The following is a 256,406-nucleotide window of genomic DNA, read 5'->3' on the forward strand; positions in this document are numbered from 1 at the left end:
AACTATTTGGCATTCAGTCTGAGTCTATTTGGCCATTCCAAAAAATATGTATTGCCTTTGCTGATTTGGTTCAGTGGATAGAGTGTTGGCTCGTGGACTGAAGGGTCCCGGGTTCTATTCCAGTCAAGGGCACGTATCTAGGTTGCAGGCTCGATCCTGGGTGAGCAGGAGGCAACCATCGATGTGTCTTTCTCACATTGATGTTTTTCTCTCTCTGTCTCTCCCCCTCCCTTCTACTCTCTCTGAAAAGCAATGGGAAAAATATCCTTAGGTGAGGATTAACAAGAAAACAAGACAAAAAAATCTTTATTGACCACTAGGCACTATATTAGGCATTGGAGGACATAGTCTTGTGAATAAGAACTGCAAAACCCTACCCTCATAGTTTACAATATGGGATTAGAGAGTACAGATGTAAATGGTGCCATAAATAAATTTATAATGTCTTCTGGTGGTAGTGTGGTCAAGAGAAGATAAATCAGGGCAAGAAAATAGGAAGTATAATGAATAGCTTTGCTAGAAGGCATCTCACATGATTTTTGAGCAAAGACCAGAAGCAAGACTGAGCCATGTAAGTAGCTTTGGGGAGAATTCCATGTTATAGTAACAGCAAGGGCAGTGCCCTGAGGTGGGAACAATTTTGGCATATTGGGGAAATAGTAAGATAACCAGTGTATTGTATTTTTATGTGAAGTGGTTCAGCCTAACTATGGTGGTTCTTGGGGTGGGAGAGGGTGGGAAAGCTGTCATCTTAGAATCTTGAAGATATGCTTCTTTTGACAAACATTTTGATAAGATTACTTGACAGCTAAAAGCAGAATGGGTAGCTTGCACATAAGGATACCTCATCAAAACAGTCCCAAGTTGGCTCTTTCATTGAAAAGTAGCCCAGATGAACTGATTAGAGATCATAGACTAGTCTTGTAAGCTGACAGCATTCCCCCTTCTAGTTTGACCTGTCTTGGCCATATCCTAAAGGAGCAGCACAGGAGAACCAGATGCCAGGTTGACTAAATGAAAGAGTGTAAGAAAGAAAAACTGGTCAGTGGGATTGCAAAAGTGCTCTCCTCTTGCAGATACGACAGCATCAGGGAGAGAAACCCTTCAGTTCATCATGCTCCGGCTCATTTCAGCTGTCCTTTGTAGGTATCACATTCTGACGGGGAGAGAAAAATTACCAGTTACCTGTGTGACCTATGATTTACAGATCATGTGAAAGAAAGGATACCATCTTGCTTAGTGATAGGAGGAGGTACATGCCCATTAAAGAAGGCCCCCTTTTTTTAGGTAATTGTTCCTATGTTGGAAAAGTAAATGGTGTGTGGGGAAAAAAGGATCAATTGGGTGAACTTGGGATACAGGGAAAGGAAAAGATGCTTGACCAGTTTTAGTTATCTGGGGCTTAAGGTGGGTAAATGTGTCAGAGGTGGGTCGTTCAAGGCATGAGCATGGTGGAAATGTTCCTCAATATTCTGTTTACTCTGGTTCCATATTGTATTCCCTAAGCGTCCTTCCCTCCGCTCCCTATCAATCACCACCACCTCACCACCCATTTCTGTTTACTGAGTATCTATGCCAGACACTGGGTGCCAGAGAGAGTGATGTTAAGAGTTTAACTAATAGAAGGCAAACAAATCAATAATTGTAACACAAAGGTGTTCAGTAAAGGAAATATATGCAAGATACAGAAGAGAGGCAGAAAAGAGGGTGAGCAACCTCTTTGGAAGGCTTTTTGGCAGCAGTAACATGGTGCATTTTGGGGGAGGACTAGATGATTGCCACATGGGTGAGGAAGGTGGGGTTCATGCAGTGAGAACAGGATATACAAAAAGTCGAGGCATGAGTTTGCACTTAGTTTTTAAATAACGAGTTCAATAATGCTGGAGAGGTAGGCAAGGAATAGAGAAGGACTTGAATTCCACATTAAGGGGTTTGTAGATTGCAGGTTCTCAAAGGGGTGATCCTTGGATACGGCGTCAGACTTTCGAAGGCAACATCTTGAGGTGAAGCCCAATGATAGACACCTTTCACACGTAATTTTTTTAAAATTTTGTTAAAATTTCTTCCATTAAAAAAACGCCATGAACTTTCTATGTAGAACAAAATTCTGGTTTTACCAATAATTAAAGAAAAAAGAGCAAGGGAGAGAAAGAAACTGTTACAGTGTAATTCAGATCATTTTAAAAAGTAAAATCAAGTGCAATTTTGTTTACAAATGGTATATACTACAGATTTTTCATTTCAGGTGTACTTTAGAGAAAAATATTAGCTTAACTCTTGACATCTGCTGTCGTGACACATCCCATTGCTGGCAATGTGGTGCACACACAGGTAATTTTTAAGCAGATGGGTCTGGGAACTTTTCATAGGCGGAAGACAGCTAATGAAAGATTTTAAGCTGAGAAATTATAACCCAGCGGATTCTCAGGTCAGGGGTTCTGAAAGAGTTACCGACCAGCAGCATTGGCATCATCTAACCGGGAACTTGTTAGAAACGGAAAATTTTGAGCCCTACCCCAAACCTACTGAGTCAGAAAACTCTCAGTGGAGCCCGTTAAGTCTGGTTTAAGATAGTCTGAAGGTGATTTTGAAGAGAACCACTTATCCTCTGTTAGACAACTTTGGCAGCAATATGTAGGATAGGTTTGGAAAATGGAGGGATGTCAAATGGAGACTCACAGCAGAGACCAGTTAACCAACCATTTAAAAAAATTCATGCAAGAGAAAGTGGAAGGTGGGGTGCTACCACTGTGGGTGATGGGAAAAGCCACGGGCATGTAGAAGCTGATGTAGGGAAAATACGTGGATGAAAAGAGAAGGAAGGGCAGAATTCTGGTGAATAACAAGAAGAGGAAACTTTCAAATGAACAAGAGTAAGAAAATGAAAGTCCAAGAGGTGAACTAGAATTTCAAGAAAAGGAATGATCAGTATCAAATATACTAGAAAACTGACTTGGATTTGGTTATTAGATCATTGGTTACTTTAGTAAGAGGAATTTTAATGGAGCAAAGGGAGTGGAGGTCAGGCAGCATTTGGTCCAAAGCAGAGAATGGGAATGAAGTGATGACTTGGAAAGAAGGTTCTTTAGAGCCCTTGGGAAGAGGAATAGCACCTCCTCTGAGCTAGAAGGGAACTTAGGTATACACGTATGGGTAAGGGAAATGGCTGCGGAGGGGAAAGAAACATCTGATAGTTTAAACCTATGGTGAAGTAAGAAGCAATTATCAATTTGGGCATGAGGGGACCATGTGGGAGAGGATTGGAATAGTGGAATAGCCTTTGTGAGTTTTGGGAATGAGGCCACTGGTGAGGTGGCGAATCATAAATTTCCAAAGGCTCTCCTTCCATAGTTTTATGAACTCTGGTCTAAAAGACACAGTAAAGGAGTAGAGAAGATAGATGGTAAGGGTCCCTCTCTAGTTTGGAGGTTTGCCAAGTAGGCATGGCTAAAGGATTAGTCCAGGGAGTTAATGGTGCTGCTGAGCATAGTTGAGATGATGCACCTTGGGGTCTCAAAAGGCTAGGGAAGGCAGTTTGGTGGGGTTATTGTCTGTCAGAAAGAGTAGGGGTGAGCCAGGCATTACTAATCTTGAGCAAGTAGGAGGGAAAAAAGGAGCAAGGATAAGAAAGGTCCTGAGAATGGAATATGAGGATAGGACCATAGCGTTCTGGGTTGTAAAATGACCTGATGTGTAACTGTGGAAGAAATGGCCAAAAATGAGTAGAAGTAAAAGCTGTTAGCAATTGTGGCAAAGGTGACGGGTGGGTTTTCCTCAGCAACATTGAAGTCATCCGGAATGGTGTGGGATGAGGCAGAGAGGAAACAGGAAGCCTGGTGCCTAACCCTTGGAAACCTGGGACATTGACTACATCATGGCCACAAAGAATGGTAAACGTTAACAATAGCTGGAGGCCATACATTTTGGTGGACAGATTTTTGTATGAGATGGAAAGACGCAATGGTACAGAAGTGAGAAATGAGAACATCTCAGCTCTTTGTAGTCTATGTAACCTGGGAAAAATGTGCAACCTTTTTCTTCAGGTAAAGAAGGGTCCTCCACTTTTCCCTGCCGGTAACACTCACAAACACGGTGAACGTTCCTAAAACCCGCCAAACTTTCTGTAAGGAGTGTGGCAAGCATCAACCCCACAAATAACACAGTACAAGAAGGGCAAGGCTTCTCTGTATGTGCAGGGGAAGCAGCGTTATGACAGGAGGCAGAGTGGCTATGGTGGGCAGACTAAGCCGATTTTCCGAAAAAAGGCTAAAACTACAAAGAAGATTGTGCTGAGGCTTGAATGCGTTGAGCCTACCTGCAGATCTAAGAGAACTCTGGCTATGAAGAGATGCAAGCATTTTGAACTGGGAGAAGAAGAGAAAAGGTCAAGTGACCCAGTTCTAAGCTTCATATTTTGTTTTATTATATGACAACTAGAGGCCCAGTGCACAGAAATTTGTGCACTTGGGGGTAGGGGGTCCCTCAGCCCGGCCTGTGCCCTCTCACAGTCTGGGACCCCCTCGGGGAATGACCACTTGCTGGCTTAGGCCTGCTCCCCGGGGGATTGGACCTAAGCTGGCAATAAGACATCCCTCTGGCAGCCCGGCAGCCCTCAGGTGATGTCCACTTGCCAGCGGGGAGCAGACCTAAGCTGCAGTTGGACATCCTTAGCGCTGCTGAGGAGGCAGGAGACGCTCCCACCACCACTGCTATACTGGCAGCTGGCAGCCTGGCTTGTGGCTGAGCAGAGCTCCCCCCTGTGAGAGCGCACTGACCACCAGAGGGCAGCTCCTGCATTGAGCGTCTGCCCCCTGGTGGTCAGTGTGTGTCATAGTGACCAGTCATTCCCAGTCTTTCTGCTGTTAGGGTCAGTTTGCATATTACCCTTTTACTATATAGAATAGAGGCCTGATGCACGGGTGGGGGCTGGCTGGTTTGCCCTGAAGGGTGTCCCAGATCAGGGTGGGAGTCCCGCTTGGGTGTCTGGCCAGCCTGGATGACGGGCTGATAGCTGTTTGCAGATGGTCACACCCCCTTCAGGGTGGGGGTCCCCACTGGGGTGCCTGGCCAGTCTGGGTGAGGGGCTGAGGGCTGTTTTCAGGCTGGCGGGCGACTGAAGCTCCCAGCCTCTTCTTTTTTTTATTTTATTTTTTATTCTGGGATTTATTTACCTTCTATAGCTGTCACTGAAGCTGAGAGCCGGCTCCAGCTCTGAGGCCCGGCTTCAGCTCTGAGGCCATGGCTGGCTGAAAGCAGGTATCTGGGGTTTGTTTAGCTTCTATAATTGAAACATTGTTGCTTCCGGAGCTCAGAGCTGAGCCGCGGCAGGTGGGGAACCTTGGCTTCCTCCATCACTGGAGCAAGCAAGCCTCATGTTCGCTTCAGCTGCGTGGCTTCCAGCCGCCATCTTTGTTGGCAGTTAATTTGCATGTCCTGCTGATTAGCCAATGGGAAGTGTAGCGGAGGTATGGTCAATTACCATGTTTGTCTATTATTAGCTAGGATAAAGTCTTGATATGTTCACTTAAAAAAAAAAAGGGTCCTCAGGGGAGTGTCAAGTTTTACTGAAGTCCAGGAAGTGGAGGCAACCTTCAGAGAAGAGGCCGTAAGGAGAGAAGAGCTCCAGAACAACTGGGAAAGATGAGGAGTGAGGGCAACTGGGAGGCCAGTTGGGGTGGGAGGGAGGGGTTGCAGGAGAGGGAAGCAGGAGGGGGACCAGGGAGTGTCTAGAAGAAAAAGGCATTTAGGGCAGTAGCGAGGGCTGACAGGAGCAGGCCTAGGAAGTGTGATGATCTAAATGGAATATTGTTACCAAAATGCTATTATTTTTATCCCCTTGACTGTGACATCTTTCACTGCAAATATCACCGGCTTGTGAGCCTGGGTTGCATAACTTTTCCTAAAGGTCTCATTTTGACATATTGAGTACCCTCCTCTCCTTTTTTTGTGATAATCTATGCCAAGATAACAAACTTTTGCTTTTTTAACCCTTAGAGCATCATTAAAATAATCATTCAAATGAAAGACTAGTCCCCCTTGACTGATTCAGGTGATAGAAAAATTGAGTTCACTTTGGTGTAGGTGGATCCAAACTTCTTAAGCTGTGGAGTTTTGATAAGCAATAGCTTTTCTTTTCTTCTCACTTTTCAATTACAATAGCCATTGACTTATGCTGGGTATCTTGGGTGACATGTGTGATTGCAACTATAAGAGAGTGAAGTTGCAAATGTTGACAATTATTAAGAGGTAAACAAGAAAATTTACTAAAGAAAGTCATCAGGCTTACCCGGCGTGGCTCAGTGGTTGAGCGTCGACCAGGAGGTCATGGTTCGCCTCCTGGTCAGGGCACATGCCCGGGTTGTGGGCTTGAGCCCCAGTGTGGGGTGTGCAGGAGGCAGCCAATCAATGATTCTCATCACTGACGTTTCTATCTCTCTCTCTTTCCTCTTTGAAATAAAAAATATATATACAGATATATATATATAATCATCAGGACTTTGCTGTGAAACCATACTTTGAAGTAATAAAAAATGACATCAAACAGAACTAGAACAATGAGCCTGATGCACATAATGCCCCTTTCCTAGCATCGATTCTGATGACCCCGTGTCCTCCTCCAGTTCATAGTGCCATCATAGATATTGCATTTTATATCATTTATTAGAGTACATTTGTAAAGCATAACAATCTGTTTTAATTACACATAAATGTCTCTATGGATAGGTTTAATATATTTTTTAATAGAAAAACATTTTGATTATGTCTTTGGAATCATATTCGTCAAGCTCAACAAACAGGCTGAAATCATGTTGCTTTCTAATAAACTTCTTTGAAAAAGTGCTTTACCTTGCAGAATTAGACGCCAGGACGTACTATGGCATTAAGTTATTGCAAAGCATTGTGATTCGTCCAGTAAAATGCATGGCTATTTATGTCATGAATTTCTTTTATTTAGTTACATCCTCCTCCAGCCTCATAGAGAAGTGATCCCTGCATTTATTTGCTCATGAACCTCCAGGCTACTAAATGATGTACTGTGTGCCCATCAATCTTTGGTTGTTCCCCAATTTTATCCTTTCTGGACTGACACTGATCCCAGGCAATTACCCTTCTACAATCTCCTTTCCTCATGCTAGCTCCCTCTTCTGGCCTGACTTCGCTAGAAAAGGTGTTGAAAAAGTACATGTTCTTTGTTAGTCCACATTTTGGGCTATCTTCGTGCTGGAAGTACCTAAAATCATACTCCTGGAAGCACTTAACCCCAAGATTCATACTGTCATCAGATAGGACAGGCAGAATCTAGCTCTAATCAATCCTGGTGGGAATTGGACCGACCCTGAACCTCTCTTATTCCAATCCCAGATAAATGAATCATGTTCCCCAGTACCTCTTCAGGCAGGAACCCACAGCCTGTATAGACAAATGACTGTCCCACCCAATTTTAGTCAAATGTGATCATCATGGGCTAAACATTAGACACGAAAGGATCAGTTTATCTTGGACCTCTCAATTCATCATCGACAGGAGTTAACCCTTTCTGTGACGATGGAAGTTCCTAAACCACTCTCAAGGAGAATGGAACACTGGTATTACCTTCCACCAACAGGACTTCACAACCCAAACCAGCTAAGACCACACAAAAATCTCAGAACTATTTATTCATAGTTACTACTCTCTATTTTTCTTAAATGATCAAAGCAAAAATCTCAGTGCCTAAGTGTCTTTCCTAGTGCTTTCAATTGGGTTTGCAATTGCGTTTAATTTGATGACAGTCAGTAGGTGACTTGAACACTATTAACAATCTTATTAAAAGATGCTAGTTGCTACATTTCCCCCCTTACTCTTTCGTTTGGTAACTTAATGGCTTTAAATTTTGCTCTTGGTTGTTAATAGATTGTTTCATTTGCTACCATCACTCCTCTTTTTCATTAGGCTCTTCAAGGATTTAAGAGTTCTAAAGCTCTTGATAAATGTTGGGAATGATGTTTACATTTTTTTATTTCCCCAGAATCCAGAATTTTTACATAATCAATATCTTGAATTTTAGGCTAACAGTATCTTAATGGGGTTCTTGGTCAGGTGAAGCAGAGAATAAAAACCAATTCCCTTTTGGAAAAAAAAAAAAAGTTGGCCTGGGAAGGCCATTTTGCAAATAAATATAGGCTATTACCTTCTTAAAGCAACCATTAACACTGAAAGAAAACACTTCAAATTTGACATTTAAAATCAGCCATGCCCATTTAGGGGACTGATCATTGAAACAGCCCTTTGAGAACTGGTTCTGCAGCCCTTTCTGGCGCACTCTGTAGGTCCCCTTAAACACAGCAGCCCCTCCCTTGCCCCTCCCCTGGATGGGATCTGATTCCCAGCCAGCCATTCTCAGGGGGTTTAGCTTTCAGTCCCGAGTGGGTGACCAGATAGGTAATTCAGGGCATTTTGAGGAACAATTCCAGGAGTAAAATATGTTTTCGTTGCATTGGAATGGCATTTCCTCAGCGCCAGGCTCGCCCAGGCCACAGGAAGGCTATGACAGTTGACAGGCTGGGTGTTAGTCAAAAGAGATGCCCATACTGCAGTGGCGGGACCCTGAGAAGTGAGTCGGCTCCTGAGGCCTTCTGGAGTGACTGGGGAGGGAAGCCCATAGTAGGAAATATCTCCAGACAGTTGTCACTGTGTCTCAGGATGACATCCAGATGCCCACCACGGCTCCTGAAGACGATGCTACCAACGGAAGATGTCAGTCTTGAGAACATGGCAGCCGTTCAATAAAGCAACGTGGGTGCTGCAAATTGAACTCACTTGCTAATATGTAAATAGTGGCTTCTCAGCCTGTGTCCAAGTAAAAACAGAGCTCCTACATGTTACAAACACAAATTAAAATACAAAATAGTTTCAGTATTTCATCACTCGGCTCAGAGTTCTGCTGGAGAAGCAAAGTGCAGTTCCTCCCCTCTCTCGAATTCTAACTGGAATTCTAACAGTCTTCATCGAGGCGTGGAAACCACAGCGCACTGAGATTGCTATGAAGCCCGCCCGCCCACATTTTCTGATAAGGCAGGAATGTACTTTTCAAATCTCCTGAGCATGGCCTTTCTCATCTGTCACCACTATATTTCTTCACCTTGCTTCCCTAGGGGGCAAAATGCTGTACCCTAGGACTTCTCTCAGGGGTTGACATCTCATTGCCTGTTGGTCCGACGTCTTGCTCATCTAGTGAGAATGCAAAGACCCTGACCAAAGACCTACTGACTGCTCCCCCTGCTACCTCATCTCAGTGCCTCGGAAAGCAGAAGCCAACAGCTGGCCTGCCCCTGCTATAGACACCGGCTTAGAAGGTATAGGACAAGGTTTCCAAACTGTAAGGCTTACCAGGGAAGAAAGGAGAGAGGAATATGTATCTGTTGTCGGGCACCAGCTTCCAATTCCACACTGGAGGAGGTAACTTGAGTTCATCTCCTACCCAGCCCAGCACCAGCCTTGGTTGTGAGGTCTGCCCAGAGGTATTGCTGGCCCTTAGAGAAATTTCTGCAATGGCTGTGCTTCTGGACAGAGCTCAGCCAGACATGAACCTGAGCGGAGCTACATAGGGCTAAAAGTAGGTCTATTTTTCTTGTTTCTCAAACAAGATAGTTGTCTTAGCAGGTTTGAAAGTGTTGATACCCTGATGGGTTTTGCCTTGAGAAGGGCTCCTATGAAGCCCTTTTCGGGGGAGCACCAAAAATCTGCCAGCAGGTTATATTAGTTTTTCCTCTCTCCAGCTGAAAAGGAAAGAACTATTTGAAGTTCTAAATAACTGACAAAATCAGGTTGGCTTATTGCTTCTGCTTTTATATAGACAGGAGAAGGGCAAGTTTGCGTGTCTAGGGTGGGTGGTGGATGAGGGGGATTGTGGGAGGGCGCCTCAAATCTGCTCTTGAGCAATGAAGGGAGAGGGAGGAAGGAAGGCACCCACTGGCTAAAATGAAATACATTTCAGAAGGGCAGCTGCCATCGAGGGGTAGGGCTACCCTGCTAGGGCTCCTCCTTACCTTGTCCTGCACTCCTGTCCCAGCCTAGTGTGGAAGGAGAGGTAGCTGAGCTAGGGGTGTTTTCTGCGAATGCCCCACATACTGTTTGGAATGTAGTTCTGTCTATGTTGGGAGGCTTTTCTCCAAGGTGACATCCTGTTTTTAGACCGTGGTATTGGAATGGAAGCAATCCTGCCCAGCTATTGGGTTTATAAATCAGAGGTCAGGGTAGTGGCAGTTGGAGTCCCAAATTAATAAAAAGTCATGGCCTGAAAGTCTTCTTAGATTGTGGCTCTTGAGTACGGGTGCTGATTTTCTAGGCTGGCACATGGAGCCATCTTGGGCAGGGCAGCAGGAATTCTGGGGAAAGAGCATGAGCAAGTTCACCCACTGGGAGATCTAAGTGTATGTTAGTTTGCTTTTCCAAATCTGCTCTATTCTGGAGAGTACACTCTCACACCGCATTAAAAAGCACAAAGTAAAGAGGAGGCCTTCAAACCTCAGTAGCAACGTTTTTCAACACAAAGGATCTCTCTTTCTTTCACAAGTCACTGTCACATCCAGCTCGCCACAGGAATGGATAATGGCAATGGGGGAGTAACGCAACTCACAGACCAGCCCCGGATCTCACTGGGGGCAAGCATTGCATCCTCTCCCTTATCTGACCTTTCCCACCTTCTCCTGCAGACTTATCTAACTTTCATCTCTTGGTCCTTCCCTTGACCTTTCCTTTGACAAATGGACTAATTAATAAATGGCCAGACGGCTGAAGGAAGAGAAGAGGAGGCCCAAACAAGCCTAGCCTTGGGTAACCTGTGTCTGGACCAAAGATAAGTTGGCCTGTAATAAGTTCCCAATGAATCATGCGTTTTTTTCAGACACCAGCAGATGAAGCGAAGTCATTCTATCTGCCTCCCACTTCTTCCATCCAGAATCACAGATCTCCGCTGGGGCTGGTAAAAACAGCTGGTTGAGGTCTCTAGTCTCTGGCCATTCTTAGGAATAGTCATTTTATTCCTAAGCGTGACCCCTTCTGGTGTGACCCATGTGTTTTCTGCCAATTCCCCACAAAGAAGGCCGGGGGAAACTGTCTGGGTGGGACTCCGGATAGGGGACAGCAGGACCTTGGAATCTGACACTGTGGAAGAAGGAGGATGGTCCATGATGGGGAAAGGAGGGCTGAATAAGATTAGGCTCTGGGGTCTTCCTGGCCTTGACCTATGGAAAGGCTTAGAACCCCCTGATGGTCGCTCTATTTTTGAAGAAAGAAGGTTGTCCCCAGATGGCTCTGTCTCTGATGTGCGCTTCCTGCATTGCACTACTGCATCCTGGGTGGACAGCAGGTTAGCCGAACCTGGTTCTGGAGAAAGGCTGGCGCCTTCACATGTGCGGGATGCAGTGGCATCCGTGGGCAAGGCCCCCTTGGCTCCTGTGTCTTGCTTTGGCTTCTCTTCCTTGGGGCTTTCCGAGGAGGAGGGAGAATCACCTTTGGCAGGTTTCCCGGAGGTCACATCAGTGGATCTAGGTTCTTCTGGGCTCTTCTCCGGAGGCTGAGCCCCACCTTCCGCTGGGCTCTGAGAGGGCAGGGGCTGTGGGATCTCTGTGTACTGAAGCTTGGGAGGGATGACGGGGACCGCCCTGGCCTGGCACATTTTGACCATGAAGGAGGTTCTCACAGCCGACACACTGACGGGAGCCGAGTTACGGCGGCCTGTCAGGGCATGAGCAACCATGTCCAGGTCCTGAGAGTCCTGGGAGTCAACCCTCCAGGGGTCCACTTTACAGTGAGATGAGGTCATCCATGTGACCTTTGGGTCTTCTGGCTCAGAGAGCTGCATTCCAGGTGAACCAAATGAGGCCACATTTTCAAACCGGAAGAGGTCAGTGATGGGAATGGCAGAGTCCAAGTTCAGGGAAGAAGGCCTATTTTTCCCTTTTGGGGGCCCACACTCAGTGCTCTTCAGCGGTAACTTTGGGGGATGCTCTTCGTGCGGGGTGCTGTCCTGCACGCGAGGTGAGCTCTCCTTGCTGCTCTCTGGTGTGGGCACGCTACCTTGCTCAGTCTGAGGGCTGCTGTGCCCCAGGTGTGTCGCCTGTTCCTTTCCCTCTGCTAGGCTGACAGGGCTGGTTTCTGCTGGTTTGGGCTGCAAACCACCTGGTCTCTTCTGACTGGGAAGAGCCTCTATCCCTTTCAGGCCAGAGAACTCTCTGAAGGACCTCAGGGCTTTCTCATCCCATCCAGTAACCTCTCTCCTGGGTGCTGGGGGCTGCAGCGGGTCGGGGTTCCTCTCGGCTTCAAGATTAGCACAGCTGATGGAGGAGGGGCCCTTGAGAGTCCACTGGCTCTCAGCCGTGGGTTTGCTGTCCAGGGAATGGCTCTGACGAAGGCTAGGTCTGTGGGAAAGCCTCTTCTCCAGCCGGTGGCACTGAAGGCCCTGCACCTGGGCCTCTTGCCCATTTTTCAGGGTGGGGGAGTGAAGGGGACTCGTCACCCACTGGGGCTCCTCCCAGGGCTCCACCATCTCTAGGCCGTGCTGGGCCACGTCTGTCCCCGTGTCATCGTCATCGCCGTCCGAGGGCTCCTGTGTTGAATGGGCTGCATCCCCCTCTCCGGGTGGGGAGAGCTCAACCTCCCTTGCTGGGCTTGGAAAACCAGCGCCTTTTCCATCGGGAGCAGCATTCTTTGACTTCAGCTTCTCACTTTGTCCGGGAGAGGCCCTGTCTCCCTGACAAAGACTGGGGATCGCAGGACTGCCTTTGGACTTCGGCTGGTCTATGTGTGGACTTGTCCTCGAATTCTTTGGTGAGTCTTCCCTCTCAGGGCCGTCCTTCTGTAGCTGGACTCGAGGTGCCTCCTCCAGAGGCGTTGGAGGGGGTGGAGCAGGTGGGATCAGAGGAGACAGGTTCCCCGGGCCTCCCACCTCCACCCTTGCTTGTGGAGAAGGCGTCTCCAATGGAATGATTTCCAGAGGAGCCAGGCTGGTGGGGTCTGGGCGCGGAGCCTTCTCAGTCTCAGATCTGTGGAGGCTGCTGATTGCCTCTGGCTTCTCTCTATTGGCTGCTGTGGGAGCCTCCTCTGTGCTCTGTTTGGCTGGATCCCTAGCCCACTCCTCCAGAGGGGCAGAGACTGGAGCTGGGGTACAGACACAAGGCAAGCTCCCAGGAGCCTCTGGGGGAGCAAAAGGCCTTGGATTTGACTCAAGGATGGGCTGAGTTGGGCTGACCTTCGGAGCAGGTGGTGGCAATGAGGGCAGCTCCTCCTCAGATTCAATGATTTTTAGCTCCTGTTGAATCTCAGGCCAGATCAGGGTACTGGTCAGATCATCTTCATCCTGAAAAACATCAAGAAACTGCTTATTTAGAACCAAGAACTCTCAGGCAGTCATCCTCACTGTATGCCAGGGACTGGACCAGAGCCAGGATGGGCACCTCAGCGAATAAAGGACACAGCACTAATAATCACTGGATGTTTATTCAGTGCTTACCATGTGCCATAGCATACAGTTGGCCCTCCATATCTAGGGTTCTGCACCTATGCATCTACAGGTTCAAAAAACCTCAGATCAAATCTCTCTCTCTCTCTCTCTATCTCTCTCTCTCTATCTGTATATCTGTATATATAGACATATATATATATACACACACATATATATCTACCTATAATAATAAAAGGATAATATGCTAATTAGACCAGACATCCTTCCTGATGAAGCCAGGGCGGGGGGAAGCCAGCCTGGGTCCCGGGTGCCTGCCGGCAGCCGGAGGAGGGAAGTCCAGGTCCCTGGTGCCGGAGGGAAGCCGGTGCCAGCAGCTGGGGGAAGGAGGGCCTGCTCTTGCATGAATTTTCATGCATCAGACCTCTAGTATATATATATTTATATGTATGCTAGTATATCTCACCCGAGGATATTTTTTCCCATTGGTTTTTAGAGAGAGTGGAAAGGAGAGGGAGATACAGAGAGAAACACTCATGTGAGAGGGACACATTGATTGGTTGCCTCCCACATGGACCCTGAGCTGGGGAACAAACCTGCAACCCAAGTACGTGCCCTTGGCTGGGAATTGAGCCCTCAACCCTTCGGTGTGCAGGCTGGCGCTCTAACCACTTAGGAACACCGGCCAGGGCTGCCTATCCCCTTTGACGCACTCCTCCAGGTCACAGAGCCTCCCAAATGCAGGACTGCTCCATGGAAAACCTCCTCATACCTTCATCTTACGCAAGGACAATCCAAGAAACCTTGGGAAATTACACCTCTAAAAAGTGGAAGATGCCCTGACTGGTTTAGCTCAGTGGATAGAGCGTCGGCCTGCGGACTGAAGGGTCCCAGGTTCGATTCCAGCCAAGGGCATGTACCTCGGTTGTGGGCACATCCCCAATAGGGGCTGTGCAGGAGGCAGCTGATCGATATCTCTCTCTCATTGATGTTTCGAACTCTCTATCCCTCTCCCTTCCTCTTTGTAAAAAATCAATAAAATATTTTTTAAAAGTGGAAGAGGTTTAGTAAGCATTGGCATCATGCTTTAACCTCTCTAGAAGCAACAGGAGGAAGGAATGGATTCTGGAAATATTAGAGAAGATTTTATAAATATAGACACTATCTACCCAGGATGTCAGGAAGGAGAGAACTGGCTCCATGAATGGTCATCATCTTTGGGACCAGGATATGACAAGCAGATTTTGTGCTGCTTCTGGGATTGAGTGTCATTACAATCTCAGGGCCTATTACTGGTTTATGGTGACTTCAGGTCAGAAATATTTAGCACTGAGTCTTTCCTAGGGAACCTGAGCTGGATGGTTATTCCCATTATTATAGGATCCCTGCAAAAATAAATCCCAAGATCTGATTAAAAGGTTGTCTCCTAAAATCCCTTTGGCCAACACTGGTTCTTCAAAACAAACAAACAAACAAAACAAACAAACAAAACTAAGCTTTTCTAAGAGCCCTTGGGAAAAAGGGACTATTGGTTGGGCGACAGAGGTTCCACCTTACCATCTCATGGAGAAACACCACTTCTGCTCTGGCCATGGGGCCCTCCTGGCCAGCCTCTGGCGCCTCCCCCACCACCTTCTCTGGATCCAGCCTCTTCTCCAAGTCACTGGAATGTTGACAGCTCAGGGGGATTTCTGAGGTTTTCTTCTCCTCCAATTGGGCTCCTGGCTCCAGAGAAAGGCCTTTGCTGCATTCCACTGTCCTCGCTGCTCCTGGCTCTGGCTTGGCATCCTCCAGAGCCACCTTCTTAGGTACCGAAGCTGCAATGAGGATGCGAGTTATCGGTTGAAAGAGACTGACAGCTCATTTTAAGAGAGGCTGTTCCCAGCACAATCACTGACCTGGACAAATCCTGCTTCCCAAGGGTGGAGGGCATCCTCCTAGCTCACTGCTCTCACCCACTCTCCACCCTTCCCTCTTAGCCGTGTCCTGTGTTCAGATCCCAGAGTTGCAGACTGTCAGAGATGGGAGGTCCTCTGTCCAGTGGTTCTCAACTGGAGACCACTGTGCCTCTCCCCTTCCCAGGGGACATTGGGCAATGTCTGGAGACATTTTTGGTTGTCATAACCGGGTGATGGGAGTGGTTCATGGCATCTAGTGGGTAGAAGTCATGGATGCTGCTAAGTAATCCTGCAAAGTAGCAAGCAGTCCCCCACAAGAAAAGAATTACCCAGGCCCAAATGCCACTAGTGCTGAGGCTGAGACACCCTGGGTAACCCCATCTTTCACTTCACACACAAGTCAGTTCAGACCCTGAGACGTCAAGTCTGTAGCCTAAGGTCACAGAAATCTGTTATCTACAAAGATGGCTTGTGATTGTGATTGAAAGCTCCCTGACAGATGGTCTGGCTCGGCGCCCACAGTCTGAGCCACTTTGCTGCACTGTCTTGCAAACTCTGTGTAAGCAAATGTGAGGCTGGTTTTCAATCTCCTGCAGTGGCAAGAGAGCCCTCCCCTGCCCGCGTTACCTGCAGAAGTCTCGGCTCCTGGGGGCTTCTCTTCAGGGCAGCCTCCACTCTCTGACCCCTGGAGAGAAAACTCTTCCAGGCTGGAGAGAGACTGCAGCTCCTTTGGGGGTGTCCGGCACGGGGTGCTGTTGGTGCTGATGACAGCCGACACGTGGAGCGGCACGGACACGGCAAAGGGTTCTGAGATGTTCAGCGCCTTGCGCTGGTGTCGGGGTGAAGGCTCCATCTGGAAGAGGCTGCTGGTGAAGACGGACTTGCTGGGGCTGTCGTTCGAGGTGTAGAACATGCCCAGCATCTTCGGGGCTGCCTGCTCGCTCTCGGGATCCTCGATGGGCCGGAACACCTTCAGCTGCTCCGGTGGGGGCCGGGCCTGAGCGCCCTGGAGTTGGCTTCGGTCACTGCTCATGTCAAAGCCCCCCTCGGCCCCCGCCGGCATCCCCTCCTGGCCCCAGTCACCCTCCTGCTTGGTGAGGTCACAGGAGCTGCCAATGCTGGTCGCGTGCATTTTCGCGGCTGGAATAAAAAATCCACCGGTGGCGACCGATCGATTGAAATTGCCTTTGGTCTCTTTCCCTAGTGAAAAAGCAGGCAAACACACGGTCAGCAGCCGGTAAGAGAAGGCATCCTAATGAGGGCACAGCATCCTGATGAGGAGGACAGGCCCAGAACCTCTGGCTGACGAGATAGGAAGCATCTTCTCACGCGCCTGCTCTGTTAGGAGGCCCTGACCGGGCCACTTGCTGTGTTACATGTGTCTGTTTTCAACTTGGCAGGGAGAGCCGTTTCCAAAAAGAAGGCCACTGCCAAGATTGCTAAACAGAGCAGTCACCCTCCAAGCATCACATGTAGATCATGAGAATAAAAGGACGGGCGGGAGCGGACAGAATGATGTTTGCTCAAAAGGAAGCAGACTGAGAGGGCAAAATAACAGAACCTTATTTTGCTTTGAAACTTCTGGCAGGTGGGCCCAGACAGGGGTTTGATTCCCAGGCAAGGAAACAAATGCGGTTCTCAGCTAGACCTCTCTCCCTTTCCCGGGCTTTCTCCCGCTGACTGGGAGGATGAGACACTAGGGATGCAAATGCACTCAACCTCACCGAGCCCAGTCCTGAGGAGTGAGCTCCTGACAGGCTGAGGAAGGAAGACAGAAAGAAAGAACCTGTACGGGAAGTAAAGAAGCTGGGAGATGACAGGTGAGTTGCCTGGGATCTGGCCAGTAATTCCCAGCCAGGTCCCGAGCGCTCTGCTGGATGTGTAACCTTAGGTTTAAAATTCTCACGACCACTCCATGGGGAAGTACAATTCTCTCTCACACCTGAGGAAACGGAGACTCCAGGGGTTCGATAACCTGCCCAACACCCATGAAAGCGCTGACCTGGATTTTGAAATGTTAAATTCTGTAAAACTGGGCATGAATTGCCTCAAGAGGTTTCAAAGACCAAAGCAAATGGATGACTATACAGGCGAGAAATGATGAAAGTATTGAGTCAGTTTAAAAAGAGTTCGTTGAGTATTTTACAAGTTGAGGGTTATTTTTAAAAGTTGTTCTTAAGTTTTCTATATTATTTCAGATTGCTTCCCTTATCAAAGAGCAAAACGATTTCTATTAAAGGGGTTGGAAAGTCATGGGGTAAATGTGGGGAGTTTCGCCTCTGCTAGGGAAGCCCTTGTGGCAGGGCTGCGGGCTGCTTAGCAGAGAGAGGTACAGGCAAGTCAGCCCCGACGGCTACAGCTGTAAGAACCAAGGAGGTGAGGTGTCGCTTTGATAGTAGGTGTCACCTTGCAAGCAACTGTGTACACATCTACTCCAAAAAGGGATGACCAGCGCCATGCCAGGCTGGTGCCTATCAATGTTTATTGACAAATGAATGAAACCACCGACTCAAAATCATGACTTGACAATGAGAACGCTAATGTCTATGGAAACACACCAATTCAAGACACATACTCCATAAGCACCGAGGCACAAAATTCTGAGGTAGAAACCAGTGCCTGGCTCTTTTCTATGCCCGAGGGAGAAGCCTTGGATTTCAGATGTTGACCTTTAACCAGGCTCAGGTGTGAATGTAAAATAGCTGTCGTCTCCATCTGTGGTTAGAGGAAGGCTGGAGAAAGAGGATGGCCCTTGAGGGGGAGTTAATGCAAGGGCTATGTGAACCCCTTGAGTTCAGAAAAAGCCAGGGAGGGATGGGACTGGGGGATTGTGCATGACCGCGTGACTGGAGAGAGCAGGCCCAGCAGCTTATGAAGGCAAGTCGGGTGTGGCAACTCCAGTCTCCCAGCTGTAATCGCCAGTTCCAAACACCACTGTAAAACCTCACCTTCCACGGGCACTGAGCACAGCGAGTCCATGCTTTTGGCTGGCCGGATAGTAGCTTTTTCCACTAGAGATAAAAGAAAAAAAATATCCTTGTTGAAGGCATAGTAAGAAGGAAGCGCTCAGAACAATAGGTCGCACTGTCAGCACACAAGAAAAGTTTCTTTAGCAAAGTTTTCCAAGTATTTATAATATTCCCCTTTGGAAAACATCCCCCACTCCACCTAGATGTTCCTACTTTCGGATTGGAATGGACCTTATAAAGACAAGGCATCTGTAGATCAAAGTCTTATTAACATTATACAGATAAAGGTAAATTATAACTTTGCCCAATACTAGCTATCAGCAAATGAGGAGTCCTAAGCCCAATGTTGCTGTACATCAAGGATTCAAAGATTCAGTTATGGGGTAGAATCCACGAGGCTCCAGGCAGCCCCTCCTATGTGGCAGGCCAGAGAGCAGGAGTCTTGGCCAAAGCCTCATCTCTCAGCACCGAAGAAGAATTTGGTACAACAGGTGAGAGGGCCCGGGGGACCTGGTCGGTCACCTTTCTCCCAGGTGCAGCTTTGCTCTTTGAGAAGTCACCCACCGACCTCACGCTGGAGCAGATGACACCCAATCAAACATTTAATATGAGCACCTACTATGTGCCTGGTGGACTCTGTGCATCGTTGTAAGCCACCTAAGCAGGTTTTTGGAAGAGTGTGGCTTAAATAAGTAAAAATGTATTCCAGGCTCAGGATTAGGCACTTTCACAGATACCATCTCTTTTCAGGGAGGTGAATTATCTGGAAGGTCATTCCTTCTACTAGTAGGTCACGTTTGCTCCAGGGCAAAGAGGGCGGTTTGGAAGCTGAATGGAAGCCCCAGAACTCGTGTAAAGAAACTTGAATTCAGACAGATCTGGCTTTGAGTCCCAACTCTGCCACTTTGGGCTGTGACTTCAGATAAGCAGCTTACCTTTCCTAACCTTCAGTTTTCTCACATGTAAAATGAGGAAAAATAGAGCTGCTGAGAGGAGTAAATGAGTAATGCCTATGAAATAAGTAGGTTCTACTAACCTAGAATAGGGTATCAGGGGTGGGCAAACTTTTTGACTCGAGGGCCACAATGGGTTCTTAAACTGGACCGGAGGGCCGGAACAAAAGCATGGATGGAGTGTTTGTGTGAACTAATATAAATTCAAAGTAAACATCAATACATAAAAGGGTATGGTCTTTTTTTTTTTTTTTTTTTAGTTTTATTCATTTCAAACGGGCGGATCCGGCCGCGGGCCATAGTTTACCCATGGCTGGGTAGATGCTCAATACAAAGTAGCTACTGTTATTGTTGTTGTTATTCAGAAGAGACCAGGGTTCAGCCATAAAAGGCAAACTAGGGGATGGTTCCAGAAGCACTCAGAGTTGGCCTTAACCCAAACTGGACGTTGCCCCTCTTTTAAAGATTCCCCCTTTTCCTCCTTGCTCCAAAGCCAGCTCCTTCGGAAGGTTCCGCATTAGCCCTCGGCCTCCCGGGCTTGTGGCCTCTCTCTGCCTGAGGCCCATGTGCTGGGGGAGGACACGGCCATCCTCACTCAAACCCTTGGTGATGGCAAGGCCTTCAACCTCCTCACATCTCACACTAAGCCAGAATTCTTATCCTTCGAAGACCTGTTATTTTCACAAGTTACAAACTGACGGTTGTCCTCACACTGCCTGGCCAGTGGGCCTTGCTCCTGTGTCCTGAGACAACCTTTTCCCTTTGTTTCGGGAGCTGCACTTCTGGACTCCGCTGTTTCCCAGGTCGGCCTGAGGGCCAGTGACCTCATGATCCCGAGTGTCCTGGAGGCTGAGAACACTGCTGTCCCAGGGCCATCAGTGTCCACCTTTCCCTCTGGACCCTCTTTCTGATGGTGCAGCTCCTTGGGGCTTGGTGGCCACAGCAGCTGCTGTTGGGAACAGTCACCAAGGATTCCCTGGCCCCTTTTCTGGATGGAAACTAAGCACTCAGGGCTCCTGGGCCCATGGCTATATTTCTATATATTTTTTATTGATTTCAGAGAGGAAGGGAGAGGGAGAGGGAGATAGAAACATCAACGATGAGAGAGAATCATTGATCGGCTGCCTCCTGCACGCCCCACACGGAGGAACAAGCCCACAACCCAGGCATGTGCCCCTGACAGAAATCAAACCTGGGATCTTTCAGTCCGTAGGCCAACGCTCTATCCACTGAGCCAAACCAGCTAGGGCTCATGGCTATATTTAGATTATGTTTTTCTGTCAGGGACCTGGCAGTCTTTAGGTCCTTGAGTTCCCGCTTAGATTATCCTCAGGACTTAGGGATTTTCCCCACTCAAAGGAGTTCATTTTGGAGGGCTCCCTGGAGTCCTTCTGTGTGATGATATACAAATCCCAGTATACTCCTCTATGCATCTTCAGTCTGTCAATACCCCAATTTATCTTATTCTTATTTTATTCCCATTCTCTAAATATGGGTATACACCCCTTTACCTGCTGTCACCCCATCAAAACAAATTTCCAATGCTATTCATGAGGAAGCGATTTTTAAATTTTCTTTAGTTATAGAAAAGATTAAAACCGCATTTAAATGTATTACTCCACTGATTCACTTTTTTCATGTTCATATTTCAACAAATAGCAAGTCCACGTGCCACGTATGGAGACCACACTGATGGATTATGATCATCAACTCCCCCACTCGCACCCCAGTCTTCCGTGTTTAGGGTTCCAGCAACATTTCTCTGATGAAAAGTGGCCACACAGGCAATAGTCAAGGTAACAGAGAGCCACTTGCGTTAACACGGATGGTTCTTTCATTTCATCCCCGCATCCTATCAAAATGCAGCCAGTTTGATGATCTATCTCTGATTAGTTTGTTTATGAGATTTTAATCCAGCAGTTTTCAGGCCTGGCTGCGTATCACCTGGGAGCTTGTTAGAAATAACCAGGGCTCTGATGTCACCACAGACCCCCTGAGGCAAAGGTGCTGTGGGCGAGAACTACCCCGTGGGCGACTCGGAGGGGCAGCCAGCTGAGAAGCCCTGGCCAGCGACATGCTGTGCGTCTGTGAGCTTACCACCACTGACCTCCCCTTGGACTTCTTCCTTTTGGAAACCACACGGGGGTGGACATCTTCCTAAGTCAACATCCAGGCAAAGCACTTATTTTTTTGCTTGTTGTTTTGTTCTGTTGTTTTTAACTTCTCATTATTTGGTGAACCTCTTTTATTGTATCACCGATTCTGTAACCGAAATTCTTTCTTTGATGTGCGTAAGCAAATCTCTTATAATAGACTAGAGGCCCGTTGCACAAAAAATTGTGCACTCGGGGGGGAGGGGGCGGTCCCTCAGCCCAGCCTGTGCCCTCTCGCAGTCTGGGACCCCTCGGGAGATAACGACCTGCTGGCTTAGGCCTGCTCCCGGGTGGCAGAGGGCAGGCCCAATCCCTAGGTGCAGCCCCTGGTCGGGCTCAGAGCAGGGCCGATTGGGGGGTTGGGGGCACTGCCCCCTGTCACACTCAAGGCAGGGTCGATGGGGAGGTTGCAGCGCCACCCTGTCATGCACAGAGCAGGGCCAATCAGGGGGTTGGGAAGCTGCCCCCTGTCACTCACAGAGCAGGGCCCATCAGGGGGGTTGGGGCTCCGTACCCTGTCACATACAGAGCAGGGTCGATCAGGGGGTTAAGAGCTCCCCCGTCATCCACAGAGCAGGGCCCATCAGAGGGTTGGGGAGCTCCCCCCTATCAGGCACAGAGCAGGGCTGATCAGGGGGTTGGGGCACCTTCTCCTGTCACGAACAGAGCAGGGTGGATAGGGAGGTTGTGGCCCCGCCCCCTTCACACACAGAGCCGCAGGGCAATCAGGGGGTTGGGGCGCTGCACCCTGTCACACTCAGGGCAGGGCCGATAGGGAGGTTATGGCTCTACCCCGTCACACACAGAGCAGGGCCTGTGGGGGGCGGTTGGGGCACCGCCCTCTATCACCCACAGAGCAGGGCCGATCAGAGGTTGGGGCGCCGCACGCTGTCACACACAGAGCCGCAGGGCGATCAAGGAGTTGGGGAGCTCCCCCCTATCAGGCACAGAGCAGGGTGGATAGGGAGGTTGTGGCCCCGCCCCCTTCACACACAGAGCCGCAGGGCAATCAGGGGGTTTGGGCGCTGCCCCATCACGCTGATCCCGGTGCCAGGAGGCCTCTCGGCTCTGCTGATCCGGTGCTGGGAGGCATATTACCCTTTTATTATATAGGATAAGGAATTTCTTGCCTGATACTCTTCCCCTTAAATTCTTTGAGAATCCTAATTTTTGCTTTGTATCTGATCTACCATACCTGTGGCCACCTGCCCTATCTCTCCAGGGTAGTTTATGAAAGACACGTTTCCCCATATCCTGCATATTTTAGATGCCTACCCAGAATCCATTTCCCTTCCCCCTTCTCACAGAGCCCTGTCCTTCTTAGGTGCATCTGAATGTAAGCCCATTCCTCATGCCAGTCACTGGTTCAGGAACCCAGGCCCAAGCCAATCAGCACAGAGCACTCCCTTGGCCATAGGGATTGATCCATGTGACCCAGTGACTGTGATTGAGATAGGGGGAGCACGATGGAGGTTCCTGGAAAAACAGGGTCCCTGTTTAGAATAAGCAACCAGAAATTATGTTCTTTCTCCTTCTGGACAGTGATAGTCAAAGGTAAAGCCCAGAACTACTACAGCCACTTTGTCGCAGCAAAGGAAGCCAGTATGGGAATGAAGCTGATGGAGAGGGTACGGCTGAGGAAAACATGGAGATGGAGACAGAGCTGCCCCTAAAACCTTCCTTGCATCTGGGTGTCCCTATAGATTCCTTCATTGCATAAACCAGTGGTTCTCAACCTTGGCTGCACATTAGAATCTAATGTTGTGGCCCCACCCCATAACAAAGAAACAGAATTTCTGGAGGATGAGGCCCAGAAATCAGGATTTTAAAAAGATTCCCAGGTGATTCTAATGTGCAGCCAAGGTTGAGAACTACTGGCATAAACCAATTGAGTTAGACCTACTATTATTTTACAACCTTAACCACTGTAGCTGCTATACGCTGTGACATCCTCATTACTCCAATAGACAAAAGAGAAGATTTCAAACACCTGTGCTTTATCATCCTTGGCATTCGGTTATCACTGGGATCAAAGAAAGTCCTTAAAAACATTCTCTCTTATTTTCCCTAGAGGCATTAATTTTCCCCAAAATCTTTACTATTAAAAATTTCAAACATTCACAAAAGTTGAGCTCTAAATCTACCACTTGGTTGATACCAATGGCTGACATTTTATCATGCATTTGCTTTATTGATTTCTAAATCTATACCTACCTTACATACCTACATTTTACTGAATCATTCAAAAGTGAATTTCAATATTGTGACACTTCATTCTTCTTATATACTTTAACTTCAGCACATGTCTTCTAAGAACCATTAGCATACTATGAAAATTTACAATTCTAATATTCAGTGTATTCATCCCCCAAATTATCTTTTGTAGTCTTTTTTTTTTTTAAATTAGGATCCAATAAAGGTTTGCTCACTGCATTTGTACATTTACCTTTTACAACTTGTTTTTTTATAACTATTGTCCCCATCTTAAAAAAATCATACTTTTAATCTATAGCATCATTATGGCAAATTTCTTTGGTCTTCCCTTTTTGACATGATATTTACCTGGGTTGGTTATATCCCCCTTTGCATAGTGGGTCCCTCGATTCATTCCTGTATCAATTCCTATTCACTACTCAGATATAATTTCCATCTCTATTTAAAAATCATGACCTTGACTCTGGGGGAGAAGGGACAGATCTTCTTTATGTTAGAGTTTACTAATAAATGTAGGAGGAATAATGAAAATAGAAAATGACCATTTGGCAAACATCACAGTAACAACTGTTGTAGGCAAGATCCATTGATGGATGCTAAAATTCATGGATGGAAGTATGATAAGAAACAGGATATTTGCAAAATCTCAAAATATCTCCCACAAGATACTTCTTAATTGCAAAGGAATAAAACCGTAACTTGATAGGGACAAAATCTTGTAGACAGCACTTAATGAAGTTCACATCACCAGTCACAATGTATTGACATTGTCTGCCTCCTGATCTGACACACAGATATGCACAACCTTCATAACCTCTATCCACGAGAAAATATAAGGCAAACCCGAACTTAGGTCTATTCTACAAAATACAGGGCCAGTCAGGAGATTAAGGAGCAGGACAGCTCAATGCAATGTGGGTTCCTGGACGGGGTCCTGGACTAGAAAAGGACATGAGTGGAACAACTGGCCAAATATGAATAAAGTTTGTAAGTTACCTCATAGTATTATGTAGATATTAATTATCTGACTTTGATAATTATGGTGATGTAGCATGTTAACATTTGGAAAAGCTGCCTGGCTGGTGTGGCTCAGTGGTTGAGCATCCGACCTATGAACCAGGAGGTCACAGTTCAGTTCCTGGTCAGGGCACATGCCCAGGTTGTGGCCTTGATCCACTGGGCCATGCAGGAGGCAGCTGGTCAATGATTCTCTCTCATCATTGATGTTTCTATTTCTCTTTCCCTTTCCCTTTCTCTCTAAAATCAATAAAAATACATATTTTTTAAAAATTGGAGAAAGCTACGTAACGAGCGTATGGGTCCTCTGAGTACTACTTTTGCAACTTTTTTTGTAAATCTAAAATTATCTAAAAAAAACCCAAAAAACCAGAAGGACTCTCTAGTTAATGTATAAGTTTCTCTTTCAGGGCTAGTAAGTTTAATGTGATCAAACCAAAGATTTACAGAGCAGAATTAGGGGGGAACTATCTCATCAGCACAACTGCCACTGATTCTTACCTGAGAGCCGCTGTCCTCTCACAAACACGCTCCCATTTCTACTCAGCTTGGACTTGGAGTCTGATCCAGAACGTCCCAGATTAAATATTGATTTCCACTTCTTTGATTTACTGGAGAGCTTTCTTCTACAAGAGCCAAGCCATATGGGGTTAGTTTCATAACTAGTCATTTCAAGGCAGCTTTTAACTTGAGAAGAAATAACCCAAACACATTCTAGTTATGAATGGCCTGGACATTTCAGGAAATTCCCCTCTAAAACCCAAGTTGAGCCTGACTCTCACCCTGTCCGGGGATGCCCTAGATGACCAAGCGAGGCTTTCATGAGTCAGCACAAAGGACCACATTCCCCAGAGAAATGGGCAGAGGCATGCCATTAAAGGCCGCGGTGGGGCACACAGAGGCAAGGATTGACGGGAGACTCAGAGGCCACAAGCAACCACACAGTTCTGGGAATTCTGGGAGGAATTCTGGTAAGCACTTTAGTCCTGGGTTTTCAGAGGTCCCTATGTTTTACAGGAGTCAACACTAAAGACCATGGAGCTCAGTCCTGGTATGCTCCCTGCACTGTGGACCACATCGCTGTCACCTCCACAGGTGAGAAAAGAGCTCGTGAAGACTTCCATGGACCACAGAGGGGGTGTATGAGAAAGCAATGTGCAAAAGAGTCTGGCCTGGGAGAGTGGCAGGCTGCTGGGTGGGGTCAGTGGTCACTGCAGAGCAATGCCCAGGGTAGTTAGTGTGTCTCTCATTTCCCTGATGCCTGGCACCAGGCCGCTTCTGTAGGAGGCGGAAAATGACAGTGCTGGACTCCATCCCAGGAGCCTGGTGCCACCAGGGGTCACCACCAGGGGTCACCACAGACACCTTGCCCAGTTCTGACTCAGCCCAGCACTCAGACTTCATCCAGCTCCAGGATGGAACCCTGCAACTCACGGCTCCACAGGGTTCTCACAGGGCACCCGGATCTCCAGCCCAGCATGTCTTACCATCAATCACAGAGAGACCTGCAGTGTGGGTGGTTTCTTTGGATCTGGTCGGGGTTTTTCCAAGCACTTGGCCTTGGGGTGGATTTGACAGGGTGGGTTAAACTGGGGTATGGTGCCGCTCAGGTGTGGTTGAAGTGCACAGAGAACATGCACTTGATAGTGCAGACCAGGGTTGCAACAGAGGAAGTGAGAGGGAGAAACAAGGAAAGAAAATATCCTATGATTTTAAATGATGTTTGGAGGAGAAGAAGGACTCTGGAAAGTATGAGAGGAGGAGTGGAAGCCAGAGATGGCATCTCCCAGTGCCGCATGCCCAGACCTCCCAGTCTAGAGTGGTACTATTTGTCAACTTGTCCTCCACTCATCTCTATGCCTTTTGCAATGTTCTGTGGAGGTGAAGGGTGGGGGCAGGGAGTCGAGTTTGTTTGTTAGTTAGTAAAGTTCCTTTTGAAAGTGTCAAGCCTGCTTTGTCTAAGGAGTGAGGGATTTATCCATGACTCTGATGCCTATGGGCCCCACCTCCATCCTGGTGCTGAGAATCTCTGGTGGGAGAGCAGGGTCATGATGACTCTGGGGCAGTGACCCCAGAGAGTGTTGTGGAGACAGCTCCTTTCTCTTCTGGAACGTTTCCTTATACCCCAACCCAGACTGCACCCCCAGCCCATGCGGCCATCATGGCCCCAAGACCATGTTCCTTCCTCCTCTGAAACCCTCCTCCCAACCGTCTCCCAGAATTGCAAAGAATGCCACTTACTTGTTGTCTGGTAGCTCCAGGACAGTGTGGAAGAGGGTGCCCATGGGAGGCACGATCTCGGGCAGGCTATTCTCCCTCCTTTCCTTCCGGGCAGGATGGTTAGTAGCCAGGCTCCGGGCCTGAGCTTCCTCCAGGCTCACCAGCTTCATGGGCAGGGAGAGGGCTGGCAAGGTCAGGCTCTTCACGATGGGCCAGCTTTCTGTACAGAGAAGAGAAGAGCGCATGGACTCCTGGGAGGAGGCCTGTGCACCGGTCCACCCAGGTTCCACCCAGAGCTCCTCCCTTCCTGACCTCCCGGCAGGTGACTCCTCTTAGGCCAGGTGGGGTCTGGGGCAGAGTCTGCATACAGAAACACACAGACCACCTGGCCAGACTAGTCAGAGGGCACACAGGGCCTTCAGGAGGTGAACTGCACTAACTGTATTCTTCAAAGAGGATTCATTCATTCATTCATTCATTCATTCATTCATATGACAAACATGTACTGAGCACTTACTGTGGACCAGAGTACAGCATTGAGTCTTTAACCCTGGAAACGGCCCAGTACTCTGGCCAGGTGGGAGGTAGCTCACTCAGCTAAGGGAAGGCAGGAGATTGCCCCTTCTCTCCACAGCTGGAAAACAGGTGCTCCCAGGCAATTTAAGGTTGGAGCCTACGTTTTCCCTACATCACCTAGGTTTATATCTCTGTAGTGAAAAGACATTTAACAGCCTATACTATTCTCTAAAAGATAAGAGGCTGTTTACTCACTACCCAGTCATCTGGTATTTGCAAGCTAATCCCTTCCTTCTGTAGTTTTTATTTTTAGAAATAGAAGTGATGACAGATCAGTGCAGTCCAGGGTTATCTCTTTTCTCCCAGTCAGTTGTTCTCAACTTGGAGCAATTTTGCAGCCCTCCCTCCAGCCAGGGATATTTGGCAACGTCTGGAGATATTTTGGGTTGTCACAAGCACGTGTGGGATTGTTACTGGCACTAGTGGGTGGAGACGGAGGTGCTGCTAAACATCCTACGAGGCACAGGACCGTGTCCCATAACAAGAACCAACCAGCACTAAGTGTCAATAGTGCCGAGGCTGAGAAACCCTGATCTAAGTGAAAAAGAAGACATCTAAGTTTGCCTCTATTTACTCTTTTGGCAACCAAAGTTTTCTGTGACCTTGGGAGCTGTGAAGAGATTCAAAGATAACTTGGCCACCCTGGCCTAGTGGCTCAGGTGGTTGAAGCGTCGTCCTGTATACCAAAAGGCTGAGGGTCTGATTCCTGGCTAGGGTGTGTATGGGAGGTAACCAATCCATGTTTCTCTCTCATATCAATGTTTCTCTCTTCTCTCTCTTTCTAACATATTTTCAGGTGAGGATTAAGAAAAAAAAAAAAGAAAGATAACTTGGACAAATCAAGACTAAGAAATCTTTTCTTTTTTTTTGTATAGGACTCGATTTATGTTTAGAAAGCTCCTTGATAGTACTCTCTCTCTTTGTAGAGTATGACCCTCTCTGAGTGAAAGGAAATAAAACCACTGAAGGGGCCTGTAGAAAACGGAGACAATGTGACTGTGGGAGGTTCCGGGAAGGAGAGCATGGCCATCATTCAGTCAATTAAGTAAGTCTGTGATCCGTAAGAGTTGTCATTAACGGTTTTGAATTTAACTTAGTTTTCCTACTTAATCCAAAGTAGGTTAAACTATTTACATTTAATTTACTCACAATATTTGTTTGTAGATTCTAGATTATTAGTTTGTTACTTAATTATTTATTTATTTACTTAAAAGATTGAATCACTCTGGGAGCAACTGGACCCGTGGGAGAACATACAGAGCAGGGCCAGGAGACCTGGGTTCAGCACCTACCTCTCCCCCTACATCTAGGCTCCAGGATCCTAAGGTCAACTCATCAGCGCTGCCTGGAGGCTTAACAGACATCTCCAACTCTACATTTCAGAACAGAGCTTGTGCTCTCGGCTCTTCACCTCTAGACCAGTACCCCCTCCCATCTTCTTCAAATTGGTAAATGGCACCGTGGATCTCCCAGTTGCATAAACCAAAACCTGTAGTAGTTATTTTTTCATTCCTTTCTTTGATGCAAGCCCTTCTCCCACCTCCAGCCTATAATCAAGTCCTATAACTCACCCTCCGAAACATATCCTGAATCCAGCCACTGTCCTCCATTCCCACTAACATGCTTGTCCCGCTCACCATGTTCTCCCACCCAATTTCTGCCATAGCTCCTTAACTGCCTCCCTGCTTCCAGCCTTGCTGCCTTTCCGTCTCTCCTTCACACAGCAGCTAGAACGCTCAGATCCTGCAATCCCTGCTCAAAACCCTCCAGGCCTTCCCATGGCACTGAGAACAAACCAAACTCTTAGCATGACCTACAAGGACCTCCATCTGTTCCTCTCTTCTCCTTGCCCACCGAGTGGTCGACACAGATACACAGTACATTTTTTGAATGTATACTCCCATTATATATAGTGCATGTATTTGTAAATTATACGTATTTACCACTGTATTAGTATTATATGTAATAGAAAGCATATAAAATCATAGAAATTACAAAGTATACAATAAAAATAAGTGAAAAAAGAAATTGCAACAGTTTCTTCTAACACCCGTACTTTGGTCTCTGGTGTCCCATAGGGTGGAGCACTCCACTTTGGAGACCACATTGTCACTGGCCGGTGTTCTGCAACACAATGCGCCCATTGCCACCTGGGAGCTTTTACCCTCCCCATTCTCTGTGTTTGGAACATGTGTCCCCAGATCCTCACATGACTGCTTCCTTTAGTCATTCAGGTTTCAGTTCAAAGATCATTTACTTAGAGACCATGACCACTTTGTACCCAAATAGCATCCCTGAGTCACTGACCATTCCATCACCCTGCTGTCTGATCTTCATGGTATTTATGGTCTTTGAAGTGACAATGTATTTATTTGTAAACTTACTTATTACCCGTCTTCCTAACCAGACCTTCGCTCTGTGCAGGGCAGCGACTTTGCTGTTTGTGTAATGACACTGTCCTCACCATCTAGAGGTGCCCGATACAAACACATGTTTTGATGCATCTTGGATATAGCACAATCCTTCTGGCCTCACTGCTGTCATTTATCAATTAAAGGTACTGGATTCTATGACTTCTATCTTCCCAGTTTGAAATAGAACCCTATTTCCAAATCTAAAATTCCAGAGGATATGACCTTTTCCATTTTACGTAAACATTAGTATGTTACCTTACCAAACTCAATGCAAACTCATCATAAAAACATTTAAATTAAATTCATTGAATAATAAGTATTGAAGGCAATCAAGAATTTAAGAGTCAAGAGTAAATTGGACCCGGCTGGTGTGGCTCAGTGGATGAGCACCAACCTACGGCACCAGGGGTCATGGTTAGATTCCCGGTCAGGGCACATGCCCGGGTTGTGGGCTCGATCCCCAATGGGGGCGTGCAAAGGTAGCTGATCAATGATTCTCTCTCATCATTGATGCTTCTATCTCCTCCCTCTCCCTTCCTCTCTGAAATCAATAAAAGTATACATTTTTTTAAAAGAGTAAATTGGATTTCAGAATGCAGGACAAAAGATTAAGACAATGTTCACAAAAAGAACAGGCGTTTCCAGGTTAGAATTAGGAACAGCCTTAACCCTAACAGTCATGGATTTGCTGTTTGGAAGAACATTGCCCTTAGGCATTAATAATAAATAAAATACAGAGGTTTATTCATCTATTTTCCTAATTTTTCCTCACAGAGGCAGCACAGAGTTAAGAAAAGAGCATGGCTGGCAGATCGTAGGTTCAATGTTCTGTCCCACCAGTTACTACCCGGGTGGCTTTGGAGAATTACTAAGCTTTCCTGCTTCTCTGTTCCTTCACATATAAAATAAAGCTGATAACAACTTTATGATGGTTGTTGTGATAAGTCAATGAGATGATGTACATGGAGTGCTGGCAATAGTTCTTGGCATCGAATAAGTCCACAGTAAATTATTGGTTGACTCAAAAGGATGAATGAATGAATGCATATTACTTCTCATTGACTTTCACAAAGGATTTATATAGCTTACAATAAATAATACATCTATAATGGGGGAGTTAAAATAAAGATAAAAGAAATGTCAGCTGCTCCTCCATATATAACCAAGAGAATTGAAAACATACATTCACACAAAATTTTGTGCATGAATGTTCATAGCAGCATTGCTCATAAAAACAAAAAAAAGTTGAAACAATGCAAATGTCCATAAACTAATGAATGGCTAAACAAAATCTGGTATATTCATACAATAGAATATTACTCCACCATAAAAAGCAATGAAATACTGATATAAAGCTTGAGAACATGTAAGTGAAAGAAGTCAGCCACAAAAGACATGTTTTATATAATTCCATTTATATGAAATGTCCAGAAGAGGTAAACCATAGAAAGTAAATTAGGATCTGGGAGGAGGAGAAAGTATGGAATGACTACTTAATGAGTACGGGATTTTTTTAGAGTGATGAAAATGTTCTGGAATCAGATAGTGGTGATGGTTACATAATTCTCTAAGTACATACAGTAAAAAACCACTGAATTTTACACTAAAATGAAAAATGGTGAATTTTACGGTATATGAATTTTATCTCAATAAAAACAAATTTTAAAAGAGAGATTGTAAACCACATAGAAGACAGGGTGAGGTGGGAACAATTATATCAGGAGTCAAAATTTGATGATAATTGCAATAAATTATTCTCATGATTATACTTGTTTTTTCCAAAGATACTAGCTAAACTGGAAAGGACCGCTTCGATCAGCTAACAAATGATTTATCATATGGTTCTCATACACCATTGGCTCTCCAAGCACGGACCCTGACCACTAGCAGCAGCATCACCTAGAAACCTGGTAGAAATGCAAATTCTGAATAGCACTCCAGACATGCTGAATCAGAAAATGGGGGGTGAGGCCCAGTAAATTGTGCTTCAACAAGCCTCTGGATGGTATTGATGGACACTATTGTAGGAAAACCACTCTCACAAAATTGGTAGTTATCAGGTTTCTTAAAAAAAAGAGAGAGAGAGATTTCCCCCCTAATTTTATTTTGTATTGGTTTTAGGTGTACATCCCAGTAGCTACAAACATATATGTACTTTACATAGTATTTCCCTAGATATTTCCAGTATCCCAACAGGCACCATACATACTTATCACAATACTGTTGACTATATTCCCTATGTTTTATTTACATCTCTGAGACTATTTTGTAACTACCAATTTGTACTTCTTAATCCCTTCACCTTTTTCACCCAGTTCCTCAAATCCTACCCCTCTGGTAACCACCCGTTTGCTGTCTATGGGTCTGTTTCAATTTTGTTTGTTCGCTTATTTTATTCTTTAGGTTCCACATATCAGTGAAATCATATGGTATTTGTCTTTCTCTGACTGATTTATTTCACTGAGCATAATACCTTGTGGGTCTATCTATGCTGTTGCAAATGGTAAAATTTCATTCTTTATGACTAAGTAACATTCCATTGTAAATATGTACCACCATTTTTTAAATTGTTGTTGTTAATCCTCTCCTGAGGATATTTTTTCATTGATTTTTAGAGAGAGTGGAAGGGAGGCAGTAAGGGAGAGAGAGAGAAAAGAGGGGGAGAGAAGAGAGAGAGAGAGAGAGAGAGAGAGAGAGAGAGAGAGAGAGAGAGAGAGAAACACTGATGTGTAAAAGACACATCGATTGTTTGCCTTCTTGCACCCTGACAGGGGTGGAGTTGAACCTGCAACAGATGTGGTCTAGAGTGTCATTTAAGGCTGGTGTTTCCTTGTTGATTTTTTTGTCTGGAAGATCTATCCACTGATGTCAATGGGCTGTTAAAATCCCTTACTATGACTGTATTTGCTTTATATGTTTAGGTGCTCCTATGTTGGGTGTATAAATATTTACAAGGGTTATATTACTATTGTTGGATTGGTCCTTTTTTCATTATGTAGTGTCCTTTGTCTCTTACTATAGCCTTTGTTTTAAAGTCTATTTTGTCATATATAAGTATTGCTACCCCAGCTTTTTTTTTTCATTTTCATTTGCATGAAGTATCTTTTTCCATCCCTTTACTTTTAGTCTGTGTGTATCTTTAATTCTGAGGTGGGTCTCTCATAAACAACATATGTATGTGCCTTGTTTTCTTATCCATTCAGCTACCCTATGTCTTTTGATTGGAACATTTAAGCCATTTATATTTAAAGTGATTATTGCTAGGTATACATTTATTGCCATTTTATTCTTTATAACTATGTTTCCCCTATTTTTCTTTCTTCTTCTTAAGAAAACTCTTTTACATTTCTTGTAATACTGGTTTGGTGGTAATGAACTCCTTTAGCTTTTCTTTGGCTGGGAAACTCTTTATTTTGCCTTTTATTTTATTTTATTTATATATATTTTTTATTGGAGGAGGGAGAGGGAGAGAGAGATAGAAACATCAATGATGAGAGAAAATCATTGATCGGCTGCCTCCTGCACGCCCCACACTGGGGATCAAGCCCACAACCTGAGCATGTGCCTTTGACTGGAATGGAACCCGGAACCCTTCAGTCCACAAGCCGACACTATCCACTGAGCCAAACCAGCTAGGGCATTGCCTTCTATTTTAAATGATAGCATTGCTGGGTAGAGTAGTCTTGGTTGTAGGTCCTTGCTTTTCATCACATTAAATATTTCATGCCAATCCCTCTGGCCTGAAATATTTCAGTTGAGAAATCAGCAGTTTAGAGGAGAGTGCTCAACTCAGGAAAGATGGTGTCTGTGGGTGGTACAGGAGAGGGACTCAGCAAGGGACACTGGTGGCTGTCCCTTTAGCTTTCTGCCCAGAACCATACAACCCAGTCTGTCCTCAAAAGACTCTAGTTTAGTGGTCGGCAAAGTCATCAGTCAACAGAGCCAAATATCAACAGTACAATGATTGAAATTTCTTTTGAAAGCCAATTTTTTTAAACTATGTAGGTAGGTACATTGTTATTAACTTAATTAGGGTACTCCTAAGGCTTAGGAGGAGCCACACTCAAGGGGCCAAAGAGCCACATGTGGCTGGTGAGCTGCATTTGCCGACCACGGCTCTAGTCTACTCTGAGCTGTCCTCCCTCTGCTGGAGCCCTGAGTGAATAGCTGCAAATAAGATTTTGTGAGCTGGGTACCTAGGTCTCTAGCAGACTTCCACCTCTCCCAGGTGGACCGAATCCCCACTGACTTTTACAGTCAGATGTTATGTAGGCACCTCTTCCCGGCTCTGTTGCTCTGGGCTGGGAGCCCAGTGCGGGGTTAAGGTCCCCCTTGTTCCTCAGGAGGAATGTTTGCAGGTGAGGTATCCCTCCGGATTCTCAGCCACTGCACATATGTGTGGGGAAAGCCCTTTTTGTGTCACTGCCCTTCCTACCAATCTCAATGTGACTTCTTCTGTAAATCCTTGGTTATAAGACTTCTGTTCAGCTAGTTACTCAGGTTGACTGTTCTATAGTTTAGTTGCAATTCCAGTTTGGGCCTGGGAGGCGGTGAGTATAACTTTCACCTACTCCACCGCCATCTTCTCCCAGGCTTCTTGGTCAACTGGATTTCTGTTTTTTAAAAAACTGGGCTCACATGAGTTCATACAACGTTATCCAATTCATTCCCAGGGTTCACTGTGCCATTAAAAGAGTGATAGGACTGAAATGTAGTATTTTGCATCCCATAACACCCAACCTGAAATAGCTATATCTTTCTCACTAATATGGCTACAGTGTATGCTAACTAGTCTCTGCATACACATGCCTACAACACACACTAATTTTTGTATGCATAGTACCTGGCAGAAGGCAGAACAAACTACGCACTCAAGAAATGCTTGAGAAGTAAATGCATTCTGAATATGCATGTGAGTCTGAACACGCTGCCTCTTAACTCATTCACTCAAGATTTCAAGATGAAGGCATAAGGGTCTTCTGAAATATATCATACTGAAAGTAAAGATGAATCTAATAGTTAAAGAGGGGAAAGCTGCCAGTGCCTCTAGATAATAAACAGTTTGAGATCTTATTAAAACCAATAGAACATTATTATGGTTCACCATGCCACACTCATGGGATAGTCCAAATATGCAGCTGATCAGAAACCTGCTACAGCCACCTGCAAACACACCACATCTTTGCTGCACACATACAGCTGTATACATGCACGATCCCAAGACACTGACACACACACACACACACACACACACACACACACACATGAGCACATACACAGTGCCAACACTCAGAGCTAAGACCGAGGCCACCCTAACTTATTCTTGGGCTCTGTGACTCAGGCAAGGAAGGAGGATGGGCTGGAGGGGTGTATGCCAGGAGGAGCCGTTACCTTCGTTCTCCAGAGACCCAGGTGCACCATTGTTAAAGATTTGATCCACATGATTCAATATGAACTCAATCACCACCTGCTGGACCCGGACAGCGAGGAAGGCTGCATCTCCATTGCAACCAGTGGCTTCGATTTCTTTGGACCTAAATCGAGGAAGAAACACATTCAGCTCAGTGAGTCAGCCCTAGAGTAGTAAGGGGGGAGCCAGTGGGCCTTTTGTACAAGCCCCATCTCTTCAATGTATACACTTTGTTAATCTGTATAATATTTTAACTATTAAGACCAATTAAAGGGACTGTCCAAAGGCTGTGAAGCCCAACACATTGAACACATTTAAAACAATTACCAGGAATTATAGACAATGCAAGACTATAACACTATTTTAGCAAATATACAAGAATTGCTTTAAAAAAAAAATCAGATCTCCTTCCACCCCCACCCAATTGTTCTGTGGGGCAGCTCAACATTTATGAAGTCATATCAAGCAGTTGGTTCAGGTGGTAGCCAGCTGTGACCCCACCACAACCAACAAAAGCCAATGAGCCACAGAGACAAGACAGGTCCTTTTAAGAAATTATAACATACAGACCCATAACTTTAGTCACATTCTGGTAGCAGCCAAAAAAATGCCTCTGGAACCCAGAGTTTCCAGGTTAGCAGGCAAAGAACCTGGGCTTTTAAAATCACATTTAATCCACCGGTGCTACAAAATACCACTTAGCTACTGGTGTGTCTTCAAGGGGCTTCAATTTCGAAGAATCCAGTCTTTATTTTCACCAGTGGGCTGCTTTGAGCCCACTGGGGTGGGAAGAAGGAGGGTGCGGTGGTTACCTGAGGAGGTTTGGCGCCCACACCAGGGCCAGGTTCCTGGCGTGCATGTTGGTCTTGCTGCTGAAGGAGGCGATGTGGGCCAGGTGTCGAATCAGGTATTCCAAGGTCCTGTAATGGTTCATTTTATTTATTTTTACAAAGTAAGAAACTCTAGGGCCTGGGTGAAGCCTGGAGGTAATTCCAAGTTTGGATTTGAGAGACTAAATAAATATTTCTCTCTCGTGACTTTTGAAGGAATAGCAGGAAAATATCAAGATTAGTGGAAGTAATTTTCTCGGCCCTCGGCATGTTGGCCCAGGGTGGGGAAGGGGAGTGGTCTTGGAAGAAAAACACCTATTATTGCCAGAAAGTTCTTCCTTATGCCCCATCAAAATCTGGTCTCGTGTAACAGGTGGGCAGGCTTAGGGAACACTGGGGAAGACGGTTAGATTAGGGGCTAACTGGTGAGAATGAAATGAAAGGATGGGGTGATGTCAGGGATGGTGCTGATGCTCAGATAGAGATTGGGCAGCCAAATGCCAGAGCCTGTTTTAAAACCACCTCGGTTTCCCTGGATTTGGTTCCTCTATGAATCTGGGTAAGAAACTAGGATATCACTGGGAGGCTATCCTCCTGTGATCCGAACCGGGGTGGGACTCGGAGGGGTATTCTGTAAGTAACTGGGACATGGCCGCCCCTTCCCATCAGTGTTCCCAGCCAGACACCAACTCACTCTGAGAAAAGTGGCCTGTTCCCCGACTTGAAAAGCCCCAGGCAAGCCACTGTCCACCGAATCTGTCCCCTTTTTATGCGCCTGCGGTATTACACCACACTGACGGGCTGTGGCTTTCCTTCATCAGGGATTCTTACCTATAATGGGACGGGGGAAGCTGCTGGACAACATTTTGGATTCGGGCCAACTGGCCTTCTTCTGGGCGACGGGACACTGCCTCCTGCAGAGAAGAACACGAAGCACCAGTGAGTGCCCAGAGGGTGGCCACGCCCCACGCCCGCCGGTTTTATTTAGGCTTCCGGTGCTGCAGCTTCCGGCCATGCCTAGAGCTCATCCTTCCAAGGGAACGCTTTTCTAGTAAAAACAAACAACTGAAATCTCCTAGGGTTCATGATGTGAAGTGTCTAACATTGCACCCACGGAGACCTGTGGATCCTTCGGGTCCCCGTGCCCCCTCAGACGGGTGTTTAGGAATCTGCTAAAGAAGGGGTAGGGCCTTGACTGTGTCTTGTGTGGCAGGAAGAGTCGCAGAGTCTCTGGGAGAGATAAAGAGACAAAGAATCTCTGGGAGACGGAGGGACACAGGGTGAGACGGAGATGACGGGTGGCTCCATGTTTACTCAGCCAGCTGTCCCCTTGGGTGCAAACAGCCACTTCCCATCCAGCCTGAGACTGTCCCATGACCTTGCTACTACTCAGCAGCTGCCTGTTGTCGATGCTGGGAAGCAGGGAAGATGTGCCTTCTCAGCCAGATAAGAGCTTTGCCCCTGAGACCCAGTGGCCTTGCCAGGACTTGCTTTGTTGTTTCCTGTGTGGGTATGCGGTACCCCTCCCCCCACCACCTCCAGCCCAGGGCCCTTAAGGCAGGGATGTCAGTGAAGGCAGTGTGATCGCAGGCTCGTCCCGGGCTCCTCACGACGCAGGTGTCCCTGGGCAGATCCCCCTGCATCCCTGCAGCCTGCAGCCTGGCACATAAGCCTTCCCCCCAGACTTGTTGAATGACTGACTACACGCCATTGCCCTGCCTGTGCCCAGGCTGAAGGGCCCTCTCTCAGTACAAGGCTGAGTTCTGAGGAACTGCCAGCACGGGGGCAGTACCTAAGTTCAAGGACAACAGCAACCACATCTTTCTTTTAATTCTGAGGTATAATGCACCTCTATAAAAATGTACAAGTCTGAAGCTACAGCTCCATGAGTTCTCTCATATGCATACATGCATGTAACCCCACCCAGACCAAGGTACACTTTAAAGGGAGCTCCTGCCCTAGCTGGTTTGGCTCAGTGGACAGAGCGTCAGCCTGAGGATTGAAGAGTCCCAGGTTCAATTCCAGTCAAGGGCACATGCCCGGGTTGCGGGCTCGGTCCCCATTATTGATGTTTCTATCTCTCTCCCCTCTCCCTTCCTCTCTGAAATCAATAAAAATATATTTAAAAGGAGTTCCTGAGCTTACGTCAATCCTTTTCAGCCTAAGTCCATCGTGAGGCATATGGGACTTACAGCCTTGTATTGCCTCCCAGTGCTGGAAACTTGCTTTATATTTATAAACAGGGTAGACAAAAGTAGGTTTACAGTTGTTTGTATGGAAAAGTATGTAACACAAGAATAAATAATAACACAAGATTAAACTCTGTGTTTTGTATACTCACAACTGTAAACCTACTGTTGCCCACCCCTGTATAATGAAAAGAATATGATATATATTCTTTTTTTTAACTTTGCTGAATTCACTTATTAAATCGAGTAGTTTTTTTTTTTTTTTTTTTTTTTGTTTAATCCTCACTTGAGGATATTTTTCTTTGTTTTTCCTTTTTTTTTGAGGATATTTTTCCATTGATTTTCAGAGAGAGAGTGGGAGAGAGAGGGAAAGACAGAGAGAACTATGAATGTGAGAGAAACACATTGACTGGTTGCCTCCTGCACGGGCCCTAACCAGGGCCCGGGCTGGGGAGAAGCCTGCAACAGAGGCATGTGCCCTTGACTGGAATCGAACCTGGGACCCTTCGGTCTGCAGGCCAACGCTCTATCCACTGAGCCAAACCAGCCAGGGCCATAATATATATTCTTTAGGCTGGTAAGTGCTTCCCCCTGCAATACCACCAAAATAAGATCCTAACTGTGGTGTAGTTTTCTTATATTGTTCACCTCTATTCAGCCTGTGGCTGTCATTTGCTTGCTGTGTATAAAGGGTGAAGTTCAAACTTGCAGGTATGAGAATTTTCAGGCACAGAAAAGTGGAAGGAAATTAACTACATGGAGCACCTTCTGTTTGCCAGGCCCCAGCGAGGCCACATTTGCTGGGTCTGTTCTGTTCTAACCAAGGAGAACTCCAGGACACCGCCCCAGCCGGCCCTCCCAACGGCCCTCACTTGTCTCCATTTTCCCCCACAGCACTCACACCTTTACATGTTCTATACAAGGGGCTCATTTGTTAGGTTTACTGTGTATCGTCTGTCTCCCTTGCTAGACGTAAGCTCTGTAAGTGCCGGGAAGTGATGAGTCCCATGCCTGGCACATGGGCCTTCCCTTCAGACTTGTTGAATGACTGACTACAAGCCATTGCCCTCCATGCCAGGGCTTTACCTAGTAAGGTTATTGTTTGTTTGTTTTGTTTTTTGCCTTTTTTATTTAATTGACGTAAAATACATATACAGCAGCTTACTGTTTTTAAAGGCAATCAAAGGTCTCTACATGGGAAAACTTGATCTTTTTTTTCCTAACTGGAAGTGGGGAGAAAGGTGGGGTTGGGAGGGTCCCAGTCACAGGTGTCCCAAGCTTCTGGGAGTTTGCAAGCCTGAGAATAGAGCCCCCAAAACATGATCTCTGCCTCGGTCCTCACTTTTTGAGACATGCAGGATGTAGGGGGTGAGGACCAGAGCGGGGCGAGGAAGAAGCACCCAGACGCCTCTGCTCCCCTCCCGGGAGTGGTCATTTAGAAGACAAACTTGTGGGCAGGACTCTGGCTGCCAAGGGAAAGCCTCATTAAGGGAGCAAAGAGGGAGAAGCTCCAGGGAGCTGTGTGGACCCTCCCACCTTCTATCCTGCAAAGGGGGAGGCGTGGGAGGCCTCTCTTCCTGTCCCTGCAAAGCTGGGATGAGCTTGGCAAAGCTTGCACACACACACACACACACACACACACACACACACACACACCCTTTCTAAAAATGTATCTGGAGAATAAAGGTGTAGATGAATTTAACAGACCACATGGAAAGTTCCTTTAATATTTTAGGAAGCGGTTAGTCATCTTTGTTCTCTAAGAGGCAGGGCGGGCTCACTCTCTGAAGCCTGTAGGCCCCATTTGGGATCAGTGTTTATTCATTAGTCATGGCCTCTCCCCATCACACCCCAATCCTATTCAGAAACTCTCTAGATCCCGGTTTCTCTCCCGGAACAGTCCAGTTGCTGCAAACTTATTTGCCCCCCAGGCGCCCTGTCAGCAGCGTGGACACACTGTGGCCCTTCCTTCTCTGCACCCCAGCTGCAACTCAGCCTTGGCCTTTTATTTTATGTTACTTCTTCAAAAATTAGAATTTTTATTTTAAATTATTTTAGGCAATTAGGTAAAAAAGGAACTCACACACATATTTTGAAAATGCAAAGCTTTCAAAGGAATACACAGAAGAAAGTTAGTCTTCCAGCTGCAGACTTCCATCTCCAGAGGCAACTGTGTGTCCTTCCAGATGGTTCTGCCTATCCATCTCTGTCACACCGTGGAAGCGAGCATGCCTACATGAGCTGACCCATCTGCAAATTCCCTGTCTCCCGTCATTTCCCTCCCACCTACTCCACAATAGCCACGCTGGCTTCAACATATCCCCTCAAACAAGCTCAACTGACATTTTGAATATTGGTCTTTTGCAACATTGGGTACATGGATCTTGAACCGGCAACACTTACAGAAATATGCTTGTTTATCATCTATCTCCTTCATTAAAATGTAAGTTTCACAAGGGTAAGGATCTTATCTGTCTTGCTGAAATCCCAGCACCCAGAACTGTGCCTGTCATTCATAGTGCACACAGTACATTTGGTGAATGAAGTAAGTAAGTGAACGAGTCCATGTTTTGCTTTGCTTTGAAAATGCCAACCAGGACCTGGCCAGGTAGCTCACTTGGTTAGAATGTCATCCCAATACGCCAAGGTTGCGGGTTTGATCCCTGGTCAGGACAGATACAAGAATCAACCAATGGCCTGGATGGTGTGGCTCAGCAGTTGAGTGTCGACCCAGGAACCAAGAGGTCGCCGGCTCAATTCCCAGTCAGAGAACATGCCTGGGTTGCAGGCTTGATACCCTGTGGGGGCCAGGCAGAAGGCAGTCAATTGATGACTTTCTCTCTCGTCAATGTTTCTCTCTATCCTTTCCTTTCCTCTCTCTCTTAAAAAAAAAAAAAGAATCAACCAATGAATACATAAATAGGTGGAACAACGATGTTTCTCTCTCTCTCTCTCTCTCTCTCTCTCAAATCAATAAATAATATTTTTTTTTTTTAAAAAAAAAGAGGAAAAAAGAAAGAAAATGCCGAGCAGCCACCTTTGGGCCACACTTCCAGGACAGTACTACCTGAGGACCATCCCTCCATGTGGGGAACACTAGCATTGCTGAATTTAACTAAACGTAGTCACAGGTATCTTTAAAAGAGAAAGGAAGAGGAAGATTTGACACAGACAGAAGAGGAAAAGGCAATGTGATCATGGAGGCAGAGATGGAAGTGATGCGGCCACAAGCCAAGGGATACCAGCAGCCACCAGAAGCTGGAAAAGACAGGAAATGGGTTTTCCCCTAGAGCCTCTGGAAGAAGCACAGCCCTGCTGACATCTGGATCTCAGCCTAATGAAACAGATCTCAGACTCTGGACCCTCAAAATGTGTGAGACGAAATTTCTGTTATTGAAGCCATATTTCTGTTTGCGGTAATGTGTTACAGTAGCGACATGAAACTAACACCTGTACTCAAAATTAAAATATGAACTATGAAGGGGAAAAAAATCACCTTCTATCCTGCCACCCAGATATAAAAACTATTAACTCGTTTATGTGGGAAGCATAAAAGAAGCAATCTGCCCACGCTTCCCAGCACCAAATATGAACACTGGCATCATTGCCTATTTAGTTGCATATACTACTTTTTTCCATTTAACTTTGTATTGTGGACATCAAATCTGCTTCATAAATGTGACTTTTCACAGATATACAGAATTGAAAACAATAGATTTATTGTCATTTATTTAATCCATCTCATTGTTAGACACATAGATACTCCCAATATTTTGATATTTTACATAATATTGCAATAAAATACCCGTAAGTCATTATTTTGCACATCTGATTATTATCTTAGAATGCAGTCCTACACTTGATCTTAGCCAAAAGGCCGAGAAGTGATAGAATGCAGTCCTAGAAATAGAGATATTTTATTAAAAATATGAGCATTTTAGGACTTCTTGACAGTAATTTAAAATTATTTTCTGGATGCCCAGACAGTTTATACTTCCAATAGGAAACTATAAAAAAACCAGCTCACCATAGTTGTCTAATTTTTCTAACACTATTGTATTGTTCCTTGATTAGTTTAGCATGCTTTATCTTATACTAGAGGCCTGGTGCAAGAAATTCGTGCACTGTGGGGGTGGTGGTGGTGGTGGTGGTGGTGGTGGTGATGGTGGTGTTCCTCAGCCCAGCCTGTGCTCTCTCGCAGTCCGGGACCCCTTGGGGGATGTCTGCCTGTCTGGTATCATTATAAGCCAACACTCGGACATCCCTCTCACAATCTGGGATCCCTCGCTCCTTACCACTCAGCTTGCTGCTTCTTAGTGGCAGGCTCCTTACCGCTTGGCTTGCTGCTCCTTAGCACTGCCACGGAGGTGGGAGAGGCTCCTGCCACCACTGCTGTGCTCGCCAGCCTTGAGCCCAGCTTCTGGCTGAGTGGCCACTCCCCCTGTGGGAGCTCACTGACCATCAGGGAGCAGCTCCTGCGCTGGGCATCTGCCCCTGGTGGTCAGTGCACATCGTAGTGACTGGTCATTCTGGTCATTCCGCCGTAATGGCTGCCTAGGCTTTTATTATATAGATTAAGTTACTTAATACCTGAGCATATTTAAGAGCTTTTAATTCTATTTTGAAATAATGTGGTAGTTCTGAGACAGAATGTTAAATCTTTCTATTTACTAACTATGCAACCCCAGGCAAGAGGTTCTCGTAAACTAATCATAAAAGAGACAATAAAATCTACTTCATGGAGTTATTTGTGAGGATTAAATGAAATAATATTTGTAACAAGTTTATCATACAGTAAGCACTCAATAAATGAAAGCTATTATCATTCTTATTTTTCCATTAATATTTTTTCTAATTCTGTTATCCCATTGAGATATCATTCTACTTTAGCTGTGCAAGTGGGTTTAAATATCCTATATAATAAAAGGCTAATATGCAAATCGACTGAACAGTGGAATGACCAGTTGCTATGATGTGCACTGACCACCAGGGGGCAGACGCTCAACGCAGGAGCTGCCCCCTGGTGGTCAGTGTGCTCCCTCAGGGGTACCGCTGCTCATCCAGAAGCAGGGCTCATGGCTGGCGAGCACTGCGGCGGTGGCAGGAGCCTCTCTTGCCTCTGCAGCAGTACTAAGGATGTCCGACTGATGCAGGCCTAAGCCATCAGTCAGACATTCCCTGAGGGCTCCGAGACTGTGAGAGGGTGCAGGCCAGGCTGAGGGACACCCCTCCTCCCCCAAGTGCACAAATTTCCTGCACCGGGCCTCTAGTATCATTATTAGAATGTGTGACAATGTCATAGAGCTATTTCCATATCTCTGAAGAAGGTTTGCTTATATTGTAATTCATTACTGTGATCAAAGCACTCTATTACATGATAAATTCTTCAGCATAACTAACTTCAGTAGGTTCTACCTATGTAGAAGTCAGTTGTCACAGCAAAAGATTCTTCTTCTCATTATTATTTTTAGACATATTTTTATTAATTTCAGAGAGGAAGGGAGAGGAAGGGAGAGATAGAAATGTCAGTGATGAGAGTCATTGATCGGCTGCCTCCTGCACGCCCTCTACTGGGGATTGAACCTGCAACTTGGGCATGTGCCCTTGGCTGGAATTGAACCCAGGATTTTTCAGTCCACAGGCTGACACTCTAGTTTAGCCACTAAGCCAGCGGTTCTCAACCTGTGGGTCGCGACCCCTTTGGCGATCGAACGACCCTTTCACAGGGGTCGCCTAAGACCATCCTGCATATCAGATATTTACATTACGATTCATAACAGTACCAACATTACAGTTATGAAGTAGCAACGAAAATAATTTTATGGTTGGGTCACAACACGAAGAACTGTATTTAAAGGGCCAGAAGGTTGAGAACCACTGCAAACCAGCTAGGGCAAAAGATTCTTATATTATTTTTTAGAGTCAATAAACTGTTTAAATATAACATTAGATTTCCTTAAAATTTGTTGACAGTAATATTACTTTGGTATCTTACTGTTGCTGTGGGAGAACAGAATGATCAGCAATGTCAGGGAACAGACGCAGGGAGAGATAATTATGGGTTTTGTTCTGAGCTGACAAACAAGAGCTAAGAAGAAACTTTATTTCTGAAATTTCTAGACCAGAATTCTTATCTACCCTCAACTATCATAGAATGAAATTTAGTTAAAATAAGTTAGATTCATTTAGTTCTTTAACATGATAATATTCTATCATATTCAAGGATGATACTATTATGCTGATAAGAGGATTAAAACTATGTAGAAAACAATAAAGTCTTACATACTAATTACAACGACAATAAGATATATTTTTCGTTGATTCAAACTGGCAAATAATTTAGCAAAATGAAAATTTTTGGTGTCAACAGTGCTGTGCTTCTTCCAGAGGCTCTCCTCTCCTCCCCCCACTTTTTTACTTTCTCTAAAACTTAATGGAAAAAATATCCTTGGGTGAGGATTAACAAAATATATATATATTTATATAATCTATTTTTAGTGGATATGATTTTTAAAGAAGTAGGAAAAACTATAACCCCATGATTGAAATAAATGGTTGTTAATCTTTTGAACATCTTTCTTTTTAACCATCTTAATATACAATTGTATATCGAGTTTTTCCAATTACCATTATTAGTGTTTCCCTCTATCATTATAGATTCTTATATATAAATGTCCCAAACCCAATTTTTAAAAAGTATTTACTTATTTTTATATCATTTCAAATGGAAGAACCTTTTATGTGCTCAAAATAAATTCATCTAGAGCCACAAGAGAGATTCCTTTCAATAATCACAACTCTTACATAACCTTTATTTCAAACATCCCCTATGAACACCCGACTCCAACAGTCTTTTGACCTCACTGGGATGGATAATTCGTTGATCTACTTTTTCACTGTTATACACCTGCTTTATGCTCTCATTTCCGTTCTTATTCAGACAAAATTCTATGGTCAATTATTTCAATCACTCCCTTGCATACACTCTCATCTCCCTCACCCCTCTTTTGCTGGCTCCACCTTGGTTAAACCCAACTCTCCACCTCCACCCCTGCAGCAAATATTCAAGCCCCTTTTTAATGCTATCTCTATAGGCATCCTTTAAGCATTCATTCTTCTTTCTACTTTTACTACGGGTGCCCTATTTGGTGACCACATAGCTGCTAGTTAGGTGTTCTGCTCTTACCCATCCATCCTTCACCAACTCAACACACCTGTCTGTCCAGCACTCCTCTTGGCTGCTCTTCTCAGATTCTTTTCTCTTCCCAGCTTTCTGACCTCTCTCTTGACCTCTGTTTGTTCTCTCTCCCTTTTCTATTCGCCTACCTCTTTCCTCAGCCCTCCAAAGAAACACAGGAGGAATAGCCTGATAAAAATGAACCAGCAGTGCGTATAGCATCTAGTTTTAGGGTCGTGTCCTGCTGTGTGACCTTGGGCCAATCATTTCACTTCTCTGGTTCTTAGCTTCCGCCCTAAGCAATGAGACACACTTGGTTAAATAAACCTGGAGATCATTTAACCCAGCTCTTAAAACAAACAAACATGATTCTGAAATTTTTTTAAAAAAATAATCCTCACCAGAGGACATACTTATTGATTTTTAAAAATAATTCTTTAGTGCTGAAAGTATTACATATGTTCCCTTTCCCCCCATTAACCCCCTCTAGCCTGCCCCCCCCCATGATTCTGAAAATGTAAGAAAGAAAAAAATGTAGCAAACAGTCTCACTACCCTACTTCCCTCACTGTACCATGCTATGTCCATCACCACGCTAAGATGTCATCCATCTGGTGAGTATTAGTATTGTTATTTTAGTGTTGAAATCCTCCTTGGCCCGTTCATGCATCCCACCCAGTAACCATAATGGAAATCCAAACACTTACCGTGAATTTCTCATAGAGCTCATACGTCAGGAGGGGGTTGGGCAGCTCCCTAAAGTAGAGCTTACAGAGTGAGCCCACACAGTGGATGTCCTGGAGGTACACTTCCCTGGTCAGATCTGGACACTGATCTGAGCCAAACTCTTGCCTGAAACAACACAGACAGAGACATAACAATCCCGGGAACATGTGTTCCATGTCAGCAGCTGCTTAGGGGTAAAAAGACCCTAAAATGCTGATCTGACTATATTTTTGACCCTGATACAAAAAGACATTCTATTTCAGGCACAAGAGAGCTACGAGAAGACTTCCACTTCAGATCTGGATCTTTCCTCCAAAGCAACTGTAATTAGAAAGACAAAATGCCCACTTACAAATGGATTTCTCATGGCATTATGCTCACAGTCTCAGTTTCGGGGAAATATGAAAACAATTTGCCAAAAAAAGCCTGTTGAGATTTCAGCTTTTCCAAAATATTGTTCTAAATGAAGTCCTCTTTCTTGGAGGAGAGTCCAAAACTAGGGTGAGTGAGATTGTTATCACTCACATATTCATGTCAACAAACTTCTTTTATCGGGAGACTCAAACCCAAGGTTTGAGAACTTTAATCAGTGATCTCTTTGATGCTGGATGGAACCTTCTAGGCTGCCTGGTAGTGGTCCCCACAGGATAGAAGAGCTTATAAATATCTTCTTAAACAACCTCCCCAGATTCTAGGCCTCATATCTAATTAAAAAACATTTCCTAATGAGGTTACATTAGTTAGGGCAGAATATAGGAAATATTCTGCCCTAACTAATGTATACGTACAATTAAAAATCGGTTTTAAACAGTGACAAGTTTGAACTTTACTACAGAAGAGAAGTTAGGCTTCCTGAGAGCATTCCCTTGGTCAACCAAGCAGTGAACGGTCAACGGGTCTCCCAAGGGTAAAAATTTCAGACAAAATCCCATGGTCAATTATTTCAATCACTCCCAGGGCCAGCATTTCAAAACAGCTTGCCCATCCTCCTGTATTCTGCTTCTCCAGTCAACAGGGATAGGGAAATTCCTGATGAACCCAAAAGAAACTGAGTAAGACCTTGAAAGGAAAACCAATGGCCTCATAAATTCATAGGCATGTGTTTTTCTAAGAGGGCAGACAAGAACAATCTAAAGCTTATTCATTTAGTCAGCCAAAAATTTCCCTTGTGGAGGCTAAGGTCAGTCCTTAAGTGAAAAAGAATTGGCCATCACCCAAGTATCCTCCATGATATCAACTACTGTGTAGTATATTTTAGAGCAAAGAGTAAACCATTCAAAAGTATTTGTTGTTGTTGAAACTAAAAAATGTCACACTAGTTAACTAGTGAAATTATGTACCAACATAGATCCGTTAAACTCTATGGTTGCAATAAACCAGTTGTTTGTTTTTTTAACAGCCATCACTTCTCTAGGAGTAAAAAGGATGTTTTATTCCTTTAGTATAATTTTATTATAATTGAGATTTGAGAAGGAGGGGCAGAAAACCAAATAGTAAGAAGAAGACAAAAAAATGAATTACCTGTACAATCTATTAAATTTTATATATTAATCTTGGAACAAGAATGTTTATATTGTTTTAAAAGTCTACATTTGTAACTAAAAACATATAATAAATACCTATATCCTATATAATAAAAGGCTAATATGCAAATAGACCGAAAGGCAGAACCATCGAATGGCAGAACAGCAGAACAACCAGTTGCTATGATGTGCACAGACCACCAGGGGGCGCACATGGAACATGGTGGGCGTCAGCAGCAAGTAGAAGAGCATGGAACATGGTCGTGGTGGGCGTCGGCCGCAGCGGGATGGTGAAGCAGGTGAGCAGGAGCACCTAACCAAGGTGGGGCGCTGGTCACTGTCATTGGGGCGAGCCTCTGGTGGTTACTGAATATTCTTTGCTCCCATGTGCTGCGGTCCCACCCAACACCTGCACCCGCAGCCGGCACCGGAGCTGCCACTTGCATTTGCTGCCAACGCCTGGCGCCGGTCCCCATCACTCTGAAGGCTTCTCTACCTCCCCCTGCTCCTGAGGGGCAATCAGGGAAGCAGCCACTGCTCGCAGCCACTGACGGTGCTGGCCCCACTTGCACCTGCTGCTGGCGCTGGCCCCAATCACTCCACGCCATCAGTGGGTGCCAGCACTGGCTGCTGCCCCGATTGCCCCTCAGGAGCAGGGGGAGGTGGAGAAGCCGGATTTGTGCACTGGTGGGGTCCCTCCCCAGGCAGCTGGCCCCGATTGGCTCCAATAGGGACTGGGCGAGATGAGCTGGACACACCCTGGAGCCCTCCTGCAGCCCCTCCCTGCCCTGATAGTGCACCAGTGGGGTCCCTTGGCCTGGCCTGCGGGGATCAGGCCAAAATTGGCCCGGTGCATGGATTCATCCAGAGCATGTCCAGCCCGTCTCACTCAGCCCCAATCTGTTGGACCCCAGCAGCAAGCTAACCTACCAGTCTGAGCATCTGCCCCCTGGTGGTCAGTGCGCATCATAGCTACCGGTCGAACGATCAGTTGCTTAGGCTTTTATATATATAGATTATTGCATTATTTTCCATATGAATAACTTTCACCCCGCCCTGGATTCTCTCTATATAGTGTGTATATTCCCTTTATTTAATACACAACACATATAAAATATATGCACACATATCTGTGTCTAGTGTGAAGGTTACTGTACTCTGACTTCAATGTGATAGAAATTGCTTCCCAAAAATTCAAGAATAAATTTTAGAATTGTTTGGGATACATATATAGAATTAAAAATCATTTATACATCAGTAATTTTTAAAATACCAGCCTCAGTTAGAGAAATGCACCTTCATGCAGACTTCTGAATTCCCAAGCAGATGAAATATCAAAGGTTGGGTGTGTGCCAACAGAAAAACTCACATCCATCTCCAAGTTCTGAACACTATATAATGGGATCTAACTGAGCTTTGGGTAAGCAAGTGAATTATTATAAATCATATTTCCCTAACTCGTAATTAAAATCACTTGCGTTCAGTCGAATCCACCCAAGGAGGGCAAATCTAGTATAAAACAAAGAAACAGATTTAAAGCCCTCAGGAGCTTTTGTTGGAAAGAATGACATCAGACTAGAGCACTTCCTGATTAGATTAGGAACAGGCATCTGAAAACAGCAGCACTTGATCTTCTGCCCCTCCACCCTTCCCTAAGTCCCTTCAGGTTTTTAATATCCCAACACCTTCGGACAGAGATATGGACAGAGAAAGAATTATGAGAGAATTCTGTTGGGAGCTATTCTTCCAGCTTACCGTAGCCGTTGTATGTTTGAGGTGACTCCTGAAAGCCGATAAATTCCATCCACAATGCCATGAGTCTCTATAAATTCTGCACAGCTCTTCAATACATATGGAACTATGTAAAGGCAAAGAAAAAGAATAAAATATTAGATATAAGTCTGACTGTTCTTCAAAGATATCCTTTGAAAAATCCAGGTAACTTCTAAGAGAAATAGGTATGGAACGCATGTGAGCTACAAGTGGAAACAATTACTTGTAAATGGTAGATGATGTTCCTTTACATTTTTTAAAAAATGGGTTGTTTTTTTTTTTTGAAAGTTCAGGAAAGTCATGTATTTTAAGAGTTGGATTTTTTTTTAAATTGAAAACTAGGCAAACACTTAAATTTTGAAACCTTGGAATTCCCACAGCTCAGTCTCCTCATTTCATGGATTCTCCAAGGTGGTTTCCTGACCAGCAGCATCAGCATCTCCTGGGAACTTCCCGGGAATACAAATGACCAGGCCCCACCCCAGACCCACCGAATCAGAAATTCTGGAGGGGGGGCCCAGAAAACTGTGTTTTTTGTTGTTGTTGTTTGTTTGTTTTGTTAATTCTCACCTGAGGATATTTTTCCATTAATTCTTAGAGAGAGTGGAAGGGAGGGGGGAAGAGAGAGAGAGAGAGAGAGAACATTGATGTGAGAGAGACATTGATTGGTCGCCTCCCACACATGCCCCGACCAGGGCTGGAGATCGAGCCTGCAACCGAAGTACATGCCCTTGACCAGAATCGAACCCAGGACCTTTCAGTTCAAGGGCTGAGGCTCTATTCACTGAGCCAAACTGGCTAGGGCGCAATCTGTGTTTTAAAAAGCCTTCCTGGTGACTGTTGGGCGGTAAAAAAACATCGCTTATTCTACACATAAAGAAACCAAGGTGCAGGTAGCTTTACTTACTTCACTCAAGATTACTTGCTGCTTATGGAAAGTAATTAGGACATGAAAAAAATGCTTATGATACAGGTAGGTAAAGGAAAAACAAGACACAAAATCAAGTCCACACTGTGAATTCAACTATGTAAAAAAAATAAAAAATGCAAAGGAAATAAAGACTGGAAGAATGTCTGCCAGAATGTTAAAGGTGATTTAAGGTTCAAGTGTTTTTTTTTTAAGGTGAGAACCACACCCCGTCCCTCCCCCCCCGCCCCGACCCCCACCACCACCACCACCACAACCACCAAATGTGGTCCATTCTGCATTCAATCTAGTCACTGATTGCAGGAGACCAACATGTCCTGAATTCCTGCCACTCCAGACATCCAGTGCTTGTGTAGAAGAGTTATGCTGTTCTCTCCCTGGGGCTGCCCCCGTTTGGCCCAGCCAGCTCCGTGACCCAGAATGGCTGCCATTAGCCTTCTGGATGGCATGGAGAGAATGGCAAGTCCCTGGCCACTCTGGTCCTTGGGCAGAGCCACCTGCGGTCCCTCCCTGGGAGTGCTGTGGATGGTGGCTGGGCATGGAACTACCCAAGCCTCAGGCACTAACGTTTTCAGGCACAGAGGCAGTGTGGGAACCCCATGAACTATTGCTTGGGATAGCCCTGTGCTCACTCCCCTAAAACATACCCAACCCATTCATGCCTCAGCTTAGACAAACGCCAACCATTATGCTTAATGCACAAGCTGGACTGGACCTGTACACGGGTAGACACCAGATGTTCCAACTCAACCTTCTTCCTGGACTCACTATCATGATACTTTTTTTTTTTTTTTACAGAGAGGAAGGGAAAGGGACAGAGAGCTAGAAACATCGATGAGAGGAAACATCGATCAGCTGCCTCCTGCACACTCCCCACTGGGGATGCGCCCGCAAACAAGGCACATGCCCCCAACCAGAATTGAACCTGGGACCCCTGAGTCCACAGGCCGACGCTCCATCCACTGAGCCAAACTGGCCAGGGCTATCACGATACTTCTTAAACAACTCCCCCATTTCCTTCAGCGACTAACTATAATTGGAGGTGCTCAGTAAAATTCGTCATACTTCAAGTATTCAGCTCATCTCTCAAAGCCCAGGCACTGCAGAACCGTTCCCTTCTAGAACTCATGACACATTTTGCCCTGCCCTCCAGGACAGGAACTGGGGAGAAGTTTCTTCCCTTCTTGCCAGGGGAAGAAGGCAAGGAGCGGACTTGGAATTGCAAATATTGAGGCCAGAGACCACGGAGGTGGAGTCACTCCCTGGGGGTGAACACACGGTGGGAGCGGGTGCGGTGGGGGAGGGGCTGTGGGAGTAGGCAGGGGTGCACAGCCTCTGCCTGGCTTCACCCGGAATATCTGTTCTATAAAGCAGGGTCCCTAGTTAGATTTTTGTCTCCTGCCCTCATGCCAATAAAGAAATAAGCAAGCAAGCAAACATACAAAGTTCCGATGCTTAAAAAAGTTTTTGGCTTTTTTTGTTTTCTTTTGAATCCTCACTGGAAGATACTTTTTCCATTTTTTTTTTTTTTTTAGAGAGAGAGTGGGAGGGAGAGTGAGAGGAAGGAAGAGAAACATCAATATGAGAGAGACACATCGAGTTGGTTGCCTCCCCCACTGGCCTGATCCAGGGCCAGGGATCAACCTGTAACCCAGGTACATGCCCTTCACTAGGAATCGAACCTGCGACCCTTTGGTGCAAAGGCCAGCACTCTAACCACTGAGCACACCGGCCAGGACTGTTTTGTTTTGTTTTAAATCCCTGTTGTGCACAATAATGGTTGAATCTTTCCCCACCGCACCAAGCTGCTGTTCTGGAACCTCCCACATGTGGCCTACGGTCAGGAGCACAGTTTGTATCCTTGGACAAAACATGTAAGGATTCCGTTCCCCAGTTTCCACATCGGTAAAGTGAGGGTAACTGATGTTAACCGCATAGCCAGGATGAAAGTAATACCTGTACACATTTAGCATGGACCCTGGCACATAACAAGCCCTCTATGGCAGTTACTGTTTCTCCTTGAAGCTTATCTGTGGTGTAAATTTATAGTTTGTGAGACACAATCTGGGCCTCACAAACTCTAAACAGTTTGTCTCCTCCCATCCAGTGGGAAACCGGGTTAGAGCTGACCAAACTCTTGCCGGTCAACACCCATCTCTACTATTCAGAATGGCTTCTGTGTCCTCCTTCGGTAAAATGTCTCTAAGTGAAGGTAATTTTGCTCGCCTGAGGTTTCCTGCCTATGCATGTAGGTGAATCTTCATCACAGAGAGGCAGCAGAAGGCACAGGGTGCGGGTTGTGAGCAAGCGAGCAGTCCTGGGGCTGGCTTGGCCTCGGTGTGCTCCTTAGTGTGTGTCCGCCCTGGGTGCCTGGCTGCTGTGCCCTGCAGGGCACCAGTGGACTCGAGAGCTCTGAGCATTCCCAAGGAGGACTCGAACAGAAAGCCACAGACTCCAAGGGCCTTTATAAAGAGCACTCCGTGAAAGGGCTGGTGCGGGGTCCCCAACCTGCCCAGTCCTGCTCTCAGCTGGGGACCTCCCATCCCCACAGCTCTGGGCTGCAGCGCCCCAGGCTCTGTTTGCTTTAAAGGTGGGCAGAACACATTCCCGGAAAGAGCCTCTGCCATACATTTACTCTGGCGTTGGTACAGAGGCCCTAGAACCTCTCGTCCCCAGCTCTGTTTAAACAGGAGGCAGTATTAAAACAACCCAAAGGGGAGAGGCCATGGCGGCAGGCCCCGAGTGCCAGCTTTCCTGGATTCTCGTCTCAGGCTGAGTTGGAAGGTGTAGCAATCCTCCCTCACGCAGTAAATGAGAAAGGATCTGCTGCATCTCTGTTAATCCTCTAGCTCAGTGGTTCTCAACCTTGGTTGCACATTAGAATCACCTGGGAATCTTTTTATAATCTTGATTTCTGGGCGTCATCCGGGATTCCCAGGTGATTCTAACCTGCAGCCAAGGTTGAGAACCACTGCCTGAAGCCCAGAGGGTGGTTCTCAGTGTGGCCCCAGACCAGGCCCAGCAGCCGGTGATTCTGATGCTCACCAAAGGTGAGGGACCATCCCCCTAGCCCAGCCGTAGGCAAACTTTTTGACTCGAGGGCCACAATGGGTTCTTAAACTGGACCGGGGGGCCGGAACAAGAGCATGGATGGAGTGTTTGTGTGAACTAATATAAATTCAAAGTAAACATCATTACATAAAAGGGTACGGTCTTTTTTTTTTTTTTAGTTTTATTCATTTCAAACGGGCCGGATCCGGCCTGTGGGCCGTAGTTTGCCCACGGCTGACCTAGCCCGTGGTTGGCAAACCTCGGCTCTTGAGCCACATGCGGCTCTTTGGCCCCTTGAGTGTGGCTCTTCCACAAAATACCATGTGCGGGTGCGCACGTACAGTGCAATTGAAACTTCGTGGCCCATGCGCAGAAGTCAATATTTTGTGGAAGAGCCAGTATTTTGTGGAAGAGCCACACTCAATGGACCAAAGAGCCACATGTGGCTCGTGAGCTGTGGTTTGCTGAGCCGCAGTTTGCCGACCACTGCCCTAGACCAGAGCTTCTCAGCCTTTTGTGTGCACACAGCATCCTAGGATCTTGTGAACATGCAAATGCCAATGGAGTGGGAAAGGTCAAACATTTGCATTTCTAACAAACTCCCAGGTGATTAGGGACACTGCCACCTGCAACCCCCACTTAGGGTAGGTTGGGGGTGCGGGGGGAGGGGGGATCTAAAGGTACTACTGGTGGGTGGTGTTGCAGGAGCTACTAAGAGTTGAGTAAAAGTCTCAGGATTCTTTTGACGATTGTCCCTGGGGTCCAACCAAATTGGGGACAGCCAGGATTCTGAGCAGGGTAGAAGCTTGATACAAAATAGCTGAGTAGTTATAGCTGGAAAGAAAGCTTCCATTGTTAATTAGGCATGAGAGTGAGGCTGAGGTTGGAGTCACAGAGCTAGTTCTGTGGGATTTATCATGGACCCAAAGAACTTGAAGTCTCCTACAGAGGTACACACAGTTGCTGATTATGATATAACATTATAATTGTTTCACTGATGGTTCTCTAAGTCCCTTTTTTGTTTTGTTTTTCCTGCATCAGCAATATTAAACGTTAAATTTTCCTCTCAGCACAAAATAAATGTTGAGGTGATTTCTGATGGAAAAGACACTGCCTTTGATTTATGCTTCACCATTTACAAAACATTTTTTTAAAATATGTTTTTATGGATTTCAGAGAGGAAAGGAGAGGGAGAGGGAGAGGGAGAAAGAAACATCAGTGATGAGAGAGAATCATTGATTGGCTGCCTCCTGCACGCCCACCTTGGGATTGAGCCCAAAACCAGGGTATGTACCCTAACTGGGTATTGAACTGTGACCTCGTGGTTCACAGGTTGACACTCAACCACTGAGCCACACTGACTGAGCCACTACAAAACATTTTTAGGTCTCTGCCTCATTTGCTTCATCCTGTACAACTAAAAGTCATTTCATATTTACCAGTATAAATACTATGGGACATTTTCCTCAATTCCTAATCTCTTCAAGGGTTTAGTGCAGACAAGGACAGCATTAAAATAATTTCTCTGAGTCCCCCCCCCCCCCCCCAAGAGGGAATTCTGCCATTTGGGACAACATGATGGATCTTAACAGCATTATGCTAAGAGAAATAAGTCAGAGAGAGAAAGACAAATACCATATGATCTCACTTATATATGGGATTTAAAACAAACAAACAGAAAACCCAAACTCATAGAAAAGAAGGAGGTAGAAGATGGGGAGATGGAGAAAGGTGAGCAAAAAGTACAACTTCCAGTTACAAGATAAATAAGTACGAGGGATACAATGCAAAGTATGATGACTATAGTTCAAACTGCTGTATGATGTATATGAAAGTAGAGTCTGTGTTCTCATCTTAAGGAAAACAGATTTATTATTATTATTTTGCTTTCTCTTTTTATCGTATCTATGTGAGATGATGGATGCTAACCAAACTTATTGTGGTTATCATTTCACAATATATGTTAAGTCAAACCATTATTCTGTACACCTTAAACTTACACAGATGTATGTCAATTATATCACAATAAAACTAGAAAAGCCCGGCTGGTGTGGCTCATTGGTTGAGCATTGACCTTTGAACCAGGGGGTCATGTTAAAATCCCTGGGCAGGGCACATGCCTGGGTTGCAGGCTCAATCCCCAGTAGGGGACGTGCAGGAGGTGGCCAATCAATGATTCTCTCTCATCATTGATGTTTCTGTCTCTCTCCCTCTCCCTTTCTCTCTGAAATCAATAAAAAATATTTTAAAAAACTAGAAAAAATTTTAAGATTAAAAAATGAAAATGATACACAAATATAGAGTACAGAGTAACTGTCTCTGTCTTACTCCACCCTTTCCTATATCTTAAATGATAAAAAAAAATGACACCCAGGGAAATATCAATAGTAGTAACCTAGGTGGTAGGAAATAAATTATTTTTGCTATATTTTTAATTTTGCTTTTCTGATTTTTTAAAAAATGAGGATGTGGTACAAATAATTTTTCAAAAGAAATAAATTGGTTTTTTTTTTTTTTTTGAGAAACAGAAGTTGGAGGGCTTTCTGAAGTCAGTGAGGCAATTTCTAAATGTTTGTTGAGGTCCTTTCCAATGACCCTGTTGAGGTAATTAGTCCTTGTTAAATAGAAGCGTTTGCCTAACCTGCTGGCCTGGTGTGGCCCAGGACGAACTCTGCTCTGTTGCTGGGCGAGGCTCCTGGTGGCAGACTGCGTCCTGGAGCCCCCTCCCTTCATCACTTTCAGGGTCTCAGATGCCAAGTCCACCAGTTCTTTCTTGTAGAAGTGGCCAGGCCCCCCACCCGCTCTGGTCCACACCCTGACTCATCCCAGCTGGGCCCTTAGGCCTCTGCTGTCAATGCCCCCACTCCTTCCCAAGACAAAGGCTCTCCTTCTACCAAAGCAGATGCACTGAGGGCTTATCTAGCCCAAGGGACAAAAAGGTGAATAAGATCTTTGTCCTCAAAAAGCCAAGAAGGGAATGGACAGTTACTATGCACCTACTATGTGCTGATCCCTGAGCGCTACACTTTCATCCACTGTTCGTACCTAATGTGATCCTCACATTACCTTATAAAGGAAGTATTTACCCCTTTTTTATAAAGCAGGAAAGTGAAACTCGGTGGTATTAAGTAACTGGGCCAGTATGAAAATATCAAGAAAAATATGTGAAGGGCCCTAGAGAGGCACTGAGAATGTGATAGAAGCTGGGCTAAAAAGATTGCACATGATGGGGGAGGTCAGGCCGGGCTTCTCAGTGTCGAACAGAACAGGAAGCTGCATTTGTAGAGCCCAATGTACCAGGGGGACCCAGGAGACAGCGCTGAGACAGGACCCTCATCTCGAGGGGCTCACAAGGTTGTGAGATAAGTGGGAAAACAGGACAAATCAAGGTGACGCCATCAGAACTCTGATAGGGGCTCATGGGGGTGACTTGAGATGCTATGATGTGAAACGGAATGATCCAGTGAGATGTAACGCATACGACTATACGCCCAGAACTCTAAGCACCTGGCATATAATAAAGCACTTAGTAAGTGTCACCCACACTCTGGTGGGGATGAAGCAGGGAATGGTATAAACAGGAGAGGCAGCGAGAAATCGTGTGGTGAATTCTAGGCATGCTGACTGAACCAGTCTGGGGGAAGGGAAGCATTTGTTCAGCTACACTTGGGGAGTGTTTAATGATGGCCTAGGAAGGCTGCGTTCTGACTTGATCTTCACTGCCAGACAAATCTTTCTAAAACACTGCCTTGATGATAAAGCTCTCCTACTCCAAGACATTCAGGGGCCCTCCATTGCCGGGAGAAGAATGTCTAACCCAGGCAGCTCTAGGACTAGACCTGCCGCTGCTTTATCAGGGCTCACCCCCGACTTCTTCCCTTTAATGGAATAGTCCTCTGAGACAGGTGGGCGGGAGAGGGGGTCACATGAGCAAAAAGACTTGCCACAAACACAGCATTGCAAACGGAGAAAACAAGGTGCCCCTTCGGGCTCGGGGGAGGGGACCTCTTAGGCTTTGCCGAGGATGAAAGGGAGGTGAGAGGCTCCCTCTTTTCTGGCTGTTGCCTGGAATTTACTTAAGGTAGGTAGTGCCTCTCTGACTCCCAGAGAAGAGGCTGGTTGAGGGTGCTGAAATAGCTGGAACCGCACTTCACCTGCCAATGAATGAGCTGGTGGAGACAGACTAGCGGGGACGGTCGCGGCGCTTCTGGGAGGGTGGCGATTGTGGCCACGAAGAAGGGTGGTGCTGGGTGGAGAAGAAGGGTGGGGTGTGAAGAAACTCCAGACTTCCAAAACAAACCTCCCGGAGCCCCCACGTGGCCTCTGTTCACCGCGTGCGTGTGCGGAGGAACCAGCAGAAGGATTTGTCCTGTTGTGGAACACGTAGGCTGCCAGGCTTTGCATCTCGTACAAAGGCTTCTCTAGGCTCGTCCTTCCTACTGTCTGGCTTTGCTCTCGGGGATTTGTGGGGCAGACACCACTCACTCCACCGGGCTGCTCAGGGATGACGGAAAGATCTCCCAGTCACCCCGCTGCATATTCCCAGGCCCCGTTTGCGAGCAGCGCTTTCCTTTTCATCCCCAACGAATCATTTAAGCCCTCAGTTTAACTACAGAAAGACCACAGCCAGCTCAAACCGCCAGATCCTGACTTTATTCCTGGACTAGCAGCCCCTCTCTTTCTCGCCGCCGCCTGCTCCTTGGATGGCATGATCTCACTGATGGATAAAGAGGAGGCCCGCAGGAGCCTCAGAGAGAGTGCCCTGGGGAAGGGGCGGGAGCTGAGTGGGTTAATGAGAGACCAACAGGGAAAATAAACCTGCTTCTTGAGTTACATGCTTCACTAACACCAGTCATCTTAAGAATGAGGACAATGTCAGTTTTTCCCCATTTGAGGTATCCAGGCCATCTTTTTTTCCCATGCCTAGTGGGTGGTTGTGGGATGTACTAACCACATGCTAGGTGGTGTCCCACGTTAGCAATTATTATTTCATTTACTTCTCACAGCTCTGATGTGTGGGGATTACTCTTCCTAGTTTGCACCGGGAACCAGCTGCATGTCCTTTAGCAAAAACTAGCCCATGCGTCCTAGGAGCAGGTGCTGGGTCTAGATCAGCGGTTCTCAACCTGTGGGTCGCGACCCCTTTGGCGGTCAAACGACCTTTTCACAGGGGTCGCCTAAGACCATCCTGCATATCAGATATTTACATTATGATCCATAACAGTAGCAACATTACAGTTATGAAGTAGCGACGAAAATAATTTTATGGTTGGGTCACAACAAGAGGAACTGTACTTAAAGGGCTAGAAAGTTGAGAACCACTGAGTGGCTAATGTGTCTTCAGATCTAACACCCAGTGACCTGTGAACCTCCTGGATGAAACTGGGGAAGAGGAGCTGGGCTAGAAATGAGGAGAGCATTCCCGACTTCTCCCTGCAACGTCCAGGTCTTCACGCCTCCTGGTTCCGGTTTAGATGGTTTAGATATAGGTTCTCTAGAGCAAAGCGGTAGCATGATTTCGTTAGTTTTGTTTTTCTCACTTGTGCTGTTAATGACTCCCCAACTATCCCCACACATCTGAATGGAAATTTGTGTTGAATAAATACAGACTTCCATCTCAGAAAGTTTATACATATCTCCTTGGGTATGGCTGGACTCCTGCTAACCCCATGCTATTTTTGTTGTTACGGAGGCTGGAGTCCTCCAGGGACTTGCTTTAAGCGGTGCCGAGTTCATCTGAAGGTCCCCCTGACTGATGTGACTGTGCCCTGAGAGCGAGAACCACCTCCTCTTGCTTATTGTACCTTCTGGTTTCCTAGGAGGCTCTGCTTCCTAATGGTTTCCAGACCTATGGCACCATGGGTTCTTTTTCATTTCTGTGTGTTTTATAAATCGATTTTGCTGATGAAAGATGAGTATGTAGAAAAAACAACCATGGGCGGCCCACGAAGTCTATGTGAAGAAGGGCCAGGTAGCGCTTATCAGCTCCTCCCTGCACACCCCCTCCCAGCACCCTTTCATTTCCTGCCCAATATTCCCGAGCCGCAGGCAGCCATTGTTTCCAGACGGCTTTGCTTGGAAGTCTGGGGCCCCGGCCTCCCAGCGCTTCCTGTTGTTACAAGGCCTCTCTTTCCTGCCCCAAACAACGGCACTTCCCTGCTGGATGTAACCCTTTTGGGGCAACTCATTTCTCCCATGTGCTTGCTCAGAGCTGGAAATACTGGGTGCTCATGAACTGTATTTAAATGATTTCTTATTATACAAGTACCACAAGTAGAACAATTTTAAGATACAGACAAGCAAAAGAAAAAAAAAATCACCAAATCTCCTCTCCTCTGTTACACTTGAGACGTTATTGGGGTTCATGCATTCAACTATGCGTCTACATGCACAGAATTTAGCAAGGGGACCCAACCATTGCAATGGAGGCAGGAAGGTCTGTCTGGAAACCAGCCTCCTGCAGGTTCTCTCCGCCCCATAAATTCTTGGGGCTACCCTCAGAGAAACTCTGAAAGCAATTCTCTTTAAAAAGTTTGTTGAAAGAATTTGGGAGGAGCTGAGCATGGAGGAATTGAACATGAGGAGCTGGGGAGGTGGCAGGGCAATGGCATTGTTGGGACATTTAGGACTGGGAGTCTCCTCCGCCAATCTCCCTGACGGCTGCCAAATGAGCTTCCCAAAACACAGACCTAACCCTGTGTGTCTCTAGTGACGACCACGGTCCATAGCGGAGCAGGCTGGGTTCTTTGTGACTCTCCTCGAACACTGCCTCTCTAGTCCCATCACATTCCCCAGAGTTCCCGGAAGACCACCCCTCCAGCCTTTGCACGCTTCTTCCGACTGAAATGTTCACTCTCCCCCTCAACTAGGCTACATCGCCAAAACCAGGACACAAAGCTCTGCTGTGCTGCTGAGAATTCTGGACACTATTTCATGATGCAAATCAAGATATCCTAATTTTTATTCGTTTCCGTGTTGGGGCCTCAGGGAGCATAGTTATGGGATATGATGTATCATATTTTGGAGACTAACACTCCCTCCTACTCCCACCCCCACCCCGACACACCCCAACAAAAAGATAGGCTCCTGCAGAGACTTCACCTTGACCTTTACAGGTAATTGATGATTATCTTTCCATAAAATCAGGCAAAATTTAGTGGCAATCTGTGGTTTGTTAAAACAGCAGGGATGATAAGGTTCAAGCTTTTAACCTGAGGTTTTGCAGCTCAAAGTTACTTCGTAGTCTCTGAAATGTCTCCTACAAAGAATCAGCATTCGCTCAGAGGCCGCTACTGCAATCACCAGAACAGCTCACTCCTCACCTCACACACAACTTTACGCCCTTGCTCTCGGTGCCATCTTCAGAAGCGATTCTCAGCGGGCACATTCCGGGCTCAGGCTCAGTGCTAGAGATGGCACCAAGCATGGCTGTCACATTTCTGGGCACCTCCTTAGAGGACGAGGAAGTCATAAACACTCTATAAAGGATGTTCACAACCAGTAAAGAAAATGCTTGTTTACCACGCACACACATTGAGCTCCAGACTGAGAGGAGCTAGGTACCAAACAGAGCTCTTTGACTTCTAACTTTTATTCTGCTCAGCCTTTCCTAAACAGCTTCAGAACTGGATTTTTTTTTCCCGTTTGCTGTTTGCAACAGAACATGTCAGCAGTCACATGGTGACAGGTGGATACTGGAAATATTGGAGGGACGCTGTAAAGTAGATGACTGTCTAACCACTATGCTGTACACCTGAAACTAATACAAAATAATATTTAATGTAAACTGTAATTGAAAAATAAAATTAAAGAAAATATCAGCAGTCAGATCTGCTCCAAGGGTAGGGCAGGAACGGGCACATGGAAGGGGTAGGGATGCCTCTGGGGCGCTCTGGACGCCAGAGGCCAGCAGTCCGTCCTGTGAGAACCATCTAGATGAGGCCCCGAATGAAGACTGAGTCCCTACTCAAGCTTGCACACAAGGAGGCCACTGCAAAGTTTCCAGGAAGGAAATGATGTCAAGAAATCAGTGTTTTCCAAGGTCTGTCCGGATCGATTACAGTTAGGAGAAACTAAAGGCAGAGAGACCTCCTGAAACAAAATCCAGGCACTGTGTGACTCACCTCCCGTCACTTCCTCTGGGCAGCCACCCCTGATCCCCAGAAGGAGGGAGAACAGTCTCAGAGCAACCAGTACACAATTCATACTTAACTGAGTGGTTTTTGTCTCTGTGATTTTAAATACCTGCTTTTTTTCTATTCCGTAAACTCCATGTGGAGCTATGTCTCTCGTACTCAACTTAGAGGACACCGCCCATGGCCTTACCTTGTGGTCCAGTAACGGTCCTGTGCCTGCAAGAGCACCTGGAACAAGGCAGGGTGCGCACGTGGGCGAATGTGCGAAGCCAGATGCATGGGCGTCCACCGGCCCCAAGTAGGACGCTCCAAGATGACACTGTCTCAGCAAGGACCAGAGCACACCTTCGTCTCCAGTGCTTTCCCCCTTCCCAACTGCATATTTATTTTCTCCTTCCCGGCCACCTCATTCTCACCCCCTAGCACAGTGATGGCGAACCTTTTGAGCTCGCCGTGTCAGCATTTGAAAAACCCTAACTTAACTCTGGTGCTGTGTCACATATAGAAATTTTTTGATATTTGCAACCATAGTAAAACAAAGACTTATATTTTTGATATTTATTTTATATATTTAAATGCCACTTAACAAAGAAAAATCAACCAAAAAAATGAGTTCACGCGTCACCTCTGACACGCGTGTCATAGGTTCGCCATCACTGCCCTAGCAGCTACTCCATAGTCTAGTCCCCCTCTCCACCGGCTGGTCAACCAGAATCCTGGAATCCTGGAATGTCAGAGTTGGAAGAGACCTTAGGATCACCCATCGAAACTGCTTGATTCAGTGCCAGGAGACTGAGGCTGCAGGAAGTTTGGGGACTTATCCAAGGTCACCAGCTCCGCAGGGGTAAAGCCCTGGAGTTGGAGGGAGGCTGAGGAGAGAGGATAGGGGTGTTGAAACTGATTAGGATTCCTTTCCTTCCCAATTTTGAGGATCCCGGTTTAAGTGCCTGCTAGGCCTCTCTCTGCCCCAGACTAACTAACCCTTGGATGTCAGAAGTAATGTAGGGTATTTAAATTTAGGTGCACCTTTAGCAGTCAAAGTGAATCAAGTATGTTTATTGGGTCTCCACATGTAAAACCCTGTGCCAGATTTTTGGGCTTCAAAGAAGTATCTTATTCTTAGAAGACACTGCCCGTGACCTCAGCGTACAGTCTAGTTAGTTCAATTACATGCAGTTAAACTGTGGGTAGAACAAAAATGCCAGGAAGAGCCCTTTCTTGTTCCCTCTCCAGCTGTCAGGCAGGAGACAGTTGGGTTTAATGATCCCTCTGGAGAGAGAAGAGAGGGCGTCAGCTGCCAGAGGCTGTGTCTCCACCTCTACAAATTTGCTTTCTCTTCTTAAAAAAGTGAGTATCTGATCCTCTGCAAGGGGGAGGGGTTTGTTTATTGTTTTAAAGACCTCACGATTCCTGTTTAAAGAGGGTGTAGGCTTGCAATGGATTGTTCCAGGCTTAAATTCCCTAAGCGAGAGAGAAGTAGAGGCTCTGAGGGTGGAGTGGGGTACCCTCGGGCCAGGGACTCTGGCGGGAACACAGAGGAAAGTGCACTTGAGCTGGTTGAGGAAGTCTGGGGACTTGGCGGGACAACCAGCTCTGCACAGAGGACCGGGCAGCCCTGGTGCCATAGAACCCAGTGGTTGACTCGTCAGGACCCAGGTGATGTGACCCTTCTCAACCCAGAGGATCTGAGACAGACTGAGCACTGGCAGTGGGCACTGGGTGCTCACAAAAGAGAGGTGGGCAAGGGCTGGCAGAGCCCTGCCTGACTTCACCTCAAGTGCAGACTTCACCTAGTTCATGTCCCAACACTCTGGTTTGGAACCACTTGTTCAGCTCCCCTGTGACCCTCTCTCATTGACCTTCCCTTAGCCCCTGGGAAGAGACAGATCTAGGAACTGAAGGGCGCCTGCCGCAGTCCTCTCCATTTCTCATACTGCTCGGCGGCTTCCCAGATTCATTTGTCCATCAAGAATATTTTTTGGCACCTACTGTATGCACAGGTGCTGGGTGCTAGGTGCTATGTGCCAAGGACACAAAGGAAAGAAATATCAGAGGCCCCATGTCGAGGGAGCTGAGTCTCCTGGAAAGGAATTCATCTAAATTACTCTGATCCTGGTGAAGGGGGCAGTGCCTGAATTCAAATCCTCCCACTGTCACTTCCTACTGTGAGACCTAGACATGTCTCCCATATGTCAATGGCATAGTCCTGGTGTCTCGGGTCAGCTCTGGTTTACGCCCATTATTCTATATAATTACAGATAGTGATCCCTTTCATTTAAAAATGTTTCCCAATTTTCATAAAAAATTATATGGTTACCTTACTCATAATGTTCACTTTCCTTAATTATAAACTGGAGTTAATAATAAAATCCACTTTATAGGGTAGTTGTGAGATGTAAATAAAATAATCTGCCCTAGCCAGTTTGGCTCAGTGGATAGAGCATTGGCCTGCCAATGGAAGCGTCCCAGGTTCGATTCAAATCAAAGGCACATGCCCAGGTGGTGGGCTTGATCCCCAATAGGGGGCGTGCAGGAGGCAGCCGATTAATGATTCTCTCTCATCATTGATGTTTCTATTTCTCTGTTTCTCTCGCTTCCTCTCTGAAATCAATAAAAATATATTTAAAAAAATAAAATAATCTGCAAAGTACTTGGAATAACGTCTCAATAAACTCCCAATAATACAGGCCATCGCTATTGTTATTTTTATTGTGAGTACTGTCCCATTGGACTTTGGCCTGTAGAGTGCGTGGGTCCTTCTCCTTATTCCTGGCACCCAGCACCATGTCCTGCCAGGGGAGATTCTGACTTGAGGTCTACTTAAGGGCATCCGAACCAGGCTTTAGCCACAGTAGGTGAATGTGCAGAATGGCAGACGGTGGCCTGTCCAGAGATGCTGCTCCCTATCTGGTCTCAGACAGAAGACTGGGAAATGGAGGATGCGCTCCTAATTCCTTTTCTGAATAGAGTTGCCAGGGAAAACACAGAGCTCCCAGTTAAATTTGAATTTCAGATCAACAGCAAATATTTCTTAGCATAAGCATGTCCTTAGTATTGCATGGAACATACATTGAAACATGATTTGTTGTTTACCTGAAATTCGAATTTAGTTGAGTGTCCTGTATCTGTATTTGCTAAATGTGGCAACTTTATTTCTGAGTCCATTTTCCATGCTGTGCTGCCCCACGCTCCAGAGCAGTGTTCCCTTTAAGCCTCATACTAAGCCACGAGTCTTCCCTGCCTCCTATTTGCCCTGTTGGCCAATCCTAGGCCCAGCCATGGGACACCTCTCCCGACGTAGCTCCCTCCAGCACGAGGAGCTAAGAAAGGGGTGGGGCAGCAGAAGGTGTGAATGTCCCGGGAGCCAGAATCCTCACTGGGTCAGACGCACGCACGTAGATGTACAGAAGTGCCCATGAACTGCCTCCCCATTTTAGGGATATCATTAGAGCCCTTCCTTCATATGATAAAATGAGAAAATACAAGTCTCCTTAAGAGATGGCTCCTATCTAATTACAGATAGTGATCCCTTTCATTTAAAAATATTTTTTGGCATGAAATTCGACATTTTTAAGCGTAAAAATATCTATGATGTTAACGCCTTCAGCAAATTTGACATATGACGTTTTGAAGCGTGCTGTCAATACAACAAAATAGCATACATATCAAATCGCATTTATGTCAACATATGTGTAACTCCATCTATTGGGAAAAAATCCACATTATTAACTGGCACACCTAGTAAATGAATGTGTCTAGACCTGAGGAGCCACATGTGCCTCTGTAGACTTGCTGGACAATGCTTATCGACAGAATTATTGATCACGAGGTGTCTATAGATTTTTTATTTTGAAGTCTCATCGAAGTATAATTTGTGACCAAATATTTTATGGCTACTAATTTCATTACAATATTTTCTGTATTTGTTTTTAAATGACAATGTTTTTGTTGAAGACCCTGATCTATGGGTCTTGATGTTCCTTGTTACATTTTGCATTTAATACAGTGTTTTGGGGGAGCATATTTTCTGTGTAATTCAGGATTCAGCTGCCTTTTTGGGAAATTGTCCTTGTGGGATTCTCAAATCATAGCCTCTGGCTGGGCCCTGCCTTTTTAAGAACTTTACTGAATCATGCTCTGACCTTCAGTTTTATGTGAACCATCAGCAACCAACGGTCTCTGCATAGCTCTGAGTATTCCATTGAGAAATTTATTTTTCTTTTGATCCTGATGTACATTTGGTACTAATTTTTTTGGTGTGTTTCCATTTACACATGAATGACCTCAGTCTGTTTTTAGCAGAGCGCTGCTAGAGCTGGGTAAAGATGAGGGCTTATTAACAGAAAAATCCTTGAAGCTGCTGGCCTCGAATAGAACTGCTTTTTCAAAGCACATACAGTGATAGTACACACTGTTACACACACACACACACACACACTGAGTCACAGGACATCAGGCTGGGGAACACAGAGGGACTTTACTTTGAGGAATGTGATAACGAATATGAAAAAGTAAAACAATCACCATCTTAAGGAAAAAGTGGTGAGGACCCGGTTGGGTACAAACTGTGCTATGCAGGGCCTGGTATGGTTTAGATCAACATTCCAGAAGTGCCCAGAACTCCTAAGTCTCGTGTCAGAAAGTGAGAGGACTTCTGGGAGACCCCTGGGAGGTAGCTGGAACGTCTTGCGTTCAGATTTCTGACTGTGAGAGTGATGGGCTTTTTAATCGAGCTATGTGCTTGGACAAGCATTAGCATATTTAAGAAAAGAGCAAGGCAGAATAATACGCGTGGGATTGTCTCAGATATCCTTGGCTATATGGCTAACAAAATTAAAGTGCTCCAGGAGCAGGGTCACTTAAATTCCTCCTGGAGAATGCAGCCTTGGCTTGTGTGCAGAAGCAATATCCACACCCATGCTGAGAATGGGGCTGGTAGCTCACATCCGTGGGTTTGGATCTGATCCTCACAATACGCTGTAAGGTAAGCATTCTCATTCTCATTTCAGAGCGGGAAACTGAGTCTCAAAGAAAGAGGCTCCTTGGCACATCACACAGCTGATAAGTGGCCCAGCCTGTGTCCACCCCAGACGTCAGCTGCTGCCAATGGGGTCGAATGGTGCCAATTTTCATGACACTAGAGCTATTCCTCTATCTAATTACTATTTCAAGTCACTAATTGCTACTGGAATTATTTATAGATGGCATTTATGAGCGATGCCTTTGGAGACCTTTGTGGATCTCCAATTTTAGGGATATCATTAGAGCACTTAATTTATATGATAAAATGAGCAAAGAACAAGTCTCCTTAAGAGATGGCCCCTGGGATGGACTAAGTTCTTTTCTGGCTAAATTATTAATTTCTACAGACCAGACATTCAATGTGTGCCATAAATGTGTGGCTCAGCAAAATCAGAAATGACTGCATGACATGCATCTCAATGCATTTTTTTAAAAAAAATATATATATTTTGTTGATTTCAGAGAGAGGAAGGGAGAGAGGGAGAGATAGATACATCAATGATGAAAGACAATGAATGATCGGCTGCTTCCTGCATGCCCCTTACTGGGGATGGAGCCCATAACATGGGCAGGTGCCCTGACTGGGAATGGAACAGTGACCCTCTGGGTCACAGGTCGATGCTCAACCGCTGAGAGCCACACCAGCCTGGCTCATTGTGGTTTTAACTTGCATTTCCCTAGTGGCTAATGATGGTGACCATCTTTTCTTGTGCTTATCCAACTCTATGTCCTCTTCAGTGAAATGTCTGCCCATGTCTTCTGCCCATTTCCTAATTGAGTTTGAATTTTTTTTTTTTTTACTGCTAAGGTTTAAAAGTTCTTTATATATTCTATATGCTAGTCCTTTGTCAGATATGTGATTAGCAGACATTTTCTCCCAATCTGTATGTTGTCGTTTGACCTCTTAACTAGGATCTTTGCAGAGTAAAGGTTTTAATTTTGATGAGGCCCAGTTTATCATTTTTTTGCTTATATGAATCATACTTTGGTGTCAAGTCTTAGAACTTGTTGCCTAGTACCAGATCCCAAAGATTTTCTGTACATTTTTTTCCAAAAAGTTTTATAGTTTTGCATTTTACATTTAAGTCCATGATCAATTTTGAGTTCACTTTTGAGAAGGTTTAGGCTGAGGTTCACATTTTGGCCTGTGGATATACAATGGTCCCAGCACCATTTTTTGAAAACCTATCCTTCCTACACGGCATTGCTTTTGCACCTTTGTAAAAAGTCAGTTGGGTGTATTTGTGTGGGGCAGTTACTGTGTTCTCTATTCTGTTCCACTGAACTATGTGTCTATCCCTTTGCCCACATTACACTGCCTTGGTACTGTAGCAGGCCTTACTATTGGTAGCGTGACTCTTCCCATTTTTTTTCTCCTTTGTCAAGACAGCTCTAGCTATTTAAAGGCCTGAGCCTTTCCATCTAAATTTTAGAATAAGGTTGTCTATGTTTACAGAAAAACCTGGCTGGGATTTTGGATAGGAATTGCATTAAACCTATAGGTCAATTTAGGGGAAAATTGACATCTTTCCTATGCTGAGCGAATAATATCTTTTTCATTTGTTCCTTCTCTGTTCCTGTAACTACCACCCAAAGAAGAATGTCATTCACTTGTGTCTGAATTACTTGATCAACCTTATAACACACCTTTGGATAATGGTCTTCTCTTGTCTCCATTCATCCTGCATAATGCTGCTGAGATAATGGGCCTCAAACCCTCCCATGCAAAGTTCTTGTTTGGGAGTCTCAGTGGCTTTCTACTCCAGACTCAGACCCAGGTTTACCCTCTTCTTCAAACTTCCCAAACTTCCCCTTCTCATTCCCTCTTTTAAAACCTTTTTTTGTTTAAAGAATATATTTCTTTATTGATTTCAGAGAGGAAGGGAGGAGAGATAGAATGATGAGAGAGAATCATTGATTGGCTGCCTCCTGCATGCCCCCTAATGGGGATCAAGCCTGCAACCCAGGTATGTGCCCTGGGCAGGAATCGAACCTGGGACCCTTCAGTCCGAGGCTGCCGCTCTAGCCACTGAGCCAAGCCGACTAGGGCCTCATTCATTCTTGATGTGCCCAGGTATTCATGACACTGGGCCTTTCCCTAGTCTCTGTGCGCTCTCCTCCCTCCACACTTCCTCCTCTGGGATCCTTCTTCCCTCCACTTCCAGTGCCACCAGCTCTACCTGAGGAGGACACATTTCCCCAGAGGTTCCCAGGTCTGCCCTGGTCTGGTTACCCACCTTCCCACCACCCCACCTGGCCCAGAAGAGTTTTTGTCTCCACTTTGAGGGTCAGGGTTGGGGTTCTTGGAAACCTGAGTTGTCTTTTGATAATATCATCAATAGTGGTCAGTATCTATAGTGTGACAAGTGTTATTTTTAAAGGACTTTTATGTACATTATATCCTACGATTACTGTAATGTTTAGAAGCTAGACATTTTCTCGATTTTGATGACAAAACTAGCACAGAGAAGTTAAGTGATTTGCCCTAAGTAACACAGCCAATAGTGAAAGAACTATGATCAAACCTAAGGTTTCTGTTTCCTACCCCAGTTCAGTATTACATAGAGAAGTAGGCCACAATGAAATTATAGTCTCATAGACTTTTGTTGGTTGGTCTTGGAGCTTAACCACCATTTTAGACTTTTTTTTTTGCCGTGGGAAAACGCATTTCAAATTCCTAGCTGGAGGATAACTCATTTTTAACTTGGGGGCTGTCTCTATCACCTCTCAAACAAAAATTTCATTTTTATTAATTTCATTATTATACTGGTCAGGACCCAAATTGAGGATTAAAAATAATGGCTTTGGAGTCAGGCTTGGGTCCATCACTTATGAAATGTAACCTTAAGCAAATTATTAAACTTTTATTTGAGCTTCAGTTTCTTCCTCTGCAAGACAAGGGCGGCATGATATATAAAGGACTGTTGTGAGCATTGAAGGAACAAGGCAGGCATGTGAAGTGTCTGGGGCGGTGCTTGGTGCAGAGTCAGTCTGTAGTGATGTGCAATGTTGTTTGAAGTGGACAGTCAGGCTGACTACAGCTTGGAATGTATCCCCACTGGCCAGGGATGGCCTTCATTTATCCTATTGTACGGGTGAAATTATTAATAGCATTCCCTTCCACTTTTAACGTGCTCCAATATGGATGATAAACTATATGATCACCTACCTGCAGATGGTTGGCTGGCGGGGCCCAGGAATTTGATTTTAGGGGATCATGTAACCCCAAGGCCAAAGTTCCCTAATTATAGGAAAGTCTGCCTTTGTCAAGAACATATCACCAGGGAGCTGGGAGCTACTGTTTGGATGTTTCCAGAAACAGAGTCTGGGTTCCGTTGAGGGTCTGAAGCCAGGAAGAGAGCTGGCCGGGACTAGGAGCCCAGCCAAAGGAGCCAACAGTCACGCAAGTGTCTGGTCCAAAGAGGAGCCCAGCCAAAGAGGCAGGCCACAGGCTGGGGAGGGGCCCGAATGGCACGCCAAACAGGAGGTGAGCCTCCTGTCAGGGACAGCAGTAAGGGAGGTCAGCAAGGTGCCGGAAGGGCAATGGGACCCTGTGCATAGGAGGTGCAGCAGTCACCCCACAGTATCTGGCTCCATCCTTCCTTGTCTTTAAAGGGGTTGGGCACTGTCTAGGGCACATCCGGGTTGTACCCTCCATGATGCGGCACGTGTGCCAGGGTTGATCAGTGACCCTGAGGAGACTGCTGGTGATAACAAGGACCAAGCATATAATGTGGGCAGGGCCACTGAAACCTCCCAAGCCAATGTTTCCTCCATCTACTGGTGTCAATTTGTCATGTTCAATACTAGAATTGTGCCCCTGGCGTGGCTCAGTGGTTGAGCATCAACCTATGATCCAGGAGGCCACGGTTCGAATCCCGGTCAGGGCACATGCCTGGGTTGCGGGCTCAATCCCCAGTGAGGGGCATGCAGGAAGCAGCCGATCAAGGATTCTCTCTCATCATTGATATTTCTATCTCTCTCTCCCTCTCCCTTCTTCTCTGAAATCAATAAAAATATATTTTAAAAAATACTAGAATTGGCAGCTTATTTCAATTTTTCCTGTACATAACTTCTCACAAAGTGACTGTCACAAAGCCCTTCTCAACAATGAGGGGTAATGATTGAAAGTCCTATTCATCAGGGGGCACTCTGGGGAAAGACAGGAATAATGGGATGGGAGGCGGAACCAGGCTTTCTCCTAGTTCTGCTTCTTTGTAACTCTGAATCTTGAGATAAGTCCCTTCACTTCCCTGAGCTCATCTTCCTCCACTGTCAATGATGATAGTAACTGTTGTGAAGGTGAACCAAGGGCAGGCATGCAAGCATTACGGGCTGTGGAGGCTGCACAAACACAAGCTAGACCATAGCTCCAAGAAAATAATAAAGTGGCAGGATTTATCATTTGTATTAAGAAAGAAGCTCAGAAAAATAACATTATACTTAAAAACCAATACTGCTGGGGCCAAAGTAACGAACACATTCTAGTATATTAAAATCAGGACAACTTTAAACACAAAAGAAACATTCCTTGACAAGCTCCTTGAACATGTTCGTGGGAGTTGCTAACCTCACCTCCTTCCGGAACCATCCGGCAGCTAAGAAACATCAGTATCTTCCCAAAAGGTTGGGTGATAGGCCCAGATTAGACTATTAATATTAACGGAAATTCAGAGTTCCCCTTTGAAGAAGGAAAAACAATCACTTTTTCCAACAATTTTCGAACCTCCTGATTCGAACCAGAATGTTGAGGTGGGCTGTGTTTCCACCAGCACCTTTGATCTAGGCAGTGTAGCGTTCGTCAGAGAAATAGCGTGGGCGCTGGGATCTGACGAGCTCCGGCTCCTTTCCAAGCCGGCCCTCACGGTTTCTCCATGACTTTCGGCTGGTGAGTCAGCCTCACCCAGCCTCAGAGCTCTCACCGAGAAGGGGAAGATCGCATTGCTATCATGATCCAATGAAATAGCATCTGCCACACTGCAAGCATAGTGCTTGGCACAGAGGAGGGGCCTGGTACATGGGGCTTCTCATTGTCATCAGGACAGCACCTTGACTTCTGCCGTGCACTGCCAGGAAGTCGGGAACAAAAACCATGTCAATTGTTGCAACTAGTGAATGTGAGTGAGCCTTGCGACAAGGCTGCCAAGAAGCTAACCCAGCCCAGGCCTGGTTATTAGAAGCAGAGGGTTTGGACCGTGTGTGTGTGTGTGTGTGTGTGTGTGTGTGTGTGTATTCCCTGTGCATTCTGCTCTCGTTGGCCCACATTTGGAACTCTGGGTGCAGCTTGCGGGAACTCATCTTAAAATACAGGGAATCCAGAGGAGGCTGAAGAGGTGGCTAGAGGGCCTGAACATGCCTCACTTGGGGAGTGCTTGACGGAGCAGGGGGTGAGTGCGTGGTGGGGGTGGGGGTGGGGGTATGTTAACCTGGAAAAGAGGAGTCTTAGGGCCAACTCAGAACTGTTTCCAAATGATTGAAGGGCTTCATGTAGAAATAGGTGAAGACATCTGACATATTCTTTGTGGCTCTAGAAAGCAAACCGGGACCCACAGATAGAATGAACGACAGCGTTGTTTGACTGGGAGCGCATGGGATTCACACAGAATGAATGACAGCGCATGGCAGGGAGGACTGTGAATCAGGTGCTCTTCACAGAGAGGAATGTCACCACAGGCAACCTGGGTCCAGGTTCCTGCCTGGGCTGGGCTGAGATGGGCTGCCCCGTGAGGTCCCTTCTGAGTCAACTGACCCTCAACATAGCCCTGTTTTTAAATCCTGGTTATAGGTTTTTTGCTCCTTTTTAAATCACATTTTATAAAATCTCGATTTCTTCAAAATGGTTGGTCAGGGTGATTATGCCTGAAGGTATATTAAAAACCAGAGAAAAGCCCTAGCCGGTTTGGCTCAGTGGATAGAGCATCAGCCAGCTGACTGACGGGTCCCGGGTTTGATTCCTGTCAAGGGCACGTACCTTGGTTGCAGGTTCCTGGGCCCTGGTCGGGGAGCATGCAGGAGGCAACCAATCAATGTGTTTCTCCCACATCGATGTTCTGTCTCTCCCTCTCTCTTCCATTCTCTTGAAAAATCAATGGAAACATATCCTTGGGAGAGGATTAACAAAAAGCCAGAGGAAATAGTGAATATGTTAGAGCTGTTTCCCTTTTTCATCAGATTCAGAATGCTTTTGGAAGTTTTCATTCCTGTCTAGAATTAATGAATAATTACTGAAGTTCCCAGGCATTATATACATACCTCCCCGACTCCTCCTCTCACTTTCAAAATCCAACCTGGAATCAAAGAGTCCTATTTGTTAGTACTTTGTCTGGAAGTTTTGCTATCACTTTCCTTAAACCCTTCCATTTGTATTCTTTTCTATCAAATTGTTCTGAAGTTCAGAACATATCTGTGCAGAAATACCATTCACACACACAGAAGGAAACTGGTTAAAAGGCCGATTTTATCCTCTTTTCCTTCCAAATACAACCGTGCAAATGACATTATTTCTCTCTCCTCAAGCATGCTGTGCTACAGAAATGTGATTCAGTGCTCAAACAATGTTCAATTTTTCAGCATGGGGGCCCGGGGGCTAAAGGAGATTTGGGGACCCTACGTTCCTAGCCAAGCACCCCGTGGACTCATTTGACCGGGGGCAGACCGTCAGAAGAGGACATTGGAAACACGTCAGCAGTTCCAGAGGAGCACCCAATGACATTTTAATCTGAAAATTATAAACAACCGCACTCCCACCACCAGCCCCGCCACCTCCGGAGGAATGTGCAGTGTGTGGCGGATCTGAGGGAGCCATTGATAAGCGCAGCTGCCTTAGAGTGCCGGGCGCGGCACGAGCCTGACAGGGGGATTATGTTCAAGGCTTGCAAAGGCGTGCACTTTATCAATGTGCTGCCCATAGAGAGCGTAGGTCTGCTTCCTCACACGGCACGTATACACCATGGCCACCTATTTGAAAGCACTTCAAAGCTCCTTTAATAATGGCTTCTGCTGAGTGCTTTGGGGTGAGAGATAAAGAGATAAAGAGGCAAAGCCTCTCCCCGCAGAACCCACGACGGCCTTTTTGACAGGCACTTCTGGACCGTCTCCATCTCCCTCATTGGGCAGATGAGGAAACTGGGACTCCAAGAGGGGCGGTGACTCGCGTTAGGCACATCAGGAAGTTAGGTCTAGAGCGCGGGTCTCTTGATTCTGAGACTGGAGTTTGCTATGCGATGGTGGAGAGGACAGAGCCATACTGTGAACCGCCAAACAGCTCTAAAGACTGGCGAAGCCCCTGGGGCGGGGCCTGGTTTTCATCCCAGCAAAGGAAGGCACCCCCGCCCCATGTTTTCGGCCGCCACAACACAGACCTGGGGCTGCTCACACTGGGTCACAGAACAGTCCAGCTGCTGGCAAGGAATGCAAGATGACTGCTCATTCCTAGGAACCAGCAAGCTGAGCGCTGGCATGGCCCCGCTGGCCATGGGTTGAAATAGCCACACCATGCCATGCCTGCCCCCCCATGCAGCCCTGGGTCCCTGTAACTGCTGTTTTAAGCCACTAAGGACATGAAGAGGCAAGTGGGAAAAGACACAAACCCCGTCTCCTCCAGTTCCCCAGTGTGTAGCTCTGCCCTTTTCCTGAAGGCTCTGACCACATACTAACGGGGGCGATTAGATCAGCGCAAACAATCCGTCAATTGAATGGAAATATCTACCACATCAGTTGGTTTCATGAAGCAACTGGCTGAGTTGCTGATAACAGTGGAAAAGCCGCTTCGCTTAGACACGGCCTCATTCTCTTCTCCGCTGCGGCTTCATCAGCGTCTCTGTTTATCCGGACAGGGTCTTCATTTACCGGTTTCTCAGGACCAGTGAGGACCCACACAATGAAGCTCGCTTGGCTCACGCTGAGGTGCGGACGCCACAGACGCGGCCTCTCAATACCCTCATGGTTCGGTCGCAGAACAGTCTGTCCTTTCACTGGCCACTGTGGAATGAGCGCGGGCTCTGTGAGCGGGCACGCAGGGCATCCTCTGTCTGAGGGCCAAGTCCTCTTTCCAAGCTCCCCACCGTAACCTTGGCTACGGCTGGAGGGAGTGGGAAGGTCTGTGAGGGGCCTTTGTTTGTCACTGGAGACTCTCTAGAAGGGGGATGTGGATAGCTGGGTTCTGGGCCTGCCAACGAAACGGGGAAAAGAACTGGAAAGAGGGAACAGAGCTGCTGCAGGCCCCTGAGGAAAGGAGCCAGTCCAGGCCAGATCCACCGCAGTAAGCTCTCCGGGATTTCTAGCTCCCCTTCCACGCCGCTGGAATGTTTCCTGTGAGCTGCTCCCACTCACACAGGCTGTGAGGAGTTCACACAGGAGGACAGGGGCCTGTACTTGGCACGTGCACGTGTTTCTGGTCCTGGAATGGCACCCGCAGGTCACCCTGGGTGACTTGCTGCAGACTGTGTTGACATGTGGTTCCAGAGCATAAGCAATGGGGAGAGATGAGCTTGGTGACCAGCTACACCGAGATGTAAAAGGCAGTGAGATGGAGGGACCCCCAAGGTCTCTGCTTAGGGCAGCCTCTGGGGACTGCACACGCTGGACTCACTTATAGTCTCAGACAGACTTCCTTCCCGTAGGATTTTTAGATTCCTTCCAAGGTACGTGAGGTGGCTACATGGTCATGTCATGAAGTCCCATCACGGGTGATTTAATTGCCCAGTAGGTATTTCTTAGAATAATAATGATTATTGTTTTTCCAGAAGCTATCATTTAAAGCGTCTGTTATATGCCAGACGCCTATGTACGTGATTTCATTTCCTCTCCCCAACAATTCTGAAAAAGGTATTATAAACCCCTGTAATAAACGAGAACACAGAGATTCAGAGGTTCAGGCTACACAACTAGGAAGGGGCAGAGGTAGCTTTCAAGCCTAGGTCTGTCTGACCCCAAAGGTTGTACCTTTAGAATAATAAATACAGAGGGGAGAGTAGTAAGAAAACACTGCACTCAACTTATAAATATTTTATGATTTTTTATTGCAATATGCATTTAATTTGGAGGATCATTTTTCACCTCTGAGGGCACAGCTCATTGTGCCGCTGGTTATCCTGGGCAGGAATCACACTGTGTTCCAAGTGAGATCTGGTTGACAAGGATACTGGAATATCTCAGGCTGCATTACCAGAAGTACAGCGTCCAGAAAGAGGGAGCACACCACTGCACTCCTCAGCCGACACCTGTTCCCAAGAGCCGGATAGGAATGTTGTGTCCTGCTCTTGGGAACACAGTTTAAGAGGGGCACAGGCAAAATGCACCATGTTCAGAAGAGTCTGACTGTGAAGGTACGTGGACCCTAAACCATGTCTTATACCGAAAAACTGAGGAACTGAGGCCATTTTGGCTTGGAGAAGAGCTGGAGTTTCTGGAGATACATGTAGGAAATTGGGGTGGATGGGGAGGAGAAGGGATATAATAGATACCTTCCAAGTTTGAAATGCTGTCCAGATGAAGAGTGAAATTCCCCAATGTGGCAGTAATGAGTAGTTCTATATACTTAAAAAGATACTGCTAACTGCTTAGCAGAAGAAAGGGCTTTCCAATATGTGGAACTGTTCACAGATGGAACAGTCTTCTTTGTGAGGTAGGGAGTTTCCCATCATGGGAGATATACAAATAGAGATAGAACTTGGGTTCATGTGATAGAAGAGAGTCAAGCATCAAGATTCCATGACCTTTAAAGTCCCTTCCAGCCTCCAAATCCCAAGATCCACCAGTAAGTTTACTACCCTGAATGTCCTCTCGGACTCTGTATTTCTTCCTCCTAGTATCTCATTTGCATTTAATCTGCTATACCTGGTGGACTTTACATATTCTGTTCACTGGAATCAATTCTATTTTAACATACTCCAAAGTTAAGCTAATCATTGATGGTTTTATCTAGTTTCCTTGAATAAATTTTTTTAGATACTCGATCTTTTTGAACAGCCAAACATCTGTCCTAGATTTCTAATACAGGATATTTAAAGCAAATCTCTCATCCATCGGGGAGGGCAATTTATGATTATGAACATGTTATTCCAAATTTTCCTACCTAGTGACCAAATGTCATCATTTCCTCTTCTAAAATGGAGCAGGAGCAAGATGGATTCCTGTGGTTGCTCCTGCCCCTGAAAGTTGAATTTACTTGTGTAGGCAACAGCACTGTATATACATTCAACTCTGTTCATTCATGCATTTGATAAATATTTGTGGGGTGTTCAATATTATTCCAGGAACTGGAAAGCAGCAGTGAATAACACAAAATTCTCTGCTCCTGTGCAGGGGCCCTTTAATGGAGAAGACAGACTGTCAGCAAGATAAAAAAGTAAAAACAGGGAGGGGCAAAAGCAGGTTTACAGTTATGAGCATGCAAAACACAGAGTTTATTCTTGTATTCTTGTTTATTATTTATTGTATTGTTTTCTATATGAATAACTGTAAACCTACTTTTGCCGCACCCTGTATATACAAGATAAACTAAATATACATTAGATGGTGACTGGTACTGAAGAGAAGAATAAAGCAGGAAGAAGTGTGAGGGAGGGGTAGGGGAAAGAAAGAGGATGTTTCTATTTGAATAGGGTGGTCAAGTCCCCTTACATTTTATTTAAATAGTGGGAGCCCACTAAGAAGGTGAAAAGTTGAGGTTAAAGTCTTAAAGGAAGGAAGCCAGTGAGCAGGGTCAGTATCTGTCAGAAGCACATCCCAGGCCCAGGGAGCAGCAGGTGCAAAGGCACCCCTCCAGTCATGTCCTGAATGCCTGCTGAGCGCTAGCATCCTGTGTGACAAAAGGAAGGAAATGCACACAGGATCTTGAAGAGGATAGAACACATCTGCACCCAAAACAGTAGGCAGTCAACCATCAAGTGCTAAATTGTGTAGGTCAGATCAATCCAAACTTCTTTAGTTACATTGGACCAGCTACGGTCCCCCAAAATACACCTTGCATGTTCCCACCTCCAGGCCTCTGACTGTCCACCACACAGGCCAGAGTGCTCTGCCCATACTTCTTCAGCATTAGATCTTATGCAACCTTCCGCGCCCTGCCCAAACTTGTCTTCCTTCATGGAGCGCTTCCTGACCAGCCAGTGGCTCCTCTGTCGGAATCTAAACAGGAGCAGGCCTCACCCTCGACCTCTTGAATCAGAACCCACATCTGCACGAGCGCCACAAGGTGAGTCATGTACACAATGACGTTTGAGGAGCTCCCAGCCACTGGCCATCCAGTGTGGCTGTCCACTGTAAAACCCTCGGAAGCCTTTAACAATACAATGCCTGGCTCTACCTTCAGAGATTCTGATTTAATCAACAGGAGGTGAGAGCTGGGTATTGAGCTTTTTAAAAACTTCCCATGTGATTCTAATATACAGCAAAGTTTGAGAATTACTGGTAACTCCTTTTGCTTCCCTCATATGCCCCTCCTCCCCCACTGTTTCACCCTTGCTGGCAAACTGACTGCCCTCAGGCCCCGTCATGTTTTTCCCCCTGAGATCATTTTTTCTTAGGCACGCGGCAGCAAGAGAAGAGTTTCCCCTCCATCCTTGTTCTCTGACTCAGGAACCTGCATTTGGCCTCATGGAGGATGTGATGGAGTGAAGATTGACAGTAGGGAGCAAGCAGACTCAGAGCCAGCTCCCCATCCAAAAGTGTGGCCTGTGGTAGGCAACCTTGGGCAAGCCACTTAAATTCCTTCTCTTTAGCCCAGCTGGGTGTGGCTCCGTGGTTGAGCGTCAACCCATGAACCATGAGGTCACTGGTTCGATTACAGTCAGGGCTTATGCCCCAGGTTAAATTCCTTCTCCTTAGCGGTTGAGCGTAGATACCCCAGTTTACTCTGGTTTGCCGTCAGGGCATATGCCCTGACCGGGGAATTGAACCAGTAACCTCTTGGTTACTGGGGATTGAAACCACTACCCAGGTTGTGCGCTTGATCCCCAGTAGAGGTAGCCAATCGATGATTCTCATCATTGATGTTTCTATCTCTCCCTCCCTCTCCCTTCCTTTCTGAAATCAATAAGAATATTTTTTTAAAAAAAATTCCTTTTCTTTAAAGGGGAAACAACAAATATCTGTCCAGTCTGCCCTCTCAGACTCACAGGTCTTGGGGAAGATCAACAGAGGTCAGACGTGACAGTGTTTTTAAAATAGTTGGGTATTAATGTGCATGAAAGCTGGTCTGGCTTCCTGACCAGTAGTCCTAGGATATTTGTTTCAAACTGAAGAATATCCATTTCCCCTACTTTCCCAAATTTAAGCAAGAATTTAAAGCAGTGATGGTGAACCTATGACACACGTGTCAGAGGTGACACGCGAACTCATTTTTTTGGTTGATTTTTCTTTGTTAAATGGCATTTAAATATTTACACTAATAAAAGAGGAAAATGGTAATTGGCGTACGAGCTACCCTTTTCATTGGCTATTCAGGGCTAAATGCAAATTAACTGCCAACTAAGATTGGCAGTTAACTGCCAACTAAGATGGGCAGTTAACTGCCAACAAGATGGCGGTTAATTTGCATATGTAGGCACAATGCAGGGAGGCGAAAGGGAAAGCAGGAAGAAGCCCCCTGCCACTGACAGTGATCGGAAACCCAGGGGGGAGCTAAGAGCTGGGGGGCAGGGCAATGGCGGTTGAAGCTGGCAGTCCCAGGAGCTAGGGGCCTAAAGCGAAGCCCACGATCGTGGGGCCGCTGCAGCTGTGGGTCCCCGCTGCCCGGGCCGGACGCCTCAGCCAGAGGCATCCTGCAGGGGCAGGGGCGGAGCCCACGTGATCGAAGCACCCCCTGCTGCCACTGCAGGTCCCCGCTGCCCGGGCCGGACGCCTAGGCCAGAGGCGTCAGGCCTGGGCAAGGGGCCGATCCTGCGATTGGAGGGTGATGGGGGTCAACGCCTGAGGGCTCCCAGTATGTGAGAGGGGGCAGGCTGGGCTGAGGGACACTCCCCCCACACACACACACACCCAGTGCACGAATTTCGTGCACCGGGCCCCTACTATAAAATAAATATCAAAACTATAAATCTTTGTTTTACTATGGTTGCAAATATCAAAAAATTTCTCTATGTGACACGGCACCAGAGTTAAGTTAGGGTTTTTCAAAATGCTGACACGCCGAGCTCAAAAGGTTCGCCATCACTGATTTAAAGCAAAATTTAACATCTGAAAGGGATGAATACGGCTGTGTGGTGTCTGTATGAGTGCAGGTCGGTGCCATTCAACCTCGCTGTGCCACGGTTCCCAGAAGGCAGTGATTCTGTGAGTTGAGGATATTTTGATGAGCACCAATCATCATGGGAATACCCGATAAATATTAACCAATTAACTGCTGCGCTTTTACCTCGCTTGCAGCTATAGACGCTTATGGCGTACAAGGGTTAACCAACGAGGCCTAATTTAAGATGGTACCAAGTAAGACCACACTATGCCACTAACAAAATGAGGAGACCTACTTATTGCTTGCCCACATGACCTAATTTTTATCCTTTAAGAAAAAGGATTGCATCTTCAGTTAGCAATTCTGCTGATCTGCAAACCGAAATTCCCCTCCCCACTGTTTTATAGGTCTCCGTCTTACTAAAAGGCGTAGTCCATTAAAAGTCAAGGTAAATGCTAAATGCCAGAGGAAGTTCAGAATAGATACAACTGTGCTGTTCTTGCCTAGACCAATGCTAGATGTTGAGAGAGTACAGAAAGGCTCCTCTGCCCAAATATATTTCCCCCACATCTCTCCTGAGGAATTTTTGAAGGTTCTCCTTCTGGCAGTTTCTTTGAATAAATACAAATGCCCCTGAAGGGGCAACAAGAAGGCCCTAGCACCTTGATGTGAACCAGGTATTGAAAAGAGCAATGATAGCCAGGAATTTAGGAATTCATAAATCAATTTTAAAAGACTTGAGGAGACTCACATAGAATTACTAATTTTTTTTTTCTGAGAGAAGACATCAACTAACTACAATAAGAACTATTATCATTTCATAATAGAATGGGCAGTTCAAAATAAGTAAAGTTATAAAGAATATGATCACATAATGAAGGATGGTTCTTTTCTTTTTTTAAAAATATTTTTTATTGATTTTTTACAGAGAGGAAGGGAGAGGGATAGAGAGTTAGAAACATCGATGAGAGAGAAACATCGATCAGCCGCCTCCTGCACAACCCCCACTGGGGATGTGCCCGCAACCAAGGTACATGCCCCTGACTGGAATCGAACCTGGGACCTCTCAGTCCGCAGGCCAACGCCCTATCCACTGAGCCAAACCGGTTAGGGCAGGATGGTTCTTTTCAAGAAAGGACAGCTGGAGTCTTAAAATTGTGATAATATACACAGATGAATATGTTGCATGATCCCTGCTTTCCCTATGGCTCTGCCTTAGTGACCACTATTCTAGACAGGTAGGAGGATTTGAAGTGAATTGAGAATGTTTCGTGTCCTGGAGATGAGTGGGTGCCAAAGATATATTCTAAAAAGGGGGGAAGAAAGAAGAGAGGCAAGCTCTACAGCAATACTTTTGCCTAGGACTACAGATGAGAGTTCTCCTGGGTTAGACCTGAAAGGGAACTTCATCCCCTGGTTATACAGCAGGAATGACAGGAGCCCCACATACATTTGAAGAAAGATCGCTCACAATGGCAAGGGGTCCACCCTGATGCTAACTTCTCTTTTTCACTCCAGAGCGCACCCTCTCTGTCTCCTTAGGGACTGCCTCCCCATTCCCTGGAGGGAAGGGCAAAGAAGAAAGAAGGTGGAAACAATACCAACAGCCTGAATAAACTAGACTGAAACTGAGAAACAAGGAAGGGAGAACAAAAGAACTGGCCCAGTGTAGTTGGAGACCATCAGGATGACACAAAGCCTTCCCTTTGAAAGTGTGAGCCACAAAAGTCCTATCAACATTTTCTGTTAAAGACCATCTCATTGTGCTTGAGAAGATGCAGCTCAGAAGATCTTCCCACGACCATCCAGCTGGCGAGATCCAGGGCCTTGCCCAACCCCAGCTGGCAAGGCCAGGCTCGGTGCCGCCCCCACTGGTGTTTCCATAAACTTCCCTTTTCAACTGATAGTGTGTCACGTGAGGCAATTAAAACAATTTCCATAAGTTCTGATGTATCCTTTCTTCCTTTCCTGTTATCAGACAAATTTTCCTCCTTCCTGGAGGTGGTTAAAAAACAAACAAATCCCTCGTTTGATGTCCAGGGGCACCCCCTCCTCTCCATTCCTGCTCCACCCGGGGGACCAGGCGGGTCCTCACCTTCACCCTGGGGCGCGAGGCCCCCACCTCTCCCAGGTCCCTGACCAACCCGAGCAGCGGCCGAGAGTCAAAACCTCTGGTCTCCCTGGGGGTTCCCCACTCCCGGGAAAGTTGCGTGAGCGTCGCGGTGCGGTGACGGCGGGTGACTCAGACCCACCGAACGGTTCCGGGAAGCTGCGGGGCGCGGGGGCGCGGGGGCGCGGGGGCGCGGGGCTTTCCCGACGCCGAAAGGGGGGGACCAGAAACCCTAGGGCGGAGAGCAATCCCAGGCGCGCCCCGGAGCCGGTGCTGGAGTTTCCTTCGGGAGGGATCAGAGGGGGGGCCGCCTGGACGTTACAGAAGCAGAGGATGCCGTTGGGAGGGGAGGGAGAGGGCTGTGCGCTCCGGGGCCCAGGGCCGGCGGGGAGCACTCTGCAGGGCGGGAGGCCTCGGGAGGGGCGGCGGCCAGCCGGGAGAGGGCACGGCAGAGTGAAGGGGTTTGGCCTGAGCCCCTGTCTCCTGTCCACCCCAGACTGGGAGACTGAGGAGCGTCCGCTTGTATCCAGGTCCCCAAGCAAAAGACAGAGGAGCAGGCCGAGGACCATCCGGGTAGCCTGTCCTGCCCGGACTAGCGGTTTCCCCATCACAGATCCCTTTGTTTTCAACGTCGGCCTTTCCGCACGAGGGTGGGAGGCTGGGGAGGGAGGTTGGGCAGGGCGGGGGAGTGGAAACAGAGATGAGGGTGTGGGTGGAGGAGCTGGCAGGGGCTGCGTGGACAGCACAGGGAGACATCCCAGGCAGACCCGTCGGAACACAAGCTGGCCACAGCGAGAAACGGCCGGGAGGAGTAATGGGGTGCAAAGCTCAACTACCAGACAAAGCAAGTTCATACCCAAAAGTTTGGCTGCAAAAAACATTTTACACTGTAACCAAATGTCTGTGAAGCGTTTTCCCATGCCTCATCTCATTTGATCCTCACAGAAGTCCTGGAGTAGGTAGAATCCTATTTTTTTTTTTTCATTAGCCAGAAAACAGAGATTTAGAAAGCTCAGAAACTTGACATGTGAAACTTGGGGGCATGTGAAATGGTGCAGGGTTGTCACTGTGGGTGAGGCACTTTAACTGCATTATCTCTGTTTGCATTTTTCGCTGTAAGATAAATGCTCTTACCCAACTCCAGAGACAAGGACAAATCACAAAGTTAAATTCCAGTCTCAGGTCTCAGCTCCCTAAAGCGAGCCCCCATTCCTGGCCTTTGCCAAGGTTTGCTTACATGAACCAATAACCACCACCTCTTTTTCTATTACTCCCTTCACTCTCAACCAAAAAAAAAAAAAAAAAAAGTTCCCTCTAATCACCTTTTAATACTTTAATTTTACTTCTAGAAATCTATTCCAGAGAAATATTATGACATAAAAGAGTCATATGCCTAAAAATATCCGTGGTGGCCTTCTTTATACTATTAAAAATTATAATCTAAATGTCCAATATTGGTAAGGAGTAAACTAGTATATTTATATACAATATTACAGGGCCTTAAAATAACATTAACTGTAGGGATTGATAATTGGAGTAAAATCTTAGTTTATAACATTAAATGAGAGAGCACGACACAACATTATATATACATATACATATACATATACATATACATATATAATGCAATTATGTGGAAAGTATAAAGATAAAAAAACCTGAAAGTAATTTACCTCTTTTTGTGGTAGAATTAACAAAAGCACTTTTTTTCTTTCTAAAACATTTATATATTTTTATATATTTATATTATTATTATTTTTTAAAATATATTTTATTGATTTTCTACAGAGAGGAAGGGAGAGAGATAGAGAGTCAGAAACATCGATGAGAGAGAAACATCAATCAGCCGCCTCCTGCACATCCCCCACTGGGGATGCGCCAGCAACCCAGGTACATGCCCTTGACCGGAATCGAACCTGGGACCTTTCAGTCCGCAGGCCGATGCTCTATCCACTGAGCCAAACCGGTTTCGGCATATTTATATTATTTATATATTTTAAATTTCTCTACAAGGAAGATAAACATGTATTATTAATTACAATTTTAAATGCCCTAGCCAGTTTTGCTCAGTGGATAGAGCATGGGTCTGACGACTGAAGGGTCCCAGGTTCGATTCTGGTCAAGGGCATATGCTTGGGTTGTGGGCTCAATCCCTAGTAGGGGGCATACAGGAGGCAGCCGATCAGTGATTCTCTCTCACTGATATATATATGTAACTATTATTATTATTGAGCAGGAAGTCACTAGGCCTGGGTGAAAGAAGATAAGATGTACTTGAGCAATTTTTCCATTTAATTGAAATATTTCCCATAATTTAAAAGGGCATGTGGAAGTTAAAGGGAATGGGGGCAATTTTTATGTCTAAAATATTAATGAAAAGGAGGGACAAATATCTGAGTTTTAGAATACACAAAAAGGAAATGAGATCGTAGCTCATTCCTGATTGGCAAGAATATGCTGATTCATGGGTGGAAGGGAAGAATATTGAAATGGAACTTTTAATGGCAAAGGAAAGAATCTCTATTTATAAAAGACTAATATGCTAAGTGTCTGTCCGGGTAATGACATAACATAGCAACTCCTGGCTTCCTCTCCCTAGTGACTAGCCTCCTTGTAGTTTCTTCAGCCCAGGAACATGACTTGCTTCATAGTCAGGTGGAAACATTTTACACTGTAACCAAATGTCTGTGAAGCGTTTTCCCATGCCTCATCTCATTTGATCCTCACAGAAGTCCTGGAGTAGGTAGAATCCTATTTTTTTTTTTTTCATTAGCCAGAAAACAGAGATTTAGAAAGCTCAGAAACTTGACCGGCTGAAAAGAAGAAATGGTGGACCATGGAAATTACTTCAGGTTTTCTCACTGTGCAGAATATAGTCAAACACTGCTGCAGTTAAATATTTTACCCTTTGTTCTTCCTGCGTGATCTACAATAATAATCTTCTTCGTGTTGATATTTACTGCTGTGTTGCTGACAATTACCTAAAAGAGAAGTTGGGGTGCTTCACTGGGCTGGAAAAAGTTTAGCTAAATCAGAAAGCAGGTCTAATTAAGCAAGTTTATCTATATCTATAAAAGGCTAAGTTGACTCACGCATGTGCAATACATATAAAGCTCTCACTGGCGCCAATCACTTGCATGTGTTCCCATCTGTCATTGTGGATCGTGAATTTGGTTGACACTTCTATTATAGAGAAAAGGTGAATAGTGATATTAAAATATTTCTTCTAATTAATTTCCTTTCAATGTGCACGAATTCGTGCACCGGGCCACAACATACTTACCATGTTTATGTTTGGCCCAAGGTTATTGATATCAGTATTTTGCATCTCAACCCAAGCAGATGACAGTTATGCTCATTCTGGGTTGGAAAATGCCTAAGCATGAAGTGACCCCTTATTTGGGGCCCATTCCTTTTCTATAGGGAGGGAAGGGGAGAAAAATCAAGAAAGCCTCAAGCCTACATGCTGTGTGGTCCTAGTTTTACACAAACAAAAAGCAGGTTTTCTTTGGTTTGAGAACTGTCCAGTCCTGTGTGAGGATCTGGTAGAATGAAGAACACAACACTGTTCTTCAAGTCAATCTAACACTAGGTCTTGTATGAAAATAACTGATGGAGCCTGTGCTATGGCAGAAGGGAAAGCTCTTGTTCTGGGATCAAAATCTAGATTCTCTGGGCAATGGATGCGGAATTTACCAAACCACACACAGAAAGCCCTCTGTCTGGGCTTATGGATATCCTGGTGGTTCCACTTCCCCTCCCTGATTCTTCCCCCGACCTGGGAGATTCCCATGGTGATCTCGCCTCTCTTGCTGGTCTAACCATGTGTAGACTTTTCTCACTCCCCCCCCCCCCCCCCCCCCGCCACATATGAAAACTGTAGACTTTTCACTGGGAATGAGGTGGAGGATCCACTAGGTTGAGGGCCAGATCCTGGACCTTCATGGATTCACTGCCCTCCCATAACCATACTCTAGTCTCCCCAACATCATCACCTCCAAGTCTCCTCAACCTCATCCCTCTGTTTTGCAAACATTGGAACAGATTATAGGGAAGGGGGAGGGGGAACCACTCATGGTTCTTTTCAGACTTTTAACATTAGAGACCACGGGAGCCAGGAGATAGGATGTTTCAGCACTAAGACAATGTTAGGATTTCTGTAAATACTTGTTGGTTAAATAAAGAACCAGGGAGCATGCTGTTTGTATTGGTGCCTAGATGGAAGGTGGGAACTGCCTTGCTTGACATCCTGCCACTCATGGAATGCAGCGAAATGTTATCTCCTTAAAGTGGCTTATGTGGCAATGCGCAGTGATTTCTTACTACCTCCCATGGAAATCCAAGAAGGCGGCAGAGCAATCATCTTATTTAAAAATTACAATAGAACAGAAAGCATTTCCATTTACACTGACTAAAATCCAAACACAAAAACATAAGCATTTGTGTGACACTTGGACTCACAAAAGGGAAGAACTTTCTGACCCTACCCTTAAAAGGAAAAACAGCCCCACAACCCTAGAGACTCTTTTATAAAAATATGTGATGAAATCCAGAAGGTGCTTTTATCTCATAACACCCATACCAGGAGATTAATCTCTGTGGTCGGGGTCTTGTTCTGGTTGGGGATACGTTTGAGCCCGGCTTTGGAATCTTCTGCAGTTAGAACATCTGTTCCACAGTTGTTAATGTTTGTTTGGTATTGCTCAAAAGAAGGCTGGAGAAGGGGAGAATTTTTAACAATGAGTCCCAAGACAGACTAAATCAGCAGCATTGCTTATTTTGAAAAGGCATTTTTTTTTTGGTGCAATGTGACCTGTATATTTTTTAAAAAGGGGGGTAGGTTGTTGGACCAAGAGATGGATGTCCATCTAATCCCGGAATGTAGTTTAGCTTGTTTTCACCACTTCTCAACTTTTCTCCCCCAGAAATACTTGTTTATTGAATTGTTACTACATTCCACACCAGCTGAACTTAGTTTTTGAATTTTTAGACAAAGACTTGAATGTTTAAGTAAAAATAATCATAAGTGAGAGTGATTCTACAATATTCAATTAGGAGTATGCAAGAATAAAAGGTTCTAGCTGTCTTAGGAAGTCTAAGCAAAATATGTGAATAGCCTCCATCATTTGGAAATTTGCTATGCTAGCCAAGAAAAGAGGGAACTATCATTTCTTTAGGCTTTGTAACATTGGACTAAATTCATTGATCAGTAAGTGAAGTATTTCCTCATTTTTTCTAAATAATGTGAGGCTCAAGAAAAATCAAGCTGACCTGCATTCGCCGAGTGGAAGAGTTACATTTAAGGAAAAATTCAAATTATTAGAAGATATTTTTAAAAAGTGATTAGAGTACAAGCCCCCTGTCATTAGTACTGTTTTAAAATTATTCTTATTACAAGAGTTATTATTCCAGGGTTCCTTCCAAAGGACATGATTTATATACATTTTCAACCTTATCCAGTGAAACACCACTGAGACCTAGCATTTGAAAGCTCTGTAGAAACAGCTGGGTTTAGTTTCAAAGCTCCAAAATTAAATTGAAAGAGGGAAAGATCCTAATCCCTCAAACCATCTGTTCACACAATAGAGAAAAAAATGATGACAGTCGTTGGCTGGAGGAACAACAGTGGCCTTAAATCTGTACGTCCCTTCCTGTTCACCATTTGAGCAGATCCTCACAAAATTCCTGTGAAGTCTGTAAAGCAAATGTTTGTACCCTCACATTACAGACAGGGGAACTGAGGCTCCTTACTGCCTGTCACACAAACCTTCCTTCGCAAAAGCAGTTAGATCTTCCACCTCGGCTGTTAGCTTCAAAAATTCTGAAGCTACATTTCTGTACCAGCTTCTGATTGCATTCTTCCTTCCTGTCTTTCTCTCTCTTTCCTTCTTTCTTCCCTTTCCTCCCACATCAATTGGGATGCACTGGTAGTGCCAGACATTATTCTATGTTGCTAGTGTTCACATCAGCAGCAATTATATCCACAATGGCAAAAAGGCCAAGCACTAGTCACAGCCCTTCATCTCTGCCTTATTTCTTTCCTGTTTCTACTGGAAAGGGAAACTTCACATCCTATATAATAAAGAGGTAATATGCAAATTGACCCTCACTCTGTCACGCCCACAGTGGAGGCAGGGTTCCCGTAACACAAGATGGCTGCACCCACAGTGGAGGCGGTGTCCCCGTAATGAGCCATAACGAGCGATCAGCAGGAACCTGAGGCTGCATGGCGCCGGGCTGGGGCGGGGGATCTGAGGCTGTGCCCCTGCCCAGAGGGGCTTGATGGGGGACCTGAGGCCACTTCCCCCCTGCCCCCCCGGTGGGGCTTGACAGGGGTGGGACTGGCCAGGTCTGGATCTTGCCCAATGGGGGTGGGGTCACCTGGGTCTGGGTCTCATGTGATTTTGAGATGCACGCAGGTGGGTGGGGACTTGACTCTGGGTCCCGCGGCATGCCCCAGACTCTGACAGGAGGAAGATTTTCACATACATTTTACTAATTTTCTTTCATCTCTGACACTTCTGTTATAGAGAAAGGGAAAATAGCAATATTAAAATATTTCCTCTAATTAATCCCCTTTTAATGTGCATGAATTTCCTGCACCGGGCCACTAGTATCATATAAAACATCACATGGGTGCTGACTTTTCCCCCCCAAGGAACTGACTTTGCTGTACATTCTGCAGGGTCTTTGTGAAATGTCTTATCCCCAAACACAACACAACACCTGAAGTGTCCTGAGGGAAGGTTCCAGGGCAAACCTAAGGGAAACAGGTATCAAAAAGGAGGTATTAGGAGGTCAGGAAGGGGCATGGGAGATAAATGGTTGACTGGGTGCATGACCCTCAGAGAAAAAAGATGTTTTGTTGATTTGCAGATTTAAGCAGCAGTGGTTTTCAAACTTATTGTTCAAAGCAGTAAGTGCTGTGTTCAGATAAATTTCACCCCAGAACATAAAGCAAATAGCACTGAAGAAAACAGACTGCTCTGGTTTAACAGGGTGGGGCCCCCAGCGTGCCCCCACCACCCCCTCCAGGCCTCTCTAGTGGCCCCTGCCATGGGAAAAGCATACTGCAGATTTAAGGTTATTTGAACTTAAATACCCTTCAAAATAAGCAGGCAAGCCCAATTTCTTAGGATTAAAGTATGTGCCCCCAAGCACATACTTTCAGGAAGAGCCCCAACTCCAGCCACTGTAACCCAGGGTTTCAATGAAAAGAGGCAGCTGTGAGGATGCCTCTCCTTCCAGGAAACCTGGCGACTTATCTTCAAAGTTGATAATCTATCTGAAGCAGGACAGGGGGTGTGAAAATAGAAGGTCTGGGTTCCTAGGGAACTGGATGGGGTTGCTGGATTGTTGTGGGCTGTATTAAGCTTTTGCAGTCCTAAAAAACAGCTCTGTTCAGAGAAAGTTATTCTCAAACACATATCCCTCAGCACCGCACTAGGAAATAATCACACTTTATATTCCTTTAGCAAGTCACTGTTTTCAAAGCACACCATTATCTAGTCAGATTTCCACCACGTGAAGCAAGCTGGACAGGTATTATATTATCCCCATTTTACAGATGAGGAAGTTAAGTCTCAAAAAGGCGAAGGATTAAAAAAAAAAAGAAGAAGAAAGGGGAAGGGAATCCCACGCAGTCACATGACAAGTACATAGGTCTTCTCATTCTCTAATCCAGAGCTGTAAACCTACCGGCTGAGTACATACACCATGTATCCTAGTGAGTAGTAGTAAGCAAAGACCACAGGTTTGGGGTTCCCAGCCCTGTGTCCTTGGGGAACATCAGTGTCCTCATACAGCAGGTGAAAGAATTCACTGCTTCATCTAATTCACAGGACTAGGAAGGACAATTGAGATGATTTGGTGAAAGCACTTTGTAAGGTGTCACCTAAGGGTTAATTACTCCCCCCCCACCCATCCCCCAATCTTAGCAGGTTCCCTGTCCTTGTATTAACTTGCACCTCACTTTCACAAACCAAAATAAAATTTGTCTCACACTCTCTGTTGGTATTGGGTAAGTATCTTATAAATGTCAGCTGGGGAAGTCAGCAGCCAGCCAGACAAGTGTTTGTACAACCTCAAACCCAAGTGCTCTCACTCTCTCTGCCCATTTTAGAGATTCAAGGGTGCACTGCCAAAGACTTCCAAGACTGCTGTACCCTGAACCCCAAGCAGTGGCCATAAAGGCTGTGGGTCCAGCTGATGTGTTAGGGCGGGTCTCAGGGTGTGTGCATGGGGCAAGCTGGGCCTCTGTGCAGTCATCACAGGCCGGGGTCTTTGTCATCTTCCTGGCGGAATCAGAACCTGAATTTGGCATGTTCCTCTGAGAGTGATTTGTTCTCTGCAACTAAGTTCCGAAGGGATGCCTTTGTAAAGTCAAATGGCAATTTCATCATTTTTTAAAACAGGAATTCCTGTACCGATAAGGGCCTCACTCAGGACACCAAGTTGTAGTTGACGAAGTTGTTTGAGGAAAACAAAACCAGAGCAGAGAAAGTTGGAATAACTTAAGGATATGTACGCTTTTACAAAATGAAAACACCTTCTTGTCTTTTCAAAGTATAAACATTATACATGTTCATCATTTTAAAAATATTCAGCCTACAGAGCAATACAGCAAAGTATGCAGAAGAAAAGCATCCATTTAGAGAAGGTCATTGTTTTTGTGTGTGTGTTCTTTTTGTTGTAGTTGTTAATCCTCACCCAAGTATATTTTTTCCATTGATTTTTAGAGAGTGGGAGAGAAGGTGGGAGGGAGAGGAGAGAGAACACCGGTGTGAGAGAGACACCATCCATTGGTTGCCTCCTGCACACCCTGACAGGCACCGGGGATTGAACCTACAACCCAGGTGCGTGCCCTTGACCAGGAATCAAACCCAAGATACTTTGGTGTGCAGGCCAAGGCTCTCTAACCACTTAGCACATCAGCCAGGGCCAGATAGGGTCATTGTTAATGACGTGGGTATATTCCTCCAAACTTTTTCTTACATATTTAGTTACCAAACTGGATTTATATTGTATGTGCTGTTTGGTAAACTTTTTAACTTTACATTGTTGGACATCTTTCTATGCCAGTAAAACTATGCCATCCTTTTAACCAGCTGTACAATAAAGGATATTTTTCTCAAGCTGTGAGATAACCTTATGAATCCTCCTTCTGTCCTAAAGGCACCATCATCTGAGCCTCTTCTCCCCTCTCAGGGATCCCTGTGCGGGATGGTTCTGAGAAACACACTGACGTGGTATTTCTGGCCAACACCATCAAGCAGCCAGAAACCTCACCTGGCCAGCTGCATCCTCTCAGGCAAACTTCTACTCTCCAGGGCCCCAGGCTCTCTGTGTTAAATGAGAGATTTGGGTAGCGATTTTCTAAGATTCTTTCAGCTCCAACATGACACATTAGCTTCTAGTTCCTGTATCTCTATGTTTGCCTTGGCACGTGGTGTCCCTGGCACTGAGTGGAAGGGGCGGCCTCGGGAGCCCCAGCTGTGCCCCTGATGACATTCTCAAAGGCCCCGAAGAACCTCTGCTGGTAGTGGATGCCCGAAGCTGGCAGGGCTGGGAAGCACCGGGTTGGGGGGAGGGTTACCTTAGGGAAACAGCTCTCCTGATTTCCTCCCAATATGGTTGGTGATGTCTATAAAGAGGCGTCAAATTCACAGCCAATCAGTAACACAGCCTTTGGGGCCATTCTGCCCTTCTTGAGCATAAGTGTCTACACTGCAGGGTAATTACAGTAACTGTTTTCCATTTAAAAAGTCCCTTTGCATATGTTATCTAATTCTCATTCATGTCTTTTCGATGAGGCAATTGAGATTCAGAGAGTGGGGTGATCTGTCTAAGATCGGATGACGATTATTTGCTGAATGAAGACTGAACCCTAAGCTCCACCAGTGGGTTCCTCCTTCGTCTCCACAGGCTCCACACTGGATATACACAGACGCCTGACAGATGCACACATATGTGCAAAATATTCGTGCAGAACACACCCCTCTGTCCCCACTCCACCACCAATTGCCCTTTTCTGGATCCACCCACTCATTCAACACATACGTAAGAGCATTATGCTAGGCACCAGTGATAAGATGCCGGGGCAGGAGACATAGCTCCCGATCTCACAGAGTCATCTGGAGTCTAGAGTGAGGCAGCGATACGGTGGGGCGAGACTGGTGCATTCAGTGTGGTAAGAGCAGTAGTGGGGAGGTACAGGGTAGAATGGGAGCATAGAGAAGGGGCACCTGGCCCGTCCTCACAGGGCTCAGAGGAGGCATCCTGGAGAATGGGACATCCAAGCCAAGACCCGAAAGATGGGTTGCGGTTGGCAAGACCTGAAGTGGAGCCAAAAAGAGAGACAGAGAGTGCTCTACATGGAGGAAGGGACATGGGCAAACCTTTGGTGGCAAGAGGAACACAGCGCTTTTGAGGAACTACGAAAAGTACAGTGTGGCTGAAGAAATGATGGGGGCGGGGAGGTGGTGTCCATTGAGGCTGCAGAGGACGCAGGTGTCTGAGGGTGATGGGCTGGTAAACTTTGTTGGTGTTTATGGAGTTGATTTTGTCTCAAGGGCATTGGGAAGTCATTAAAGGGGTTAGTGAGTGACATTGGTGACAAGCTCTTTTTAAGATAGTCTCCTCTGACCACTGTAAGAATCTATGGTCATAATTGATTTCTGATCCTACTTTAAGATATACTCAGGCTACAGTTTCTACAAAAACATAGATGTTCAACTTCAGGATACTTCTATTTCAACTGCCACCTCTGTTTCATCGGCTTTTGCTACTCAGCCTGGGTCTTTGTGGTCTGCGCTGGGTGGGCTCAGATGACCAGAGGATTGTGATCAAGATGCCATGAATATGCCAGCCTGTGGACCAAAGAGCCTTTAACTGTTCCCTGCTCCCAGCTTCAGCCTTAACCTGGGCCTTAGATTCTAGCTGACAGAATATGGACTGACCAGCCAACATCTCTCAAAAACACTGGAAAACAGTTGAAAGTATAATTACATAGAAGTATGTGGGCTAGCAAATTCCACCTTCATCAGAAGCAAAGGGAAGCAGTATTAATATGCAATACAGATAACAGAAATTGTCAATGAAAATGACGCATGGCTCATACAACATATTCAATAAATACTACATCAATTGAGCAATATTTAGATGAGAAGTCTTATAGGAACTTATAAAAAGGATAAGATTTCTATATAAAGAAATATTTACATAAATTATAGTATTTTATTTAAAAAGTATACATATATATTTGTTTGTATATGAACAGACTATCTACTGAAAGCTTAAAAAATTAACACTAGTTGCTTCTGGGTGAGGACAGGATGCTAAGGATAGAAGGGAGATTTTCTCTTATATCTTTCAGAGTCTTTTCCATTTCGAACCATGGATATATGATATCTGATTTAAAAATAAAATTCAACTATGTATTCAGCAGGATCCCAATTCAGTGATTAAAAAGAGTGAGGTCAAGCGGTAATTACAAAAATGAATAGTTCTCCAAGATCTCCTGTTATTTAAAACAGCACATTTCAGAAAATATGTATGTTGTAACTTTATCTTTGTGGGAACAAAACAAAGAAAATAATTCGATGTGTGCATTTTTAGTACCTATACAGAGCAAGGTCTCAGTGCTGTTCCACACAGTAGCCATTAGCCACATTTGGATATGTAAATCTAAGCTAATTAAAACTCAAAGTTTCTGTCTTTCTCTTCCTCTCCCTTCCTTTCTGACATCAATAAAAATACTTAAAAAAACCCTAAAACTCAAACTTCAGTTCCTCAGTAGCACTAGCCTCAGTCAAGTGCTAAGAGCCGCAGGTGGCTCATGGCGCCACACTGGACAGTGCAGACAGAGCACATTCCCCTCATTGCAGAAAGTTCTGCCCACAGAACCGGTCTGGATGAATCCAGTTCAAACTGTTCCCTGATGAATGGGACTGCAAGGATGTGAGAAGGGTCTTTGTACTTTGTAAATCTCTGCATTGTTTGATATTATTTTACAATTATAAATACATTTTTATTGATTTCAGAGGGGAGGAGAGAGGGAGAGAGAGAGATAGAAACATCAAATGATGAGAGAGAATCATTGATTGGCTGTCTCCTGCATGCCCCACACTGGGGATCGAGCCCACAACCCGGACTTGTGCTCTGACCGGGAATTGAACCTTGACCTCCTGGTTCATAGGTTGATGCTCAACCACTTACAGTTTTACAAGAGGAGAGTTTGTGGGCAGGTGTGTATTCCAAATTAAAATCTTATCCTGCGTTTTGTCATGACGCCTGTCATTCACTCAGGAGTCAGGGGTGGCAGAGCGCTGCCAAAGGGGCTATTTGGGTGAGGGGTAATGGAGAAGCCCACTGTCCAGAGGGAACACATGTCTGGGAGGAGCCCTGCAGGCCGCGGCTGACCATCGTGCTAGTCTTGCTCCCGTGTGGGCCCCTGCTTTTCAGTCCCTAAGGACAGAAGCAGCGTGAGTGCCTGCCAGCAGGAGAAGCAGAGGCTGAAGCATTTTTGGCTTTTGGAGTTCTGGAATCTGGCAGGGGCGAGGCAGGCACTGGACAGGGAGGTCCACCTCCAAGGGACCCCGAGGTCTCCTCAAAGACGGGGACTGAGGCGGTTTGGGGAGGACACTGATCTGAGGGACGGCCATCCCGTAGTGGGATGGGAGCACGGAGCCAGGCTCAACATAGCACCTGCGAATGGAATGAAGATGAATGAGGGATCTGATATCAGCTTCATGGCTTCTTAAACTGGAGGAATGATGAGGGTGAAGAGAACACCAGGAGAAAGAGACAGGACAGAGTAGAAGTGCGACCAGTAGGCAGGTGGGAAGAAACGTTGCAAAATTTTTCACCTCAAATAAAACTTCGATGAAATGTTAAACATCGCTCTGGTTATCATCCATGAGACAGAGAGAAATGACATTTCCTAAGGTTGTAAAAAGGTGGAATCAACTCAGAAGCTCTGGGCCAGAGCTGCTTGGGGCACCTCACTTTCCCTCCACCTGGAAGAAGTTGGTTGCTGGACTGGGGTCCACATTTTTCTCAACAGCTTTACATGTGGCTCAAGATTCTTCTTCCTTTATCAATCTGTTTAACTAGCACATTTGTCTTCATCACTCTTTTTCCACCTGGAAGGTTTAAAATGGTCATTTAATAAGCCATGTGCTGCTAGTCCGGGCAAGCAGGTGGCTCATGCTTCACCCTTGTTCTCTTTGTTCTTCTTTTGAGAATCCTGATCCTGCCGTACTGTTTTATACATCAACACCTTTGCTTATATATTATTCCCTCTGTCTGGAATATCTTCTCTTCAGGCAGAGACGACTCAGATTCCATTCATCTTAGAAGATCCAGCTCCTCTGAGTCAGATGAATGTCCTCCGCTTCCTCTCATTATTTGTGTGAGAATCCTTTGAGGATGTGTTCCTCTCCTGCATGGGGTAGCGAGCCCCCACAGGGACAGCCGGTGCCTGTTCACCCCTGTGTCTCAGCTGACCCCGTGTCTCAGTGCCTGGGACATGGTAAGTGCTGATGTCCATCTCTTTCTCTCCTTCCATAGTCACCATCCTGTTCCCTTCATTCACACTGTTATTAGCCACTAAGCCAACCATGCACTGTAGGGAAAACAGATTGTGTATGCTGAGTAATGGTGCCCATGCCCTTCTTTCTGGAATCCATGGATATTGCTTTAAAAGCTAAAGAGATTTTTGCAGATGTGATCAAGCTAAGGATCTTAAGGTGAGCAGATTACCTTGAATTATCTGATGTAATCACTTTATGGGAGAGAGAGGCAGGTGATCAGAAAGAAGGCCAGGTGAGAATGGAGCAGAAGGGAGCAAAGGTGGTGTGATGGGGGGATGTGAACCAAGGAATGAGGACAGCCTTTAGAAGCTGGGAAAGGCAAGGAGGTGGATTCTCCCTGAGACCCTCCAGAGCGGAACCAGCCCTACAGACACCTAACACACAGATGAACAGAGAATGGTCCCAGTCTCCAAAGAGCTCATTTTCTGTCTATCGAAAAGAGGGGACAATTTAGGAAACTGTGACAGTGGTTAGAGGTGAGAGGTCATGAAGTCCTAAACTTTACCATCCTGACCTCCTTCCTAAATATCCATCTTCAAATGGAGCCCTGAGGAATGAACAGATTCAACCTGTGAGAAGGGCAGTGTGAGTCCCTCCATCCATGTGCTCTTATACAGCCTAAGATTGAGCCGGATCTACCTCATTCAATCAACTGTCAAAATGCAGCAGTGGAGCAAAGAAACAGGCATATGTGAAATGTCATATGGGCCAGCGAAAACCCATCAGTAATGGAAACAGGCTCATTTCCAGGTTAACTCTCCTGAAATACAGATGGAAACGAGAAGTTTGGATAGCTGTCACTATGATTCTAGCCTTTTGCCATACCCTGATTTTTTTTTTTCAGTTTTGTCTTTAGGTTATTTTCTTTTTCTGATTATAAAAAGAAAAATATGTAAAATTTAGAAAGTTTGCCATAGTCCCACCCATGAAATATTTATCAATATACAAGAATCTTAAAACTAGCATTTTAGCAAAATAAGTAAATAATTGTGTGTATATAAGAGAATTTTTAAAAAGAGAAAAAGCCCCTAGGGATATATGGGAACCTCGGAATATTTGTTCTCAGATCTCTCCACTTCCACATCTGTAGCATTACTCAGAGCCACATTCTGAGTAATGAGGCTGAAAAAGGATAAGATTTCCAATCACTATGGAAAGAATAACCATAATTAACACTTAAGGAAGGTTTACTAAATTCCAGGCAGTGCACTAGTTCATTTAATCCTCACAATGACCCTGTTCAATAGGTATTATTAGCATCACAATCCCCACTTTATAAATGAGGAAACCGAGGCACAGAGAGGTTTGGTAGGTCATCCATGGTCACAAAGGTAGCATGTGGTAGAGATGGGACTTGAACCAATGAAGACTGTCAGCAGAAAAGCCACATGCACCCGGTTGGTGTGGCTCAGTGGTTGAGCGTTGGCTTATGAACCAGGAAGTCATGGTTTGATTCCCAGTCAGGGCACAGGCTTGGGTTGTAGACTTGATCCCCAGTGTGCAAGAGGCAGTCGATCAATGATTCTCTCGCATCATTAATGTTTCCATCTCTCTCTCCCTCTCCCTTCCTCTCTGAAATCAATAAAAATGTATATTAAAAAAAAAAAGAAAAGCCACATGCTAACCACCTTATTATACTGTTTCTCAGAGGAGAGAATATTTGCTTTCACGAAACTGCACCTATCAAGGCAGAAAAGCAAATGTACAGATCTTATGAAGATTTTAAAACATAAGGGTTGGGTCCTAGCTGGTTTGGCTCAATGGATAGAGTGCCAGCCTGTGGACTGAAGGGCCCCAGGTTCGATTCCAGTCAAGGGCACATGCCCACGTTGCGGGCTCAATCCCCAGTGTGGGGTGTGCAGGAGGCAGCCAATCAGTAATTATTTCTCATCATTGATGTTTCTATCTCTCTCTCCCTCTCCCTTCCTCTCTGAAATCAATAAAAATATATATTTTAAAAAAATAAGGGTTGGAGCAAAGGGCTTTATGAAAATTCAACAAATTAAGATACCCCATTACCATCAATAATTTTAACATTTTTTTTTTCAATTTAAGTAGTGAAAAAACATGGTCACTGTTGAAAATTTGGGTAATATATGTACAAAGTAGAGTGAAGAAAATGAAAATCATGTGGTCTCACTTGTTTCTTTCTATGGACTAACTCAACGTTGTTCAAAGTAGGCCAAAGATATCAGAATTACCTGAGGCTCATCTTTAAAAAATCTAGATTCCTGGGCTCCACCTCAGACCTACAAAACCAGAATCTGGGAGGAACTGACCTTAGAATGTCGTCATGCAGTCACACTTTGCAGCTTGCAGTCCTCTCCACTATGGAACTCAGTCAGTGGAATCTTACGCACGTTCTCCACAGATGCAGGTACTACAGGGCCTATGCAAATGCCCATCTGAAGCTTCTATTTTGTTTTAAGGAGTATAGAATGGAATTGAAGGCGTATGCCTCATACTCCTTCTAGTGTACTAATACTGTAATAAATGTAACTACTATTTTTTTAATTTTGAAATTAAGTTAAAATGTAAAAGTGAAAACTACATTTTTAGTTATTCTTATGCCCAGTTAAGTATGAGTATCCCTACCTGAGGCTGAGAAAGGGAGATCCACAATTCTTGGGCCCGGAATTTAAAATTCATACTCTCTTGGACACAAGCTCCTCCCGATCCTTTCCTTTGGAAACCAAATTGTCCTTAGGGACAGTAAAGAAAGAGGAACTGAGGAAATCATGTCCCATTTGAAAGTCAGGCTTCGGGTGAGGGGAACCAGATTTCTCGATGAGTATATTCACCTGACCTTCAGCCACAGGCTCTGCGCCCAGGGTCCAAACAGCTTTCATGCAGTCCCCGAGGGTGCCCAACAGGTTGAGTCCTCAGCTCTGAGCCTGGTTCAGAGCCCTGAATCTGGCTTTGCTTTTTGCAAAAGCAAAATGGCTCCTCTCTATTAACACCAGGCCGACAAAGGATTTTCCAAATATGGACCCAAAAGAACATGTGCACTTTGAAGGCCACAGTGAAGCTTAGCTAAAACTCATTAGGAAGAAAGCCAACAATTGACGCCAAAAGTATGAATCCTTAAAGAACAGATCAGCAAGACAAAAGCCAGAAAGAGGAACAAAAATATGCATTGTAAGGGAGGGGTGAGCAGGGAGGTGTAGATTTATATGGAAGAGTTGACATCATTGTTTCCCAATAATACTCAGCATGCAGGAAACAGATGGGAAAGAAGTGGTGGAAGGGGCTACTTATGGCAACAGGGCATGCTCTCTGCTTAGAATCCCGCCATTTGGAAACTAAATGCTTTGCTTTGAAAAACTGAGGACGGATGGGAACTCCACTGCCAGAAGTCTGATCAAAGTCTAACTAAATCCTACTGAACTTATCACCTTGGCAATGCGGTAAAGTAGAGCTGGGCGCATCAGTCCCTGATTTACTACCAGCATAGCGCGGCTATTTGGGGCCAGAGGAGACAAAGGCATGGAAGGGGAATTTAATGTCAGGCAGACATGGTTTGAGTCCTGCTTCTCCCATTTCCTGGCTGGGTGACATCAGGCAAGTTTCTTAACTCTCTGAGTTGGTCTACATGTATAAAATGGGGGACAAAACAGAACTTCCCTCAGACAGTGGGGAGAGGGCAAGGTTTCGCCTTTATGCCATACAACTGGATTTAATCAAGAAACGTCATTAGGATCATCTGTTAACATCATTTTTAAAGGTTTTATCTTTTAATAGAATCCCTCATTCTCCTGACCCTGGGCAGGGCGTAGACATAGCTAAACCAATTGCCATTCTTATTATCAGCTGTTCCGCTTTCTCCTGAGGGTAGGTTCGCACGCCTGCCACTGAAGACAGCTTCTGTCACTCCAGCCGGGGTCCCCCTAACCAAGCCTGGCCACTATAAATAAGTCAAATCTCCACCCCTCCCCTCACCCCTGTGCAAGAGGGTGTGACCAATTACAGTGTCAGGCAAAACCATGTGGTTTCCTGTCTGCAGAAGCCAGCCACCCCGTATCTGTCATTCCTCACAGCCAGATGATGCTTGTTTATCATTTTGTTGACTTTCCCTCCTTACAAATGACCCACTCTGTCTGTTTGTTCTCTTTCACCCGCTGCCTCACATGGGAACATCCCTCCTTCAGCGCCCTCATTGCATTCTTCCTAGTCCTTCTTTTAGTACTTTTTCCATCCTACAACCCTGAGCCCACTAGACCGAGAGCAGCTTGAGAGCAGCTTTGTAACCCAACCGTGTCTAGCACATTAGAGTCCCATGAAATATTTGTCATATTGAATTGAAAGCCTATACGAGATGATTTCTGAATAAAATATAAAAAAGGGGTAGGGCAAGAAATATGCAGAATTACACAAATTAGCTCCACTGGCTTTCACAAAGGCTATAGATTTATTTAGTTTGCCAGAATCCTACTTTATATGTCAAACTGTTTATAACAGTAAGAGCTGGTATGTGTTGCTTTTGGGCAGTGACCTTCACCTCTTTCTTGAGGGGGTGCTGCAGAGGGGGTCTCCGAAGGCATTCTGGGCCAGCATCACACCACGGGTGTGGTACCAGGGTCTGGTATGCATCAGCCAAGCTTGCACTAGAACAAAGAGTGCCTGAGACTCAATCCCAGAAACTCAGTTGGTTCTGGGGACCCGCCAAGAATGTGGCTCATACCAAGGCGTGATTGGTGAGGCACTAGAAAAAGGTCGTGTTTCTGGGGCACCCTGGGCAAAGTCGAGTTCAGTTTCTATCAGGGAGTAGCTATGAGTCTTTGAGGGGAACCTTAAATAATCTTAGATTCCTGATATTTCAGCACATCAGCAATGTCTCCGGGCTGGAGCTTTCTAGAAGGAAACAGGGTCAATCAATCAGCTGCTGTGTGCCGGCCACAGGCTCACCCTGAGAGGTGCCGTGAGCTAGCAGATCTGGGTGGGCTTCGGAGTGCCACCTGCCTTCAGCAGAGCTCACCATTGGCTTGCGCACACAAAGCCAGTTAGAAAGCAAAATAACAGGTAGAATGAAGACCAACCTGGGTGTCTCCGACTCGAAAGCAGCAGGTGTTCTAAGAGGGAAAGAGGATTGTGGCTGCCATGTGCGGGGAGGAGCCTGGGAGGAACAGGTGGGGGAGGGTAGGTTGAGAATGGGTGTGTGTGTATGAAAAGCACCTTGCATTTGCTATCCAAATGTGAGTTGTCACTATTACTCTTAATGACGTAGGCTGGTGGAAGAACAAAGCAAAGGGAGAAAAAGCTATTTTTGCAGGTGTTTTTTCTCTCTCTACAAAACTGTAGAGTAAATGCCAAATTATGAAATATGCTATTCTGGGAGATTGTGCTCATGCCTAAGACCATGGCCTTGGGAGTCAGACAGATGTGGACTTAAATTCTGCCTTCCCTATCTCTGTAATCTTGGCCAGGGATTTAACCTCTTCCAGCTGAGTTTTCTCCCCTGTAAAATGGTGATAAATAGCCCGATTTTACAGTGTTCAAAATACTACGTTTGTGTATAAAGTGGCACATAGTAAGCAATTACTGCAGACAGACAGTAACTCTCACAAAAATAGCAAGCAGGTCTGATTTGGGACTCAGCCTTCAGCTTTGGGTCTCCTTACTTCTCCTCCCTTGAGCCATCCAGCAGCCTAATGTTCTTATCTTTCTCTGTTAAAGTTGCTGTTAGGAAAAACACGGGGGACCAGTATCTATTCTCCTCTGACCTGCAGTCAGAGCGCTTCCCCCGGGGGCTTTTATTTTAAGCCTCAGCTAAAATTGCATCCTGGGGGAAGATGAGAGGGACGCGGGTGCTGTGTGGACTCCTGGCGTCCTATCAGGCTGTGGTCCCACCTCACTAAGGTCTGAGACCAGCCCTTTGAGGGAGGAAAACCAAGACCAATAAAACTCAAGTGTGGCATTTGTGTTGGGGCTGGGAGAGAAATAGCTCAGAAAATTGAGTGGGCGGGCCATGCGCCCATTAGCAAAAAGAAAATTAATTTGAAGGGTGGGAATAAGTAGGACATTGCCACATTGGCTTAAATACACGGGAAGCAATGAGTGAAAAATAAAACAAAGAAAAAACAAAACAAAACCCAAAACACAAAAAGCAAGTAGCTCTATGTTTCGGGGCCTCAGGGCCCATGTGAAGAAACCATCAGAGGGAAGTGGAGTCCTGTACCCAGAGGCCAGGCTGATAGGCAGCTCAGCTTGATCGGTCTGTACCGGAGGGAGTGAGCACCAGGCAGCCCCAACCAGAGGGTTTATCACTACCTTGTTCCAAAAATAGTTAGCTACAATCTCTAATAGAAGAGGAATAGGGGGCTCTTGTTATCCCCAGAGTAAGTCCTGGATCTTTCAGCCCCGCCCCCCCTTTCCACCCACTGCTACAAAATCCCGGGAGACTGGCTGCAGTGAGGTGAGTCCCTGGGACAAACAGTTCTCAGCCAGTACTTCAGAACTGCCTTGGTCAGTCAGCTCCCAAACTCAGAATGTGCTTTCCCCTGCTCCCTACTCCCACAGAACCGGTTTCCAGACTAGCCCACAGGTGTCCAATGGAATAGGGGGCAATAAAAAGAATGCATGGAAACTATAGCTCTAGTGGTACTGGGGACCTTATCCACCACTTACAGCACCATCTTTGGGAAAATGTGCCCCTGGTTTCAATGTTGCTCTCTGCCCCAGCGTCAGGCCAGGCCTCCAGCTCCCTCCGGCCCCAGCAGAGTGTCTACTTGGCTCCAGGGCAGGTCTGGGGCCACAGGAGAGTGGGTTTCCTCAGCAGCCCCAACATCTTGAGGCTGGAAGGCATTTGGGTAGCTGCCAGCCGTGGTGGGTGGGGGTGGGGGAAGCAGGAGGCTATGCCTGTGGTCAAGGGGCTCTTGGCAGAGGTCTGGAGAGTGGACAAGAGGGAGGGATGGGGGTAGGCGGAAGAAGCTGTTTCTATTCTGTGTGGGTTGTTTGTCATATCCAGACTATACAGAGTACGTTACAGTTCGGCTTTAGTTTGCTCTGGGTTTAAAGTCTTAATCCTCCTCTTCTGGTTCTTCCTGTTTCACTCTGGGGGCCCAGATTTGGGGATGCCCCTCTACACTCAAGCCCACGAGGTTGCTGTTCTGTCTTCACAAACTCCACCTCCAGGCCTTATCTTCTTTTTTTCAGTTCCCTGTGGGTCCAGGAGTGGCTGGGTATCTTTCTCAGATCTTTAGTTTCAGGTTGACATATTTCTCTTCCACTATTACACACTGGTGGTCTTCTACTCACAGTAGTCCTGGGAAAGCCCTGCATGAACTGGCCTCTCTATTCAGAGGGGCAGTCAATCAGCTTCTTCTTGGTGACTGACCAACCCATACGACCACATCGTTTACTCATTTCTTTGGAGCCCTCATTCATTCAGTCATGGATGGTAAGTGGTTATGCTAGGGCAAGCCCAGGGTGTTAGGATAAAAACAGCTACATTTGTAGCTTATTACATGCATGCCCTCTGCTAAGTGCTTTGCCCATATGAACTCATTTATCTTCACATCAGACCTCCTATCCCCATTTCAGAAATGGGGAAACTGAGGCCCAGAGAGTATAACTAACTTGCTCCCAGGTCACTCAGCAGGGACAGGCAATGTGGGGATTCTATCACAGGCGGTGAGGTTCTGGAACTCCTAATGGGAGCATCCAGTGGGGACACCTGTCTTGGGAGGATCAGAGAAGGTTTCCCAAAGCAGCTGAGACTCAAGGATGAAGAGTTAGCCAGGGAAGGTGTGATAATGATGTGCCAGGCAAGATTCTAGGAGGGAAACAACGAAGCCAGAGAGGCTACCCAGCCCTGGTTCTGCATTTGTTAAATCTTATCTTGAACAGAAAAAATATTTACCTTCCTTGCTAAGACTTTGCTCCTGTTTATGTTTGGGTATCTCGTCTATTTAATGTGGGTAAAAGCTTTCGCATTCTTCTCCTTCGTCATGACAGCCAATTTCAAAGCTTAATTGGTTTCTGCAAGTTTGTTCCCATCCCTTAGACTGTAGATTGGAGTCTGGAGTACACGATTCTTCCTCTCCCACAGGACCTAGCACAGTGCCTTAATGCCTTAATATGTATTTGTTAAGTAAATGAATAAAAAAAGTGAACTAGTTAGCCTTGGAAAATAGAAAGAACAGCTACACCTAAAAGTACTCATTGCCTTATCCTTGATCTCTGAAATAATGGGGCTATTTTACTTTCATCGAATGTAAAATTATACTTAAAATGGGCTTTTATGAATTTATTATGAACCTTTTTTCATCCCTCAAATCAAGTATGTATATATGTTTTTTCTTTTCTCTCTTTTTCAATTTGATAACAACTAGAAAAATATCTTCAGGAATAAAAGGGCTCACAGTTCTTACCAAACATTCAGAGGGTGCACTTTGAACGGCCTAAGCTACTTACCTAGGGGGAAATGGCCGTAAACCCCTGCACTTGCTGTGGTCCTTAACTCTGCCCACATTTCAGAATACCTAGCATTTAAAAAATGTACCCATGGCCGGGCACCAAGAGACTTCAATTTAATTGGTCGGAGAGGGGGCCTGGGTGTTAACTTTTTTTTTTAGGCTCTCCACATGATTCTACTCTGCCACCATCATGGTGAACCCTGGATCAGAGCAGTATCACTTTGTACCAGGATCTGAGTAAAATGACACAGATTGTTTGCAAGGGTGGGCCAGCATGGAGGCAGAGCACTTTCCTGACAATGCTCTCTCAGGGGTCCCTTGACATCTCCCAGCATTGCGGGAGGACCCAGGGAACTGGGGTCAGAGGGGAGAGGTAGGAAATGCTTGCGGACAGGCGGACGGACGCACTCTGGCCCTCACAGGACTTCACCCACAGCCTCCCAACCACAGGCGACAAAATGATGTGGTTTTCATTACATAGCTGCAAGCAAGGGCCTTCGTATTCAGTGGTCAAAAAAGAAGAAAGAGAAAAGGACTATTTTCAGCATGAGCGGTGAGGAAGGGATGATCTTCTCCCTCTATTCCAGACAGGAAGAGAAAGTTATCTGGTTCCCAGGGGAGAGCTGGGGGTTGGGGCAGCAGCCACTGTGCTGGAGGGGAAGCGAGAGAGGCTCCTGCCAAGCTGGCCAGGAGCAACCTCATGCCATTCTTGGGTGTTCTCACCAGGCTGGAGAAACGTGGTTCAAGATGCAAAAGGGGGACATTGTCCTTCACACCAGGCCTGTGTGCAGCGAGGGACGACCCACAGCATCTGAACTTGGCATCTGTGTGAATGCCCACACAAACCGTAGACACAATTTGAGCCTGTGTGTTTTTCTAAGGAAAAGGGTTCCTGTTTTTCATCAGCTTCCTAACGATTAAGGATGACAACCGGCCCTGAGCAACTTCCGCTGTAAGCTGAACACCTATTTGTCACCCACACACCCTGCCCTGTCAGATTTGTGCAACTGAAGGTAGCAGGGCTGAGCCACAGCAAGTTACGGAAGTAGATGACATTCATCCTCTGTGCTCAGACTCAGGAGTATCGCTTCCCCACGTTCAGATGGCCTGAGCACAGCTAACTGTCACCAGATTTGTCCTCCACCCCAATTCGGGGCTTCCCCTCCCTGTGCAAGCACAGGGGCTCCCTTGGTTTCCCTACGTCTCTGTTCTTTCCTTCTGCCTTAGACTCCTAGACCCAAATCCATTGTTCTCTGTCACTACCCAGGTCCATCCTCGTACTCTTGCCCTCAAAGGTGAAGAAACCATGATGTCAGTTTTCGGAGGTCTTCCCCAGCCTTCAGGCTCCTAGTCAGCACAGTGACTTGTCACCCTCAGGATTCTGGGCTGAACGTCTAAGCCTCTAAGGTGACGGACAGTGTCAATTCAGAGCTGAACTCTACTTAGGTATGTCAGTCAGCTTTTCCTCCCTGCAGGCAGAGTCCAGGCCGTGGACTCCATTGTCTGTTAGGCAATACATGTTTCAGAAAACCCACAAGGAGGATACACTGTTTTAGAGAAAACATTGGCACTGACTTTGATTCTACACTATAACAAAAATAAGAGACAACTACCTAACTAGTTTTAGATGTGGGAAAACAGAAATCTGAATTACTTTCATTTATATACCATTTTTTAAAAAACATGTATATAAGCAATGTATTACATGTGCCCAATTCCCAGGTGGCACAATAATGGTGCGTGGATCATTAAGTAGGTCAGTTTCCTTTCATTTCAAAGCTGAACTCTACTCAGGCATGTCAGTCAGTCTTGAAAGTTTGCTGATCCTGTGGCTGGGCTGTCTGTTTGCAATTTAGGGGTTTGGGGGGCCATTAGAGGAGACTGTTGGCCTAGACACGGAAGCCAGGGAGAGGAGATGCGCCTGCTCGGCCAGGACCCTCTGCATCCTTCATGACTAACTGTGTGACCTTAGGTAAGCCAGTTTACCCCCCCTGGGCTTCCTCCCCTCCTTCCTAGAGCAGGGGACACTGGGGATTGGTTTTCACATTTTTTTTCTTTAAACAGCAACCCTGTCCCTTCCCCCCAAATGAAACATACATGGAACTCCAAAATGTAAAGCAACTGACAGAAAAACTGCCTAAGGGGGCTTCTGAGGTATCTTCACAGAACCCTGGGGCTCCTGGAAGCAGGACTGCCAACCACCCCCATGCAATTCTCACAGCTTTGCAGGGAGGGCCCCAAATAACACCATGTCATGGAAGATGGCATTCCAGGAGCATTGATAGTGTACCTGGATAGTAACCAGAAGGCCCCTGCGAAATCGGGTGGAGGGAGCATTCATTCTGAATTCCTGAGGGCAGTGGTTAAGATGTATACTTGAGCGCTCACACCTTCAAAAAGCCCTCAATCCCAGCCATGGGATTTCAAATGTACCTCTCCAGATTGTTGGGACGGACGACACGAATGGACTCAGTTACGCCTCACTGTCAAAAGAGGCAGTTTTGAAACCTATGGTGCCCCAGCTCTAAAATACTGAGCCATTTGTCCTAATGACATAGCAGGCTCTGAACTCGAGAATACCGCTGGAATATCACACCACTGCAAATTACTAGTTGCTGCTCCGTCTCTAAAACACCGGAATTGAAACAAAAGCCTTGCACTGTTTTTGATCTGCACATTTGATATGAGCTAATCACATCATTCTTTGAGATTATTTTCCTGGAGGCAGAATTCTGCACAGTTAAGCGGCCCTTCAGTTGCCCCTTTTGTTGTATCTATGTGTAAGCACACGGCCCATAGAGTGGACGGTTTCCTCTCTCCCTGAAGTTTCTGAAGAAAAGGCCTTTTTATCACGGGTAAACGCTGGGCCAGTCAACCTTACAAAAGGAGTCATTTAATGCTCAATTTCCCCAACTTTCCTATGATTAAAAATTCTAATTTCAAATGCTGGTGTTGTATTTTAGATTATTTTCTTTCCCCCTCCCCTGCCAAATGTTTAAATTGTCTCTACTCTGCAGGACTCCCTCTACTTCTTTCCATGCAATCCGACCTTGAAAAACAGAGACCCTCTCCTTTTCTTTGACATGCCCTAAGCTATTTTAAAATCGAGGCCCTCTGACCTTTTTACAACACTCTTCTTGTCTGACACACCAAATGCTGATCTGAAAGCCAAGAGGGGGTAAAGGGGCTGGGGGGCTGGGAAGGAGAGGGAGGGAGGTACTATGTATTTGGCATCAGTTCAGAAATTCAGAAAATGTTTGTGCAACCACTCCCCCAGCCAGGATCCACCGCACCCCCTTGCCTTCCAGCACATTAATAAAAAAAGATGTGAGCGATGAAATTGGAGAGCCCGGGAGGGACACCCAAGGTGGTCATAACTGTGGTCGTAACTGATCCCCACCCCACACGCCCAGCCCGCATCCCTCCTCTCCCGTATCCAAAGTTTGAGATCAAGGTCTCTGGAGTTCCCAGCCCTACCCCCCAGAAGTACCCGGTAAAACGGGGGCAGCACCGCCCAGTAACGGCTTCTGTGAGGCTGACACTACCTCTGCGCGTTGGGGTGGCAGCGCTGTGCACCTTAAGAATCGTATTGTTCTTTAAAAAAAAAAAAAGTAAAATGAGCACGGAGGCCTGGAATACATTAACTTGTGAATTGAATCGAACACACCCCAGGAGAGTCCATCTCTCCCTCAAACAAAAAGAAGGCGGAAAAAAAGGCGAAGGCACATTACCATCTTGTCCTGAGCTTTCCAGATACTCCGTCAGGTCGCAGCCAAAGGCGCCGGTGGCTCCCTTTCGTTTCAGCTTCTGCTTGGCACCCTTGTTCTTCATGAGTTAGTCCCCAAGAGGTTGCCCCTCCGTGCTCCCCTCCCCGCTGCTTGGCACCGCGCCGGAGATGGTCTCCGGGGCTAGATCACCGGCTGCCGCGCGGCTTGGGGGGCCGCATGGGCGTCCAGAAGCACTTGGGCCCGGGGCAGAGCGCATGGACCCCGCGGGGCGGCGCGGCGCGGAGCCTGAGACCCACGGCGCGCTCCTCCCGGGCCGCGGTGCCGCAGGCCGTGCGGAGCTGGCAGCTGGGGGCCGGCTGGCTAGGGAGTGTCACTTCCTCACTTGGAGTCCCAGGGACTTTCACAGGCTCTTGCGGTGTCTTGGGGTGTTTTCCTCCGCCCGCCGGGGAGGAAGGGCGAGCGCGGCTCTCCGCCTTTCGGGACGCCCGGAGCGGGCGCGGGCGCGGGGAGCGCGGGGCCGCGGGGGGCGAGGAGGCGGCGCGAGGCGGCGAGGGTCCTGTTCGCGGAGCCCGCGGTCCTGCCTTCAGACGGCTTCGGGAGAAGGCACAGCCAGCATCCTGTCTCCCTCGCCCGCCCTCGCGCCTTCCCTTTTTTCCTGTCTTACAAATCCTAGGATCATCTAGCTCAGGAAACGCTGGAAGGAAGTTCGCGAGGGAGGGGGGCGGGGGTGGAAATTTTTGGCAGCTCCGTGCCTGTGTGAGTGAGGAGCGGAGGAAGTAGGTGGGTGGGTTGAGGAGTGCGGGGTGGGGGAGAGATCGCGCGGCTCGCCGAGCGGCTGGGGCGCTGGAGATCACTGGGCAGCGCGGAGGAAACGCGGCTCTCCCTCCAGCGCCGCCCGCCGCCGAGCCGCCGCTTCCTGCGCCACCGACGGCGCTGAGCCGGGGCGGGAGGGGGCGCACGGGCATTCGGGACGGAGGGGGCTCAGTGGGACCGAAAGAAGCCCGGCCTTGTTTATCCTCTTTGTCACCAGCGCTTTGACACTTTCTATTTCGGTGCCTGCCTGCTCCTACACAGACCTTGAAAGAGTAATGACAGGAACAAAACACAGGACTCGAGCGGAGACACTTGACAGGGCGCGGTTTCCGCCCGCCGCTCTCACCCTCCACTCGGCGCCCAGGTACCCCCCAACCCAGCTAGCGCCCCTCCCAAGTGAGAGGAGGGCAGAGGCTGTGGCTTGGTAACCACTGCCCAGGGAATTAGAAATCTGGTCACAGATTCAAGTACACACACACACACACACACACACACACACATTATTGCTAGGCTTTCCTCCTTTCTGGACTCCCAGAAGCGGGTGTGATGGGGTTTGGGGAAAGAATCAGAATGTAAAGCCGTTGATATTCTAGCACAATGTGGAGAAAGCATCTCCCACAGAGAAATTATTGTTTCATAAGTTGTCTCAAGTTTTCAGGGGGGCATGTGTTTTCTTCCCCAGTTAGATTTGAAATTCCTTGACTTCTGTGTACTCAGCACACAGTACTAGTAAGCACGCAAATTCTTGTGATTTAACCATTGGCGGTTTAGATCCAACTTCCTGTATAAATTCAACCCATATATAGACTTGAAGGGTAGGGACATTCATACAGCTCAGATTCCTGGTACAAGCCTCGCTTATAGTATTTTAGTTACCAAATACCTTTCGGTCACTTATCTCATCAAGATAGTTTATGAACTTCAACCCTTAACCTCATCTCTTTGTCAGAAGTCACAATGAATGCCTGCCTGTAGAATCTGGCCCACAGATGTGTTTGGTTTGGCATACACCATGCTTCAAAAAAAAATTAAATTAATTGCCAATACTAAAGAGTTAAGAGGTTTCCCATAACAGAGCTGGATTTCTGGATTTTATTGTAAAAAAAAAAAAAAGGAAGATCTGGTAACACGGACACCACAGGGCAAGGACTGCTGATGCCAAGTTGTGTCAGTCCCCTTGGAGGCACCCTGGTTAGTTGCTTAGCCCCCATGCCTGTCTTCCCCCTTTGCACCTGCCTGGCCACTGCAGCCACTTGAGTCCTCAGCCCAGTCTCTGTTTATGTTGTCGCCTTCCTTCCATTTTCCATCTGTCTCTCAATGACATCACCACATTGCCTCAATCTTGGTGAGACATCTTCAAGTAGCCACTGACTCATTTCTGTCTTTCTGCCCACACCTCCAGGCTGGTCCTTCCCAGACCCGTGAGTCCTTCAAAATGCCTGTGGTCTAGATTTCTTCCTTCCCATCTGTGAGATTGCTCCCTCCTCAGTTGTTAGAATAACTCCCCAGTGGCTGAGTCTGGTCTCTTCCCACTTTACCCGTCCTATATACTAGAGGCCTGATGAAGCTTCTTGTAGTATGGCTGTTATTAGATGCCTATTTTGCTCAAAACTGTCAATGACTCCATGTTGCCTCCTGCCAGAATAGCAATTTCTAAGCATTTTCGAATATTGCTGGCGTATTTAGGATAATGGCTTGTTCCTCCTGTTATTTATACAAATGCATCTCCACATGAGACTGTAGTCATTACCATTGCCATTTGTTTAGGAGTTTACTGTAGCAAAAACAGTCATATTTGCTATTTCATCTGACCAACAGTGGATTTCATTACTTTGGCAGCAAAGCAGAGAGGCTGAAGGGGTACTTTTTTTCTGGGTCTAGGCCCCCTAGGCACAAATTATGGACGAATTGTCAGGCCCTATGATTTATTTTTTAAATCTTTAAAACCATTCTTTTAACTTTTTATTTTGAAGTAATTTCAGCTCTAAAAATATGCAAAAAATACTCAAAGAATTCCCATATACCCTTCACCCAGCATTCCCAAATATTCATATCTTTTTTTTAGAAAGGGGTTCTGTATTTTCACTGCTTTTAAATATATTTTATTGATTTTTTTTTTTTTACAGAGAGCAAGGGAGAAGGATAGAGAGTTAGAAACATCAATGGGAGAGAAACATTGATCAGCTGCCTCCTGCACACTCCCTACTGGGGATGTGCCCTCAACCAAGGTACATGCCCTTGACCGGAACCGAACTCGGGACCCTTGAGTCCGCAGGCCGATGCTCTATCCACTGAGCCAAACCAGCGAGGGCTATTCATATCTTATATAACTAGAATACAGTGATCAAAATTAGGAAATTCATATTGTCCCAATATTAACTAATCAACAGACTTCATTCAAGTATGAATTAATTTTTAATTACATATCATTTTTACTAAATAATGGTCTTTCACACAGTAAAGTTCAAAAGTTAAGTATGAAAACAGTCATTTACAAGTAATTTGCAAAAACATTTCCCAGTATAACATTAGCTATGTACCAGACCCCCTTACTCACCATCAAAACCCAGCTGGTGGAGGTTGTCACAAAACAGGCCTGTCTAGGTGAACCAGTAAAGCTAGTAACCTTGACCTGGCCCTAAGATTCTTCTATGCTTTACTGAGGATTCCCCAAAGGGACAATCATAGCATTTTCAATCTGGACCAGCCTGAGACCTTTTGGTTCCTGCTTCCCGATCAGTTGGATTCAACTTGTTTAGGGTTCAGGGTTGAGGTGATACTGAGCACTGGGCAAGGCATCCGTCATGCCTGGGCCCATTGGCGAAACCTTTCTAGATATGTGTCCATGGTAGCTATTTGTCTCTACTTGATAATGCTCACTTACCTCACCTCATGGTGGGAAGAACTCACAACTTATGAAGCCAGAATGACACCACATGGTGACAGCCTTGTTCAGAGCCTGGAAAGCTGCCTCTTCCCCAGTTGCTCTGTTCCCTCTCATTGCTGGGCATACCCTGCGGTAGGTGCTGGACTTATTCTGGATACTCTTTTTGATTTCAGAGAGGAAGGGAGAAGGAGAGAGAGATAGAAGCAACAATGATCAGAGAGAATCACTGACTGGCTGCCTCCTGCACGCTCCCTCCTGGGAATTGAGCCTGCAACCTGGGCATGTGCCCCTGACCAGAATCGAACCTGGGGCCTTTCAGTCTGCAGGCCGATACTCTATCCACTGAGCCAAACCAGCTAGGGCTTATTCTGGACACTCTTGATTTTCTATTGTTCTTTCTCTTTCTTTCCCATGTTTCTCTTTCTCCTTGCTTTCTCTTGGATGTGTACCTTTTTCTGGGTCTGTGGAAAAAAGTCAGATTTGGATTCCCACAGGTTTTTTCAATGGGCTGTGGATTTCCTAGGAAGCAGGTTCTATGAAGATAATGTATGATTGTTAACAGGAGGACTGGTTAAGCTATTGGCCAATGATATAAATGATGCCTTTAGCAGATTGTCCTGGTGCAAAAAGCTCTGCACTCCCGTGGAGCTCGTGCAGCAGAGTTCTGTCGTTGCCTGTGCTTTATCTTACCTGCAACTGTTTAAGACTAATGCCCATGGAGGTGGCCCTCTGCATCCTTCACTCACCAAGACGGTAACAATCTTCTCTGCCCTAAATAAAGAAGACAGAGTGAGTATTGGGAGATGTTAATGTCCCCTGTGATCTAGCCTTTGATGTTACCCAGTTTGTCTATAGGGTTAGTGATCAGCAATCTTAGTCTCCTTTTCTAGTGCCTAACTAATTAAATATACATGTAATTCTTTGTCCATGGACTGTGCTTAATTAATATGTTCTGAATTTAGCTCATCTTCCTACTGGGCACATTTTCTCTCCCCCTTTCCTCTCCCCTCCTCCCAGTTGAAAGACGCTAGTTTGTCACTGTGGAATGCGTTGTGCCTCCCCTTTCATATGTCGAAGCCCTAACCCCCAGTACCTCAGTATCTGACTGTATTTGGAGGTAAGGCCTTTAAAAAGGTGATTGTGTTAAAATGAGGCTATTAGAGAGGGCCCTAATCCAATATGATTGGTGTCCTTGTGAGAAGAGGAGATTAGGACACAGAGGGTCTCCAGGGATGTGTACCACAGAGAAAAGACCCCATGAAGACACAGCAAGAAGGTGGCCACCATCCAGGCAAGGAAAGAAGCCTCAGGAGAAACCAAACCTACAGATCTTGGGCTTCCAGCCTCCCAAATTGTGAGAAAATGAATTTCTATTGATTAAGCCACCCCATCTATGGTGTTTTGTTATGGCAGCTCTAGCAGACTATTATATTGGGCGAAACTCTTCTATGAGAGAGCCTTGTGCCCCTGCCCCTCAGCCCAGTGCCAGTGCCCTGAGGATCGGAAGCCACTAGGGAACGAGAATGGCTAGAGCAAGTGGGCTTCTAGAAAGTCATGTCTCATGGGATAAGGACACATTTGTAATACCTTAATCAATAAAGGGGAAAAAAAGAAGAAGAAAAAGAAGAAAGAAAGTCATGTCTCCCACACTCCATTGTTGCATTTCTCTGTGCTGTGGGTCCCAGATTTAGGTTTTTGCTGCAAGTCGTTGTTCTAAGCGTCCAGATGATGTTGAATCAGCATTCTTAGTGGGTTGGGGAGGTTCACATTACCAGTCTCTAAGCAAACAGCACAGAGTGGAGAAGAGGTGAAGAAGGAACAAGAACCAGAGTCAGCCTCCCAGCCCTAGAAGCCAGGAAAACGGTCAGCCTGCTGGTGGTGCACCCAGAGACGCGTCAGCAGACCCTCTATCGCTCCACCTCTGCGACCACGAAAGCCAGCTGTGCTTCCGAGTGTGCTTCTGAGGACAAGCAGGCGCAGTGATGGGCATGAGAAGGAGGCCTCCAAAGGGTCTCACTCCACGCTTAAACACTGAAGAAGAGACATCGCCATTGTTATAATTTATATTCTCTCTCTGTCTCCCTCCTCGCCCCCACCCTCACTGTCTCTCATTGTGTGTTTTAGTTCCCTTTCAGTTCCTTGGGTTGCAAAACATTACTGGGTGGCGACGGGGGAGGAGGGTAGCATTGGGAAACAACTGTATAGCCTCATATTCCCAGCTGAGAATGTGATTCAGTTGCTTCACCATCAACCAGACATTTGGAAGTAGAAAGGGCAGGAGGTGATGGAATAGGAAGAAAGAAAAAGACTCGGTTACAAAAAATGAAGTCTTACTAACTTTTTAAAAGAAATGCCACTGATCAGTGCCCCTACCTGCTAACTCAGAACCTCAGACTTTTATGTAAATACTAATATAGAGAAAGTGGAGTCCAAGATGACTCGGAGTTTATAAGATGGGGGCTGGGAAGGGAAAACACTATTTAAAAACAAACAAACAAAACAAAAACACACGTCTCTGTATGTCCAGGGCTGTATCAGAGCTCGCAAGAGGGAATGCCCTTTGACAGTGTACAGTGCAGGACTGGGGAGAATTTTTGAGAGGTTGGGGTTAGAGATTATCTGGGACACCTGCACACAGTGTTTGAGATGATTTGAGAAACACCTTTCCCCCACTTATATTTGACTCTAATTTCTTTGCACCGAATGCTGTTTAAAAACAAGAGGTTCAGCGATCTTTTGTGTTCTGCAGAGCTTTTAAAAACCCACAATGACCTTTGACCCATACTGCACAGGGTAGCATTCAATGAGTCTTCAGTGTTTCAGAATCGGTGCAGGAACCAGGCAGCACAAGACCCCCTTGTCCCACTCCACCTCCGGCCTGGCCACTGCCAAGCAGCAGCGGGGAACTTCCTTCCTAGAGTCACATGCAGAGAAGACACTTCACAGGGCCAGAGGGAGAGCCAAGCGCCCTGGGTTGAATCACTATTATACCGACATCTGACTCTGCCTAAGTCCGAATTTGGGTCCAATTGTCTGGAGGCCTCTATTCAGTGGCTCTGGGGAAGGACGCCAGGGCTGTTCCTGTAGGAGGCAGCCCCCCAAGCCTGGCTGGTCGGCCCTGAGGACCTGGAAGTAGGTCCTGGGTCCTAGTCAGCTGCTAGGTTTGGCTTCTCTCCTCTCACTCCCTGTTCTGTCTTTGTTGTTGCCAAACTGAACAGAGATGTGGTGAAGAAAAAGTGGAATTCCTCATAGAATTGGGGAGTCCACAGGAGAGGGGATGACTGGGATGTTGATGGATTTCCATTATCTCAGTGTTTGGTTTGGTTTGTTTCATTGCCTCTTGCTCCTCCTCTGCTTCTGATTTTCCGCTGTTCATCACCCCTTTGGGCATGTGGCCTTTTTAAAAAGAAGCAGAGAGGCAGTTCTGAGCTCCAGCTGTCTCCCCCAGGGTCTCTGAATGCTGCAGTAAGTGACTTTCTTAGGTGGGTGGGGATCTGTCCCCACCCCTTTCATTGTGTTCCAGAGTTTCCTGTGCATTGCCTGTAACCCTTTACCAATCTGCCAGGCGCCTTTTAACACAAAAGGGAGGAGATGAGGGAAGTACTGAGGAAAAACATCCCTATAAATAGCCCTCTTGAACAAAATTGTTTTCCCAATACACAGTTGTTGTTAGGCCTTGAAGCCCAGAAATCTACCTCCGCACTCTCCTCTCCGCCCACTCCAGCATCCTCACCATGCCTGGTGTTCCTACTTAGTCTGCTCTGAGATGGAAACGCTTTGGATCCCCACAGGCCCCTCACCAGCTTTGGACACCTTGGCTTTGGACGACCTGGGTTCCATGCCTGCTTCTGCCACATGCTTGCCCCATGGACTTAGTTGGACAAATTACTTAGCCTCTCTGAGCCTCACTTACCCTATCTGTTAAGTGAAAGTGACAATATCTGCTTTGTAGGGTTGTTGTGAGGATTAAATAAGATAAGGGGAAATGCCCAGCACTTTTGTTACCAATTCAAGGTTCGTGTGCCCAACGCTTCCAAAAAGGCCAATATTCAAAATGCCAGAGTTTGGAGTGAGTAAGAAAAGTTATATTGATCAAGAAGGCATCAAGTTTGAGAAAATGGGGGTGGGGAATGCTTACAGCTTCCTCAAATCCATCTTAAGAGAATCCAGAATTAAGGCTTCTTTTATGTCCAGGGAAGGAACAATGGGCAGGGCAAGAAGTGTGTGATGACCAACCGATGACATCTAGTCACCAACAGAAGAGCAGTGGGAACAGCAGGAAATCTCGAAATTTCTTTGTGTCTCACACCTGAGCGTTCCTCTGCTCCCCCCAAATTGAGTCTAGTCTTGAGGCTCCTGTAAATCTTGGCCAAAATCTCAACCTTCAAGCAGAATTCCTCTAGTAATTAACATTTCTATAGCAGGAGCTACTGCCTGAAGGGCACTGGAGAAATGCAGGCTACAATTAAGATAGAGTTAGAAAGAGAGAGCATTTCACTGTGTTACACTTTGCCTGTACCCAGGTCTGTGCTCAATACATAAAAAAGAGTGATTTTTATTTTCTCGCTGAGCAATGCTTCTGTTTCTTCCATCATTACTCAATTTCTTGGGGGTCTTTCCCCCATTCTGATCCCTTGTCCCATATAAAACACATTTATAAGACTTTCAGGTTATTTCATTTATTTATTTACTAGAGGCCTAATGCATGAAATTCTTGCAAGGGGCTTGGCCCTCGCAGCCGCAGCCTCTGTGGCTTGCCTTGGCCCGAGGCAATCATGGTGGCTGCCTGGCCCTTGCAGTCCCCTGCTTCGTCCAAAAGGTCATCTGGAAGGACGTCTGGTCTAATTAGCATATTGTGCTTTTATTATTATAGGTATAATTCCTAGTTCTGACATGGTTTGAAATTATTTGCTTTATATTTAAGTGCTTAGAACCTGGAAAACTTTTCAGAAATGGTAAGATTGCTTCTTGTAAAGCAGTTTTTGATCAGGGAAGATATATTGTCATTGGTGGATAATATATTCCTGTTGCTTTTCATTATATCTTGTGTTACTGGACTGCTCTCTGAGTCAGAGGATGGGGCTGTCCCCTCCTTGGCTCTTATCAATCTCACAAGAAAGATTTCAGATGAGTGACAGATAGCAGCATTGAAGCAAAGCTAGCACATTTATTAAAAATACACTTGACATTAAGCACAAGCAGGCAACTCAGTTAGTCTGAGCACATCACCCAGTAGGGATTCAAAGGGTTTTATATCCTTCTCCCTATAAGTTTCAAAGTGTCCCTGCTGGATATCTTAGGTAGCAGACTAGGTTTCAAAGTGCCCTGCTACATTGTTGGGGCTCATCTCAGAATGTTTGTGCATACTTTAGTCATCTTGTTGGGCAAGTTCTAAGACAGCTGATTTCTTTGTTTAGTGGGTGAGATAAAACTTATTCTTCTGCTTGGCTGGCATGGCTCAGTGGCTGAGCATCAACTTATGAACCATGAGGCCACCAGTTCAATTCCCGTCAGGGCACATGCCTGGGTTGGTGGACTTAATCCACAGTGTGGGACGTGTAGCTGATCAATGATTCTCTCTCATTATTGATGTTTCTATCTCTCTCTTCCTCTCCCTTCTTCTCTGAAATCGATAATAAAACTATATTTAAAAAACACACAAAAAAACCCAATCCATCTTTCTTCCCCCCTCCTCCCCTTTTCTGCTCTAACATTCCTCAAGTGATATTTGTCCTTGGGTTTGGCTGGCATAAATGGCATTGAATGCTCTCTATTTTCCCAGGCTAGGGTGATTTAAGCTATGCATTCTCTGGTTAGAGAGGAGAGGTACTAACCTTTTTCTCTTAAGCTTCCTTGGTTGGGAAAAATAGGATCTTGTGATTCACTAGCTGACTGCAAGCTGCCCAAACTGTTTGGCCTTATTTAATTATTTGGGTCTCAGTTTCCCCATTTCACTTGCCCTGGAATTTTCTTAGCTTATTATTCTGCCACACTTTTGGATATGTTTCCAAGTTTGTGGGGGCTAGTGGTGATAAGGAAACAGTACCAGATGTAATAAAAATTACACTTGCAAAATCTTATGTCTATTTCAGGAAACATTCTGCTTTTTAAAATCCTCAATATACACATTTTTAATTCTCCACACTGATCCTTAAAGAAGCTAGTCAAATGCATACAAATGTCATTTACTTGCTCCAACTTTCAAAAGAAGGTGCGTGCGTGTGTGTGTGTGTGTGTGTGTGTGTGTATCTATCCATCTCACAGTGATTTGATTTGATGGGAAGTCCTCTCTGATTTCCTAGGACTGATTATTTAGAGCATCCACAGGTTTCTGCTCTGATTTCTGGTATTTAGAAGAACCTATTAAGTTAGATATCTGCCTAGGGATGTTTTAAAACTCTCAGATAACATGTGTATGCCTGGATTTACTCTTAAAAGTGATCCTTCCTAAACCCCCACACTTTCCAGACAATTCTGACCCATTGTTAAACCATATGCCAAAGTGCGTGTCCTGATTTTTGCTTTAGAAAAGATGGCCAATGTTATGAGTTGAATGTGTTTCCCCTAAAATCACTGTTGAAGGTTTAACCCCTTAGTACTTCAGAATGTGACCTTTCTTGGGAAATAGGGTAGTTGTGATGTGATTAAGGTAAGACGTGGTCAAACTGGAGTAGGCTGGGTTCCTGATCCAATAAGACTGGTGTCCTTATAGAAGGTAGAAAATTGGTCACAGACTTGTACCCAGGGAGAATGTCATGTGAAGATCAGGCAGAGGATGGAGTTATCCTATATAATAAAAGGCTAATATGCAAATTGTCCCTTCAGGAGTTCAACTGCCTGCTCTAATGTACACTGACCACCAGGGGGTGGTGCAGAATGAAGGAAGGCCCCAGCCGGCAGTTGGAAGGCCCTGATCAGCCCTGATCGCCAGCCAGACCTGGGGACCCTACCTGTACACGAATTTCATGCACCGGGCCTCTAGTCTATAATAATAAAAGCATAATATGCTAATTAGACCTGACAGCCGAACGACCTTCTGGACGACTTTCCAGATGAAGCCATGGCAGCGGGGATGAGGCAGAGGCAGTTAGGGGCAATCAGGCAGGCAGGCGAGTGGTTAGGGGCAATAACGCAGGCAGAGTGGTTAGGGGTTATCAGGCAGGCAAGAAGTTAGGAGCCAGCAGTCCCAGATTGCTAGAGGGATGTCCGACTGCCGGTTTATCAGGCCTATACTGGCAGTCGGGCATCTCCTGAGGGGTCCTGGATTGTGAGAGGGTGCAGGCCAGGCTGAGGGACCCCCCGCCCCCGTGCATGAATTTTGTGCACTGGGCCTCTAGTGTTTCTATAAGCTAAGGCATGCTGGGGGTTTCCAGGAAACCACTGGAAGCTAGGAGAGAGGCATGGAAGAGATTCCTCCTCACAACCCTTAGAAGGATTCTCACAACCCTGCCAACTCCTTGATGTTGACTTCTGGCAACCAAGAACGCAAGAGAATTTTATTTCTGTTGTTCAGGCCACCCAGTTTGTGGCAGCCCTAGGAAACTAATGTAGCCAACATATTGAAAGAGCAGAGCTAGCCCTCAGTCCTGCCTTGGAACTATTACTCTAATGATCAAATCAGGAACAGTCTAAGCCAATGGTTCTCAACCTTCCTATTGATGCGACCCTTTAATATAGTTCCTCATGTTGTGGTGACCCCCAATTTCATTGTTACAAATTGAACATAATTAAAGCATAGTGATTAATCACAAAAACAACATGTAATTATATATGTGTTTTCCGATGGTCTTAGGCAACCCCTGTGAAAGGGTCGTCCGACCCCCAAAGGGGTCGTGACTCACAGGTTGAGAACCTCTGGTCTAAGTAATCTCAGAAGAAGTCTCTGGGTAGAGCCCCTCGAAAATATCTGTATCTCTGGCTGCCACTGGCATGAAGCAATTTTATACAATGAATGCTCGTTTCAACAAGGAGTTCCACTGGAGGTCAAGAAATACAGTTACAAAAACAGCTAGGGAGTCACCTGATTGTAGAGGAGGGGGGATAAACAGTGCTGCGGAGACTCCCTCTCCCATACTTTAATGTTCTGAAGGACTGTTCTTGGAACACCAGAGAAAGGAAGCTCAGTGGGGTCACTGTTGCAGCCCTGAGTGGCCTTCCCTGGCTCCGGTCCCTTGCTGCTCCATCCCTTCCCACACCTCTGCAAGGGCTTCAGTGCCGAAGTTATATCCCAGGACCTGAAGGCTAGGATTTTTAAGGGTCTGCAACGTCTGGTTATTTATGCTCAGCATTTGCGCATTGATTCTGTCAATCAGATTTACTGGGTGTCCTCTACATGTCAGACACTGGGTCTGGTGCTGAGGACACTAAGTTGGAAAGACATCCTCCATGCCCCCATGCAGTGCTCACTCTAAGTGGCAAGAGAGCCAGGCACACTGGCAATTGCTATATCATGAGATAAATGGCATGGTGGGAGCGTTGAAGTTGGAGTGCGCTATTGCCTGGCAAAGTCACAGATGGCCTCTTAGAGGAGGTGACCATGGTGGAGACTTGACAAGTAGCTAGTTGTTCCTGCAGATAATAGGAGAGAAGACCTTTAGGATATCAAGGATAGCAGCATTTCTAGAGATGCAGAGCTGTGTAAGCCCAGGACTTATTCAGGGAATGGAAAGCAAGAGAAAGTGTTGGGTGTGGAAGAAATTGATGGCCTATCTAGCTTGTGCTAGCCTGGAGTTGACTTTGTTGTGGGGGGTGGGGCACCGGAGAATTGTTAGCAGGGCAGTGTTAGCTAAGCCTGGCAGTGATGTGGGGTCATCAGGCGGCTGCAAACTAGGGAAAGGACGCTAGCATTTCTTCTCCCTTTTCACTCTCGGCGAGAGGTGGAAATACATCCTGTTTCCTGCCTAACTTCTGGAGTTAAACTTCTTGGGGTCAAATCCTGGCCTTGGCATTTCTGTAGTCCCCCCAATGATTTTGATTTGAAGCCTGAATATAAAATCAGATGGACTGGTAAGAGAATTTAATTTGTCCGCATGGATACTCTATCCTGCATGGAAAATAAATCATAGTAGATTTTAGAAACCGTGGAGCTCTAACTTTAGCCTGTATCCCTAGAAATTATTTGTAAGATGATCATCACAAAATTAACTTGCATACTCCTTAAACTGTATATAATATTTTGGCCTATAGGAACCTGGCTTGAATTATTTAAATGCCCAGAAGGGACAACCCAGTCATCGTCAACATTTGAGATGTGGGTTTGCCATCTAGTGGGCATCTTTGAATCTGTATGCATTAGAGACACCCACACAGTTTCCATCAATGGCTCTTAATCTTTCTCCCTCATCCTGAACAGCTAAAGGTCAAACGATATTTTGGACACATCACTGTTTGTGAAAGTGTCCTAATTTATATGTATCAGGAGTATTAGAATGCTTTACTAGTATGATGGGTGTGCTTGTGGAATAATAGCACCACATGAAGAGTTCTTTCAAACTACATGGACTCCTGCACACCTGCTTTCTTGCTCCCGTTTGAGAATTACCAATCTGGAGAAGAAGGTAGAAAGAAATATCACCACTATAAAGGCATAGTGCCTACTCCCTGGTAGATACCCAGTAAACATTTTCTTCTTCTTCTCCCCACTCTCTCCCATAAAAGCTGAATTCCAACTTACAGTTCAACAGTTCCATGTGGAGGAGAAACCAAGATGGCGGCGTAGGTTAACGCAGGAGATCGCTGCCTCGAACAACCACTTCAGAGATATAACTAAAGGACAGAACGGACATCATCCAAAACCACAGGAAGGCTGGCTGACTGGAAATTCTACAACTAGGAGGAAAGAGAATATCATACCCAGACTCAGAGGAGGCGCAGTGCTGAAGTGAAATACTCAGGTGCGGAGTGCGCACGCGGAGCGGGCTGGTGGCGGAGGGCGCGGTTGTTGTTTTCAATCGGGAGGGAGTTTCAGACTCTGAGCTCCAGATCCGGGCGAGTCTCTGGGGACCAAGACTCAAACGCGAGAAGCGGGACTGTCTGGCTTCGGTCGGAACTCGAAGGCAGCTTTCTCTCGGAGGTTTGCAGCCATTGCTGGGACTCTGAGAGGCAGAGCCCCTGGGGAAGGAACTGAGAGCAGCCATAACTGCTCGCTCCGGCCAGCCCTGTAGATCCCCTGGGACCCGCCCCGCCCAAGCCCTGCGCAGAACCATTTGCCGGATAGCCTCAGGCAAAGGCTAGATTAGCACCGCCTTAGAGATCCAGCACAGAAGCCCTCCCACTGCAGACCCAGCGGACTCTCATAGCCAGTTAGCCTGGAGGTCAAATCACCCCCGGTATTGCTGACATCAATCAAGGCTTAAAGGCAACAAGACTGCACACAAAGACCACTAGGGGGTGTACCAAGAAAGCATAAAAAATGCGGAGACAAAGAAACAGGACAAAACTGTCAATGGAGGATATTGAGTTCAGAACCACACTTTTAAGGTCTCTTAAGAACTGTCTAGAAGCTGCCGATAAACTTAGTAAGGCCCTCGAAAAGACTGGTGAGACCGCCGATAAATGTTGTGAGATCCTCAAGAAATCTAATGAGACCCTCGATGCTATATTGGGGAACCAACTAGAAATTAAGCATACACGGACTGAAATAACGAATATTATACAGACTCCCGACAGCAGACCAGAGGAGCGCAAGAATCAAGTCAATGATTTGAAATGTGAGGAAGCAAAAAACATCCAATGGGAAAAGCAAAATGAAAAAAGAATCCAAAAATGCGAGAATAGTGTAAGGAGCCTCTGGGACAGCTTCAAGCGTACCAACATCAGAATTATAGGGGTGCCAGAAGATGAGAGAGACCAAGATATTGAAAACCTATTTGAAGAAATAATGACAGAAAACTTTCCCCACCTGGTGAAAGAAATGGACTTACAGGTCCAAGAAGCGCGGAGAACCCCAAACAAAAGGAATCCAAAGAGGACCACACCAAGACACATCATCATTAAAATGCCAAGAGCAAAAGACAAAGAGAGAATCTTAAAAGCAGCAAGAGAAAGAAACCCAGTTACCTACAAGGGGATACCCATACGACTGTCAGCTGATTTCTCAACAGAAACTTTGCAGGCCAGAAGGGAATGGCAAGAAATATTCAAAGTGATGAATACCAAGAACCTACAACCAAGATTACTTTATCCAGCAAAGCTATCATTCAGAATTGAAGGTCAGATAAAGAGCTTCACAGATAAGGAAAAGCTAAAGGAGTTCATCACCACCAAACCAGGATTATATGAAATGCTGAAAGGTATCCTTTAAGAAGAGGAAGAGGAAGAAAAAAGTAAAGATACAAATTATGAACAACAAATATGCATCTATCAACAAGTGAATCTAAGAATCAAGTGAATAAATAATCTGATGAACAGAATGAACTGGTGATTATAATAGAATCAGGAACATAGAAAGGGAATGGACTGACTATTCTTGGGGGGGAAAGGGGTGTGGTAGATTCGGGAAGAGACTGGACAAAAATCGTGCACCTATGGATGAGGACAGTGGGTGGGGAGTGAGGGCGGAGGGTGGGGCGGGAACTGAGAGGAGGGGAATTATGGGGGGGGGCAAAAGAGGAACAAATGTAATAATCTGAACAATAAAGATTATAAAAAAAAATCAATAAAATATATTTTTTTAAAAAATTAAAAAAAAAATTAAATTTCACTGCTTGCTTACCTTAAAAAAAAAAAAAAAACAAAACAGTTCCATGTGCATTTGGTGTGTGAAGCATTACTCTATGTGTGAAGTCCTTGGCTCAGCGAATACAAAGATGAGTACAACTTGGCTTCTGTGTTAAGATGCTTACAGTAGAGAAACTGCCAGCTTTGTAACTAAATTCCATCAGGTTATGTCGCAAGTGTTTTTTTGGGGGTAGAGTTTTTGGAAATTAGCATTTGGGTTTTTTTTTTTGCTTTTTTAGAAATAACATGACAGTAATGCTAGTTCCCCAGACTAAGAAGAAAGACCCTTGGACATCGGGAAAGGCTTGATTTACATTTATATTTGAATGGCAGGGACTGAGAAGTGAATAGGCACAGTAAGGGAAGTAGGAGTACAGTCGAGCGTGATTTATGGAAGTTTGGGGAGAGGACAGAGATTTGGGAGCTGCTATTATGTGGTGTGAGATATTGAGAGAGGGTAATAGACAGAAGATCTGAAGAGGTTTTGTTATATATTATGAGTGAAATCCCCCTTTGATGTTTTCATGACACCGCAGTAAAGATTTAAATTGCCTCTCTGTTATTTTTGGATGTGGGTTAGTGTTTCCTTGGAAAATATGACTGTGCAGAGGCCAGCTCTGGAAGGGGCTTAGCTTTTTCTGGAAAACATAAATGTGTAGGCCATAAAACTTTAAAAATAGATACATTATATTTTTCTCATATGCCTTAAACCTAAAATTTAACAAAACTAAAAAGATAGTTGTATAACGAATACCTATTACAAAAGTAATACGTGCACTTGGTTAAAAAATTCAAAAGGTATAGAATGGTCCCTGGCTGGTGTTGCTAAGTGGTTAGAATGTTAGCCCGCACACTGAGTGGTCGCAGGTTTAGTTTCTGGCCTAGGGCATGTACCTGGGTTGCAGGTTCCATCCCTGGCCCCAGTCAGGGTGCATTCAAAGGCAACCAATCGATGTGTCTCTCTAACATCTCTCTCTCTCTCTCTCTCTCTCTCTCTCTCTCTCTCTCTGTCTCTATCCCCTTCTCTCCCTCCCTTCCACTCTCTCTCAAAAAAATCAATGAAAAAAATATCCTAGATTGAGGATTAACAAAAACAAAACAAGCAAGCACACAAAAAAGGTATAGAATGGTATCAAATGGAAAAAGGAAGAAGATTCCTGCTTTATTTTTTAAACTTCTCCCTCATCCTCATGTCTTACTACCCAAAGGTAATTACCTTCATGAGTTTGTTTTTAATTCTTTTTGTAGTTAGTACTATAATTATAAACTCTACTAGAGGCCCGGTGCACGAAATTTGTGCATGGGATGTGGTGGCGGGGAGGGTCCCTCAGCCCGGCCTGCACCCTCTCGCAATCTGGAACCGCTGGCTCCTAACCACTGGCCTGCCTGATTGCCCCTAACCACTCTGCCTGTCTGCCTGATTGCCCCAAACTGCTCACCTGCCTGCCTAATCACCCCTAAATGCCTCTGCCTCTGTCCCTGCCACTGTGGCTTCATCCAAAATGACATCCAGAAAGTTGTTCGGCTCTCTGGTCTAATTAGCATATTACACTTTTATTATTATAGACTAGAGGCCCGTTGCACGAAGAGATTCGTGCAATAGGCCTTTCCACCCCCTGGCTGCTGGCACCAGTTTTCCTCCGGCACCTGGAACCCAGACCTTCGCTCCAGCCGGAGCCTTCAGTCTTTGCTCCACTGCTTCACCCCTATGTATGCAAATTAACCGCCATCTTTGTTGGATTAATTTGCATACTCTCCTGATTGGCTGTTGAGTGTAGTGGAGGGATGGTTAATTTACATGTTTGTCTATTATTAGGTAAGATGATTATGCCACTAGTTTTTGATTTATCTAAATTCATGCATCAATTAACAACAGGACATGTTCTGAGAAAGTTAGCTAATTTCATCTTTATGCAAACATCGTAGAGTGCACTTACACTGACCTACATAGTACTGCACACCTGGGTCCTATGGTATAGCCCTGTGGTCAGCAAACTGTGGCTCGCAAGCCACATGCGGCTCTTTGGCCCCTTAAGTGTGGCTCTTCTTAAGCCTTAGGAGTACCCTAATTAAGTTAATAACAATGTACCTACCTATATAGTTTAAGTTTAAAAAATTTGGCTCTCAAAAGAAATTTCAATCATTGTACTGTTGATATTTGGCTCTGTTGACTAATGACTTTGCTAACCACGGGTATAGCCTATTGCTCCTCAGCTACAAGCCTGTACAGCATGTTGCTGTACTGAATACTGTAGGAAATTGTAACACAGTGGTAAGTATTTATGTATCTAAACATATCTAAACACAGAAAAGATACAGAAAAATATGGTATAAAAGATAAAATATGGTACACCTGTGCAGGTACCTGTATAGGTACCATGGTTAATGGTGCTTGCAGGATTGGAAGTTACTCTGGGTGAGTCAGGAGTAAGTGAAGAGTGAATGTGAAGGCCTAGACTATTACTGTATACTACTGTAGACTTTATAAACATAGTACACTTAGGCTACATTAAATTTCTAAAACAACACAAGATTAATCAAGCTCAAGAGAAAATGTTGCAATCGAGATATGGTAAACAAGAGATGTATGAGGCTCCTGTTGGAGTAACACGGCATACTATTTTACAGCAAACATTTTTATAAGTAGAAAGAGCACACTCAAATTATCTACACTAATAAAAGACAAATATGCTAATTGACCATACCTTTGCTACACTAATCAGCCAATCAGAAGAGTATGCAAATTAACCCAACAAAGATGGCTGTTAAATTTGCATACTTCAGGCAGATCCCGCTGCACCGCCCCACTGCGGCAGGCCAACCCCAGCGCGGGATCCGGGCCTGCCGTGTGTGGCCCGGGGCGGGAGGGTGGGGGGCAGCGCGATCCCGAGCCACTGCCCGCCCCAGCGTGGGATCCGGGCCTGCCATCTGCGACCAGGGGAGATGGGGCAGGCACCGTGGGATTGGGCATGCCATCTGCCACCAGGGGAGTGGGCCTAAGCCAGCAGGTGGTTATCTCCCGAGGGGTCCCAGAATGTGAGAGGGCACAGGTTTGGCTGAGGACGCCCCCCCCAACCCCCCGCCACCAGTGCACAAATTTTTGTGCACTGGGCTTCTAGTCCTATAAAATAAAAGTCCAGTGACCGAAATGGTGGAACAACCAAAACGACCAGGAACCAGAACCACCACCACCCTTCACCCAGGCCGGGGGACGTGGGTGGCACCAAGTTAAGGCCCTCGCCCTGTCAGTCGCCCCCCACACAGAGGGCAACTCACAGTGGGTGCAGGGCCAGCGAGTGGGTGGGAACAGCCGACCTCTCGGTCCCTTCCTCTGGCCATCAGGCACTGATCCCCTGATGGCGAACGGGGAACTGGGGGTGGGTGGTGGCGGGGGGTGGGCAGGGCCTGCTGTGGACAGACGGGGGAGATGACCCTGATCGCAGACCAGCCCTAGGGACCATACTTGAGCATGAATTTTGTGCATCGGGCCTCTAGTCAATAAATAATATAGTAGAGTAAATACATAAAGAAGTAGGATAGTTGTTTATTATCATTATCAAGTATTATGCATTGTACGTAATTTTATGTGCTGTATTTTTTTTTAAAATCTTCACCAGAGGATATGCTCATTGATTTCAGAGGGAGGGAAAGGGAAGAGAAAGGGAGGGAGGGGTTGGGAGGTAGAGAGAGAGGAGAGAAACATAGATGGTTCACTTCTCATAAGTGCCCTGATCAGGTATCGAACCTGCAACCTACATATGTATCCTGACTGGGAATTGAACCCATAAACTTTTGGTGGATGGGACAATGCTCCAACCAACGGAGCCATGCCGTCCAGGGCTGGGCTATATGACTGGCAATGCAGTAGGTTTGTTTACATCAGCATCACCACAGGCATGAGTAATGTGTTGTGCTCTGACATCCCTACACTGCTGGAACTGTTCAGCTCCATATAACCTCATACATCCACCATTGCATATGCAGTGCCATTGAACTAAATATTATGTGGTGCCTGACTGTTTTTTTTTCAGTGTCTGTTAACTCCAGGCTCTGAATGATGTGAGATATGGTTCACTAAGCCTCTCTTCATTTCTTTTCCTCTTCATGTGCTTGGTTACTTATATTATTTCCCATTTTTCTTTTGTTATCATTTTAAATTTAAATACTATGCTTAAACTTTGAAATCTTTATTAAGCTTTCTTACTCACTTATAGAAGATTTTTTGCACATAAGCCTAACCAATGGACACAGACAACAGGGGGACAAAGACATGAGTAGGAGAGTCACGGAGGGGGTAATGGGGGGATAAGGACACACATGTAATACCTTAATCAATAAAGAAATTTAAAAACAAAAAAGAAGATTTTTACACAAGGGATTTAATCCTTTTTCTGTAATATGAGTCATAGTTTCTCCAGATTTATTTGCCTTTTGACTTTTTAAATGCTTTTGCCATGCAATTTTTAAACGTTTTCAATTTATCCAGATTATAATAACATTTATCCATGTTTTTCCACAGTGCTATGCAAAGTTTTTAAACTTTGGCATATGTATACACATGTGAAATCATTACCACAATCAAAATCATTACCACATATCCATCACCCCCCAAATTTTCCCCATTCCACCCTGGCCAGTGTGCTCAGTGGTTAGAGCATTAGTCCATGTACCAAAGGGTCGTGGGTTCAATTCCTGGTCAAGTGCACGTATCTGGGTTGCAGGTTAAATCCCCAGCCCCAGATAGGGCAAGAGTGTGAGGTAACCAATTGGTGTGTCTTTGATCTCTCTCTCTCTCTCTCTCTCTCTCTCTCTCTCCCTACCCTCTCTCCTTCCCTTCCACTCTCTCTAAAAATCAATGAAAAAAAAATCCTTGGGTGCGAATTAATAAAACAACAACAAATATTCCCCAATCCTCTTTGTTATTACTCCTTCCTGTATTGCCCAGGCCTCAAACCCCAGGCAAACGTTATGTTTTCTGTTTGATCTGTTTTCTCTCACTATAGATTAGTTTGCATTTTCAAGAGCTTTATGTAAGTGGAATCATACAGTATGTTCTTTTTTTCCCCACTCAGCATAATTTTGAGATTCATCCATGTGGTTGCAATAATCAATAGTTCATTTCTTTTTATTGCTAATTAGAATTCCATAATATGGCTATACCACAATTGGTTTATCAATTAACCTGTTGATGGTTATTTGGGCTGTTTCCAGTTTTTGGTAATTACAAATAAAGGTATTAAAAACATTCATGTACAAGTCTTTTCTCTTGGGTGAATATCAAGGAGTAAAATGGCTTGATCATATAGTAGGTGTATGTTTAACTTTTTAAGAAGTTGTCAAAATACGTAGATCCAGTGACTTGGGAGCATGGCTGAATCTCAGAGGGAAGAGGGGTAGGGTTGGGGTGGGAAGAGATGAGTCAAAGAACTTACATGCATAACCCATGGACACAGACAATAGTGTGGTAAAGGCCTGGAGTTGGGGTTGGGTTTGGGATGGAGGGGATCAATGGGGGAAAAAAGGGAACATCTGTCATACTTTCAACAATAAAGAGAAATTTAAAGAAGAAAAAAAAGAAATTTTCAGACTTTCCAAAAGTGTTGTACCATTTTACATTCTCACAGAAATGTATGAGAGTTCCATTTGCTTCATATCCTTGCCAATACTTGGTATGGTCAGCCTTTTAAATTTCAGCCATGCTAACTGGGTATGTTTATCTCCCTGTGGCTTTAAAAAAATTTTTTTTTTGATTTCAGAGATGAAGGGAGTGGGAGAGAGAGATAGAAACAGCAATGATGAGAGAGAATCACTGATCTGCTGCCTCCTGCATGCCCTACACTGGGGATCCACACACCGGGGATTGAGGCTGAAACCATGCCCACTCGCACCGCTACTGGCACTGGCCCCAATCACTCCAAGCTGTCAGTGGGTGTGAGCGGGGCTGGCGCCATCAGTGGGTGGGACTGGTGGCGGGCGGGAGTGGGGCTACCAACAGACAGGGGACCGGGGGCCATGGCAGGAGGGGCCAGGCAGGGGCACAGAGGATGGTCTGAGACACGTCCCTGTGCCTACTGCAGCCTCATGGCCCACAGTTCCTTTCAAGGTGCATGAATTCATATATTATATATCATATAATATATGATCAGCTTTGATTCTCTATTGCTATATAGCAAATGACCCCAAACTTAGAGACTTAGAAAACAATGTCTCATGATTCTTTGGGTCAATAATTCAGGTATGGCACAGTGGGAAGAACTCCCTAGTGTGTGTGTATATATATATATATATATATACACACACACATCTATCTATCATCTATCTATCTATCTATCTATCTATCTATCTATCTATCTATCTATCTATCTATCTATCTAAAATCCTCAGCGATCTTTACAATGGAACGACGGGAATGACCGGTTGGCCAGTCGTTATGATGTGCACTGACCACCAGGGGGCAGACGCTCAAGGCAGGAGCTGCCCCCTGGTGGTCAGTGCGCTCCCACAGGGGGAGCACCGCTCAGGCAGAAGCCAGGCTCAGGCTGGCGAGCGCAGCTGCTGCAGCAGGAGCCTTTCCCGACTCCACGGCAGCATCACCGAATGGCGGCAGCAGGCACAGTGGGCCGGGTTGAGCATGAGCGGTGTGGCGCCCCGCCCGGTTCTGGCTCCTCCCTGGCCACGTGCTGCTTGGTGCACTGCTACATCCCTGAGGGATCCTGGATTGCGAGAGGGCGCAGGCCGGGCTGAGGGACACTCACTGCCCCCCCTCTGCCCCCCTCCCCCCAGTACAGGAATTTCGTGCACCGGGCTAGTTATCATATAATATATGATCAGCTTTGATTCTCTATTGCTATATAGCAAATGACCTCAAACTTAGAGACTTAGAAAACAATGCCTCATGATTCTGTGAGTCAATAATTCATGTATGGCACAGTGGGAAGAACTCATGATATCTCTTCTATGATATCCAAAGCCTCAATTGGGGGTGATTCTGAGTGGGTGGGGACTGGGACAGTTGGGAGCTGGCTGGGCACCTCTTGGCTTTCCTACATGGCTAGTGTGGGCTTCCTCACAGCATGGCAGCCTCAGTGTGCCTGGGCTTCTTACATGATGGCTCAGGGTTCCAAGAACAAGTGATTTTTGAGATCACCAATAATACAAATTGACATCGCACATGAGATAACACCATGAGGACTTATGGTGATATCTTTTTCATATTTCTGTCCACAGTGCATAATTGGAATTTAATCATAAGGAACCAATCAAACAAGCCCAAAGTAAGGAATATTCTATAAAGCAACTGGCCTGTACACTTCAACAATGTCATCATCATGAAAGATAACTTATTTCAGATTAAAAAGACACTAAAACTGATATAACAAAATATCACAGACTGGGTGGCTTAAACAACAGAGATTTTTTCCCCCTTCATGATTCTGGAGGCTAGAAGTCCAAGGCAAAGTTGTCAGCAGATTTGATTTCTTATGGGGCTGCTCTCTCTGGCTTGCAAGTGGCCACCTTCTCCTTATGTCCTCACATAGTCATCCTCTATCCGTGTTGTCTGTGTCCTAATCTCTTCTTTATTAAGACACTAGTCATATTAGATTAGGGCTCACTCTTTTAATTTAATTGCCTCTTTAAAGGCCCAATTTTCAAATAAAGTGTTCTTGTGAAGTACTGGGAATTAGGATCTCAACATATGAATCAGGGGAAAGGTGGGAGATACAATTCAGCTCATAACGGAGATTAAAGAGACCCCTTTATTCCTCTATGTGTGGTCTTACTGGTACATTGGAAAAAGTTGCTATAAAGTATATGATTGAGACAACTGGAAATGAGTATGTGCAGTGTGGTAGATTGAAAATAGCCTTAAATTCTTTGGCATTTCTTTCACTGAGAAATGGGTATATATTTCCCCTATAAATCCAGGATGCCCTGTGGCTGCTTTGACAAAATATAGTGAAAGAGGAAGCAGAAGCAGCTTTTTAGAGTTTCAGTTTAGTACTGGCATAGCTTCACTTCCATTCTGCTTCACCCATCAAAGCTGTCACAGGCCAGCTCAGATTTAAACAGAAGGGAAATAAAAAAATAAACAGAAGGGAAATATATCCCCATTTCTCAATGAGAGGAATGCCAAAGAACCGGAGGCTATTTTAATCTACCACACTGTACATTTCATTGCCAGTTGTCTCAATACTTTGTAGCAATTTTTTCCAGTGCAGGAATTTAGATGTCAAAACTCCTTAGTGTCCTTTAATCCAAAACAGTTCCTCACCGTTCCTTGTCTTTCATGATATTGACATTTGATTTGGGCTTGTCTGTTACCTATGATTAAATTAAAACTATGTACTTTTGGCAGAAATATAATAAAGGTGATGTCATGTCCTCAGAGCATCACATCATGTGTGATGGTCAAACTGTACTACTGGTTACATTAATGCGGAGTACGTATCTGTCAGGTTTCTCCAATGCAACGGTACTCTATCGCCATTGTAACTTTTGAATTTTTCAAAAAACAAAACTAAACTCTCATGTGTTCTTTGTTAGACAATTCTAAATCTGTTCGGTATTAGTTCTGCTGACTGACACTTATGTGGGGCCTTTGTGCTTGCTGATTTTTTTTTTAATGTGAACTTGTATTTGCTTGGATCCTCTGGGACTAAGCTTCCTCCAGAGCGAGTTTCTATGGTTGGCGCCTAGTGCAGGGGCATTTGACACTCTTCAGTGCTCTTCACGGTCTGGCTCCACGCGGGGGGCTCGGCCTGGCTCGGTTTGGCTCTTCTTCCCAAGATGCTTGGTGAGTTTTTTTTTTAAGTTATTTTTTCCTTTTTAATTTAACATCGATGAGAGAGAAACATCAATCAGCAGCCTCCTGCACACCCCCTACTGGGGATGTGCCCAGCAACCAAGGTACATGCCCCTTGACCAGAATCGAACCTGGGACCCTTCAGTCCGCAGACTGATGCTCTATCCGCTAAGCCAAGCCGGCTAGGACGCTTTGTGAGCTTTGATGGGGGAGGGAATGGAGGAAGCGCCAGCACCTCGCAGTATGGGCTCCAGGCTCCAAGTTCTCTTAAAGGACGTGCCATCCTCCGCTCCTTCCACTCTGGGAGCTCCTTCCAGCGCCCGGGTGGGCTCGGTCTGACCCGGGGCGGGGCTCCAGGCTGGCGCCGGAGAAACCAGCTGCCCTCGGGGGCGGAGCCGGCGCTCCGGAGCCTCCCCACGCCTCTCGCTGCCTCTCCTTCCTCCCAGCGGTGCCTTCAGCCGCCGCGTCCGGGTGAGTACCCCCGGCCTGCGCTCCACGGGCGCCCGGGAGGCGCGATTCCGTGCGGAGGGCAGTGGGGGCGCCGCCTGGGCATCTCCGGCGGCAGGCGGGGTTCGGGCCGGGGCTGGGCGCGCGTGGGCTGGCGCGGCCCGGGCTCGGCGGGGTGGTCCTGCTGCAGCCCGAGCGGCCGGGCGGGGCGGGAGCTGCGGAGGCCGAACTGGCCGGGAAGCACCGGCTCCGGGGCGGGCGCCACCGCGGCGATTGCCCTGCCGCCGGCGGGGAGCCAGGCGAGATGCTGCCAGGTTGGAAGAGATTCCAGGGTTCCTCCCACATCCTCCCAGGCCCGGGTTCAGGGTTCTGGGGGTCGTGCCCCTCCACCCCCCTCCAGGCTCCTCTCTCCCTGCGGGCACATCAACGTGAAAAAAGCCCCTTGTTCACTGGAGCCCTCCTCCCTCGGGTTTTTACCTAGAAGTGGACTGTTGATCGCAGCCTGGGGCCTGCGGGGCGCGCAGTGGTGAGAGCTAGCTGATTTTAAAGTACTTCATACAAATCGGAGTTACAAAATAGTCCCAGGATGTAATGCACAAATGCAGTCGATAATGCAATAACTATGTATGGTGCCAGGTGGGTATAAATGTCTAAACACTACGATGTGCCCCTGAAACTAATATAATATTGAATGTTAAGTGTAATTGGGGAAATGACATTTAAAAAATGAGTACTTCTGAGACACCTGCCCTTAGTCAAGGCTCTGTGTCCGTCCAGTGTCTGTTGATGATCTTTTCCATTAGGGCTAAACCTAGGTTTGAAAAAAAAAAAAAAGAGTTCAGGAGGATTTGGACTGAGAAAAGGCCTTTGGGGTGGTAGCCTTAGGACAGCAGGTATCCACCTGTGGGCGTGTGTCCGGTTGAAGGGTTCAAGAGTGGGTGAGGGATGAGGCTGCGGAGGCAGCCAGGGCACCCCGAGACCTCTCCAGCCCTTTGATGATGAAAAGGAGGAGGAAAAAGATTGTAATTTGAGGGTTGAGGAGAGTTTTTTCTTGTTGAATTAAAAAAAAAATATTTTTATTGATTTCAGAGAGGAAGGAAGTGGTAGAGAGAGAGAGAGAAACATCAGTGATGAGAGAGAATCAATGATTGGCTGCCTCCTGCACGCCCCACACTGGGCATTGAGCCAGGGCCCGGGCATGTGCCCTGACTGGGAATCCAACCGTGACCTCCTGGCTCATAGGTCCACACTCAACCACTGAGCCATGGTGGCCGGGCTGTTGTTGAATTGCAAAATTTCTACATTTTTAAAGAAAATAATATATTAAAATGCAAGAAAGTTAAGGAATCTTGATCAGGGATGAATAGGATTCAGGGTCCAGATTAAGAGACTGGGTTTAATAAGAGGGACAGAAGGCTGTTTTAGGCACCTGGCCTGGGCAGGAGTGCTGGAATGTGTCTCTTAGGGGAGGAGATAATGCTGTATTGGATCATTATTTATCTTTTTGAAAATTTTCAACTCTAGAGCAGAGTTGGTCTTTAAGCCTCACGAAATTGCAAACACTTTCATGATTCATGCTTTGATCGGATCAGAAACATCTGTTAAAGAGAAGTACACTGTCGGACCACAATCTTGGGGGCGGGAATAAAACCAGCTCTGTTATTTATTTATTTATTTTTAAAAATATATTTTATTGATTTTTTTACAGAGAGGAAGGGAAAGGGATAGAGAGTCAGAAACATCGATGAGAGAGAAGCATCGATCAGCTGCCTCCTGCACATCCCCCACTGGGAATGTGCCTGCAACCAAGGTACATGCCCTTGACCGGAATCGAACCCGGGACTCTTCAGTCCCCAGGCTGACGCTCTATCCAGTGAGCCAAACCGGCCAGGGCAGCTCTGTTATTTTATATGCCACTTGATAGAATAAGTATTTAGTATCTACTTTAAGTTGAGTGTTATTTAATGTATGCTTTTTCCAGAGATGCATGTAAATGATTTAGGAACTAACCATCTCTTTGAAGATTTTTGTACTCAAAAGTGGGAACATCCAAAGCAAATCAGTGGTGGTTTTCTTCTCTCTCTCTCTCTCTCTCTCTCTCTCTTTAAGCCATCAATGCACAATGGTTTCTCAAATCAACCTGGGTTCCTGTTGAAAGTATGGATTCCCTGGCCTCACTTCAAGCCTTTGAAATGAAACTTTCTGGGGGTGGAGTTTAGGAATAGTAATTTCAAACACCGACCACAGGATTCTCTGGCATTGAAGATTATTGATAGCTTGTGAGGTTTTTATTTGAGATTTGGGTTGTTGGGGTCTCTTTAGAACAGATTTCCTTGAAGGTTATTTGAATGAATTGCTGGCAAACTTAAGTGACTGAAAGTTATAATCCCTTTCTATTGTGTCATCTCAAAATTTTAATGTATTTTAAAGGGAAATTATGTAGTCATTTTGTCTGCAAAAAACACTGCTTATGATCATAAAACCCTATTTTAGAAAAAATTAGAAGATACAGAAGAAATAAAATTTCTTTAATTCTGTAATGAAGAAACAACCATCAGTGATTCTTCCTGGCATTTTATATATAAAAGACATGCATACCACACACACCACCATTGGGATTATATTTATGTACATTTCTTGTATTATTTTTTTAACTTAGCCATTATGAGCACTTTCCCACGTAGTTAAGTTTTTTTTTTAAACACCATTTTAATGAAAGTATATGGTTGATGGAGTAAAAAACTATTCAAATGCATTTTTAAAATCTAATTTTCACATATCCGTACTGCTTTTCCTCACCAGGAAAAGTTGACATTTCTGAAGGATCTATTGCATTTCAGGCCCATTCTCTTATTTCAGTGTTTCTCAAACTTTAATGGGTATACTAGTAAGAGTCACCTGAGGAGCTTGTTAAAAATTTATTTTCCTGAGTGCCAGGCCCAGCTTCTCTGAAAGTAGGGCCCAGGAATCTGCAATGTAAACAGATTCCCTTCTGTATTAGATATAAGCACTCTTGGGAAACACATTTTGAAAAATGCTTTTTAAATAAGTGGCAAAACGGACTCAGACACGTCGCTCACTTGCCCAGAGCCTTTTATTATATCTGTTAACAAGATTTGAGCTCAGTTCTTCATGACTTCAGAGCCGTTTCTTTCCATTACCTCAGGTCTTCTCAGAACTCCTCATCCACGTGTCCCTACTGACGGTAGAAAGGGAACTCTGACCCCTCTGTAGGGCTCTGTGGGGTAGCTGAGAATGACTCATAAGCACACATTGGACCTCCATTAAATCTCCCATCAGAAAGTTTATGAATTCTGTTATGTTGCATAACATATACTATATAAACTAATTGCAGTGCTTTGCTTGTTAAATTTACTTCATGTTTCCTGACTGTTTTATGACAACTCTTGCTGTAAAATGGGTGAAACAGGGTCATCCGGCATCTCTTGCCCAGATGCGGGAACCCTGCTCCATTGTGCTCTGGGATTCAGGGAGGAAGGGGCAGTTGAAGTAGTAACTCCTCTTAGAGTCGGGGAAGAGGAGGACTGCTTTGGAGTACTTAGTGACTGAGGAGCAGAAGGTGGTGGGCATGACCAAAAGACAGTGCCATTTATTAGAGATAGGGCCCTCTACCCTTAGGAGAGGACTGCTGTTCGTAAACTGAAGGGAGTGGCATTGGGGTGAACTTTTTCATTTTCTAAAATCTTCCCAAAATGTAATGTTACACCCAGCTAATGTTTTCCTTTCCTTAAACAATATTTTTTCTTTTTGTTTTGTGTGTGTTCCATCTGTTTTAGTAGTGTACTTATGTATTTTAATTATCATATCCTACAAAGTAATTTATTATTTACCAAATTCAGCACCAGCGATGTGTCAGGTCATAGGAATACGTAAATCAGTGATTCTCTTTGAGAATTAAATTAATTTTACTGCCATATTTTTGTTTATACTCAGTCTCCAACTTTTTATATTAACTTTTAATTAATGTTAGATGTAGAGAGAAGTTGCAAAAATGGGACAGAGAATTCATTCAACATCCCCTAATATAGCCCCTTACATAACCAGTTCAGTTAGCAATTCAATTAACTACAGACTTTATTTGAATTTCATCAGTTTTCCTGCTGATGATATATTTTTTTCAGAGTATTGCGACACTTTATTAAGAGTATTAGTTTTGAATTAGTAGCTAAAGTAACAATTGCATGAAGTCAGATTAGAGGTACTGCATAATACTCATACTTCATTTATTGACATCACTGAGCAATTTTTTGGATGGAGGTTAACTTTTTGTTTTTTATTAAGCACATTTTATAGTCCAAAGCTGTCATGATGTGCCTGTACAATTTAACAGTTTTAATAGCTGTTCAGATACAAACTTATTTCAAATTGTCAAGCATAATTAATTACAAGTTAGAATTAAACTATCCCAGTACTTTAAAACACAAATCTAGCAGTGATTTACGGTTGCAAATTACTATAATCCCAGAAATTCAGAATTCCTTGGGTGCCAAAGTCCTCTGCTATAATTAGGCACTATCCAAAGTTTGTGTGCATATTCAAATGCCTTGATTTTCCAAGGAAAAGAACTTTATATTAAACAACAACAGAAAGTCCATTTGTTCAGAAGAATTACTTTCTTCTCTCCCTTTTCCTCCCTCCCCTGGACTCACCTAACCAGTTTGCTAGTAACACTGTGAGAATGGTGAAAGAGAAATCACTTTCACAACCACTATCAAGCTTACAACATCTACCTTATGAGTGGAGGCTTATTTTTTACACTTTTAGACTCAACTTCTTAAAAATAGGAATTAATGTAGTAACACGTGGGAGGGAATGTATTTAAGAAAAAAAAGGAAGAGGAGAAACCAAGATGGTGGCATAGGTAAACACCGAACTTGCTGCCTCCTACCACAACTTCACAAATACAACAAAAAGACAAAACGGACATCATCCAGAACTACAGGAAGGCTGGCTGAGTGGAAATTCTACAACTAGAAGGAAAGAGAACAGCACACTCAGAGTCAGGAGCTGCGGAAGTAAAGTGCAAAGGTACGGAGGCTCGAGCGCGCACGGAAAGGGGCTGGCACCTGAGGACGAGGCTGTCTTTTTGAATCGGGAGGGAGTCACAGGTTCCCGACTGCTCTGAACTCCGGTTCCGGGAAGTCTCTGGGGACCCAGGACTCATACAGGGAGAAACTGGACTGTCTGGCAGCGGGCAGAACTCAGAAATTGAGGGCAGCTTTCCCTCAGAGGTGCTTGCAGCAATTACTGGGACACTGAGATGCGCGGCCCCTTAGGGCAGGGCTGAGAATCTGCCATAGCTGCTTGCTCCGCCCTGTTGATTCCTTGAGACCCCGCCCCACCCAGGCTGCGGCAGAGGCTTTTGCATATGAATGCCCTGGCCCTTTGCAACCTGAAAATTACCTAACAAATTACAGCTGGGCCAGACAGACCCAGAACTTCCAAGAGAAGGCCCAAGGCCCCACAGCAGCTTGCGTTGCTTCACTGCTGGGCCCCATGTGGGCACCTCCAAACTCAAAAAAAGGAAGGGGAATCTGCAGATCTTTTCGTAGCTCCTGCCGGGTAACCTTAGGCAGAGACTAAATTAGCACCTCCTTAGATCCAAGAGCCAGTGTACCCAGTGGTCAGAGTGGGACCATCCAGATTACAACTCCTCAGATCCATAAGGGACACACTCAGGGGGCAGACTCAGTGAGCACCAAAGCCCCACTGAAGCAAGTCTTGCCCCAGAAGGGTGTCTCCAGCACAGAAGTTCCCCCATCATAGACACACCTGATTCTCACAGCCAATTGGCCTGGAGGTCAATTCCTCCCACTGATACCAACAACAGTCAAGGCTTAACTACAACAAGAGTGTGCACAAAGCCCACAAGGGGGTGCACCAAGAGTGTCCACCTCAGGTAACTGGGGAGGCTGAGCCACTGGCCCTATAGGACACCTAGCACACAAAACCACTCTACCAACACGGAAGCATAAAAAATGCGGAGACAAAGAAACAGGTCACAAATGACAGAAATGGAGGAAAGCAAACAACTGGATATAGAGTTCAAAACCACGTTTATAAAGTTTTTCAAGAATTTTATGGAAACCGCCGATCAATTTAGTGAGACCCTGGAGGATATGAAAAAAGACCAACTAGAAATTAAGCATACACTGACTGAAATAAAGAATAATATACAGCCGAAACCGGTTTGGCTCAGTGGATAGAGCGTCAGCCTGCGGACTGAAGGGTCCCAGGTTCGATTCCGGTCAAGGGCATGTACCTGGGTTGCGGGCACATCTCCAGTGGGAGGTGTGCAGGAGGCAGCTGATCAATGTTTCTCTCTCATCGATGTTTCTAGTTCTCTATCTCTCTCCCTTTCTCTCTGTGAAAAATCAATAAAATATATTTAAAAAAAAGAATAATATACAGAGATCCAACAGCAGACAAGAGGATCCCAAGAATCAAGTCAAAGATTTGAAATACGAAGAAACAAAAAATATCCAACCGAAGAAGCAAAAAGAAAAAAGAATCCAAAAATATGAAGATAGTGTAAGGAGCCTCTGGGACAACTTCAAGCATACCAACATCAGAATTATAGGGGTGCCAGAAGAAGAGAGAGGGCAAGATATTGAAAACCTATTTGAAGAAATAATGACAGAAAACTTCCCCTACCTGGTCAAAGAAATAGACTTACAAGTCCAGGAAGCACAGAGAACCCCAAGCAAAAGGAATCCAAAGAGGACCACACCAAGACACATCATAATTGCCAAGAGCAAAAGACAAAGAGAGAATCTTAAAAGCAGCAAGTGAAAAAAAGTCAGTTACCTACAAGGGAGTACACATATGACTGTCAGCTGATTTCTCAACAGAAACCATGCAGGCCAGAAGAGAGTGGCAAGAAATATTCAAAGTGATGAATAGCAAGAACCTACAACCAAGATTACTTTATCCAGCAAAGCTATCATTCAGAATCGAAGGTCAGATAAAGAGCTTCACAGATAAGAAAAAGCTAAAGGAGTTCATCACCACCAAACCAGCATTATATGAAATGCTGAAAGGTATTCTTTAAGAAGAGGAAGAAGAAAAAGGAACTCTTACCATTTGCCACAGCATGGATGGAACTGGAGAGCATTATGCTAAGTGAAATAAGCCAGTCAGAGAAGGATAAATACCACATGATCTCACTCATTTGTGGAATATAATGAACAACATAAACTGATGAACAAGGACTGATCCAGAGACGGAGAGGCATTGATTGGACTGTTGGGCCTTGGAGGGAAGGTAGGGGAGGGTGGAGGTAAGGGGGAAAGATCAACCAAAGGACTTATATGCAAGCATATAGGCCTAACCAATGGACACGGACAACGGGGGGGGGGGGGGGGAGGGTGAGGGCATGACGGGGGGGGGGTAGGGGGTAACGTGGGAATAAGGACACATATGTAATATCTTAATCAATAAAAAATATATTAAAAAAAAAGAAATAGAAAAAGGAAAAAGCAAAGCCAACCCAATAAACAAATCACATACACACTCATTGATTCTCAACACCGTTCTCAGCTCAAAGGACAAAACAGAGACCAGGGTCCTTCCCTTTAGTAGTCCTTGGGAAGAGGTTTAATTAATAGGAAGTTCTTATTGGTCCTTTAAAATGTTATTACATTCCTTGATCTTTGGAAACAATGGCAGGGGGCATATCAAAACCTAATATTGAAGAGGGGAAAAGGAGTGCCAACACAATGCCACAGTCCTTTCCATGCGTGGTCAGCATGATGATGCCATTCAGACATTCGGGCTGCTGAGCACTTGAGAGCTTTGGAACCTGCCAGGGCCACATCAGCAGGTGACACCAGAAATGACAGGGTTGGGATTCATGAGCTTGAGTCTCTGCACCACGTAGGCGTACCCTTCACTCGAGATGGGCCTCTGGACCAGCCCGACCTACTATATGGGCTCCAGCATACAAGCAGGCCAGTTAACATCCTGACAAAGTCGGAAAGCATGAATTCTAGAGCCAGGAAACCCCGTTAGTAGAGCCTCCTCGTTCTTCCCTCCCCAGGGTAACAAACTCACAGAACAGTGGTTTTTGGCAGTGAAGCCAGATGCTTACTATGGGAAGTGACTGCTAGTACTCAGGAGTACTTATGAGGAAAAGAACAACAACAAAATGTTAAGGTAACTCTATTGTATGTACTGCACAACAAATAAAACATTGTGTTAAACTTTAGAAATTACATTTTAAAACAATATTCCCATTAAAAACACCACACACATGATGACAATGACAAAATTAAAACACCATATGAACACTGCAGGAAGTGTTCTAGGTAATCCACATGAACCTTGGTGTAGGTTCTTAAGCCCAGCCCATGGCTAAGTGGGAACACACTCTGTACTAGTGTCTCAGGCCTGGGGGACCATGAGATGCTGGACTCCAGTAACCTGAGGTTAAATTGGTATGTACGCTATATCTATATGCAGATATTTTAATTTAGGAGGCAAGCACATGCATAAAGATGTTATTTTACCAAATATCAGGAGATGGTTGAGGTATAGAGACAGTTAATAAAAGAGCTATATTACCTGTTAGGAGATAATATAACCGGGCTTATAGTTCTTTAAATGAAAAGTAATGGTACAGAAAGGAAGTGTAATAAAATAAAATATTACTAAAACAATCCAGAGAAGTGGTTCTCAACCTGTGGGTCATGACCCCTTTGGGGGTCAAACAACCCTTTCACAGGGGTTGTCTAAGACCATCGGAAAACACATATATAATTACATATTGTTTTTGTGATTACTATGCTTTAATTATGTTCAGTTTGTAACAATGAAAATACATCCTGCATATCAGATATTTACATTATGATTCATAACAGTAGCAAAATTACAGTTATGAAGTAGTAACGAAAATAATTTTATGGTTGGGGGTCACCACAACATGAGGAACTGTATTAAAGGGTCGTGGCATTAGGAAGGTTGAGAACCACTGATCCAGAGAAATTTTTCCCATTGTCCAACATGTTCCTAATATAAGACAGAATTCAGAATGACATGGACATTCAAAAGGGGAATGCTAACTTTTGAAAAGGACAGCCCTGGACATTCTGGGTAGGTGCTGGCACCCAAAATTTCACCAAAGAAGAATGCTGTTTCTTAATATCAGACCAAAGTGCAGAGCACTATAAATGAGAAGCCAAGTCTTCTCTTGACTGTCCATTTACTTCTGGGGAACAAACTGTGTTCCTATTATATGAACAATTTACATTTGAAGCATTTATTTGTTTTTCCCTGATAGAGGGAGGAAAAGGGCTTCTGTCCTGCTTGAAGTCAGTGAAGCTAAGGAACCTTAAAGTGGAGGCCAGAATGGGCAGTGAGAAATACCAGTACTTAGAGTTAGGCTGCTTTGCATCTACCCAGCATCTAGAACCATCTACAACTTCATAACTCAGCTGTGAAGAACACCCTTAGGTATCGGTAGACATTTAGCCAGTACTTCAAGACTGGGAAGCCTGAAAGGGGTAAAGTGCAGGCTGTTACCTGGAGATGAAGTGTATGTTATGGAGGGAGAACAGGTCTCATCCTGGTACTGGAAGGCACATTTAAGAAATCTCAAATCAAAGTAGTGTCATCATGAGAGTTGCTAGTGATTTGCAATTCATCAAGCTGTGCAAACACACACCCAGAATGTTCTACCTATGTGTGCAAACACAATGTGCTTGCTGGGGCTCAAGGGTCGAGAGCAACTTGCAAGCCCCAAGCTTTAATTTTTCCATCTTAGGCCCCACTGACAATCCTTTTGTTGTCAAATGGATGCATTGGGCCAATTCTTCGTGTTGCTTTAAACAGGTGCCACATTTAGTATCCCATAGCTTGATGGTATGACCTATCTGATGATTCCCTAACAACCAACCAGTCCCTGTACTGGAGCCAGGCAATGCCTTGCTTGAGCCCATTCAGAGTACGAACAAATTCACAGGTACTCCTGCTCCAGACTTTGATGGTCTGTCACCAGAGGCAGATACAGTGTATTATCATCAAAGTCTGCTACATTGACAGCAGCACAGTGGGCAACCAGGAGCAGAGTGAAATCGGTTTGGCAGAGCCATGTCCTACACAGCGTTGGAGCTGTCCTTGGAACAGGTCACCATCAGTCCATTGCTGAAGCGTCAGTGCAGTCCAGCCTTATGGTGCATCAACATGTTCAGAACTTCACTCATGTTACGATCCCAGACCCTCACTGTAGAGTCTGAAGAGCTAGTCACAATGATACGTGTCATCCTGGAGACAAAGGACAGAGCCCGTGTGCACCATTAACACTTTCAAACATTCCAAGCTGGTTTTATCCCAGATCTTAATAGAATTATTTCATAGGCCATTGATAATTTTTTCATCATCATAGTGTGAACAGTAGACACCTTCACTATTTTCAGGGGGACACTGAATCCTCTGCAAGCTGTGAGGTTCTCACTAGCAGTTGGAATCTGTCGTCTATAAAGTGAATTGGGAGAGCTACCTGGGGGTCTATTTTTATTTTAACTAATTTATTTATCCTCAGCTAAGTATATGTTTATTGATTTTAGAGAGAGAGGAAGAGAGAGAGAGAGAGAGAAAGAGAAGCATCCATCAGTTGCTTCTCATATGCGCCCTGACTGGGGATCAAACCCACACCTAGGTATATGCCCTGACTGGGAATTGAACCCGCAGCCTTTTGGTGTACGGGATGATGCTCCAACTAACTGAGCCACCTGGCCAGGGCTGTGGCTCTATTTTTAAACAGGCACCAATCCCACCCTCTTCTTTCTGAAAGTCACTTCCAGGGAGGGTCCGTGCCCACCATTCGTTCCGTCAGCTTCTTCCAAAGCATCTCTTGGGAGATCACTTGCTGCCTTTCTTTGCAGACCAGCTCTGCCACATGCAGAGACCTGGGATCCAGGTCGAAAAGAATGTCTCCTGCTTTGCGATCTAAGCTTTGCTCTGGTGAAGTGGTCATGGGGTCCCCGTGCAGCATGGGCGTCAGGGACAAGCCAGTAGGTCCATGTTGCTAATGACCTTTGGGAAACAAGGTGCTCCACAACTTCCATTTGATCTGCTTCAGACCGCTGGTCAAAACTTAATACACAGGTTTTTCTCTGTGATAGTTCCTTCCGATGGCCTCTTTTTGGAGATGATCACAGGTGACATCTCATTACTTATCTAGAAATTATTTTGTACTTCAGATCCACCAATCCAACGAATGAGCATATCTCTTTCAGACTGGTCTGAGAAACGACAGCTGTCAAGCAGCTTCCAAGATTTTTTCCATTTACTGTATCCAGCTTTCTCCCAGACAAGCACTCCAGTAACTGTTGAAAGACAGAAAGCAATTCCTGTACCCACCGTGGTGTCAGTGGCAAAGGATAGGCACCAAGAAATGGAAGGAAGGGTCCATGGAGTGGTGGGTCGCGGGCTCCCTGGTCTTGTCCTCCATCGGCAAATAGGGCTCCATGGTGACTCCAGAGCCCCGCCTCACTCTCTGGGGGCAGCAGAGAACAGAGGAGGTGATGGCCGAGGCAGAGGCGGTAATCACACCTACTCTAGCTTCCAAATGATTCCTCTTTCTGTTTCCGTATTCCATCCAGGACACTACTAATTGCATTTAGTTATTTCCCCTTGTCTGCTCCAGTTTGAGATAGTTCCAGTTTTTTCCCTGTCTTTCATTATTTGGACCCTTTTGAAGAGTACCAGTTAATTATTTTGTAGAATAAAGTTTTGTAGAAGAGTACCGATTAGAGAGAGTGTTATATTACCACTGATTCATGAAGTTGAGAGGTCTTATCACAGGTGATATTAACTTTGATCACTTAGTTAAGGTGATATTTGCTAGGTTTCTCCCCTATAAAGCTAACGTTGTCTTTTCTTTTGTAGTTAATAATTATCCTGGAGGAGATATTTTGAGACGATGCAAACTGTTTATTCTCAAATTTTCACCCATTAATTTGAGCACCCATGGTGGTTCTTGTCTGGACAATTAGTGCAGTGGTGTTGCCTAATGGTGATTTTTTTCATCTCCTGCTTCCTTATTAATTGGAAGTTTATTTGATCATTTATATCATTGTGAACTCATGGATATTCAGTTTATTCTGAAGGTTACAATACAATGCTGTTGTCCACATAAGAAACATCCAAACATATAGAGAATTTTCATAAGAATTTATTTGAGCCAAACTGACAGTTGCTAGAAAGCAAGGCCTCAGATGCTTTGGAGAATAACAGTTTTGTAGTTTCTTTTATGTGTTTGAAATTAAGGAGAGAACATAAGGAAGATTACATGAAGGTGGGAGAAAGCAAAGCAGGGTTGGATTATAGGATAGTTAAGATTATATACTATCTTGAATTACAGGATAGTTAAAATTCTGTTTTCTCTCAAAGGTTGCGCCTTTGAGGCAATTACTTCTGTCATTTCCAAGGTGTGTTAACCTAGCTGCACAAGAACAATGGACAAGGATTGTTTAATAACCTTTCACTAAACAAGTTATAGGCCTGAGGTGTGACTACCCACCATGACCTGCCCAGTTAGGAATTTGTGATTTCTTACAGATTTTTATCCACACCATCATTATTTTCTTGCTCAGATGCTTCCAGTTTGGGCCACTAGGAGCTCAGTCTTTGAGTTTAAATGGCTTTGAGTGTAAATGACTACTTCTAGCCCACCTTTGCCCCCCAACCAAAGAACCATTGCTTCATTAGGGTCTGGGCAGTGATGATTCAGAACCCACACAAAGGTGCTATAATCAGGAGCATGAATACCAGAGGCCCAAGGAAGGTAGGACGATGTGGGAAAAATAGTCAGCTCTCAGGAACTCTGCAGGAGTGAAAGGAGTGGCAATTTTCAACCTCTCCACTGGTGCTGCCCCAGAGAAAGCCACCGGAGTAGGATCGTGTGCCTGCGGCCACAGCATGCCCACTCTGAGATGTCTCCAGGATTACCAGATGGATTTAGAAACATTAGAATGCTATTTTGGCACCTTTGGCCGCTGAATGGAAACCACATCTTTTCCTCCTGGTGATTAAGTGCTTAGTAAATATTTGTGGAGTGACACCTTCTGTTTCTCCTCCCCACCCCCCATGGTGGTGCATTATTTGTGTGTGTAAAGTTTCTCTAGGAATAATACTTATCATCCATGCAGATTGACCTTTTTAAAAATATATATTTTTATTAATATCAGAGAGGAAGGGAAAGGGAGAGAGAGATAGAAATATCAATAATGAGAGGGAATCATTGATTGGCTGCCTCCTGCATGCCCCCTACTGGGGCTTGAGCCCACAACCCAGGCATGTGCCCTGACCGGAATCGAACTGTGACCTCCTGGTTCAGAGGTTGATGCTCAACCACTGAGCCATGCCAGCCAGGCCCGATTTACCTTTTGTTATAGCTTGTCTTCCTTACTAGATTTTTTTTCTTTTATTGTCATGGAAAGTTTCAAGCATATACAAAAGTAGAGAGAAAAAGCAAACGAACGAACCCTCTCAGACTTACCACCTAGCTTTAGTACTTCTCCATATTTTGCCATCTTATTTAATTTATTTCCCCATTTTTGAGGTGGGGCTGGCCTATTTGAAAACAGATCACAAACATTAAAGTCTAAGAAAGGATTGAAATAATCTCTGAGTGTAAGGCAGTGGTTCTCACCCTGTGGGTTGCGACTCCTTTGGGGGTCGAACCACCCTTTCACAGGGGTCGCCTAAGACCATCGGAAAACACATATATAATTACATGTTGTTTTTGTGATTAATCACTATGCTTTAATTATGTTCAATTTGTAACAATGAAAATACAGCCTGCATATCAGATATTTACATTACGATTCATAACAGTAGCAAAATTACAGTTTTGAAGTAGCAACGAAAATAATTTGAGGGTTGGGGGTCACCACAACAGGAGGAACTGTATTAAAGGGTCGCGGCATTAGGAAGGCTGAGAACCACTGGTGTAAGGACTTTACCTCAGTTCCCTTTGTCTTTCCTTTGTATGCCCAGCACTATGCCTGAAAATAGCGGGTGCTCAGAAAAGACTGGTTGAATTGAGAAGAGGAAACACAAAATTATGAAAACATTATTTTTGAACTAACTCTAGGGCAAACTTCTAGAAAGGAAAAGGGTGGCAAGTCTTGCCCTAAAATAACTTCTTTCATGTTACCTGAATTTGTTTTCTTCAGCCATGTTTCCTCTTTCCTTCAAGAGAACCTTGATTGAAATAGAAAACTCTCTTCAGAGAGAGTTCCGGGTCTCCCAGTTTTTAAAATTTTATTATGAGTAAGTCTGTTCTGATAACATTTTCCCCAAACACCAACCAGAAGTTACCTGCCCTAAAAAGAATTTTTGTTAAAAAAAATCATCTTTTTTTAAATTATAGGAATAACATATACTAATTGAAGGAAGAATAGGAAGTTACAGAGAAATAGAAAATAAAAATAATCTGTATTCAATATGTAACTTCAGAGATAACATTATCTTTATTAGCATTCTGGTAAAATTTGAGCATGAATCACATTTTAGCATGTTCCTGGAATGTACGAGGTGTGTCTGTGTATATACGCTCATTAAATTCTTACAGCAACTATTGTAAATTATTTTTTTTACTGTTTTCTAGCTGGGGAAACATGCCTAAAGGGATTGTCTTCAGTTCCTTAGCTGATAAGCAGGCTGGGGAGATCTCTCATGAAAATCAGCTGTATTAGAGACAGTTTGCACCTTGGATGTTCACTCACAGGACCACGGAGACCTCACACGTGAGCTTCCTTCGTGCTGGCTCCCTGTATAGTCAGTTTTGAGGAGAGCACTAAGACTAGAAAAAGTAAGAAGTGATTACTTTTCATTGGATCCAACATAGTCTCAATAAGCAGGGTTAGCAATGAAGAGCTAATTATTAAGTAACTAATAATTAGCTACTTATTAGTTAATTATTAAGGTAACTAATAATTAGTTAACTTAAAAAGGAAGGCCTGATGCATGAAATTTGTGCAAGAGTAGGCCTTCCTTCCCCCAGCTGCCAGCACTGGCTTCCCTCGCAGCCCTGGCTTCGTCCGGAAGGTCGTCCGGAAGGACGTCTGGTCTAATTAGCATATTATGCTTTTATTATTATAGATCATAAGGATGGCCCCTTGCTTTTATAATGAATTTCTTATCTTTGGACAAATTGGGCTGCAGTTCAGCAGCAGTAGTCTATGCCTATTCCTAACTCACTACTTGGGTAGGTTTTTAACTCTCTCTAAAAAACACTCCCTCCCTCTGCAGAATGTGTGTGTGTGCATGCACTGTAGTTCTGTGATCAGAAGTCCTTTCAGGCAGGTGAGTGTCCCTGTTAGGGCACCATCCCTCCACAAGCAGCTCTTAGAAAAACAATGCTTCCAGTCCAAATTTTCCAAGATTGAGATTTTAATCAAAAGCTATTGGCAATCCTAGCATTTGTGCTTCCTGCCATTAAGTCCACAAGGTTGTCTGATTGGCCCCAGGAATCTGCAGGCTTACCTGGAGGGAAGAGAAGAAACTTCAGGAAGCCCGTTGAACAAACAGGCCCGAGGAAAGGGACAGGAGGATGTGGGAGAGAGATAGGAGGCTGCTAAAGAAAACTCTGCCTATGGACAGGGTTTGTGTTGGCTGCACCCGGGCCACAAGGAGAGAGATTGAAATGTCCATGTGAAGGATATGGCAGAAGCCCAGACTTTGGGGCTGACCACGTGGGCTCAGATCCCAGCTTCACCACTTACTACTTGTGTGTCTTGGGCAAGTTCTTTAATTTCTCTAAACCTTCATTTTTTCATCTATAAAATGAGGAGACTAATAATTCTTAGCTCGTAAGGTTGAAATGAGAATTAAATAAGGTGATAAAGTGATTTAACCACATTACATGGCACAGAGTAAATGCATAAATAAACCACTCTTATTAGCTGTTATTACTGTTATTTTTTAGGTACCTTCAAGACTAAACACAGGTCATACTGTTTAATTGCTTGCTGGGTCAAAACCTCTCTTTTGTGGTTTGACCCAAGAACCTAACCTCCATCTATTACGTTGTGTCTAGAGAGAAATGCTTTCTAGGCTTCCCTCAAACTAGCCTTCAGCTACATTTTGAAATACTACCCTTCAGTAAGTATGAGGCCCTTTTGAAAGTAGCTAAGACTTTGTTTTTTTTTTTCATAGTAAATTACCACATCCCCACATCTCATTTAAAAGCAACTTTGTTTTCATTATAAAAAGACAGAAGTGTATTATACAAAATTTGGAAAAGAAAAGAGAAAAATATATCCTTGGCTAATCCCATACTCCTGATACAATTATTGCTAGCTTTTGGCTATATTTTTTTTCTAGAGTTTTCTTATTTCTATAATTTCAGTAGTAATCATACACACACATAGAGTTTGTTTTCTCTGTTTCATTTTTGTTACTTAAAATTTAATCATAAGCGTTTCTGTGTTATCACTTGGTATAGAAAATATTCATTCTATTCATATAATTGAGGATATGTTTGGCTATAGAGATTATTATGCCCTGGTTTTAGCATTTCTTTGTTCTTCTGTTAACATGTTTAGAATTTGAGGAGAGGTGTGATTTTGGCAATGCAGAGAGGATGTGGGAGTATTGCTACTCACCACCTTCATCACCTTAGTGCACTCTCCATGGTCCAGCTGGGCCCTCACTTATGTGGCCTCAGAGATTGATTTATACTTAAGTATGAAATCAGCATGGCAGTTTATCAAATGACAGTGAAAAACATAGAAAGGTGGTTCTGCCGACCTCCAGTGTGTCTGCCTGTTGGGCATTCCTAACCTAAAGTTACTTAAAGTAAAGCATATAACAATATCAACAGCGATTGTCACCAGGTAGTGGGTGCCTCCTGTACACCAGGAAGTGGGCTAACATGTGATGTATGAATATATTAGGTCATCCAGTCCCACAGTAACCTCTCTGGGTAGGTACTATATTTACCCCCATCCTATATGATAAAGCAGTAATATGCAAATTGACTGTCATGCCCTCACACAAGATGGCCTCCCCCATGTGGGCACAAGATGGCCTGCAGGGGAGGGCAGTTGGAGGGGGACCAGGCCTACAGGTGAGGGCAGTTAGGGCAACCAGGTCGGCAGGGGAGGGCAGTTAGGGGCAACTGGGCCAGCAGAGTAGCAGTTAGGCTTCAATCAGGCTGGCAGGGGAGTGGTTAGGGGGTGATCAGGCTGGCAGGCAGAAGCGGTTAGGGGCAATCAGGCAGGCAGGCAGGCGAGCAGTTGGGAGCCAGCAGTCCCAGATTGTGAGGGGGATGTCCGACTGCCAGTTTAGGCCCCATCCCACAGGGATGGGGCCTAAACCGGCAGTCGGACATCCTTCGAGGGGTCCCAGATTGGAGAGGGTGCAGGCTGAGCTGAGGGACACCCCCCCCCACCCCCGTGCACAAATTTTGTGCACTGGGCCACTAGTTTTATAGATAAGAAGACAGGTTTCAGGGCCAATATGTGGTGGAGTTATAGTTTCTGTCTGAATCAAAACCCCTGACTGTAACCAGTTTTACCTGTTATTCTTGTAGATGATTGACCTCCTGCATTGGGCTTCTCTTATGTTTCTTGCCCTCTCCCCCACCTGTTGGGATGTGCCCATGCAGTGCCTCATTGTGAAAATCCTTGATTTTTCATCCCTGTTTTTGAGGAACACGTTTTTCTAACTCTCACAGGATAGAGCTTCTGTCTTGTTCCCCGTAACAGTATTTCACAGGTGGTTAACCTTCTCTTACAGCTGTGCCAGGAAGAGGACCCTTACAGCTGTATTTTAGGCTGTGCCGGCTCAAAGCTGAGGAGGCATTTCCTGTCTCTGCTTTCTCCTCCTAATATCTGGGCATGGCTTTCTTCCTGGGTGACAGAGATGACCCAGAGAGAACTCCTGTGATGTATAGATGGCTGGGACCTTCTGCCTTGAAAGTCTCTGAGTTTCTGATCTCTAAACCCTCGCTGGAGAACTCCCATTACTGTCAGTCAGGTTCCCTGGGGGATAGGTTTTCAGTTCTCGCTGACGTGTGACGTGAATCATCGCAGGGTAGGATTTCCATCAGAAACACGTCTTTGTGCTTGCCTTCCAGAGATTGTTGGAGCAGAACTACTGAGCACAAGCAGGCACTGCGTCTTCAGCTGTCACCGAGCGTGCACTCGGATTGGAAAAGTTGAACTGGAAGCTTCTCGCCCACAGTGAGGCGGAGTGACCCATCTGCTCACATAACAAGACATGGGCTTCCACGTGACTTCCTTCCTTTCCTACAAACTCCGGTTACTCTTGCTTTTTAGTTTATGCCTGACGGTGGTGGGGTGGGCCACCAGCAACTACTTTGTGAGTGCTATTCAGGAGATTCCTAAAGCAAAGGATTTCATTACTACTTTCAAAAAGGCCGTGGTTTTGGGGGAGAAAGAAACTCTGGCTGACGAAGCCTCTGTGAAAAGAGCAGACCTGGACGACTGCCCTTCCGTCTCTCCACACCTCAGTGAGTATTTGTTTTTCTTTCTTGCTCTCTTTTTTACAAGTGCTACATAAAATTTTTTTACTAGATACATATACAGAAAAGTACAAAGATCAGAAGTGCCCAGCTCAACTAAGTTTCACAAAGTGAACATACCTGTGTAGCGGCATGTAAATTATGAAATGGAATCTTCGTGGGACCCTAGGCGTTCCCATTCTTTCAGTCACGACCCTTACTTAGGGATTGTAACCCACTCACAGACTCCCCTGCTTTTGAACTCTGCCTACTTGGAAACATGCACTGTGTACTCCTTTGTGTCTGAACTCCCGTTGTTCGACGTTATGTTTGTGAGCTGTGTCCATATGGCTGATGCAGAGTCTTCCACTATATGCGCACATCCACTTTTATTGTCCAGCTGGAAACGTCAACAGGCATTATTTATTTAGCTCGCAAGTCTGTGGCGTGAGCTCGGGGTCAGTTGGTTTAGGCTGGTGGTCCTGCTCCAAAGGTCTCTCATCCTTGGGACTAAGGGGCTGGCCTGGGCACTTCTCTCCTGGCATCTGCAGACCACAAGTGGAGAAATACAAGCCAGTCAGGCCTCCATTTGTGCCCCATCTGCTAGCATCTCTTTGGCCAAAAGTATGGAGTGGAAGGACAGGATTGAGTCCGTCCTTCAGTGTTGCATTTAGTGGTTATTTCTTAAATATGTTGTATGTTCCCCTTTGATGTGTTGCCTTTCAGTTTAAATCAGCAGTGAACTGGTTTTAGCGAACACGTTAATTAGAACAACCCCACTGCGATATTGTCTATAACCCACAAAGGTTCGAGCACACCTCTGATTCTTTAGGACATTAAATGCTGATGGTCTGTCAGGCACTGAGCCTACATATTGTTCCCTTTTCCGGGATGCCTTTTTCTCAATTCGTGTCTGCCTGGTGGATTCCTGTGTATTCACAAAAAGTCTAGCTTAGATAACTTCTCTTCCCGAAAGGTTTCTGGGGCTTGCCCCAGAGTTCATCTCATGCTCCCTGTGTGTCTGCCTATATTCCTGTTGTGGTGCTGACCACAGTGTGTTCATACGCTTGTCTTTCTGCCTCAGGGCACAGCGTGTGGGCAGGATGCAGGCAGGGTGAGCCCTTCCAGCCTGCAGAGCCCGTGCCCCTCCCTGTCCTGTAGAGGTGGCCCTCTGTGTACATGCAATTAACTCTCCGTGGGGCAACCTGGGGCTCTTCGGAGGCTTTTTGCTCTTTACAAAAACCTGCAGACCTGCTTTCCTAATGGAATCACAGTCTTGTACTGTGTTCCTATTGGCATGCTTCTCTCTACCGAGTCCTGGAAAAGCCAAAACGTTACTCTGAATTGTGTGAGGGAATTATTCTGCTCAGAAATTACACAAGCTGGGATAGGAAAATGAGTTATTGAAGTGCAAATCTGACGGTATTATCCTCCTTGTTCAAAATCCTCACAGCGTATTTAAGCCATATTTGCATTTATAAGAATAGATGGGCAGCTCTGGCCTGTGTTCTCAGTGGTTAGAGCATTGGCCTGTGCACTGAAGGGTGGCAGGTTTGGTTCCTGGTTAAGGGCACATACCTGGTTTATAGGCTTGATCCCTGGCCCTAGTCAGAGAGGGAGCAGGAGGCCACCAATTGATGTATCTCTCACATTGATGTCTCTCTCTCTCTCCCCCTCCCTCCCTTCCACTCTCTCTGAAAACCGATGAAAAAATGTCCTCAGGTGAGGATTAACAATAACAGAAATAGATGGGCAGTGACACAAAACTGAGCAAGGACCTGGATTAAGAGGGTGTCATAATTAGAGATGGAGGAAGATGGGCCAGAAGGGACAAAAACTGAGGGTGGTAGGAGGCTGATAGAGGACGTGGAAGCAGGAACTGGAAGGTTAGGATCATAAAAAATCATGGCAATGAGAAAGTGAGCAAGGGGACTGCCTTATATCAGACCTGCTGCACGGGGCTCTTTCAGGGGCCAAGAAGAGAGGCGCAGCAGGGTAACTCGGATGATGGGGTTTATTAACAGGCTACACAGGAAACCACCTCAACAGCCACACCATCATCTCCCAGAAGCTCTGTGGCCTGGCAGCGGCCCCGCTAGCTTGCCTTTCTTCTTACTCCTTTTCTTAGCGTTTGTTTTTAGGGCCTCAGTGCCTTGCTGACTCTGGTCACATGCAGAGCCTCCAGGAGTTACTCTCCTCAGGTGGCTGGAAACAGTCACTTGCCCTTGGTGCTGTTGGCAGAGTCTTTACTTCATGGACGCTGGAGCCTGGTCTCAGCAGCCACAGCCAGGGTAGGGAGGGGATGGTCACAGGGAGCGAGGCACCGTGACATACATAGGAAGGACCTGCAGTTGTTTGGCTCAGAAGAGGAGAGCACTACTTGCAAGCAACATGAGATCTTACAGCCTGACCAGTGTGTATGGAGCTTCAAGGAAGTGTGGCTCAGTTCCCTGCGCTCTGTTTCATTTCTTTCCAGTCAGTATTCCCTGTTCATTCAGACCCAAGAGGAGGGTCCCTGTCTTCAGCCTGATCTTCAAAGTCTTGCATGAGATTGGTTACCATGGACGGCTCCTGGGTTTCATCCCACCAGGCTGTGTCCGGACTCGCAGAGCAAATGCTCCATCGGGGATGTCTGCTACGATGGCACATGCCTGCCATCGCTGGGTTAGGGAGTGAGGCTAGTTTCTACATCCTTATGCTCTTTTACCTCCAAGGAGCTAGGATAGCTCCTCAGAGCCCAGGGAAGGAGTGGGTAAGGGGTCTTGTCCATGAGCTTGATCCCACGGAACACTCTTGATTTTATAAGAGGCTTCACCCTCCTTTGGAACTTTGAGAAGGAAAAGTGGATAGAGCACATTTGAAGTTAGTCTAGTCTTGCCCTCTGCTTTTCACCAGGGTCATCAGGACAGAATGCATTTCTAATTTATGGCTGAATCACTGAGCCGAAGTTGGCTATCCAGTCACAAGGGAATGCTCTTATATGTCACTTTCTGGCTTTTGTAGCCAAAAACCTGAGTCATATCATTCTGCAGTTGTAGTTTATGACCAAATGAGGCTTTGAAGTAGTAATAATAAAAGCTAGCACTCATACAGTGCCAGGCAATGTTCTAAATGCTTACATGTGTACTCGCTCATGCCAGCCTATCAACACTTAAGGAGAGAGCTACTGTTGTTTCTTGTGTTCTGTTTTAATTGTAGGAGGTCAGGACAAGCTCGTTTTCAAACCAGATCTTACTCTGGAAGACGTGCAGGCAGAAAATCCCAAAGTGCACAGAGGCCGGTATCACCCCGAGGAATGTAAGGCTTTGCAGCGGGTTGCCATCCTCATTCCACACCGGAACCGAGAGAGACACCTGATGTACCTGCTAGAACATCTTCATCCCTTCTTGCAGAGGCAGCAGCTGGAATATGGCATCTACATCATCCACCAGGTGAGTGTGGGGACAGACCAGGGCTCTGCCTCAGATTCTCCTCTCTCTGAGGTACTTGGCCACCTGTCTGTCTTGGTTAAAAGGCACATCAAACTGTTGTCAAAGGAGGGATCTCTTACCTTGTTCATCCTTGAAAGGAGTGAAAGAAATTCTTGTCCCAGAGTGTGGAGTGATGGAGCTAAGTGCTGGGAAACTTCACTGCCCCTTCACTAAACCTCCAGAGGAGGCCTGTTTTGTTGTGAGCCCTTCCATGTTCGCCAATGGCTGCCCTACAGTTTCCCCCTGAGATAGACCTACGTTTCCCTCTGCGTCGTTATACACTACACAATGAGACATTGGAATTGTTTTGCATGATTGAGTGTGGCTACTCACTGGGGATCTAGCAGGATTTGACAGACTACTGTGTGTTCATAGCATGGAGTTCTATGGCCCTCTCCACTATTCTGCCTTTAAGTTTGCCACTATTTCTTATGTAAAACATGTTTAGTTTTCACTTTCTCCTCCCCCCCCCTTTTTTTTGTTTCTTGATTTACTTATTTGGCTTCCAGAAGCATGATTTCGTAGGAACACAGTGTCAGTGTTAGCATTTGAAGAGTTTAGCGCAAAGTGGAGTGGGTAATTAAAGATATCTTTATTTGATATTAATGTTTATTGAAAGAAAAATAAGGCATCAACTTAAACGTCCATGTCTAGCTTTTCAAAACTGCCCTGGGCCTTCCAAAAATTTCCCCTCAAATCCTTACATATGCTAAAAATGCAAGCAGAAATCATTAATTGCATCCTTGCTATTGGTTATAACCAGTAATATTTGTTTAATGAAAACTTTTGACACATCAGAGGGTATGTATAGCTCTGCAATGTATATTTTATAATAAACTGGGGCTTTTGAAAATTAATGTATATATACAATACCTCTATGCCTATTATTTTAGTATTTGAAACAAAATTTTACTATTATTATATTGTTTTATAATTATTTTTGCTTTTAACATGGTTAGTCACTCTGAGTTTTTTTTCTCAGGACAGCTACACCCAATATATATATTTCATGAGTAGAAAAATGTTTGCTTTGTGTTATTCTTTTCAGGAGAGTACTATGGAAACTTTTGAGAGAACTGCCTATATTTTTGTTATGATAAACTGTTTATTGAACTGGAATTTATTCTGAAGGAATTTGATCTAAACAGCCATGAAAATATGAATGCTGTGAAATCTTTTTCATGCTTTACTTCTGATCTTATTACTGGTCGAAATGTGTTCTTTTCTTACCCAGTGATGAATCCCTTCTTGGGGGGTCACTGTGGGGATTAGCTTCCACTGTTAAACATGAAAACAGAATTTTCTTACAGTGATTCCAAGAGACTTTTAAGTAGCTTAGAAATACTATCAGTAACCTCTGTTTATAGGTCACAAACTTTTTTTTTTAATTTAAATTTTTAATTTTTTTTAGGTTAGTCCTTACCTGAGGGTATTTTTCCATTGATTTTTAGGGAGAGTGGAAGGGACGGGGAGAGACAGAGCAACATCAATGCCAGAGAGACACATTGATTGGTTGCCTCCCACATGTTCCCCAACCAAGGTCGGGGATCAAGCCTACAGCCAAGGTACATGCCCTTGACCGGAATCAAACCCAGGACCCTTTACTCCATAGGCCAACACTCTATCCACTGAGCCAACTGGCTAAGGCAGGTCACGAACTCTTGGTCTTTTCTGGCAAGCTATATGTCTTGGAAGCTTAGTGTAAATTGATTACGTAGGATAATATTGGGATGAGCTTAGAGCTGAACAGTGAGGCAATGATACTTATCAGTATGACTAGTATGTAAGAAAGGTTTTGTAGTTTTACATGGAATAAAGATATATTTTAAATTTTTTGAATTATTTTCACTTGTATTTTAAAACTATGGGACCTTGAGAGCTTGTTTGGAGGTTCTAGCAGAGGAGCGAAGCTACTCATATACCCTTGACCGAAGAGAAGTCCTCTTCTCTGTTGGGGAAGGTCACCCTATTTGACGAAGAAGCGTGCAGCTTTGGGAGGGATGAGCATGGAGCGGTGAGGAAGGAAAGGGACCCCGCCTAGCCAGCCACATTAGCCAGATCAACCCTGGCAATCAGCGGGGTGACAGGTGTCGCAGCCAGATCGCCCTCACATCCATTTGAAAAAAAAATATATATATATGTGGTATCCCCCCCAAAATGTGTACACACACTTTGAATAATTATAAAGGCAGTGTTTATTAAAATACATTTCATTTTCAAAATTGAGCTATCAACTGTTAAAGTGTATATACAGTTTTTTTTGGACTATATATGGGTTAAAAATTGTGGAAAAATTATGCATAATATAAATTCACCACCTTAACTATTTATAGGTGTACACTTCAGTAGTGTTAAGTATATTCACCTTGTGCCCCTTATCTCTAGAACTTTTTCATTTTGAAAAACTGAGACTCTATACCCATTCAACGACAACTCATTTCATGGTATGTTTTCCAGTTACGGAATCTAAGTTTGTATGAAACATTAAGAAACAGACTGTCTTTTATTGTTATTGCACCTACTGTCACTTCTTCCTGTCCCTAGTTGTGAGTAGCAGGAGTAATTCATACCAGCTCCTGCATCTGAACTGAAGGGAGCCCACTGTGAAATCGTCTCAGGAGCTTTTCAACTTTCACTTCTCTATCTACAGGCTGGGAGTAAAAAGTTTAATCGAGCCAAACTCTTGAATGTGGGCTATATAGAAGCTCTCAAGGATGAAATGTGGGACTGCTTTATTTTCCACGATGTGGACCTGGTGCCCGAGAATGACCTGAATCTTTACAGGTGTGAGGATCAGCCCAAGCACCTGGTGGTGGGCAGGAACAGCACTGGGTACAGGTAAGGCGCCTCTGCTCCTGGCCTGCTTGCCCTGTTGTCGCCAAGGCTGTGCGATGTCATGCCCAGAGTGTCTTAGGAAAACGAGAACTAGGAAAAATACACATGGCATATCACTTAAAGTTCAAAACGGAAATATGAGAAATCAGGTTTTTCCTTTGAGGACCAAAGCCCTACAACAGCCTTGGCAGAGGAGCCCAAAGACAAAAGGGAAAGTAATGCAGGCATTGCAAACCAGGGCCAGCCTCACCTGCAGATCCACACCCTGGAACTTTTTCAAGCTGTCCCCACTGTGCAGAATTTAAGTAACTTACCTGTCTGTCCTTGAGTTCCCCTCTTGGAGGCAACAGATGTGTGCCCTGTAGTTCAGCTCTTAGGTCCCTGAGTGAGAATGGGACGTCGGCATCTTCCCCGAGTTCTGAGGGAGAGTAGGGAGGGGAGTATCTACTGAGCAGTCAGCTCAGGAGCCAGAACACCCAGGACAAGTTCCTTTTCTCAAAGCCACCGTGGGAAGTGCTAGGCACCCCATTTCTGTCTTCATTCCCCATTTCTTGTGCCCCCCGCCCAGGAAAGGCATATCTGCTTTTCAACCTTATTTTATACCAGCTCCTATTTAAGCACAGCCCAGGGGAAATAGTGACCAAGAAAATTCTCTACGAATGAAACTATTATTTGCTTGTGTGTGTGCACACTTATCTGTCCGCTTCCCCCAGAGCCTGCCATTCCCATGTGCTCAAGTGTATGGTGCTTACTGTACTCCAGGCCATGAGACCACTTTGAATAGGCGTGCTGCCTGCCCTCAAAGGGCTCCCTGTTGTGTGCTGGTGGGGAGACAGCTACAGTGGAGTTGCACCAATTTTGCACTTAACTTTAGCAAATTTAACTATGAGCACTTGGTAAGGACTGGGGGAAGGAGGAGGAGAAAAAGCTGTGAGGGGGTGAAGATGCCATGTGCCTGAATGAGGCAGGTGTGGTGGGTCCACAGGGCTGGGGAGGTTCTGGAAGAGAATCATGGATCTGAATCTCATTATCTGGAGGTTTTGTCTTCTGATCTCTGAACCACCGTGGCCGTGAAGAAAGCAGCGTATCATGGTTGGGCACCGTGTATTTTCAGGAACATGTAAAACCATCGGTTCACTTGCGTATTGATATGTTGACACTATCTACAGCTCAGCGTATCTGTATGTTGAACCTTTGACATAGATACTAAGTAAACATCTGTGGTGAGAAATTACAATTGCACTGGATTTATTTTTCCAGTGCAAATAACAGGATTGTTTTAAGGGCAGGCCTTTTGTTGGAATTCTAGATTTTATGTTAAGCTGGACCACAAAAAACTGAATTCTTGGGGCATTGCTGCTGGGAATTAATTTTGAATAAAACTTCCATGTCACAATCATGGATTTCTTCAGAGGCTACTCACTCTAAAAACAGCTCCTGGGCTGGCCAGTGTGGCTTAGTGGTTGAGCCTCAACCTATGAACCAGGAGCTCACGGTTCGATTCCCAGTCAGGGCACATGTCCACGTTTTGGGCTTGATCCCCAGAAGGGGGCATGCAGGAGGTAGCTGATCAATGAATGATCCTCTCATCATTGATGTTTCTATCTCTCTCCGTCCCTTCCTTTCTGAAATCAATAAAAAATAAATAAATAAAAGCAAAAACAGCCCCTGTACAAATATTGCTGTTTGGACTTGCTATTGTAACTGGCCAGACATTTCTTTTATAACTATCAGAGAGCCTTTGTCTTTTTTTGAGTAACTGGCAGGTTTTCCTAATGTGAATCAGGGGAATGAATGTGTCCTTCTTTTTCTTCTGGCTGTAAGAAGTTCTGAACCAAATTCATCTCCTTTTTATTGAATTTATTGGGGTGGCATTGGTTAATTAAATTATATAGGCTTCAGATGTTTAAATCTATACTATATCACCTGTATATTGTATTTGTGTTCGTCACCTCAAATCTTCTGCCATCATTTATCTCCCCTTTACCCTCTTCTCCATAGCTTTCTTTTTAAAGCTGAAAAAAATCTTTTTTAAAAAATATTTTTTATTGATTTCAGAGAGGAAGGGGGAGGGAGAGATAGAAACATCAGTGATGAGAGAGGGTCATTGACAGGCTGCCTCCTGCAGGCCCCCTTCTAGGGATTGAGCCTATAACTCAGGTATGTGTCCTAATCAGGAATCAAACCATGACTTCCTGTTCATAGGTTGACACTCAACCACGGAGCCACACTGGCCAGGCTGAAAAGAGTCTTATTTGCAGATCTGAGTTCTAATATGTTTCCCACTTTAATCTCGTCTGGTTGAAGTTTTCCTCTGGTCCTGGTTTGTCATTTATATTTCTTTGCTTTGTTATATTTAAATTGCCTCATCTTCTGTGGCTATGGAGAGGCATGCATTGATGCCCTTATCTTTGCTACTTTGGGCAGAATCCCTCCATAGCTGGCAGCTATGGTGGCAGGCAGCTAAGTGTCTGCTCCCTGATGGTAACTGTGTGTCTGCTCCCTGTCGCTACGCCACAGAACTTAAATCCATATGCCCTTTATTCATTGTCACAACAGTTGCATGAGGATGATAAATGCAAGAAATGTTTTCACTTTACACCCATGCAGAGAGGAAGTTAAAGTAACTTGCCCCACTGGTCTCAGATTCTTGTTTCTCCCACTGACTGGACCAGCTCTGGACCAGCCTGTGGCAAATTTTACTGCTAAGAATCGCCTTAGTACCTGCCTGCTTTCTTCAAGGACTCAACTATGATTGTATGACTACATTTTCCCAATCTTACAGCCCTTTAGAAAGCAATGAAACTGTGCCAGGGCCAATTAAGTAGATAAGAAGAAACACCAAAAGCAAAGATCAATACACACATAGACATTTGCTACCCAGGAGGCCACTGAGACTTGGAGTTCTTCAGCCTTCCTTTCCGATGCTCTCCTCACTTCCCACCACAGCTGACCGTCTCCAGGTGCTGCTCCGCCTGCACTTTTCTCCCTGTTTCCTTTTCCTCGTGGAGTTCTGGCCATCTAGAGGTGCCTCATTTTCCTACCTGTCTGAATCCTCCAGTGTGTGGCGTCTCCTTCCTCAGAATCCTGATACGCTCACCTCTTGTTAGACTATAAACCCTGAGGGCGGGGCCCAGGGATCACAGAGTTTAGCCAGCCACTTGCTCATGGTGCAAAGTGGTTTCTTCATAGGTCACTGTCAGGTCATCAATGCTGGTTTTCTGCTGGTGCCCCCTCCGTGGTGGTTGGCATGTTAAGCCTGGGCCCTGCTTCCACTCTGCCCTGATGAAGCTACTGGTCTTTAGGTAGTTAAGAGTCTCTTCCCAGCAAGAGTCCAGTCACCATGGCAACAGGTCACTGTCCTGGATGTCTTGGGTAGAAATAGTTGCCTTCTGAGCACTTTATTTCCTTTTGTTTATTTTAGGTTATAATTACAGCATTTTCTAGAATTTTAGGTTGAGGGTTGTCGAGTAAGACTCCCTCCATGTTCTGCGTGGAGTAGGGTTCGGTATCTGAAAGAGGAGCCGCACAACAAATGAGAGAAAAAGACACGAGATAATTTTGCAATATTGGGGGACCAGGCGGCAAGTCCCGAAGGACTTCCCCGTGCTCAGGCCTCACCAAGCTTTTATTGATCTGGGATGCACCCATAGCATAGCCCTTAGGCAGGTGACCCCCTAGTAACAAGCAGACTAGCCCATCAGCAAGGATTTGCATAATAATAAATGGGGGAGTAGTTTCAGCTACCACTGTCTGGACAAACAGAGGTGGCGCCTAGCTCCGAGCTTTGCTAGGGCTTCAAAGGCATCCAGCCTTGGTGGGGGGGGGGGGGGCGGGGGGGGGTTTCGGTGGGTTCTCTGTCTATGCTTATCAGATAGTGAAGACAATAAACAGTTTCCCACAAGGGTATATAAGTAAATCTGTTTCCATTATGAGTTAAACAGGGTCCTCCCCATCTGTGGTCAGAACATAGAAACAAACTGTTGAACCACAAATTACCCGTTAGATGGCATGTGTCTATGTGTTTGTTGATCTTCTTTTGGTTTTTCTTCTTATCTAGAAAATGAGAAGCATTTCATAGGTCCTAGAGCACTTTGAATCGAAGTTAATTAAAGTTAGAAATCCTCCATATATGCACACCCTTTTATTCAGTAATATCCAAGTTATTAAGCTGCCTTCATTTGCATTTCTGAATTGTTACAGTGTTATCTTGAGGGATATCTTTATTTCTCTGATTTGCTAATTGGTCCACCAGTAATCATAAGAGTGCCATGTGACTGGGAGGTACCTTCTGGTCCCTCTTGATCTCTTCTCTTTTCCCCTTTTCTTGTGGCTGTCCCCATGGCTCCCCACTCTGTCCTCTTCTCACCTGCTGCATAGTCCTTGGCAGTGTATTTCCCCTACCCCTGCCCTCCAGGTACCACCTCTTGACAGTTTATTTCCACAGCCATGTCTTTAGCCTCTCTTTTCTTTTGAACTTGGACCCCATATCCTTTTGACCACCAAGGATATCGCAGACTGCACTTATTCAAAACATAATTTACTGTTTTCCTTTCAAAACTTAGTTATCGTTCTGTATACTCTGTTTCTGTGAAAGCCATTATCATCTACCTAACTGCTCAAACCAGAAACATCAGGTTAGTTGAGGTGTATTGGGTTCTTCAGGAACAGACTCCGAGATGGAACTTTGCTTGCTGGAAGTGGAAATTTGCACACAAGGTGTGAGCAGGAACTGTCTCCTGCTCTCTACCACCACCCAAAACAAAGTGAGAGTAAAAATACCAGTATATTCTCTATGACACTTATTCATGCTGAACCTGGGTGCAGCTTCAGAATTTTTCTTAACCCAGTGCCCTGTAGCTACAGCTACTCATTGGATTGGCACATGGGATGAAATCTGTCATCCACATCCTATGGTATGGTGCACACTTACAGGTACTTCTGTAGACCTCTGCACACAAACATTAAACATTAACAATAACAGGTGGGTGGCACCGTTGCTTAACGAGGAGATGTGAGCACTTGTCTAGACAGGAATGGAGGCCAGACAGGCAAGGCCAGGAATGTTAGGAGGCGGGTGCCCAGCAGGCATGGATGGGTGGAGTGCATGGTCTTCAAGTGTTCCTAGAATGCCGGCCCCGAATCAGAGACTTCTCCAGCGTCTGTGGAGAACAAAAAGCCTTTGTGCTAATGCTCTTACCTTTTCTCTCCTCTCTTCTGTTCCAGGTTGCGTTACAACGGATATTTTGGGGGTGTTACTGCCCTAAGCCGAGAGCAATTTTTCAAGGTGAATGGATTCTCTAACAACTACTGGGGATGGGGAGGCGAAGACGATGACCTCAGACTCAGGTGAACAACAGAGACAGGTCCCCTTCACGGGGCTCTGTGGTCAGTGATGGCTCTGGAAACCTGTGTGCTATAGTTCCTATAGATGCCAGTCCAGCAGGGCACGAGGCCGCAGATTTGGGCGTAAAGGGTGTCGGGGTGGAGGGAAGATGCCCAGATTGCTCTTTGACCCTGGCAGTGTGGAAATGATGGAAGGTGCCTGCTCCTGGCTTGCAGGTGTTAGGGGCCTGCAGTGTTGACGGAGGTCTCTGTGGACTTGTCAGTGAGCACTGCTTACTGAGAAAGGTCTCACCAGTGAATGCAAAGCTGTAATTCGAGGAAAGTGGCCAGAGGGCTTGTTATAAGCCTGTGCTTTCTCTCAGACCCCAGGGAATCCTGCCCAGTTCCCAGTGCCCAGAGCAAGGAGTGCCAGCAGCCTGTGGAGCTGCACACCCGGAACTGGCCTAGAGGTCCTCTCAGTTAGGCATTAGCCAGCCCCGCATACCCAGGGAGCAGCTGCTGCCTGCCTTCCAGGCCGACCTCCGGGCTGCTAGCATTACCCTCATGTTCTCCAGGACTGCTCTCCTCTCTGAGGGCTTCAGAGAGAATATATCTGAACTCTTCTCTCAGCTCCCTCTCCTGAGCAGGGTTTTGTAGCCAGATAGCTATTAGCATCCCTACCTCCCAGAGATAAGTAATTTTTCAAGAGCCTAGGGCCAGTATCTTAACAAAATATGTATTTTTATTTCAGGGAGGAAGGGAGAGGGAGAGAGATACAGAAACATCAATGATGAGAGAGAATCACTGATCGGCAGCCTCCTGCACACCCCACTTTGGGAGTCAAGCCTGCAACCCAGGCATGTGTCCTGACCGGGAATCGAACTGTGACCTCCTGGTTCACAGGTCATGCTCAACCACTGAGCCACGCCGGCAGGCTGGGGCCAGTGTCTTTAGACTTATAATAACAAGGCCTTCCTGGGGACCCCCTTTCCTCCTGCTGTTGTCTCTTGGGAAGGAACTCTGTTAGCTGCGGTTCTGAATTAACATATATGTGACTGCCAGACTTTCCCCTTGCTTCAGCCTAAAGAAGCCAAGGCTCCCTGCTGGTCTTGTCCCCATGTGTAGGCTTGGAGTCTGGGATGTTTCTGGCAGGAGGGGCGTGGATTTCCCTGACCAAAGTCTCCATAGGAGTGGCCATGTGACGGCAACAGCTCTTCAAGGCCTATGTGGCTGGGGCTTTTGAAGTGGACAAAGGGTATCCACTCGATTTCAGGGCAAGAGTAGCGAAGGCTAGAGGTAAACGACATCCATCATCTTCCCCAAGTCCATTTTGCTGCCCAGATGGATGGTTAGTAGAATTTTGCACTGATCATGTATCATCGCTGTCCTTTATCCCCCCGCTCCTTGGCTGCCAGGTCCAGGGGAGCCCCAAGTTTTGCTTTTGTTTGATAAGAACATCAGAGCCTTCAGAATGATTCCCAACCAATGCCGTGGATGATTAGATGATTTAAACATAAAAGTTGGTTGAGATTTATTTACTAAATATTTTTTGGCTCACCTCTGCAGCAGTCACCACCCTTCTTTGCACTTATATATTACTTGGGGTTTGCAAAGCATGCTCCTGTGGACGCTCTCATTTGAGCCTGTCTGATTACCTCTGTAACACCCTGGGTATTTTATAGGTGGGAAACCAAGACCTAGAACAATGAACTGACTTACCAGATTGTAAAGAACAAAGTCTAGATTTGAACCTAAGTTCATGGGCTTTATAGCTTGTCATTACTTTGGAAAAAGGAGGAAGTGCTAAGTAAATTGGGATCATAAGAGACTTGATTCTCCTATTTGTCACACTTTAAAAAAATATTTTTCAATTACAAATGGACATACACTATTATATTAATTTAAGGTGTACAACATAGTGATTAGACATTTATATATCTTAAATCATGATGTTTTAAAACATGTACTTTCTCAGTTGCTTTTGGAAAATGACACACTATAAATTGACATATCTCCTTTGTACCCCAAAAGTAAATGTTAAGTGTGATTTTTTTTTTGATGGACTTATTGCCTGAGGCCCAACATTCTAAGAAAATTCTTTCTTTAATATGCAGATAAGCAAGCTATGTGTGACTCTGACTGTGTGTGCACCTGTGTATAAATTTTTACAAATGATTCTGTTTAAGTGCCTAGTGGTAGGTAAGTAGACTAGAATTTTTTTTAACCACCTGTGTTCTTTTTCTAGGGTTGAACTTCATAGAATGAAAATAATCCGGCCAATGCCTGATGTGGGTAAATATACAATGATCTTCCACACTAGAGACCGAGGCAATGAGGTGAACATAGGGCGGTAAGTCCTGGCTTCCGAGCCTTGCCGGCTACCTGCTTAGTTCCTTCTGTCAGTATTGGATGCTGTGAAATCCGATCAGATGAGCCTGTTTATTTCGTTCAAAGCTTTTTTATTGGGTAATTTTTAAACAGACACCAGAGGATATGTTTTTATTGATTTGCAGAAAGAGGAAAGGAGAGAGAGAGAGAGAGAGAGAGAGAGAGAGAGAGAAACACCAATGTGAGAGAGAAACATCGATCACTGGCCTCCCCAGAGTGCCCCGACTAGGGATTGAATGCACAACCTGCATATGTTCCCTGACAGGGAATCGAACCCACAACCTTTTTGGTGTATGGACAACATTTCAACCAACTGAGTCACCCGATCAGGGCTCCCCTCACTTTTCCAATAGCTTTAAAGGGCTTTTGGCCCTTTTGTTGAAGTCTACATTTTTCTTTTTAAATCTTTATTGTTGAAAGTCTTACATATGTCCCCTTTCCCCCTCCCCCCATTGACCCTTTCTAGCCTGCCTCCACCCCTCTGAAGTCTATATTTTAAAACAATATTAGTGGGCTTTTAGCCCTTTTGTTAAAATCTACCACTTTAACAAAACGAATATTTCTATTTTCCCTTTGTCTTACTAGTCTCTGTCCATAGGCATGCATCTTTCTCTTTAAATAAAAAAAAAATTATTACTGAATAGATACAAAAGAATACTTATAAATTATATGAAAAATCTGAAGATTCTTGATACCATGAACACTAGTGGTGTCCGCCACCCAATGTATGCCTGTTGCCTGTGTGGCTCTCCCCATATCTGCCCCCCATGACAGGAGACAACAATTTCCTGAAATTTTGTGATAATTGTAATTATTTGTGCCATTTCTTGGTTTTCTTCTTTTTCCATATATTTGTATCCCTACACAAAAGATGGTTTAATTTGCATGTTTCTCAATTTTCTATAAGTGGAATCCTGCTGTATTATCTTCCCCTGACTTTATTTAGCTCAACATTGTGCTTCTGATCTCCGTGCACATTGTTACTGTCACTGAAGTGGATTGCTTTTCTCTGCTGGGCTCTTGGGACCAGCCCAGTTCACCACCCACTTTACCCACATCCCAGGCTCTGGCCACACACTTACTTATTCTTCTTCAAATGCATTCGGCTGTTTGCATGTCTGTGCATCTTGCCCAGGGTGGTTTCCCTTCCTGGGAGTCCTTTGCCTCACCTTCTTCATGTAGTGAATTTCTCCTCTTTTAAGCCTCAAATTTTTTTTCTCTGCAACCCCTCTCCAGACTCCATCATGAAGTGAGGTGCCTTTAATTCATCCTGCTCTCCGTACATTCTGACTTTGAGATTCTTAGGAAAGTTATGTACACTCCCTGCATACAGACGCAACAACAGTGGAGGATTCATAGATCCCCTGAAGCCTATACAAGGACCTGTTAGCAGGGCACGACACATACCACACTGTATCAGTGTATATTGTATCTGTACATCCTCTGTCCATAGGCTAGGGGCTCACTCTATGCAAGTGTCATTTTTACATGACACTTCATCATTGATCTCCAGGGTCTTACATGGAGTCGGGCACAGGAACACATGGCTGTCACTGATGTCTGTTACCTTAGGTGGGGAAAATAAACTTTCTTGCAGTAAGAAACCCAACGGGTGTAATAATTTACCAAGATGCTTTTGCGAAATTCTGTGGCAAGGCAAAAAGTGATGGAAATATATGTTAAATTCTTGTCTTACACATTTGCTCTTTTTATCTTTAGGATGAAGCTCTTACATCAGGTGTCACGAGTCTGGAGGACAGATGGGTTGAACAGTTGTGTTTATAAATTACTATCCGTGGATTACAATCCTTTATATGTCAACATCACGGTGGACTTCTGGTCTGGCCCATGACCCTGGATTGTCTGGTGATGTTCGGAAGAACTGGATATCTGATTGCAATAATTTTGGCCTAGAGACTTCCCCTAGTAGCACACATTAAGAACGTGCTGCAGCTGATTATCGAGCTGAACTTTTCCTTTTTGTATTTTCTTAGTAGAGCTCCTGGTGAGATGGAACATAACCCAATAGTAACAAAACAGCGTTCTTAGTTGTTTTGATCACGAAGGTTAAAATATTGTAATAGATGTTTGAAGGACTAAGTGTAAAAGGAAGACTCAAAAGCTCTCATGCAGGCTACTTGAGAACCCTAATTGAAGGAGATTTATTTAAGTTTGAAGTGGTTCATTGTGGGATAAAAAAGTCCACTGGAAATAAGATTGCTGAATGTCCCAGAGAACCAGAATTGTTCTCCCTGGAGGGAGAAAGGTACGAAGATGTATTTCTATTCCTCGTTTATCCTGCATGGCCATCTGTGAAGAGGCTGGTCCCAGTGAGAAGACAGCGGCAGAAGAGGGGAGAAAGGTGAAGAACCAAGATGCAGTGGACTTGGGAATTTACGAGGTGGTTGGAGGACAGGGCCAGATGGAGAGGCAGCCACAGTACTGGCTGCTGCTGCTGCTAATCCTGTCACCTGCCCGGATACACCTTCCAGTAAGATCCCAGCAGAAGACACATTATCTACTACTTTTTCAGTAATTTTTGTAAAATGATTTTGTACATGTAGGGTATGAATGAGCAGTTTACAAATTACATATTGACTAATAATACATCGAAAATACCTCTGCAGTAAAATATAAAAAAGCTTTGGGTGCTCAATCTTGTTTACTGTTGTGTGAGGCCTACAGATGTGTTGATTTCAGTATCCATAATCCTGAACAGCTTAAAAACTAAACAGAGGCGACCAGCCCTCCCACTCCCCCTCTTCCTCATCTTCGGTTCCTCCCCTGCTCTTCCTGTGTCCAGCCACCTTGTGGAAGCCGCTCCAGGCCTGTGGCAAGTGCCTGTGCCTCTGGTCCCCTCGGCCACATCATGGTTTTGTTCTCTTCATCGTCGTGTGCCTATTCCCTTCTTGTGAACCGTTGTAATGACCAACCCCCAATCCTGGGGTCCTCAATTTGGAGGCTGTGGGTCCCTGGCTATGGTTGAGGAGGATAAAGCAAGAGACTATGTGCAAGGAACTTGAAAATCCATATTTGAGAATTCCATTTCTCAGTCAATGGAAATGACATACAGTTATTGCCATGTGGGAACTCCCTGTGCATTTTCAGCTATTAACAAAGCATCTGCATTTTTTAAATGTTAGTAATCACTATACTATGTCTATTACTATTCAGATAATTCTTATAATTCTTTCAACCAACATAATGTCCAAGTCACTTAAATGATTCATGAAACTTCTTGATGTGGAAGATAATTAAAACATTTTTTGTTTTGTTAATCCTCACTCGAGGATATTTTCCCATTGATTTTTATTTTATTTTATTATTTATTTATTTATTTTATATTCAAGCATGGGATCTTTATTTATTTTTTTTAATTTTAATTTTTTTTATTGCTTAAAGTATTTTTTAGAGAGTGGAAGGGAGAGGGAGAGACACGGAGAGAGAAACATCAATGTGACAGAGACATAGCGATTGGTTGCCTCCTGCACGTGCCCCGACCAGAGACCGGGAGAAGCCTACAACTGAGGTGTGTGCCTTTGACTAGAATCAAACCTGGGACCCTTCAGTCTGAGGGCTGACACTCTGTCCACTGAGCCAAACAGGCTAGGGCAAGATAACTTTTTAAGACCTTTATTTCCTCACGGTGCCACGGACCTCATGGGAATGAAGCCCAGGGGCTGGCTGGGGCATGCGGCTGCTCTCCCAAGCAGGGGCCTTCGGTCTCCTTGGAGCAGAGTTTTCCTCTACTTCCCGCCCTGTGTATTTCCCATCAACTGCCACTCAGAGGCCACGGTGTTTGAGAATTGTAGATGTGCCTGCCATAATAGCCAAGGATTATATGGATGGAGTCTATTTGGACATCACAGTACTGAGCATGAAGACTGTTCTATCAGATTTCATTGTGTTTTTTCTCACACTTCCATGCATCGCACTCTATGGCTTGTAGTGTTTTTACATGCACTCGATGGATCCTGTTGAATCTTGAGATAAGCAGGGTAGGTGAGGAAGTGGGGGTTAAAAGCAGGTGGGGGACTTTCCAGAAGTCCCTCCGCTAGTAAGTGGCAGACTCAGGACGCAAACTCGGGTCTCCTGTCCACAAGGTCATTATACAATATCTCCTTCATCTAGGCTTCTCTCATTCTTTGCTGTAGTTTTCCTGAAGCTATATTTTGGTCCTAGTTCCTGGAAAAGGTATCTTCAGGGCCCTAAAGAGTACGTCCCATTCTCATTTGGTCTCTGACCTTTTTCCAGACATCCTCTCTGTGTTCTTTTTTTGCCCTTAATGCCCTCACTTCTACTCAAGCTTCTATCAGACAGATTTCCTGGGGGCACCCAGATGCTCTGTGAGTGGACTCTTGGGTGAGATGAGACATTTTCTGCCAGACTCGAAACCTCACTTTCCCCAAGTCCTAAACATACACAGTCGCTCTCCAAAGCCATTACCATGCTCCTCAAGATGGGCCACAGGCAGGTACGTTTCATCATTTATTTTGTAATCACATTCCAAACTTCTTTTAAAAAGTCTATTCCTTAGTACCTTATATATTTAAGCGATTGCCTCCTTGATTGGTGTAGGTACCCTGAAGATGGCCTTGTACCTGCTGAGAGGGCCTGATGAGTCTTGAAAGCATTCACAAGGATGTGGCCAAGAGGCCCTTCCCCAGGGACCCTGCCTGTACAGGCAAAGGCTCCAGTGCTCCACCGACAGCTGTTGAAGTTGAAAATGCAAATAAAATTGTACCTTGTGTGTATGTGTGTGTAAGTGTGTGTGGTGTGTGTATGTGAGTGTGTGTAACTTTGGACCTTGGGGGAGAGATTGGTGAAGGGTGGGGCATAACAATAATTGAGTGCTAGCTTCTTATTAGTCAATTTCCTTGTGTGTGTTTTTTATTGTAACTTTCCAATAAAAATGTAGGTATATACATACTGCAAAGAAAAAACAGATTCAAGTGAGTAACTCCCTAAAGTAAGTGAGAGGGAAAGATAAGACTTGAACTCAGGTCTCTCTTGACTCCAATATCTTTGTGTGTGTGTGTGTGTTTGTGTGTGTGTGTGTGTGTGTTTGCCCTTGGAATATTACATTGTCAGGAGATTATGAGATTTTTCTGTGAAGGCAGCATAGGCAGAGATCTCATTTGTAGCTAAAAATAATACACAGAACCCTGGCTGGGTATGTCAGTTTGTTGGAGCATCGTCCTGTACACCAAAAGGTTGTGGGTTCGATTCCTGGTCAGGGCACATACCTGGGTAGTGGGTTCGGTCCCTGGACAGGACGCGTGCAGGAGGCAACTGATCAAAGTTTTTTTCTCTCTCTCCCTCTCTTTCTAAAAATTAATAAAAACCTACCCTTGGGTGAGGATTAAAACAACAACAACACAGAACTTGAGATGTATCCACTAAAATGTCTTATCTTCATGACCCTAGTACATTCTTCCACGATGGAGTAGGAGTTTTGCTGAAAAGCTATTACTCATAACTATTGTTTGAGGGCCAGTTAATTTGGACCAATATATTTGGTCATTAAACTTACTGCAATAAATTGAAGCAAGATGACATTAGTTGGCATGTTCCTAGGGATTATGGGCCAAGTAGAGTTCTTCAGAACAGATTTATGGTACAACTTCCTGTCGGTATCTCCGACAGGCTGTTAGCCATTCTAATGCACACTTTGCATATCTGGCGGGACCCTCCCAGATCTGTGTGAGGATCGACATGTTTCCCTGAAGCAGTTGCTGGGAGGCCAAGTGACCTGCCAAAGCCATGCAGAGCTGGGGTTTGGAGCCAGGTATTTGACTCCAAAGCTCTTGTTCTTAACCACTTCATGGTAACAGATGACAAATACACAAGGAGAGGAAATAAGGGTGGTGATTGGAGAGTGTCATGTCCTTCAACCAAAGACCCCCAGGAACACATCTGCAGGTAAATAAATTGGGATCATGACTCATTGCAGTGAGGGAGAGCATACCTTGAGGAACAGTGAGGTGTCTCAGGCCAAGGGAGTTAGAAAGAACCTATGATAGCATTTGGGCTTGGGTCGGGTCATTTGGGGAGGGTCTGAGGAAGCAAGGTGTGCTCTCTATGGGGTACTTTCAGAAAGCGGGGGCAGTTCTGTGGCTGTGCATCTCAGTACACTTCATCCATAGGGAGGGACTAGCAGGAAACCAGAGCTGAAATAGGTAAACACATAGTAGCCACTCATTTCAGCCAAGAAAGGGGGTGCAGCACTCGGTGGGGGGCATGGTGACCTTGTGTCTGTCTGCGCTTACACAGAATTGTGAAGTGGCCTTGCTTTGCCTCCGTTTATCTTGGTCACAGAGGAACCTTATCTGAGGTTGGGATCCTATGAGATTGTTTATATCTAATAGGAGAACAGCATGACCTAGTTGTGGGGGCCAGGCTAGCTTCTTAGTGTCAGGGGCTTCCCCCTTTTTCTTTTTTTAAGAGGAACTCAGAGTAGAGGCCATGAGAAAGTAGGGCATGATGGCACCATTTCCCTTTAATCCTATTTGTCTTCTTTAAGTGTGGGTGTGTGTGTATGTGTGTGGGGGGGTGTGTGGGTATGTGTTGGGAGTTGGTGGGGGGATGGGAGGAGAGAGGGTTGGAGAAGAATCTGGGAACTACGAATTCCTCAGGAATCTTGCCTTTTTCCAAGATTTCTTTTGGCTCTGCTCATTGGATATGGCCACTTGGGCCTTATCATAAAAATGTCACACATAGACTATGAGAATTGGGAGAGCGAAATGCCCCCTCATAGTCCCGGATTTGCAATAAATGTGACTCTTCAATTTGAAAAAAAAAAAAAAAATGTCACACATGAAAGCAAACTCAATAGCTTACAATTGGCCTCCTCTGGGTTTCTTCTTTGATTTAGTCTCAGGTATAGGACACGATAAAGATCTGGGTGTGGTGAAGCAGGGAAGAGAAACAAAGAAATGCTGTATACAGAAGGAGAAAGGAAATTGTTCAGTCAATAGAAACGGGGAACCAGCTCAGTTTCCAATTCCTCAACCTCAGCCCAGCTTGTCAATCAGGTTGGTTGTGGTTGGGGTGGAAAAGAGAGATTAGAGTTGCAAACTCACATGACTATTATTATTCCTTCTTTTCTTTATGGGAGTCTGGAGAGTACCTGATCTGCTGCTTAGAAAGGAAGCAGCTCTTATTTATTCCAGCGGATGGAAAAAGAAGCTGTAGGCCTGATACTATGAGCAGCAGGCTTCCTAACATTCAGTGTACGCAGCCAGCCTGCCAGGAGCCTGAGTAGCGAGCTGGGGAGGAAACGGCCCAGGAATGACCCGCTGGTGTTGTAATCAGGTAAAACCTGCCCCAGAGTTAGTCTGACACATTTCTGGTGCTAGGTAATACCTTTTCCTCGCCGACTTGGTAACAGGGGAACAGATGCTGGAGACGTGAGAAATTTCATAAGATGGCTTGGTCTGGGTGTGCCTGAAGCCCAGCAACCCGCCAGCAACCAGGCTCTCCCACTCTCTTTCCTCTCCCTGGGCTGGTGGGGCTGGAGGTGTCTTTGGTGAGGCAGGGCCTGGGCCTCATCCTGAATAGTAGCCTGGGTCTCACTGTGAATCCCCTTTCTAGTGTCAGATGCCAGAAGGAAGAGGGGCAAGGCTGGGCTTCCTGGAAAGGCGGTGTGTGTGTGTGTGTGTGTGTGTGTGTGTGTGTGTGTGTAAGCAGGAACTGGGCAGAGCAAAAGCTGCCTTGAAGTTAGCAGGAATAACAGAAGTCCTGAATGGCTAGACCTTCTGTGGGGGAATCTTCAGGTCCGGGTCTGTCTTAGCTGAAAAGTGTGTCCTTCCCAAGTGTTGGGGCCTGGACATAGTGGGTTCGGGGCCTTATTTGCCTTTGGGAGAAGCAGAGCCTGCCCACGTACATCTGCAGTAGCACTGGCACCTTCTATGAAGGATGAGGCTGAGGCTCCACGAAGGAAGCTAGGTGCGCCCGGGGGTGGGGGTGGGGGCAGCTGCTATCTGAAGACTCATTCTCTTTATAGTCACTTCCTGGTAGAGAAGCAGGAGGTAAGATTTAAGGAGCAGCAGGCGGGCCATGTTGCCTCACAATAGCTCTTTTCTGCTCCCAGGGCTGACTCGGGTTCCACCAACTAGAGATACATTTCAGTTACCAAAGAAAAACCTGTAGAGAAGATGAAGAGAGTGGGGACTAGTTGCCACTCACCCCTTAGTATGAATTAGTTTTCAAAAAGGTTTTACTTCTACCTCGCTGAGTTCAAATCACGAGGAGGATGGAGTTTTATGTGTGAAGCATGAAGACCTGGAGGGGAAGGCAGGAGTGGGCAGCGTTTGCTCAGCCAGTGGAGAGCATGAGGACAATGGAAAACCTAGTCAGCAGTGGAAGAGAAGGCACCAGAACACGGGAGAGAGATGGAAAGGAAGACGGGAGAGAGGCATGTCAAAGCTCTGCCTGGAATACTAGTAAGTTTCTTCTCTCTCTTCTAAAAGACCATCGACAGAACCTTGTCAGCCAAGCGTACGTGTCATCTATCCTGACACCCAAGCCCTGCCCTGGAAGATTAGGTGAGCCAGGGGCAGGTCAAGCCGGATGTGGGGCAGGACATGAGCTTGTATTTAGCCCCCTGTCCTGGGAATCATGAGTCAGGCTGCTGCCTCAGCTTTACCCCCGGGTGTACAGCGGAGGCTGCCCTCTGCTCCTCTCTTGTCTCTCCCTGTCCCAGGGCTCAGCCTGAGGCACAGGAACCTGGTCAGGGCATGGCATTGGGGCATTCCCTGTGACAGAGTGGGCTGGGAGTAGGACCTTAAAGTGACAGGCACATTTTCTTCATAGGAGACAGTTGGTAGCTGGAGTCAGAGGTGTTTCCAAGCACAGGAGGCAAAGGACTTGAGGAACAGCGGCTCCATGACCACTTCTGGTCCTAAGTGCAGCAGGAGCAAAAAATAAAGGTAAACGTAGAAGGTCTCACCATTTAACTGCACAGCAGGGTAACTGGTGTCCAAGAGGAAACGCGCCCTATCGAGTCCTCATCTCCTAAACTTCAATTCCCAGGAATAACAACAAGAGAAAGCCCTTGTTGTAAAAGCCCTCTTTTTTTATAAGACAGATGTTGAATTACATGAACTTCCTTCAGGGCCAGAAACAGTTCAGAAGAGAAATATTTTGACAGTAAACACAAATCACCACAAATCCCCTAGCTAACAGCTGGCTTGCGTCTCCTCTATTTGAAAGGTGTTTCCAGTTGAGACTGGTAAATATATATAACGGGCCTCCACTTTGTCCCAGGAAGTCTACATACTTTTAACTAATGGGAGGTTGAGGCTACTAAACAGACATCACTCTACAACAGTGGTTCTCAACCTTCTGGCCCTTTAAATACAGTTCCTCATGTTGTGACCCAACCATAAACTTATTTTCGTTGCTACTTCATAACTGTAATGGTGCTACTGTTATGAATCGTAATGTAAATATCTGATATGCAGGATGGTCTTAGGCGACCCCTGTGAAAGGGTCGTTCGACCGCCAAAGGGGTCGAGATCCACAGGTTGAGAGCCGCTGCTCTACAATGTCTGAGAGGAAGTATCAGCCATTGTTAACTCAAGATCGGGCATTGTCCTGGGGTGTGAAGGGATCCCAAGGTAGCATTAAAAGAATCACCCAGGTCTCCACAGAAAGAAAGGCAAAAGATATATTTCGGCACCTTTTCCTTAGTTCTTCCACATGGACGACACTGAGATGAATGAAAGTCTTTGAAGGTGTCCGTTAGCAGTGAGAAACACAGGCCGATTTGCTGTCTAAACACGGACTTGGCTGGCTGGGATAGCACAGGTTCCTGTGAATGCCTTTACGCCCCCAAATTAAAACTAAACAGGGATGGGAGACGTTATTGTCTACTTTCCAAATCCCCCCTCTCTTACGGTCCATAAAAATGTTGCAGAATCCTAGGGTGAAAATGCAAGTGGGGAGAATTCCAGGAGCCAGAGAGCCTAAAGGACTCCGTACCCACTGACTCGGCAGCTCGAGGGAGAACTCAGGTTCCTGTGGGCACGCGTGGAATATTAGGAGAGAGCAGTTCCAGCACCAAATCCAGAGTCCGTGGGTGACACTGCATTCTTAATATTCAATCCTGCTCCAGTAGAACATGGTACCCAGGAGAACCCAAAACTAGAATATAAAAGACAGAAAAAAAAATAATAGGGGATTGGTTTAGGAACATCTCATACTTGGGGAAAAGTGATGCTAAGTTCATTCAGGCTTTGACACTGGATTTTTAACAGTAATCTTCCCTTAAGCAACGTCAGTCATTTCTCTGTTAAATTTCCCCCTCCTACCTCCCCTCACCGACCCCCCTCCCCGCCCACTGGGGAAATTCTTCCTTCTTCCCATCAGGGCTCATTACCCTCTAGGGCAGTGGTTCTCAACCTTCCTAATGCCGCGACCCTTTAATACAGTTCCTCATGTTGTAGTGATCCCCAACCATAAAATTATTTTCGTTGCTACTTCATAACTGTAATTTTGCTACTGTTTTGAATCATAATGTAAATATCTGATATGCAGGATGTATTTTCATTGTTACAAATTGAACATAATTAAAGCATAGTGATTAATCACAAAAACAATATGTAATTATATATGTGTTTTCCGATGGTCTTAGGCGACCCCTGTGAAAGGGTCGTTCACGACCCACAGGTTGAGAACCGCTGCTCTAGTGGATTCCTACTTCTAGTCTGTATCATTTTGGAATATGAGTTTCTTGCTTCTAGTATAAACTTCTCTTCCCAGGGGACTCTCTCTTTTCCCAAAAATGCTTGTGACCTGGAACAGCTGCCCCCCAAAACTCAAGAATTTGCCTCAGATAAGGGGTTAGACTATTTGGGTTCTGTGGCAGACCTGCCACTCACTTCCTGCATCTGTAAAGTAATCTAATAACATCGTCACCAATCCCAGAGTGAGAAGATTAAATGAGATACGGAAGTAATAATAATAGTGTTTAATGTTTATTGATAACTTACTATACATAAGGCACTGTTCTAGTTGCTACACGTATAACTCAATTCAGTGCTTCCAAAACCGTATGAAGAAACTGAAGCAAAAAGAATTTAAGTAACTTGTACTCAAGGTCAATAGAACCAGTAGGTGGTGAAGCTGGGGGTCAAGCCCAGGCAGTCAGCCTCAGGGTTTGCCTGTGGAACCACTGTGGGAGGGCCTCCGTGAGCCGCAGTGAACTGGACGTGCCCAGGAGCTCTTCTTAAGCACAATTCTAAAGAACCCTGTTGAATTTCTCTATTCCTTCTCAGATAGGAGTCTGGCTACCTACCTAGCTACTGCTGTGGGGATGTGACATGATGCCTTGTCTCTAGCAGGCCTTCAATAGATCCAGTTCCCTCTCCTATTTTGAACGTCAAGGGGACTTACATGATCCAGAGTCCCGTCCACTTGATGATTGCAGAAATATCCAGGGTTTCAACTGGCCTGGAGTTCTAAGATCCTCAAACGCCTTTAAACATTAGCCCATTTAGTTCTTGCTAACATGGCACAGTAGAAAGTTCACTGTTATCATTTTTCATTCATTCAATGGGTTTTCAAGCACTTACTGTAGGCCCTGCTAGGCACTGGGGGTACAAAAAGCAGCTGGTTGCCAGGCTTTGGGCAGAGACAAACACCTCAAAGAGGAGCAGTTCCCAGCTAGAGGTGTGTGCGGGGTGTCTGAGGGATCATAAGAGACTTCTCCAAGGAGGTGCTTTTCTCCTCCCTCCTGCCTCACCCAGTTTCCCACCCCAAACCCAACATTTCTTAAAGTGTGGGCTGGTTTAGGGGTCCTGGAAGCAAAAATATTTGCATAACAATATTAATAATTTATTTGTCCCTTTCACTGTTTTCACATTTAAATGGTTGGTGCAAAGGCAGTGGAAGGTAAAACTGCTGGCATCTTAGCGAAATTCAAGGCAGAGGCACTAAACTGTATTAGTTGTCATTGCATTCTCACTGCTATGCACTTGCTGAAAAAAAGCCAGTTTTGCTGAGAATATTACAGATGTTTCCTCTTCCCCCCACCCAGTTCCCACCCCACCCCAGGCCTTCACCACCCTATTATCTGTGTCCATGGGCAATGCATATATGTATTCTATAATACTCTCAACAATAAAGTTTTTTTTTTTAAGCCAGTTTTACTTGAGATTGTCCTTGACGGAGCAGTAAGAATGACTAATTTTATTAAATGATCACCTTTGAGTACACATCCTTTTAACATTCAGTAGAACAAGAAGGAAGCATGCATAAAGCAGTTTTGTTGCAAACTGAAATAGGATGGTTGTCTTGAGGAAAAGCACTTGGGCGATTGTTCGAGTTGTGCACTGAACTGGTTATTTTTCATGGAACACCATTTTTACTTGAAAAAATGACTAACAGAAAAGCTGTTCAGAGTTGGGTGTCTGTCACTTTCAGGGGAAAAAAACTCACAATATTTGTTGAGAGTGATAAATTTGAGCTTTCCAACAAAAATCATGGAACTTGTATTTGTCCCCACAAGCTTGATGGCATCCCAATGCTTAAGTTCTTTTCTAAAGTGGCAATATCAGTGAATGCGATTTCTCGTCTTGCATAAAGGAATTGGCCAACATTTGGAAGATCTACATAACACCATGAGCCAGTGTTTTCACAGGTAATCAATGGTATAGAATCATGCACGGGCAAAAGATTTATGCCAAATGCAAGCCATGCCAACGTAATGTATCCTAATGTAACAGAGTCTGAAAAGTTCATTGACATCGTTTTAGATTCCATATGGAAACTAACCCTCAGAATACTACTTGTCAGGTTTTGGGTAATACCAAAGAAAATTCACACTTATCTTTAGGTAAGGCTATTGAAACATTTTGTTTTTTCTTTTCCCCAACCACATATCAGTGTGAAAAATTTCAAATTCTTCAACCCAAGCAACATATTGTAACGGAGGGACTGAAAAAACAAATATGAGAATCCAGCTGTCTGCTATTAAGCCACACACTGCAGAGGCTTTCAAAAATCTAAAACAACGCCACGTTTCTCACTACTTTGCTGTTTAGGAAAACAGTCATTTTTCCCACACAAAAAATGTGTTGTTAATGCTAACATGCAATTGTTTTTTTATTGTTATCTGAAATGCATTAATAAGTATTTTGACATTTCTGTGTTACTTTCCAATAGTGTGAGAGTCGATAGGGATAGCCCCCACAGACAAAAGCTCTTTGGAAACCTCAATAATTTGAGAGAGTAAAGGGGCCCTGACACCCAAAATCTAGGACTGCTTCCCTAATGCAATGACTCTTAATCTTGACAGCAAATTAGAATTATCTGGAAATTTAAAAAAAAAATTCCTGGACCCCACCCCTGGATCAACTGAATTGGCATCTCAGAGGTTGGGGTCCTGGCGTGCTTTGGGTTTTCAAGCTCCTCCAGGAGGTTTTCATGCGCAGCCACGGCTGAGAGCCACTGCTCCTCCCTCTTGCTGCATGTGCATCTAACAACGGGGCAGTGGGACAGGTGAGACTGGCCCAGGCAGCTCTTTGGGCGGAGCTAGGCAGGTCAGGGTCTGGCGGGAGCCATAGATGATGGCAGTCTTTGACACCTCACCATAATGAGCTAATGAGATTTGAGACCTGGGGGAGCAGGCAATCACCCAGCAGGAGCTGGTTAACAGGACACATCCTGTCCCCGGTAGGGGCAGGTAACTCCCCACCTCTGAAGGGATGCCACTGTCCTTGCTCAGGCGCCAGAAGTTTCCTGACTAGCTCTCAGGTCCAAGGTTTGGTTTCCAGACAGTCTAGTAAGGTTGGGGCAACGAAGGGCAATCTCAAAGTCTCTCCTTATCACCGTCCTCTCAGAAATAAAGCATGTGCCAGGAAATACTCACAGTCCAGCAGAGAATGGCAAATCCAAACCAGGCAACCCCCCAGGCGTGTCGGTTCATTGGTCCAGAGATCAGTTCATAGCAGCCCTGGAGGAGCAGGCAATTCCACATCAGTGTGAGAGGAGCCAGGAAAAAAAAAAGATGTAAGAGATGGGTGGGGCAGTGCCTGCTATGTGAATCAAAGTTCAGTTTAACATGATCAGGCTATTTCCACATCCCCATGGACAGCCAGTTATTAACAGCCCGGGGAATAGAAATAATCCTGTTGAACAACTCCTCTATATCACATTTACTTGTGTCTTTATCATTCAATCTAAACAGCAAAGGTTTATGCTATTTTTTTTGTAATTACTTCTGATTAAAGCTTTTTTTTTTAAAAAAAAGGTGTTGCTATTATATTTTCTTTTTTAATTTTTTCCTTTATTGATTTTTCAAAAGAGAGAAAGTGAGAGGAATAGAGAAACAGAAACATTGGTGAAAGAGAAACATCATCGATCAGCTGCCTCCTGCATGCCCTCCACTGGGGATCAAGCCTGTGCAACCCAGGCATGTGCCCTGACTGGGAATCAAACCTGTGACCTTTTGGTTCATGGTTTGACACTCAACTGCTGAGCCACACCAGCTGGGCTGCTATTTTAGCTTAACATTTTTTTTCCGCATTGAATATGTGTTTAATGTAAAGTATTCTTAATAAAATTTGAATTTTTTCCTTTCCAAAAGATTTTATTGCTGATTTGCTCAAGGGAAGAGTTACTTTTTGATTTGTTTGTTTTTAAATAAAAGTGTTCTGTTCTATGAAAATTAGAGGTTGTTGTTGTTTTAATCACATGATATAGGGACCCCTCTATCATGCTTTCTAAATTTTCATTTATCATCATATTTCAACATATGTTTATTGGTTCTAGTGAGACTTTGAGGAGCCTTGGTATATGTGCAAAAGCACGATTCATTTTTTTATTAATCAAATTATTTGTTCATGCATGCTATAATCCAGTAAGTTTTCACATATGGCACACTCTGTTCTAGTCACTATGCAAAGTTCTGGAGTGATACACATGTGCAGGGCTAAACCTGCTCTCTGACTGCCCTCCACTAAGCCCTGGGAATGTTCTTTGCATAATGCAAAAAACAGCTGGTTCCCTGAACCAGAGTTTCACAGGAAAATGTCCTTGAATGGCTGACCTTGAAGTTTAGGGCTCCCCCCCCACCCCTGAGCTACAGGTGCCCACTTGAGATTCTGTCCTTTCTGCCCCTGCCCCAGTCCCTTGTTAATCCACTGGCATGCCCTGCCTTTGCTATGCCTTGATTTCTCCCCAATTTATTCTTCTCCATCTATGTCAGAGGCACCTCCAATCATCTAGATCAGTGTTCTCAACCTTCCTAATGCCACAACCCTTTAATACAGTTCCTCATGTTGTGGTGTCTCCCAATTTCATTGTTACAAATTGAACATAATTAAAGAATAGTGATTAATCACAAAAACAATATGTAATTATCTATGTGTTTTCCGATGGTTTTAGGCGACTCCTGTGAAAGGGTCGTTCGACCCCCAAAGGGGTCGCGACCCACAGGTTGAGAACCACTGATCTAGATGCTCAAATGAAAACTCTTGAAATTATCCTTAACTGTTTTTCTCTTATTTGACTTCAAATACTTAAGCAAATCCTTTGGGTCTACTTTTACAATATATCTCAAATCCAGACACTTATTACTTCCTGCTACCAGCTTGGTCCTCACTCCGGGATCACTACAATGGCCTTCTAACCGGTCTCCCCGGGACTGAGTCCATCCTTGGCACTCTACTAGCCTTCATAGGTGCCAGGGGGATCCTTGTACAAACGTGAGTCAGATCACTTTGCATACCTGCTCAAAGCCCTCCAATGGCTTCCATCACCCTTCAAGTGAAACCCCAAGCCCTCACAATGGACCACAGGCACTAGATGATATGGCCCTTCCATATCGTAGAATCTCTAGAATTGAGAAGCTGCGGGAACAGAGAGAGAAACCAGCTTCACTGCCAGAGGCTGTGTTACTGCAAAGCTACTGAGTTTGAGCTTCAGGGCTGCTCATTTGCAAGACCCTTTCAAAGCCCTGCACCTGTGTGCATGTTTTTTGTTGTTTGTTTGTTTTGTTTTGTTGGGGTTTTTTTGGTTGTTGTAAATCCTCATGGAGGATATTTCTCCAATATTTTTTTTTTTTTTTTTAGAGAGAGAGAGTGGAGGGGGAGAGACATACAGAGAGAAATATCCATCTGAGAGAGAAATGTCGATCCGTTGCCTCCTGCACAGGGATCAAGCCTGCAACTGAGGTATGTGCTCTTGACTGGATTTGAAGCTGGGATTCTTTAGTCCATGGGCCGAAGCTCTATCCACTGAGAAAAACTGGCTAGGGCTGTGCATGTTTTTAATTGTTTTTCCTTAGGAGGACCATGCTCTATACATTTTATAAGCTTCAGTCCCTACAAAACCTAGATCCATCCTTGCCTCCCACTCTTCCTTTGCTCATTTTGGCCTTGCCGTACTGACGTCCCTCCAAAAAGTGAAGAATGCTCTTCCTTTAGGGACTTTGCGCTTGCTGCCTCCTTTGTTTAGAACCCTCTTCCCCAATCTCCTTTAAGTGAGGGTCTCATTTCCTTACTTCATTCAGAACTTTGTGCAAATATCATCTCAAGTAATGATTACGAAAATATCCTATCTGACACAGTTGATAATTCACAAACACTCCTACATTTATTGTTCACTTGCTCATCCTGACAATCCTGGGAGATGGTCATTTGTCCAATAATCTGTCTGAGGCTCTGGGATGGGCATTCATCTGTGACAAGACAGAAACGGGTCTCTCCCTCATGGAGCTCACAAACAAAAACCCAGTCTCTTTCACCTCTTCTCATTGAGTGCCTTTTCATCATTACTGTGGTGCGTAACTGGACCTTTCTTAGCTCCATCCATCATAACACTCTCGAGTGTAGTGATCTAAACTTGCACACTTGCATTTCCAGGGCAGATGGACCACGATCCAAGAATATACATATCTGCATCTGACATGCTATGAAAAATTCTGGTTCGTTTCTATTCTTACCACACTTACGATGACTTCTCTAATCTTGTTAGCATTCGCTCGTACAATATACTAGTAGATCTTGAAAAACTACAACATGGATGTGGAAACAGAACCATTCACCTCTTAATTTGCCCACCCACCATTTATCAATGCCTGCTTTGTGCCAGGCATTAAGCTAAGTAGTGAAGATATAGAACTAATAATGCATGGCCCTCAAGGAGACTAATAGGAAAAACAGACTTGTGAGCAAGTAATTATAATATAGTTCAAGGTGTCAGCTGCAATAATAGAAGGGAGGTATATGAGGCACCGGGATGGCCTATTTTGTAAGAATCTGGGGAACAGGGGTGGGGGAATTTGAAAGGATTAATGGATAAGAGATTATGTTGAGGTTGAAGGATGAGTGAGATTGAGAAAGTAGGAACACAGGGAGTCAGGGACGGAGAGAGGAATTTCAGGATTCAGGAATTTGGGGAGCAGGGTTGAGTGATAACGAGTTTGGGTAGTGGAGGTGGAAATGTCAAGGACAAGGTGAGGCCAAGGAACTGTAAGGGAGGGTGCCCGAAGGGTTGTTGCAACAGGTGTGGAGGTCCCTCATTACTAGGATGTAATAGTATTTTTCTGAAATAGTATTATTTCTGTCCCTTTCAAGGAGATAATACAGTTTGTATGCAGTTACAATCCAGTCAAGGTATATCTGCACGGGCCAGCTCCAGGGTTGAAATACTGAAAGCATTTTATGACTCCTGAGAGTGATAATTATATTGTGCATTATAGTTATAGGCAATACATTTAATTTTTATAGCAGTGTGACCATAACTGATTAAAATGATTCTAAAGAACTAAATGAGGGTTGATTTGAATGACTCTGCAAAATAATCTGTATCATGTCCTTTTCTGATGAACTTGACCATTCCTAGGCCAGGCGCTCTTCCAGGTGTGGCCGGATGATCCGCAGGGCTGTCCTTCATGCTGGAAGTGCACTTTGTATGATTTACTCCAAGACTAAAGAGCTGGACATTTCTCAATTATTTAATAGGCTGGCACACAATTATTTAATAGATTGCTTTCCTCCAGGTGGTTACTTGCAAAGCAGTGCACAGCATTTCAGAGGCTGGCTGTACATGTGTGAGGATTCTCTTCAGGGCTTTATGGGAATATTTCCAAGTTCTTTCTTGGCTTGGAGTCTGGGCTCTGGAGCCAGACTGCTAGCATTTGAATCCTGACTACCATTCACTACCTGTGTGGTTTTGGGCAAGGTACCCACTGGAATCTCTGTATTTCAGTTCCTCATTTGGAAAATAGGGACCAGACTGGCACCTACCTGTGAGCATTAAATGAGTTAATATATGTCTGGCACTTGGAACAGTGTCTGGCATTTGGTAAGTACTCAGTAAATGTTAGTTTCCATCATCAACATATCATCCTCATTAGGTCGGAGACACTTTTTCAAAAACCATCTGTATGTAAATTACCTTCTACCCAAATCATTATTCTAACGTTTTATTAAGGCTATCCTGTATGATTACTGAATAAGGAAAGTGGATATATAATTACGGCATTCGGCCTCAGCAATTTCCATTGCTTTGGAACTGGCAGATCATTCCTCCCAATTTACATTCTGCAAAACTAGAGCAACTCTTTGCTCAAGGTAAATGGTTTTTGAGACACCACTTCTAGACACTGTACAAATCGCTTTCCTTTAAGCAAAGTTGGATTTTGCTATTGCAATTCTCACGTTCTGTTCATTTGATTAAAATGTAACATTTCCCCCATCAGCCCTTGATCAGCATTCGCATGTTACTAAGAGGAGAATATAGCATAAGGCTTAGGAAGAAGAATGCAGAATTCTTTATGGAGAGACGGCTACATTCAGTAACCAGTATGTTGCTCAGGAAGAGCAGAAGGACCTCCTGGCAGGTGTTGGGGGGGGGGGGCGGGGAGGGGCAGGCGGCGAGGACTCACCTGGCTGTGATAATAACCAGGCACGCCCAGTTTGCAGGCATCCACGTTGAGAGGTTCTTTCAGCTTGTTCATGACGCAGCACTGACGAGGCCAGGGATAGTCGGCGTCGTTATTCTCCGTCCGGAAGGCAGACGTGTATTTCTGCCAGTCTGATGGGCCGTTCACACCACAGCAACCGTCCTGTCGGCAGATGAGAGATACAGAATGCTCTTCCGTGGTCCTTATTAGGGCCATCAATGCAGCAACTGAGATTTTATGGAGGATGAAAATATAAAAAGTGTACCATAGTTTACATTTACTACAAGTGCCTCAATGAGAGCTGAAGGTATCGAGAACTTACCTTTTAGAGTTTGTAAAATATTTTTATATTTATTACTTTACTAGCCCTGAAGGGGTTTTTTAACATTTGATAGGTCATTTAAACTCTCTAAACCTCAATTTCCTTCATTGTAAAATTGGGATAAATAAAGTACCCACCTCATAGAGCTGTCATGAGAATTAAATTAGTTAATACACTTAACATGTTTAGTATTCTGCCTGGTCCATAGTACACCCTCAATAAATACTAATACTTAAGAAATACAATACTAATATCTATATACAACAATGTGAGAGAGGCACAACTAGGCTCATATTACATATGAAAAAGTTGAGAATCAGAAAATTAACATTTCTAGTGGTGAAGAGATTATGACTAATTCTTTTTGTTTTACTTTTCTATATTTTTAACATTTTTTCTGTAGTAAATATGTATTACTTTTATAATGGGAGAAAATAAACTGAAAAAATAATCTAAGCTTGTGACACACAGCTGTGCCTCTACATAGGAAAGATCTATTAACACATAGCTAACTTCCTTACACTCTGGACAGAATTGAGGATGGAGGGTAAAACACAACTCATATCACATTCCTTTCATGTTGTAAATTCTGCTAGAATACTTCAAGGGAAGAAATGAAACCTATGGGAATCTCTCAAGTTTTACAATAAATATATTCAAGCAAACTTGGTGGTAAATCAACTACCTTAAAGCATGTCCCTTTTTGCCAGTGGATTATGGAAAATATCTTACCAAAGAAAATAATTATCCTGTATTTTGACCTGAGCATTTTTGGTAAAGATGGTTAAGTTAGAGTCAAGCGTATTTCAGACTGGATTTTAAAGAAGTTGGCAAATGGAATTTTCAAATGTGTGAACATTCACATTTTCATTTGAGGAGCTCAATTCTTGCTAACAAGAGAATGATATAAAGCGAAAAAGTGGCCAATGAATTGAAGGGCCAAAGAGGGTAAAAACATTATTGGAATGGGAATATTAAAATAAATGAAAGAAATTATAGAATGGAGGGGAGAGAATTCAAAGAAGGGGTGGAGGCCATGAGGGAGCTTACTGATGACAGACTGAAATGTTGGTGTTGGGGTGGTGTTAGGGGTGGGGGGTTGGGAGCAGTGTGAGTGTTAGGCTATGTAGGGGATAAGAATTTACATACGTACAGCCACGGAGAGGTGGTAATATTCTGAAATACTTGGATTTTTATAACATTTGAGGTAAACTTGGATATGCGGTAGAGACAACTGGGTGATCAAGTCATGACTCTTGGTCCTTAGCAGGCCTGGTCCATAGGAGTTGTGAGAAGGTGCTGAATAAGCAAACAGACAGTGACTGCCACTGGAGTTCACTGTGAGGCAGAGGAGCCAACACTTTGCATTTTAATATAAGTGACGCCTGAGTTCTAAGAGGCAAAGTGTGCGATTAATCTAAGTTTCTTGAACATGTCATTATCCCTATCCATGCAAGCTAATCAACATCATGGCTTGAAATGAATATAGATCCAGGGATCCCTCTGAGTCATGTGTACACCTCCTGTCCCCTGCTGGTAAATAAGAGCATCAGATGCACGTGCTGACGTCAAGTCCCTTTGTGAAGGAAATCCCCTTGGAGGTGTCGTCCCCACCCTGTGACTTCACTCCCAGCCATACAAACACCCCCTGGGGACTTTTCTGGGCACAAAATGGCATCTTCCCAGGATCACAGGTATTACCTGGAGCATAAGCCTGTCCCAGGTTCGGGTGACTCCGTTGTTTTTCCACTGGTCATCGTTGGTTGGAGGGCTGTTGTTTTGGTACCTCTCCAGCATCTGCTTCAGGAAGAGGTTGGGTGTGAACTACAGAGGGAGGAGGCAATACAATACAAGGGAAAGAGTTCATTAGCACACTTACCCCCAAGGAGGCAAAGTGACTTGCTCAGCCCATTGCTGGGGGCACTGAACACTGTCTGCTGGAGTAAATACTGTGCTCAGAGGCACTGACTAGGGGTAGGGGTGGGTATGAGGCTGCTCTGGGTGGCTTGGCTGAAGGCCCCATTAGGGAGAAATCCCCATCTTCAAAGAAATCTCTGGGAGACCAGGGTGGACAGGCATTGCAGGGTGGCTCAGGCCAGGGATTGGAGAAAAGAAAAGAAAGCAGGATGCTGAATTGAGAGTAAGTTTTAGATGTGGTGATTGGTGATTGTCCTATTGGGGAGCAGTGGCCATGGCACAGCGGTGAGGGGGTTACAAGGGGTTACAAGCACATGGGGTTATAAGCTTGGACCCTGGAAGTCACACTGCCTGGACTCAGGATTCCTGCCTTCGACTCACCAGCTCTGTAACCTTGGACAAGTTACTTTACCTTGTTAGGTCTCATTTTTTTCATCTGTAATTGACAATAGCGATAATACCCATCTCATAGAGTTATTATTGGGATTAAGTAAAATTATATGTTTTTTATTAATGCACATATTAGAGTGCCTGGTGTGGAGTAAGAGCTTAATACATGTTAATTATTATCTTATAATAATGATGATCTGCATGATCATTTTGATCTGTGCTGTTGGGATTTACTCACAAAGTCGCGTTGTGTTGCTGCCGTGATACAAGATGCCACTTCAAAGCCATAGACGATAAACATCAGAATGAAATACTGAAAGGAAAGCAAAAAAAAAAAAAAAAAAAAAAAGAGTTACATTTACCTCCAAGGGAAGACTTTTTAAAACAAATAATTGTTATGTTTTTTCAGTATAGAGGTGGGCAAAAGTAGGTCAACAATAATAAGAAATAATACAAGGATAAACTCTTTTTCATGTACTCACAACTGTAAGCCTACTTTTGTCCACCCCTGTAGAGTCATATAAATATAATCACCCCATTATTTATTTATTAAAGTTTTTTTTTAATTTTACTTTTATTGATTTCAGAGAGGAAGGGAGAGGGGGAGAAAGATAGAAACATCAATGATGCCTCCTGCACTCCCCCTCCTGGGATTTGATCCTGAAACCCAGGCATGTGCCCTGACCAGGAATTGAACTGTGACCTCTGGGTTCATAGGTCGATGCTCAACCACGGAGCCACACTGGCCAGGCAATCATCCAATTGTTCACATAGTTATTCAACAAACCCTTGTTGATCAGCAGCTTGGAGCAAGACTTGGTGCTAATCAGCCCAATTCTCTCCTTTTCCTCAGAGAACAAATGCTCACTGAATACAGAGCTTTCTCAGTCCAGTCTCCTGCATTTCTATTTTAACTGAGAAAAACAAATACAAGAGAATGAACTGATGTGTGTACACGTGTGTGTGCGTGTGTTTATGTGTGTGCGGCACGCATACACACATGTTGCCCTCACACCACACTGCCTCTACTTAGGTCTGGAAAATACCTAAACAACAAACGACCCCTGAATCTGGGACGATGACTACTTGCGAGAGTTCTGTGTCTGCTTTCCTCAGCCCTGCACACACACTATCAGACCTTGTGTTCTTCTGGGAAGGGTACCTCGGTCATGCTGGTGGGAGAACGCAGGGAACCTGTTCTTGCCCTGAGCACTAGGCCCAGAGGAAAGCTTTGGCTGGAGGGTAGACAGCAGGAGCACCTCCAGAGGCCTCATAGCAGTTTCCTCCCTGTATTAGCTGCTGTCTTGCTCTTTGTCAAGAGCTTGGCTGGCTCCTGTGAAAGAAGCTCAGGAACCCCTCGAGACTCTCTGGGAAGGAGGCACGGGGTGCAGATGTTTTCTGCGTCAGCCCCTGGTAGGGCGTCCTGCCCCTTCTCTTTGGGGGCGTGGTGAAGAGTGTTCTCTCCCCGCTCAGTTCTCCTGGCCGCGTCAGGCACACACGACTGGCCCACAGTGAGACAGATGCAGCCGAAGCATGTCTCTAGGGACATCTGTCCCTCCCCTACCTTTCCCTGCATTCCTTTCCCCGCCCTCCAAAAGTGGGGGCTTTTGCCTGGAACGAACTCACGCTAGGGAACCGGAGAATGTAAATGGTCTGCATTCCCTGGGTGCCAGGACAAGGTCAGAGCACAGGGGAGTGAACCAACAAGCATGTAAGCTGCCAGACTGGTTCCCTAAACGTGGAACTCAGGTCCGGCAGCCTTGGGGTAGGAGAGTTGTTTCAGGATGGGGCGTGGGGGGTGGACCCCATCACAGAGTGAGGAACGACTGTCTTGAGCCTGGGGGCAGAGAGTAAAAGTCTTAACCCAGTGCCCAGGGTTCTTAGGTCTGCTGATTTTTGCAAAATATCTCAAATTTACTTTCTCTGCAAAGGCAGGGCAGGTGTCTTGGGGCCAAAGAGCCTCTGTAGGTGCACAGAGTCAGAGCCTCCACAGGCAGGTGGGAGCTGAGGCTGTACCCTAGGCCGTGTGCATTAGCTCTTCTGGGATCCCTGGAAAGCAGAGGGAATGCGAAACACTGTAACGCAGGACAACACACAACATCATCGGCCTTGAGCTAAAGAGTGTCAGAAAAGGCTCAAGTTTTCTCTGAAAAATTCATGCATATTTTGTATTTTATATGCTAATCTTAAATCTTGTATTTTGTAACCAAGTTTTAATACTAATGCTACAGTAATATTTTAAATCTCTCATTGTGAAGAGAAAACACTCTAATTATGAAGTTCTCACTCTGTCCTTTGGCCTATGAACTCTTGGCTGTACCAGTTGGGTACATGCAGACAACAGTTGGAGAAGCACAGGTCTGGAGAGTATTCAACAGGGTCACCCCTGGGGGTCTCCCCTTTGGGTTCCCTGTACTGGAGTCTTCTGCACTTGCGATAGCAGAAGGCATCCTTGCCCCCACTGGGTCAAGCTTCACTGCAGGGAGAGTCTGCCCCTCCCTCTCCCATCTCACCTGGCACCCTCTGCTCCCCTTACCCCACCAAAGCATTGTGCTCAGGGAAGAAGAAACAATTCATCAACATCGGTCCAGGAGACAACTGTAGAGAGAGTTAAGGTCTTACCGCCAGAAGAAGTTTCCTGCTAGACTTTGCGATGCCCACGATGCCTAGCACGGACAGGCAGAAGAGGCAGATGCCAACGAACATGCCGATCCAGGCTGCCCCATAGATGTCATCATTGTCAGTGGCTTCAAGCAGTGGGTAGAGGCTGTGTTGGTCGGATACAAAGAAGATGCACTCGGCGGTCAGTGCGATGCCACACATCTGGGGGCAGAGGGGCTTCTGTCAGGCTGGTGGGAGAGCAGCATTGGGAAGGGATGGAGAAGTAGGGGGTAGGGAGGAAGAGAGATGGACTCTATCCCCTGCATAGGTTTCAGCAACTGATTCAAACTCATTGTCAGGAAATCAAACAGCTCCTTCCAGCCTACCAATTGGTTGCACGCCTCCATCCACATGTTGATCTCATTGCTATTTGGGGAAAGACCCCATTTCAGACCATTACAAAGTTTTGGGGGCATGAGCCACTCAAACAATGTCTTCATGTATGACAACAATCTCCCACCTCCACGACTATCATCCAAATTCCCGGATTGTGATATTGTAACTGGTCCTGGTCCTATCTATCAGTGCCAGCGTACCACTGAATGTTAGAGCTGGAAAGAACCTTGGTGATTATCTCTCCCACCTTCTGAGTCACACGGAGTCAGAAGCAGGGCTGGGCCAAGAGCCAGCGTTCCTGATTCCTATCTGCTCTCCCACCATAGCGTGTCCCCCAGCCTGGCCTCTCGGCTACTCTCACACCCCGAAGTGGCCCCTGTGTGATGAGAACAAGCAGACGCAAACATTTGCCCCCAACAGCCTTAAAAGCAGAGTCCCATGAAATCAAATGAAGGTGAAATAGGAAAGAAACACCAGAGCGGATGTGTGGTGGGAGTGTTTGGACGCCGACCATGACCAATGGGGCCCCTTTTACATTTCTCTGCTTTAAACTTAAGAAGGAAATATCTATTTTTTAACCTATTCTTTTGACATATTACATAGCTATATACGATTATTTATAAGTTAAATCTGAGCTAGTATATTTCACTAACATATTTCTTAAACTGAAGAAAAGATGTAGGGAGCCAATAATTATATCATTAATTTCCTTTAAACCTTCACTTTTAAAAAAATATTTTTAAAAACCAAGTTTTAGAGAAAGGGAGGGAGGGAGAGATAAACACCAATGTGAGGAAACATTGATAGGCTGCCTCCTGCATGCCCCCCACTGGGGATTGAGCCCATATTCCAGGCATGTGCCCTGACCAGGAATCAAATTGGCAACCTGTTGGTGCATGGGATGACGCCCAACTGAGACACACCAACCAGGGGAAAACTTTCACTTTTAATTGATCTAAAATCATAATTACAGAAAGAACAGAATAGTCAAAAAAAAAAAATACTCATTACTTACACCAAAAATCACATTTCCAAAAATCAGCAGGCCCTGAAAGCAACGAATGGTGGAGTTGTCTTTGGCCATCTTCAGGATTTCCCCCAAGCTGGAGACACAGTTGAGAATATTACAACTTAATAGGCACAGGTGACAAATACCACTGCAAGTTCTACAGCATGGCTAAGTCACACAATGGTGTTTTGCCTTTTCATTTCAAAGCATCCAAACCAAAGTCATGAAATCACTTAGCAATGGAGGACATTTGGTTACTAAACTCAGTAATCACTGTAATTTTATAAAGAAGAAAAAAAGAGTCAAACTAGCCAAGGTCTGATTAGTACTTTCAGGAGTTCTATAAGGTGTGGGATATACAGACTGCATACTTCTGAGTGACGAACTGAGGCCCCACAAGTCAACAAAGGCAGACCTGAGGGGGCGATGACTGGGTGGGGCTGAGGCTCACGGAGGGGCCTTGGGATGAAACCCAAAGGGTTGACCAGGGTTGACAGTTGGTTCCCAGAGGGACTATAGGCAGTTGTTAAAAACCATTATTTTCAGAATATTTTGTTATCTTCAAAAATAGTTGGCATTTGGTCTTTGGATTTATGAGCTTGTTTCTGTCTCATTTTGTTGGTTCGTTTGTGTTTTAGATTCCACATGGAAGTGAAATCAGAGAACAAATTGTTGGTTGCTAAAGGGGAGGGGAGAAGGGTGGAAAAGGAAGGGGATTAAGAAGGGTAAATTTCCATTTATTAAATAAGTCATGGGGATGTAATGTACAGCATAGGGAATAGAGTTGATTCTATTGTAAAATCTATGTACGGTGAGTGGTTACTGGACCTATTGTGGTGATCACTTTGTAAAGTAGATAAAGGTTGAATCACTATGCGGTACACCCGACACTAACATAATACTGTATGCCAACTATAATTAAAAAAATAAATTCATAAAACAGTATTTGGCAAATAAAAAAGCACATTGTTACCTTAGAGGAGTGGGAGAAAAGAGGGACTAGCACATTTAGTTCCTTCTACATGCCACTCCACTGGGCACTGTATATACAGTCATCTAAGTCTCATAACCCATTTAGGTAGAAACAGGAAAAAGGTGAAGCGGCTCATGTTGCAGATGAGAACACTAAAGCTTTAATTCAGGTCAACTGAGTTCCTGGCGTTACACAACCAGCACGTGCAAGAGCTAGGCTGGAGATTTTGGTCTGTGTGACTCCAGAGCTCAGGCTTAGTGCTTTGTGTGGCCCTGAAGATGAGTGGGCTCCTCCCTCCCCTAGGACTCTGGGAGGAACACAGGGTAAGTGTTTGGCTCTTGCCCTGGAATCACCTTGAGAAGAGCTATCCACATCTTTCAATGTTTTAGTCATTAAATTAATTAACCAATCACTTCATGCATTCATGCTTTAATAACATTGTATTAAATGATACAAGCTGTGTTTTGAGGTATACATAGAAATAAAATGTCAGGGAAATAGTTTTAGTCTAGGATTTTATGCTCTAGCAGGGAAGCGGAGATATCTGTCTAAAGAGTTATAATACAGCTAGGAAGACCTAAGTAGAGGTCCTGAGGAGGGGAGATGTAAGCCTTGCAGAATATGTATGGTTTTTGATAAGCAGACTAGGGGTGGATGGGTGACATTCCAGGTAAAGGGAAGGTGGAGCACTAGAGCCCAGAAGAGCCAGGAGCCCGTGAGATTGCAATCTAGTCAGTTTGGCTGAAGTCTCAGTTTGTGTGGAGATCAGTGGGAGACAAAGACGCAGCCCTTGCTAAATTTGAACTTCATTGTTATATTCCATTGTAAGTACTAACAACCTTCCAAGGAATCTTAAACATCTCCGAATATCTCCCCTTTCCCGTGCACCTGGGTAGCTGTGAGAGCTGAAGACTTAACATTTATGTGTTTTTGGCTCAGAATTGGGCACATACCGGGCCCTCCCTCAATGTTTGCTGAGTAAATAGAAGAATCTGGCCCTTGTTACAAGACCCCTTGGTGTAGTTTCTGCTTAGAAATGCCGTTCATTTATTTCTGCTTGGAAATGTCATTGCACGCTTACAATGCCACGCAAGCTTTCCCGAGATTGTTACACACCAGACGGGGGGAGCCCGAGGGCCCGGAAGGAGTTAATGCACAAACTGCACCCGGGGGAGCCTTACTCATGGAGCCGGGTGGGTGGGCCACATCGTAAAGCTCACCGCTGGTCTGCACAGACCAGTTGGGTTACCATCTGAACTTGATACATAAGTAAATAGACTGTGAAAGGTAGAAGTTCAGACAACACACGTATAGAGAGTAAAGGGCAAGTTTCTGGAGAGGCCAAATTCAGCACCATTACCAATCACTGCTGAGTAGGCACCCGTTTGCCAGGTGCAGCCTATTTGTGGTGATTAGTTGGGCTGAAAGCACAGAAAATGCACATTTGTTCTTTCAACAAAGTGTGATTATAAGCAACACGATTCAAGGCAAACATGACCGCACACAGGGAATAAAGGGGGAAAAAGGCCATGGAGAAAAGGAAGAAGGTCAGAGAGGGACTTTATGGTTTCAGAGAGGAGCGAGGGACCCTGAAAAAGGATTTGGCCCCCATGAGCCAATTATGTCCTGTAACACCCATACTTTCTCAAAGGCGATTCTGCCACACAGTTGTAAAAGGGGGAGAGACAACTGGATACTCTGAGAGATTGTAAGTCAGACTCAGAGTGGAAAAATGCTGACAAGAGAGGGAGAGGAGAAGGAAAGAGATAGATAGGAGCTTGGTTTGAGTGAAAAGAAGAGTGAGTTGAGAAAATCCAGACAAGCATGTGGTAGGAAATGCCAGGAGGCATGGCTGTGGGTTGATGTCTGTAAGGCAGGAGTGGGTCGATGCACAAGATACTCTGAAGTTGCAGATCACTAGATTTTTCTCCTTTTCTGCTATGCGTCCTCTTCTCCTTCAGGCCCTTCGCATCAGCGGCACATAATAACTTAGAAAGTCACTCTTGTTTTTTAAAGTAACAAAATGATGCTGAAAGCTGTCATTTAACAACCACATGCTCAGCACTTATGATCATCCTCTCAACAGACCTGAGAGCTGGTATTTTTACCAAAATCTGTATTAGGTTTCTGTTGCTGCTGTAACAAATTACCATGAACTTAGTGGCTTACAATGGAATATTACTCAGCCATAATAAAAGATGAAATATCTCCTTTGCACCAACACAGATGGACCTTGAGAATATTATGCTAAATGAAATAGGTCAGACAGAAAAAGCTAAGAACCATATGATTTCACTCAGATGTGGGATATAAAACTGAAACTCATAGACACAACAATGGTATGGTGGTTACCAGAGGGAAGGGCGGGCGGTAGAAAAGGGGACCAAAAATATGGTGAAGGAAGAGGATTTGACTTTGGGTGGTGGGCACACAATGCAATCAATATATAGATCATGTATCATAGAAATGTACACTTGAAATCTATATGATCTTATTAACCAATGTCACCCTAAAAGAAAAAAGAGAGGAAGAGAGAGAGAAAGAAAGAAAGAAAAAGAGAGAGAGAAAGAGAGAAGAAAGAAAAAACAACCAACTCACACAAATGTATTCTCTTACGGTCCTGGAGTCAGAAGTGTGAAATGAGTCTTGCTGGGTCAAAATCGAGGTGTGAGCAGACCTGCCCTACTCCTGGAAGGTCTAGGGGAGAACCTGCCTTGTTGTCATTTTGCAGATGAAGAAAAGGAGGCTTGAAGAGATCCCTTTGCTCAGCCACATTGCTAGAAAATGCAAAAGCTGCGATTCAAACCCAGGTCTTCCAGCTCCGGATCATTTCCTTAACATGTTGCAGCTTATAAAGGCCTGTCCCATAGCTAGTACTTTCAGTAGAAAAAGAAACACCTGGTCACTTCTTGGAACAGAGAGAGCAGGCACATTTCCCTGCTCAGGCGACGCAGCCTCTGCAAAGGGCAGAACCACCAACCAGGCCTCTCTTCAATTGCTTCCCCAGGATCTTGTCTCCTCAGCCCCTGACGCTGCACTAATGTTTGCACATTTCCCCCAAACCCACATGTTTGTTTTTCCAGGAAACCTGTCTAGATGTATATCACCCCCGCCCCCCGGGGACTGAAATCCTTGGATGTAAAAGGTACAAATGTAGAGGTCAATGTGAGAGTCCACGTTTCATGGCCTCTCCTTGGCCACCTTGTTTAGATGTGGTTGGTGTCTAAGGAACATAAAACATTTGTCCCCCCGACCCCCCAAACGGCCACAGACGTCAAGAGGGAGGGCGGTTGGGGAGCCGGGTCTAGGCTTCCGGTGCTAGGCTCACGGCCGTGGTCGCATAGTGCGCAACCTGGACCCGGCCTCAGAACACTGGATCCAGACCCCAGCCTGGCCCGTCCTTCCTGTGTGACCCTGGGCAATGCCCTCAGGGTCTACTTCCGCATTTATCAAATGGGTGAAACACGCGTACTTGAGGGGATTGTGACCACTAGGATGAAAGATGCAGAAGGGGTTGCCAACACTAAAATTATTTACCAACATAAGAAATTATGAATAATAACCAGGGGATATTTAAGAAGGACAGGGTATTAGGTTATGCTTTTGCTTTATGCACCAGTGACCCCTGGGGCCTAGGAGGGAGGTTCTGCATAAATGGCCCCCCACCAAGGGCTCCGAGGTTGAGGTGATGCAGCGCCTTCCTCCTTCCCTCTCCCCCTGCCCTGCGCTGCTCTGCTGGAGGGGCCTGGAGGCCTTCCCCATGTGTGCCCCTCTTTTTATTTTCCATGGGAGGGTTCACAGGGTTCATGGGGGGGGGGGAAAGTCTCTTTGGGAGAGAAAAAAAAAGCTTCCCAGTTGTGCGTGGGTTGTGGCCAGAGTCAGGCACCAGGCAGCACATCCTGTCCATATGGGAGAGGCCCCCTGTGCATTCCATCAGCATTCCTGAGCGGGTAACACCCGCCATCCGGCCTCATCCCTCTGGCTTTGGCCAGCTGATGCAGAGGTGAGCTTTGAGGTTCTGTCTCCTCTGATCCGGGGCTGTTTTCTCCTTGACGCAGACACTCCTCAGGGAGGACCCTGTTCTGCTGCCCTTGTCCCTTCCTTCCTCCTGGTATCAACCTAGGAAGGGCTTGTCCTGCGTTTCACTGCAAGAGTCTCCAAAGCAGGAGAAGGCACCGGGACCCTGTTTTATTTGCCTTTCTAGGTCCAAGGTGGCACAGTGCTTGCAACATAGTAGGCACTCGGTAAATTATTTTGCTAAATTAAAGGCCAGATAAAGTACATTTTTAAAATGTGTATTTGAATGGGTGAATGAATATATGCGTGCAATATAAACTTTGCCTAGACCAGTGGTCGGCAAACTGTGGCTCGCGAGCCACATGCGGCTCTTTGGCCCCTTGAGTGTGGCTCTTCCACAAAATACCGACTTCTGCGCATGGGCCACGAAGTTTCAGTCGCAGTGTACGTGCGCGCCCGCACGTGGCATTTTATGGAAGAGCCACACTCAAGGGGCCAAAGAGCCACATGTGCCTTGCGAGCCACAGTTTGCCGACAACTGGCCTAGACCTTTATTGCAGAGCTGGCTAGAGTATGGTGAGGTGGAAAGGACATGGGCTTTGGGCAGACCCGAGCTTGAATCTCAACTCCACCCCTTAACAGTCTTGTGGCCTCAGGTAGTTACTCAATTTGTTGAACTTTATTTCTAAATGGACATTGTAATGTTACAGAGTAGAAAACTTTGTTAGGCCTGCTTAATTACCTAGCCACCTCAGCAGCTTGACAGCCTGCGCAAAGCTTCTAGCCACCTGAGCAACGGCCTACAAAGAACAGACAGATTAAAATTAAGAATAGTCCTGACCTTTAAGTTGCCCAGAAATAAATAACAGGAGGATGATGAATAGCTTGGCTAAAACTACGCAATGAGCTTTTGTAACTTGGCTTTGCTTGCTATGGGAACCTGAACACGGATGTAGTTGTCCCCTTTAAACATTGGACTCTGCAGATGGTCGTGGCCACTTCTCTCTTGGGCTTCCCGAGTGGAGGAGCGGACACTGGCCAGTCAATAAAGGCTCTCTAAATTTTAATCAGTCTGGAGTTCTGGTCATTCTGTCGCTCGCACTCCACAACAGTAATATTTAACTAGAAGGGTTACTGTGAAAATTAAATGAGAATATATGTGAAATTCTAACACAATATTACCCGTACAATGTTAACTTTCTTTACCTTTGCCTCAGTTACTTGAAGCAGACAGACCAGAGCTAATAGACTATTGCATGGTGAAGGCACCGAAAACTAGTGGTTTAATTTTGTTTTAAAGCAGAGCCATATTTTCAAAAGGAATATGATTTCAATATGTAACTCTAATATATACAAATAGGTAAAAATCTGGCTGAAACGAGAGTAGGGAGTCTGGGCCTCACAGAGCTTCCCCTAATCAGCCCTAAATTTCCTAACCACGTGGCTAGCCCCAGAGTATTTGGAAACCACTATTCTAGAATGAACAGAGAAGAGACATGAAGGGAAGTTACTGAGCTCAGAGGGAAGTTACCCAAGAATTTAGAAGACACTCAAGAGTGAAGTTGGAAAACCCTGGTTGAAATGTGTAAATTGATATTACATAGTCTCTGCGTCAAAGACCCCCATCGAGGGGAAAGTTCCTAGGAAAAGATCCTGGAGAAGTGGGGCAAGTGAATTTACGCCCATAGCAGAGAGGCTGGAAAGGCCTCCAGGAAGGGCTGTAGCGCTGATATCCTCAGAGTAAAGGCAACATGATTTCTATGAAAGAAAACAATCAGGTCCGGCTAACCTCTTTGAGTTCTTTGACAGCTATCATATTTTTGTGCCTAGGCCAGACTAATGAACTTATATAGGTTAAAAAAAAAGAGAGAAAAACTCTGATAAAGTTTCACACCAGTGACTATTAAAAAATTCTGAATTTGTTGACCTTCTCGGAGAAGGAGAGAGGACAGAAGGGATGGACAAATGGGGTACATATAGAACATAAACTGGTGTCCTCTGGGCCTGTAGTCATAGTGCCTTAGAGGTTAATGATTTCTTGAGTTTTGTCTCTGCCTGCCTGACAAGGAAGTACCGAAATGAACACTATGTCAGGGTCAATTTTATTTGTCAACTTAACTAGTTGTTTGGTCACATACCAGTCTAGGTATCTGTGTGAAGATATTTTTAAAGATAGGGTTATTATTTAAGTCAGACTTTGAGTAAAGCAGATTATCCTCCACTACATGGTGAGCCTCAGCCCATCAGTCAAAGGGCTTAAGAGCAGAGACTGAGGTTTCCTGTAGAAGAGGCAATTCTTCCTCAAGATGGCAGCATAGAATCCCTGTGTGAGTTTCCAGTCTGCAGATTTCAGACTCGAGGCGGCAACATTAACTTCTTACTTGACTTTTCAGTCTGCTGGGATGCAGATTTCTGACTTGCCAGCCCCATAATCACATGAGCCAATTCCTTAAAATAAATCTCTCTGTCTGTCTCTGTCTGTCTCTTTCTCAGTTCTTCATAGAAACAGAATGGGATCCATACATATCCTATTTGTTCTGTTTCTGTGAAGAACCCTGAATCATACACCCCCCCCCCAATTTGGGTTGACTTCTATTTTTGATAGAAGCAAACATGATCATCCTCTGATATTTCCTGAGACAGTTTTACCCTTTCCTTCCAATTCCTACTGACAGCTCCTAACGCTGGCTCCAATGCATTCAACAGTTTCTGTTTCCATTCCACTCAGTGCGTCCTGGGTGAACTTCTAAAGCAGAGGTTCATAAATGACCCTACAGAGCACAGATGTTGCACCTACTGAGCCAACATGTTTTGAGCCAAAACCAAATAATTGCAGTCATTTCATAATTTGGAGAAAAATTAATGATCAAAATTTGTCATTTTAAGCATTTTTTCTCTCACAAATTTTTCTTAAATCTGGGTGCTTGTTACCACTTGTCTAGCTAGAATCTAGTTTATAAGTATGAATTTAGGCCAAATTGATTACTTAAAATTATTTTTAATTTAATTTATCAACACTTTGTCGTGTTCAAAAAAATCAAACCTGCCCTCTAAGTGCCAGACAATCAGTCTTGAGAGCCACTGTCCTAAAACACAGCTCTGATTTCATATCACTTCCTGCTTCAACACCCAGAAAGGCTCCCTATCCCCCTCATTCAAAGGAGAGCCCTGGAGAGCTCCCATTGTACCCACAGCTCTGCCACAGGACCCTTCTTACTTCCTGTCGCCAGATGGCTCCTCTTACCAACCCATTCTCTCTTGCGGACCAATCTCTTCAAATCCAGATTTCTCCTGTATTAGAAAATGTCTTGACTTTTCAATTCGTGGAGATATAACAATGCCTTCCCTTTGCCTGCATCTACTTTATTTGTCCAGACCCAACCATTTCATTCTCCTGGGAGAGAGGTTGGCCAACCTAAGCGATGAAGCTCATGCTCCTTAGCTTGCATTCAAGACCGTACCAGTCAGACTTCGAAGGGCCTGCTGCTTGTCTGCTGCTGCCCTGAGCGCCCTGATCCTGCGTCCAGGTTGTGTTTAGGTTGTCTCTCCCTTTGGGATGATCCCTTCTCTTATTTCTGCCTATGGAACGCTTTGCCATTGTCTGAAGCTCAGTTGAGAAACCTCTTCTTTCCCCAAGTGCCCTTGCCCTAAGCTATCCTTTCTTCCACACCTTCCTCTCTTTGCCGCCTCTAACAGCTCTCCAGACATGTCCTGTTTGGCGGATATGTGAGTGTGGCTTTTCTCCTCTGCTGGTTTCCGCCACGGCAATCTAACCTGATACTTTGTTAACTCTTTTCTTTACCAAAGTTTGTTTAATCAGTTATTCTGAACCCACAAAGGAATACATTACTGTACACAAAAAAGTCAATTTGACAAATAATTGCACTAAAGAAACAAAATTATAACCTTTCACATTAATTGATGAGTGACTCACCTGGAAACCAATGACTAACTCTTGGTAGCTTTTGTCTCATTCAGAAGGCACATGATTAAGAAGAAATTGAAGTGTCATTTGTCCTCGGGCATTGACTGGCCACATGCCCATTCATATCATGAAAGAATATTGGCTCTGACTGCAAATTTAGAGGCTTGGTAGTCAGCCTCCCTATTGTGCAGACGAGGAAACTAAGGTACCGAGAGGGGCGGTGGCTTGCTCAAGAGCATAGAAGCGTCATTGCAGAGTCTCTAAAGCCAGGCTTATACTGGATTTGTTGCTAATGATTCTCCCTTTATAAGTATGGATAGATAACTTATTTTTATCTTTCTTTAAAATTAAGAGATACTCCCAATGCCCTGCCCTTGAGCTTGCCCTTTTCCCTTACAAACAAGTTAAGCCACAAGGGGAGCCACATTACAAAGCTGGAGAGAGCCTTCCACCCTTGCCCTCCTTTCAAAGAATCTTCACTCTTCACCCTAATTTCTGAAATCCCACAATTACAGAATCACTCCTTTGCTGCTCCTGATTAGAATACAAACAGGACACATAACAGGGGCACACTGAGTCTCACAGTCATCAATGTCAGTGCCTTATTGTGAATGTTGTTATCAGACCCCTTCCTCATGTTTCCAAAGGGAGAGAGAAGATGCCATGAGACGGAAGAGACCCAAGGAGAGGGTAGGACCTAAAAAGACACACCTCATAACTCATGACTTGGAGCGTGGGGCCATCTCTATGGAAAGAGACTGACTCCTGGTAATATGATGTGTCTTCCTTCCCTTTAGCCCCCAGTACATATGAGTTGTTTCACACATGGGCTTTTCTGAAACTTGCCTGTTATTTTAAAGCAGCACTTCCCACATATGTATTTGATTTTCTTTTCTTTTTTAACCTGGCAGAGCTAGAAAGGATGCAGGTGGAGTGCTGTGAATTTTTATCTTTTTAATTATTTTTTAAAATATATTTTTATTAATTTCAGAGAGGAAGGGAGAAGGAAGAGGAGAGAGAGAGAGAGAGAGAGAGAGAGAGAGAGAGAGAGAGAGAGAAAGATAATGAGAGAGAATCTCTGATTGGCTGCCCTCTGCACTCCCCGAACTGGGGACTGAGCCTGCAACCTGAGCATGTGCCCCATCCAGGAATCGAATTGTGACCTCCTGGTTCATGGGTCAACATTCAACTCCTGAGCCACACCGGCCGGGCAGGGATGGGGTGAATTTTTAAAGGTGGGACCGGTAGAGGACAGAGGGCATAGTAGCAGCTGTCCACTTCAGAAATGACATTGTCCCCTAGTGAAAGTACGCAGCTCACCTCAAAATGTATTCCACACACGGAACAGTTCCTGGTGAGCCCAACCCTATAGGAAACTGCCCGGTGGCCTGGCACCAAGATGCTCTATTTGAATTACTCAACATCCGGGGAGTTCTTTTGCTCTGAAGAGTAGAGGTTTTTTTCCATGGGCAGCAGTTTTATTTCTTTTTTTTTTCTTGTGACTTCATTCAGTTGTTATATTATTCATATCTGTAGCGTTGATGTTTCCAGACACATTGAACAGGTCTAAAAACCATTGATTACTCACTACACAAATCAGTTTTCAAAGAATGAGTGAGACTCGCCCACCAAGAGTGAGACCATTTTTTTTTTCAAACTCATTACCTCTTGTCCTCACCTAAGTTTATTGGACCAAATAATACCCACCACACCTCAAACCTCAAACTCTACTTCATGCGAGAGAAATTTGGATTAACAAAAGAAAACAAAAGGAGAGGTAGGAAAGGAAGAAGCGAGAAACACAATGCGCTGTTGCCTTAGCCCGGAGTCTGAAACCCGGACGAGAGGAGACAGTGGTATGACTTAGAGGTGAGAATAAAAACGGGTGTGGAGGTTTTCTCTCAATTGCTGGTCTACTTCCATTTAGGGTGGGATGAGTCCCTGGGAATGATGAAAAGAGGAGCTTGTTCCAGGGCCAGAGCACCCTTCCTTTTTCTTCTTAAAAACTCTAAACCTGCTCTGACCAAAATGGTACCTAGCAGCAACAGTAGCTATTAAAATTCAAAGGATTTCAAGAAATAAGAATTCAGGTCTTTAGTTGTGCTAGCCACCTCTCAAGTGCTCAGTGGTGGTGGGACAAAAGTGGGTTCATAGTTGTGAGTACACACAACACAAGTGTTTATTCTTGTATTAGTATTTATTCATTATTGTATTATTTCCCATACAAACAACTGTGAGCTCACTTTTGCCCCACCCTGTACATTTAGGCCTGTAGATTCCCGTAGATCAGCTAATTATTGCAGAATAAAAATGACATTGCATAGATAAAGCAAATTTGTTGACTTCTTTACGGACACATTTATTAAACAGAATTGTTTGCAGAGAAGAAACCCAAGTAAATTATTTCATAAACCCCGTTCCTAGTTGGCAGAACCAAATGATTTCTGACAAGGAGACCAGAAAACTTGGTCTCTGCTAGGCTAAGGACTGATTATTCAGAACATGAGCAGTTTCCTGACATTTTCTTTTACTCTTCTGACTCCCTGAGGAAACTGGGGGTCCACCAAGGTGTCTGTCTGAGCTTTAATCAGGACATGCTGGTTCTCCCAGGGTTCTAGGATTTTCCTTGGTCTTTCTGTGAGGAAATCTGAGGTTGAAATCAGGGTGGAGGGAGGACAGCCCCAGAAGAGGTTTAATCTTAGTTCTGAGCACTGGGCAATACCAAAGGGTTCCAGAAAGCAATTTGTACAGTTGAAAATAAAGGGAACAGAACAGTCACAATGTTCTAAATTACAAAAAAAAGGGTGGGGTGGGAGGGGGGATAGGAAATTAACTCCTCTCCTCCCCTTCCAGACTGCTGGCTGCCCTCCTGAGAGAGCAGCCCGGACACTGAGAGCCCAGCTGCCTTCCCTGCAGAGTGAAGTTATTTTACTCACGGTGCCGGTGCCCTCGCTGCCTCTTCCTCCCGGTGCTGTGCAGGCCCAGTCTGCAAGCCCAGCTGGCTGGAGGCGCTTTAAAACCCCACAGCAATTCTTTGAACCTTCAGGACCAGGGAAGGATGGTCTGTGATTGGGAGGAGGCATCTCACATGGGCTGAGCCTGATGCAGCCTGAGCCTGCCTCCAGGTGGGAAGTAACAGGAAGTCTCCTGTCAGTAGACGTCTGCTGCTTTGGAATGTATGACTCTGACCAAGGAAAGCTCAGGGCTCAGCACCTCACTCCTCTGGACCCTCCCCGGGCTTCCCTCAAGCGCACTCTCAGGGCTTTTGTTTTTATGTTGGTTTGATTTGTTTTCATTAGTGTGATTTGGTCCTTTATTCTGCTTTTGGTGCATTAAAAGGCCTGTCTGTTGTTCTGGCTGCTCACAGTCATGTGGGTTCAAAAGGAGCTGTCTAGGGTCACGTCTAGTTTGGCTTTTGTAACTCGCAAATGCTATGTTTATGGGGATAGTCATTGCCCAAGTAATGCTCACACTGAGGCAGTCCAAAGCCTGAGGGGCAAGAGATCTGGGAACCAACAGATTGGGAGAAATTTAGGCACAGAGAGAGTGCTCAAGTAATTATCCGATAACGTCCAATTCCTCCCACCTGTCCCCTCCCCTCCCACCTTGACCCACTGTGTGTATACACAACACCAACAATATTTGAACAAAAGAAACCACCTTTTTAAAAAATGTATCTTTATTGATTTCAGAGAGGAAGGGAGAGGAAGAGAGATATAGAAACATCAATGTTGAGAGAGAAGCATTGATTGGCTGCCTCCTGCACGTCCCACACTAGGGATCCAGCCGGCAACCCAAGCATATGCCCTGACCGGGAATCGAACTATGACCTCCTGGTTCACAGGTGGACGCTCAGCCACTGAGCCACGCTGGCCTGGAGAAACCACATTTCTTTTAATGGCTGCATAACATATCATGGTACACACGCACCATAGTTTATTTTGCCTGGCTCAGCAATGGGTAATGGCAGTAATGTTAGAATTTACAGGGTGCTTTAGTCAATAGATTCAGGATTTTTTTGGGTCAGGACCATCTCTGTAACAGGTTGGATATTTCAGGAAGCCAACTCTGAGACAGAGTTTAGTGTGCAGTGTATTTATGTGGGATTGAACCCCCATGGAAAGGAGAGGGGAGAACTGGCATTGGGCAGAGAGGGAAGGCCAGCTGCCATGCAGGTGGGACAGGCTCAGGTGCACCCCTCCCCCAGCCCCAGGAAACAGCTGCAGTTGCTCTGCACTGGGCCTCTCTGTGGTCAGTCCTCATTTAGGGGTTGCCCTGGGAAGGGGGTCTCTGTGGCTGAGGCAATCCCTGGAGGGCGCCGACAGTGGGGGCTGGGGCTGCTGGTGTTTCCAGCAGCTGGGCAGCACGTTCCCGTTGAGGGGGCTGCACAGGGCCCTGGTCTCTGTGTCCATCACATGCCTTGTTCCTCCTCAGCTCTCCAGGACCTGGTCAAACACAGCATGATGATGCACACAATGGAATTCTGTGTGATTGTGATGAAAAAAGATACCACAGACGAATGTTTAATGACAGAAAATATGTGCACTCATCTATTCAACAAATATTTATTGAAAACTTATGATATACCAAACACTCTTCTAGAGTACTAAAAGTGAAAAAAGCAGGTTACAAAATAGTTTGTATAATTGATACACTTTTATTTTTTTTAAAGTGTATTTATGCGTAAATGAATTACAAAGTTAGGAAGAATGTAAATGTTAACAGGGTTATTTATATCTGGAGAATGTAATGTAGATGGCTTTTCTTTTTTTGTAGTTCATATGTTTACAAAGGATCTATATTACAATGATAAAAAGAGAAATATGTAAGTTACTTAAAACATACTCTTGGAAATCTTTGTGGTAAAGTAGCAAGAAAGCAAACAAGGACATACGTCTCCATTTACATCTTAGGCACTTTTTGTTCTGTTACCAGAATTACGTGGAAAGAAAATAAACACAAATCTTTTCAAAACGGATAATGTGAACACAAAACCCACAACAAGAAACAAGAAACTAGCTAGGAAAGGGAAAATTACTTTTCAGATAATAACTTCAAGTGATTAGAGGAGGAATTTCAGGTCCTTAACATGTAAATATGATTGGTTTATTCTTCCAACAATTGCTTTCTAATTGTGTTCTGCTAATCTCTCCTTTTCCTTAACCGCTTCTTAACTAGATTCCAAAGCTCATTTCTCAATTCTCATGACTAGGAATCTCCATTCAGTAATAAAGACTTAGATATTTCCTTCCTATCATTGCAATTTAGATGTGAGACTCCAGTGGTTGAGAGGCTAGGGTGGCAGAAGGGAGATGGTCTTCTCTAAAAATACACCCCTTTCCAATTTCCTGTATACACCCCGAGAGTGAAGCAATGTCATCTGGGACAGGCTGCTGTCTCTTCCTCACGGTCATCACCACCTCCACCATCTGGCTCACCACTAGCAGCCTCGGTGTAGAAGGGAGTGGTGTACAGGTCTGGCTGATGAGAGTTCTCACCATCCCCAGCCAGCTCTCCTAACCCCCAGAAGGTGCTCTGCCCTTTCATTGATTTGCACCTAGTTTGTCCACACTCTTAGACCCCAGTTCTCAAGCTGAATCCATCTTCAGTCCATTTCAGGAACCTGGAACTAAAGGAAGGCATACTTGTCCCCTCTCTGCTTGGCCATATCACTGCACCATCACCCTCCAAAGCTGTCCTTCTCTGTAGTTGTTCCAAGACAATTTAACTGGCCTGGTGACTAATGGGATTTCTAACTTGGCTACAGGCTGTTAATCTTGTACATACTTTCAACTTTCCAACCCTCATGGGCTTTTCTCTCTCATCTCTGGGACAAGGAACCACTGGAATAGTTCTATTCACAAACACTGCACTCCCTAAGCAGACCCTTCACTTAAAACGCAGTAGTGTTTGTTTGTTTGTTTGTTTTATGAGAAGGGAAAAGGTTATAGTGTCACCTGAGTGGAAAAGAGACAGCCCCACATCTGGAAGTTCTCTGAACCAGAAGTGTGGGTTACACAATCCATTTTGCTCTAATCACCAGCTTCCGGGGGGAGAAAAGGATTCTCAAACCATGATGTTGTTTACCATATTTTTAGTACTTTCTAAAAGTCCCGGGCAGTGTCAGATTTACTCTTCACAATCGCCCTGTGAATCACATTCTATTATTATGCCCCATTTTACAGACGAGGAAGCTGGAGGGTGAGGAGGCTAACTTGCCCATGGTCACAGAGCTATTTATAGGTAAAGACTTGGGTCGGTCTGTCCTCACAACCTACACTCAACTCCTAGGCTATATTGTTGGAGTGTAGTTAGACAATCAGTGTAACTCTCGAGTCTAAATGTTATTAAAGCTCAGCTTCCATATTAAACACAGCTGAGCCAAACCTGAAAATTATGTTCCTGAGCGCCCAGGTCCACACAATTCTCTGGTGCCTCTGAAAATTGCTTTTTCTCCAGCAGGTTTTGACTCTCTGCAAATTTTGCTGAAATGTATAAATTTAGGTTGTTTTATCTTTCCTGGGTCCTCTCTCTTACTCAGCAATCCTTTAGCTCAACATTCATTAACATTCTCATATCCCCTGCAGTTCCTATGGATGATAAATGTTTCACTTAGTTCATATTTTTAGATTACGGTCATCAAAAGAGGATGTCTGAAAGCAAGGCTAGCCCTCTCCCAGGAAAGGGACATGCCAGTATTAATAGACTCCTGTAATTAAAAGGGACTTTAGCCCATTTCAATAATCACATATGGTCATTATATGGAATTATTATATGGAACAACCATATTCCAATAAAATCACCAGTTAGCCCAATTTTTTCACCCAGTTAAGAAAGGCCTCTATTACTATCTCTGATGTCCAACATTAAGGGACAAGCCTATGATACTTGTGTTCATCGCAGAGATATTGTTGAGAATGTTGTGCACAATTGCGTATCCGTCAGGTGTAAGAGGTCCCAACACAAAACAGCATCTCTGGTCTCAGTATTTGGAATGATCTTACTTTCCCTAATCAACTGATTTGTTTTTACCTGTTGGACACTCTAGATAAAAAAAAAAACAACTTCCAACCAAATTCAATCTTGCCTCCATTCTTACCACTCCATTGCAACTGCTTGTCAAGTTCCAAACAACCTCTACGTTGCCACGTTCAGAGGACACAACTTTGCCTTCATTTCACTGGGTCCCCTTAGCAGCGACTGATAAAGCAATGACTCCATCCTTCTTATACTACTTTCCTCTCTGGCTTCCAGAACACCGTGGTCTCTTCGTGCTTCTGTTTCTCTGGTTGATCCTGCTCAGTTCCTTCTTCCCATTCTCTCTCCTCCCTGGCTGGACCAATTCTGTTAGGCGACTCAGAGCTTGGACCCAGCCCTCAGTTCTGAGTCTAGCTCTGAAACTGCACTTCCAGCCGGAGTCAGTTTCAGACTCCTCCCCCTCCCCCTTCACTCCTTCCTACTTCCTGGTTAGAAGTTCAGAAAGATGGAGTAACACTGTCTGAATTTAGGGGCGAAAAGAATTCCAGGCCTTTGCCTTTTTACAAATACAGCTGTTTTTCTCTGCTTTCCCCCTGGAACCTTCTTTTCCTTTCCTTGGCCACCCACTTTAGAAAAAGAGTGAATTAAATTGTGGCCTTTCTTATTTTGAAGTATTTGTTTATGTTATTAGGTATTGGGGTGGAAGATTCTGTGATGCAATTTAAAACTACCCTCTTAATCAGAAATGTTCTGAGAACTTCTAAGAACATAAATCAGACTTTGTTGTTTCTCTGCTTAAAACTGTTCATTGGCTGCACTTTGCACTCAGGGTTAAGATCCAAACACCTTACTGTGACTCACAAGTTGCTCACGTATTCTTCCCAATTTCATTAGGTACTGCTTACACCCTATGTATGCTCCAACCACATGGCTTTTGCACTTGCTATTCCCATAGTGGAAATCCGTTTCTCCTAGCACAGGGGCAAGCTTTTTGTGAGTGCGTGCCAAAACCAGCAAAATCTCTGACTCAAAATTCTTCTGCGTGCCAACCCTAATTTTTTGAGAACATGTTATGCCTACTTGATATCTCTTAAGGAGTACATATGTGAAGAACCTTGAAGAAATAATAAAATTCATTTGAGCGACAAAAACATTATATAATGATGAAAAATACATTTATTTTTTAATGTATACATGTACATTGATAGTCCGACAGAAAACTTTATGACTCCGTTTGATATTATCAATGGGACTTTTGCTGCTGCATCACTGATGACAGAAATTTTACATCAGGTTTATATTTCGTGACCTTCAGAGATATGCACGAGCTACTGCTTTCATCTGTCAGGCTACTCCTATTATGAGACTTAACAAAATTCATCACTGAGAACAAAAATTCACAAACGTATGTGGATGAAAACATGGAGAGTAACGCTGTTGCAAAGTTTTTTAAACAGAAAAAATTTTCTGGAATGGCATTCCAAGCCCTCAATAGTTCGTTTTTGACACTTCTCTCTGGTACTCCGGTCTCTAATCACTTTTTTTCAATGTTTTCCAAGTCAACCCCAAGGTCAATAAATTTCTGCTTCCAAATTGAGCTACTCTGAAATTCAGTCAACTGCATTTCAAAGTCAGCCATGTCTATCCATGAAAACATTTGTAAGTTTAGTTCCTCCAGTTTCATGCTGTCTGGAAACCTCATGAATTTGGCTGTCTCTTCCAGTTCTCTGAATTTCGCAAATCTTGAGAAGAACTGCTCAATAGTTGACTCGATGTTGTTTAAAAACAGCTTTTGAAGGCTTTTACAGTCTGTTCTGTCATCTTTTGGGAGGTCTTTGACGTGCCTCCTGAGGTTTGGGAAATATCTAAATCTCTCACCATCCACATCCCACTTAAAGACTTCCAGTTTCTTTTCAAAAGCCTTTATGTAACCAAACATAACATCAGGTGTCTTGCCAGTTCCTTGTAATTTAACACTTAAGTCATTCAAATGTTCACAAAAATTGTAAATGGAAGATTATAAGAGAGGGTTTCGCGTGCCAGCAAAAGTTACTGGCGTGCCATATTTGGCACGCGTGCCAGGGGTTGCCCATCCCTGTCCTAGCGGTTCCCAGGGCTGAAACCTTATACCTTCAGGTGCCCTTCAGCTCACTCCCTCTGATAAGCTTTTTCTGATCACCTTAATGACGTACCTGTCCTCTCTACTCCACTTACTTTCTCTCATATCATCATGTTTTATTTCCTTTGTAAACATAATCAGAATCTGGTGTTCTCTTATTTATTTACTCGTTGTCTTTCATCCTCCACCCTTGCTGCCTCACCCAAACTAGAATAGTTTTGAGCGAATGAATGAATGAATTTCTAATTTGAAAGGTAGGGTGAACTGTATCTACTCAGTCCTGGAAAAAACACTACTTCCCCGCCCCCAATCTCACATTAAGTAATGCTTGAAAAGAGCCAAAAGTGTACTAGTAAGGACTAAGAACTAAATGTACGTACTTTTAGCTGATTGATCTACACTAGAATTTCTTTTAATAGAGAGTCTGACTCACTTTGAAAGAGAGGCTTGATCTCCATTTTCTCCCTTCTCCTTTCAGTCAAATAGATTTAGACAGGATCACTGAACCATAGCAAGCCCATTCCGCTGGTCCACTGCCTCACTGAAAGATCAAAATGACAGTTGTGAAATGTATCACAGAAAGCCAGTGAGAAGGGGGTGTGGTCTCGTTTGATGTGTTCTGCTTTAACAGACATATAAAAGCTCTCTGGTATTAGGGCTGAAAACCAGTGAACTAAATTCAATATTTAGTTTCAGATGTTATTGATAACATCCCAGTGTTCAAGCCTTAATAATATTGTTGGTCCTTCAATCTTTGGGTGACTTTGTCCAACCAACTGATTAATTGTAGTCCTAATCATGCCACTTAAACTTTTCCCAAAAGTTCACTGCAAATTTATCAGCTTTCACCCAGTTTTGCCAGCCCACTGTCTGTAACTGACAAGCTGTCTCTGAATGGATAACATTTATTGAGTCTGAGCACTACACATTATGTGAACAACTGAAAGAAAAATGTAATGAACTTTGAAGTTATGAGCAGGGTATTTTTAGTATAATTATTAGGAATGAAATTCAGGTATTAAAAAAAAGTAAGATTTGAGCATGAATGTTCAACAGAAGCTTAATTCATTGTATTGCAACCACATAATCACATCAAGTCACCAGTAAAACAATCTAAAAAAAATCAAACCTGCTTTAATGTCCAAATAGAAATTAAATGAAGTTTCACAAAAGTACTATCAGATGATCATATCAGTTATGATTGCTGGGCAGATACTCTCATACCAGACAGACCTCGTTAAGGCTTTCTGTTTTTAAATACCAGTTTGACTGGTTACACATTCCATCCATGTAGATACTCTTCAGGGAATAAAGGTAATGAGAAAGAGACATTCTGCCTCTCCCATAGGTGTGTACAGAGTAGTGTGACACGTTTGAATTTTGCTGTAGGTTAAAAATCAGATGGGACATGTCCCCAGGAATAGATTTAATTACATCTACTAATTGCAGAATATAATAGTCAGGGTCAAAGAGGAAAATAGTAAAAATGTGCTGGAACTATTAAGAAATAAGAAAAAAGATATTACAATAACCTTTCATCAAGAGAAAAAAAAGTGCTGCTACAAATTATTTTTCACACATTTTTCTGGTTGAATTTTTTATAAACAGCTTGGAGATATGACAGATTTGTGTCTTGTTTTGTTTTGATGTGTGTGTATGTGTGTGTGTGTGTTTAACTTAAATAAATGTTGTATTTATTAACATCCAAGCACAGGTTTTCATTAGCGAAAGTTTGGGAAGCTGCTCTATTAAATTAATCTCAGATGAACAAATGTTTTATGGCTTATACTAAATGAAGACATTTTATAAGAGCCTCTGTCCTAAGTAAAATAGGCTATTCCTGGAGGAGTAATTAGATTGGTAATAGAATCAGTCTCATGTTGTTGAATCTACACTCTGATAAATTTTTGACAACTTTAAAGACTCTTTTTAAAAAAATTAAAAACATTTTTTTATTGTTGAAACTATTATAGATGTCCTGTAGTCCCTGCCCCCCTGCCTCTGGCCATCACCACTCTGTTGTCTGTGTCCATTGGCTATGCATATAAGTTCTTTGGCTGATAGATTTGTATTCTTTGGGAGAATTGCATATAAATGGCTAATATTCTGTTTCTGATCCTCTTTGAGATCCTTTTTGAACTTATTGTTCAGTACTTTGGAGGAATGAGTATTGAAATATCAATGTATGGATAAGCATAGCATGTATATTTTTGTATGACTAGCCAAAGGTATCTGTAATTGTTATGCAAATTGTACAAAAATGCCTTATAGATTTTTACTTAAAAAATTAAGAACACATTTAGGCAGAATCACTAGTAATGACCATTCAAAAGCCATTTTTCAAAGTAGGAAACAGACGTAGAATTGACACTGATGGTTGCAAACAATGTTGAAGAGATTCACTCGTCGTCAATTGCATTTTTCTCTCTGTCTTTTATCATTTTCTTTACCTAAGGAGAATGAAAAAGATTTTTTTTTTCCCAATTGCAATTTTGATCTATTTGGAATTACCAAGTAGTTTGGGGTTAAAATATGTAGGCATTGTACTGAAGTCCTTGTAATGAACTATACAAATAATTTAGACTTTGGTAAGTCAAGAATACCTGTCATCTCTAGGAGAACCAGTAAAAATATGAGGATATTGGGACAGTGACCCTATTTTGTATAATGCTGTAATTACAGATACATATCATATGCATTAAAAAATGTACAGAATGTACAACACAAAGAGACAACCCTATGTAAATGGTGGACTTTAGTTAATGATGTGTCACTATTAGCTCTCCAACTGTAGCAAATGTACCACACTAATGCAAGATGTTAATAATAGGGCAAACCAAAGATGGGGAAAGGAAGTACCAGTAAATGGGAACTCATTGTACTTTATGCTTACTATTTCTGTAAAACTAAAATTACTCTAAAAAATAAAGTTTATTACTTTTAAAAGGTTGCCCCACTGTAAAAAAAAAATTGAGAGAGTGTAACTTCTAAACTAATAGAAAAATGGAGTGATAAAAGAAGGCAAAAAGTAGAGGAAAATAAACAGAACAGATAGGACAAATAGATAGCATATAGTAGGCAATAGATGTAAACCAAATATATCTTTAACATCAAATATAAATGGACTAAATTCTTCAATTAAAAACTTCTCAGATTTTAATTATGGTAAAAATTATATTATGTGATATTTGTAAGAAAGACATCTAAAACCTTCTCCCCAAATTCAAGAAGATTGAAATCATACCAAGCATCTTCTCAGACCACAATGGCATAATATTAGAAATAAACTACAATAAAAACAACCCAAAATACTCAAACACTTGGAAGCTGAATAGCATGTTATTAAATATTGATTGGGTTACCAATGAGATCAAAGGAGAACTTAAAAACATCCTGGAAACTAATGACAATGAAAACACAACAATCCAAAAACTATTGGACACAATGAAAGCAATCCTGAGAGAGAAGTTTATAGCTCTACAGGCCTATCCCAAAAAAACAAGAAAAAATGATAGTAAATCATCTAACTCTACAACTCAAAGAATTAGAAAGAGAGCAACAAGAAAAGCCCAGTGTAAGTAGAAGGAGATAATAAAGATTAGAGCAGAAATAAATGACATAGAGACCAAAAAAAAAAACAACAACAAAAAAAACACATAAAATCAATGAAACCAAGAGCTGGTTCTTTGAAAGGATAAACAAAATTGATGAACCTCTAGCCATGCTCACCAAGAAACAAAGAGAGAGGACCCAAATAAACAAAATCAGAAATGATAGAGGCAAAATAACAACAGACCCCACAGAAATACAAATGATTGTTAAACAATACTATGCGCAACTCTACTCCAACAAACTAGACAACCTAGAGGAAATGGACAAATTCCTAGAAAAATACAACCTTCCAAAACTCAATCAGGAAGAATCTAAAAATCTCAACAGGCCAATAACTATGGAAGAAATTGAAGCAGTAATCAAAAAGCTTCGAGCAAACAAAAGCCCAGGACCAGACGGCTTCACAGGGGAGTTTTACCAAACATTCAAGGAAGAACTAAAACCTGTCCTCCTCAGACTACTACAAAAAATCCAAGAGGAAGGAACACTTCCAAGCTCATTCTATGAAGCCAGCATCACCCTAATACCAAAACCAGGTAAAGACAACACAATGAAAGAGAATTTACAGGTCAATATCCCTCATGAACATACATGCCAAAATCCTCAACAAAATCCTAGCAAATCGGATCCAGCAGTATATCAGAAAGATCATACACCATGACCAAGTAGGATTTAACCCAGGGATGCAAGGATGGTACACTATCCGAAAATCAATAAACGTGATATATCACATAAACAAATTGAAAGAAAAACACCACATAGTCATATCAATTGATGCAGAAAAAGCATTTGACAAAATCCAACACCCATTTTTGATAAAAACTCTCATCAAAGTGGGAATAGAAGGATCATACCTCAACATAATAAAAGCCATATATGACAAGCCCACAGCCAACATCATACTCAATGGACAAAAACTAACACCATTTCCCCTAAGAACAGGAACATGACAGGGATGCCCACTCTCACCACTCCTGTTCGATATAGTACTGGAAGTATTAGCCATTGCAATTAGACAAGAAGAAGAAATATAAGGCATCCAAATTGGAAAAGAAGAAGTAAAATTGTTCTTATTTGCAGATGACATGATACTGTACATAGAGAACCCTAGAGACTCCATCAAAAAATCATTAGACTTAATAAATGAATTCGGCAATGTAGCAGGATACAAAATTAATGCCAAGAAATCTATGGCATTTCTATACACCAATAGTGAACTTACAGAAAGAGAGACTAAAAAAACAATCCCACTTACCATTGCACCAAAAAATTAAGCTACCTAGGAATAAACTTAACTAAGGAGGTAAAAGACCTCTACTCAGAAAACTACAGGACGCTGAAAAAAGAGATAGAGGAAGACATAAAGAGATGGAAGAACATACCATGTTCTTGGATTGGTAGGATCAACATCATTAAAATGTCCATACTACCCAATGTAATCTATAAATTCAATGCACTTCCCATTAAAAAACCAATGGCATATTTCACAGGCCTAGAACGAACTCTCCAAAAATTCATCTGGACTAAAAAAAGACCCCGAATAGCTGCAGCAATCCTGAGAAAGAACAAAGTAGGTGGGATTTCAATACCAGATATCAAGCTGTATTACAAAGCCACTGTTCTCAAAACTGCCTGGTACTGGCACAAGAACAGACATATAGATCAATGAGAGCCCAGAAATCGGCCCCAACCAATACGCTCAATTAATATTTGACAAAGGAGGCAAGAACATACAATGGAGTCAAGATAGTCTCTTCAATAAATGGTGTTGGGAAAATTGGACGGATACATGCAAGAAAATGAAACTAGACCACCAACTTACACCAGACACAAAAATAAACTCAAAATGGATAAAGGACTTAAATGTATGACGGGAAACCATGAAAATTCTAGAAGAATCCAAAGGCAACAAAATCTCAGACATATGCCGAAGCAATTTCTTCACTGATACAGCTCCCAGGGCATTGGAAACTAAAGAGAAAATAAACAAATGGGACTACATCAAAATAAAAAGCTTCTGCACAGCAAAAGAAACCATCAACAAAACAAGGAGAAAACCCACTGTGTGGGAAAACATATTTGCCAATGTTATATCTGATAAGGGCCTACTCTCTAAAATTTATAGGGAACTCATACAACTTAACAAAAGGAAGATAAACAATCCAATAAAAAAATGGGCAAAGGACCTAAATAGACACCTTTCAAAAGAGGACATTCAGAAAGCCAAGAGACATATGAAAACTTGCTCAAAGTCACTAATCATCTGAGAGATGCAAATCAAAACAACAATGAGGTACCATCTCACACCTGTCAGAATGGCTATCATCAGCAAATCAACAAACGACAAGTGCTGGAGAGGATGTGGAGAAAAAGGATGCACACTGGTGCAGCCACTATGGAAGACAGTATGGAGTTTCCTCAAAAAACTATAAATGGAACTCCCATTTGACCCTGTGATCCCACTTCTAGGAATATATCTTAAGAAACCAGAAACACCACTCAGAAAGGATATATGCACCCCTGAGTTCATAGCAGCAGAATTCACCATAGCTAAGATCTGGAAACAGCCTAAGTGCCCATCAGTAGATGAATGGATTAGAAAACTGTGGTACATCTACACGATAGAATACTATGCTGCTCTAAAAAGGAAGGAACTCTTACCATTTGCAACGGCATGGATGGAACTGGAGAGCATTATGCTAAGTGGAATAAGCCAGTCAATGAAAGAAAAACACCACATGATCTCACTCACTCATGGATAATAAAGACCATTATAAACTTATGAACAAAAATAGATACAGAGGAAGAGCTGCCTGGAACAGACTGTCAAACTACAGCGGGAAAGCCGGGGAGGGTTGAGGGGCGGGAGGGGGGGCGGTAAGAGATAACCGAAGGACTTGTATGCATGCATATAAGCATAACCAATGGACACAAGACACTGGGGCGTAGGGGAGACTGGGGGAAGGTCAAGGGGGAAAATAAAAAGGAGACATATGTACTACTCTTTGTAATACTTTAAGCAATAAAACAATTAAAAAAAAAGAAAAAAAGAAAAAGCTCCAAATACAAATATTGTTCTCTTAACAACAGTAACTTATTTCTGAGAGGTTTCAAAAAGTTGTCATTGCTAAGATATTAAATGTAGTCATTGCTACATTTAATGTTGAAATCTAGAATTAGAATTGTAAACAACTCTGGCCCAGCTGGCATGGCTCGGTGGTTGAGCATCGACCTAGGAACTAGGAGGTCACGGTTTGATTCCCGGTAAGAGCACTTGCCTGGGTTGTGGGCTCAGTCCCCAGTGGGGGACGTGCAGGAGGCAGTCCAATCAATGATTCTCTCTCATCATTGATATTTCTATCTCTCTCTCTCCCTCTCCCTCCCTCTCTGAAATCAATAAAAATATATTATAAAAAAATAAATAAAACTTAAGGGGAGAGTAAAGTTAAAAGTAATAAAGATATATACCCTTTAAACACTGACTAAAATAAATCTGGCATAGCTATAAAAATATTAAACAGAGTAGTTAGAGTTCATGCTATACCCCTTAATGATAAAAAGTTCAATTTACTAGAAAGATCTAAGAATTCTAAATTAACTTGCACCGAATAACATAGCCTTAACTACATAGACACAGCATAATTTGACAGAACTACAGGACATTAAGCAAATTTACAATGAAGATTCGAACAAAATATTTAGCAAATCTGACTTAATGGATATATTTGGAATACTTCCCAGTAATTGCAGAATAAATCTTTTTCAACCCCAATTAATTATTTAAAACAATTAACCACATGCTACATCATAAATCATGTCAACACATCTCAAAGATTTGAATCTTGTTCTATGAGTAAAGTGCTATTGACTTAGAAATCATTAACCAAAGGGTAACTAGAAAACCTGATATTTGATAATTTATATAAATAATGTAATGTCCAAGTACCCGTAAGTTGAAGAGGAAATCATAATAAAAACTAGAAACTATTTTGAAGTAAATAAAATGAAAATACCACATATTTAAATTTGTGAAAAACCTTAAATGTATATATCGGCTTCCTATATGCAAAAATAAGCACTTAAAAAATAAATCCTGCAAATAACAGCTGTGTAATAGAAACAAAATACAACCCTCCCCATGCTATAAAACAAAAACCAAATAAAAAAAAAACACAAATTAAGAAACCCTCACAGCAACCAAGAGATTCTGGAGACTAAGCAAAGACAGGCAGATTTTGAAGGAGAGTCAAAACTTGGAGCAACTGACCAATTTGGAATGAATTCCTCATTATTTGTAACTTTGACTTAACGAAAACTCACCGAAATGCCTACAATTCTATTAGCAATCCCACTGTCTTTCAGGAGAAGAAGCCTGGGCTAATATGTCCAGATACTGAAGAATGAGGGGAAAACCTAGAAGAGGGAAAGAGAGTCTCTAATTCTGTGCATGAAACTTTCACAAGACTCAGGCTGACACCTGACTCATGCGCTCTCAGGATGGATTCAAAGTAGGCAGCGAAAGCTTAAAGAATTCACCTGAGCTATGACCCATTAACCACAGAAGGCAAGAGAGTGCTTCAAATTGAATCTAACTGTATTAACTGCTAGCTAAAACAAAAACGTCAACCTTTGTCAGAGGAATATGACAAAACTCAGCAAAAAAAAAAAAAAATGAAAACAAAACCAGTAATTCCTTTTGCAATTGCAAACAAAAATTAAAATACCTAGGAATAAACTTAACAAAGGGTGTGAAGGACCTATATACTGAAAACTGCAAATATTATTAAACGAGATTGAAAAAGATACAATGAAATGGGAAAGATATTCTGTGTTCATGGAGTGTAAGAATCAACTTAAAATGTCTACATTACCCCAAACAATATACAGATTTAATGCAATCCCCATCAAAATCCCAATGTCATTTTTTAAAGAAATAGAACAAAAGTCATGATTTGTATGGAACCAAAAAAAGACCCAGAATAGCCAAAGCAATCCTGAGAAAAAAGAACAAAGCTGGATGTATCACACTACCTGACTTCAAATTATACTACAGAACTATGATAATGAAAACAATATGGTAGCCCTGACTGGTTTGGCTCAGTGGATAGAGCGTCGGCCTGCGGACTGAAAGGTCCCAGGTTCGATTCCGGTCAAGGGAATGTACCTTGGTTGCGGGCACATCTCCAGTAGGAGGTGTGCAGGAGGCAGCTGATCGATGTTTCTCTCTCACAGATGTTTCTAACTATCTATCCCTCTCCCTTCCTCTCTGTAAAAAATCAATTATATATATATATATATATATATATATATATATATATATATATATATATAACAATATGGTATTGGCAGCAAAACCACAGACCAACGGAACAAAACTGAGAGCCCAGAAATAAAACCACATGTAAATGGGCAAATAATTTCTGACCAAGGAGCGAAAAACACAATAGAGGAAAAAATCCTCTTCAATAAATGGTGCTAGGTAATTGGAAGCCACATACAAAAGAGTGAAACTAGATAACAGTTTGTCCCCTTGTGCAAAACTTAATTCAAAATGGATCAAAGACCTAAATATAAGACCTGAAACAATCCTATCTAATAAAAGAGAAACATGGTAATTAGCCGTACATACGCTACTATTCCCATTGGCTAATCAAGGAGGTCTGCAAATTAACTGCCAGCCAAGATGGTGGCCGGCAGCCAGGCAGCTTAAAGCGAACATGAGCCTTCCTTGCTTCAGTGATGGAGGACTCCAACGTTCCCCGCCTGCCCCTGCCGGCCTCTGAGCTTGCAGTTTGAAACATTGTTACAAATATAGAAGCTAAACAAAACCCCAGAAACCTGCTTTCAGCCAGCCAGGATCTCAGAGCTGGAGTTGAAACAGTGTTTCGATTATAGAACCCAAACAAAGCAGATACCTACTTTCAGAAGCAGAGGGCTAAGAGCTGGAGCCACGCTTCAGAGCTGGCCCATAATAAAAAAGAAAAGAAAAGAAAAAAAGGAGCGGTTGGGAGCTTCAGTCACACTCCAGCCTGAAAACAGCCCTCAGCCCCTCACCCAGACTGGCCAGGCACCCCAGTGGGGACCCTCACCCTGATCCAGGACACCCTTCAGGGCAAACCAGTCGGCCCCCACCCGTGAACCAGGCCTCTATCCTATATAGTAAAAGGGTAATATGCCTCCCAGCACTGGGATCAGCTGAGCTGAGAGGCCTCCCGGCACCGGGATCAGCGTGATGGGGGCAGCGCCCAAACCCCCTGATCACCCTGCGACTCTGTGTGTGACAGGGGGTGGGGCCACAACCTCCCTATACACCCTGCTCTGTTTGTGACAGGGGAAGGCGCCCCAACCCCCTGATCAGCCCTGCTCTGTGCCTGATAGGGGGGAGCTCCCCAATCCCCTGATTGCCCGGCGGCTCTGTGTGTGACAGGGTACGGTGCCCCAACCCCCTGATCGGCCCTGCTCTGTGTGTGACAGGGTGCAGTGCCCTAACACCCCCCCCCCCCACGGGCCCTGCTCTGTGTGTGACGGGGTAGAGCCATAACCTCCCCATTGGCCCTGCTTTGTGTGTGACAGGGGGCGGTGCCCCAACTCCCCTATCGGCCCTACTCTGTGAGTGAAAGGGGGGAGCTCCTCAACCCCCTGATCAGCCCTGCTCTGTGCATGACAGGGGGGAGCTCCCCAACCCCCTGATGGGCCCTCCTCTGTGTGTGACAGGGGTGAGCTCCCCAACCCCCTGATGGGCCCTGCTCTGTGAGTGACGGGAGGCAGTGCCCCAACCCCCCAATCGGCCCTGCTCTGAGCCTGACCAGGGGCTGCACCTAGGGATTGGGCCTGCTTTCTGCCACTCGGGACCAGGCCTAAGCCAGCAGGGCGTTATCTCCCGAGGGGTCCCTGACTGCGAGAGGTCACAGGCCGGGCTGAGGGACAGCCCCCCCACTCCGAGTGCACAAAATTTTGTGCACCAGGCCTCTAGTGTGTATATATATATATATATATATATATATATATATATATATATATGTATTTAAAATATATTTTATTGATTTTTTTTTACAGAGAGGAAGGAAGAGGGATAGAGAGTTAGAAACATTGATGAGAGAGAAACATCAATCAGCTGCCTCCTGCACATACCCTACTGGAGATGTCCCCACAACCAAGGTACATGCCCTTGACTGGAATTGAACCTGGGACCCTTCAGTCCACAGACTGATGCTCTATCCACTGAGCCAAACCAGTTAGGGCTAGATATTTTTGTTTATGGTTACCATGTGCTTTTCACTTATACCAAGCTATCTTTATAGCAGTCTAATTTAAGTTGATGGTTGCTTAAGTTTGAACACATTCTAAAATCACTACATTTTGTTGTTGTTCTTGTTTTTTAATATTTAATTTCTTTATTGGTTAAGGTATTACAAGTGTGTCCTCATCCCCCCTAATTAACCCCAAACCTCCCCTCCCACCACTCATGCTTTCAACCCCCTGTTATCCATGTCCATTGGTTTGGCTTATATGCACGCATACAAGTCCTTTGGTTGATCTCTTCCCCTTACCCACACCCTCTCCTACTTTCCCTCTCGAGATTGATAGTCTGATCGCTGTTTCTCTGTTTTTGGATCTGACCCTGTTCATCAGTCTATGTTGTTCTCTATATTCCACAAATGAATGAGATCATGTGGTATTTATCTTTCTCTGACTGGCTTATTTCACTTAGCATAATGCTCTCCAGTTCCATCCATGCTGTTGCAAATGGCAAGAGTTTCTTCTTTTTTACCACAGCGTAGTATTCCATTGTGTAGATGTACCACAGTTTTTTATTCCACTCATCTGCTGATGGGCACTTAGGCTGTTTCCAAATTTTAGCTATGGTGAATTGTGCTGCTATGAACATAGGGGTGCATATATCCTTTCTGATTGGTGTTTCTGGTTTCTTGGGATATATTCCTAGAAGTGGGATCATTAGGTCAAATGGGAGTTCCATTTTTAGTTTTTTGAGGAAACTCCACACTGTTCTTCACAGTGGCTGCACCAGTCTGCATTCCCCCAGCAGTGAAGAAGGGTTCCTTTTTCTCCACATCCTCTCCAACACTTGTTGTTTGTTGATTTGTTGATGATAGTCATTCAGACAGGTGTGAGATGATACCACATTTTCGTTTTTGATTTGCATCTCTCATATAATTAGTCTTTTGGCCTTCCGTATGTCCTCTTTTGAAAAGTGTCTATCTAGGTCCGTTGCCATTTTTTGATTGGATTGTTTATCTTTCTATTGTTAAGTTTCATGAGTTCCCTGTAAATGTTGGAGATTAAACCCTTATCAGTGATATCATTGGCAAATATGTTCTCCCGTGCAGTGGGTCTTCTTGTTGTTTTGTTGATGGTTTCCTTTGCTGTGCAGAAGCTTTTTATTTTGATGTAGTCCCATTTGTTTATTTTCTCTTTAGTTTCCATTGCCTTAGGAGCAGTATCAGAGAAGAAATTCCTTCGGCATATGTTTGCGATTTCGCTGCCTGTGGATTCCTCTAGTATTTCTATGGTTTCCCATCTTACGTTTAAGTCTTTTATCCATTTTGAGTTTATTTTTGTGTATGGTGTGAGTTGGTGGTCTAGTTTCATTTTCTTGCATGTATCCGTCCAATTTTCCCAACACCATTTATTGAAGAGACTATCTTGACTCCATTGTATACTCTTGCCTCCTTTGTCGAATATTAATTGGGCATAATGGTTTGGGTAGATTTCTGGGGTCTCTGTTCTATTCCATTGGTCTATATGTCTATTCTTGTGCCAGTACCAAGCTGTTTTAAGAATAGTGGCTTTGTAATTCAGCTTGATATCTGGTATTGAGATCCCACCTACTTTGTTCTTCTTTCTCAGGATTGCTGCAGCTATTCGAGGTCTTTTTTCATTCCAGATGAATTTTTGGACGTTCGTTCTAGATCTGTGAAATATGCCATTGGTAATTTGATGGGGATTGCATTGAATCTATAGATTTCTTTGGGTAGTATGGACATTTTGATGATGTTGATTCTACCAATCCATGAGCACAGTATGTTCTTCCATCTGTTTATGTCTTTCTCTATCTCTTTTTTCAGTGTCCTGTAATTTTTCGCATATAAGTCTTTTACCTCCATAGTTAAGTTTATTCCTAGGTAGCTTAATTTTTTTTGGCGCGATGGTAAATGGGATTGCTTTTTTAGTCTCACTTTCTGTAGGTTCACTATTGATGTAAAGAAATACCACAGATTTCTTGGAATTAATTTTGTATCCTGCTACATTGCCGAATTTATTTATTAAGTCTAATAATTTTTTGATGGAGTCTCTAGGGTTCTCTATGTACAGTATCATGTCATCTGCGAATAAGGACAGTTTTACTTCTTCTTTTCCAATTTGGATGCCTTTTATTTCTTCTTGTCTGATCGCAACGGCTAGTACTTCCAATACTATGTTGAACAGGCGTGGTGAGAGGGGGCATCCCTGTCTTGTTCCTGTTCTTAGGGAAAATGGTTTTAGTTTTTGCTCATTAATTATGATGTTGGCTGTGGGTTTGTCATATATGGCTTTTATTATATTGAGGTATGATCCTTCTATTCCTACCTTGCTGAGAGTTTTTATCAAGAAAGGGTGTTGGATTTTATCAAATGCTTTTTCTGCATCAATTGATATGACTACATGGTTTTTATCTTTCAATTTGTTTATGTGATGTATTATGTTTATTGATTTGCAGATTTTGTAGCATCCTTGCATCCCTGGGATAAAACCTACTTGGTCATGGTGTATGACCTTTCTGATGTACTGCTTGATCCGATTTGCTAGGATTTTGTTGAGGATTTTGGCATCTACGTTCATGAGGAATATTGGCCTGTAATTCTCTTTCATTGTGTTGTCTTTACCTGGTTTTGGTATTAGGGTGATGCTGGCTTCATAGAATGAGCTTGGAAGTGTTCCTTCCTCTTGGATTTTTTGTAGTAGTCTGAGGAGGACAGGTTTTAGTTCTTCCTTGAATGTTTGGTAAAACTCCCCTGTGAAGCCATCTGGCCCCAGGCTTTTGTTTGCTGGAAGCTTTTTGATTACTGCTTCAATTTCTTCCATAGTTATTGGCCTATTGAGATTTTTGGATTCTTCCTGATTAAGTTTTGGAAGGTTGTATTTTTCTAGGAATATGTCCATTTCCTCCAGGTTGTCTAGTTTGTTGGAGTAGAGTTGTTCATAGTATTGTTTAACAATCCTTTGTATTTCTGTGGGGTCTGTTGTTATTTTGCCTCTATCATTTCTGATTTTGTTTATTTGGGTCCTCTCTGTTTCTTGGTGAGCATGGCTAGAGGTGTATCAATCTTGTTTATCCTTTCAAAGAACCAGCTCTTGGTTTTGTTGATCTTTTGTATTGTTTTTTTTTTGTTCTCTATGTTGTTTATCTCTGCTCTGATCTTTATTATTTCCTTCCTTCTGCTTACACTGGGCTTTTCTTGTTGCTCTATTTCTAGCTCTTTGAGTTGTAGGGCTAGGTAATTTATTATCATTGTTTCTTGTTTTTTGCAGTAGGCTTGTAAAGCTATGAACTTCCCTCTCAAGACTGCTTTCGCTGTGTCCCACAGGTTTTGGATTGTTGTGTTTTCATTGTTGTTTGTTGCCATGATGTTTTTTATTTCTTCTTTGATCTCTCTGGTAACCCAGTCATTGTTTAATAGCATGCTATTTAGTCTCCATGTAAAATCACTACATGTTTTTACTCATCTCCTCAATGTTTATTTTTTGTCATTTTTCTCTCTTTTTTTGGTGTGTATTTGTGTACCCCTTAACTATTGTTGCATTTACACATGATCTTCCTATTTTCGCCTTTTAATCTTTGTACTAACTTTAAAATTGTTTGATCAACTGCTATTACTATTTGCTTTTGTCAGTGAGAATTTTTTCTTTCATATTTATTTTTTTGTTAATCCTCACCTGATGATATTTTTCCATTTATTTTTTAGAGAGTGGAAGAGAGGGAAAGAGGGAAGGAGAGAGAGAGAGAGAGAGAGAGAGAGAGAGAGAGAGAGAGAGAGAGAAGAGAGATATATCACACTGATTGGTTGCCTCCCACACCTGCCCCAACCGGAGGTGGGAAATAGAACCTGCAACCATTCAGTTTGTGGGCCAATGCTCTACTACTGAGCAACACTGGCCAGGGCCCTATATATTCTTATTTCTATTTTTGGTATTTTCTTTCTACTGAAAATCCCTCTAACATTTCTTGTAAAACTGGTTTAATGGTGATGAACTTTTTTCCTTATTGCTTGTCTGTGAAACTATGTCTCCTTGGATACTGAATGATAAGCTTGTTGGGTAGAGTAATCTTGGTTGTAGCTTCCTTCCTTCCTTCCTTCCTTCCTTCCTTCCTTCCTTCCTTCCTTCCTTCCTTCCTTCCTTTGACCTCAACCAATTTTTTATTTTGATGATGTATTTTTATAAGGAAAATAAATAATCAGATGATCAGGAATGTATATAACTAAATGAAATCAAGAAAAAGAAATAATAGTACACATTTAAACAGACAGAATTATGAAACCATATATCAAAATGCATCAAATATAAGGGATTTGGGTCTACTGTCTAATTAACCAGCATTTTTATATTTCTTTCCATATTTAAAATATATTTCTTTGCAAACATTTACAGTGGGTGATAGTCTACATTATCTCCTATCTTTTGCTAAATTTCAGCATTTCGCTTAGCCCCATTCTAGGTTTTTGCCTTTTATCATTGAATATTTCTTGCCAGTCTCTTCTGGGCACAAAGTTTCTATTGAAAGGTTTTCTGATAGTCTTATGGGTACTTCTTCATACATACTGATTTTTCAATTGCTGCTTTTAAAATTCTCTTTTTGACTTTAACTTTTGACATTTAATTGTGATGTGTCTTGGTGTGGGTGCCTTTGGATTCATCTTGTTTGGGATCTCTGTGCTTTATGGACTTGTATGTCTATTTCATTTGCCAAGTTAGGGAAGTTTTCAGTCATTATTTCTTCAAATAGGTTTTCAATTCCTTTTTCTTTCTCTTCTCTTCTGGGTAAATGTTGTTATGCCTGATGCTGTTCCATAGTTTTAAAAAATACTATTCTAATTTTAAAAAATTGTTTCTTTTTGCTGATCCAGTTGGGTGTTTTCCATTACATTGTCTTTCAGATTGATGGTTCAATTATTTGCTTATCTAATCTATTGTTGATTCCATCTAGTGTATTCTTTATTGTATTCTTCCATTCTGATGGGTTCTTTTTTTATGTTTTCTATAGCCTTTTTAGTGTTTTCTGTCTTTTTGTTGAAGTTCTCACTATATCTTTTCTTATATCAAGTTCATTTGCACTCTTTGTCTGATAGATGCTTGTCTCCATTTTGTTTAGTTCTTTTTCTGAGTTTTATCCTGTTTTTTCATTTCTATAACTTGACAACTAATTCTAAATTCTGAAATGGAGCCCTAGCCAATTTGGCTCAGTGGATAGAGAATCAGCCTGTGGACTGAAGGGTCCTGGGTTTGATTCCGGTCAAGGGCACATGCCAGGGTTGTAGGCTCCATCCACAGTAGGGGCTGTGCTGGAGGCAACCGATCAATTATTCTCTCATCATTGATTTTTCTATCTCTCTCTCCCTCTCCCTTCCTCTCCGAAATCAATAAAAATATATAAAATAAAAATAAATAAATAAATAAGTAAATACTGATATGGACATGCACCTAAAAACACCAAAGGTATTTTAAACAATAAGATATGAGAACTTAACTCTGACAGATATTAAGACTTATTGTAAGGCATACTAATTAAGATAGTCTTGTATTAGAGCAAGAATAGACAAATATACCAAATAAAGAGCAGTGTGAAAGGTATGGGTTTTTTGTTTGTTTTACAAAAGATGTTTGGTCAATTGGATGTTTACTTGGGAAAAAAATGAAACACCACCACCTCACATCCTGTACAAAATCAATTGCAGGTTGATTGCATATTAATGTAAATGTCAACCAACAAACAAAATCTAACACCTTCCCTAAGAAAACCCCACTAACAAATTTCTACAAGATAATATAGGGGACTATGGTTAGGAGCTTTGGCAAAGGAGAGACTTCTATGGCAGAACACCAGTAGCACTAATCATAAATAAAATGATTGTTAAAATGTGACTATATCAAAATTAAGAATTTCTGTTTATAAAAAATACCTGTAAGAAATAAAAAGGGAAAGCAGAGAGTGAGATAAGACTTGTCACAAACAAAATCAACAAAGATTTCACAACCAGAATATACAGAAACAGTTATAAATGAGTTAAAATAAAAATAAAAAGACTATTGATACAATGGGAAAAGAAATACTTCCACATGGCTAAAAAACAAATTAAAATACATGCAACAATTTTAGTAATCAGGAACAAACAACTGGAAACTACAATAATTTATTACTAACCACCCATAAAAATGGCTAATGCTAAAAAGTTTGATAATACTAACTGTTGGATATAGTCTTATAGTCTAGGCAAGGATGTAAAACAACTGGAACTCTAATATACACTTCTGTTGCGAGTATGAATTGGTACAAATACTTTGGAAAAAAATTTTTAAATTGATTTCAGAGAGAAAGGAGAGAGAGAGAGAGAGTTAGAAACATCAAAGATGAGAATCATTGATTGGCTGCCTCTTACACACCTCTTACTGGGGTTCGAGCCCGCAACCTGGGCATATGCCCTTGACTGGAATCAAACCTGGGATCTTTCAGTCTCAGACTGACTCTCTATCTACTGAGCCAGACCAGCTAGGGCTGGAAAATTTTTGAAATAATATACTAGAGCCGAGCAAGCACATATGTTATAATCCAGCAATCACTCACAGGGTATGTACTCAAGAGAAATGTGTGTACTAGTATATGTGCACTAAGAGACATGTACACAAAGCTTCATAGGAAAAAATTTTCTAATTGTTACAAGCTGGAAATAACCTAGATATTCACATCCATCATAGAATGAATAAATTGTGGCATTTCATACAGTGAAAACTATACAGCAATGAAAATCAACTATAGTTACACACAACAGTATGTATTAATCTCACAGACATAATTTTGAGCAAAAGTAACTAGAAACAAATGAATACCTCTATATGGTTCCCAGTATATAAAGTTGAAAAATCTAAAAAAAAGTTTTTTATGATTTTTTTTTTAGTGGTAAAATTATAAAGGTAAGTGAGGAAGATAATATCAAAAGAGTCAGAATAATAGCAATTCATAAAGAATAATAACTGAGAGAAAGGAAGGAAGCTTCTGGGATGTTGGAAATGTTTTAATTTTTTTAACTGAAATGGTAGTTATAGGTTTGCTCATTTCATGACAATTCACTGAGTTGTACATGTTTTGTTTTATACACTTGTATGTGTGCTTTATTTATAATAAAAATATTTCTCTTTTTCTCCTATTGCATACCTGGCTCAGCATAAAACTCAGGGGGTCCTCTGGCTTTTCATAAACTAAGTTTTCAGTGATCTGCTGAGAGAGCATAAGACATCACATTATGGTTCTGAGCTAAAGTTATATGATCAGGTTATATCTGAAACAATCTTTTGTACTAACATGTACATACCATTTTAAAAAAATTCATATGTCTTCATAAAGTGACAAATTATTTTCTTAGTACTAATAAAATTAGGTAAAATTTTGAGGAATATAATCCTATATAATAAAAGGCTAATATGCAAATTAGCCAACTGACAGAACAACTGGTTGCAATGGCACACACTGACCACCAGGAGACAGACACTCAACTCAGGAGCTGCCCCCTGGTGGTCAGCGCACTCCCACAGGGGGAATACTGCTCAGCCAGAAGCCGGGCTCACAGATGGCAAGCACAGTGGTGGTGACGGAGCCTCTCCCATCTCCGCAGCAGTGCTAAAAATGTCTGACTGCCGGCCTAGGCCCACTCCCAGGGCCTAAGAGGAGTGGGTCTAAGCCAGCAGTCAGACACTCCCTGAGGGATCCCAGACTGCAAGAAGGTGCATGCTGGGCTGAGGGACCCACTAAGTGCACGAATTTTGTGCACTGGGCCTCTAGTTTTAGTAATAAGTATCAATGGATATTTCTCTAGTTTCCAGGATCAAAGAGGTAGTGAGAAAGTTTTAGTTTTGAGAACTGTGATTTCGCTGGACTGAGAAATTAGCATTATTTGCTCTGAAGAATTATCAGAAAAAAAGTACTTTGAATAAAATTTTAAAATATTATGATTTCACATAGAGCCTTCCTTTAGAGGCCTTTGATTCTAAAAGGTTAAAATGATGTTCATTGTTTCTAATAATAAATGAGCAAGCATATATAAAACTTCAGAGATTCACTACCATACTTTTTTGTTGTTGAATAACCCCCCAAGTTATAATAAACAATTATCATTTGTAAGAAATAACAATGAGGCAAATTTTAGTTGTAAGATAGTCATGGTCTGTTTAATGTATTTACACCAATTATCCTCTTTAATAAAAGGGTAATATGCAAATTGACCCTAACAGCAGAACGACTGGGAATGATTGGTCACTATGACACACACTGACCACCAGGGGGCAGATGCTCAATGCAGGAGCTGCCCCCTGGTGGTCAGTGCGCTCCCACAGGGGGAGCTCTGCTCAGCCACAAGCTAGGTTGATGGCTGCCAGCACAGCGGTGGTGGCGGGAGCCTCTCCCGCCTTCTCAGCAGCACTAAGGATGTCCGACTGCAGCTTAGGTCTGCTCCCTGCTGGTAAGTGGACATCCCCCGAGGGCTGCCGGGCTGCCAGAGGGATATCTGACTGCTAGCTTGGGCCCGATCCCCCAGGAAGCGGGCCTAAGCAAGCAGGTGGACATCCTCCAAGGGGTCCCAGACTGCAAGAGGGCATAGGTGGGGTTAAGGGACCCCCCTGAGTGCACAAATTTTTGTGCACTGGGTCTCTAGTATATTTCATATATGTTTTTATTAAATAATCATTTGATAACTAATTTTTCTTATAACAATGTTGAATGTATAAGCATTATTTTTTCTTAATAGATGAAGGAAATTATTTATAGAATGATTAGAATTTTACTTCCTTCAGTTTAGTAATTAGTTGTTCTTTGATCAAAGGCAGAAAGTGCTCACCCACAAAACAATATCTTAACAAAGAAAAGGCATAGAGCAGAGTTGATGAAGTATCACTTATCCCTATTTTATATGAGGAAACTAAGCTTCACAGAAGTTTATGTAGTTTTTTCCAAATAACAAAGATGAAAAATGGCTAAGTTAGATTGGAACCTTGAGCTAAATTTGCAGTTTGTGATCTTTCTTCTACACCAGCAGTTCTCAACCTGTGGGTCAGGACCTCTGTGGCGGTTGAATGACCCTTTCACAGGGGTCGCCTAAGACCATCCTGCATATCAAATATTTACATTACGATTCATAACAGTAGCAACATTAAAGTTATGAAATAGCAATGAAAATAATTTTATGGTTGGGTCACAACTTTAGGAACTGTATTTAGGGGGCCAGAAGGTTGAGAACCACTGTTCTACACCCTATTTCTTTAAATTTAAGTTTAAATGTTTTCATTTGAGGTGGGTCATTCTTATTTTACACCTTTCTAACCACAAAGTTATTTCATGTACTCACATATTATATATGAACTAGAGGCCAGATGCACGAAATTGTGCAAGAGTAGGCCTTCCTTCCAGCACCTGAGACCCGGGCTTCCCTCTGGCTGCCAGCAGGCACCTGGGACCCCAGCTTCATCCAGAACGTCATCCAATCTAATTAGCATATTGTGCTTTTATTATTATAGACTAGAGGCCCGGTGCACAAAAATTTGTGCACTCGAGGGGGGGGGGGGTCCCTCAGCCCGGCCTGTGCCCTCTTGCAGTCTGGGACCCCTCGGGAGATAACAACCTGCTGGCTTAGGCCTGCTCCCGGGTGGCAGAGGGCAGGCCCAATCCCTAGGTGCAGCCCCTGGTCGGGCTCAGAGCAGGGCTGATTGGGGAGTTGGGGCACCGCCCCCTGTCATGCACAGAGCAGGGCGGATTGGGAGGTTGCGATGCCACCCTCAGTCACGCTCAGGGTAGGGCCAATTGGGGGGTTGGGGCACCGCCCCCTGTCACACTCAAGGCAGGGTCGATGGGGAGGTTGAGGCTCTACCCTGTCACACACAGAGCAGGGTCCATGGGAGGGGGGGGTTGGGGCACCGCACCCTGTCACACACAGAGCAGGGCCAATCAGGGGGTTGGGGAGCTCCCCCCTATCAGGCACAGAGCAGGGCTGATCAGGGGGTTGGGGCGCCTTCCCCTGTCACGAACAGAGCAGGGCGGATAGGGAGGTTGTGGCCCCGCACCCTGTCATACACTGAGCCGCAGGCCAATCAGGGGGTTTGGGCCCTGCCCCCTGTTACGCTGATCCCAGTGCCGGGAGGCCTTGCGGCTCCACTGATCCTGGTGCTGGGAGGCATATTACCCTTTTACTATATAGGATAGAGGCCTGGTGCACGGGTGGGGGTCAGCTGGTTTGCCCTGAAGGGTGTCCTGGATAAGGGTGGGGGTCCCCACTGGGGTGCCTGGCCAGCCTGGATGAGGGGATGATGGCTGTTTGCAGCTGGTCACACACCCTTCAGGTGGGGGTCCCCACTGGGGTGCCTGGCCAGTCTGGGTGAGGGGCTGAGGGCTGTTTTCAGCCTGGCGGGCGACTGAAGCTCCCAACCGCTCCTTTTTTTCTTTTTTTTTTTTATTCTGGGCCAACTCTGAGGCTTGGCTCCAGCTCTTAGGCCTCCGCTGCTGAAAGCAGGTATCTGCTTTGTTTGGGTTCTATAATCGAAACACTGTTTCAACTCCAGCTCTGAGGCCTGGCTGGCTGAAAGCAGGTTTCTGGGGTTTTGTTTAGCTTCTATATTTGTAACAATGTTTCAAACTGCAAGCTCAGAGGCCGGCAGGGGCAGGCGGGGAACGTTGGAGTCCTCCATCACTGAAGCAAGGAAGCCTCATGTTCGCTTCAATCTGCCTGGCTGCCGGCTGCCACCTTGGCTGGCAGTTAATTTGCATATCGCCCTGATTAGCCAATGGGAAGGGTAGCAGATGTACGGCTAATTACCACGTTTCTCTTTTATTAGATAGGATATGTACTTTGCTGGGTAATAATATTAACATAAAAATAAACATGTCAGGTAAACAAAAACAACCCACCAAACAGTAAACATTTTATAAATGTGATAATTTCTTGTAATTCTATATTGGACAAGGATGTTATACTTTAAAAAATAAATGTTTATCTTGATTTTTTAGAGAGAGAAGAGGGAGAGGGAGAGAAGATGGAAACATCAATCAGCTGCCTCCTGCATGACCCCTACTGGGGATAGAATCTACAACCCCAGAATATATGCCCTGACTGGGAATCAAACCAGCAACCTCTTGGTGCATGGGACAATACTCAATCCACTCAGCCACACTGGCTGGGGAAGGATGTTATACTTTAAAGACGTTTCAGCCCCAAATCCTGAGGTCAATATGGCTCAAAATTTTTATAATTAGAAGCAACTCTTAACTACTCACGCTCTACACCCCCTCCCCCACCCCCCTCCCCCGCCCCCCCTTCCCGCCAAGCAATGTGGTTTCTTAGATGGTTGCAGGTTGGTTATCTTTTGAAAGTATTATATGATGCCTGGAAAGCTTTTATATTTCCTTTTCAATGGCCAATATTTTGTTCTTCCTTCCTAGTCTGGCTCAAACTTTTAACTCTTTGCGAAGTTTTTTTCCTATCAACCAATCTACCCAATCCTTCTGAATGACTTCATACATGGTAAGTATCACTCATTTGGTGTTTATCATTTACTACTTTTTAAAAAATACATCTTACTGACTTCTCAATGAGATTATATCCTTTGTATTATCAAAGGCTCTTTCTTATACCACATGAAAACCAGGTCAAAGTTTGTTTTTTACATTATAATTACTAGAAAAATCACAATTAAAGAAAGGGAATGAGAGGTTTACCTGGAATATTTGCAGAATGTGGTGTTTCTCCATGTATTGTAGTGAAATTTGATATGGATCTTGATATACGAGAGAAGGAAATCGCCTCTTTTGGTATTGAATAGAACTCCTTCCTTCTTGGTATCCTGAAGTATCCTAAAATGGAAATATCCCCCCACCAAAGAGTCTTTAATAAATCAAAAAGCGCCAGGAAGTTCTTCTTTTTGCTGTTATCAGAAGAATCTGGTGATGATGGGATCTAAACACCAGGAGTTGGAAAAAAGACACATTATTATGAGAGATCTAGCTGATCCTCCAGGCAATATAATATATCTCAAGTCCTGGGAGGTACCTTAGGCTTCTCCAATCTACTTCAACTATTTTTCCCTTCATAGGGATCTCCAGTTTACTTCCAATTCCTTTTCTTTGGTAGAAGCCTAGAGAGGGGAAGTGACTTAGTGTTATAGAATTAGCAGCAGAACCAGGATTTGAAACCCAGGTCTCCTGAATGCTGGTTCATTGATCATTCCTGAATAGCCCTAGGGTAGCAGAGAAAGCAACTCATCTCTATATATCCTATCCTTCTCCTGTCCTTCCTGAATCTTATAGGTCACACATATCATAGCATGTGGGTTTATTTCTCATCCTTGATTCAACCTGTGCCCAACCTCCGCCCTCCATACCACCATTATAGGCCCCTAGCTTGGCTTCCAACCTCCCAGGTGGGTATCAAATGCCCCTTTAACCTACAGGCTTGGTTACTATGATTTGACCATTTTCTTGACCGATGATATAGTTCCCTTTAGATGAGATGGAGGGGAATCTTGGGGAAAAGTTGTGGTTTTGTGGTTGTAAATTACCGGTGACCTTGGTATCAAATGCGTTGAATGCTTTCATGAATTCATCATTTTTATATTTATTTATATCTGAAACCTTGGAATTTCTGAAATCTTTTTGTTTAGAATCTAATGTATAGTCAACCTCTTTGCCCTTCTGGCTGGTATGTATTTTGTCATCATACTCATCACTTTCTCCAAGGTCAGGCTGGTTGTCATCTATGTCATCATCTTCATCTTCCACCTTTTCATACTCACGATAGAGAGGCATGATAACTCTAGGGTGTTGTTGAATGCTGCCACCAGTTTGGTCTTCAGCTGCCTGGTCTTCAGCTAGTTCAGTAATTTGGTCAGGTGCTTCGTGGTGAGTCTTTACCGATGATTTGTAGCTAATTGGGTCAGACAATCTATGTTCACCCGGTTGATAAGTTTTTTGTTCAACCAGACCAGACTTTCTGCTGTCAATCAGGTCATAAGCCTCTTGGTCATCTTGGCCAGACTCTCTGAGTTGAATCGGTGCAGAAACCCTTCGGTCATCTTGGCCAGACTTCATATGGTCAATCGGTTCAGAACTTCTTCGATCATATTGGCCAGACTTGCGGTCAATCGGTTCAGAAACCCTTCGGCTATCTTGGTCAGACTTTCTGTGGCCAGTCTGTTCAGAGGCTCTTCGTTCAGATGAGACAGACGATGTGCGGTCAGTCTGTTTAGAAGCGCTCTCAGCATGGCCGGATGATCTGCGATCAGTGTGTTCAGAAGTTAGTCCTTTGGGCCGAACAGGCTTCTGACTGTTAGTCCGTTCAGATTCTGCATGACTCGCGTGGCGAGATGTCCTGCTGTTTCTCCGTTCAGACATTCTTTGGTCAACCTTATTAGTTCCTCTGTGATCAGCAACTTTATAACGGTTGGACGCTTTAGGTCAGTCGGATCGTATCTTCTGTGCCTATTGTATTTGGACACTTTGTGGTCTGCTTGGCCAAATACGTTGGGTTCAGACTGGCCAGATACTCCTAGGTCATCCTGGTTAGCTGTTCTGGGATCAGTCTGGTTATCTGCCTCCGTTTTGTACAGGTTCTGCCAGTTGTCTTCCTGGCCATCCAGGTGGCTGTCATTTGGGTGCGTGGTTGTGCTTTCAGGTCCCCAGGATTCCCCCTCGGAGCCTCTTTGGGAGGCTCTCACATATTTTGCCTGTCCCTGATTGGTCTAAGTTGCTGTGGGTGGGGCCGGTCTGGGTTGTCTAGGCGACTTGGGGAACCCTGGGCAATAATGCCCGCGGGGTTTGTGTGGGCCTCAGTGAACTGGTTCTTTCTTCTTTCCTTCCTTTCTGGAGCGTGGGCTGTTGCCTGAAGGTGAGCTGGGTTCCCAAAGCTGCTGGGGGAAGGGCTGCCCCTGGCTCTGGGCAGAGTCTGGAGAGGGATTCCGCTGGTGCGCAGTGTGGACACCCTTCTCTTGAGAAGAGGTGATGACCATACTCTGGCGTTGCCACCACCCAGCGTCTAGACCTCAGGGCTTTGTGAATCGCTACCCTCCTGGTTTTCTTGCGAAGGTTCGCAGAGGTGCATGTCAAATCGGATTTTTCAGGAACTGTTCTTCTAATTCACCAAAAATGTCAGGCGATGACACTCATGCAACCACAAGAAGGCAGCATTCCTGGACAGCGGTGGCTACTGCCATCAAATACAATCCGTTCTTCCTCCGCAACTGATTTGTCTAATTACAGTTGCCTAGCACAGTATTAGTGATACTAATATTAGTGCTGGCCCCTGTGCTAGTAAATTGTCTTGCTAAATGTTATTTATTCTTCTTTAAACTCTGATCAGTATTATGGTGATGTGGCCAAATTATGTATTTTCAGTCTTTTTTTTTTTTTAAATCCTCACCAGAGGATATGGGTTTTTTCGTGTTGTTTTTTCTTTTTTTTTAAAATATGTTTTTAATGATTTTAGAGAGAAAGAGGAAGAGAGAGGGAGAGGGAAACATTGATGTGAGAAACATTAATGAGTTGCCTCCCTACTGTACCCCACTGGGATGGAACCAGCAACCTTTTACCATGTGAAGGAAGCTCCAACCAACTGAGCCACCCAGCTAGGGCCAATTTTAATTTTCTAAAACCACTTTTTAATCCTGTCTTTATAAACAGTGCCGGTGCTGTTTTCAGTGGTACCAGGAAGAGTTTAGCCTTCATGTTACCAAGTGGATCTTGCCTCACAATAAAGAGAGTAGAGAGGAGAGTTTTGCTCTCCCCCCACCCATGCCCCCACACACCCCTTGACAGTTCATTGCTGCTGGAGCACCCTCTTCTCCATCTCATTGGACAAGTGAACAGCTGTTTCCCATCCCCTCTAGGAAGAGTTATCCTGGCTGTGGAAAATCAAGCCCCATTGTGTTTTGTTGATTTATACATATACTAGAGGCCTGGTGCACAGATTTGGTTTCGGCTCGATCCCTGCAGGCCAAGCTGAGGGACCTCACCAGTGCATGAATCCATGCACTGGGCCTCTAGTATGCATATAAGATCTTTGCTTTATCTTTTCTCGCCCTCCCTCCCTGCCCCTTCGCTTTGAGATTCATCAGTCTATTCCAATGGTTCTCAACCTTCCTAATGCCGCGACCCTTTAATACAGTTCCTCATGTTGTAGTGACCCTCAACCATAAAATTATTTTTGTTGCTACTTCATAACTGTAATTTTGCTACTGTTATGAATCATAATGTAAATATCTGATATGCAGGATGTATTTTCATTGTTACAAATTGAACATAATTAAAGCATAGTGATTAATCACAAAAACAATATGTAATTATATATGTGTTTTCCAATGGTCTTAGGCGACCCCTGTGAAAGGGTCGTTTGACCCCCAAAGGGGTCGCGACCCACAGGTTGAGAACGGCTGGTCTATTCCATGTTTCCATCCAGTGCATTGAGCATCTGCCCCCTGGTGGTCAGTGTGTGTCATAGCTACTGGTAGAATGGTCAACGGTCACTTAAGCTTTTATATATATAGATGGCTGAAAGGCTAGAGGGAGAAGAGGAGATTTAGTCAGAATAAGTTCTAAAATCACGCCATCTAATACACCTATAACAGAAGGGAGGGTTAGGATTAGGAATTAGAGCTCCAGAAAGAAAGAGAGTAAGGAAGGTGGGGGAAAGACAGGAGAAGGAATATTTAACAAGTGGGAAAATTTTCACTTGATAGTGGTGGCCAGTAGGGTCCAGGTTTTGAGATCTGGCCCTCCCTGTTTGAAATAAACTTGAAGAATCCACTCCAGACCAGCAGCCCTCTATTTTTAGGAGTTGGGCAATACAGAGGTGGTGACTGATGAAACATTTGATTGGCTCTCCTAAGCCTAAAACCACTGAGGCATGCCAAGGGTTGGTAGTATATTGCCAGATAATCTTTTAATATGGGCTTAATTACATTCAATTAATTAGAGATAAGACTTAACAACCAAATGCAAATAGTTGTGATTTATGTGTGAGAGGAAGAGTGGGTATCACACTTAGGAGCAGAGAGAAGAATCTAAGTACACAAAGTAAAATCAATTATTCAATAGTACCTAGAACATAGTAGGTGCTCAAGATGTGCCTGTTGAATATAAATATACAAGTGATCTGTCCTATTTATTTATTTTAAAATGTGTGGAGCAAATAAGGGCTACATTAGAGTAAAATAGGTGAAGGCTATGGTTTGTAACTTTGAAGGGACATTGGTTTTGTAAATTTTTTTCCATTTATAAGTTAAATGCAATCATTATAGACAAGTAAGAAAAGCAAACACAAAGAAAAAATTCATCTGAGTTACACCTGAGTTATAACATTTATTAAAAGTGTTTGATATGTATCTTCTAGAATGTTCCTCAGGCAAATCTATATGTCTCTTTTTTCTCTTTATTGATTAAGGTATTAAATATGTGTCCTTATCCCCCCATAGTTTCCCCATTCCCCCCCTCCTCATGCTCTCACACCCCTGGTGTCTGTGCCCATTGGTTAGGCTTATATGCATGCATACAAGTCCTTTGGTTGATCTCTCCCCCTTAACCCCGCCCTCCCCTACCTTCCCTCTGAGGTTATGGAATACTGCACTTCAGTAAAAAAGAAGGATAGGGGAGGCCGGGGGAAGGTCAAGCAGGGAAAATAAAGGAGACATATGTACTATTCTTTGTAATATTTTAAGCAATAAAACAAAATTAAAAAATAAATGAGGTAACAAGCCAACTGCTAGAAGATAATCTTTAGTAGAGATATTCTGAAGAAAATAAAATTATTGCTATGTATTTGAAAGTAAAAAAAAAAAAAAAAAGAAAGTAAAAAAAAAGAAAATAAATGAAATAATAATGTTGTATTTAAAACATCTACACTAATAAAAGAGAAACATGGTAATTGGCGTACGACCGCTACCCTTTTCATTGGCTAATTAGGGACATATGCAAATTAACTGCCAACTAAGATGGCGGTTAACCGTCAACAAAGATGGCAGTTAATTTGCATATGTAGGCACAATGCAGGGGGGCGAAAGGGAAAGCAGGAAGAAGCCCCCTGCCACTGACAGTGATCGGAAACCCAGGGGGGAGCTAAGAGCTGGGGGTCAGGGCAAAGGCGGCCCTGGGGCCGCCTTTGCCCTGCCCCCCAGCCATGATCAGAGAATCAGGCACCTTTGCCGCCCTGGCCAGTGATAGCACGAAGTAGGGGTGGAGCCAGCGATGGGAGCTGGGCACGGTCGAAGCTGGCAGTCCCAGGAGCTAGGGGTCCCTTGCTAGGGTCTAAAGCGGAGCCCACGATCGCGGGGCCGCTGCAGCTGCGGGTCCCCGCTGCCCGAGCTGGACACCTCGGCCAGAGGCATTAGGCCTGGGCAGGGGAGGAGCCTGCAACCGCGGGGCGCTGGGGGTCCCCTGCCCAGGCCTGACACCTCTGCCGGAGGCCTCAGACCTGGGCAAGGGGCCGATCCGGTGATCGGCGATCGGAGGGTGATGAGGGTGATGAGGCATCAGGCCTGGGTGGGGGGCGGAGCCGGGGATTGGGGGGATATGATGGTCCCCTTGCCCAGGCCTGAAGCCTGGGTCAGAGGTGTCAGGCTTGGGCGGGGGGGTGGAGCAAGTGATCAGAGGGAGATGGGGGTCCCCTGCCCAGGCATAATTCCTGGGCCAGAGGCATCAGGCCTTGGCGGGGGTCAGAGCCAGTGATCGGGGGGAGATGGGGGTCCCCTGTCCAAACCTGACACCTCTGGCGGAGGCGTCAGGCCTGGGCAAGGGGCCGATCAGGCGATCGGAGGGTGATGGGGGTCAATGCCTCTGGCCGAGGCATCAGGCCTGAGCAAGGGCGGAGCCGGTGATTGGGGGGAGAGGGGGGTCCCCTGCCCAGGCCTGAATCCTAGGCCAGAGGCATCAGGCCTGGGCCAGGGGCAGAGCCAGCAATCGGAGGGGTCTGGGGGTCCCCTGCCCAGGCCTGACGCCTGGGCCAGAGGCATCAGGCCTGGGCTGGGGGCAGAACCAGTGATGGGGGGAAATGAGGGTCCCCTGCCCAGGCCTGACACCTCTGGCAGAGGTGTCAGGCCTGGGCAAGGGGCCGATCCTGCGATTGGAGGGTGATGGGGGTCAACGCCTGAGGGCTCCAAGTATGTGAGAGGGGCAGGCTGGGCTGAGGGACACTCCCCCCCCAGTGCACGAATTTCGTGCACTGGGCCCCTAGTCCTATATAATAAAAGGGTAATATGCAAATAGACTGAACGGCAGGACAACCAAACAGCCAATCAAAGTGTAATATGCTAATGATATGCTAAGGCTGCTCAACTGCTCGCTATGATGTGCACTGACCACCAGGGGGCAGACAGCCAACCAGTCGCTATGACTTGTACTGACCACCAGGGGACTGATGCTCCAACCAGTAGGTTAGCTTGCTGCTGGGGTCCGGCCGATCAGGGCTGAGCGAAATGGGCCGGACATGTCCTGGAGCCCTCCCACGGTCCCTACCCAGCCCAATCATGCACTGGTGGGGTCCTTCAGCCTGGCTTGTGCCCTCTCACAATCTGGGAATCCTCGGGGGATATCGGAGAGTTGGCTTTAGTCCGATCCCGCAGGTCACTCCCTTAGGAGGGCACCAGATGCAGGGCTCATGGCTGGCAAGTGCTGCTGTGGTAGTGTGAGCCTCTCCCAATTGGGACTGATTGGGTGGGAGCCCATGGCAGGCACAGTGGGGCCAGAATGAGTGGGAGCAGCAGCTAGGAGCTGCAGGCGGCATTGGACTGTGGGTTTTGGCCTGATCCCTGCAGGTCACCCAGAGGGACCTCACCTGTGCACGAATTTGTGCACCGGGCCCCTAGTATTAATAATAAGTATATTAAGATATAGATAGGAAAAGTAAAAGGGAAAAACAATTAGAAAAAAAAATAAAATAAGGAAAATTAATAACAACAATGAAATAGATAAAAGTAGAATAGAATCAAAGGAAAGAGAGAAATTAGAGATATGTAAGGAAAAAGAGAAGAAAGAAAACAAGGGGAAAAAACAAACCAACAACAAAAAACAAAAACAAAAACTACACACACACACACACACACACACACACACACACACACACACCCCAAAAAACAAAACCACAAACACACACTCAAAAAACTTTGGGTCCGTTAGTTGTGGAGCTCCCTGGAGTTTGCTCTGATGTTGCTGAATCTGGTCCCTTGGTGTTTCTACCCTGGGACTCCTGGAGCTTCTCTGGTGCAGGTCAATGTGAGTCACTGTCTCTTTCTGGCCCTGGGCAACCTGATTGAGGTCTGAGAGGTTGAAGCCCCTAGTAGTCCAGCTGGCAGGGACTCCTTAGCCCAGAGGCTGGGCCTGCCTTGAGTCTCACACCTTAATTATCTCTATTCTGAGCTGTACTGCCTTCCTCCACAGAGCTGGTCCTATAGGTCTCAACTGCAGGTGCACGGGTCCTGCTGGTGTTCGCTTAGCTGCTTGGTCCCGGTGGTGTCTGTGGCAGGCGTGCACAGGGTCTGGGCTGTGTCCTTGGGGCACATGGGCACGGGGCCTAGGGCAGGGTGCCCATGGGTTTAGGCCCAGGCCACGGCTAGTCTGGGGTGGTGAGGCTGGGTGCCTAGCCACTGCCACTCCCTTTAGCCTCCTTCCAAGAAGGGCCTTGTAAACCTTTCATAATGGCATGGTTTCTGAACCAGAGCTGTTCTGGGGCCCAGGGAATGCCTGTGGCAGTGGCAGGGGCTCTTTGGCCAGGGCCCAAACCACCTGCCCCCAAGGCTCCTGCATGCTTGGACTGCCCCTCACCTACACACACATACCCGTGCATGTCCACACATTCGCCCACTCACTCACTCACTCACTCACTCACTCACTCACTCACACTCTCTCCCCCACTCCAGTCCATAGGCTTTGTTCCTTGCTTTCTTTATGGAATTATCTTATGCCTTTCTTCCTTCCCATGTTTTCAGTTTCACCTCTTTATGGACAGTTTCCATATGCTTCTAAGCTCTAGATCACCTGGGTTATAAGGTGCCTACCTTGTGTCAACTCAAACACTTATCCATAACTAATCACAATATTAAAGAATCATAAAATTTAGAACTACTGTGGACCTTAAAAACTTATCATGGTTTTGTAATTTTATTTTACCAATGAAAACCCTAAGGCCCGGAGGCATTATGTGACATAGATTTTCGTTAAAAACTTATAGAAACTGGAGCATAAAATGTACTTTTGATCTCCCTCCTCTTCCTTTATTTAAATGGTGATAAATTGTAACATTTATAAGAGGTGGATACTGGAACAACTTTGTATATTAACCACATCTGGCAACCAGACAACATATGGGAACTAAAGATAAACTGTCTCCTCTGTCCTCTCTTCCTTACCGGCTTCAAAATCATTCTGGTTGCTGAGACTCGAGAGTCCGAGTCTTAATTCTCTCCTATTTTCATTCCTCTCTCTTACCCCACACTTGCATCAATCCTCTGTTGAATGACTTTGGCTTTCTTTCTGAAACATATCGGTATCTTTTTCTCTATTATCATTACAGCTAAAGCTCATATTCTGTTGCCTGGGCCATTGTAATGGCCTTCAAACAGATCTTAACTTCAGGTTTTCCCCTTTTCAGTGTGTCTTCTGAACTGCAACAATTTTTTTAAAAATGTGGATCTTATCGTAACCTCTTGTAAAATGTTCAGTAATTGTTCAAGGCAGATAGATCGAAGTCCATATTTCTTGGATGGTATTTAAGTCCTCTAGGATTGGTAACTAGCCTTTATTTCTGACTTCATTTCTGCATACCCCTGCCACTCCCGCCATTCCTGACTAGTAAGCTTTTCTAAATTCAATCTGTACTTTTTACTCATGTGTATTATTAGTTCACCTTTTCCATATGATCTAAGGTAACTTTTCCCTTGCTTATTTTTGTTAAAGGTTTATCCATTCATCCTTCAAGACCCCATTCATTTACCACTTACTTTAGGAAGCTTTCCTGGAGTAAACCTTCCCTTAAAACTCCTACTAGTATGTCTTCAAATTTGTACCATAATATTCTGATTGTTTGCTTTCCATTTTACTTAGTGGTATATATATATGCCCAAGTACCTTTTCTCTTACATTCAGAGATCATGTCTTTTTAATTTTGTTATATTGCACCTACCTTCTCGTTCCCAACTTTTGCACATTCTAGATGCTCAGAAAAAATATTTAGGTTGCATTGAGGACTCTGATTCCTCTGCAGAACGTTGGCAATGTAAATTGAATCGAACACTGAAGTTACAAGCCAGAGGGATTAACCACACATATTTCAGTAGTAGTGGAACTGAACTACCTTTGAGACTTGTTAGAATTTAAAATGGCATTATTCACTTGTGACTTTTTTAGCTTCAATTTTTAAGTCTATTTATTTTGCAGTTTATTACAATTGATGCAAAATTTAAAAAGTGAAACATTGTACTTAATATGACTGATTTCCCAGAGTCTAGATTATGAATGCAAATACATTTGTTACTTGAGATATTAATGCAAACTTTGAGACATTTTTTGAATATGTATGAGTATATCGAAAAAAATATTTGAGTAGGAAAATTGTTTTATTTTTTAAGAAGCTAAGTCAGTTGACTAAGATGTCACCTTTATGTGCAATATGCAATTGATTCCACGAGAGGGCAGCAAATGCCTCATGATTGCATCGGGCAATAGGGAAATGCTTTGAGATTATCCTTGGAATACAGTTTCTGATGCAAAATCAGACAGAATGCATTTGCCATTACTTAAAAAAAACACACCCATATATTTGTTTGAATTTCTGACCAAGTGGAAATTAAGTCCTATTATTCGCTGTTAGGTTTAGTAAAACAAATTGTGTCATGTGGCAGAATGATTTTCTTACCTTAGTTTTCAACTTCATTTCCCATTTTATTTCTTCACACAGCAAACATGCAATAAGCTCTGTTCCATGCTAAGTAAGTGGGTAAGCCATTGTCCCTGCTGCAGAGAACCCTGTTTCTTTTGATTAAAATACACTGTTTTAGTATTTCTGTGCCATATACAACATGGGGCACGACTTAGTATAAGGATTACAATACACAGCATGCACTGAATGCTTACAACGTGCACTGCGGTAAAGCCTCTCTTCTAAGTGCTTTACTTCTATGATCTCACTACTCACAACAACTCTATCAAGTAGGCATTAACATTCCCATTTTACAGGTGGGAAATGGAGGCACAATATGTAAGTGGTGGAGTCACCATTTGAACCCTGGCTGTCACAATACACACCCTCACTCTTCATCACCAGGCTGTATACTGTTTCCGACATAAACTCTATCCTCAAAAACCACTTATGGAGAAATGGGACATCTTGGGGAAATAAATTGCATCACAGGAATTAGCTGTGTTCTCTTGAGGTCTGTGCTGGAGTCTCAACAAAGGTACTTCTCTTTCGTACCTGGACTCTGAACAGTTTGAGAAATAAGAAAGCTGGGACATGGGGCCAAAATGTCACCTTTCTTACTGATATCACCAAATCTTCTGACGTGGCTTTAGATCCATTGGCCCAAAGAGATATTGAGCCCCTACGAAGGAAAGCCCAGGTTTAGGGTAAGGCTCACCCTAACCCTCCTTCCAGGGCTGGCCCTGGGGAGCAGTGAACCTAGTGCTTCCTATAAGCATCTCACTCCTAAAAGGAGGAAGGGGGGGTTCTGAGCCATTCAAGCTCAATCTGTTCCTCTCAAATTTACCACTAGATAAATCAGTCCATCTCTGAGCAGAGAGAAGCCAGCAATTACAGTTAGCGAGTTCCTTCGGGAAGGAAGTAGCAGGTGTGGAGATGCATACCTCCCTAATATTTTCTAGCTCCTGCCAGCTATTTACTAGTTAAATTTTTTTTTTTGAGAAATCCATTGTGATACACAGAACAATGGTCCCCCAGACATGTCCGCATCCCAACCCCGGAATCTTAGGTTATATGTTGTGTTGATAGTCTCTCTCTCCCTCTCTAAAAATCAATAAAAACATATCCTCTGGCAAGGATTTAGAAAAGGTGGAAGAGTGATGTGGAAGAGTCAGAGATGGCACAGAGCTCCTTGTTATATGTGGTGTTACATGTGGTGACTTGCCCTAGCCAGTTTGGCTCCGTGGATAGAGCGCCGACCTGTGGATTGAAGGGTCTCGGGCTCAATCAGTCAAGGGTACATGCCCAGGTTGCAGGCTCAATCCCCAGTAGGGGGTGTGCAGGAGGCTGCTGATCAATGATTCTTTCTCATCATTGATGACTCTATCTCTCTCTCCCTCTCCCTCTCCCTTCCTCTTTGAAATCAATAAAAACATATTTTAAAAAATGTGATGAATAGCCAAAAAAAGTAAATGATCTCATTAATATTGATTTCATGTTTAAATTATATTATTTTGAATACAGTGGCTTGAATAAAATGTATTATTAAATTTAAAAATATGACTAGCTTTCTGGGGTTTTCTGCTTTGTTTACCTGTACTACTTTGGTCTAGATGTTCCTTTTCTCTCTTCAGCTCATTTTGATTGCATCCCCAGCACTTTCTCTCATTGTTCGGCCCTCTCCTGACACTCCTAACTCCATATCAACATCTCCTTCCTGGAGGACCTACACTGGTAAAGGGGTTTGTTCTTAAACCCATCAGCAGCTGGTTGATTTCTTACTAAAGGGATATCAGTGCCACATAAGTTTGTGGCTCTTAGTGGTTCTCCAGCACCCATCGGCATTCAGTGGTTTGTAAGCATACCTTGTCACTCAATCTATACATATAAAAGGCTAAGTGTCCATCCATCTAACCAGTAGCTATGATGTGCACTGACCACCAGGGGGAAGATGCTCAATGCAGGAGCTGTCGTGAAGCACACTGGCCATCTATACCAGTGATGGCGAACTTATGACACTCATTTTTTTTTGGTTGATTTTTCTTTGTTAAATGGCATTTAAATATATAATATAAAGTCTTTGTTTTACTATGGTTGCAAATATCAAAAAATTTCTATATGTGACACGGCACCAGAGTTAAGTTAGAGTTTTTCAAAATGCTGACACGTTCATTGGACCTCTAGTTTAAAAATAAATGGCTAAATAAATAAATAAATAAACGGCACCATGGACTTGGCACCAACAAACCAACACTCAGCTTCCCCCAAGTGGGACACAGGCCCTGCTACCATCCTGGAGCAACAGCCCACCAAATTGCTGTCAGAGCTGCCGAGACCCCATGGTGCATAATGCGGCCCAATGCCCAGTTCAGCCCAGAATGGTTGCTGTGGTAATGACATCACATAGCAATGCCTGGCTTCCTCTCCCTAGCAACTAGCCTCCTTGGAGTTTCTTCAGCCCAGGAACCAGACTTTCTTGATAGCCAGGTGCAAACATTTCACAATGTAACCAAATGTTTGTGAAGTGTTTTCCTGTGCCTCATCTCATTTGATCCTCACAAAGTCCTGGAATAGGTAGATAGAAGACTTGATAGAATCCTATTTTCTTTTCATGAGCCAGAAAATGGAGATTTAGAAAGCTTAGAAACTTGATCTGCTGAAAAGAAGTAAGAAATGGTGGACCTTGAAAATGACTTCAGGTTTTCTCACTGCGCAGAATATAGTCAAACACTGTTGCAGTTAAATATTTTACCCTTTGTTCTCCCTGCATGATCTATAACAATAATGTGCTTCGTGTGGTTATTTACTGCTGTGTTATTGACAATTACCTGAAAGAGAAGTTGGGGTGCTTCACTGGGCTGGAAAAAGTTTAGCTAAGTCAGAAAGCAGGTCTAACTAAGCAAGTTTATCTATATCTATATCTATATCTATACCTATATCTATATCTAATCTATAAAAGGCTAAGTTGACTTGCACATGCATGATACATATAAAGCTCTCCCTGGTGCCAATCGCACGTGTGTGTTTTGATCTGTCATTGTTGATCGTGAATTTGGTTGACACTTCTACTATAGAGAAAGGGTAGCGATATTAAAATATTTCTTCTAATTAATTTCCTTTCAATGTGCATGAATTCATGCACTGGGCCACTAGTTTTTAAGTGAATATTGTTCAATAAATGTTTGACTTTGCTATCTGGTTGCTCTTCCTGTTTTTACGTGAGGATTTGGAAAAACAGAAAAATTGTACTTCCACTTGCCCCCGTCTTCCTGAAATCTACACAAAAATTCTTATCAACTGTACCTATTAATGTCATTCATTTGGCCAGCATATTTCTGCCACATGCTGTCCCTAATGAGGTGATTTACAAGGGTACTCCAGCTTAATGACAGTATCCTTAAAAATGTCTTCAGATCATTTTTCTTATTGTATCAAGGCTATCTTCTGACCTCAATTTGATTTCTCTCTCAGAAGCAATTATGTTGATTAGCTGAGATGATGAGATACCCTTCGTTGTTCTATTTCTCATGATAAATTATTTGCATATTCAAGTTCATCCTTATTTTGGGCTCACCACTTGTGCCAGGCACCGTGAGCTAAGTGCAGAAGACCTAGAGTGGAATTAGCTGGAGACCCCACAGTGAAAGAGCTCGCGGTCAAGTACATTTGTGTGCTGGAATTACGGATCTGTCCTTACCTCGGATCATGTCAGACCCCTGAAAACCACCTCTGGTGAAGAGAAGGAATTATGATCCTCTATCAAAGACTTAGGAAAGAACTAGTAACATTTCTGGGAGGTAGAAACAGCAACTGCTACCGAGCCCCAAATTAATGTGGAAGATAAGACTTTGCTTTCAGCGATGAACTCAAAATATAGGTGGGAAGAGTTACTTAATGACCCAAGTTTTTCCTAAGAGGTAGCCAATCAGAGTAATTTTAATAGTCTGCTGAAAAAGGCCTCAGTAACCCAACTATGTCACTGGCCAACAGCTTCTGCAGGGAGCTATCAGTGCAGAGTGTAGGTCTGTCTGAGCTCACTGCATGGATACGGAGATGACACAGTTGACTCACTGGGAGAAGGTGGACAGACCTCCTCAGGGCAGTGCTGTTGGTTGAAAGTGATTCAGACGAACTTTGCAGGCAGAGAGGGCTTAGCAATCTTCATTTTCTTATACAACATGAAGATATTTAGTGTGTGAATTATATGATAGAGTATTTTCTATTGTATAGATTTTAAATGTATCTTTGTGATATTATATATGTATGTATGTGTACAGGGTAGGGCAACAGTATGTTTACAGTGTTGAGTACATGCAAACAGTTTATTCTTGTATTCTTTATTAATTATTGCATTATTTTCCATAGGAATGGCTGTAAACCTACTTTTGCCACACCCTGTATATCTGTATGCAATGGATGAAATGTATAGGTTTCTCCAAAATTCATATGTTAAAATCCCAACCCTCAAGGTGATGGTATTTGGAGGTGGGCGTCTTTGGGAGGGTTATAAGAGAGGACACAATGAGCAGGCGGCAGTAAATGAGGAGGCGGGCTCTCACCAGACACTAAATCTGCTGGCACTTTGATCTTGAACTTCCCAGCCTCCAGACCTGTGAGAAATACGTTTCTGCTGTTTATAAGCCACTCAGATTATGGTGTTTTGTTCCAGCACCTTGAACAGACTAAGACCACATAGATATAAAATCTTTTTGTAAGTGTGCTTGTGCTATAGATCAGTAAGATTAGTTATTCCCAGCAGGGCTGGAATTAGGGATAAACTATGTAGAAATAGTCCATGAAGCGAAGTAGGGCGATGAATAAAAGAATTCACAGTTTATGCTGCTATATTTGTATTTAAGTTGTCAATTTAGGCTGCTCGGTTATAGCTTTGTCTTAAAACATAACCCTAACGAGCTGTGTAATCCTCACCTGGCACTATTCTTTGTCTGCCCCCTTGAGACAGGACAGTTTTGTTTGTTTGATCAGAAAGCCTTCCTTTTCTTTGCTTTTTTGGTCCCAGAAGCATGCTAAGTTGACATTTTCAGAGAAAGTTTATCATGTCTCCCAGATCCTTCTCTTGGGGTTTCAGTAAAATTTAGTTTTTTATTGTTATAAACATTTGAACATACAAACTCTGAAGACTAAACATAGATGAACTGAATTTCATGTAATCAATGAAACTTATGGTGACATCAATTAATCTGAAATAGTTAAAGATGAACATGATTACTATTGCACTTCACAAAATTTAAAGATAAGTGGTAAGTATTAAATTTTGGCCTAGTATTTATCTATTGAAGGATAGTATAGATATAATCCCATAAAAACATATTAATTATAAGGATCCTATTGAGGATATGATTTAATACATTACAAATTATTGTCTATATAAATACTCATGGAAGAAATTTCTGTCTGTTCTTGGAATCTGGAATTGTTACACAGCTCCTAAACTTTTGTTTTGTTTATCTCTTAAGGACCTTTTCCTATATAATAAAGAGCTAATATGCAAATGGTCATCACACCCTCACGCCGTCACACTATAACGGCTCAGACACTCAGCTCTGCAGAGAGAAGAATGGGGACCAGCCAGGCACAAATGAGCTTGCAAAAGAGGAATGGGGACCAGCCAGGCTGTGACCCGGGAGAGGGGCAAGCTGCCCGCCTGCACCTGCACCTGCAGCCTGTGCCTGCATCTGCGGCCCGGCCCAGGAGAGGGACAAGCCACACACCCTGTGGTCCCGGGTGCCAGCAGACGTGCCTGCAGCCTGGGAAAGGGGCAATCTGCACACCCCACAGTCCTCGTGGTCCTGGGCGCCAGCAGCTGTGCCTGCGGCTCAGGAGAGGGACAAGCCACCCCCCCACGGTCCCCTGTGGCTGCAACTGGCCTGGGCAAAGCCGGCTCGGGTCCTGGGTGCCTGTGACCAGCCAGAGGAGGGAATTCTGGGTCCAGGGTCCTGGGTGTGGGGCGAGGCAGAGGCAGTTAGGGGCAATCAGGCAGGCAGAGGGGTTAGGGGTGATCAGACAGGCAGGCAGGTAAGTGGTTAGGAGTCAGCGGTCCTGGATTGTGAGAGGCAGTCGGACATCCCCTGAGGGATCCTGGATTAAAGAGGGTGCAGGCCTGGCTGAGGGACCCCCCCTCCCCACCATGCATGAATTTCATGCACCGGCCTTTAGTATTTTATAACTGATCATGTTTCTCTTTGCAGTGCCTGCCAGGAAGCTCAGAGCTAAATGTATGGCTGACCCATTGTAAGTTTGGAGGATATTACAGCTTCCGTTATCTGTCCTTTCGTCTCGCTTTTACTCTGCCATTATTTCTTACCTATTAATTTTTTGTCCTAACTTGTTTTTATTTTATTTTTTGTAAGCCTCTAAACTTTAATTAAGAACTTTGAATAAAGTGAGTAGCTCATATAAATAATTACAAGTGATAAGCATTTACATAGTCAAATTCATTAGTTCTGGGTTGGTGCTGCCTGTGTGCCCACAGGATGAAGCAGGAAGTTGCACTGAACTCAGTGCCCATCTCAGGTCTCAGGACCCTGTAGGAGGAGGTGGGAGGTCAGGCTTCACAATAACTTTCCTTGGAGCCAGCACATCTCAGGTGTTCTGGGGAGGTGACTGCCTAATCTCTCCTTTTTCCTCCCTAGTCTCCATTTTCAGTGCTCTCCTTAGCAGCACATACAAAAAGTGCGTTACAAGGGGAGGCTTCTTGCCCCCAAACACTTTCTTTTGCTGCCTAAAATCCCACCAGACCTAGAATTTTTGGGCCAAGAAACCAATGGCTGTGGAAGGACTAAGAATTGGGTCTTACTTCCTTCCACAAGTAGGCGTGGATAAGGAACAGCATCTATAAAACTGAAGGGGACATTCGAGGGCCCAAACACCTCTCCTTTTAGAAATGAAGAAATTGAGGCTCCCTGAGCTAATGTGATACAGTTTATAAATGTTACAAACCAGGACTAGAACTCCTGGCTCCACACCCAGGGAATGTCAGAAAATTGATTTTAAAGGAACTGTATCGCATGGTACAGTTCATTATATATATATTCAGTCCATCACATGTATAAACTACTCCACCTTTCAAGCTGGCAGGGAGCAGCAGTTCCTGGAGATTTAGTGTTCACCCAGATATCACAGTCATGACCACGAGAAGAGAAATTAAGCAGAACACGAAGAGACAGACTGGGAGACAGAGCACAGAAGAGCAAGTAGCACAATCCAATTTAAAAAAAATGGGCAGAGTTCCTAAATAGAAACTTCTCCTAAGAGGACTAAGAGACATATGAAAGAATGCTCAAAGTCACTGATCATCAGCGAGATGCAAATTAAAACAACAATGAGGTATCACCTCACACCTGCCAGAATGGATACCATCAATAAATCAACAAACAAGTGCTTGTGAGGATGTGGAGAAAAGAGAACCCTAGTGCACTGCTGGTGGGAATGCAGACTGGTGCAGCCACTAAGGAAAACAGCATGGTGTTTCTTCAAAAAGTTAAAAATGGAACTCTCATTTGACCCAGGGATCTCACTTCTGGGGATATAACCTAAGAATTCCAAAACACCAACCAGGAAGAATATATGCAACCCCTATGTTCATAGCCGCGCTATTTACAATAACTAAGATCTGGAAACAGCCCAAGTGCCCATCAGTAGATGAGCTGTGGTACATTTACACCATAGAATACTATGCAGCAGCAAAAAAGAAGGATCTCTTACCCCTTGAGAGAGCATAAAGGGACCTGGAGAGTATTATGCTAAGTGAAATAAGCCACTTAGAGAAAAATAAGTATCCCATGATCTCACACATATGTGGAATCTAATGAACAAAAAAACCTGATGAACAAAATAGATGCAGAGACATAGAAGCATGGAAAAGACTAATGAATCGTAGAGGGAAGAGGGTGGGTGGGAAGAGATTTACCAAAGAAATTGTATGTGTATATGCCTAACCCATGGACACAGATAATAATGTGGCGAAGGCCTGGGGGAGGCAGGGTTGGGCTGGATAGGGTCAATGGGAAAAAAAGAGGACATCTGTAATACTTTCAACAATAAAGATAAGTTTTTTATAAAATTAGAGGGAAAAGATGTAAAGGGTAAGATTATGAAGAGAAGCAGAAGTATATGTAAAAGATAGAGACAAAAATAGGAGACAGAAAGATAACAGAAATGAGCAAAAATAAAACATAAACAATGGGACTATGGGATGAAAGGTGAGTAAGAAAGAGATAATAAGGAATACGACACAAGAGAGATGAGGAATGCCCCAGGGGAAGTCAAATGCTCAAAGATGTTGTAGGTAGCAGGTGGAACCACACATTAAGGACTGAATGTTTTAGAAATGATGTATTCATTTGTAAGATGTTGAGAGGCACCAATATATTGCCCTCAAATGAAAATTGATACAACTTTTAAAAAAGCAAAACCCACAAATAAAACCCAAAAGTTTCATGGGTAAAATTTTAGTAGGAGGAAATTTATTAATATAGGAATGGATTTAATTTTGTCTGCAGGGAATTAGTTAAACTGGGATAAAAAAAGAACTGTCACCCTAGGAATAGTCTATTTTTCTTTAAAGATGCGAATTAAGCATGGGATCTCAATTGTTACTTAGGAAAGGAAAGTTACAATTAGCTGCTGTAAGACCATGCTCTTTGGTTCTTGCTTTGTTTCACAGTGGCTTTAATTAAAGGCCCAGTGATGTGGGAAATTCACATTAATTATTCATCTGCAAACATTTACATAGGCTTCCCTGTCCCCCTTCAATAAATTATCAACTTCACATATACATAATTTAATCAAACGACTAAAAATATACCATCTCCAGCTTCAGCCCCACCTCTCTGGACCTTGTCTCTTCAGTGTTATTTGTTACTGGAGAAGGCGTCCTGCTGTTATTAAGAAAGAAGAGAAGAAAGTGTGTCTGCTGAAACTGTGTAGATGGTGTTTACTTCTTTCCACACTGTCATATTGATTGGTGTAAAGCTGTGGTTTGCAAATGTCCTTAATTTTTTTTTCTTTTTTGGATCAAGATGAGAGGTACCAGAGAATTATGCTATTATTAAAAAGGCAATATGACATTGGAATATATTAATAGAAGCATAATGTTCAAGAATAGAGCAGCAGTAAAAAGAAAAAAAAGAAGAATAAAGCAGCAGTTTCTCCTATAATCCTCAGAGTGTGAAGAATCAAAGCTTCAGCTACTAAGCCTGGAAAAATCATAAAAAGGGAAATGTCTAGTGGTTACAGCTGAAAGATAAGAATGAGCACAGAGAGCCTAGGGTGAAATTAGAAATGCAATTTGAGGAAAATGCCATTCTAGGAGGCAGAGGCACAATTTGATAAGTACTTACTTAGTAGGTCTGCAATGTGGCCTAACTCTTAAAGGTACATCGGCAAGCAGTTAAATGCAAGAATTCATAAAGGGTGGTAATGGGAAAACCTAGACTTTGGAGCCAGCTAGACCTGAATTGAAATCTCAACTCTGAGTTTTGGACACTTGAACTTTTCAAAGTCTTATTAATTTTGATAGGCAATGTCTTAGCCAAGCATCATTTGATTATAAGGCACAGAAATCAGATTAAGCATGGCAGGTTTGCTATAAGGAAACAAAGGAGTCTCAGGGAACACACATACACTACAAAAACAGAGCTGAGCTTTATGGAAATGGGAAAGTTTTCAGGCAGCTTTTTCCTTCTCTGCATGTTCTCCTAGTGCAGTGGTTCTCAACCTTCCTAATGCCGCGACCCTTTAATGCAGTTCCTCATGTTGTGGTGACCCCCAACCATAAAATTATTTTCGTTGCTACTTCATAACTGTAATTTTGCTACTGTTATGAACCGTAATGTAAATATCTGATATGCAGGATGTATTTTCATTGCTACAAATTGAACATAATTAAAGCATAGTGATTAATCACAAAAGCAATATGTAATTATATATGTGTTTTCCGATGGTCTTAGGCGACCCCTGTGAAAGGGTCGTTTGACCCCCAAAGGGGTCGGGATCGACAGGTTGAGAACAGCTGTCCTAGAATCTCTTATTTAAGATTCCTGTGAAAGATTTGTATTTCCTGAAGAAATTAAAGAGGACCCGAATAAATGGATGGATATCCCATGTTCATGTATTAAAAAACTTAATATTGTTAAGATGGTCATACTCCCCAAATGGATCTATAGAGTCTACACGGTCCCTATCAAAATTCCAGCTGAATTCACCTGTCTGGGAATTTATTCCATACTAGAGGCCTGGTGCACGAAATTTGTGCACGGGGGTGGGGGGTGGTCCCTCAGCCCGGCCTGCACCCTCTCCAATCCAGGACCCCTCAGGGGATGTCCAACTGCTGGTTTAGGCCAGATCCCTGCCTGCCTGCCTGATCACCCCTAACCACTTCTGCCTGCTGGCCTGATAGCCCCTTAACTGCTCCCCTGCCAGCCTGATCACCCTCTAACTGCTCCCCTGCTGGCCTGATCGCCCCCCTAACTGCTCCCCTGCCAGCCTGATCCCCCCTAATCACCCCTGCCTCGGCCCCCACCACCTTGGCTTTGTCTGGAAGGACGTCAGGAAGACGTCCAGTCTAATTATCATATTACCCTTTTATTAGTATAGAAGGCCCAGCTCACATTGTTACCTCCTCTCCATGACTTCCCTGACTCTCCATGTTCTTGACAATGTAATTGTAATTGGTCCTTTGTGTTTTCTTAGGTTCTTTAGACCTCTGCGATTTTCTCATGCTTTAAATGCATCACCAGGAGACCATGAGTATTGGCTAGTTCCTTGTGATTTAGGCCTAAACTCCAAATACAGGGCAAAACTCCAACACTCCAAACCAAAAAACAACCGCCACACCCCAAAATGCACATATATTCTAAAGATAGATACCTGGATGCTACCTACCCTTCATATCTAAGATATGATTCTTAGCTGTCCAGGTAGATACCTGGGTACAGTTTAAAAATGAAAAAAAAAATAATCTTAAAGTACTTACATATTTTTGTTCAAGGTGCTTTATGGATCTGTTTCCCCTTGTAAGTGGAAAATACTTCCAGTATTCATGTCAGGCTTAAATGAGATAATGCAAAGTGCCCAACACCTATCAGGGGCTCAACAATTGTTCTTCTTCCTACCCAATGCCTTCTCTTCCAGAGTTGTCTCAGACCTCAGTGAATGATTGCTTTATGGAATTTCAAAGCTGGGAAGAAATAGATCTCCATTTTCATTGCCATGACGACAGAATCAGAGAAGTGAAAAATTGCCTCGCGAAACAGTGAGCAACTGTTAACAAAGTCGCACCTTTTTAATTAGTGGCAAGTATGTGATTTTCTTCCTTCTCTTTCCCCTTTTGCTTTAACTAGTTTCCCTAATCATATTTATTTACTCTGAAAGAACTAAAAGAAGTTGGTTATTGATTTTCTACAGACTGAGAAAATATTAACAATGATATCCAATACTTTTATATCACCTATCTTCTAACTGCTGCCTGCAGAATACCATTGAAGGTACCTGGGGTGTTGTTATCTGAAAGTTAGATAATAATCAGTGCCCACATTTCCAGATGTCCTTAAGCTATATTTATATTTTAATCATAAAATCTCAAAAAGTTAGAGTCTAGTCCAGTGATGGCAAACCTTTTGAGCTCGGCGTGTCAGCATTTTGAAAAACTCTAACTTAACTCTGGTGCTGTGTCACATATAGAAATTTTTTGATATTTGCAACCACAGTAACAAAAGATTTATATTTTTGATATTTATTTTATATATTTAAATGCCATTTAACAGAGAAAAATCAACCAAAAAATGAGTTCATAGGTTCACCATCACTGGTCTAGTCCAGCCGTGGGCAAACTATGGCCCGCGGGCCGGATCCGGCCCATTTGAAATGAATAAAACCAAAAAAAAAAAAAAAAGACCGTACCCTTTTATGTAATGATGTTTACTTTGAATTTATATTAGTTCACACAAACACTCCATCCATGCTTTTGTTCAGCCCTCCGGTCCAGTTTAAGAACCCATTGTGGCCCTTGAGTCAAAAAGTTTGCCCACCCCTGGTAGTCTTTCTTTCACCCTCTAAATAGGATCATTTCCAAAAGAAATCTTTCTACTCTTTGTTTTGAAATACCTGACTTAATTCATTTCCATGGTAATAGAGTTCATTCCTTCATAATTTTTGTGGTCTTAATTACAAACCCTATCTACTAAAACTCAAGGATCTTCTCTCTTACAAAAGATTTAGAAAGTAGTCAGTCATTGTCACTAATATATCTTTATATGCTCTAATTAAGAAAGATCCCATTATGATCTCTTCATTATGATAAACAAACTGTTGTGTTTTATCACATGATAGAGTACAAAGCTATTTTAAAACAATATGTTCTGTTTAAAACATATTTTTTAAATGTTGCTTTAAAAGCCTGACTTTTAAAAAAAAAATTCTTTTAATCCTCACCCAAGGATATTTTTTTCATTGATTTTCAGAGAGTGGAAAGGAGGGAGGAGTGGGAGAGAGAGAGAGAAACATTGATTGGTTGTCTCCTGCATGAGCTGCTACTGGGGCTGGAGAACAAACCTGCAATCAAGGTACCTGTCCTTGCCCAGGAACCAAACCCTAGACCCTTTGGTCCATGGACTAACACACTAACCACTGAGAATAACTGGCCAGGGCAAAAGGCTGACTTTTCTTTGAATGTTCTTATTGACTAGAGGCTCGGTGCACAAAATTCATGCACAGGTATGGCCCCTAGGCCTGGCCAGTGATCAGGGCCGATCAAGGCCTTCAGGCTGCCAGCTGGGGCCTTGCTTCATTCCATGCTGTCCCCTGATGGTCAGCGTATGCCATAGCGAGCGATCGAACTCTCGGTCTCCTGGTTGAACTCCTGAGGGGACACTTTGCTTATTAGCCTTTTATATATATGTAGATTTGAAAGAGAGGAAGGGAGAGGGAGAGATAGAAACATCAATGAGAGAGAAACATTGATTGCCTCCTTCTTGCACACCCCTTACTGGAGATGGAGCCCACAAACTGGGCATGTGCCCTGACTGGGAATTGAACCAGCAACATTTAGGTGCACAGGACAATGACCAACCAACTAAGCCAGAGCAAAAGCCCGATTTCTTAAAAGCAGTTTAGCAGAGATGTGTAACCAGAGTCAGGTTTCAGGACCAGTAAAGAACTTATTTACTAAAAATTTCTTACTTGACAGAAGAAAGGAGTAACAGGGGAAAACATTGCCATTAACATTGTTTCTTTCTCATGATAAAAGATCACTACAGATATGGAGGTCATGCTTCTTACATGGAAATATGAAATAGCAGAACTCTCTTTGGGATTTTGAGAAAGTTTTTGGAGCAAAAAATAATCTTTCTCTTATGCAATTATAGAGGGGGATTTATTAGTTAGATAAGAGAGAAGCAAAAGGAAGTGCTAAGAATGAAACTATAGCAAAGATTGCAGTTGCCCACCTAATACACATTCTCCTCTTTTTCCTTACTAAGGGAAGGCCAGTTTTCTCAGGGGCAACATTCACGCTAACAAATGTCACATTTCCCAGTCTTCCTTATAGATAGAAGTGGACCAATGATATAATTTGGGACAATGTTGTACAAATGGAAGTTTAAGGTTAAACTTTCCTGGGATACTTCTTAACAGTGAGTGATCCATGGCTGGGGTGCCTTTTCTGCTCTGTGGACTTTCCCCTTTTTCCTGCATATGTGAGGGAAAGCCCTGAACATCACAGCACCTCAACTCAAACCTCGATCTTGTCATAGTTTCTTTGATGAGTTCAGTGTTGCTTGAGATTGGCTGCTTATCAGAACACCGGAGGATATTATAAAAACGAAGCGTTGGGACTTACACTAAGAGGTAGCATATAGTAGTAGATAGTAGGTAATTCCTGCTACAAAACCCAGACAAATTTCAAATATAGTATTTCTAAAGGTATGAGAGAGCTGTGAAAGCAAGTTTACGTTACTAGTAAAATGCCAGAGAGAGAAGCATTCCCGGGTAGGTGGACGAACACGAGCCACTTCTCTCCCTGGGGTCACTTGGCAGTTCTGGGCTGCGGAAGGACTCTGCCGGAGAAACAGAAATGTATAATGTTCCTTGTGGCCCTGCGGGGCTGGAGGGAAGAAAGGAAACTTTCCTGCCTGGTTTCCCCACAGGGCTTTAGGCAGGCTTGGTGCAGCGCAGGTGGCTAAGGAGCCAAGCTGAAGGCTTCTGACAGGCGAAGTGAAATCCTCCGCGACTGCATGATAAGAAACAAAGACCCGCCCTGACCGGTTTGGCTCATGGATAGAGCTTCAGCCTACGGACTGAAGGGTCCTAGGTTTGATTCCCGTCAAGGGCATGTACCTTGGTTGCGGGCACATCCCCAGTGGGGGGCGTGCAGGAGGCGGCTGATCGATGTTTCTCTCTCATCGCTGTTTCTAACTTTCTATCCCTTTCCCTTCCTCTCTGTAAAAAACCAATAAAATATATTAAAAAAGAAAAGAAAAAAGAAACAAAGACCCACCAGGAAGGGGACGTGCCTCCGACACATAGCTGCTCTCCCCTTCAAGACATTTGCTGAAGTTCATTTCTTTATTTTTTTTCCAAAAAAATATTTATTTTATTTTTTTCAATCTTTAATTTCTTTATTGATTAAGATATTACATATGTGACCTCATCCCCCCATAACCCCTCCCCCTCCCCCCACTCATGCTCTCATCCCCCTGTTGTCTGTGTCCATGGGTCGGGCCCATATGCATGCATACAAGTCCTTTTGTTGTTCACTATATTCCACAAATGAGTGAGATCCTGTGGTATTTATCTTTCTCTGACTGGCTTATTTCACTTAGCATAATGCTCGCCAGGTCCATCCATGCTGAACTTTAAAATGTAGGGGTAGGAAACGGAAGAACTGGGCTGAGAACGTTGGAAGAGTAGAGCTAGATTTCTCCACAGCTCCTCAAAGCTGAAGAGGTAGAAACTCACCTGGTTGTCAATAACAGTTCAAGAGAGCCTGAGGGAAAGAGGTGAACCCCAGGTAGACTCCAGCCTTCTCAACACGGACACTCAGCGCAACCCAGTTAGTGCTTAATTATTTTGAGGTTATCAGCTTCCCATACTATAGGCTAGTAGAGGACAAGAAAACCTCTCTCCAGTGAAAGATAACATTATTTGGAGATGATGTATTTTTTTTTTAAATAAAGAGTTTGGCATACAATAAAAATCTATTAGACATACAATGAGGCAAGATAAATAGAATCTATAATTAAGGGAGAGAGAAT

The 256,406-nt window shown here is 44.3% G+C and overlaps 4 protein-coding genes and 3 pseudogenes across 7 annotated transcripts; 2 read left to right on the forward strand and 5 right to left on the reverse strand.

Annotated features, from left to right (window-relative positions):
• Window positions 1-3,960: 3,960 nt before the first annotated feature.
• On the forward strand, window positions 3,961-4,404 carry LOC132229606 (large ribosomal subunit protein eL42-like; annotated as a pseudogene).
• A 2,237-nt stretch (window positions 4,405-6,641) lies between these two features.
• ARHGAP31 (Rho GTPase activating protein 31) lies at window positions 6,642-108,292 on the reverse strand. Its single transcript, XM_059687770.1, has 12 exons — window positions 107,640-108,292; window positions 49,465-49,567; window positions 46,168-46,312; window positions 36,927-37,009; window positions 36,078-36,185; window positions 35,247-35,389; window positions 26,887-27,085; window positions 25,147-25,271; window positions 18,288-18,350; window positions 15,967-16,539; window positions 14,999-15,258; window positions 6,642-13,339 (listed from the first exon to the last, which is right to left on the reverse strand). The coding sequence occupies exons 1-12, from the start codon at window positions 107,737-107,739 to the stop codon at window positions 10,907-10,909; spliced, it is 4,335 nt and encodes a 1,444-aa protein (XP_059543753.1). The 5' UTR covers window positions 107,740-108,292; the 3' UTR covers window positions 6,642-10,906.
• LOC132231972 (U2 spliceosomal RNA) lies at window positions 42,052-42,173 on the reverse strand (annotated as a pseudogene).
• LOC132229607 (F-box/WD repeat-containing protein 11-like) lies at window positions 107,822-143,315 on the reverse strand (annotated as a pseudogene).
• Window positions 132,098-167,458, forward strand: B4GALT4 (beta-1,4-galactosyltransferase 4). Of its 3 annotated transcripts, none has more exons than XM_059687773.1 (7): window positions 132,098-132,328; window positions 150,411-150,806; window positions 153,996-154,228; window positions 156,918-157,105; window positions 162,329-162,451; window positions 164,673-164,777; window positions 166,535-167,458. In XM_059687773.1, exons 2-7 carry the CDS (start codon window positions 150,554-150,556, stop codon window positions 166,665-166,667), a joined length of 1,035 nt encoding a protein of 344 aa, XP_059543756.1. In that variant the 5' UTR covers window positions 132,098-132,328; window positions 150,411-150,553; the 3' UTR covers window positions 166,668-167,458. The 3 variants fall into 3 exon arrangements, with proteins under 3 accessions (XP_059543756.1, XP_059543757.1, XP_059543758.1); XM_059687774.1 differs by lacking the exon at window positions 132,098-132,328 and adding an exon at window positions 146,947-147,075; XM_059687775.1 differs by lacking the exon at window positions 132,098-132,328 and adding an exon at window positions 147,117-147,140.
• Window positions 167,459-173,977: 6,519 nt separating this feature from the next.
• On the reverse strand, window positions 173,978-202,340 carry UPK1B (uroplakin 1B). 2 transcript variants are annotated; one of them, XM_059687777.1, is made up of 8 exons: window positions 202,211-202,340; window positions 190,370-190,457; window positions 188,980-189,180; window positions 186,596-186,670; window positions 185,752-185,874; window positions 183,711-183,890; window positions 178,689-178,772; window positions 173,978-174,961 (listed from the first exon to the last, which is right to left on the reverse strand). In XM_059687777.1, the coding sequence occupies exons 2-8, from the start codon at window positions 190,436-190,438 to the stop codon at window positions 174,911-174,913; spliced, it is 783 nt and encodes a 260-aa protein (XP_059543760.1). In that variant the 5' UTR covers window positions 190,439-190,457; window positions 202,211-202,340; the 3' UTR covers window positions 173,978-174,910. The 2 variants fall into 2 exon arrangements, with proteins under 2 accessions (XP_059543760.1, XP_059543759.1); XM_059687776.1 differs by lacking the exon at window positions 202,211-202,340 and adding an exon at window positions 200,599-200,835.
• A 21,102-nt stretch (window positions 202,341-223,442) lies between these two features.
• Window positions 223,443-232,628, reverse strand: TEX55 (testis expressed 55). The gene is made up of 5 exons (XM_059686166.1): window positions 231,797-232,628; window positions 231,309-231,373; window positions 230,958-231,092; window positions 226,416-226,478; window positions 223,443-223,466 (listed from the first exon to the last, which is right to left on the reverse strand). Exons 1-5 carry the CDS (start codon window positions 232,626-232,628, stop codon window positions 223,443-223,445), a joined length of 1,119 nt encoding a protein of 372 aa, XP_059542149.1.
• Between the last annotated feature and the right edge of the window lie 23,778 nt (window positions 232,629-256,406).

Source organism: Myotis daubentonii, chromosome 3, assembly GCF_963259705.1.
Source record: "Myotis daubentonii chromosome 3, mMyoDau2.1, whole genome shotgun sequence".
NCBI lineage: Eukaryota > Metazoa > Chordata > Mammalia > Chiroptera > Vespertilionidae > Myotis > Myotis daubentonii.

What these genes read in the sequence shown, in the direction of transcription:
- TEX55 (XM_059686166.1), bottom strand. Translation starts at nt 232,628, where the DNA reads ATGTCTGAACGGAGAAACAGCAGGACATCTCGCCACGCGAGTCATGCA. An exon ending in ATTTGATACCAAGGTCACCG is followed by an intron (nt 231,374 to 231,796) that starts GTAATTTACAAC and finishes TCCCCTCTCTAG; the next exon opens with GCTTCTACCAAAGAAAAGGA. An exon ending in TGAGTTTTATGCTGAGCCAG is followed by an intron (nt 223,467 to 226,415) that starts GTATGCAATAGG and finishes GATTTCATTTAG; the next exon opens with TTATATACATTCCTGATCAT.
- B4GALT4 (XM_059687773.1), top strand. Translation starts at nt 150,554, where the DNA reads ATGGGCTTCCACGTGACTTCCTTCCTTTCCTACAAACTCCGGTTACTC. An exon ending in TTCCGTCTCTCCACACCTCA is followed by an intron (nt 150,807 to 153,995) that starts GTGAGTATTTGT and finishes TTTTAATTGTAG; the next exon opens with GAGGTCAGGACAAGCTCGTT. An exon ending in AATGAGGTGAACATAGGGCG is followed by an intron (nt 164,778 to 166,534) that starts GTAAGTCCTGGC and finishes TTTTATCTTTAG; the next exon opens with GATGAAGCTCTTACATCAGG.
- ARHGAP31 (XM_059687770.1), bottom strand. Translation starts at nt 107,739, where the DNA reads ATGAAGAACAAGGGTGCCAAGCAGAAGCTGAAACGAAAGGGAGCCACC. An exon ending in CTTCCCCCGTCCCATTATAG is followed by an intron (nt 36,186 to 36,926) that starts GTAAGAATCCCT and finishes GAACCATTACAG; the next exon opens with GACCTTGGAATACCTGATTC. An exon ending in TGGTGTTTCTCCATGAGATG is followed by an intron (nt 13,340 to 14,998) that starts GTAAGGTGGAAC and finishes GATGTTTTTCAG; the next exon opens with GATGAAGATGATCTGACCAG.
- UPK1B (XM_059687776.1), bottom strand. Translation starts at nt 200,702, where the DNA reads ATGTTGAGTAATTCAAATAGAGCATCTTGGTGCCAGGCCACCGGGCAG. An exon ending in CAGCAACACAACGCGACTTT is followed by an intron (nt 185,875 to 186,595) that starts GTGAGTAAATCC and finishes CTCCCTCTGTAG; the next exon opens with TTCACACCCAACCTCTTCCT. An exon ending in GGGACAGGCTTATGCTCCAG is followed by an intron (nt 183,891 to 185,751) that starts GTAATACCTGTG and finishes ATCTGCCGACAG; the next exon opens with GACGGTTGCTGTGGTGTGAA.